General features: G+C 42.6%; 30 protein-coding genes and 1 long non-coding RNA gene across 43 annotated transcripts; 14 read left to right on the top strand and 17 right to left on the bottom strand.

Annotated features, from left to right (window-relative positions):
• Positions 1-4,264: 4,264 nt before the first annotated feature.
• klf13 (Kruppel like factor 13) lies at positions 4,265-15,354 on the bottom strand. Its single transcript, XM_037450908.2, has 2 exons — positions 14,443-15,354; positions 4,265-5,215 (listed from the first exon to the last, which is right to left on the bottom strand). The coding sequence occupies exons 1-2, from the start codon at positions 14,918-14,920 to the stop codon at positions 4,896-4,898; spliced, it is 798 nt and encodes a 265-aa protein (XP_037306805.2). The 5' UTR covers positions 14,921-15,354; the 3' UTR covers positions 4,265-4,895.
• Positions 15,355-35,508: 20,154 nt separating this feature from the next.
• trpm1b (transient receptor potential cation channel, subfamily M, member 1b) lies at positions 35,509-37,086 on the top strand. Its single transcript, XM_037450649.2, has 5 exons — positions 35,509-35,641; positions 35,734-35,947; positions 36,203-36,327; positions 36,434-36,609; positions 36,849-37,086. Exons 1-5 carry the CDS (start codon positions 35,639-35,641, stop codon positions 37,084-37,086), a joined length of 756 nt encoding a protein of 251 aa, XP_037306546.1. The 5' UTR covers positions 35,509-35,638.
• A 2,279-nt stretch (positions 37,087-39,365) lies between these two features.
• On the top strand, positions 39,366-41,457 carry LOC119195989 (transient receptor potential cation channel subfamily M member 1-like). The gene is made up of 7 exons (XM_062562993.1): positions 39,366-39,719; positions 40,096-40,272; positions 40,375-40,509; positions 40,639-40,689; positions 40,810-40,950; positions 41,041-41,070; positions 41,159-41,457. Exons 1-7 carry the CDS (start codon positions 39,366-39,368, stop codon positions 41,453-41,455), a joined length of 1,185 nt encoding a protein of 394 aa, XP_062418977.1. The 3' UTR covers positions 41,456-41,457.
• Positions 41,458-41,950: 493 nt separating this feature from the next.
• Positions 41,951-43,454, top strand: LOC134131264 (transient receptor potential cation channel subfamily M member 1-like). Its single transcript, XM_062563169.1, has 3 exons — positions 41,951-42,080; positions 42,198-42,540; positions 42,623-43,454. The coding sequence occupies exons 2-3, from the start codon at positions 42,433-42,435 to the stop codon at positions 42,896-42,898; spliced, it is 384 nt and encodes a 127-aa protein (XP_062419153.1). The 5' UTR covers positions 41,951-42,080; positions 42,198-42,432; the 3' UTR covers positions 42,899-43,454.
• A 227-nt stretch (positions 43,455-43,681) lies between these two features.
• On the top strand, positions 43,682-46,131 carry LOC119195599 (transient receptor potential cation channel subfamily M member 1). Its single transcript, XM_037450641.2, has 4 exons — positions 43,682-43,932; positions 44,017-44,222; positions 44,307-44,439; positions 44,523-46,131. Exons 1-4 carry the CDS (start codon positions 43,766-43,768, stop codon positions 45,850-45,852), a joined length of 1,836 nt encoding a protein of 611 aa, XP_037306538.2. The 5' UTR covers positions 43,682-43,765; the 3' UTR covers positions 45,853-46,131.
• Positions 46,132-46,179: 48 nt separating this feature from the next.
• Positions 46,180-49,419, bottom strand: LOC119195602 (ras-related protein Rab-8B-like). The gene is made up of 8 exons (XM_037450647.2): positions 49,013-49,419; positions 48,392-48,452; positions 48,219-48,279; positions 48,041-48,118; positions 47,860-47,949; positions 47,693-47,758; positions 47,555-47,605; positions 46,180-47,146 (listed from the first exon to the last, which is right to left on the bottom strand). The coding sequence occupies exons 1-8, from the start codon at positions 49,134-49,136 to the stop codon at positions 47,054-47,056; spliced, it is 624 nt and encodes a 207-aa protein (XP_037306544.2). The 5' UTR covers positions 49,137-49,419; the 3' UTR covers positions 46,180-47,053.
• Positions 49,420-49,587: 168 nt separating this feature from the next.
• On the top strand, positions 49,588-51,305 carry rps27l (ribosomal protein S27 like). Its single transcript, XM_037450648.2, has 4 exons — positions 49,588-49,707; positions 50,250-50,358; positions 50,461-50,571; positions 50,680-51,305. Exons 1-4 carry the CDS (start codon positions 49,702-49,704, stop codon positions 50,706-50,708), a joined length of 255 nt encoding a protein of 84 aa, XP_037306545.2. The 5' UTR covers positions 49,588-49,701; the 3' UTR covers positions 50,709-51,305.
• Positions 50,915-54,377, bottom strand: dnaja (DnaJ heat shock protein family (Hsp40) member A). Its single transcript, XM_037450642.2, has 8 exons — positions 54,220-54,377; positions 53,757-53,897; positions 52,691-52,865; positions 52,496-52,600; positions 52,181-52,408; positions 51,842-52,072; positions 51,641-51,741; positions 50,915-51,536 (listed from the first exon to the last, which is right to left on the bottom strand). Exons 2-8 carry the CDS (start codon positions 53,886-53,888, stop codon positions 51,321-51,323), a joined length of 1,188 nt encoding a protein of 395 aa, XP_037306539.1. The 5' UTR covers positions 53,889-53,897; positions 54,220-54,377; the 3' UTR covers positions 50,915-51,320.
• A 3,130-nt stretch (positions 54,378-57,507) lies between these two features.
• On the bottom strand, positions 57,508-61,970 carry idh3a (isocitrate dehydrogenase (NAD(+)) 3 catalytic subunit alpha). Of its 3 annotated transcripts, XM_037450643.2 has the most exons (12): positions 61,843-61,970; positions 61,433-61,498; positions 60,769-60,831; positions 60,546-60,629; positions 60,257-60,371; positions 59,876-60,063; positions 59,469-59,602; positions 59,270-59,372; positions 59,101-59,165; positions 58,628-58,712; positions 57,924-58,076; positions 57,508-57,843 (listed from the first exon to the last, which is right to left on the bottom strand). In XM_037450643.2, the coding sequence occupies exons 1-12, from the start codon at positions 61,867-61,869 to the stop codon at positions 57,760-57,762; spliced, it is 1,167 nt and encodes a 388-aa protein (XP_037306540.2). In that variant the 5' UTR covers positions 61,870-61,970; the 3' UTR covers positions 57,508-57,759. The 3 variants fall into 3 exon arrangements, with proteins under 3 accessions (XP_037306540.2, XP_037306541.2, XP_037306543.1); XM_037450644.2 differs by lacking the exon at positions 61,433-61,498 and having other exon boundaries at positions 61,843-61,930; XM_037450646.2 differs by lacking the exons at positions 60,769-60,831; positions 61,433-61,498 and having other exon boundaries at positions 61,843-61,884.
• Positions 61,971-63,810: 1,840 nt separating this feature from the next.
• On the bottom strand, positions 63,811-67,312 carry lrrc61 (leucine rich repeat containing 61). Of its 2 annotated transcripts, none has more exons than XM_037452457.2 (9): positions 67,114-67,312; positions 66,099-66,194; positions 65,864-66,010; positions 65,693-65,753; positions 65,432-65,517; positions 65,272-65,337; positions 65,113-65,181; positions 64,793-64,918; positions 63,811-64,664 (listed from the first exon to the last, which is right to left on the bottom strand). In XM_037452457.2, the coding sequence occupies exons 1-9, from the start codon at positions 67,139-67,141 to the stop codon at positions 64,558-64,560; spliced, it is 786 nt and encodes a 261-aa protein (XP_037308354.2). In that variant the 5' UTR covers positions 67,142-67,312; the 3' UTR covers positions 63,811-64,557. The 2 variants fall into 2 exon arrangements, with proteins under 2 accessions (XP_037308354.2, XP_037308355.2); XM_037452458.2 differs by lacking the exon at positions 67,114-67,312 and adding an exon at positions 66,358-66,429.
• A 465-nt stretch (positions 67,313-67,777) lies between these two features.
• Positions 67,778-73,407, top strand: cib2 (calcium and integrin binding family member 2). Its single transcript, XM_037452459.2, has 6 exons — positions 67,778-68,196; positions 69,332-69,366; positions 70,512-70,623; positions 71,494-71,641; positions 71,739-71,934; positions 72,283-73,407. Exons 1-6 carry the CDS (start codon positions 68,146-68,148, stop codon positions 72,302-72,304), a joined length of 564 nt encoding a protein of 187 aa, XP_037308356.2. The 5' UTR covers positions 67,778-68,145; the 3' UTR covers positions 72,305-73,407.
• A 651-nt stretch (positions 73,408-74,058) lies between these two features.
• On the bottom strand, positions 74,059-78,677 carry LOC119196221 (SH2 domain-containing protein 7-like). Its single transcript, XM_037451752.2, has 8 exons — positions 78,401-78,677; positions 78,126-78,265; positions 77,467-77,633; positions 76,826-76,915; positions 75,938-76,103; positions 75,697-75,852; positions 74,923-75,579; positions 74,059-74,826 (listed from the first exon to the last, which is right to left on the bottom strand). Exons 1-8 carry the CDS (start codon positions 78,435-78,437, stop codon positions 74,779-74,781), a joined length of 1,461 nt encoding a protein of 486 aa, XP_037307649.2. The 5' UTR covers positions 78,438-78,677; the 3' UTR covers positions 74,059-74,778.
• Positions 78,678-80,770: 2,093 nt separating this feature from the next.
• Positions 80,771-92,383, top strand: tbc1d2b (TBC1 domain family, member 2B). The gene is made up of 13 exons (XM_037451009.2): positions 80,771-81,448; positions 82,220-82,370; positions 83,778-83,952; positions 84,814-84,968; positions 85,099-85,343; positions 86,693-87,115; positions 87,240-87,350; positions 87,479-87,675; positions 88,155-88,649; positions 88,746-88,863; positions 89,061-89,246; positions 89,974-90,095; positions 90,349-92,383. The coding sequence occupies exons 1-13, from the start codon at positions 81,092-81,094 to the stop codon at positions 90,542-90,544; spliced, it is 2,931 nt and encodes a 976-aa protein (XP_037306906.2). The 5' UTR covers positions 80,771-81,091; the 3' UTR covers positions 90,545-92,383.
• A 190-nt stretch (positions 92,384-92,573) lies between these two features.
• On the top strand, positions 92,574-105,613 carry dapk2b (death-associated protein kinase 2b). 2 transcript variants are annotated; one of them, XM_037451010.2, is made up of 12 exons: positions 92,587-92,744; positions 93,277-93,416; positions 98,496-98,717; positions 99,553-99,691; positions 100,601-100,730; positions 100,829-100,877; positions 100,957-100,983; positions 101,080-101,232; positions 101,576-101,621; positions 103,919-104,008; positions 104,098-104,178; positions 104,650-105,613. In XM_037451010.2, the coding sequence occupies exons 2-12, from the start codon at positions 93,340-93,342 to the stop codon at positions 104,725-104,727; spliced, it is 1,092 nt and encodes a 363-aa protein (XP_037306907.1). In that variant the 5' UTR covers positions 92,587-92,744; positions 93,277-93,339; the 3' UTR covers positions 104,728-105,613. The 2 variants fall into 2 exon arrangements, with proteins under 2 accessions (XP_062419190.1, XP_037306907.1); XM_062563206.1 differs by lacking the exons at positions 103,919-104,008; positions 104,098-104,178; positions 104,650-105,613 and adding an exon at positions 102,223-103,221 and having other exon boundaries at positions 92,574-92,744.
• Positions 105,614-110,345: 4,732 nt separating this feature from the next.
• On the bottom strand, positions 110,346-126,881 carry LOC119196494 (circadian-associated transcriptional repressor). Of its 2 annotated transcripts, none has more exons than XM_037452230.2 (6): positions 126,768-126,881; positions 115,108-115,561; positions 114,783-114,858; positions 114,167-114,245; positions 112,480-112,606; positions 110,346-111,987 (listed from the first exon to the last, which is right to left on the bottom strand). In XM_037452230.2, the coding sequence occupies exons 2-6, from the start codon at positions 115,519-115,521 to the stop codon at positions 111,580-111,582; spliced, it is 1,104 nt and encodes a 367-aa protein (XP_037308127.2). In that variant the 5' UTR covers positions 115,522-115,561; positions 126,768-126,881; the 3' UTR covers positions 110,346-111,579. The 2 variants fall into 2 exon arrangements, with proteins under 2 accessions (XP_037308127.2, XP_037308126.2); XM_037452229.2 differs by lacking the exon at positions 126,768-126,881 and adding an exon at positions 117,672-117,833 and having other exon boundaries at positions 110,347-111,987.
• Positions 126,882-129,332: 2,451 nt separating this feature from the next.
• Positions 129,333-136,259, bottom strand: fbxl22 (F-box and leucine-rich repeat protein 22). Its single transcript, XM_037450382.2, has 2 exons — positions 135,794-136,259; positions 129,333-132,093 (listed from the first exon to the last, which is right to left on the bottom strand). The coding sequence occupies exons 1-2, from the start codon at positions 136,129-136,131 to the stop codon at positions 131,745-131,747; spliced, it is 687 nt and encodes a 228-aa protein (XP_037306279.2). The 5' UTR covers positions 136,132-136,259; the 3' UTR covers positions 129,333-131,744.
• A 2,230-nt stretch (positions 136,260-138,489) lies between these two features.
• On the bottom strand, positions 138,490-146,078 carry usp3 (ubiquitin specific peptidase 3). The gene is made up of 15 exons (XM_037451741.2): positions 145,960-146,078; positions 145,692-145,752; positions 145,250-145,384; positions 144,752-144,835; positions 144,487-144,568; positions 144,180-144,259; positions 143,593-143,706; positions 143,124-143,237; positions 142,816-142,965; positions 142,379-142,485; positions 141,461-141,541; positions 141,240-141,358; positions 141,029-141,142; positions 139,867-139,934; positions 138,490-139,217 (listed from the first exon to the last, which is right to left on the bottom strand). The coding sequence occupies exons 1-15, from the start codon at positions 146,048-146,050 to the stop codon at positions 138,794-138,796; spliced, it is 1,824 nt and encodes a 607-aa protein (XP_037307638.2). The 5' UTR covers positions 146,051-146,078; the 3' UTR covers positions 138,490-138,793.
• Positions 146,079-147,028: 950 nt separating this feature from the next.
• si:dkeyp-73b11.8 (BPTI/Kunitz domain-containing protein) lies at positions 147,029-150,416 on the bottom strand. The gene is made up of 6 exons (XM_037451743.2): positions 150,280-150,416; positions 149,069-149,260; positions 148,454-148,630; positions 148,271-148,315; positions 148,055-148,133; positions 147,029-147,931 (listed from the first exon to the last, which is right to left on the bottom strand). The coding sequence occupies exons 1-6, from the start codon at positions 150,344-150,346 to the stop codon at positions 147,847-147,849; spliced, it is 645 nt and encodes a 214-aa protein (XP_037307640.2). The 5' UTR covers positions 150,347-150,416; the 3' UTR covers positions 147,029-147,846.
• A 1,051-nt stretch (positions 150,417-151,467) lies between these two features.
• Positions 151,468-159,510, top strand: ca12 (carbonic anhydrase XII). The gene is made up of 9 exons (XM_037452682.2): positions 151,468-151,735; positions 152,017-152,037; positions 153,870-154,049; positions 154,987-155,129; positions 156,302-156,397; positions 156,476-156,539; positions 156,672-156,829; positions 156,926-157,052; positions 157,674-159,510. Exons 1-9 carry the CDS (start codon positions 151,672-151,674, stop codon positions 158,318-158,320), a joined length of 1,500 nt encoding a protein of 499 aa, XP_037308579.2. The 5' UTR covers positions 151,468-151,671; the 3' UTR covers positions 158,321-159,510.
• Positions 159,511-162,960: 3,450 nt separating this feature from the next.
• Positions 162,961-169,378, top strand: man2c1 (mannosidase, alpha, class 2C, member 1). Its single transcript, XM_037451754.2, has 26 exons — positions 162,961-163,128; positions 163,467-163,592; positions 163,680-163,803; positions 163,883-163,953; positions 164,028-164,205; positions 164,282-164,471; positions 164,729-164,835; positions 164,936-165,046; positions 165,184-165,276; positions 165,377-165,493; positions 165,574-165,669; positions 165,759-165,904; positions 166,118-166,241; positions 166,586-166,707; positions 166,795-166,880; positions 166,961-167,107; positions 167,197-167,276; positions 167,376-167,470; positions 167,554-167,658; positions 167,754-167,910; positions 168,008-168,151; positions 168,289-168,398; positions 168,484-168,563; positions 168,656-168,798; positions 168,895-168,998; positions 169,090-169,378. Exons 1-26 carry the CDS (start codon positions 163,028-163,030, stop codon positions 169,199-169,201), a joined length of 3,069 nt encoding a protein of 1,022 aa, XP_037307651.2. The 5' UTR covers positions 162,961-163,027; the 3' UTR covers positions 169,202-169,378.
• Positions 169,316-172,289, bottom strand: neil1 (nei-like DNA glycosylase 1). 2 transcript variants are annotated; one of them, XM_037451755.2, is made up of 10 exons: positions 171,995-172,289; positions 171,087-171,565; positions 170,885-171,004; positions 170,437-170,545; positions 170,267-170,360; positions 170,063-170,184; positions 169,961-169,988; positions 169,797-169,867; positions 169,534-169,717; positions 169,316-169,447 (listed from the first exon to the last, which is right to left on the bottom strand). In XM_037451755.2, the coding sequence occupies exons 1-10, from the start codon at positions 172,160-172,162 to the stop codon at positions 169,401-169,403; spliced, it is 1,422 nt and encodes a 473-aa protein (XP_037307652.2). In that variant the 5' UTR covers positions 172,163-172,289; the 3' UTR covers positions 169,316-169,400. The 2 variants fall into 2 exon arrangements, with proteins under 2 accessions (XP_037307652.2, XP_037307654.1); XM_037451757.2 differs by having other exon boundaries at positions 171,087-171,560; positions 171,995-172,117.
• A 37-nt stretch (positions 172,290-172,326) lies between these two features.
• commd4 (COMM domain containing 4) lies at positions 172,327-174,985 on the bottom strand. Its single transcript, XM_037451758.2, has 8 exons — positions 174,839-174,985; positions 174,476-174,547; positions 174,309-174,374; positions 174,175-174,214; positions 173,544-173,663; positions 173,113-173,193; positions 172,817-172,993; positions 172,327-172,732 (listed from the first exon to the last, which is right to left on the bottom strand). The coding sequence occupies exons 1-8, from the start codon at positions 174,839-174,841 to the stop codon at positions 172,692-172,694; spliced, it is 600 nt and encodes a 199-aa protein (XP_037307655.2). The 5' UTR covers positions 174,842-174,985; the 3' UTR covers positions 172,327-172,691.
• A 2,181-nt stretch (positions 174,986-177,166) lies between these two features.
• Positions 177,167-185,445, top strand: sema7a (semaphorin 7A). Of its 2 annotated transcripts, none has more exons than XM_037451993.2 (14): positions 177,167-177,712; positions 177,972-178,111; positions 178,453-178,494; positions 178,581-178,676; positions 178,925-179,027; positions 179,199-179,309; positions 179,565-179,707; positions 180,553-180,740; positions 181,176-181,284; positions 181,714-181,909; positions 182,100-182,212; positions 182,526-182,671; positions 182,753-182,808; positions 182,891-185,445. In XM_037451993.2, the coding sequence occupies exons 1-14, from the start codon at positions 177,604-177,606 to the stop codon at positions 183,313-183,315; spliced, it is 1,977 nt and encodes a 658-aa protein (XP_037307890.2). In that variant the 5' UTR covers positions 177,167-177,603; the 3' UTR covers positions 183,316-185,445. The 2 variants fall into 2 exon arrangements, with proteins under 2 accessions (XP_037307890.2, XP_037307889.2); XM_037451992.2 differs by having other exon boundaries at positions 182,888-185,445.
• A 1,541-nt stretch (positions 185,446-186,986) lies between these two features.
• Positions 186,987-191,052, top strand: islr2 (immunoglobulin superfamily containing leucine-rich repeat 2). Its single transcript, XM_037451914.2, has 2 exons — positions 186,987-187,298; positions 187,858-191,052. The coding sequence occupies exon 2, from the start codon at positions 187,870-187,872 to the stop codon at positions 189,991-189,993; it is 2,124 nt and encodes a 707-aa protein (XP_037307811.2). The 5' UTR covers positions 186,987-187,298; positions 187,858-187,869; the 3' UTR covers positions 189,994-191,052.
• Positions 191,053-191,479: 427 nt separating this feature from the next.
• stra6 (signaling receptor and transporter of retinol STRA6) lies at positions 191,480-205,536 on the bottom strand. 3 transcript variants are annotated; one of them, XM_037452252.2, is made up of 19 exons: positions 205,376-205,536; positions 205,199-205,263; positions 202,388-202,792; positions 201,569-201,635; positions 200,766-200,848; positions 200,270-200,403; positions 199,681-199,847; positions 198,708-198,833; positions 197,887-197,957; positions 197,552-197,631; positions 197,379-197,440; positions 197,129-197,291; positions 196,862-196,937; positions 196,313-196,446; positions 195,838-195,955; positions 195,521-195,622; positions 195,241-195,404; positions 193,610-193,747; positions 191,480-192,416 (listed from the first exon to the last, which is right to left on the bottom strand). In XM_037452252.2, the coding sequence occupies exons 3-19, from the start codon at positions 202,459-202,461 to the stop codon at positions 192,178-192,180; spliced, it is 1,998 nt and encodes a 665-aa protein (XP_037308149.2). In that variant the 5' UTR covers positions 202,462-202,792; positions 205,199-205,263; positions 205,376-205,536; the 3' UTR covers positions 191,480-192,177. The 3 variants fall into 3 exon arrangements, with proteins under 3 accessions (XP_037308149.2, XP_037308150.2, XP_037308151.2); XM_037452253.2 differs by lacking the exon at positions 205,199-205,263; XM_037452254.2 differs by lacking the exons at positions 205,199-205,263; positions 205,376-205,536 and adding an exon at positions 204,655-205,076.
• A 21,854-nt stretch (positions 205,537-227,390) lies between these two features.
• On the top strand, positions 227,391-238,378 carry LOC119196506 (uncharacterized). Its single transcript, XR_005114317.2, has 3 exons — positions 227,391-227,456; positions 237,579-237,745; positions 237,856-238,378. It is a non-coding gene; the product is annotated as an uncharacterized LOC119196506 (long non-coding RNA).
• A 2,913-nt stretch (positions 238,379-241,291) lies between these two features.
• LOC119196509 (cholesterol side-chain cleavage enzyme, mitochondrial) lies at positions 241,292-244,048 on the bottom strand. Its single transcript, XM_037452259.2, has 9 exons — positions 243,756-244,048; positions 243,446-243,601; positions 243,143-243,342; positions 242,820-243,023; positions 242,576-242,736; positions 242,328-242,494; positions 242,063-242,141; positions 241,771-241,962; positions 241,292-241,676 (listed from the first exon to the last, which is right to left on the bottom strand). The coding sequence occupies exons 1-9, from the start codon at positions 244,022-244,024 to the stop codon at positions 241,554-241,556; spliced, it is 1,551 nt and encodes a 516-aa protein (XP_037308156.1). The 5' UTR covers positions 244,025-244,048; the 3' UTR covers positions 241,292-241,553.
• An 80-nt stretch (positions 244,049-244,128) lies between these two features.
• Positions 244,129-247,275, bottom strand: stoml1 (stomatin (EPB72)-like 1). Its single transcript, XM_037452260.2, has 7 exons — positions 246,935-247,275; positions 246,501-246,607; positions 246,262-246,411; positions 245,694-245,897; positions 245,404-245,614; positions 245,124-245,324; positions 244,129-244,960 (listed from the first exon to the last, which is right to left on the bottom strand). The coding sequence occupies exons 1-7, from the start codon at positions 247,116-247,118 to the stop codon at positions 244,764-244,766; spliced, it is 1,254 nt and encodes a 417-aa protein (XP_037308157.2). The 5' UTR covers positions 247,119-247,275; the 3' UTR covers positions 244,129-244,763.
• Positions 247,276-247,701: 426 nt separating this feature from the next.
• Positions 247,702-251,489, bottom strand: LOC119196189 (photoreceptor-specific nuclear receptor-like). 2 transcript variants are annotated; one of them, XM_037451691.2, is made up of 9 exons: positions 251,201-251,489; positions 250,448-250,698; positions 250,146-250,281; positions 249,936-250,039; positions 249,603-249,815; positions 249,184-249,371; positions 248,861-249,101; positions 248,673-248,778; positions 247,702-248,547 (listed from the first exon to the last, which is right to left on the bottom strand). In XM_037451691.2, exons 2-9 carry the CDS (start codon positions 250,494-250,496, stop codon positions 248,415-248,417), a joined length of 1,170 nt encoding a protein of 389 aa, XP_037307588.2. In that variant the 5' UTR covers positions 250,497-250,698; positions 251,201-251,489; the 3' UTR covers positions 247,702-248,414. The 2 variants fall into 2 exon arrangements, with proteins under 2 accessions (XP_037307588.2, XP_062418995.1); XM_062563011.1 differs by having other exon boundaries at positions 250,448-251,489.
• A 3,280-nt stretch (positions 251,490-254,769) lies between these two features.
• Positions 254,770-260,105, bottom strand: hexa (hexosaminidase A (alpha polypeptide)). Of its 2 annotated transcripts, none has more exons than XM_037450376.2 (14): positions 259,769-260,105; positions 259,030-259,134; positions 258,841-258,906; positions 258,624-258,670; positions 258,397-258,507; positions 258,217-258,318; positions 257,879-258,011; positions 257,444-257,624; positions 257,217-257,303; positions 257,048-257,120; positions 256,239-256,413; positions 255,236-255,326; positions 255,034-255,141; positions 254,770-254,904 (listed from the first exon to the last, which is right to left on the bottom strand). In XM_037450376.2, the coding sequence occupies exons 1-14, from the start codon at positions 260,034-260,036 to the stop codon at positions 254,841-254,843; spliced, it is 1,611 nt and encodes a 536-aa protein (XP_037306273.2). In that variant the 5' UTR covers positions 260,037-260,105; the 3' UTR covers positions 254,770-254,840. The 2 variants fall into 2 exon arrangements, with proteins under 2 accessions (XP_037306273.2, XP_037306272.2); XM_037450375.2 differs by lacking the exon at positions 256,239-256,413 and adding an exon at positions 255,526-255,706 and having other exon boundaries at positions 259,769-260,091.
• Positions 260,106-260,642: 537 nt separating this feature from the next.
• Positions 260,643-274,044, top strand: arih1 (ariadne ubiquitin-conjugating enzyme E2 binding protein homolog 1 (Drosophila)). Of its 2 annotated transcripts, none has more exons than XM_037450377.2 (14): positions 260,643-261,108; positions 266,278-266,345; positions 266,444-266,591; positions 267,124-267,216; positions 267,320-267,375; positions 268,985-269,051; positions 269,225-269,331; positions 269,424-269,466; positions 269,583-269,654; positions 269,816-269,946; positions 270,197-270,254; positions 270,697-270,978; positions 271,496-271,608; positions 271,698-274,044. In XM_037450377.2, exons 1-14 carry the CDS (start codon positions 260,821-260,823, stop codon positions 271,780-271,782), a joined length of 1,611 nt encoding a protein of 536 aa, XP_037306274.1. In that variant the 5' UTR covers positions 260,643-260,820; the 3' UTR covers positions 271,783-274,044. The 2 variants fall into 2 exon arrangements, with proteins under 2 accessions (XP_037306274.1, XP_037306275.1); XM_037450378.2 differs by having other exon boundaries at positions 260,644-261,108; positions 270,718-270,978.
• Positions 274,045-275,865: the final 1,821 nt, after the last annotated feature.

Here is a 275,865-nt window from a genome sequence, read left to right as displayed (position 1 = left end):
TTTTGTTCATTCAAATTGGCTTCGCCTATAGAGCACAGAGTTGAGAGGAAAGATTAAACCTGGGAAATGTTTACAATGAGAAACGTACCTTGTGCACAACTCACAATGTGTAAAAGCTCACAATCAAGACAGACTTTGATTCATAACCTACAAAAATGCATCGGGTCCATGAAAGCAGCACATTTATAGCAAATGCAATTTTCAATCCTTTGGAATGTTCGGGCGTTCTTCATCATTAAGATGGTTTATGTCAAAAAATCCCGGCAACAAGCCGTTATTCATTGCTAGAATATTGTACAGCCAAAAAAAAAGACGCAAAAATTAAATAACAAGAACCAAATGAAAACAAAGCTACACAATCAAATTGTTTACATAAAGCCAAAATAATTATTTTTCCTGTAATAATTCCTGTACATTACATAAAAACATTTCACACTCTTATAAAACTGTACAGGTTTGTTAAACGTCTGATAGTAGCTAGATGTTTTTACCATTAACTTTTGAATCTTTATAAAGTTACCATTATAGTTTTGGCACACAATTGTACACTGAGAGCAGTGATGAAGATGAGATGATCTGATCAGTGGTATATTCATGTAATTAATATGCTTTTAAAAAATAAGATTCATGTTAGTTCTTTACATACTATGCTGCAACCAAGTATAGAATTAGCAAAAAAAAATATTAACTGGTAAACCTTTTATTTATTTATAAATCCTTTTTTCTTTGTCAGATGTCAGACTCTAATGTTACTGGGATTACAATCATTCAATTGATTGAAAGTTTCAAAATTATTATTTCCAGCTGACATCTTTCCTCATGCGGATAATGTTTAAATATATGGAGCTCAGTAGAGGTGTTTTAAATATCTGTGTAAAATAAATTCCTGGAACGATTACATGTGGAATCTATGAGGATGTGCAAGACCCTGACAACACGGCACATGATTATATAGAATTTAGCCCAGTGTTTTTTTGTTTTAAAACGTTTTTTTTTTCTTTCTGTCTTCTTTTCTGCATTCCTTTCTTCATTCAAGTAGGGACAAATAAAACCACCAATTATTTGTGCTACTCTTAAAGCAAACGTAAGCTACATGATGAATGTTTTGAAAAGATATGAAGCTACAAAAAAAGTCAAATATTTCAAGAGGTATGATTTTTTTTTAAATATACAAGCATTTTATGAGACAAAAATAATAATAATAATACAAAAATCATGACTACATTGCTAATTCACAATGCTGTGGTCTCTATTCTTATGGAAAAACCTTTAAAACAATCTAAAAAATCACTCTATCTGAAATTGTTGAACATAGAGGTCAAGAACATAGAGGTTCATCACCCCAAACGGTGGTTTTCTGACTTGGAGGAACTTTTGGATAACAGGCAAAATAACCCGAATAACACGCATCCCGACCACCGAGTATAACGTGTTTCTGATAAGAGGATAGAACCCCATTTAAAGGGACAAATGTATGATTATAAACAAAATACGGGGCCATTAAACAGCTTGGAAAAAAAGAGTCAACCTAATTCTGTAATATATATATATATATATATATATATATATACGAAAGAGATGCTTAAATGACCTGAAGACAATGGAAACTAGATATACCCCAAATAAATCAGACTATACACCTTTCTTAATAATTATTTGACAACAAAAGCAAATACAGTAAAAATGGACATGTACAAAACTGTGTTCAATGGCCTTTTGTGTTGAATTATTCAAGTAGATTTTGTACAGTGAGAATAAAAGTTGTGAGACACTGGTGCCTTTCGGAGGCCCGTATGTCACTGCTGCAGTCTGGATGGATGGATAGACTGGGATGTTTACGCTGTCACAGTCGGCTTATTTTCCGATGGTAGGAGCCTCCTGCCTACTGTAAGTCCACTGGCACCGAAGGGGGTCAAAGGTGTTTAAAGGGGCGTTTCACTGAAAAGAGCGCCAGGGTGCCCGGTGCTTACCAAGGCACATGTCACGACCGCAGGATGCTGTGAGGACATTACAGGCAGGAGCTGTGAGTAGGCGATCCTGTGTTTCCAATGTGGTCGCGCACCGACCAGCAGTGAGCACCGCGCCACTGGGAACACTGGGGCGGAGGGAGGGAGGGAGGGGGGAGGGGGGCTGGCAGAATTGTCTGTGCAGCAACTAATGTTACAAACAGCGTCCACAAACTGTCCCATATCTGCTTTGTGGATGTCGACCCTGAGGTAAATGTACAGATTATGGATTAAGAAAGTGATTCATGAAACCTGCTTGAGGGTGAGATACTCAGAATATTTTTTTTATACTACAAATCATGTCAAAAATTGACTATAACAAAGAAAAGAAAAGAAAAATCATCGATAGATACCACAAAAGCTGCTCAACAGCCAGTTGAAGAGTTTGTTTGTGAGAATCAAAGGTTTTCTTTCCAGAAATGGTGAACGTAAAACCCTCTCAGTGCTTATTTTACAAATAGCTGCTGATCAGTGGCATTCAAAGTGTCATCTCACAACCTGGAAACTATTTTAACATTACAGGGGTTCTTTCTTTCATTTTAAAATGTGGTGTTTTGAGGAAACTACTGCATTTGATCCAAATAAGGGATGTTTTCTTTCTGCAGGATGTGACAGAGCTTATTCTTCCCAACTTTAAAGAGAGATGGCTGCTGCGGGGAGAACGAGGGACAAGGCCGGCCATTCATGAACTTACACCTGCCAGATCGCCTCAAAAACCCCCTGTGATTCCGAGGCGCAGTTGTTAACATGCACATAGTGTGAAGCACTGGATTGCAGGGCAAACGAAGGAAGCCGGGACGTGACAATTCACGAGGACAACAGCCCGGAGGGGTCTGACGGGAACAAACATATGGACGCAACCATATCCGGCCGTGATGCTGACAATGTTTGCATAACACAGACGGGCTGGGCTGCGGCAGTTTGGATAGTGGTTCCCACTTGCCTTTAGCCTGACTTATTGAGGCATGTATCTCTAGAAACACAACTCGGCTTTCTCACGGGACATCTGAGATCGCAGGGAGGCCGCAGAGCGCTGCACTTTGCTGATATGTTGGTTTTGGTTCAAATGTTTTTACAACAGTTTAAAAGCCCCCTCGTTTACAAGTTTGAAAGCAGCCGTTTTAGAGCTCTGGTTTATCACTGAATTTGGAGCAACATTTTCCTTGGCATTGTGAAATTTGACCCCCCCCCCGGCAGTAGTCAAGGATTTCTCCCGGTGCTCAGGGGGGGGGGGGGTTTGGTACGTCGCACTCGCGCCTGCTAGCGTTGTCTAGGTAGTAATGTTGTACATACACTTCTCCTCGTACTCTTCTACTACATGTTGTAAGAAACCCGCTAATTAAAGCCACGTTTTACTCACGGTTCCTACGGTTTGGAGGGGGGGGGGGGGGGGGGGGGAGGAGATGGGGGGGGGGTCTTTGCTACTGGGTGTCTTCTCCTCTGTGATAAACTCTTTCCTCTTTTTATCAGGACCTGGCCTCGCTTGCCTGTCTACTGCAGATAGCTAGTTGGTGCCTTCTGTGCTCCGCCACGTCGCAGCCCAGCCCAGGACAGCTCGGCCCAACACTAGAACCCCACCCCCACCCCACCCCACAAATTGCAATGGGCCCAAAGTTAGAGCACGACAGGACAGGTAGAGGCAGATGGGCGATGGAGCACGCCCCGGGAGAGAAAAAAACCCCTACGTAAGCTCTCCTGCGGCGAGCAGTGAATAGTTTATTGTGGGATACAGCTGTGTCACCTCAAGGGAGGCAACAAAAGAGCCACTAGGAGGGAAGCAAGCACGCTGTCTGCTTCTACCTTTGATTCTACCAACCAACCAGCTACAGGCCTAAATAAAGGGCAGCTCACAAGACTGAATAGAAAGCTTTCATTCACTCTTGTCTTTGGTCCTTTTCCCAATGTGCTTTAGAGAGGATGAACATTGTTTAAACTAAAGTCGCCTTTGTGTCTATTTTGAGTAAAATACTGGCTGATGATACAGACCTTAGAGAAAGCACAAACAGCTGCTTTACAACTTAACTGTCTCTATTGAGTTTCTTAAACTGAGTAAAACTGTGAACGCAATATCCCCCGGATCCTCTCAGCATATTCACACAGTGTGCACTGATTAATTAAATACAAAATTTAACCCAGTGTCACGGCAACTGAATGGCAACGTTGCAATGGAGGAACAGATGTATTTTTGTCTGCCGAGGTGCAGGTTTGGGGATCGTCTTGTTAACACACACCATTTGCATTACGTATGAACCCTCCAGAAAAAGAAAAAAAAAACAGAGTGCAAAATTGTGTTGAGTGTAAGGCTGCTATATATGTACTGTATGTTTTCTCTTTACCATGTTCATTCTTTCAAGCTAACAAGGCCATCCCTGAGCAGGGCGTAAAATTCAAAAAAATTCAACCCCTGTTGAATTTAAGAGTAAAGTGATGAGTATATTGTGCAGTCAATGTGAGTACTGTGAAGTACTGTGGTATTACAGAAATGTCTTCAATCCTGAGGTGTGTGTGTGTACCCCTTCTCCTCACGCGTTCAAAACGAACCAAAGAAAACCCCATTTCGATATGACCTGTCTCTGTTTTGATTTCTTCTAAACCTTGTTCAGCTGACTGAGAACATACATTGGACGACTAGCCATGATCAGAAGCTAAAAAAATACAGACATATGGTACAAGACTGTGAATATTGCCATCTGGGAAAGGCATTACCTTCTTTTAGGATCACACGAGTAATTGCACTACAATAAGCAGTTATGTACAGTATGGTACACCACAGCAAGCGCAGGAATAGCAGAGGGTGGTTGCTGTCAACTGTGCAACACAAGTGTTAGGACAAAAAAAAAAAAAAGAGCCTCCTGGGTCAGAGGCAGAAAAGTGCGACTGGGTATCAGTTTAAGGCGAGTTGGCGGGGCTGAGGGCGGGGCTGAGGGTGGGGCTGAGGGTGGGGCTGGAGGCGTCCGAGCGGCTGTAGTCGCTGAGGGAGCTGGGACGCGTGATGCTTCCGCCATGGGGCCTCTTCAGCATGCCGGGCTGGAAATCCGAGTGGCGGCGCGCGTGCTTCATGAGGTGGTCGCTGCGCATGAAGCGCTTATCGCAAAGCGGGCACCCGAACTTCTTCTCCCCCGTGTGGGTGCGGTAGTGGCGGGCCAGCTCGTCCGACCGGGCGAACTTCTTACTGCAGTCGGGCCAGGTACATGGGAAAGGCCGTTCTCCTGCAACACACAGATGGAAGGGGAGACTTGAATGACGTCAGAAGATAGCAACAACCTTAAGACCTGACCTCAACGTGGTACTGTGATTAATGCCATTTGCTGATGGAAAGTGGGAATAAAACTGCCAAAACGGAAACTGAAAATCTAAAAATCAACCTTTCCTGGAGGAATGGTGTGCAAGAATGTAAAGTAGGAATGATTTGAAGTAGATGGGCCGGAACATGTGAAAGCATTTGCAGGAATGGTTACAACATGACAGTAACTTATGTACAATACGCCAAGCACAAAATATTGATAGCGTCACTAAGCGGAACATGGAACAAAGGGAACTCTGTGATGCACCTTGGTGCTCAAAATGATCCAAAATGCTCAACACATTGAGAGTAGTCTCCTTAAATCAACCAAACTGTTAAAGAGAAAAAGTATCATTATGAAGAAGACTTTGTTTTTGGTGCATAGTAGACTGAGTCATTAAAAGATATTGGTAACAAGATCATTGCTGGTTTTAAGATCAGGAAAGCAAAGGCTAATAATACCACCCAAGAGATTTAAAAAGAATAGGCTGTACTGAGCCATGAGATAAATCAACAAAAAGTTGGAATTGTGCTGGAGGAGCTGACGCAGTATAATTATCTCAGCTTCAGATGCTAATCACACTGGTAATGGTAACCCAGCCCATTTTCAACCGTGCAACTATCTGTGACTCGACACATGGGAAATTACACCCTCCCCCCCCCCCCCCCCCCCTCAATCAGGCAATAAAAGTGGGCTTTGATACAAATCTACTTAAAGCCAGATGGTACTATGTATCTTGTGGTTTTCTTCCATGCTGATGTGGAAACAGGGCGAGCAGGGTCTGAACGAAGCCTCTGGACCAACTGGCCTACATGAACAAATACTGTATTCCATTTAGTTCCATTTCACTGAGTTTCTGCCTGACAATAGCAACATCCAGCATTCTAATTTTACCGGCGTGACCTTGCAGCACTACAGCAAAGGGTGCCGCTTCGCACTCTTTTAATTATGGCAATTTCCCGAGAATAAGGAGAGTCAGCCATCGAGTGCACGCCCATGCCGGGGATTTGAGGTATGAAAAAGAAAAGAGATGCGTGCATGTTTGTAAGAGGCATGACAAGCGCAGAAGACCACGCCTGCCAAACACTTCTTTTGTTCTGTGGTTTCCTTCGTTGCCACAATGGAAACAGCGCTGCTCTGCATCCAGCAGTCACAGTACTTGAACGCCTGTGCGTCTCAAAAACAAGAACTCGGCGCACAACCGTAGTCCCCCCCCCTCCACCCCCGCCCCTCTGAAACCCCCCACCACGCGCACACTGCATGCTTACAAAACAGACAGAGCAGGTCCAGACAGAGCAGCCTGTGCTCCTGCCGCTGACGCCTCAGCGCCAGACAAACTCCGTTGGCCCCGCCCACTGCACATTGTGCGGGCTAAATGTATGTAAACCCTGTAACTGACATGAAGGCCTTTGCATACACACACGTTGCACACAGCCTCCTCCCCCCTTTTCCTACGAAAAAGCCACAATGTTCTCAATCTGCTTTAAGAACAAATCCATTTGAGCAGCACGAGTTAAAACTCATAACAAGGCAATTTTTTATCACGTTTTCAAATCCTGGAGTGAACCTTAAAGAAAAGGATGCAATTAATTTTTTTAGACACTAATCAAATTAAAGGGCCTCGTGATGGTTGGATTTCATACCTTATTAGCAAGAGAAGCAGCCTGTGCTGCCACCTGGCAAAATGAGTTATTGGCTAAAAGTGGAGCTACGCTCTGCGGGCTGCTTAAGGCTCAATAACCAGTGTAACGGATCCAACTACATTAATATTTAACCAGACACCAGAGCGCTAGGCTGAGATATCCAGTCCAACTGCCCTGATACAGAAATGCAGTCATACTGAAAGCATCGGGTATCGAACAGAATCTCACCGAGAAGCATCGAATTATTTAGAGCTCAGTGACTTCTGAATTAACTGGTACGCTGATCTCTTTCGCCTCCCACTAATTTGTTTGTGGCATTTAAGTCGTGACATTTGAACGTGTAGCAAAAATCCTGCTGCTTTAACGTCAACCTTGAAAGGTTCACTGACAAAACACGTACTGTCCCAATTAATAGTGTTTTTTTAATTCTATGAGAGCAGTAAAAACAATGTTAATAATGAGGAGGTTTTTTGGGGTAATGATCAGTGGTGATCGTGATGCCAGGCTTGGTCGGTTCTGTCTCCACATCCAGGTGGTAGTTTGTGTTTCTCTGATTGGTGGGGAGGTAATGAAGTAAAGCCTAACGAACACAGCGACCCAGTTACCCACAAAGTGAGTTACATCATGTACCCAACCTGTATCGCTACTAAGCGTCCACCCTCTGAGGCATTGCACTTAACTCTCTCATAGAACAACAGTACCTGTGACATAAGCAGTACCTGTGACTGTTCTCTCTAAGGCCACTGGGTCAGCAAATATACATCCCTGCTTCTCTCTCATCCTTCTGTCACTCATATCTTGGATTATTTTTTTCCCGCAGAAACGGTTTGGAGAAATGGAATTTGGACTTGGTCTCCTTGTTGTAAGGGATGCTGTCTGCAGAGGGGAGATCAAATCTCCCTTTGACGTGAGCAGGAACTCGACTCGGTCACCTGCTCCAACAAGAGCAACCGGCATTTCAAAACCAGAGCAGATAACATTCCTGTTGTGTCCTCGGGCACGGGCCAAACTCACACAGTGTACAGCGTAAACCTTCGTGTGAGCCTGCCATATGAGAGAGCCAGAGTCAATAAGGTGAGGTGGGGAACAAACACAGCTCCTGTGGATACATACGAGATCTTGTCTTCATGGCGAGAACCAGAGAAGGAAATATCGCTTCGAGAGCTGTGTGCTGAGAAACAAGGGCCGCGCTTAACCTGTAGAGACGTGGAAACCGCTGAAGCGGGAAAAAGTCAAACTGGAGACTGTCTTTAAATCACAGCTCATTGGAGTTGGAGTTACCCCAGTTCAGCGCTAGCCGTGGCACATTCAGCTTGGCAGCCCGAAATGAGAGGGACACCACTCGTTCCAGAGGTAGCTGTGCACAGCCCTATGATTTGGTTGCATGTTTACAGCAGACTCTATGACCTGTAACCAACCAAAAGCCTGCACACAACCATTCACGGGGTTCTGGGTAATACTACCATGAGGGCATCTCTCATCAGCATAAACCACTCTAACACTCAAACAATGAACGTGTACATTATGGCTTTTGCAGCTCATCTTTTCGTACCTTATGCAGTAGCATATGCATGCTTTGCTTGTGCAATACTAACGACAAAACTTCCCAAAAAAACATGATCTAATATCATCTTTTGTCTTTATTGAGGGACCTTGCTTTCCGTTGAATAGCATGCTGCCCATTGCATGTCTGTGGCCATAAGATTGTAAACCATAACTCCCAGCCTACCTGCCAGCAAGAAAGGCACTCCCGTAATGCATTTCAATCAGACAGGCTGAGCGTACTAAACGTAACTCACTCCCCTCGGTCTGCACGGCACGGAACTATTGACATTTGCCCGGAGACGCGCAGCTGGGTCGGGCGTGACCGTCTGATTCCTGCACACACTTAACCATACATCACTTGATCCCCTTAACTCTTTAAGGGAAAAGGTCGGGGGGGGGGAGCCGCGGCTATTTATCGACGAGCTCATCACGTTCGCCTCAATTAGCGGTAGTGGGCACTGTCTTCCAGCCTTGAGTGCATGCTAAAACGACCTGCAGCCTTGATGTGTAACAGGTAGTCAGTCACCTTGTCCTTTAACCAAGGACGTGCGGCAGCCATTAATGGCTGTTTACAGTTGGTCCGCGGAAGTGGGTGGGAGGAGAGATGACCTATCATCCGTGACTCTCAGTTCAAGCTCATTCCACTGATGGAGTCTGACACCATAGCTCAAACGTGACATCTTTACCAACCGGGCATCAAACAAAGAGCCGTAGCGCCGATAGATGGCGAGAGGCCTTCGGCACTCTGCGAAAAGGACGATATCGCGCCGGCTATCTGATGTTACATGCTCTGCCCTCAAGAGGGAGAGACGTTTCCATGTCCGCCAGCAACGACACGCAAAGGGCCACACCCTTTTGTCATGGTGTGCCATGGTCTGATTAATCCCGCAGAGGAAGGGGACACACCTTACATACCATTGGGAGCATAACAGCCCGACTGGAGACAAAACACTCCCCTCCGACATTAGCTCCACGGCCACTGGTGTCTCATTCCAGATGAGCGGAGCACAGTGGATACAGTCAAGAGTGAAGCTCTCAGATGGGACCCTGTGAGTGCCGGGCCGTCAGGGTGTTCTCTGCTGCAGAGGGTCACAGCCTTTGCAACGTTAATCAGATTAGCTGCAAATGCAGCTGAATAAATGACCTACATCAATGGAGGGCATTGACAGTGAACAACCCGGTATCTTACCCCACCCCCGCCCCCTACCCTTGCCGCGCTGTATATTCTACGTCTTTGTACTGCGGATCCCTGCCTTGCCCTGAGATGCGGTCGGGGAGCAGGACACGTGAAGAGGTGCACAGTGTTCCACAGGTCTGTATCCCTCTTATCCGGCCGCTGGTAATCGACACCTCGCTGCAAGCCGTGGCCGGGGCTCAGCCTCCCCACTCCCAACCCTTCTGCACTCATTTCGCTATGCTGGGTGGAGAAGATGGGAGGGGCCGGTGGGGGAATAGACAGAGCAGTTAGTTTGTATAGAACTTCTCCAGAGCAGACCACTGAAAGTAACAAAACCAGGAAACTGTTTGGTAGAGGCCTATTAGTACTAAGATTACCCCACGTGCATGCTTCACTGGTAAATCTGTTATATTAGATTTACATTCCAACATTACTGAGGAACTATCGCACTGTGAGCGTTATGGGTCCTTATAGGAAAGCATATGGAGAGCATGTGCACCAGGACAAGCCTCAGAGATGTCTTCATGGAGCAGGAACGCTGCAGTAAAAGATTAAAGCAGGCAAGATGGTGGCTCCACTTTGGTTTATTTACATCCCAAGGATAAAGTAGATTTAACTAATACCTTTTTGGCATTGGAAACATACTGTACTGCTAAACGCCTTCATGGGCCGACCAGATTTAATCACATGGAAAACCTCTTATCTTACTGCAGAAGAAAATGAATCAACAAATGAATTTAAAAAACTACAAGGATACGGAAGCAGCCCTGTGGGAATGTACTTAAATGAGCTAAATGCTCATTTTAGCACTCTGGTAAAAAGTACTGGACAAATTCACGACCAAAAATGTCAGCCTCTTAGTGGAATAATATATCGGGGATCGGAAAGCATTTAGGATTCATCTTCCAGGAGCTATATGGGTCTACACCCAGTTTTGGAAAGAATGGCTTGCTCGCGGGGTCATGAGAAAATAGGTGAGGTTCATCCTCTGTGGATCATGAATCTCTGTACAAAAAAACGTTGCGATTCAACAGTTGTCTAGATACATAAGCCTAGACCCAAGTGGTGGATAAAATGCCATGTCATCAGAATGTGGATAAATGGAAACAGTGAGCATATCCTGACAGAGGGGTTGTCGTTTTATCACACGTCAGGAGAAATAGTGCTCAACTGGGTGGGATGGTGGAAATCCTGCCATGTGGCAGGTAGACAGACTGACCTCTTGTGCCTCAGTAGAGTCTGCACCCGTTGCCAAGGTCAAGCAAGAGCAGGAAAACCCCATCTCCGCCCTGCTACCTCATCAGTGCCACCAGCCACACAGGAACACTGTGCGCTCTGTGTAGCAGTGCAGCCAAATATAAAACATCTGGCAGAGATGCAGCATATAAAATCAGAGGGACCCGCTTCTTTTTTTTCCCGTGTGGAATTTGGGATCATTTCACGTTTCAAAAAAGTGTGATTAACCACAGTTATTTGGCTGAAAATAAAATTCATGGATGAATAACTGGCTCTACGTGGCAGGGGAACTGGTCTGCCAGGTGGTGCCACTTATTTTCCTTTAGGACAGAAGAGGGATTTACAGCCATCTCGTCGTCTTAGAGGTACCCCCAGCTGAACACAAAAGGGGTCCGGACAAAACGGCAAACCAACTGTAAAATATGTCATTAAGGCTCTTTGTCTCTGTGAAATATTGACCCTTTTCGTCCCGGTGATTCAAATAGTTTTCGAATAGGTCCCGGACACTGACAAGATGGCCTTTTGTGAGGCCCAGCTGTGGGGGGGCACAAAGGGCTGTTCTGAAGAAGACTTGTAATGAGCGTGTCAGGGGCCATCGCTCCTCTGGAGATGGTCGTCTGCAGGACACGACCAGGGCCGAGTAATGAGGCTTCACAGAAAACACCATGTACTTGGTGACCAAAGGACACCTCTTTGGAAAGTGGGTCTTTGTCGTTAAGAGTCGGTCGTGCTTCTTATGACAAAGAGTTGCAAAAGAATCATTAGGAAGAATCCAGAACAATAAAGAGTAGTTTTGTGTCTATATGGCCTTCATTTCTTTCAACTTGAAACCGAGTTGATCTGCATTTTGTGACGGCAGTTTGCATACAGGAAGATGAGTGTCCACCCCACCCTCGCACACCAGGAGACCAGACAACAGCTGTCTGGTAACCTTAGAGGCCCAAACTGTGGTCATTCCTTGTCATCAAACTGGATGCTGTATAATGAGTGATTTAAATTCTGCTGAATCCCTCTTACGCTGTGAGGAAACTTTGATAAAAAGTGTTCACTGTGGGCTAAAATGTGATATCAATCCTAAAAAACACATTGCTGTTGATCTTATTTTTTAGCACTTTTATACTGGAGCAGCAGGGAAATTAAGTTAGAACTATCTTCATGAGTGATGCAATTGAGGAGTGCTGACCCTTAGTTCACTAAAGATTATATGCAATAGACTGATTCTGAATTTAAACAAAATTTAAGTTACTCTGGTGAGTGAAGATAATCTAGAACTGTAATTAGACGGATTTTCTTATGTGCCGTAGACGTTGCATGAGAAATACAACAGCTCATGTTTTGGCTCCTCTTGCACTCAACACAAACACACACACAGGAGGCTTGGAGCGTTGGGCGAGGACGCCTTATCCCTGGCTCTTTGTTTAAAGTCAATAACAGTGTTTTCCCCCCTCAATTAGATCGCTGTGTTTGGCCGGCACTGATCCATTCTCTCCTGACTCTGCTAGTAGGGCTTAGAGGAAGCTCCCTGCGAGAGTCTGGCTGGGCAAAAGCACTGCAAGATTGGCTCTGGGAGGCCGGGTGAACTCAGATGACCACGTTCTTGGGACTGGCCAATCGAATGAGCAGAGGGAGCCATTATTATCAGATTTTATGGAACGCAAACCAATCACGATGCCAGACGTCAGAGCACAGCCAAGCGGAAAAAGGAAGGCGAAAGGAAAGGCTCTAATAGGCAAAGGGGCATGGGCTGGGCTTATAGAGGGGGGGGGGGCAGCTCTAAAAACACGTGGTGGAGGCTGAAAGGGAGCACAGTGAGCACCGGAGGCTGGCTCTCTGTGGGTGCTGCTGCAAGTTTGGCTGAGATGAGGAAGCTAAACTGAGATGACTCACGTTCTCTCCACTACCCAATCAAATGAGCAGAAGCCGTATCTGAAAATTATAGCACACAGACCAGGCATAAAGCCGGAGTGTATCCCAAAAGAAAGAGAGGCTTATGAAGGCATAGCGACATTGGGGAGGGATGATAGAAACTGAAAAATGCACTGAAGCACACAGAGAACCAGACACATTTTATGTCCTAATACTGGAGTATCATGGACCCCAATTTTATCCACATACATAAATCCAATCAGTTTCAACACTGATTATACACCACTGTAAAATGTGGTGATACTGTTATTAATAAGAACTAATCTACAGAACAATCACCATGTATCGGGCGTGTGTTATGGTGTGTACTTACAGCTTTATCGTGCTTTTTTTTTCATTATCACATATGCCAGAGGGAGGATATTCTAATACAAAGGCAGATGAGGAGAGAGGAACAAGCAACGAGACAAGAAGGTACCGGTGTAAGGAGCTCATTTCTAACACGGAGAGAAACTAGGGGTGGATTTGTGCCACGACAAAAAGGGTCAATGTCAAGAAGCTCCTCAGCATATTTTGATGATGTGCTTTTATTGCACATATTTCTTCGGAATGAAATGTATATACACATCAGAGTCAAATATGGGTCAAGTGCTTCACACGAGGGCGTTTCTTGTGTGAACCAGAGAGATGTGTTTTGTTTGTGGGCTGAGAGGCTGTGTGTGTGTGTGTGTGTGTGTGTGTGTGTGTGTGTGTGTGTGTGTGTGTGTGTGTGTGTGTGTGTGTGTGTGTGTGTGTGTGTGAGTGAGAGAGAGAGAGAAGAATGGGGCACAGCGGTGGGAGGCAGGGAGGCAGGGAGGGAGGGTGTGCGAGCTGCAGTCTACAGAGCAGCAGAGGGAAGGGGAGGCTCCTCAGTCGAGGCTCAGCTAGCTGAGTCTGTTGCTGGCCAGATCAGCTGGCAGCCTGTCTAGCGGGGGTGTGGCACATCACAACAAAGAGCGTTTTGGGGGCAGACAGGCGACTGCACCGCTCTCATCAACCCCTCTCTCTCTCTCTCTCTCTCTCTCCACCCACCCACCCGTGCCCTCTCTGTAGCCTATCCGTCGGAATGCAAAGAGCAAATATGGAGGTACGCTCGCCCCTTCGGCGCAGCGCAGTGGCCACGGGCAGCGCCTCCGGGAGCCATGCGCCCTGCGGGGGCGTGGGGGGTGGGGGGGGGGCGCTGCACCCACCGGATCGCTGTTGAAAACTTTTCTCGCGTGCCCCTATGTTTGTGCACACGGGGCACATTCTGTGACGTTCGCGTTGCCGTGTCGCCAAAAATGCGCGCACGGAAGAATGATCGGGGGAACTTGATCCGTGCAGCGCAGCCGAGCGTTTGCACTGCAGGCTCGGTTTGTACATACTGTCCAACGCGGGAGGGAGGGGTGGGGAGGGGGGGGGGGTTGTAAGAGCAAAGCGGTGACAAAGCTCAGGGACTTGAGTGGGAGTGGCACTGTTTCGACTGCCTCCCTCTACCGAAATTAAAGGACATTACCCAAAGTTCACACAACTTAAGAAAAGAGACAACGCAAAAATCACACCTCGTGTCAGTATTCTCAGTTTAATGATCCATTCTCACGTGGATCACTGCGCTGAGCGAGCAATAATAAGTCAACAAGCAAAGAATCGCATTCATCGAAACTGACCTGTGTGGGTCCTTAGATGAGCTTTGAGGTGGGATGATTTGCCATAAACTTTTTCGCAACCTGAATAGTGGCATTTGTGCTTTTTCTGAGGCGAGTCTTCCTCAATCCGACCTCGCGATCTTTTGCCTCTTTGTTTGAGCGATGGATCGGAGATGGTGGAAGGTGTGGCAGAGATCCCATCATCCGCGAGGTTCGCCATGCTCTCATCCTTTATTTTTGCCTGCTCGGCAACATTGTTGGGAGTCTGCTGGTTAAAATCCGCCAGAATCCGCGCCACCACAAACAGAGAGGAGTTGTCTCTCACCAAAGGTTCTTTAATGTCCTCTCCGATCCTGGAGGAGGACGCGGTTTCTGGTCTCACCTCCCTATTCCCTTTAGGAGCGTGAACAATTGCACGACTGGACATCGAAACAAGGCACTCTGCTGCAAAGTGATCCATTTTGTCTTTGAAACAGCCCCCTCTGCTTCTTAATGACATTCAAAAAAAAAAAAAAAACACGGTGTGAGAAAAAGAAAGAAAACAAGTTGTTCCGTGGTTCCCCTTTGTGTGCTGCTGGTGGTGTGGCGCGCAGGAGACGACTGACTTTATGATAGCACCCGGCTTTCCAATGTTGCCAACATCCTGTGAGAGAGACGTCACGGACAAAAAAAAACCCCGCAGACGAGCCTCCCTTAAGAGGAAACAACAACAAACACAACAACAACAAAAACACAGGAACCCCAAACGTCTTTTGTCTAGTGCGTCGACGGTGGTGACAGGACCTCGGCAAACTTGAATGCGTTAACTCCCATCGCGCCTTCCAACGCTCCCCAGCACAGTGGACGTGTCTCCTGAGCGCGCCGCTCCTGCGCGCTGTACCCACGCTGGGGGCGTGTCGACCGGCGGCGCTCGGGCAGCACCGTCAGCACCGTCAGCCCCGCCAGCCCCCGGCCGCTCCTTCATTGGGCGCCGAGTGTCCCCAAGTGCACCGAAAAGAACACGGGGTTTTTCTTGGAAGTTTTTTTTTTTTTCACCACAGGTCGCCTCCGTGCACTCGAGGAGGATGAATGTCACGTGCACGCAGATATTGTGTAACGTGTGCATGCAACTAATATGCTGCCCATTACTCTGTTGATATACATACATATATGAATATACAGTATATGGCATTTTTCTAAAAGGTCAAATGATTGTATTATAAATTAGGTCAAAATAGCTGATTTTCTGCTTTTTCAGAACCTACTAAAGGGGTTAAAAAAAAACAAATGAAGATCTAAAGGTCTTAATTGATGAAAAAGTCCCGGCTCAAGTATTACACATTTGCCCTTTACATGCCACATCCTTGTAATCTGTGTTGAGGTGAAGCTCAATAAAAGCAGCTATGCTATAATGAATTGCCATGTTTCATATAATTGAATCACAAATGAGGAAATCATGAAGAAAAGCACACAAGCTTCTGACAAGCTTTCCTCTGAGGCAAGTCAGTAGATATTTTTGCAAAACGGGCTGCTCTTCAGCGAGTTGTCTCTTATAGTTTAAATAATATTCTCTCACAGTATTGGCATTCTCAGGCAACTGGTCAACGAGTCAATGCAAAAATGCACAAAAAGAGTTTGAATGCTTCCAATTGACAAATTGTTGGTGTAGCCTGCTGAAGTTTCATACTAATTCCTCCTCACAGCCACTCCAAAGACTGTAATTTGAAGTAGAGAAGTGTGCGTTTAAAACACAACTTAAAGTCCTTTCATGCACGCTAATTAAAGCCTTTTTACTTCATTGCAGTCTTACACAAATGCGTTTCGTAATACTCAACTATTTTGAATGTACAATGTATGACAGAGGACATATAGAAACGTTGTGTGATATTTGACAGCTTGAAAAGGGCATTCAGAAGTTTTTATTCCCTTTGATTATGAGCCATTATCTAGATAATGATTCTGCTCATTGTAACAACAACAGCTTGTCCATTTATTTCAAAGATGACGGCTTCCAATTCACCTCAAAACCCTCCTCCGAGCAACTGTGGTGTCTGCCAACACAGCCAGCCAACACGGGCCATGCCCCTCTTCAATTTATCCTCCTGCGAGAGACAAGTGACACCATTGTGGGGAGGAAATAGTCAAAGCTGTAAGATAGGGTGATTTTGTCATTACTAGACAATTATTCATTTCAAGGTGCGAGTCGTACAGCTGGTCCGTGTAGACACATCATCAGACCGCTGGAATCAAAGCCATTCAATGTGGTGTCTGCACTTTTCTCTCATTGTAAGCTTTGAGGCTTCTAAAGACAGAAGCCACCGAGGTTTGTATGAAAGCAAGTAACCAGCTACAAGAGCTCGTGGAAAAAGAACCAGCGGATTCTATTGATCAGTAGCTCAGGACACGCTCGAATGGCACTGCTAACCCCATGCAACTAAATGAACCGCACTGTTGAAATAAACAGCACCCATGTTACGTATTATCTAAGAACAGACCCACGACAACATGTTACATGTTACAAATTACACAACGTTTCTCGTTTCTTCTTTTTCATTCCGGTTGAATGCAAATGAACCAAAAAGAAGCAACTCTCGTGAAGAATAAGAATAAACTGTGCACTCTGCCGATACATGATCAGATCTGCTTTCCTGCAGCAGCTGATGCTCGCCTGTGAGAATGAATGCACACTTTCAGCACTGTGCACAAAAGCCCACACTAGAAAGTTCCCAGTGTTCAGTGTGAGCAAGGCGATGCGGCATTCAGAAGGCCATCTGGCTGTATTATTTTACATATTCTTTCACTACAAAAACGTGGTGTTCTTGTATTTCACGGGGTGCTTTGGCGATCTTTTCTAACAAGAGCACGACAAGAGGGCACGGTTCCTCTTTCACAGGGCTGTTTCCCAGAGTTGCGTAGAAACTGCAAAGTGTTTGTCCACTCCCACTGCACGTCAAGCACAAGCAGGCAGAAACAGACTGTGAGGAAATCAGCCCGCAGCTTCTAAAACCCAATCTGAGAAAAGAAATCTCACTCAGAAGGAAGCTGTGAAATATCTCCCAACGTGGCTGCAGCAGCAATGTGATGATTCAAGAGACCTTTTGTATGTTCCCAAATCCCAGCACCAACCCCCCCTTCCCCCCCCCAAAGCGCACAGTGTCCAAACAGCAAACCGTCTGACCCGGGCACGACGGACTCAGGCAGGAACGGCGCCGTGATTGGCTTCCTCGCTTCTGTTTGTAATTGGAGAGATCCTCTTTAAGTACAGGACAGTCTGACCACTGTTACAATCTGGTGGTGCTGTTGTGTCAAGACCTGGCTCTTAAGGCAAAGAGAGAGAGAGAGAGAGAGAGAGAGACAAACAAAGAGCCATAAAAGCATGAAACACCAGAAGTGGATCTAAATTGTTGGAGGAGTTTTCTCTTCCTCAGGCAGGTGGTGGTGGTCAGTGGAGGGCACTGACCTCTGGCTTATGACCCAAGTTTGATCCTCACATTTTGCTAACACAATAAGTCAGACAAGCAGTTTATCGTGCTGTTTAGTCTTAGGATCATACTTACTTTTATAATCAAAACAACATCTTTGTTTGAGTTCTTCAAAGGTTAAAAAAAGAGAGACTCATTCATCAAGACTATAGCCCTGTTGCCTGCTTTTTGAAGAGTTTCGGCAAAGTGGTGCTTGAGCTAAACGCTAACGTCAGCATGCTAAAATGTTAAGAGGGAGGACGCTAACATGCTGCTGTTTTATTGGTAGACCTGTAACGTTTACCCCGTTTATCATCTTGGTTTAGCATGTTAAAATGTGCTAAATTGAACTCAACACAAAGTACATTTGAGTTCGATCAATCATTAGTCTTTCAAGGTGAAATTAGATTGGAGATTAGTGTTTCTTCTGAGGTGTTAGTAGTGGCCCAGCTTTGGTTGTAGCTACGACTAAATATTTAACCTCTGTCACTAATTTTAGAGTCTGCTATAGTCTAGTGAGCCTTTATTTTTGTCAAATGGTGCTTTGAGCTAAATGTTAACATGGTCCTGATAGCAAGTTAGAAGTTTACTATAGTCATCCATTTAGTTTATCATTAGTCTAACATTTGCCAAACTAAGAGTAGGCGTACAGTTGGAAAGGAGACGTTTTTGCATGACATTACCCATGTATTTTGGACAATTCAAGTGATAATGGCTGTAGATTTTAATTTCAGTGATAACTTTTATTGTGGCTGAATGAAATGCAACAGCACTTCTGGAGCCAGCAATTATTGACTTCCTTCTGGGATTTCTTTAATCTAGTGCTGACATAGCAAGGGCACTCCGACATGTCCAACTTCCCTGAAACGCAGCCAGCATACCCTTATCATGATAGTAGAAGTTATAAACTTCCTCAGGGTGTTTCACTGGAAACATAATGTGTCTTAACTGTTTTTAAATTTGAGAATAACATTGATTGAACTTGTGATTAATGCACTGTACATACGAGACATCTATTCACTAATCAGACCAAAGGAACCAAAATAAAAAGTTCCACAGGGTACTTATGTAACAATGGCGTAGCTTACTCATCCTCAGTGACACATCAACAGTTTGGTGCCATGACAAAAGATGACAAAGTAGGCTGTAATTTCACCTGAAGAGGATTAGTCAGAGAGAAGACGTTGTACAGGTGTTAAAAAACAAACATGCAAGTCATCGTTGAGCACTAAACTGTGCATCAACTTTCTTTAACAATGTGGCCCGCATGTGCTGGTGCTTCAATGAGCCAAGGGTTAAATATTGTTTTTTCTTTCTTTGCTTTGACCGAAAAGAACAGCACGTATGAATTAAGTAATCACATGAGGTCCAATGAGTCAGTCAGGCGCAGCTCAGACGGGTAAACAAGTCCAAACTACCTGTTATCGTAACAAAGTGTGATCTGGCTGCTGTCTAGCAGGATATACTTGCTGCAGTAGTATTGGGTCCTTATCATCAACACTCAAGCAAGTAAAAGCCAAATAATTTCCTGACACATGTACAGATCACATGTCCCTGTTTCATACTATTCTGTTTCATGCTATTCTCAGAAATCCCTCAGCTTTATTTTGATCTGGATTCTGAAAAGGTGTTTGGCTTTTAAAGTGTCCTGTTTATTATTTGGCTTTAGCCCCAAAAGGACAGCATGTTCTTTTTTAGGTGAATGATACTGATCTCCAGCAGACATGATTTCATAACTCTTAACATCCAAATGGGATCTTGATACCTCAAAGAAGTGATGTCTGCTGATTCATTTATTGTTGATGTTTTGATCTTGTTGAGTTAATCAATATTTGAGGGGAGAGAAAAAAAAGTCTTCCATGCTGTGGGTTAGATTAAAAAATTAATACAATTTTGTTCGGCAAATAAAAGGCTATCAAAAAATGAGAAAATTGCACCAAGAAGCAGAACCTCAGCTCATCAATTTGCATGTTATATATTTTGTCTGATTCAACGATTCAGCAAAAGCATTTACAAACTACAAATGACAAGTATAACTTTACATGGGATCATGTGCAAAATGAACTCATAGACTCACAGGATTCATTGCACACAGCCAATAAAGAAAACTGGCACAAAACTTCCTGTAATAACCAGAATGTGTGTGGAAACCAGTGAATGCACAGTACGCATGTACTGTAAAGTGCTGTGAGTGGATGGAAGAACATGTAGAATTGCTGAATTCCAATATGTAGACATGGAGAACAAAACGCTGTACATTGGTCCAACCAGACTGACAATTAGCGGGGCAGAGATAGACAAATGTACCCTCGGAGCAAAAGTTCAACAAGAATTATAGACCCCCTAGGCAATTTGTAAAATAAAAAAAGCCTAGCAGGAAAATGTGAGGATTGCATTCCTCTTTCAGTGTCAATAACATCCAATAACAAGCTGAAATTAACTTGCGTGTTGATTTAACAAAGATATCCCTCAAACTTTACAATGGAAGGCTAGTCTGGGGTTCCCACTAATGGAACTGTATGAGGTAATATTAGTGGAACATACCATGGACTGACAAAACACAGTCTAAACCTTTTCAATTCAGTTGCCCCGTCGATGGTCAATACTGGTCGAGGCCCAGGGTCACTTGCATTTTTTCTGACCTGGAAATAAAGTCAAAATCGAATGGTAATTATGAGGGGGTCATTCAACACCATTGAGATAATCGACTAAATGGAAGCAAAATTACTCAAATCATTTCCATCATTATTTTGCAGGCAAAACTGTTTCATTTGATTGTATCACCTTTGGTTGTACAGTATTAAAAAAAAAATGTCGACAGGCCTTGAATAAAAAAATGGAGGGGGAGGGGGGAAGCAAAGCTAACACAAGGGTGAGATGTGTTGTTTAAGCCGGAATTCAATTTGTTCGTCATCCTCCCTCTGCCTATTCCTCCAGGCCGTCCATGTTTAGCCACATAACAGAGGCGGCCTTTTTCACCACTATGTTAATCCTGCCTGCCTCCTCCGCCTCGCCGCTGCCTCCCCTGCACACCACCACCGCCACCACAGAATGGAGTGCTGCCCGAAACTCATTGAAGGAGCATATTGAATTGCTGCATTATTTGAAAGCATTAGAGCCCCCTCAAGACTGCGACTCCACCCTATATGACGTGAAAGTGACGACGGGCCAAGCTCGCAGAGTTGAATATGTGATCGCACTGCCGAGATTAACGTCACTCACTTGACCCTATGGGCTGACACCAGGGCCGTGTCTATGTGCTGCCATCATTGTCCCCCACACATCACAGCGTGGTGCCTTTGTCCGCTCAACACAATAAAGCTCAAAAGAGCAGAGTGAAGCGGACGCGGCTTTGTTGCGCCCATTTGCTGGTCAGTCCCGGCCCTATTCAGACTGCATTGATCGGCGGAGTGGCTGGGGAGGGACGTGCCTCGCAGGCAGCGGTGAGGGGACCCGATTCTGAAACACACCATTCAGCGCAGTGGCGAGTCCGCAGGCGCTGCATTAACTCGGCGTGCTGATGCTATAGAGATGAGGGTCTCTGTTCTGAGGCCATTCAACAGAGGCACTTATGTGGCACGTTATCCACGAGGGACGGACCGCCCCCCCCCATGCTCGAAGTCTGTGCAAGACGGCACCGAGGCCCCATGGAAAACACATTGATACATGTGTATACATTAAATTGATGCAAGACATAAAACGCGTGAGACATTGTTTTGTCAATAGAATATCAGGAAATAGTGTGAGGTGCTTATTATGTCTTCAAATGGCTTATTTTAGAAGGTAATAAAAAAAAGAAAGATTTTTAATGGACAACACTATAAAACAGAGAAACAGCAGATCAGCCAATTGGAGAAGCTGGAACACGAAGAAAAAAATGATGAATTGATTATAGTCATCGACAAATAATTGTTTGGGATCAATAAAACATGCCTTCGGCCATACAGATACAAGTTTAATTTTCAACCTGACCTCCTTTGCTTAAAACCAGCTTCAGTGTCCTGAGCTTGACTGCTAGTTAGACCATAAATATATACAGGCACCACGAACGTACTCAATTAACTTTTCAACAAAGGGGTTTCCATGACTTAGTCTAAACCAACCAAACCATTCCCTTGTTTTCTTTGACTCGGTAACAATCGATTCAACTTTGGGTTTTGACTCCTCTGTAATTAGGACGCAGCAGTCTGGAGAATCGGTCCGTCTCTGCGGTTCAGAGCGAGTTCAAAAAGAAAAACAACCAGGTCGGATTTCAAAACACGCGAATTCTAAAGCGGCACGGATGCATCACGTGGCTGTTTTTCACCGCCCGGACACCGGGGCGCTCTCGTGTCAGCGGGTTCACGCTGGTGGGCGCGGCTCCACGCGGACCGACCTCTGCTCGGTGCACGCACGAGGCTGACCCCGGAGATGAGCCCGACGCGACCAGGGGGGGGGGTTGGAGGGTATGAGTGCGTGTGTGTGGGGTGTGGGGAGTGTTGAATTGAAAGAAGTTGCAGCGTCCCTCTCAAAAAAAAAACTTCCAGCGCGCGCGTCGTCACGTCGCGCCCCACGTTTCCGAAAGGCAGCGCGCGGCGTTTATCCTCGAATGACCCCGCCGCCGATGCGAGAACATCCCGTTCTCCTGAGATATTAATAGCTTCCCTTGCGTCACCAAAGTGTGGCGCGCCGCTTTTGCTAGACACGCAACGAAGCCACAAACTCCGCGGCAGGCAACAACATTTTCCTTCGGAGCAAACATGGCTATAAAAAAAACAACAACCAAAAAAACAGCTCGTCATCGTCTCCTATCAGCTGTCTGCGGCTCCTCCGAACAATACGCACCACACCTTGTTATTACGGCGGCGCGAGGGCTGAGTTCCGTGGGTAGTTTAGTGTCACGCCGAGGGGGGGATTCGCTGCATTGAAAACGGAATATGGGTCAGTGTACCAGGAGAAGAACACCCCCCCCACATAGATGCAGCGCAAAAGGTGTGTGGCACGAACGTCTGCAGAGGAACAATCGCACGCGCCGTTTGGCGCCATTGCGAGAGCTACTTTTTTTTTGTTTGTGGACGAGCTGAAAAGCAAAGGCGCACAATAAGCCATATGTTAACCCGGTACCCTTCCCCCTATCCTGGAGCCCAGTGAGACTGGAGCTACGGAGCCTTGGCCCGCATAGCTCCAGAGGGAGGGAGGGAGGGGAGTTTCTGTTGCTATGTTCCCTGGGAGTATCCTGTCTGGAGGATCTATGGGCTGGACCATTTGGAGGGCTGACATGGCAGTGTGTGTTATGTAGGTCAGCGACGCTAAAACAACTCAGCGCGCCCCTAAAGCACACCGAAGGGGGGGGGGGCCAAGCATCCTCACACGAGGCCTTGTACTGTACCGCGAGGCTTTACATTAGACCGGTGACCAGAGAGCGTCACTTCATCACGTCCACGACTGCTCTAACAAAGGGAGCGAGGCCTGTTGTGTCACCTGCTGCTTCCCAGGTCCAGAATGAAGTGAGCCTCAGTAACTCAAATGAACACTTCTTACTGTAAAACAGGGGATTGCTCATTTTTGAGTAACAATCTTAAATCTTTATCTTAAATCTTTATTCTAGAATGAAGTTTTCTATGGTTCATTATCACGGAGGTGCACGCTCCAGCCGCAGTGAGTTTCTGTATTACATCAGCCGTGTCTCAGCTAAACCCCACTTCCTGTGAGTGTGAGGCGATTGTTTATGGGAAATTATTTGATTTGAGCAGACAACAAAGCCTCTGCAGAAACACAGAGCAAAAGTCTCAGGTGTATACTTAGCGAGTGAGAGGCGTGCACATGCAGCTCAGGAAGGAGCTTTTATTCAGAACTCAGAATAGCTGGGGATCCTGATGAAGGTCTTTGGCTTTGAATCCCACTTGGAAGCACAACGTGTGCTTGAACGATGGCCGAGTTGGGTAAAGTCAATGATTACTGAAATGACTCAGTGATTCCATGTTCATTGGCTGCGTTTGATTATGTGGATTTCACATCCTTAAATGTCATACATCCAGAGGTCTAACTACACTGCAGCTGATGAGGTTTTCCTTGTCTCTCGGATGAAGAAGCGACAGTGAAATAACTAGATTCAGTGATTTGAGTGCTTACATTGACGGAGCAACTTTATTTTCACCTCACCCTTGTAGAGCTTTGTCTTCTGACAATGTCGTTACATTTGGTAACGGTGGCTCTGTGACGCCTGTAATGAATTCACACGCATGTTTGTCACCGTAAAGGTCGGCTCTGTAAAAGAGAACAATAACAACTGCTGTCTGTCTGAGCAACTTGATTTTGATAAAACAAAATGCCTCAACATTCAAATAGATGAAATCATGGTGTCGAAATATTTTCTTGCACAGGCTTGAACTTAAAAGTCCTGTAACACTTATTTATCTAGAAAAGTCAAATCAGGACTACAATGAGTCCTGATTTAAACGTCTTCTGGTAGCAGCATCAAACATTTCACTTCAAAAAATATCAACATGAAAAGGCTTATTTGCCTGCGTGTTCTCCAGAGGATGAACCCTTTCCCTTATGGATACTACATTTGTGGCCATGTGCTATCAATAGCTCTTGGTTAGGACACATCAAAGTTCGTTTGTTCAGAGGATCCAGACAAATAAGAAAATTGCATGGTATACGTTTACATCTGATTCAGCAGCTGTGTGTTTTGGTGGTTCTCCATGTGATAGATCCTGCAGTTTCACTCTGTTGAGGCCATAAGAGAACCGTCAGAGCTCATTGCTTCCTGATGTGTTTCCGTCACGGTGGTGCGGCTCAGATGAAGTACCCAAAATATTGACTGTTTTTGGCTCACAATGCTCAGTTATCCCACTCATAGCAGCTCTTTGGCTGCTGAGGCGATGAAGCAAGCCCAGCGATGACTATTGATTTGGTTTTTAAACTGTGGTCGTGGTCGGGGAAAACAGCGTGACGTGCCTTCAGTTCCCAGTGCAAAAGTGTTGATCAGCAGTTCTGTGCTTTCTGTCTGTCCCGCTGTCTGTGACATCTCCAGAGTGCTACTGCAGGGCAACGCTCCCTTCGATCAGATCCACGTCCAGTCCCTTAAAATAATCAGGAAAAGCGCTGGGAAATCAGCCCTTTGTGTGTGTGAATCCCACATGTTGATGGTTGGATGGTGGTTTATGCAGCCTGAGCCCCGGTACTCCACTCTCCCCTCCTCCACTGAGTAAGATCTGCTCCACTGATCCCTGGGAAAAGGCTTATACATGCCCCCCCCCCCCCCCCCCTCCTCCTCCTTCCCCCCGACACCACACACACACTGCAACCCCAAACGTGTATGTTTATGAAACTGCGGAGCCACTGTTGGCTCCACTATGACAAGCTGAGAAAAGGAGTGAGTACCTTCCTGAAGGTCAAGAGAGCCCTGTTTTACAGCCCCGCGGCAGCATATGGATTCCCTGTTAACCTTTTCGTGGGCCCCGGGTCAACGTCGAAAAGGACTTAAGCCAGCGTGTGCTCTCTGAGGAGCGAAATAGAGATAAGTGCGCTGGCTGGCCGTTCAGCAGCGGCACGCGAGAGCTTCATGGAATGCATTTCTCCTGGGGGGCAGGTTTCCAGGAACAGTTTTGCTCTTGTGGAGTGCAACGAGCCAGTCGGAGCAGACAGCCGAGGGGGTGCACAAGACTACTCTGGTGCTCGTGAGTGAAGCTGAGTCTGCCACGCCCAATTACCTTAAAATCCATTTTGTGCTGACAGCAGAGTAGAGAGGGACCACTCCTATGCACACACACACACACACACACATACACACACACAGCAGCAGTGTTATCGCGGTAAGTCGTAACCTTCGGGAAGACCTTTGGCTCAACACTGTTGCCTATTTACCCGTCACCACATTCTGGCCCCTGCTGAGCTCCAGACATTGTAAACATCCTCTTTCTGACGCCGCTGGACACACAGAGACTCGTGGCTTCCTCCTTCACCTTGAAAAGACCTTCGCGTGACTTTTACACACGTTTCACTTATATTACCTGCTCATTAAAACGTTTTGACAAGAAGAAGCCATGTCGTTTGTAATATGAGAAGAGTAAATATTTTATTTATACGTCTGCTCCACCTGACTGCGAGGATACAGCAAACATATTTCAGTTTCATTTCTATTTAACACACAATGAGGTCTGGAATCAGTAAATTGTACAGATAGAAAGGGCAATGGTAATGATTAAAAATAAATAAAAAATATGGCAAGAAATAATCTAAGATATTACAAACGTCTCTTTTTTTGTTTGTTTAATTTGTGCCCAACAAATTCGGCACATGCTAAAAAAAACAACAGCTCAATGGTTGAGATGCGTGAGTGTTTCACACCACTTTAAAAATCCTTCTCGGGGGCCGACCTTGAAAGACATACGAATCGAGTGTAACGCCTAACACGTGGTTATTATGTGGGCAGCACAAGGAGCCGTGGAAATGCAGAAAGCAGAGGGAACATGCGCTAACATGACCCACTCAAAACAAACCACCAACAACCGCGTCCTGCCCTCGAGTTTCGGGCAGCTTCGCGATGAAGCGCCAGCACTCGCACATCGGTGGCATGGCGCTGTCCCCCCGGCACACCTAACTTTAGAAAACGCATATTTGTCCAGCTTCGTGCTCGTCGTTATCGGTTGTATGTGTTTGTCCTCTTCTGGAGGGCCGAGGGGACGAACACACCTGGGGGGGACCCAGGCCTCAGGTGAGGGTGTGGACCTGGTTTCCCTAGCAACAGGGAGAAACAGTGGCCGCTCGCCGTGTCAGAACAGAAGCACGCACCTTTCTTTTGTTTTGTTGCTGATCACCTTGATAAAAAAAACAAACTGTACAGCAAGTGAAACATGTCCTCTTCCTCGAAGGGTGTCTCCTTCTCGGGTTTCACATGTGAGAGTTGTTTCACCCTAACCTGCTTTCCAGCTGTTGTTTTTATCCCATGTGGCTCATGTGATTAAATCATAAATCACAAAATTTGTGCAGATTTCTTGTCATGGTTCTGGCTCAAATGGTGACCTATGAGACAAATTAATAATAGAGTCAAAACACCGGCTGACGCCCTGTGACCCCATGGAAAGAGAGATTTACAGAGTCCTGGGCCGTTCAAGAGGTCACAGCGCCCTCCTTTGGAGGAAGCAGGGATTGAATTGTTCCAAGTACTTTTAGATTTGTTCTAAGTATGCAGTTTGAGGTACAGTATGTACTGCAAGCCGATATACTGCTGCGAGCTGACGTGTATTTTGAATACTCTAACCATCCCCCTCACACAGTTAGGCACAAGGGCGGGCTATTTGTTGAGTACTAACGGGAAAGCAACTGCCAAAGATATGGTCGTATAAGGTTAGATCTTTAAAAAAAAAAAAAATTATTATCAGTTAAATGGTGTAATGTCAACAACTTTGGGTTGTAAAGAAATTCAGTAGTTTCCAATACCTCCTGTTACAAATTGGCAAAAAACTTCTTTTCTCCCCAGCATTAATAATGTTCCAGGTATCCATGACATAACACCATTACAATCGTTCATGTACTGACACATGGTTGCACATATAATGAGGATTTTTCATATTATTGGTCACACCAGACTTATTAAAAGTGTTTTCTTCACCTAGAGACAAATCTCTAAAGCTTCAGAAGTTGATAAAGCTCATTTGCTTACTAGTAGAAATGATCCTTATCTTCATCCATTCTTAGAGAGAGACAACATTGAGACACTTGGTTGGGATGGAGTTGGGAAAAAATAATGAATTCATGGACAACACTGAGCCAAGTTTGAAATAAAGAGAACAGAACAGGCAGGTCTTACTTTTTGCATGTTGACGACAGCAGAACAGATACGACTGCGTAATGGAAATTGGTCAAAATAGTCAACTTAATGCTGTACTTGTGTTGTGGATAGTGTTTGTGTCACAATGTGTTTCTGTGAGCTCGACTTTTTGATTTGATTCAACCACATGAATCCTGCTGTGCCACTGATGGTTCAGTTAGCAAACACTGCGACAACGAAATGTGCAGAAAGGTTGAAGTTTAAAAAGATCCAAAATGTGTTGTTTTAGATACATAATAGTTTAGATCATCTGATTAAAAGTTTTACTCAATGTAAATGTTACATACTTTAGCTTCCTGCTACACTTCATATTTCCGTGAGCATGTCAACGTAGACGGTTATAAATGTTCAACTTAGTATCCAGTAGGGGAAGCTGTTGCATTTATAATGTGTCTGACTATGGACTTACATTTGAATCTTATTCCAGCTGAAGTTCAGCTTCTTTTTGTTTGAAGAAAAAAATTAAATCTACACAGTTTAATGTGTTCCCTTCCTTGTATGCGGAATCTTCTATAAGGAAACAGATCAATTAGATTAATATAATGAGATACTTAAATATCACGTGATTGGTTCAGCTAAACTTTCATAATGTCATAATGACATTGTATTACTATTTTAATTTGGTCGGTAAGTGAAAATATCAGCATTAAATTATTTCATTATTGGTAATATTTTTCACATTCTAGCTGTGTTAATATATCAAAACATTTCTCTTATTTATGAGCATGGGTCAAATAATGCAATGTGGTATTAAGCCTTGAGCCTTTTAAGGCTTTTTTAAAAAAATCACCTTTGTTGGTGTTATATAAGAGTTCAAACTCTACAATACTTAACTTCAAGCTGCTCTAAATCTGAACTGCTTTAAATGGAGAAAAAAAAAAGACATGTCTAATGCCAATTAAGTGAGATCCGAAGAGGCGAATGCAGGTAGAAGGTGTGCGGTTTGTGTCATTGTCAAGTCTTCCTGATTTGAAAAGGCGTTTTCCTACATTTCCATGTGTCCCGTGTGGACGGGACGCTCCTCAGACACATCGAGCCCCGTCAGGTGGGACAACATTCGGCCAGCGTCAGCCTCGCAGCTTGCGTGGCCTCTCTAAGCCTGTTTTGTGTTGTGCCAAAGTAGATTTACCTTCAATAACCATTTATTAAATCTCTATCCATTAGACTCTGAGGCTTCGTAAGAGCCGGCTGCGTTAAGCCTGATTATGGGATGCCCGGCCGAGGAAAAGGGTCTATGTGTCAAGTGTGTCATCGAGCGATTTATATCCCTGGCTTGGATCTCTATCTTGTCAGTCGGGAGTAAGCTGCAGAGAGGAGAGAGACGCACTGAAGCCTTGAATGATGTAAAACTTTGACTGTTTTTTTTTTGTTGAGGTGTGCCTCCCGAGGCTGCTGTCATGCCTTGGCACTGTAGTTGGTGTCTAAGATTGCTTCCGATGTTGATGTTTCCACTGAACCCTGACCTGTCGCCATTCTGAAAAGGATCCCCGTCTAAGTGCATTTTGAAGGTCTTCAATATGGACACCAAAGGCCAGAGTAGCAGACGGGCCTCCATCAAACGCACCCCATCCGGCTCGCAGAAGGTAAGAAGACGCCCGTTTACTCGCATCCAACTGGACTCTGCACGGATCTGACCTGCAGTGTTTTCATTTCAGTAGGAAAAAAGTGCGGCATTCATTCTGAAAGTTGATGTTTGGTGTCCATAAAAGTTATCTGCAATACCAGTTCACATTTCACTCTTTTCTTTGTACCTTTTTGAATCCAGAAACAATGAATGCTTTGACTGAGGATGTCTTGCATTGACAGTATGTCACATGAAACTGTATTATCCGGCCACATTAGTTCCCCACCAATCGTTTCACTGCCCCTGCGTCCCATTCGGCGCTGATGATCATACATTGGTTTGCACATAGTCTGCACTGCACGCACTGCAAACATACTGTTAAATGGTGTTTAAGTATGGGTGAGCAGGTTTCAAGAGACGCTCGCCCCAGTTTAATCCTTTATAATGGACCAATATGGATAACCACAAACAGATCTAGGACGTTTGTATATTTCTGAGTAATAATTCCGCTTTCATGCGATTAAAATACTCCTGTTATCGTGTCCTTGAAAGCAAAAAAAGATGCAATTTTCCTATGCATGCTTCTGCTTTAAATCCAACATGCTGGGATTAAAGCCTGCACACTGCGAACTAACACATGTTCTGCTGCTTCAGTGCTTTTTAAAAAGCATGTTAGCACAGGACAATGAAGGACAAATACCTACTAAACTTTCCTATTGAAATAGTTTCAAATAAATGATTAGTAGAAGATAAAGATGGAAAATATACTATAATATCAAACATAACATAAATAGGTTTGTGTTTATTTTTACTAGAGTACATTTATTCAACTGTCCATTGGAAATTGTTCACCCTGTGGTTAAATCCACCCAACTCCTCAAGTATAAATCACCAGCAGGGTAAATCTGACACAGACATCGTACAAATAATTTAGAGTGATGGGTTTCTATAAATTGCAACAGGCATTATTTGGTGTGATTAATATTCGTCCATAATCCCTAAGCTTTTTTATGAGGTTTTAGTCTGTAAAGAAATGAGCAATGTGGTGTCTCTCACTTGCACTTTTAATGAGATGTAATACGTCGCTAAATATAAACTCAATTGCTGCACAGGTCCTGCTGCATGTTGTTTGCACTCTGCTTCATTCAAATGATACATGTTTACTTTATCATTCAGAGCGGGTCGTGGTATGGCATACATGGTGAAATGCATCAGAAAGAGGGTGAATGCGATATCTCTTTCGATCATCGTTGTGGAGGACACATGACTAGAAATTAGGATAAAGTTGAAGCACCCCCCAACAAAGAGCACATTCAGTTAAACGTGTTCACATTATATCACATCCATCTTTTCTGTCTACTGACTCAACACTGTTCTTTTGCAATTACATCTTCTTCAGGAAAAGTCAAAATAAATCAATAAGGGATAAACGCATCCTAAAATTTGCAAGAATTTGCTAGATCATATGATTGTGTGATGTAAGCGTCAAGTGAGGGTCAGGTGAGAGCCAGGAATCCTCAAAAAGCCTTTAAGGCTCAGGGCAAAGGTTTCACCAGTAAGTTCTCAAGATGTTTTTTTGTGATCACGGGGGACAAAACAAGAAAATGAATGAACATTTCTGCACATAAACTTTCTATAATTTCAAATAGTTTGCTGTGTTTTGCAGTGTAATACTATTTTTATTTTAAAGGAAATGTCACGTAACACTACCTATATTCACTATCAAAACCTTTAAAACATCTTCATTTTGAATCCCAGATTTCATGTTTAAATATAATTTAAACTCTTTTTTTCAGTCAGTCCTTTAAAACATGTCTTATGACTCCCTAACTGTTGGCAATAATCAGTGACATGTTGGACTCATGTGATGGCTAACTAGATTTTCAGACCCAGGAGGAACAATGGGTGCATTTACAAACAGGGCTTGCTTCACAGTCAATGCAAATTTGCCTATCCAGAGCCTATAACTCAAGTGTGTAATTTCGTCTAAATATCGTTTCCCCTCAGGTCGAAATATGTAAAAGGCAGCTTTTCAGTCAGTCCACGTGGGATCGACCCTGAGTCTAAACTATTTTTTTTAGACAGTAAAGGGAGTCTCCATGGGCTCCCTTGCTGTCACACTGCATCAGGATCCAACCCCACTGCCATTCAACACCAAAGCCCAGCAATTAGTTGCTTTATCTTCAACCCTGGTGACATTCCATGTGGACCCCCAAATCCTTTCTGATCCATTTCACTTGTGCTGATGGGGCTTTTGTTACGTGAAGTCCGTTGTTACTAAAATATTCCGGAAAAAAAAATCCAAAGTATAGCTTTTATTAATCAAATGTAGACAATTGTTTGTTCAAGATGCACTAAAACCGGCCAGGTCAGACGTGCACATACAGAATTACAGCCATCATCACCTTTTCCTTGTGACGGTTTGCAGCTGAATAGTCCGTGTAATTGTTGCAGCACTGGAACAAATTTGCCGTGATCTGGTTGCTCACTAAGCTGAGGGTCAGCAGACCGGCACCATGTGATTCTGGTGCAAAAAGGCATGAACGTATGGCATGTTGTCTAATGCCAACTGAGAGAAGCTCTTATTCTTATTCTAAGAGTACTCCTTTTATATATTTTATTCTTTTTCTATGTCCTCCTCTGCAATCAAGCAGTTATTTTTCTCTCTTTCGCACAAATGCCTTTTGTTTCAAAACAATCCTTTCCTCAAAACATTCCACTGGTTGGAATTACTGTTGTTTATTGTTCAGAGGCTTGTCGTAAGTCTTGTTAATTTGCCTGGTGTGACACAAGCTGATCCTGCAGCATCTACTTCTTTAGCCTTTTTGTTGTTAAAGGCAGTTCTTAACGAGGACGCTGGTTGCTGACTGGATTTTGGTTTTAATTGCTGTGTTAATGAGTTTAAGTAAGCTGAAAGGACTGCGACATGCCCACCAAACCCTTCTGTAAATGGGCTTTGTTTTCCTCGGCTATAATTAACAGCGGCCCACGTGCGTTTTTAACCGGAGCCGAACCAAAAGGGGGGGGGGTCGTTGGGGGAGATGTTGGGCTTCTCTCTCTCTCTGTGTCTTTCTGAGTCATCAACCACTTTTTCACTCTGAGTTACAGTCAGGCTCAAACTGCTCACTTCCACCATAAAAGGAGAGCTTATTAAACCATTTCACATGTGGAAGGTTTTAAATGGATGTCTACAACGTTGTGCTGGTTAACTCCATCTCAGCTTCTAGCTCACCTAATGCCTTCCTCTTGTTATTTAATAATGCTCCGGGAAATCCCCCTAATGACTTGAAATGTTCTTAAAAGCATTACCCCATTAAAGTACAATAAACATGATTCATAAGCAAATCTAAATAGGTTATATGTGACTTTTAACCTGTTGGATATCACACACACACACACTGTGATTTAATGTCCTCTTTTTAGCCTGCTGTGAAACCATTTATTTTATAAAATTATACAAAAATGAAAACCCACTTAGCATGAGCAAAATTTAAAAGCAACAGAACAGTAAATAGATGGCCTCCTAAGTCTCCCTTTGCTCCACAATAACAGGGTGGATGGAAATAGAGATTAACTGCAATTAGCATTGGTTGACCTTGCCCCCAACTGGAGACCAGTCATGTCTTAGCAAGGCGTCTTCCAAAAGAATGCCTGCAACCAATTCTCTCAATTATGCAAATTTGGTTGAAATCAAAGAAGTCAGGGGGGGGGTGGGGGGGGGTGTTTCAAATGAAAAGTTGTGGAGCCCCTGGACGAGACTGCCGTGCTTTCAGGTCGGGCCAGCCCGCACCGTCTTCCCTCTCAAGCTAAGATCTTCCACACTGCGAAGTGAACACAAAGAAAAGAGTTTCAACAAATTGGGAGATTAGGGGCCGGTCATCAAAGTAGATTTATTGTGCCTTGTTCAAGCGGAGGATGAAAATACCCTGTGGGCATGGAGAAGGGGTCATGGGACTCCCAAAGGGATTACCTTGAACTGGAGTCATGAGACTTGGGCCGAACAAAGAGCCTGCTCACATGCTCATCATATTAGCCGGCCCTCATAAAGTGAAGAAGTTTCATGTCTTGTGGGACTCAATGGGAGCACTTGACTGGGAGCGCAGCACCAGGAGAAAGCTCTGCCCGAGGAGCTCGCTAGGCTTAGCCTTCAGAAGCAGAAAGGACTCAGAAGATTGTGTGTAAGTGAATCTACTTTCTGAAAATGCAACTCTTTTGAATTTTAAATTTAAATTAGATTTCCCTTATGGCATCATTTGTCAGATATTACAGAAATATGGAACAAATGACAGATCATGGGAAGATAATTCAGATGTGTGACAGATAAAAAGGCGGCGATTTAGGAGTTCTGGGTGTTTGATGACATGATAATGGTGAGATGGACCTCTGCTTTAACAAGACCAACAACAACTCCGGCAAGGGTCTTTTCTTTTTAGTGCGAGTTGTACAAGAAAAAATATTTATTGTTATTTAAATAGTCTTCATGCAAAAAAGTTTGACAGTCAGTTTGACATTTAAAAGAGGAACATGCAATAATTTAAATAAATAAGAGTATATTTCTAAATAAAACATCGCAAGGTGATTTTATCTACTCAACATTATCAGATGACTACTAATCGATTGGGTGAAATCAGGTCACCTCAGCAGCAAATATTGTACGGAAATATATAAATATACATTTATTTATTTATATATGTATGAGGCGGAGGATGAAAAGCATGGATTAAAGATGAATAAATATAGATAAATAAAATAAGATAAATATAGGAAGAAATGTTGTAATGTACTACTAACATTCTTTCTCTATGCAGAATGTAAGGGATAGTTTGGAGTTTTTCAGCGGGCCTGTTGGCTGAGACCAATGTGCTGATCAAGGGAGAACAGTTACTGTACTGTGCTGTTGCACAAAACTCATTTATAGTCCTTCGTTCATAGTCCTCTGACTTCAGACTAATTGATGACGTTGAAATTGGGTTTTTTTGTTCTCCACAATCAACTTCCCGAGAGTTTTCTTGGAAAGATTTTTCATCCAGTGCTTTGGTTTTAATTGGCGCTCCGTCGTCAACAATAAACCCTCTGATGAAACTCTGCTTTCAACTTGGTTATTTTTGTCCAGCACTGAAGAAAAAAAAAAAATCAGGCAGCAATCAGAGTGGGATTTGACAAAGTGCGTGGGCATCGTACTTTTGTTTGATGCTTCTCACTGGCAGCTTATCAAGCTCGAGGCAGACAATGAAAAGTGTTAATCACCATCGACTGAATACGATGTTACTACCTGTTAAAACGCAATACAAACCTTATTTCTGCAGAAACATTTGACAACCGAGAGGATTGTAATAGTGACATTTAAATATGATGGTCTTTAGTGCAGTATGACAGCATGTGAACTAACATATTTCCTCTTTACAGGCACAAAAAGCTTGGATTGAGAGGACCTTTGTGAAAAGAGAATGCGTTCACAAATTTCCCACAAAGGACCCGGCCAGGTATTTACGCTGCTCGCACTGCCTCTTAAGTGCTTATTTATTACTTTAAATAAGCACTTGCAAATATGGACTGAGACACTAACAGCAGTTATCTTATTTTCATTTAAATATAACACAAAAATAATTCTAACTAATCATCACCTCATTTGCTCATTTTTACTGCTACGGAGAGCCACTATGAACAATTTTGACTTTCCCTTTCTAAAATTGCAAGGCTTTATTTAAAAAAGAATAATATAAGCAGGCTAGTTTAAACTGATTAGATCTTACATTACTACAGAATATATAATGACATAAATAAATTAAAACTCTTTTAAATGTACTTCGTGTATTGACAGCGGTGACTGCAGGTCACTTTATCAGGATTATATTTCCCGGTGTATTGTGGGACAGGCTTACTGTCCTGGTCTCTGGGAGCAGCCAGGCGGTGCCGGCTTTTGTTCGCTGCGGCACACACTTCCCAGAAATGGGCACGCGGTCGTTAAAGAGCCTGCGCAATGTTGTGTTTCGAGGAAAAAGACTCGGCCTTCATCAGCAGACGCCGCGGCGCTTGATTAAGGAGCTCGGCTGCCTCCGCTCGTGACACGATTTAAGGCGAGGAAATTTCTTCTGAATACTGGACACACGTTTTTAAGCCTACGTCCCCCCACAAATGCCCCCTCCTCCCCCCCCCCCCCCCCCCCCCCCGGACTGACGGGCCTCTGCTGTGTGTCCATGTAGATGTTCCTGTGGTCAGCTGACATCGCAGCACGTGGCCATCCCCGCCGGTGCCAACTCGCTGGAGGAAGCGAACCAGCTGGTGCAGATCGACACCCCGAAGGACAAGTGGAGTGTGATCAAGCACACCAGGACGTACCCGACCGACGCCTACGGCTTGATCGAGTTCCAGGGCGGCGGATTCGTCAACAAGGCCATGGTGAGTCAAAGCCCACGAAAAAAAGAAGAAAAAAAAGGCAGTCCACAGCTACGAGAAATAACTCTTTTCCCCTTTTTATCATCCATCCAAAGTACATCAGAGTCTCCTACGACACCAAACCTGACCACCTCCTGCATTTGATGGTGAAGGACTGGCAGCTGGAACTGCCCACCTTGCTCATCTCCGTCCACGGAGGTCTCCAGAACTTCGACCTCCAGCCCAAACTCAAGCAAGTGTTCGGCAAAGGCCTGATCAAAGCCGCCGTCACCACCGGAGCTTGGATTTTCACCGGCGGGGTCAACACAGGTAGGACGCTTTTGTCTGTTACATAACAATTTGTGACATTAGAAGATTACCCTTTGCTCTAAATTGTATTTGACCCATTCTGCAAATTCCTGGGAGTGATTAAACCCTGCAATTAGAGATGCGGTTGGGGAAATTAATTACAAATGACAGTGGTGTGGTTGTGGTTGTGTCAGTAGCAGCGCTGTGTCCCATGATCCAGCAACATCACAAAGGGTTACTGTTCATGTTTGCTACGCTCTGCTCTTTGCGCCTTAGGGGTGATCCGTCACGTAGGAGATGCCTTAAAGGACCATTCCTCCAAGTCACGGGGGAAGGTGTGCGCTATAGGAATTGCTCCATGGGGCATCCTGGAAAACAAAGACGACCTCATCGGAAAAGATGTGAGAACATTTTCTGCTTTTAGTCTCTAGGAAGGAAAAGCAAAAACACCCTTTTTTACGAACATTTCAAGCAAATCTCTCCCCTCTCTCTTTTTTTTGCTTCCAGGTAAGCAAACCCTATCAGACGATGGCCAACCCACTGAGCAAGCTGGCTGTGCTCAACAACAGCCACTCGCACTTCATCCTGACTGACAACGGCACCTGTGGGAAGTACGGCTCTGAGGTCAAACTCCGGCGGCTGCTGGAGAAGCACATCTCCCTGCAGAAGATCAACACGCGTAAGTCCCACGGCGGAAGGCGCGGACGCTCACGGAGGCGTCGTCCTCCTTGGGAGCGTGAGCCACACGCGGTCTCGCTGGACACGCTGGGTTGGAGAGCTCCTCTGTGACCTATGGGCTTCCCTTTGTCATCCTATGCCTGGAGCTCGGATAAGGCAGGGACAGCAAAGGGATGCTCAACCGTCACCACCGACTTCGCCGTCTCCTTCAACGTTCCACTTTCAAAGTTCTGTCATCATGAAGGGCCGACACTCGTGCGTGGTTGCACGGAAGAACTGAGTATTTCTGGCTTTGTGTTCCAGGTTTGGGTCAGGGGGTTCCTCTAGTGTGCATGATAGTGGAGGGAGGCCCCAACGTGATCTCCATCGCACTGGAGAGTCTGAGGGACGATCCGCCCGTCCCCGTGGTGGTGTGCGACGGCAGCGGCCGAGCTTCCGACATAATATCCTTCGCGCACAAGTTCTCAGAGGACGGAGGGTGAGCTTTTGTGTCATTTCTCCCTCTTTCGTGGGCTTTGATTGTCGCTGCTCTGGTAAAAAAACAAATGTATCTTCTTTTTGCAGGATGATCAATGATGATGTCAGAGAGCAACTTTTGGTAACTATTCAGAAGACCTTTAACTATAGCAAAAGCCAGTCCCAGCAGATACTGCTCATGGTTATGGAGTGCATGAAGAAAAGGGAACTGGTGAGTAGGAGAATAAACTGAAGAATAAGGTGTTTCAAAATAAATAAATATCTCTGAGTTGTGAAGCATCTGGTCTCCATCGTCATTTATCCACTACACTCATCTGTGTATGTCCATTAACATATAGAATAAACGTAATCCCCACAGCGTGCCTGTCATCTCTCCTTGTGGTCATGTGCCATATGTTCATGTAATCTAGGGCATCCGCATCTTCACTACATCCTCAACCCTCATCTATAAGCACGGCGCTCTGAAGTGGAGCCTGGTGTCTGATTCTGCAGAGATGAACCGGCTTCAAATGAAACAATGCAGACACGTTGTAGGAGACCTCAGCACATAAATACTGGCAGCATTTTTGCATCTCCGTCAAATTTCTGCAAGTGATGTGCTAGCAGCCAGCGTATATTTAATCTCCAGACTCCATTCATTTGGGCAGAAAAGATCAGGTCACACTGCCACCTGCTTAGCAGAGACTCTTTACTTCATCCATAGTGAGCACGAAGTACACAGATGGAGGAGAGGATCCATCTCCCTAATCCTCATCCAGGTTCTCTTTCCACTCCCCATGGTTGTTTTTTTTTTTCAGTCCTCAAAGTGCTATCACTTCACATCCCGCATTAGACCGCCTAATGCGCCAACACACTCAGATAAGCAACTTAAACTGCTTTTTCAAAGATCATTCCACTTTGGGCATTTAGTTTTCACTGATACCCAACCCAGACAATCTGACTGAGCCACCAGGTTGTTTGAGGTCCTCATAAGCAGCTAAAAGGCCCCACGGCCGACTGTTCTTAATCTAAAGTGCCATGACTAACCTACAGGTGAATCAGTTTCACATCTAGTCCCCAAATAATCCTTTTATCCTAAGTGCATCCCATGTGAACAGCTGGGTTCAACAATCACTGATTTGCTGTGATGCAACATCAGGCTGCAAAACATAACCAAGTCAGGAGTTCACTAATATAATAGTCTCCCTATTTGTGACAAAAAAAAAAGCACAACTGTCTGAAAGAGACGCAGAAGTCATCCGTCTTCATTATCAACACATCCCGAGACCGGCACAGACATCCGCCGTGCCACATGTGCATGCCAACTTAATCCCATTCACCGCGGCTGCACATGTGACAGCCCCGTCTGCGTGATTTCATTAGATAAAGCTGAGTCCATAAACAAAGGAAAACACTATCATGCTGTCTGACCCCGCTAAATGAGTTCAGCCTGCAGCGAGAGCGTCTATCTGAAGAAAAAAAAAAAACAATCTCCCATCAGTCCATCCCCACATGTTTGCATCTGCAGTTAGATCGCTCACCAAAAACTTCATTTGTTTTGGTGGTTTGTCATCAGCTGATTCAGCCACTGCAGGGTATGGTTAAGACATGACATGACATTTGCGGTGGTTTCCTGTTTTTCCGTTTATGTTTTCACGCGCAGATCACAGTTTTTCGAATGGGTTCTGAGGGACAACAAGATATTGAAATGGCCATTCTTACCGCCCTGTTAAAAGGTATGATCTGGCAGCCATGCAACAGACATATCAACGTGTGTGTGTGTGTGTGTGTACCATTACTTCATAGCGATACTTTTCTTGCCATGTACTACATGCTCGATATTCTCTCTCTTTCCATCCTTCCGTTTCTATGGCATCAGGCACAAATGCAGCAGCAGCCGATCAGCTTAGTTTGGCTCTGGCCTGGAACAGAGTGGACATCGCTCGCAATCACATATTTGTTTACGGACACAACTTACCAGTAAGTGGGGCTCGCATGGGAACCGTGTCCACTAATCATTTCACATGAGTGCAGTACATTTGATAAATGTATTCAGTACAGGAGGAAATATTTTGCTTTTCAAATGGCGTTCCTCAAAGTTTCCTTCCACTAAAAATGTGTTTAGCTTATTGTTATTTCACTTGGTGGGAAAAACAGATGTTTATTATCAATATTCAAAGCATAGAAGTGTCACGGTTTGGTTCTGCTTCCCGTTTTATTTTGTAGTCTCATGTCTCTTGTGTCCCTGGGTTCGCCTCACTCAGAATGACGCGACCACTTAAGGACTCAGCAGGGTTTTTCCCAAATGAGAGGTTTTTGGGAACTCGTCTGGCGTTTGGCGGGCCACGCAGCGTGCAGCTGGCTGCTCGGCTTAGCGCCGGCCCCCTCGCCTCGCCGCTGGGAGCAGGTGCTGGAGCTGGCTGCCCACCTCCAGGCCACCTACGCCTCCCATGACGCCCGTCTCAGCCCGACTCGGCCCCAAGACCCCCTTCCCGGCTCCAAGAGACTGGCGAGCAAGCAGGAGTTCCAGAAGGTGGTGGAATCCTTGAATAGGACGGAGATGCCCTGCCAGGCCTTAGTAAGGATGCTGGCCAAAACAACAGGCTGGAAGGAGAAAATGCTCTTGAATCTAAAAACTCAGGACGTGCACCAACGACGGGTAAACTCAACATTAACAATGACGCAACAGGGGACAAAATACACTAGGGAGGTGCAGGTGATTGGACACAGGTGGAAACAATCATGCAATCACAGGACAAGGCAGGAAGTGAAGCTAACCCAGGGACACAAGAGACATGAGACTACAAAATAAAACAGGAAGCAGAACCAAACCGTGACAAGTAGCTTTATATGCCTTCAACAGTACCGTGGGTGGGGATCTTTAAGCGGCATTTAACAGATATCTCCTGAACTCCGTTGTGTTTCTCAGATACACACAAATTCCAGCAATACTGGAATAAGTAATACTCAAGGCAGACAATTCATTTTTATTTGCATTCCTGCGATACCTTTTTTCACCTCATTCCCTTGGTAAGCCGGCCGGTGCTATCGCCAACGCTACGACCTCTGGAGCCGCGGCTCAAGAGAAGCAAAAGAGTCCCGCCCGTGCTCCTCAAAATAAAAGCAGAGGAAAGAAGGGGAAGGGGAAGGGAAAGTCAAAGCCTGAACCTCCGGAGGAAACAGACCCCAGGAAGTTGGAGTTGATGCGTTGGGTGAGAGTGGAGTTTATGGCAACAGTTCTCACTCTAGGTAGAAATATAGATGTATAATGAAAGCTGTGGTGTGTACGTGTTAAGTCATCTGTCTGGCTGTAGGTGAACTCTCTGGAGCAGGCCATGATGGATGCTCTCGTGCTCGACCGAGTGGACTTTGTCAAACTGCTCCTTGAGAATGGGGTCAATATTCACCACTTCCTCACCATTCCCAGACTGGAGGAGTTATACAACACGGTGGGCCTGACACACTTCAAATGGAATAAAAAAATGAGACTGAACCCATTTAAAATTCAGATCTGACAAATATCTTAGCTTGAGACTAAATACAGAACCTGTTTCTTTTTTTCTTTGCTCTTCCCTCAGAAACTTGGTCCTGCTAATTCCCTCAATGCTGTGGTGAGGGATGTCAAAAAGGTAAAATTATCCCCCCAATCACATGTTCTCTTCATGCGTAACGTACATTCAAGACTTTTTCAGGTTATATATCATCTTGAGGCATTTTCTATAATAACAATTGCTCTGGCGGTTTTGCAGGGAAACCTTCCTCCAGATTATCAGATCACTGTGATTGATATTGGTCTGGTGCTGGAGTGCTTCATGGGGGGAGCTTACAGGAGCAATTACACCAGGAAGGCTTTCCGCAACCTCTACAATAATTTGTATGGACTAAAAAGGGTACGACTGGTTGGGGGTGGAATGGCAACAGCTCGCTCATTATATTAAGTAACGTTTGGGTATTAATGATGTTTTGCGCTCTTCCTGCAGCCGAAGGCCCTGAAGCTTCTTGGAATGGAGGTGGGCCATCCGTTTTACAACAAAATCTGTCAAGTAGATAAAACAATGCAACCCACGCAGAACTGCCATTATGTTTCTGTGTTGTCAGGATGATGAACCACGGTCAAAAGGAAAGAAAAAGACGAAAAAGAAAAAGGAGGAGGAGGTGGAAATTGACGCGGATGACCCCGAGGTCTGTCGCTTCAAGTTCCCCTTCCACGAGCTGATGCTGTGGGCGGTGCTGATGAAGCGCCAGAAGATGGCACTGTTTCTGTGGAAGCGTGGAGAAGAAGCCATGGCGAAGGCCCTGGTGGCCTGTAAACTGTATAAAGCCATGGCACATGAGTGCTCTGAGAGTGAATTGGTGGATGACATCTCCCAAGACCTGGAGAACAACTCCAAGTGAGAACATTTTATATCTCTCACACGTGTTTCACTTGTAGTTTTCACAAGGCATGAATAGCATTATCTCTTATCCCCTTTTGTCATTAACCCTTTTTGAGTGTACAATTGCAATAGATAAATGATTCATTTAGCTTCCTCCCTTTGGTAGAGAATTTGGTCAGCTTGCCTATGAGCTGTTGGACCAGTCCTACAAGCATGACGAACAGGTCGCCATGAAACTCCTAACATATGAGCTGGTCAACTGGAGCAACTCCACCTGTCTGAAGCTGGCTGTGGCTGCTAAGCAACGTGACTTCATTGCCCACACCTGCAGCCAGATGTTGCTCACTGACATGTGGATGGGCTGCTTAAGGATGGGCAAAAATCCCGGCCTCAAGGTTGACATCGCAAAATGTTTTCTTTCAGGAATCCATAATAAATATCTCACAGTAATAACGAAGTGAGAATAATTTAACAAACTCACTGTGTCTAATGAAAACGATTTTCTCCTCAAGGTTATTCTTGGAATTGTCTTTCCTCCTCTGATCCTACTGTTGGATTTCCGTCTCAAAGAGGGTGCTTCTTATCGTACAGCTGAAAACAAAGAACAAGGAACCGATAAGGAAGACGACACAAAATCCAGCAAAGTAATTTAAATACCTTTTTTTGTCAAAGGCAAAAAGTATGAGCTTAAACTGAGAGTTTGCTGTTATGATATTATTACTATTAGATATATATTATATTATATTATTATTGTTATATAGGACCCTAATAATGATGCAACTTCCCGAAAGGGGGACGAAGAGGAGGGCAGCACTAATGTCCGCAAAATCCCCATTGGCAAAAGATTCTTTGAGTTTTATAATGCGCCATTCACCAAATTCTGGTTCAACACCGTAAGTTTCCCACATGTAATCAATAATTATTTGGTATTTTTTGTGTAGTGACTTAAACGCAATGGTATTTTTGTTGTTTTAGATTTGCTATCTGGGATATTTGATGTTGTACAACTACATAATCCTGGTAAAGATGGAGCGGTTGCCATGTTTACAAGAATGGACCGTCATCGCATACATCCTCACACTTGGATCAGAAAAAGTCAGACAGGTAAAAGTCATTACATACCTTTGTGTAATACACGTACATACATGTAGATCTTATAGATATTGTGTTAAACCCTGACGTGTAGATTCTGATGTCCGAGCCGGGGAAGCTGAAACAGAAGATAAGTGTGTGGCTGGAAGAGTACTGGAACATCACAGACCTGGCGGCCATTGGCACCTTCCTCCTCGGCCTAATGCTCCGTCTGCAGCACGAGCCTTACATGGGCTACGGCAGAGTCATCTACTGCATAGACATAATCTTCTGGTACATTCGTGTGTTGGACATCTTTGGAGTCAACAAATACCTGGGACCCTATGTGATGATGATAGGGAAGATGGTAACAACATTTACTGTACTGTAAATCATGTAGAAACCACATGACATGCAACACAAACACAGTTCACACCGAGTCCAAACTTCTCGTCTTTCAGATGATAGATATGATGTACTTTGTGGTGATCATGCTGGTAGTGCTCATGAGCTTCGGGGTGGCTCGGCAAGCCATCCTCCACCCCGATGAGGAGCCGACGTGGCGGCTGGCCAGGAACATTTTCTACATGCCCTACTGGATGATCTACGGAGAGGTTTTTGCGGACTCGATAGACCGTAAGACTCGAGTTCATAGTAAGATTCTGTTTCCTGATTCTGGGCAGATGATCAGTGTTACAGTACCTTTCCTGTCATATTTCGTGATGTTTATGAATAACACAGTTACAGTGAAACCCCTCTCGTACTTTGTCTCCCTCTGCTGGCGTCTTTATATTAGTGTTCAATACATTGTAATCATTTTGCATTGAGGAGGAGGAGCTGAATATGTATTTTTATCTAATTTTCATGATCATCTGCCTTTAAACATTTTTTTTGCCAGTGTTTCTTCTGTCAGGGTGAAGTTGAAATGATTAAATATAAAACATATGTTTTCTGAGGAAGTTTCTGAACCTGTTTGTTTTAATCTACTAAAACAGAGATTCCCGTGGAGAAATCTAAAATCTTTTATTACTGGAAGTTTGGGAAACATTTGTCAGAAAACCAGTCCGGTCTTTCACGGACAGCCGCTTGACCTTGACAGAAGGGCAATAAATAAAACAAATTGATTTATCTATTGATTCTCATGCCTTTTCAATGTTTTTCCAAGTCTACGCGATGGAAATCAACCGTGAGTAGTCTTTAAACCGAAGGATTCATTTCAAATCAGTTTGGCCAGACAGCTCGGAATGATTTCTATAGCATGACCTCCTCGTTCCCTGCAGCTCCATGCGGTGATCATTTATTTGACGAGGACGGTAAGAAACTGCCTCCGTGCATCCCCGGGGCCTGGCTCACGCCTGCCATCATGGCCTGTTACCTCCTCGTGGCAAACATTCTTCTGGTCAACTTGCTGATCGCCGTGTTCAAGTAAGTATTTGCTGCTCCATCGTGTTTCGAGGGACATCTGCTATCAAACTGCGAGCTCACTGGTCCTGCTTTCCTGTCCCACAGCAACACTTTCTGTGAAATCAAGTCCATTTCCAACCAGGTGTGGAAGTTCCAGAGATATCAGCTGATCATGACGTTCCACGACCGCCCCATCCTGCCGCCACCTCTCATTATTTTCAGCCACATCTACATCCTCTTCAACCGGCTGTTTCGCCGATGTGCCAGAAAGAAACAAGATGGAGAGCTGGATGAGAAGGATCGCGGACTCAGTAAGTCATCTAAGGATGCAAAGAGAAATACACACACACGTTACTAGAACAGTACAGGTTCTGATCATGATTTGTTTCTATCAGAGCTCAGGCTGAATCCAGAGGAGCTCAAATGTCTGTATGAGTTTGAAGAGCAGTGTGTGGAGGAATATTTCCGCGAGAAAGAGGATGAGCAGCAGTCTTCCAGCGACGAACGCATCAAGGTCACCTCGGAAAGGTGAAATCCCTTCTGAACGAAGTCTCGCACGTCTGTAAGCATGACGATGGCATAACCTATTTGCTCTCTGGTGTTCTCTGCAGAGTTGAGAACATGTCCATGCGTCTGGAGGAGGTAAACGAGAGGGAGAACACCATGAAGGCCTCCCTGCAGACAGTGGACCTGCGCTTGGCACAGCTGGAGGAGATCCACGGGAGGATGGCGGTCGCCCTGGAAAAGCTCGCAGGCGTGGACCAAATGGAACTGACCAGGAGCCACTCGCGAAACTCCTCCCAGTGCGACCCCTCCTCCCTGCTGCGCCAGGGCAGCATTAACAGCGCTGATGGTTACAGTCTGTACCGTTTCCACATGGACATGGAGGAGTTCGCGTCGAAGCAGAAGGACACGGACGTGACACCGAAAGCCGGCGTGGAGAGACAGAGGAGCCTGAGGGAAGCCTCCGGTATTTGTACCCGCAACCCAAAGGAAAGCGGACAGACCTTAGAGGTCGGCGGTCTGGACAGATCACGACCGAGTTCATGTGTGGGCATTCTCATATCTCCATGCGAACAGAAGCCGGCCTCCGCCACATCAAGTCAAGAGACCTTGTCCAACCTGAAGAACGGCAGCACAATGCTGCTGGACCGACTGAAGCCTTGTTCTCCACCAAAAAGAACCAAATCCTTGAGGTACTCGCCAGTTGAAGACCAAGCCACTTCTCCTTTGACAAAGAGGAGGGCTATGAGCACCATCGTTGTCAGCCCCCCCGATGGGGAAGCAGATGAGCCCCCAACGAAGAAGGCCCAACTGCCGTCTGGGACTTCCTCGTCCCCAAAGAGGACTAAATCGTTGAGACATTTCCACGGTGAATTCCAAAGCCAGACTTCCCCCGTCACAAAGAGGAGAGCCATGAGCGGCATCATCCACAACCCAGCGGAGGCAGGTGACGATGTGCAAGCTGCTGAATTAAAGTCGGTGGCGGAACAGCTCACCAAAACCCAGAATCAGTGGCAAGAGAACTTGGAGCACAAGATGCACCCGAGCACTACCGGTCACATGGCCAACGTTTCAACCGTCAGAAGTCTCTCCCAACAGTCTCGAGCTCGCGCTGCACCCACAGAGCCTAAAAGCGATCCTCTGGAAGGCACAGGAGCGCGTCCGACGGAGGGACACGCAGCGGACCATTCAAAGGCGAAGGCCAAGCGGAACCTCTCAGACGCTACCGAGTACCTGACCGTGGCCGACGAAAAGCGGTTCCCGTCTCACAGATCGCAGAGCTTCACCACCAGTGGGAGGGAAGCAAAGGCGGTCAGTAAGGAGGCCGGAGCCTCAGGCAGCGAGAGGGACCTGGGCGAGGCCTGCAGGGCGGCGGGCGGCGATGCGGGGAAGAAGATGGAGGCAGAGCAGGAAGAAGACAATCCGCCTGGAAATTAGATACGAGCCATGAAGAGAGGCGGGACGAAACAAAATGAGGAAATTCATTATTTATGGAGGAGGAATTGGATGGTGGAAGCGATGCAGAGAACTATCCTACCTTTGTTCTGGAGTTTATGCCTCACATCAATGATAAAAAATGGAATGGCAGTATTTCCTTACCAAACTTTCTTTTTTCTTTCCATCATGCATTACCTGTTAGTTGTCAGTACAAAGTAGTGAAAAAAACCCACAACATAGCTTTTTCTTTCAAAGATTCACTTTCTTTACTCTTTCATTAGTTTAACAGACAGTAATTCCAAACCATTCACTTAACAGCTTTCCTCAAATATTGTGTTTTCATGTTTAATGTTTACATTTTATGGCAAAAATAAAGTAAACACACATCAGTTAATTAGGCCAAAAGCAAGAGGCTATTTGAACATCACAAACATTAATTCAGATATGATTGACACTTTTGAATACTCTGTAAACATATTCTTCTCAGATACTTTAAAATGTGCTTAATACTTATAGCTTTCATGCAAATACTGACAATGGCATAACAATATGTAGTTCTGTACAGCTCCTAAAAAACAAACGACCTTTTGCCATTTTGACACACAAACCTGGTTAAATGAAGCTTTCCTTCAGTACAGTAGGTTACATTTATACTTTTTTTTTTTTAAATCACAAAACGATAGCTCCTAAGAGGCACGCAATAACAATTAGTGGTGCCAGTGCAACAGGAGACTGTATTAGAACACATGAATTCACAGAGACAAGTACAATCAATACTGAGACGTGATACGTCCATCCAACACGGTAAATATGATAGTATAAATATGATACTAGAGTGTATAAAACGATGCTACAATTTATGAAATAATCTGCATTTTTGTTTCCCCCCCCCCTATCTATAAGACAACTAGGTGGAATTGTATCATATTAAATACATTATATTCTCGGGACGTCCAACAGAGGTATTACAAACGCCAACAGAATCTCTGGCTCCTGTGAGCAGAGTCCGCAGGGCCCGTTACAAACTAATTCTGACAATCACGGACAGGTCTTTTGATCACGATGGCATCTCGATCGCGGGCTTCAGCTGGCGGCAATGTTCAATATTACCACTGCGCCCGCTGCTGGGAGGACGCCCGGGAGGCGGGTCGGGAAACAGCAAAGTCCCTCTAGAGCTGTGAACAGCTGTGGGATGATCCGCTTAGAGGAGCGTACACTTGAAGAATTTCATTCTCTTTGACTTCTTCTCTGTGATCTTGACAGGTTTGCCCGATCCTCCGGCGTTGTTGTCGGTCTATCAATGGAAAAAATGTGGTGGAGAAAAAGTTATAAATAAAGTAGGGCTTCACATTAATTGTAGCACGTGTCAAGGTTGTAGGTTTAGTTCCTGAATTATATTCACATCAATCGAGCAACAGAACTATCATTAAACTGGAGGCAGTTGGCCTCTTTGTAGCCCAAGAGGCGAAATACATGCACTCAATACTGCTTACAGCGCTTATTTGCTGAGGAAAGGATCATTGAAAGCAACTTAGATAAGCATTTTATCTTTTGTATCAGCTACTCGCATCTGAAAAATGGCAGCTAGACAATAAGAAGAAAGTATGACTTCAGTGAATTACTCTGAATCTCTAACCTTATTTTGAGAGGTGACATAACTCCACCCGCAGCAGAATAAATTGTAAAAGTATTAATAACTTACTGTCTTTGAGCTCAGATTGTGTAATATGTCTCTTCCCATGTTATAAAAAGCCTGGAATGACAAATAAAAAAGCAAAACATGTTGAATGTACGTATTCATTGGCCGTGGTTCTTTCAGGGTTAACAAAAATGAACTTACCTCTTCTACATTTAGGCTAGACTTTGCACTTGTTTCCAAGAACTTAACTCCATAATCAATAGCCAGCTAAACGGGATAGAAATACAATGTTAGTGTGTCACTCAACCTCCCCAGCATTTTATTTGTTTTTGACTGGTTCTTAGTAATGACTGGCTGCGGAAACTCACTTTTTCACCTCTGTCTTTGGACACCTGTCTCCTGTCGGACATGTCGCATTTGTTACCCAGTATCATCTTCTCCACGTCAGACGAGGCATGCTGGAAATCAAAGAGACTCATTATGCTTATAATGTCAGACAGCACTTACAACCACTAGAGCTGCTGATACCAGCTTCCATTCAGCGCTCACCTCTTCAATATTTCTGATCCAGTTTTTTATGTTTTCAAAAGACTTCTCATTGCTGATGTCATAGACCAACATGATGCCCTGTGAAGAAAAACAGTCCTCCTCGTAAATAATAATTCCATCCCTTCAATACATGAAATAAACCAATAGGGAGGATGTGCTGGGTGAAGTACAAACACACCAATGCTCCTCTGTAGTAAGCTGTGGTGATGGTGCGAAACCGCTCCTGTCCTGCAGTGTCCCTATAAAACATCAAGTTAGAAGTGAACATTAGGATCACATTCAGACTTTTTATTTTAGTTTTTCATTATTTTTAAGAAGAAAAAAAAATGAGAATATTAAAATATCCTTTACCATATTTGAAGTTTGACTCTCTTTCCATCCAGCTCTATTGTTCTGATTTTGAAGTCTATTCCTTTTTTTCAATAAACAAGCACAGATACAGGTTTATGGTTACTGCATTGATTAGTTACATGCAATTATTAAACATTTTTGCTCATCAAACTGGGCACTTCTGCGCCTATGTGAATTAATAGCAATGAACTGTTAATCCTATGTCAAGTATTAGGAGGGCATCATTTGATGTCACAGGCCAACTAGAGCTCTGCTGCAGTACAGCGTACTGTAGAGCTTAATGGAGGATATAACTGTATTTTAACAATTCCAAATGCAAGAATGAAAGCCTTGTGTTCAAAAGGTCAACCATCATTGCTATAGCATTTCATTTCATTCCATATTTAACCTCCAGTGCCTAACCATGAGCCATCAAGGACAGGTGATCACTATAATGAGTCTCTCCCATTGTCTTGCTCGTATGCATTTACAGTCTCTTTAAACGATATAGGTCTGAGAACCAAATATGAATAGTGCCGGATAAAGACCACGCCATGCGTGCAATGCTTTGACGCATCGGCTGATAAGGGCATGCATTATGTCAGATGTATGTATCTTTAGGGGCGGCAGCAGGGTACTCACCTATTGTGGATATGAAGGTGGTATTGAAGGAGTCCTCGCTGAATCTGAACAGCAGACATGTCTTGCCGACTCCGCTGTCTCCGATTAGCAGCAGCTTAAACAAATAATCGTACGTTTTCGCCATTTCAAAAACGACGTGGACTCCGACGTTTCGCTAATAATAGACCGTATTGGGCCGGGGTCCCCAGTCTGGAAATCCTCAGCTGTCTTTGGGAGATAGGGAAACTGACCGGTGCCAAGGGGAGTGTCGTCACTTGCCGAAATGCATTATGGTATATGAAGTTAAAAGGGATAAGGGAAGAGGCATAACTTTTTTTAAATTGTATTTATTTTCATTGTCATATGAATCGGCTAAAATACAATATTAGTTGTTGGTCGAACTAATCCCTTAATTTTGCTTTTTGATAAATTTCATGATGAGTAAGGTTAAATATATTATAATTAATAAACATGTATTGGTTTATTATTATTATTATTATTACATGACATAGTGTAATAATAATAATATATTATTTCGTCAAACAAAATCGCATTGAAAGACAATGATTCTGGATAATATGATGATAATATATCCTGTTCATAATATCCAAGGATATTTGAGGCAACAACAATTCCTGGAACAGCAGCTCACACCGTTCCTCTGCCACCAGGCGACGCATGCGCAGTACAGCGAGCCTATCACGGTGAAAATGCCTGTAAGTTACGGTGTTCTTCTTGGGTGATTTGTTTTCTTTGTTATTGTACAATGTTGTCACCTGTCAGTATTTCTATTACCGAGTTCCCATCGCCTTACTGTGCGGTTGTTTGCGTGTCCTGGACCCGCGGAGGTTGTGGTGGCCATCCGTGGCAGCAGAAGCACATGGCGATAGTTAGCTAATGTAGCGTTAGCCCTGGCTAGCCCGGGCGCCTGAAACGCGACATTTGTTTTTTATTGTAACAACTGCAGCTTAAGTTGTCGCTACTTGTGTTGATCGGGGGTTTGCCAGCGTCCGTGCTAAAATGTTGCATTACACGTTGGCTAAGCAAAATGTGGACTTATTTGTCATAGTGCCCGTCGTAGTGGACTAACGTCACGTTATATTACAAAACACGTACAGAGCCGACGTTACAATGTCCAACACTGGGTTACGTATTGGAAAGACAACTTCGTATCTGACTTAACCTGGCTCGGGTCAACTTATCACAACTTGTCTGACTAAATAAACGTATTACCTGTTATAATGTACTTTCCCTGTAGCTCGCCAGAGACCTCCTCCATCCTTCTATTGAACTTCAAAGAAGACAGCACAAAAAGAAAAGACTCGTCCAGAGTCCCAACTCCTACTTTATGGACGTCAAGTGCCCAGGTACAGTACATTTAAGGTCACACATAAACACTCCGGGATTTGTTAAGTTTACTGTCATTATTACGGTACACATTTGCCCACCGTGGAATGGTTTCTTTGCAGGCTGCTATAAGATCACCACGGTGTTCAGCCATGCTCAGACAGTGGTGCTGTGTGTGGGATGTGCCACAGTGCTGTGCCAGTCAAGTGGAGGAAAGGCCAGGCTGACTGAGGGTAAACCATCCCAAAGCTTAATCATTGCTATTTAATAAACCTTTTAATGGTGTACACATGCTAACTATAGGTAGACAGCTGCCTAACTTAATCTTTTTTATTTTACAGGTTGCTCTTTCAGGAGGAAGCAACACTAAAAGGCATTCCCCACTGTCTGTAATCAAGCCGTGCTGTTGATAAATCCCTCATCATGTCCATCAATTACAACACAGTTGTTCATTGACTAATGGCAGGTTCTGCTACTGTGCAAATGTCCAACTTGCATTATAAAGAATCATGAACTGGAATAAAGTCTTTTTAAATGAAAAAATAACAAATCTAAAATAATAAAGCAGTAATAAAATGTGAAGCATTCTGGAACTTTTATTGAAGAACAAAAACGGTTTGTCACAATTTGAAAATTACCTTCACAGAAAGTATAGTAATCTTTTGGGCCTTTGAAAATATGTGCCATAGATTTCTTAGGAAAAACATACACATATAAAAAGACATGGATATTAAGTAGAGACATATAGCAGTTAGCCAACATACAGTTTTGCCAACTTGGAGCACAAATGAAACGTGCAATAAATACTCCACTCGCATATTTGTGAACCAGGAGTTGCTCAAAATTGCCTCGGCAAATGTTTTACACCTAATGCTACCTATTTCCATTATATTACTCTGAAAGGCAGATCTCTAAAAGCATGTTCACCAAGGAAAGAATAAAAATAAAAAACACATGCTCTACAACAGCTTTTTCTTTTTGATTACTGCGTCTGACATTGCACTCCACTTCTTGGACCCTCCTCATCTTCCTCGTAAGATTCCCTACTGGCATTTCGCTGATTGGTCCGCACATCCACATCACAAAGTTGAACCTCCTCCATTTCGTCAGTAATCATTACATCGTCCCTGGGAGGAAGCAGTCTTTCCAGCTGGAACATGAGATGCTCTGGTAGCCAACCGTTCTCTGGAAAGTCCACCTGCCGGATGAATTGCAATTACCTTATTAAAAAGTTCTCTAAAGCATAAGAATCCCTTTAAATAGTTTTTTCTACAGTGCAGATATGCATTCAGTATAGCTTACCTGAAAATGAATGAAAAGCTGCCCCTTCTCAAAAGGTTCCCTGTAAACGGGCATGCCCTCATTCTGAACACATTTTATGTCGCCATGCTTGATTACTTCGCCTTGAAAAAAGGAAAGAAAAAAGGTACATCTTGGTTATTTATTACCCATACAAACTACCAGATAAGGCAGTACCGGAGTGTATCTAATGTCATCCATTACCTGGGTGTGAGCTGATGATGAGCATTCTGTCATCTAATGTTTGGATTGCCTTCTTGAAACCACACAGAGCCTCGGCGAGTTTGATATTCATCTTCATTGTCAAATCATTGTCTTTTCTCTGGAACAAAGGGTGCTCCTTCTGATCCAGAACAATTATTACATCCCCAGGCTCCAACCCAGGTTCCTGGTCGCCTTCTCCAGTGAATGTAATTTTCTGGCCATCTCTCATGCCTGTACAGCACATGCATCTTCAGTTTAGTTTGCAGTGAAAAAAAATATGTACACAACCAACTACAATACAAGGTAAAATAGGACCAACTCAGAGAGGGGCGGGCATACCTTTATCAATGTGAACTTCAAGAATTTTCTTCTGCCGTTCTACTTTGCGTCCGTTGCAGTTCTTGCAGCGGTCTTTAGAGTTAAATTTCTCGCCCTGTCCCTGGCATTCTGCACACATACTTTGGATCTGCTGAATCATCCCTGGGCCAATCTGTTGCACCTTGATCTGCACTCCCCGTCCTTTGCAACTTGAGCACTTCTCCAAGGCACCTTTCTTACCTCCGTAACCTTTATCAAAACAGAATGCAGTTTATTGAACATTTAAAAAACACCCACTATTTAATGTAGGATTAAAAACAAAAAAAATTACTTTACCTTCACAATTTTCACAAATTACACTCTTTTGAAGTCCAAGCTTTCTGCTGCCGCCCTTGTACATCTCCTCTAACGAAACACTAAGCTGGTGAACAACATTTTTCCCTACATCAAAGGGACACATACATTCAAGTTAAACACAAGTGCAAGCCATGGACATATAAACAGTCTGCTGCTAGATTACTTAAATCCTACCTCTTCTTTCTCTCTGCATCCTTCCTCCACCTCCAAAAAACATGTTGAACATGTCCATGGGGGAAGTTCCTCCACCCATGCCTCCCTCTTTGATGGCTTGTTCTCCTCCTTGGTCGTAAAGGTTTCTCTTCTCTGGATTCGACAGCACCTCATATGCTTGAGATATAAGCTTGAACTGTTGTGATAAAAGGGAAACATATTTTCCATAAGTATCAGTCGAGGTTCAATGCAAAAGAGGGAGAAAAATCCATAAATCAAGGTTCTTTTGGTAGTAGATACTAATGATCCATATTGTTGGATAATTATGATTAAAATGAATACAAAAAACGTTTTTATTTTGAAGCCAGTGCAAAGTTGTCATAATTCATCTAATATTAATTTTATATATATTTCTGTGAAAATATCTAGTTGGAATAAACAGGATGTATTCATAAATTTCCCACCAAAACTACATTGACAAAAATGAAATGTGCACACATGATGATAACGTTTAAATTGACCTACGCCCACGACTCATTCTAACGAACAAACCCTGAAGGCATCATAATGTGACTGAATGGAATTTGAGTCCTGGTGTCAATCTGAACCCTTTAACAATTTAACATTGTCAGAGATCATGAGTCAAACTTCACACTGGAGCGATAAACGTTAAATATAAGAATTAATCCACGGTACACGTGCAATCCACACCTTGAGGAGGTCCTTGTGATTCTTTAAGCCTTTCTGGTATATTTACATTACCGGGTAATTTCCTATTGAATGATTTGTAGATGCGCCCTTGAGTCTTAAAGCAGTGTTTACAGCGACCACGAGCCACATCATTTTACATTTTAATTTCTCAACTTCTTGACACGACTGATGCATTTCAACCGGTGTCAGGGGGCGGGTCTTCCTGTACCCAAAAAACAAGAGGAGCCGCGAGATCATTCCAGAAAGTTCCAGGGGGGAGGAGGTGTGTGTGTGTGGGGGGGCAATTCAACAAGACGAGCCGTTTAAAATTAGAACAGAAAGGCGGTCCTAGCAACCATAAACGGACACTAGCTTCATGCTAGTCGCGATACCCTACCTTGTCTCCTTCATTGGGGTTCTTGTCGGGGTGATATTTCAGTGCGAGTTTCCTGTAAGCCTTCTTGAGGTCCTCTTGGGAAGCCTTGGGACTGACGCCCAGTAGATCGTAGTAGCCGGTTTCGTGAACCATGGTGACAAACTGAGGGAGAAAAAAAAAGCACGGGAAAAAAACCCGCAGGTATTACGTTACGTTAGCAACCAATGCTACATGACACAAAACCAACAGCATTAATGGACGTCGGCTAAAGAATGAATAACGCAGAGCCAGTTGCATAACGTTAGGCTTCAACCCGAGCAGCTCGCGAGGAGACTTTACAGCCCGCAGCACGTGCGGTTTACCTCCGTAACGTTAACCCTCTTAAAACACGAGCCTGGCGTTATGGCCTAGCTTGAGTGGAGCCGTTGGACCGTTTAGCCCGATAGCTGGATGTCGGTGTCAGGTCAGAGCGGAGTATACTTACCAGCAGGTCGCTATTGGTGTCCTAGCCTTCGCTGAGAATGGGGACGGAAGATGGCTGGTTCTTATAAAGGCTCCGCGGGGCAGAACTTTCTGGAGCGCTGAGAGGAGAGCAGACCGGAAGTGTCGTTGGCGCTAAAGGGAGGGGAGGAGGAGGAGGAGGGGGGGGGGGTGTTCTAGTAGTTACAGGGAAGTGGGCCAAAGGCTACTCTGATATTTTACATAACTGTATAATTAATGCATTATTAATACAATCATTTCATATTTACATTTTGTATTTAGTACTTTACCACTACTAATGTTTTAGCTGTTGAAGTTGGGGAAAAAGACACCAGGATGTATGTATGTGTTAACTATATTGTGCCGTTTTAATAATATGTGCTGCCGTACAACTACTAACTAAAGAGATCAAATAAGACCAATATTGCAATATTTTCACGGTGATGCTACAGGCTATAATAATAATAATAATCAGAATGCCAGTGTTGCAGTGGGATAACTTTTATTTTTCGCTGCCACTCTCAATTATCAATAAGGGATGGAAGCCAAAAGTAAAATCAGTCCAGTTTCAAGAACAACTTGCAATCCTTACGTCCAATCTTGAACATATTCTGTGAAACAAAGCGAGGGGGCCTTAGCACTTAGCTCGAAGCCCGACACTGTGTCGGTAAATGGCATAGCTGAAAATTAGACCCATGTGATGACATTAAAAGGCAGCCCAATTGTCCCAATGTTACTCGGGACGTTTCCATGTTTTTCCATTTTCAGGAGTCACACGTGCAGACAGAATATGCCTTTGTTGGTAAGTTCTTAGCACGTGGGTCTGCTGAGTGAGATGACTGGTATGAAAACAGACATAGCAGACATCCTCTATTGCTCTAGGTATGTTGTACAAACCAATATACATATTGATACGTAATCCCTATTGAGTAACATCAATGGACCTTTATAAATAGAAAAACACAAAACCGTGTTAATGTGCAAAGCTCGGTTTAGAGCGATCTTTGGAGTGGAAGAACCAAGATTCAATCCGGCAGACTGTTACTTCTCTCCAGCGGAGGCTCATCATGGTGAGAGAGACACATCCTACAGCCTTGACCTGAATCAGCCTCTATCTGTATCTAAATAAACAAAGCAGTTGTTATTGTGCCTTTATCGTGGCTTCCACTGCGGCCACGTCACAATCAGTAACTTCTCTCTTTCTCATGAGTACTACAATGGCCTGTGTATGGAACAGCGACACGATTTTAGACCACAAACTCACCAGAAGCTTCCCAGTATGTGGCAAGTGACTACATTGTTGTGGAGAACCAAAAGCATTTGGATAAACTCCTGCAGGTACTCTCGCTTTCACATTTTGGGGTTTTAACCACTTGCAAAACACTCAAATTTGTCAGGTCCCAAAATGTTCAAACTTCCAAGGTAAAAATAAATGAAAAATCAAAACAACTATTTCTTTTGACATAGCTGTGGTAAGGTTGTTCCTGAATATTGATAGAAAATGGTCAACATAGACTCTGAGGAGAAGAAAGGTTTCATGCGTTTCCTCAATATGGAAGACATGAAGCTGCGTTCTGAATATCTGGTGAAGATAGATAAAAGGTGTATCTTACAACACAGGGAAAAGAAATCATACAATAGTTAAGCTTTCGTAAGAAATAATTGGTCCTCTTAGGCCTCCAGCTGACATTCTGTACGTTACCCACACTTGAGTCCATGTTGTTCTGCACAGAATATACAGCTCTTTTGTCCTCCTTATGAGGGATGTAATGTCAGGGTGCCCTGTCGCGCTCTCTTCATTCAGAGCTGAATATCACAGCTGGAGGAGAAGCACTGAAAAAAGAGCAACCATCAGCAATGTCATGTTGAACGAGGGCCAGGAGGAAGTTTTGGTCAATGCTTTTAACACTGGAGGTAATGCCTCCAGATAATGAAAAAGGATGCTGCATTCGTGACATCAACCATATCCAATGTGAAGTCAAGTGATAGAACGGTATCTTTGTGAATCAACCGCTTTTGGACATTAACATTTTTTACAAACTCGGGGGAACGAATGTAATTAAGCATTTAAAGTAAATACTTTCACAAAGTACGACAGTTAGTCATAAATTAGAAATCTCTATCACTCTAGAAATGTTACTGTGTTCCGGTAATGTAGCAAAACAGAAACCATGGAGCCAACAGAGGAGGGGCTTGGAGGCCATGCCGCTTTGTCGTCAGCTCGGAAGCCGACAAACCGAGGTGGGAGACATCCTTGGGGGGAAAGGACAAAGAAGTGTACCAGACCATTAAAGAAGGAATCAGCTGAGTCTGCTCTGCAGACACCTCTAATGCCCAACATGAAGAAAAGTGGACTATTGTACGAGAATACTTTGTGAGAGCTTGGTAAATTTGGCAGAACATGGATAAAAAAAATGTTGTTATGTACTAAATAGATGATGCTTTATGTACTAAAAGCTGTGCAATTTTAAAGACTGCAAAAAAAGACTATTTTGATTTTTCTTTAGTTACAGGTCCCACAATGAAGCTTCGTCACCCTGTTGTGTGTCATTGAGCCTCAAGAGTAGTGTCATTTTCCTATAGAAATTACTGTTTGTATAGAAATCACATCACATATCTCATCACTCGTCACGCTAACAATTGAATTATCTCCGGGGCTTATGTTTAGAAATGCATAAGTAACGCAGGATCCATACATATATATTTAAGTATTAAATTGTTAATAACAAGTCACACTATTTGGATTCATCTTCACATGCAGAAATATTTCTTATGAATTCATTTTTACCGCTTTGAAATCATAACAGTTACTTGTTTGAAGGGTCCTTACCTGGTATTTCTTTGTAAATTATGTGGTATATTCAGTACATGGTTTATACCAATTTGGATAAAAACTTGACAAGGACATTACTTTTACCAGGAATCAAATCACAAAAGAGTCATCATCATAGCAGCTGAGGTTTATGACAACCACAAGTCATTTGCATAACATCAAATAAAAAGTCTAACATTTGTGATGTTACTGTGATATTTTTTTTCCATTATACATTCAATATATTTGCCGCAAGAAACACAGTATGACATGAATACTTGATTGCAAAATATATATTTGCAAGTTTCATGATCTCCGTTACCTGCTAACGGTAATAATTTTTAAATATTAAAGCTTTAATACACATTTGTTTCATAAATGAATGTGACAAACATTTGAACAGAATTGAAGGGTTTGACATTTTAGGTGTTTAAGTCTTGGAGGGTCCAGATTGCATCTTTTATGTATAAATAACTTAAATAATTTTTTGTATACGACAAAAGCTGTAATTCCGCAAATACACAGACAATATCCACCACAGACTAAACAGTTCCAGAATGAAACCATATTACATATACGTTACATTAGAGACAGTGCAACAGGAATAATACAACACTTTGGAATTTTGTAATCCCAGAGTATTTTTATAAATACACGTCATGTTTGAAAATGTGCATTATGTGAAGATACAACTTGACCTAAAGTGACCCTTACCAATGACTCGTGGTCTTATCAAACCAGCTCCCGCACTCGTTGACATATTGCATCAGTGAATTCTGAGCACTTTGAGTTTCCTCCCAGGTCTTTGGTCAGAGCCTTGAAGACAAGAGATAAACAAATCACACAAAAAAATACAACCAAAATGGCATTCCTTTGTTGTTTTAAAAGTAGATTACCTTTTTGTCTCGAATGACGTCGAAGCAGGCCGTCTCAATCTTCTGGGCGTGGCCGTGCAGGCCCATGTGCCGTAGCATCATGACCGCACTGAGCAGCAAGGCGGTGGGGTTGGCCATGTCTTTTCCTGCTATATCCGGGGCCGTTCCGTGAACCTGGCAGGAGAAATTAATCACAACGTATGGTCATTGTTCACATTTCTGAAAAGATAAGAAACGGGACCAGGCGAACTTGGACTATAACTCTAAAGGAGGTCTGTCCCTTCCAAATCTTTTGTTTTACAATATTTCAATCTGTACGATGCTTCGGAGGGGAAGAAAAAAAATAAAAAATCAACCCAGATCACTATTGCCTGCTCGGCCCCATGTAACGGGGATGAAATATACCACAAGGTGGCGATGCAGTGCTCAAGAACAGAAAATCCAGGAACCCCCCCATCCCAACCACATATAGAACTATAGAACACACTGTAAAATATCACAGAACGTAAAAAACATATGGTGGTCAATTGATAACAAATGTGGTAAAAAAAAAAAAATCTTTCATTTTCAAATGTGGTATATTTTCTTCCCTTGCTAAAGGGGAGGCCTGTTTTACTTTCACGGCTGTTGATGGCCGATTAAAGAACTCACTCTTTAACTAACCTAACCTGACCATAAACATAAAATACAAAATAATCTGATAACTGGGAATGAAAAGAACATACCGACTCAAATATGGCAACACCATTAGCACCAATGTTTCCACTCGGAGTCACTCCAAGACCTCCAATTAGTCCAGCACAAAGATCACTGCAATGGTAAAAACAGTTAACTTAAGATGCATTCTGTACAGAAATATTGACCATACAAACTAGATTTCATGAATATACTAAAGCACACAGGTTGCAACAAACGTAGATCTAGTCAGTGTAATGTTTTAATACTCAACAGAACATCAATGTCTTGGTTTCACCTTATTTTTAAATGTACAATAAAACCAGATGATATGATTTATACTGGTGTGTAAATGCATGTTCGGAAATGGAGAACTTGCTGCAGGATTACATCATCTGCTCTCTGCACAACTACTTTAATTTGTGAATGTGTCATTTTTGGTCCATTTCATTGAGGAACAATACAATGGAGACAAGTAGGACGTATTATATAAAAAGGTGCACTGTGTAAGAGGTTTACTTACCTCAAGATGTCACCATACAAATTTGGCATCACTAATACATCAAACTGTGAGGGATCTTGTACCATCTACGAGAACATTTATGAACAATGCCACTATTCATCAATATACATCCAACCAAATACATCCATCTAAAACATGATACATACTCTCAGAAGCGATTGGGACTTACATTAAGGCACACAGTATCCAAGTACATCTCATTGAACTTCACATCCTTGTGCTTTTCAGCAGCCTCTCTGCATGTTCGTAGGAAAAGGCCATCCGACATGCGCCTATAAACAATGTCAACAGAGGACAACCATTTCATTTTGACAAACAGCTTTAGAATGACAAATTACTTCAGGTAATTTGTACTGAATACAACTTACATAATATTGGCCTTATGAACAGCAGTAACACTGGCCCTCTGATTATTTTTGGCATATTCAAATGCATACTCTGCGATGCGTTGGCTGGCTTGCTCTGTGATGAGTTTAATACTCTGTACAACCCCATCAACAATCTGAAAATGTACAAATCCACAAGACATTCAGGTCAAATATGTCAAATAAAACTAGTGTTTAAAAATACAAACTGCTAATGGTTCAGTTCCTTAATATCTTTACTGGGGAAGCGAAAGAAGATGATGATGTATTTGATCTATTAAATGAAACAAGCTGAAATGATAATTCAGTGAGGAAAAAAGCAAAATGTAAAAATAACAATGTTTATTAAAAAAATAAACCGTAAAGGGTGTAACATCTTAACAGGTTATGTATTGTTAAAAGGGTCTCACCACATGTTCAATCCCACTGTACTCTCCCTCAGTGTTCTCCCTGATGGTGACCAGGTTCACATCTGTGTAGGGGGTCTTGTAGCCCTCAATGGACGCACAGGGGCGCACATTGGCATAGAGGTCAAAGGTTTTCCTCAGAAGGAGGTTCATGGAGGGATGGCCAGCAGCTATAGGTGTCTTCAAAGGACCTGTATGTTAAAAAAGTCAATATTATTTACTAAAACAAAAATAACACTCGGGTTGGATCCAAACGAATGTATCGTGTCAAGAATGAACAGTAATTTACGCGTCACATATTTTTAAACCTCTTTCCGACTCAAGGGACAGAGTGATGATATTGCTATTGTAGTTTATTTTAGTAATAATACTTAAAGACGTTACCTTTAAGGCCGATTTTGTTCCGGTCCATGGATTCTTTCGCATCAGGAGGGATCATCCACTTGCCACCAGGTCCTTTGATGGCTGTAACATTTCTCTCCTCCCACTGAATAGGTGCCTAAATAATAAGAATGTACAGATTACATTATGCAGATTTTAAGTTTTAATTTATGATTTGATCGGATTTGTTTCAAATGCAACTATAGTATAATCCATTGCAACATAAACAATTAATTTGCTAGTTGATGTCGCTGGTGAACAAGGATGTTTGGTTCCGTAATTGAGTACTAACTTTAGCTACTTCAAATATCTTCATGACAGCAGTGGAGATCTCTGGACCAATTCCATCCCCAGGGATTAAAGTAACAGTGTGAATCTGAGTGGCAGAAAAAAAAAGAAACATAACATTCAACAATATAAGAAAATTACAGACTCTAGGAGTCACAGATTAATGTAAGCAAAAAGTTGCATCAAGATTCTTCAAGATTTCTTGTGTAGCATTGGAGGATACATACTCCACGCGTGAACGTCCTGGGTTGTAGAGTCTCTTTCTTCAGAGCTCCAACCACTTGTGAAACCTGACAATCAAAATGGCCAATGGTTTGTAAAGGAAAAAAAAACCTCATTCCTAAATGAGAACACAATTACCCCAAATTGTTACACTGATTTTTATAGGAGAGACTAAGTCATCTGGATAATTGTTAATTGTGCACTGCACTCTTTGAACCAAAAGGTACATTCTCACTGTTGCATCGGTGGTCATTGTAATATCTATAAACATGAAAGCAGTACATAATTACATTAGGCACAAGCGATTAATAACTGGATGGTTGGATAAGCGTGATTTGGCATCAATTAGCAAGGACATTCCAGAAGAGGAGACTCAATCCAATTCCCAGCAGGAGTCGGTAGTTCCTGAATAGCATGGTCGTTGTATTGAAAAGGCAAAGTTCTGTTTTCTTGTTTAGAATGAGCTACTATGAACACATAAAACGATCATTTATTGTTGATAAAAACCATTCAATCAGAATGTGGGTAATGTAGATCACCTACAGTAAAAGTGATGCTAGGGGAGACCTTTGGCTTTGAAACACTAATGAGAGTTCACATTAGACTACCAACACAACAACGATGGTCAACAAGTAACTATGCTTAATCAGAGTGCTTGACTTAACTTACTTCCTGAGCCTTGATTTTATCCTTGCCATTGAGCGACAAACCCCACTGTTTTAGTAGATTAAGAATCTGTAGATGAGGGACATTTCAGTGAAATCTGTTGAGCAATCAGCTATAAGCTAACCTTTACAACAAGCTACGGTTAGAGACGTGCAAGTTAGCCAATGTTACCCTTTTCGTGGAATGCATGCTAACCAGCGACTAGCAAGCTAAACAGCAGTCAATGATCAGGTTGCTATAGTAACTAACAGGAAGTAGCGTGAAGCTAGCTAACGTTAGTTAAACCAGTAGGGAATGTTAACAGTATTCTCTGCTATGTCTGCAGTCTTACCATCCCTGGGATAATCTAAACACAATGTCATGGGTGTGGTGTGATACTAAAGATACTATTTCCACATTTGCACCGTACATACCGCTGACCTCCACGCCGTTCCTGCCATCTTCAACTAGCCAAGGTCGATGCAGCAGAGTCAAGCCCGACACGCCACACAGCGGACTTCCGTTTGGCGCTGTGCGCCCCCAAAATAAACCCTCATTAAACACATTAACAATTAACGACATGATTCGTGGAACATCTAAATAAGTTTATGGATCAAACGTTCAGTTATACACCAATTTACATTACATGTCATTTAGCTGACGCTTTTATCCAAAGCGACGTACAAAATAAACATTTTGAATAATAGTGATCGATACCTGCATGCTCTTATTCTGGATACCTTCCAGGATTAGCTTGGAATTTTAGGAATATTTTTTAAATTATGAAAAAAATGCTTATTTATGAGAGGAAAAGCTAATGCGGTCATAAACGGGCAACTGTTTTTTATTGCTGGTTCGAAGTATAGATGGACCACCACCAAGAGTCCCCGAGTCCATGTTTTCTTTGGCAGTAGATGTGCAAACATTGTTTACTATGTACGTACAGCAATATGGAGGACAAATGACCTAAGTATAAATAGATAAACAAATGTATACATGTATAAATAAATACAGGAATAAATAAATAAATGCGTAAAAAAAAAAAATACATGTGAAGATAAATAAATAAATTCTGAAGTAAATATGGAAATAAGTAAATGAATGTAACCATACATAAATGAAAGTTGATTGTATGATTGTATTTATATCTACACAGAGGTGGAAAGTAACGAATTACATTTACTCGAGGTTACTGTAATTGAATAGTATTTTTGTGTACTATTTTTTTCAATCTGTAATTTTACTTTTACTTAAGTATTTTTTGTTTGAAGAATTGTACTTCGCTACATTTAAATCATAACCGTGAGTAAAAAAATGCAAAGAAAAAAAAATGCAAAGGAAATAAAAATCACACCCAGGAAACTAACGTTACTGCACTGATTGAGTGATGAGCGGAAGAACTGGGAGTAATGTTTAAAATGTTTTATTGGATGATCTGCACTAAATCATCTCTTTTATTTTAATTTTATTATTTTTGCTATTACACTTTAATTTGTAAAGGTCTTCCTTCAATTAAAAACAACTAGATTGAGATTTATTTTCCCTTGTTGTTTTTTACTACACTTAGAATCCCGCACCCCACCCAGCTGTTAAAAAAGTAACTCAGTAACTTAGAGTAGATTTTTAATGAGCTACTTTTTACTTTTACCTGAGTACATTTTTAGTCTGGTAACTTTACTTTTACTTCAGTAAAATGTTACTTAAGTAACAGTACTTTTACTTGAGTACAAAATTGTGTTACTCTTTCCACCTCTATGTCTACATATCTTTTTGCCTACATTTGCACATTTATTCATGCGCGTCTGTATGCTAATGAGGTGGGAGGTCCTAACCTCTGTCTAAACGGGATTGGTCAGAGTGTGACCGCTCCTGGTCTACTATTTTTGTCTTGTCTTGTCTTGAAGTTGAAGTTACATGGTATTTTCAAACCATTTCAAATTGATTGCGATCATTAGCAACGATTTAGAGAAGCACGTTAAGAAAGACACGCTTCAGTTTCTGCTGGATAAAGTGACGGAGGACTTGTCTCAGCTCAATGAAGACATGGATGTGGAACCAGAGGAGCGACCAATGGTCGTCCGTCTTATATTTTATTCTCCTTTGGGGGCAATATGGCGCAGCAGTACGGAATAAGGTAATAATGTAAAGTGTTTTTTCTGGTTTTATTTACTATCTTTTAAAACTAGCGGCGGAAGCGAGGAGCTACATCCCACCTGGTAGAAGCCATTAGCGCTGCTAGCAGCTTCTACACGCTCTACTGGAGCCAAGTGCTGGGATCGATTGCTTCTGTCTCGCTCCTCTATTTGACCAATCCTGCTCAAGAATGAGGTTCGGACCCCCTGAACTCATTTACATACCGACACAGAAATACAGGCATAAAGAAATGAAGAAATACAGAAATGTAGAAATAAATGTAGAAATCGATTTATTTGATTATGTTCTGTTTAGGTGTAAACTTTTATTAATACATTAATGTATTTATTATTTTATATAAGCATTTATTCATACGGGTATTCACGCATTCATTTATACATTTATTTAAACTTCATTTTTAGTCCTCCATAGAGCAACAGTTGTAAGTGTGAGAAAAAATCAGGAAGGTAAAGCACAACTTCATAAGCATTGTATTTGCCACAAGTTGGTTCCACACATTTAGTCAACTCTATGATACAAAACAAGTAAAAACAGCTGAAACAATCATCCAATCCACTTTTGTAAACGTTCACCTTACAAAGAAAGCATACAGCATGGGATACATTTACTCCCAAAACTATCCAGCAATGCAAAATGGAAAAAAAAGCTTTTACATAAAACCTATAGAAAATCTTAAGCAGCATTTCGCTCAGCATAAATGCAGGCTACAGGATGGTACAAAATGCACACTGTGCAAGTAAAGACGTCTTTAAAACCAAACTGAGGAGGTTCAGTATGGATAAAGATTTCCAAACCACTTACATGTATCCTTTGATACGCAATGCATAGGATGAGATAGCATTTCAACAAATGCCCCACACTGCAACACAAAGCATGTGTTTGGCAATGATACTTATCAAGCATTTGGATAAAGCTTAGTGATTTGAAGAAAAAAAACATACAGTACATCAGCCATGGTATACCCTTGAAAAAAACTGTGTCTAAAATAGCCCAACTCAGATAGCATACTGCTTCGGCTGCTTCTTCAAGCTCATAGATCTTTCAGTTTGCGAAATTACATGAGTGGCTCTGTTGTTGAGGAGTCTGCATTCATGAAGTACATCTGGAGAAAAGTAAATGTAGGAAAATGTTATTTATTGTACCACATTGGAAATAGAATACATCTAAATTTGATTGTTTACTGTAGATCAAATGCAACTTCTTTTAATGGCTCTGCAAAGAACTACTTACCGTTAAACTGTTTGTAAGCTTCTTCAATAATGGCATTATTTGATCGTTTTATCTCCCAGTAATTATCCTCCACCCATGGTTTGCAATCGGAATGTTCAACAAGCTGTCCGTTCTTGTACAAACCAGCTAGATATTAATATAAAAAACAGTTAAGTCACATTTCACTTAAATAATAAAACGTTTACCATTGTAAGTGCATTACAGACATATCAGGTGCACCACTGGACAATAAATACCTTTTTCCACAACTGACAGATTAATAGATGTGTATTAATGAATTATTAGTCATAATATAGTCACACACTAATTAACCAAAATACCTTTGATGGTATCATCAATGTCTTTGCATAATTGGTACAAGTCACTCCCACGTCCGACCACTCTTTCGCCTACAGTTCAGAAACAGATACAAAAATGTAACAAGAGTCTGGGAGTTAACGTTATGCAAGAAACTAAAAGAATAAAAACACATATCTTACCATCCAGCACTTTGATGTTGGGGAACATCTCCAGAACTATATTTCTATATGCAGAGTTCCTGCACACTGTGCACAGAGAAAGTAATTGTGAGGTCTCTTATCAAAGTTCTCTTATTGCATTCACAGGGATGTTTGAAATATAAAGTCACAAATAAATTACCTGGATTACTATAATTGTATGTGTGGTCTTTAAGACGTATATTTTCCAGCTTTCTCAAAGGCTGAAGGCAGTGTAGGCTCTCAATGCTGTTGAAAAACATAACCAATGAGAGATGCTTTTTACACAAACAATTCAGGAAATATATTATTCAAAAAATAACAAAACGTTACAATCTATCAATGAGATTGCATTGCCTGTATAAAATGTAATTACTGAAATATTAATAATATTATTCATCAGGTGTAAGTGATATTACAATACCTGGATATGATATTACCAGCCAAGTTTAAATGCTGTAAACTTTCACAACTGCGCAAGGGCTCTGTAAGCACAAAAGCAATAACAATGCCATAACACATTTAATTATAGACATGACAGAGATTTTCCTTACAAGTGAAACCACTAAAGAATGTTGTGTTCTTGAAATCTTACCTAAATTGGAAATCCTGTTGGCAGATAAACCGAGAACAGAAAGAAGACGCAGAGATGCTAGAGGGGCTAAATTTGTGATGTTATTTGCAGAGAGGTCCAGTTTCTCTAAACTCATACACTCTCCAAGGCATCCAAGATCATGGATTCCTGTAAGACATACACGCAACCAACTATTACAAACAATAACGCATCTTAAACAGAGCATTAACAGGAGACACACTGATTTCATTCTTACCAAGACCTCTCAATTTGAGGAACAGTATGGACTCCAAATCGAATTCTCCAGTACGTGACTTGAGCAGCACAGCAGTGATCTTCTCACAGTCGGCCTCTGAAAGAATCAAGAGAACAAGCCACGTTCACCTTTCTTTTCCTACATGTGCAGAGAAATCCTTGTGTCCTTAGTTGTGACTCAGCTCCCCAGAAGCAGAATGCTGCTATTTGCAGAGGAACAATCCAACAACCCATGAAATCATGCTCTGAATAGTAAATACCAATTCAAGCGGACCAGGAATATCGTTATCTGGCAGCATGCTGAGCTTTTCCTCTAGCTCTGTTGAGAAGGGACACAAACAGGCAGATGTGCTGTGTGTGTGTGTGTGTGTTGTATATGATGCTTGACATTCACAACCATGAATAACAGGAGTTATATTTGGCTTAATTTCCTCGGGCAGAATTAAGTCCCCAACTCCAACTACACATGACTACACTATGAAACACAGAGTGACGGGTTGAGGATAAATAATCATACCGGGGTTATTTTATTCACAATTCATTCGGTTATATTTTTAGATACAACTTAACGTTACATCACCTTAGGAATGTACTTATGAAAATGCAAACGACAGGACTGCGAGGGATGGTACTTTAAACCCTTGTACAAAAAGGGGGGAACAGTCTCGCGTGGGATAAGCAGGGCCATTGAATACATGTAGAAACTCATGCACATGAACGTAGAAAGCAACAACCGTGCTGGTGTTTAGCTTAGCACCAGTAGATGCTGTTAGCTAATGTTAATAGCTGCCTGTATCTTCGGCTGCGTGATTTCACGGGGACGATGCAGCCGGATGAGAGTGGGTGGGTGGGTTAGTTCACGGGGATGGTAATTGTTCGTTATTCTTCTGACGGTGACAACACGTAACATGTTATGCAACGGAACGATACGCGGTCAGCTAAAGCCGCGGCTAGCCGGCTAGCTAGCACGCGCTGCTCGTCGCTAGCGTAGCAACAAGCTACGCGTCACAACTTACCTTGGTCTTTATCTCGCTTTGACTCCATCGCGGGGCAACTTTGGCGCTTTGGAAGCTACTTATCGCAATAAATGAAGCGACGGCTTTTAAAGCAAGTGATGGAAAAGGCAGTGGTTGTTTTTGGGGGGGAGAGGGGGTGAAATGTGAAATAGGCATCTGCCCTGGAGTGCAGTGTGATAGCACGCAGGTGGATTAAACGGACTTCAGTGTCTGCAGCCCAAAGCGAGATGCTGTGTTACAGAGATACAGGGATACATGGTTGCGTTATTTGCTACGTGGTGTGTCTGTGCAACAGGTTCGTTTGCAAGTTTTAATCTGTGCACAGCGATGAGAATTGATTTAACCTTTGTCAATTTCACAATTAGTGAAATCGACAGGATGGAAAATAAATGAGCATGTGAAGTGTAATCCAATCAGCGGTGAAATATTCCATGCAAATATGTAATTCTATTATGAGTACATATGTTTTAAAAAGAAACGACCAATATGAAAACAGGTGTAATGTATATATAATAAAATGCCCAGGTGTCTTTCCGGGGTTTGTGTTAGTGCATGTACACATTGCCAGTAAAGGGACATAACTTTGTTTATTCACTCAGGTTGAGTATTTTTATCCCACTGGCACATTTCGGAAGGCAGAATGATCATACACCACCATTGTATAAATATTGGAAGTTGTTGACATGCTACAACTGCATACACATAACATAAGCAGCAATCAATTTCACGTTTTGGTTTCCTCACCGTTAAGCAAACCACCACAACCCGTAGATGGCGTGTTAACGACCGGGTCCTTGATTATGTCTTTAATTATTTATTTGTATAGCTGAGTTCCCATTGGTTCTCCCAACTCAAGAGAACAGCAGCGGGGCGCAGATCCGTCTGCAGCTCCACGTCTCCGCACACAAGCCTCCGACTCCGCTCTCCCACTTTCGGACCGGGTCCTGTGCGGAGACCGGGTCTGCCGCGGACCCCCTAAATGCCTTTCATTGAGAAGAGGCTTCGGACGTTCAGCGCAGTGAATGTGTTAACATGGGCAACAAGCAAACGATCTTTACCGACGAGCAACTCGATGCCTACCAGGTAAGTCTACCTGCAGATGGTTGGTCCAGCTTTGGCTACTAAATCCAAAAACACGTGACAGAGTGTGTACATGTACTCTGAGTAAAGGATGAGGCTTGTACATCTTTGCAATGCTTGTAGTTATTAAGGGGTCGGTGTTAATTAGACTTTTCATGTTTTTAGGTGTGGGTGTTTAAAGACTTCATTGCAGGAATTGTTATACATCATCATCTTTCCTGATATTATCCTGGTGTGTTGATTTTACAGGGTAAAGCAAAGTACCCAATGTTTGCTGAGATAGGAAAAGGCAAATGGATGAATATTGATCATTGCTCTATATACATCTATATATACGATAGATGGCTTTATCTATACACATTACATAGGCAATAATACATTTCCCAAAAGTGTTTCCTACTGTTTAACTATTGTAATGTATACGTCTCAATGGCTGCAAATAGCAGACGGTTTTGATTCCACTGCAAACCGGTGGATTTGGTTTCACTGTTTGATAAGATCTGGCACTTTGTTTCCTGTAACAATGGTCCAGGTTTTCCTGGGAGGAAAGGCACCTTTGAGTGCACAGGTTTATCATGGGATAAGGTGTGGACTTAATAATTGATGTCGAACCGGTTTGACGTGCTGTGAAACTCTACTCTCAGGAGACAGCCTCTCTGGTTACTCTACTGCTCCTTAAAACCTTATCAACACACCTTGGGGTTGCATTAGTTCCTGTCTTGGCCGCAATACGTATTTAATAGGATTACATATGGTACAACTGATATCAACTGAGTGAACTTGTTTGTTTCGTTGTTTACCAGTCACCAATTTACTGATGTTGTAATCTAACATGTTTGAAACAAGTATACGATGAATAGATATCGCTTTACAAGTACAATGATCATTTACTCCGATTGCCTCGGTAGGGTTTTGAGTGGATAGATCTGTCCCTAGAACTCAGCTGGCTTCGCTTTGCTTCTCACACTCATGAACGCGGCTCAGACTACAGCGGCAAATGTAAAGTGAAGGGCCTTGTGTGGGGCTTGATGTTGTGTGTGACAAATACATGACGTCACAGTTAACCAAACAACATTTTCTCAAACATGCTTAGTTCTCATATTTGTCTTTTGACTTGTTGTTTTTTCCCTCGTTGCAGGACTGTACGTTTTTCACCCGCAAAGAAATTCTGCGGTAAGATTTGTTTTTAATCAATTGTGTCTCTTTATTTCGATGCATATCTGATAGATGTGAGGTTTTTTTTTCTTATTTAACCAGCACATAGACTTTAGCTAACCGTGGGCTCTGAAATGGGCTTTAAACCACCAGCATGACATGTAGTTATGTATTTTGAAACACAAACCATACTTTCATTACAAGGGATTGTATGGAAAGGATTACAAAATTAAGAAATCCTAAATCATTTATTATTTAATCTATAACTTATCTTCTTGTAGCTCCACATCAACTTAACACCTCAACAAATACAAAGTCTGCAGCATCACAACCAGCATCAAGATCCAAAGTCACTGCTCCCAATGTCACATCAATGTGTTCATCGAGGTTTAAATCTAACGGTGTTTGTCAATGAATCTCTAGAAGGTTCTGTCCTGTAGCGTCAGTATGTTACATAAACCTCTGAATGTCACGTTGACCTTTTGACGCTGGTGTTGTTTTCAGTGTCGCGTTTCTACCTCATTCTACACGTGCAACTGCAACAACATGAAATAAATAAACATGAAATAACTATAATCTACTCTTAGTGATTTGGTGAAGGTGTCATGACCCAGTGAGCCTCATAATTTCTCTCCAACTGTCACTCCCCCCTTTGGTGAAATGCATATATTATACAAATGTCATGGTTTTCTTTTTAATGGCATTGACCAAAGATGCTCATGTTCCAGGATCTTTTTTCATTGTTTCTAGATGTAGCTACTTAAATCAATTAAAAACTTAAGAATGTTGCAGTGTAACATAAAAAGGATGAGAGTTGTTACAGGAATTTTGGGTGGTTTGTACAGTAAAGGTTGTCTTTTAAATTATATCTAAAACAAAAGTCTTCATGCCTTCTAAAATTACACAAACTACCAAGAACTAATTAAGGATTAATATTCCTATTACAACATTACATTTCAAATGGTTCTACATTTATTTTTATTTGTCAAATAGATAGGATAGAATCAGTCCATTCAATTAAATGCACATATGCATAAATATGTTGTCTCTTGTAATCTTAATTTTAATCAAAGTTATTATTTAACATCTGTATGTTTTTACGTTTCTCATCTTCTGTACATCACAAGCATGTGAATCTAAACTTTTTAAATTTTTTATTCTAGCTTGCACGCCAGATACCATGAGCTGGCTCCACACCTTGTACCAATGGACTACACCAATGATCCTGATTGTAAAGTGCCTTTAGCCTTAATAGTCAACATGCCAGAGTTGAAGGTAAAAAGAATCCTTCTTTAACATATAACTCAGTTGTTCCTTTTTCCTGATACATCAGCTGCACTTTAGTGTTCACCAAATCGCCTTTTTTGGGATTGTGCCGTACTGACACTAAAACCAATGTGGCGCACACTCTTCGTGTGGGCAGACACCTAATCAATACACGCCCTCTTTCAGAGGACATAATGGATTTTCTAACCGTTGTCATCACTGATCCTATTGCATGACACCACACTCTTGTGAGCTTGTGAAAGTTAATGTGCCGTGAAACGCTCAGCCTTCCTGCTCAGACTGACACCCCCCCCCCCCCGCCTCCTATTTTTATGCACCTGCCGTTTGAAAAGAACATCCAGGAATATTGCATTTAGCATGATGCATAACACATTTACCTCCACCTTTCTACCACTAAGTTTCATAAGGCGCCCTCATCACAGAGAAGCTCAACGTGGCCCTTGGCTTTAAAACGGTCACATGGTCGCTGTAAGGGTAGTGGGGAGGAAGGGGGAGACCATTCAAGGCATGGTTGATGAAATCCAGACAATTCGCCATCACACAAAGTAGATGCATTTATATCTGGCTGAGTTGTAATGAGCTGTGCTGAGTTGACCCGATGATTCAGTCACCGACATGTCTCCGGATGTGCAGTTAGAAAAGGCGTTGCCCAACGAGGCTGCTGGCTGTTTATGCAAATGGTTCATTTAGCTGATGTTGTATTGCGCTTGAGTCAGCCCTTTTCCCTCAAACCCTGTGATCAGCAGAAAAGCGCCTACCAGTTTATACCACTGTGATATATGTGAAACAGAATGTAAAAGTACTACATCTTATAGCTACATAAAAGTATCTAAATGTTGAATCCCTCTTCATCTGTAGGAGAACCCGTTCTGCAACAGGATCGTAGAGTCTTTCTCCGAGGACGGGATGGGGAATCTCAGCTTCAATGAATTTGTGGACATGTTCTCTGTCCTGAGTGAAATGGCTCCGAGGGAGCTCAAGGCGATATATGCCTTCAAAATATACGGTAGGGAGGAATGTTTTGACCACATTCCATTATAATTTTTTTAATTTAAAAACTGATCATACAAACAGGTTTTGTTGTGGATGTGCTCCGCCCACAGATTACAATGTGGATAATTTCCTGTGCAAAGAGGACCTGGAAAAGACTCTGAATAAGCTGACGAAGGAGGAGTTGACTCCTGAGGAGGTGCAGCTTGTGTGTGAGAAAGCCATCGAGGAGGCGGACTTAGACGGAGACCACAAACTCTCCTTTGCTGACTTTGAAAACATGATTACGAGGGCTCCGGACTTTTTAAGGTGATCAAATGTTTAATAAATTTGTCAACACATATATATACCTCATTCTATATGACAAGCAATGGACTTTATAAAATCAGAAATTTCCTCCATTAGTCCGCACCGTACTTACAGTTTTCATTTACCAGATGACTGATAAGATAATATAATAAAATAATAATTTGCTCTTATTTTACGGCCAGCGTAACAATCAATTAAATCCTGAAGCAACACTTTGCACATTTACATATTTGAATCTCCGCACTGGAAAACTGAACACATCTATTCCGGATTCCTGTTTGTTTATTGCCCCCGTTTACAGTAACTCGTTGTCTTAACTCACTCATATCGTCTCTCGTGTCACCTCAGTACCTTCCATATACGAATCTGAGAGGGCGCCATGGAAGGCCGACGGCGTGGTGAACCTCAGGACTCTACCTGCAGCCTGTCATTGCCACAGCAAAGTGCCTGTCTCCCACCCCCACGTTCAAAACAATCTGACCTCCTCAAGCAAAATACAGGTTGAAGCCGAATTCCAAGGAACGGTTATTTCTAGATGAAAATGTATTTTCCTTTTACCACCGATGAAAGGGCTTAACCTAGACTGGTCTCCTGTTGGGAGAAAGACTACGTGTTCCACATTTTAAGGTGGAATCAGTGAGTCAGTGAAACAAGTGTGAAAACAGCCAGATTCTGGATTGATGCCTAAAAAGCTCGTCTACCTACAGAATATTGCACATGCGATACTCCCACCTCTTCCTTCCTACACGACAGATATTTAGTCTTCATAAGGCAAAGGAAAAAGGTTGAAAATGAAATCAAAGCGGAGGAGCAGGAAACAAGTTTCCACAGATATTTTTTACAAGCTCTAGAATATACAGAAATGCAGTGTATTGCTTTTAACATTTTGAGTTTTGTTTTTTTTGCATGTGTAAGCGATGATGAAGACAATCATATCTTGCTGTTCTCCAGTTAGATGAAGGGCTCTGTTGTCTGAACAAATGTTGCTAGCTTTCTTCTGCCTCAGCCATTATCATGACGTGTTATACACAGCCATCTTTTGGATAAACATGTTACATGTGTTTTATGTGACCTCAGACATATATATGTCTTAGAATAAATGTGTTTTTCTGTCTTGATTCTGATTTCTTTGATGTCAATGGATATTTATGATGTCAATTGTTGTCCCTGAGAAAGCCTGCAATTATCCTTAAATACAGGAGCTCCCGTCAACCAAAATTGTATCATTACACTGTAATCAGTTCAGTAATGCCTGGCCCATACAACCCGTGAACCTCAACCCACCCATCCATGTTGACAAAGGAGCATGCACAGTAAAGATGCAGAGTGACTGCCTCTCTACATCATATGAGCAGTAATAACTTATGCCGAATGTGATCGTTAGGGTTGTGTTGCCTCAGCACTCACAAGCACGATTACATCCTGCACACACAGCCAATCTCATCGGGATAGTTGCAAAGAAAACGCTGCTGTTCCTGCCTTCTTGGCTACAGGGTACATTTGCATCGGTAATCTGTTGAGTTATGTATGAATCAAAATGGGGATGTTGGGCGGCCATAGAAAATTCTGTTAATCTGCTAAGAGTCACATCTGACATCCTTAACCGGCGGCAATGAATCGTTAGGAAGAGCTGATATTGAGTATCCTAATTAGCCTGAACGAGTGGGATGTTGAACAGTGTGCAGCCATCAGTCAGTTAGTTCGTCCCGGTTCTCCTTCATGAGGGCAGCTTCAAATATTCAGGGCAATTTATCGCTGACTGTGAGGCTCCATTAACCACTGGTCTCACAGAACATCTGTTTAATAGGTGATTCCAGCAGAGAAGCTTCTGGTAAACTGTGATACTGAAGCTGTAAAATTCCTCCGTCCTAACGGTGTGTGAAACATACTGATTTCACAGAGCAGGACCTCGTCTGATTTAATCCCGTTGGGATTTAAGAATGTGTCTTTTGATTTTAGGGGTTACGGTTACGTGTTTCAAATATTTTGGGTGTAATTCTCTTTTAATCTTACCAATCTTACTTGCTATGATGATAAAATTAGGATATGTTTGCTCTTATTCTGCATATACTGAACATGGCGCATTGTGGTATTCACAGGTGCAGAAACCCATTGATACACAAACAGGTTTGTCTGTTTTAAGAAGTCACTCTTTATCATCTTTATTTAAGTTAATGTAAAGTTATTGTTGATCCTACAAGCTGAATGATTTGGTATTTTAATAAGTTATAATATCTTGGTTTACTTTCAGGGGAAACATCTTTTCCACCCATGTTCAACTAAAACTGCATGCATCTGTTCCTGTTTGTAAGATAACCACGACCATGAAAAGCATTCGAGTAGGAAAACTGTTACTGTGTTGATCTTAGTGCACAACGCTAGAACTATGTCTACAAAGTCAAAGGGCAGCAGATGATAGAAGATGATAAATTCCATTTCAACACATTTGACACACTTCCTCATTGCAGTCATCATGCAGACGTTGGAAATCTGTATGCAAATGAGGTTTCCTGTGAATATAATGAAGCATTGATGGTGGCAGCCTGTAAGCAAAATGTTTTTACAGATCAGTATAAAAAAAGAGTCTCTTTCTCTTTACGATCCCTTTACTAATATGCGTTTTACTGCTTTAATCTGTTGATTTGTTTAAATACAGAAAATACAAATTAAATACAGCATGATTTATTAAATAAATACATTAAAAAGCAAAAACACAGAAAATGTCATTTGAATAATGTGAGTCCACTTAAAAAAAAGGTTCCATAAGACTGTATTTTAGGCTTGACCTCTGTAGTGTCAAAGACAAACTAGTGAACTACTTTCTATTAGTGAATGGTAACATCTTCACCGCTTCTTCTTGACCTCAGGGAACAGCCATTTCCATTTATCATTCTGTAGGTAAGTAAACAAAACAAAAAAAACCTAATCAATAAATAAGATTGGATGAAAACAAAGTCACAATCAACTGCTGTTGACAACATTACTAACCTTTAACCCAAAGGCTGAGTTTTTATGTTTGGGTCGGATGTCCTCCAGAGGCTCGTATGTGTTGCAGTTGGGTTCGGGTGTCGCTGTCTCCTTGTGGCCGGGAATCCACTCGTACGTGTTCTCGTGAGGGGAAAACGCCGCGGGGACCTCGGCGTACCTGGCCGCAGGGGACGTAGTGGTGGGGGGACTACCGGGCCTGCCGGCCAGAAGGTAGAGCGCGCTGTCGCCCGCGTGGTCCAGGCTGTGGCTGCTGCTCGAGTCCGTCGCCTCCGGCAGCGGCCTGGAGCCGGCGGTTTCTCTGACGGGCTTGGGGGAGAGCCTCGGGGGAGTGAGGGGCGACGCCCTCAGCCGGTACGACTGCTCCCCGTCGGAGGTGTTGTCCAGAAGTGGTAGAGATCTGCTCTTGCTGTCCAGCAGGCCGAGCTGAGAGTAAACAGACTCGGCTGCGGATGGAGAACTACACCTGCTCCGGTCCTGCGCCGAGGACCTCTCGGCTCTCCCGACCGTATCTCCTTGGGGATTGTCCTGGGACACGTGTTGGAATATCGGGATCTCCCTGGGCGATTGCTTTTTGAGCTCGGCGTACAGAGCCCTGTCCGGGTCATTAGGCGGGTCACCGGAAACTGGCCTGTTCCTCCGAGGCAACGGTGGCACCACCTGTTTTACACAACAAGACAGGTTCTTCAAGTCAGCTTGGAGGTGTGAGCACAACAACGGTCTCTGTGTGCTCTCTAGATTGGAATATTCTTCCAGAATATACCGGGATATACTCGCCTCCTGGGTCCTGTTGCCCTTTGGGGGCCGTGCCGGTGGCTGCTCTGAGGCAGAGTTGATCAGCGGTTTTCGTTTGGGCTTCACAGCTTTGGCGGTGGCCACAGGTTCCTCTTTGGGGCTGACCTGGATGAAATCATAGAGCTGTTCATCCAGTGCCTGCCGGGAACAAAGCACCAGTTAGATCTGTATTCTCGATTTGTCCTTACTAGAGGAAAGAGATTGAGAGGGTTATTTATCTCACCTCAAAACACGAAGATGCCAGGTACTCTCCAAAGGGCTGAATGGGGCTCGACTTGTAGTACTCTATGAGATCAGCGACTGAGTCGTGTTGCTCGGTGTCTCCACACACCACAAACTTCCCCGATTCACTTTGGTTTATCACAAAATGCCTACACCGATCCCCCCCCCTGCAACAGGAAATTTAAATCGATTGATTAATAAGCACATGTAAAAACTAGTTTGATTGAAATCACTGAAATAAGATAAGTAGTTAAGTAAAAAAAGTTTCATTCTGAGCTCTTAATTAACACTCATTTCATATTTTACTTCAATATATATATATATATATATATATATTACATATCATATTTATAGCATAAGCATGCATTGTTATGAATGAAAATAAATGTAATGTATTGTATAGAGCAGTGATTCTCAACTGGTGGGTCGCGGACCCGTTTTTAATGGGTACCGGGCCTTTGCATGGGAAAATAAAAATTAGAATATCAAAAAATCACCAAAAAATTCATCCTGTGATTTTATTTTGAAGGGACTTTTTTAATGCAGCAGTGTCATTATTTTTGCTGGCTCGTCTGTCTGTTTTCAGCAGCGTGTGCCAGGTTGGGTCAAACCATTCTGATATGGGAGAGACATTGGGTTTTTAGGATAATTAAACATCCTGAATATAAAATTTAGCTTATGAACTTGATTTTGAATACATTTGAGAAGTTGAGAATGTTCCTCGATTTGGGTCGCGGCTTGTCATTAAGGGGTGATGGTGGGTCCCGGAGCCAGACCAGTTGAGAACCACTGGTATAGAGAGCAAATCTTTTGAACAAAGTCTAAAATGTTTAATTTCAAAATAAGTTGGCTAAAGAACCGTTGTTGTTCGGATCCAACTACTACTCACTTATAAGACAGTATGTATCCCATGGCCTTGTCACTGAGGCGGATCAGGAAACAGCCCAGCTCCTTTTCCCTGAGTATGTCTTCAGCCTCCCTGGAAATGTTACAACTTTAAAAAAAAAAACTGAAAAGAGCTTCCAGAAAGCCCAATTTTGACTTGAGTTTACAGGAACAACAAGGCGGATCACGTAATTCCCCTCAGACATTTCTTTTCATCACAGGAAAATCCATTTGGTTTCAGGTCTTTTTCATAAACTTGTCATCTACCTATACACTGGTTCTGTAGGTGTTTACTGTGTTTCTGCCATAGGATGGGTCTTAAATGTCTGCTATACTAAGCAGAGGTTGATGTATAGCTTAAGTTAAACACATTTTCAATTTTTTTTCTTCACAATCAAAATTCACCATTCATATTTAAAATGGAGCATTTTTACTACTCTGTAATGGAGTTTTTTTAGTAATTATATATTAGCACGAGTTATTGTTATTTTCAATAGAAGAATTGATTTCCACACAAAGCATTCTATTACCGAGCAATTACATTGATTTTTATCTTGTAAAACTGTAGTGATGGAAACAAACCCATAATCCCACTTGACATTTATTTTTCCCGTTTGATGAAATGTTTTCTCAAAGTATACTTACTTTCTTGTAATGAATCCCAGGAACCACGTGGGGAAGAAGCCGTTGTGGACGATGAGCGGCATTTGAGTCTCTATAAACCACTTGGAAGCCAGTTCCCTGAGTCGTCCTTCGGTCCCATCCAAATGAGAGTCAACTGTCGGTTCCCTTTGCTCCATCCTTGCTCGGCCCTTTTCGAAGCCACACAGAAAGCTGATTAACTTGATCCGCATTCATTTCGAAAACATATAAAGGCAGAGCGCATTTTAACAGACTGATTTGCTTATTTTCCAGGAAGCGTCAACAACCTAAAAGTAGCTCAACATTTCCATCGTTGCAGGAAAAGACATATTATCATGCTTATCTTGAATACACTGTTTACTATTCTTTGCTGTTAAGTGACAATATTTAACATTTTAATTTAACGTAATCAAAAATATGTAGAATTCACGATATCAAAAGTCTGTTTTCCCTCTACATACGAATAAGGCTGTTTTTTTTTTTTTCCTTTTCATCCAGTCAGACCTGTGCGTACACTCACCTACTCTGATGTAATGTCACATCGGTGCTACGGAAACTTCTACTTTGCATGGAGATTATGTTGTTAATAAGTTAGACATTGAGGCGGAAGGGGACCAGTTCTGGGGTGTGAGGTGGGAAATGTAACAGCCAGCAGTACTCACGTTGAGCAAAAACGTCCGACAGGTCCTAGAGTGAGAGGATCTTCTTTGTCTCTGGTCCTTTGTCCTGGTCCCCAACCGGCAGGTCCTCTCAGATCTGGGCTTCTGTTGTCTGTACAGCACGCAGAGGTTTCTTTCAATGCCTGGAAAGAGATAGACAAATACATGTTTATTCTCAGATGAGAGGAATTTATTTTATCTCTTCACCAACAGCTCTTGAGATTTAAATCTCAAAAGCTGTTGTTGTTGTTTTTTACTAATTGGGACGAGCTACGTACCTTTCCTTGCGAGTTCGTGGTTTGAACCTGGTGTCATTTCAGCAAACACTCAAATGCTTCTCTCAACTTCGTACCACTCTGTATCCTCCAGCCCAGGTTGTTCTGAGGGACCTCACAGTGCACCGGAGATATACACGCATGACATTTACTATTACACATATATTTCCACTGGCTTGGAAAGCACTGATGTTGGGCAACGGCACAGCAGAGCCCATGCAGCTCATTTGCGTAAAAGAGCCGCCTGAACAAAGCTGGAGCTTCCTGAAGAGAAACGGAAAGTAAGCTGTGGTTTGTGTGCATGTGAGTGCATTGGTTTTGCAACGGGAGATGTTTTACCCACAGGCTGTTTGATCACTCAAGCAGTGGGGGGGATCAGTTGCGTCAGCAGTGGATCTTCTGTTGTTTTTTTTTCACCTCGCTCTGCAATGAATTCGAGCGATTGCTCAAAAGACGGCGGCAAATGTGTGAACAAACGGAAACGTTCGGGAAGGTCTCAAAAAGTGCATAAACAAAGCTTTAACGAGATGAGATGATTCCAAGCCTTGAGTTCACGGTTGTCATGAAAACAATTGCACAGTTGTTGTGCATCGCTTTCTCTTGGTTTCGGCTCTGCGGTGAGCAATAAGAACTAACCAGAGGACCAGAACCAGAAGGAGTCTTTCGACCTTTCGGAAATATAACGTTGCTCAAACGTTGATCTCAGAAGGCCCACAGCCGCTTTTCCCCAAAAGCAGCTGAGCTGTCTCTAAAGGTTTGATTGGTGTGATTATGGTTGTAATGCACTTATTGTGAGTCCCTTTGGATGAAAGCGTCAGCTAAATATCATGTAATGTAATGATTCTGAATGTCGAGAAAGTTTACTTTTTCTCTAATTTCCCATAAATTAAAAGCTTATTATCCATCTATCCGTCCACAGCTTACGCAATAATTAAACAGGTTAAATACAGGCCATCAGGGAGTCATGTTACTGTGTACTCACTGAAGGGAACACAGCGGGTTCCTCTGTTTATCGTTATGTTCCAAGTATGACTTATTGCTCCATGACCGTGCCCTAGAATTTCAACATCGTCTCGCCAGTAGCGTCTGACAGTTTCACATGTCGCTGTGAGTCATCATGCTCTCCTCTGGGGGTGTCGAGAGGTTGAGGGTCAAATGTTGTCACTGTGATGATATCACTGAAGATCCAACATAACAGGCTTATTGTCATAATATGGTGCTTATATATATTATGTACTCGAGTGGACACCATAGATATGTATTGTATCTGCAGCAGATGTTGGGTAGACAGATGAACTGAACTGTCAGGCAGTTACCAGGGAAAGGGCTCTTTAAGATCGTTGTACCGTGTTCTGGTGATGAACCTCTGAAGCGGAAGCTGGTCTTTTAAAGGTCACAAGTGAGTTTGAGGTTTGTAAAATGTCACTCCGCCAAAACTTCAGCGCATCGCATTTAAACCCGAGGGTTGAACAAGCATCACCACAAATAACTTAAGTAAGCCAAAGTTCAACGTAATAAAAACACAAGTCACACAACAAGGTTGTTGTTGGTTTAATTCTGTTAAAATTAAATGGTGTAAACACAAGTTGCTGTGAACTAGATTGATTTATTGATCAATATACTGTAGCTTCTTTAGTGGAGTGGAAAGAGTAAACATTAACTTCACTTTGCATACAGTTATAAAAAGCTGCAGGTGCTGCTCTTGTATTTTAGTGAGTCCCCTTTGCATTTCCTACTTCATCATTTGGATGCAAATGCCAAAGTTTTGTCTTTCACCTTTATGGATAGTATAGGCAAATACAGGAGACATGGGGAATGAAGGAAGGCAAGCGTATGAAAAAAGGTCCCAAGCCAAAATCTAACCAGTAAAGTTGTAAAGTTACATTGCTTGTTAGCTATCCAATTATTTTGTATTGTGGTTTCATGGTGCAAAAATTCTAATGTTGTGGTTGTTTAAAAAAAAAAAAAAAAATCATTTAGCACTCTGACTAATAGCCACGGAGAAACCTTGGTTCAAATTGCATTATACCAGCAAAGAAATATTGCTTGGCAGTGTATTCACAAGTATTGCTTAAAAATGACCTTGAATTCTTTCACTTTATACCTCCATTCCACTGTATTTGAGACAAATGTAGATTTTACTCTCCATTTATTTTACAACTGTACCAGTACAAGTTCATCATTTACATAAAAAATATACAATTAGTTTATTAATTGTAATAAAACAAACCATCCCAAAATGTATTTGTAGCAATTAAAATGAGTAAGCTACAATATTAAAGTAAAATGTATATTTTGACAATCCTTAACAATGGAATATTAAAATACTGAGGCAATTCTGCCTCAGATCACAAAGTGACACTACATGGGGGTTAATCCGGCCATTCACAATTTTAGTTATTTTTATTTTATAAAGGGATTTGGATATTTTATTAGGGCCAGACAGGGCCAATACACATGTAAATCAACAACAACAGGAAGTATTGCAGCTGGAGTACCTCAGGCTGCACATCTGGCTCAACACCACCACCCGGCGGCGGCCCTCACACGCACACGCCTGGCACACACGCGGCGCGTTTGAATGCACACTACATCTCCCATGGTGCCCTCCTTTCGAGAGGCAGGCGGTCATGCGGGTGGAAACGGCAGTGGGGAATCCGCTTCGCTGCGCGAACAAAAACACTTAGAGGAAAGATGCACGAAGCGGAGGACGGCAGCAGCAGCAGCAGCAGCAGCGCGGCCGCGCGCGTCGTGGCCACCGCGTCCGTGGATGTGGCGGCGGCGGCGGCGGAGGTCGAGGGTGCAAAGGAGCTGGCCTCCAAGCTGTGCGGGTACCTGAACAAACTCTCCGGCAAGGGGCCCCTCAGGGGCTACAAGACCAGATGGTTCGTGTACGATCCCAGGAAATGTTACTTGTATTACTTCAAGACTCCCCACGACGCCCTGCCGCTCGGCCACATCGAAATAGGCGACGCGTGTTTCAGTTACGACGTGGAGGGGGAAGAGGGTCAGTTCGAGATCCGCACCGCCGGCAAAGAGTTTCTCATGAAGGTAGGAACTTTTTTTCTTTTCTTTTCTGCATGCGTCGCACTGCTTTGCTGTCATTTCCTTTCTCAGCGCGGAATAAATCGCGAGACACACCCATCCGAACTTCGCAGTCACGCTGACACGGCTGGCATTTGGCAACTTTTCAGAAAAGCTGGCCGGACATGACTTAAATCAATTGGGCTGCACGTGTTTACCAGTTAAGAGCCTAATCAGCGCAGGAGTCAACTGAATGCAACACACACACACACACACACATACACACACATACACACACACACACACACACACACACACGCACACACGGGGGTCAGTCCACTGTTCACATGGAGAGCTCATTCAAGGCTCAGTGTTTCATGCTCATGAGCTCATCTGCCGTCCTCTCATGTGATGGTGTCACGTGACTGGGGCTGGTCTCACTGCCAACAGGCCGGTGTCCCAGCTCTCACTGGGCCCAGCCGCTCAAGAGTCTGGAGCAGATGGAAAGAATGGTTAACAGCAGACAGCTTGCATGGCCCCAGGGCTGGAACTGAGACTGAAACCAGCGTCTGTGTTCGTTCACATGACCGATCCTTACCAGGCTGTTTCACTGCTTTATTTATCTTCCACAGCTGTTACTACCGTCCCCTCCAAGGCGTCAATCCATTAGTGTTGGAGTTTGAGTCGCCGCTCAACGTGATCTCGATTGTGTTACTTCTACATGAACTTACGTGATGCGTTTGTCTCTCTGTGTGTGTGTGTGTGTGTGTGTGTGTGTGTGTGTGTGTGTGTCTGCAGGCCCCCACCAGACAGGTGATGCATTTCTGGCTGCAGCAGTTACAGCAGAAACGCTGGGAGTACAGCAACACGCGAGGCTCCGGTCAGAGAGACAGCTGGAGCTCGCCGACCCTGGCCTTCCCTCCCACGGGCCTCGTAGGCAAAGACAATTGTAAGCAGGTACACACACACACACACACACACACACACACACACACACACACACACACACACACACACACACACACACACACACACACACACACACACACACACACACACACACACACACACACACCAATGAACGATGTAAAAGTAAACAGCTGTAACTCGTGGGTTTAATATTTACACAAGTGCTACAAACACGGGTTGAGTTATTTTGTTCCCAGGTTCATACAGAGCGAGAATCAAGGAGCGGTTTGGTCAAGTATCAATTAAATGAGGAATCAACCGACTGGACTTGAAAAGAGTTCACATCTCCTTTTATCTGGATTGAAGAAAAGAAATTGCTCACTGCTTTCAAGTCACTCCCACTCTAAAAAAAATGCAGCTCAACAGGATTAACAATATACAAACGAAAGGATACATTTATACTCGTAGGGAATTTACATGAGGATCTCATGATGATCTGTTTATTGGAAAGAAAAGTTGTTTTTGTTTACTTCCGTGCTTCTCTAGTGACACTAGTTTGAACCTGTCCGGCTTGGTGAACACAGGGTTTGTTTTTCTTTGTCAAAGATTGATTCTGTGCAAATGGGGATTGTTCATTGTCATACTTGAACTTGCAACTATCTAACAACTATGTGGTTACATCTGACTTCCCTCTTGGGTGCGACTTACTAGGCGTGGAGCTATTTTACCTTTTCATCAGGATCAGGAAACGTTTATTGCCATAATATGTTGGACATACATGGAAATTGACTTGGCGGTTGGTGCATGACGGAAGATAATAATTAATACGATAATGACAATATAGTGCAGCAATAAGATAAAAGTATAATAAAATATATGATTTGGTTTAGTACGCTAAAGCTATGGGTTAGTAAGTAAGAGGAGATGAGATAAAATTAGAAATAAAGATAAAGTGCACCAGCTAAACAAAGTGACGAGTGACAAGAGAAAGTGACAAAGTGAATGAATGAACGTGGGAGTCAGAGTCAGTCAGGGGGGGCTCCGGGCTCTGTTGATGAGCCCGACTGCCGCTCGTGTAGCGGGACGTCTTAGTCCTGATGGACCTCGGCCTCCTGCCGGATGGAAGGGGCACAAACAGTTCATGTCCAGGGTGGGAGGGGTCGGCTACAATCTTTCTGGCCCGCTTCAAAGACCTGGAAGCGTTTTATAAAACGTTCCCACAAATTCCAAGTAATTTCATACCAAATTTGGTCAAAATGACTCGTGAAACCACAGACAGGACAGCCACTCTTCTGTAAATGTTGGTAACGTCTCTCTGACAAACACTAAGCCTCATGGTAATCTACTTCCCAAAAGAAACAATAAAAAGAATAGCTGCAGTCCTGCAAAAGCTGCATTTAATCTGAGAAATGCCGCCTTATTATTAAGTGTATGTTCATTTTTTCAGTTGCACTCGTCTTTCCGAAGCCGAGTGACGGCATGGAGAAGGTCCGCAGCGACTTTGCCATGGGGACAGAGAGCGATGGTGGGGCAATGGTGGGCATCCAGTCCGCCAGGGGGCCTTCTGCTGCGCCCACCAACCCCCTTAACTTCTCCCTCAAAAACCTGGGCACAGAACTCCGGTAAGGACGAGCGAAAGCCTTCTCCGGGCTAGATGAAAAATGTGTTATTATTTCTTTTTTTCAGTTCTCGCCAAACGCGCCCCAGAACCGTGGAAACGAGGGGCGCTCTGCAGCCGTTTTGAGGAACTTGTTAAACATTGTTACAAACCTAGTTGCACTAGTATGTAGCCATCAGCAGTTCCCCTTTAGAAACATACAACGCATACAATGATGCAAAACACTGCCATGCCAAAAATGAGAAATCTGCAGAGAAACCTTGGAGCGTTTGAGCTGCCGTGATGCCTGCGCCTTGAAGCATCCTCGCCATCCTTGAAGTGTCCTCGCCAGTTTGCTCCTTGCCTTTTTATGATGATCCAGCTCCGTACATTTTGAAATGCATATCATTCACGCATATAGCTCATAGAGGTGTAACTCATGACCGCAGCAGAAATGGGATGCGAGAAGCGAGAGTGAGTCCGCTTTGGGACCGCTCTTGACAAATCGATTTATTAATATGGCACTTGTGTCTTTTCCGTCCCGTGGACCTGAGCTTAATGGCGAACGGGCCCAGTGCATACGTGGTGTGCTGCATTCAGGGGCTCTCAAACACTCATGTGGTTACAACGATCTCCTATTTAGAAATGTCTGTTGTGGTGGACATGGCTCTGTAAAAGATGTGCATTCAAGCAGGCCTTTTACATAGACACTTTATTTGTAAGACCTGCTCTCCCATGAATTGTCACCTAGATGCATCCAGCTGTTGTGCGCTGTTACCTTTCACTAACACCCATGATCCCTGGGGATTTGAAAAGCTCTGCCCACTGAAGCTCCACGGCCCCCCACTCGCCCTCTCGCCCTCTCATCTGGTTTCTCTCCCGCCAGGAACTCCATGTCTTATCTGCGGCAGGGCAGAGGAGCCGAGAGCAGACGCAGTCTGTTTTACACCAACAGCAACAGCAGCGCCGAGGAGTGGGAGCTGGTGGACGCTCCGACCAAGGACTCCCCCGAACAGAAGCGTCACGCGGACACACACAGGCGTACGTCCACTCCTTCATCCCCGCATTGCTCCTTCTGGCCGGGCTTACGTGCACGATGACAGATGATGACAAGCGATGCGTGGGTCCGGCTCCGCCCCCCCCCCCCGCGTCGTTATCTCTTCTCTCCCAGATTCCTTGGGGTCGGCGTTCCACTTCGACTTTGCGCGCGCCGCGTCGCGGCCCAAGAGGCCGCCGCCGCTGCTGCGCGACGTGATGGCCCCCGGGCGCTTTGGGCGCAGCGCCGAGAGCTCCCCGCCGGAGTGCAACGGCGGCATACCTGCGGACGCATTGCTTCGCCTGCAGAGCCAACAGGAGGAACTCGGCCGCACGCGGAAGGAGCAGGCCGAGCTCCGGGGGGAGCTGGCCAGTCAGAAGGTACCGATCTCTCACTCACTCGCATCGTCACGGCAACGCGTTTAGTTTCCGTCTGAAGAGGGAATGTCGTACACGCGACACTCGGGGGCAGGAAGAGTGGGGAAGTGGTTACAGTTATTGAGGGTTTGTACAAAACGTTTGTGCCTGGAATCACTTTTCCATGACAGTGATTGTGGTCCTAACAAGGTAACTCTGATAAGAGTCTATGGCTTTCACTCTCAGGGATTGACTTAATGTGCTGATTATCCACATTCGGGTTAACACCACGCTGGTTTTACTCAGACCGTGTAATCGAGCACGGGGCTGAGGTTGTGGTTTCTGACTTTGGTTTGGTTTAATCTGGATTCTCTCCCTGATACGGAAAGACAGAAAATGATTAGTCATTCTTGAGCGAGAAACAAGGAAACGGCCGTTCTCTGACAAACAGCCGCGTCGTTCCTTCCCAACACTCTCTGTTCTTGTTTTAGCGTTAACAACGGCTGACGGATGAATGTATAATGTATGAGTTTAAGCTGGCGGCTCAAACCCGTTAGAGGAATTAACCCGCTGGCTCTTTAGCAGCGGACTCGGCAGGCTCTAACTGCAAACGTGTTGTTGGAAATATTTGGTCACAGCCGACATCATCGACTCAATGGGACAAAAGCTGACATTGTATTGTTACTGGTAATGATTTATGGTCTCCAGGTTATGTTTGGCCTGGACTGGATTGTTTAGTAATGTTGGAAAGTCCCCACATAATCTCACTCGTTGTTTAAATACAATGGCAATTGTTCCTGAAAGAAACCATGTCGGCTGTGCTTAATTTAATCCACAGACTCTTGCATGTTGCTGCTTAGGTGACGTAGTATGATGGTGTCTTCGGTCAAACTGGGTGAGGCAGCAGGTTTTCTCTACTCCTGATGCATCCTCTTAGCCACACTAAATGAAGGCTTTGCATTGGCATCTTTTTATTTTATTTAAATGTGAGAATAGAATTATAAAAAATAAAAAAAACCTTTATCATCTTTTGCTATGCGACAACGCCGTGTGCACAATCACAGCGGTTTGTGACAATGGGAGAATCCTACAGAATTGTTATGATTACACGGACATGTTCGCGCCGCCTGTCGCAGCGGAACTGCCGTGCGTGGGAGGACAAAAAGACAAACGCTGCATGTTAATGATATAAATATGGTCAGCAAGGTGTGAAGATATCATCTCAGTTTTGAAAAAAATGCATTTCTTGTTTGTTTTTTTACAGGGTTAGGGTTATTTTTTAAAATTTTCCCTGCGAACCAGGCGACCACGTCTAAAGACCCAATCCTTAATAATCCAATGTGTTGAAAAAGAAATCCCCTTTACTCAATTAGGAGTTGGTGAGACTTTTGCAGCAGACTCTGAGAACCTCCCAGTGCGATCGGCAGCCAGTTCCCCGTCCGGCCCCGGCTCCGGATTCCTCCGCAGCTTCAGACCTCCCTCCAGCTCTGGCAGGAACCCAGCAGGACAACGGCCGGCTGGAGACTCTGCTTCAAGAGCGAGACGGACAGGTCCAGGACTTGTGTGGCCACATGGAGCGCCTCGCCTTGGAGAAGGAGAGTCTGCAGCAGGAGCTCAAGGGCCTGAAGATAAAGGTGGGCGATATAAACGATCAACTGGGGATGTTGATGGAGACCATCCAGGCCAAGGACGAAGTCATCATCAAGCTGTCGCAGGAGAGCTCCGAGCAGAGCGGCGCTCAAAGCGACAGCTCGCCGCTACCCGCCAAAGATCAGGGGGAGATGGACATCCTGAAGGTACAGAAGGAAACATAAAGCAGATGTATACTTGTCATGAGAACGGTGTGTGTGTGTGTGTGAAACTATACATTCTTTTAGCTTCTTCTTGTAGTCTGATTGACTGTGTTTATTATAATTGCAGGACAGTCTTCAAGGCTACAAATCCCAGAACAAGTTCCTGAACAAAGAGATCCTGGAGTTGACAGTATTACGCAGAAACGCCGAGAGCAGAGAAAAGATTTTAGAAGCAAAGGTACTGCGGTTAATGGTGCATCGTTCTGTTAATAGAAACGGGAAGTCTGAGGAGCCTGTAGGGGAAGTCCAGGGCTAGCTACCCAAGCCGGTGCCCCCTTTAACCTTTCTCTGTCGTCTCTGCTGCAGTGTACGGCCCTGGAGGCTAAGCTTTGTCAGGTGGAGAGTAAGTATCTGGTGCTGCTTCAAGAATTGAAGAACCCCGTGTGCTCCTCTTCGGAGCAGAGCCCCGCCCGAGAAGTCATCTCCCAATTGTTGGAGGACGCGCTGCAGGCAGAAAGCGCCGACCATCAAGACCACCCCATCTTTAAGCCAAACATTGTCAGGTATGCTGCTTTTATGTTAAGTTTGTTAATATTACACTTTCCCGCACTATTTAACAGTGATATCCTCTACATTTAGCTGTTGATCTTTGTCAAACATGTATTAATATATATATATAATGTCCAACCCTTAGTATAATTTTACCCAAATCCAATAACACATCCAGGTCAAATCCATTGCAGCAGAACAATCTACACTGGTGTAGCTTCAATAGCCTTAATCTGCTACATCAGTCAGGTATTGCATGCATGTATAACGTTACACTTTAGCGACCCACAGAAGGACAAGCCTGGGCTTGCAGAGAAGCCAGAGCAACAGCAGTAGAAAACAAAGCAACAAATTAGCCGAGCTAGTTTTTCCTGTCAAGAAAAATGGAAACCAAAGTGAGGAGCGCGACAGTAAAATGTGGGCCTCCGTTAAGCCACTAAAAGTGTCGTTGAACATCCCCTTTCCCACATCTCGTCTCTCCTTTCACATTCAGTGAGTACGACACGTTTGGCTTCAAGACCGTCCCCGAGGAGGAGGAGGAAGAGGAGAGGCTGGTTGCGAAGGTGAGGGCCCTGGAGCTGAAGTCTCTCTCCATGACCGATCAGGAGGTGTCCATCGGCGTCAAGTGGGAGAACTATCTGGCCAGCACCATGAACCGAGACCTGGTGCGCTCCCCCGAGCTCAAGGCCCTGTTCCGCTACGGCGTGCCCCACGAGCACCGCTCCCAGGTGTGGCGCTGGTGTGTCGCCTTCCACGTCAAGAAGTTTCGGGACAACCTGGCCCCCGATTACTACGAGACGCTGCTGAATGTCGCGAGGGACAAGCCCAACCCGGCCTCGAAGCAGATCGAGCTGGATCTGCTGCGTACGCTGCCCAACAACAAGCACTACTCCTCCCCGAGTGCGGGCGGCATCCAGAAACTCAGGAACGTCCTGATGGCGTTCTCCTGGAGGAACCCAGATATCGGCTACTGTCAGGGGCTAAACAGGTACAAGATGGGTTCTGGTTTCTCTCTCTCTCTTATCCTTCGGGCCCCTCTATCCCTAGTGACCACCCCTTTTTTCATTGCATTTGATTTCTTCAGGCTGGCGGCTATCGCCTTGCTCTATCTGGAGCAAGAGGATGCCTTCTGGAGCTTGATAGCCATCGTGGAGGTCTTCATGCCGAGGGATTATTACACCAAGACTCTGCTGGGCTCACAGGTGAAGAAGGTTATCTGAGGACAGAAGGGAAAGAGTTAACTCGTTTCTCTCGTGTCATGGATGTCATATTCATGTGACCGTGCAGCTCATGGAGGATCATACAAAGAATGTAGCATCCGTTTGCTTTTGGGGATTGACAGCGTGTTTTGTGCAATGAAGGTTGTCAATGTGTGTGTGTGTTGTTTGTCTTTTTGCAGGTTGACCAGCGTGTGTTCAAGGACCTGATGTGCGAGAAGCTCCCTCGGCTTCACGCCCACTTTGAGCAGTACAAGGTGGACTTCTCCCTCATCACTTTCAATTGGTTCCTGGTGGTGTTTGTGGACAGTGTGGTGAGCGACATCCTCTTCAAGATCTGGGATTCCTTTCTGTACGAAGGTCCTAAGGTGAGAGCCTCCAGAGAACGAGATCAGGGGTCGGTCTTGACATGCTAACGGAGCCCTGAAGAATGTTAAACATGAGATAAGGACTTATTCGTTGGCTTTCATTTCGCCCTACTCTGCAGTCTGTTTTTTTTTTTTTTATAAACACAAGTCCCATTTTAACCCACTGTGTCTCCGATTTTATGCAACCAGCATTTGTGATATGAATTTTTGCAGACCTCTTTTACTGTGAACGGCCATGGCTATCCAACGTTAAAGCCCCCACTACTAGTTATGTATCACTGATTATGGATCAAATTACTATTTATATTGGAAGAAGTCCCTTTAACTTTTTTTATCCACCTCTGTTTCTTCTTCATCGTTACAAGTAAAGTTAGTTTTTAATGAAAAAAAGTCGACAGCTGTGGCTGAAAATGACACATCCGAGTTGTGAAAGGTTTAAAGCTGAATGCAACTGCTAAGTTGAGTGATAATACAATTCATAACTATGAGAACTCCTGTTAGTCTTCTGATCAATTTAATAAAGACTGTATGTAGGGGATCTTTGGTAAGAATAATGCCAACCAGCTGTTAACTTGATAAATACATTTACTTTTGCTTAATAACAAGACGGTAAGGACTGTACTGGTGTGCATGATCAGACATAAAAACAACTTTAAATGGAGGAATACTGTCACGCATGAAAAGTTATAAGGTGAATATTGCATTTATTTTTCGTTGATCCCCACAGATCATATTTCGCTTCGCCCTCGCTCTCTTCAAGTACAAAGAGGACGAATTTTTGAAACTGGAGGACTCTACAGCCATCTTTAAATATCTTAGATACTTCACACGCACAATCCTGGATTCAAGGTACAGCACCTGAAATTAGTTTTTTGGTATTTCGGAGGTGCAAGATAATTTACCTCGGAATAGCTTTCCGTGGCTTCTGGCTCAATGGACATAATAGCAGGTTTGCTACGGTCTGTGAGTCATGCACCGGTGAAAATTGCCCTAAAGGTTATTATTAAGGAATACACATAGTAAAAAAAAAAAAAAAAAAAAAGATAAAACAAGATGTTTAAAAAGAAAAAGAGCATTCCACTGACTGTCTCTTTTTTTCCAGGAAGCTGATGAACATCGCCTTCGGTGACATGAACCCTTTCCCGATGAGACAAATTCAGAACCGCCGCTCCTTCCACCTGGAGAAGGTCCGCCTGGAGCTGACCGAGCTGGAGGCGATCCGACAGACCTTCCTCAGGGAGAGGGAGACGAGTCAGGAGAGACGGAGCTTCGTCAGCGACGACGAGGAGGACAACTAACGTTACGGAGGTCGCTGAAGATCCTCCCTCCGTACGCCGCTCAATGGTTCAAGTTAGTTGGATTTCAGAGTGCGACCAATGAACTTTCTATACAGTTTTGAGTGAAACCGCATCAGAAGACCTTTACATTGAAAGCCAAATGTGCTTTTTCTCAGTATTCCTGCCATTTCAATGCTTTATTTGTTGTATGCTTGTGTGTACGTGTCTAATGCCAAGCTACACGTTTCCAATCAGTATTTTAATAACATGGCTGTGATATTTAGCGGGTGAATGTGTGTTGAAAGGTTGATTCCTTTTACCTTTTGTCTACCCAAATCCTTTGATGTTTGTTTCATGCGTCGCTTGATGCGGTTGAATCACTTTTGCTGAAATTTAAGTTGTGCTGAAACTTTTATTTTCAATCTTTGAGACAATCCAGCCTTTAGAGGTTGCACAAATACCCCGTCTTCCCGTGTAATTCTTTTATATTTCACGGGTCAGATGACTAGAGATGTTCTTAAGATGTCAAACATGTCATCAGTCTGTATTCTCAAAGTCTTTTTAAGGAGTATCCAATATAATCTCAATGTTATTTTATACTTAAAGGTAATTTCATTACTTACTACTCACAAACACACTTCTGAAAGCCTTTAACCCTTTTGCACCTTCATCTGTTGTTAAATTAAAGATAAGGCTGCTGTGTTTGGTTAGGAGAATGTTTCAAATTGAAATCCAAAACTTTATGAATGTATCCCTACAAATGATCTGATTATCTGGCTATAATAAGTATTTTGTGTATTTTGATGAATTTGCTTTGTCTTGTTTCGGTAATGTTCTTGAGATTTTTTTTCAATTATTTGGGGTTTGTTACATACTAAAACTATTTAATTTCCCCTGACTAGAACCCATTTAGCAAAATCTGCACAATGCTGAATTACGTTTCAGATGTGTTTGCACTCACTGTCCTCCGTGTGGCAGTGCAACATTTGTCTGTGTGTTACCCTAAAAGGAAAAAAAAGATTGAAAAGATTTCAAGTTAATTAACTGTATTGATGAAATAGCCGCGAAGTCATTCTGTCAACATTATTCAGAGTATGGATAGTGTAGTTTTTAACAGATAAGGGAAGCGCTTCGGGTCTAGGTCCTCACTGAAGACATTGACTCTTGATGCACTGTGATGAAACCACGTTTATATTCGGTCAGCAACTTTTGTTCCAATGGTAATCTACAAGAGAGGAAGGTTTTTTTTTTTTTACGCAGCCCCTTCTCTTTTGTTGATATATTGTTTACACGTTTTCTTTCCCAAATCTTTGTATTGCTTCACCCTACTCGCTGTGGACGGGTTTTCCTTTGCTGTTAGTTATCGACCACCTTTCCTCTTCTACGCTGCTGTTGGCCTCGGCGTTTTTGTTGGACCACCTGAACTTGTGAACAAATGGCCAAACTGTGGTTCTTTTAATGATTCAAATGTGAATGGAAAAAAAAACAACCTTTTATCAGAAGAGGTTCAATGTGTTTGTTTTCATGAGAGCAGGTCTTTCATGAGACTCGGTCAGTTAAAGATGGAATGATGTCTCTTTGTCAGGCGCCTCATACAGCAGGTTTGCTCATGTTTGCATGGATTTTCTTGTTGGAGTAAGCTATGTTCAATGTTATCACCTATTCTTTTATATCTCTCTTTTGCTTTTATTGCACACGTGTGACGCCCAGATGGCTACAGAATGTCGTAGGGCACTTTACTTTGTAAACCTCTATGACATCTTGTTATTCTGCATCACTTATAGAAACGTTTTCATGTTAAAGAAAGATGTATCTGCCAATGTATGCTTTGGTAAAAGACACATTAAACAAACAACAGCCGACCGAGTGGGACCCAATTCATCCGTTTCAAGGTGTTCATGAGAAATAAGACTCGGCTCGCTGTCACAATTCCTCATTTCCTTAAACGCTTGTGGAGAATAAACACCGGGAGGTTTCGGTCGTCTTTGTTCACAGACCTTCTCCCTCGTGCACCCAGTTTCAGAATAGAGCCATCAGGGGGGGGAGGGACTTCTGCACACACACAAAAGCCTGATGGTGCTGCTGCAAGTGAGAGAAACCGCACAGACGGCGAAGCAGCAGCAGCAGTTGCGTGCCATGGGGAGAGCGGAGCGCCTGTAGAGACGTGGGAACCCATGCCAGGTCAGCGTCAGCTCGGAGTCTGACAGAAGTTCGACATACGGTCAGTTTGTGGAGCCTTTGAAAAGTTTGACGTGACGCTCGTCACAGAGCGAGTCCGTGGCTTATCGGTTCTATTTTTTTATTTTAACATGTATATGTTCACAAGTGATCTTTCTTAAAAATACTCTATTTGATATTTTGGTTCAAATTCATTGCAGTGTCAAGGTGCTATTTACGAAGCATATTTTTCAACCTTTTTGCGAAAACAAAGGGTTTCACAACAAGAGCAAATTTCACATATCCTGTCCTAATTACCCCAAATGCTCTTTTCTTTTAATTACTTATAATCCCAGCCACCGTTACTCTGCCCAGCTTGCAACAGTTGGACTGTTCTTGTTAAATTTGAAAGCCAATAATCAGACGTTAATTAAGGGAAAGACGGAGCGTTTTGCTGGTGAGCTTGAAGTGTTTTCTTATCCAGAAGGGGAAAGTAGGCACAACTCTTGAGATGGAATGCTTTACAAGCTGGAACATGTGAACATTTTCATCACTTGAGTCAAAAATCCACACGTACACCTCTTTTGTATCGGCAGGGTTTGACTTGTGGAGAAAAGGAACCAGCTGGTCGGGCACATCAAGGAGATAAAACTACATCAATGAAGACACCTGGCATGGCGGTATTCAAGCAGCAGCATATCGAGGATTTCTATGAACTTGGAGAACAACTAGGAAGGTGAGTAGATTGCAGATTTTTAAATGTGACTCAGAGTGTGATTCAGCCTTGCAGGCCTCTGTGGTCTTCGTGTGTACGTAGGTATGCAAACAACTGGCCTGTTTAAGCTTGAATTGGGGAGTGTCGTTGCTTTAAAGTAGGTTGAAGTTTACGGGGGGGGGGGGAAGAGATAACGTTTCAAACACACAAGAGAACATGCTCTATTTGGCTGTCATATATGTCCAAAGGAGGAAAGACAATACAGTTAGATGTATTGCTTTTTAGTAAGAGCTAATGCTGGGGGGGTTGATCAATGTGGATTAAAATGAGGAGTGTCAATCGAGACACACATTGAGGAAACTGTGTCCCATGGGGACATGATGGAAGGAAGTTGGCAGCTGTTGATCGGGGAAGCTACAGTTCAGGACGGGAAGACGGCTTTGGGTTGTGCGCTACTTGCTAACAGACAGAGAGGGTGTGAGAAAAAAAAGTGTCTGACCTCTAACAGTTGACTATTAATCAAAATATGCGCGTTGTCCTGCTGTATTCCGGTGTTTTACTGCAAAGCTTTGGTGACCCACCCCGAATAAATGAACCAAGACCTGAACTTGAAGAGTTTTGAGTCCAACATTGACAATCTCATTGTGTTCTAATAGTAATCTAATATATTGCTTCATGAAATATTCAAAGGCATCTGTGTATAAAAAGGTTGAACATTAAGATTTGGCACCCTTTTACTAGTTACTACCAATGCTTTTTTTAAGGGTTTGTAAATCATGTAGTCATGCTTTATGGTCATAAGAAGGATCAACTGTCTAACATTTAGCACTAGTTCTAAATGTACTATGATCTAATATTTCTTTTGGCTAGAAGTTATAAACATTAAAGCTGCTTATTATTTAAAGACCGTAACAGACGAAGCGAGTGTTACGCTGGCCACAACAAGCTAAATCTAAAGTGCTTATTTTTAATTAATGCGTATAAACATTGAAATCTAATCTGAAAGATTACTGAATGATTTTACAAATATTCTACAAACAAAAGTCTGTTCTGAGGCTTATATAGAGGGTTGAGAGAGGGGGAAGTAAAACCAGTAAATGAAGGCATGGAAATATGTTTTTTGACTGACGTTAACGCTATCGAGTTGTGGTTGGAGCTGGAAACATGTGGCTCGATAAGACCACTGCTGTGAGATCTTCTGAGCTCTTCTGTCACGGAAAATCGAATGCTAACGCGGTTCAAAGTGCCTTGAGATTCGTTCTGACGATCGAGCAGCAGTTATTTATCTTCTCGCCGCTATGCTGTGTCGTCGTGACGTAAGTTTTGGAGGCTCGCAGAGGTTCAGACACAGAACGCAGAACGCCCCAATGGAGCTGTTACTCAATCGTCCTTCTGAGAGGGTGGGGAGATTTAACGACGGGGCCAAAAGGTCATCTGTAGGGAGTATTTGAGATTTTCTGTGCTCCGTGGAACAGTTGAGCCGTCTGCTAAAGGAAAGTCAGTTCCTCATACTCCCCACCTACTGTCACATCGTGATGTAGCAGGGCCCAACGCAACTGTACTCCATGTTTCTTTCCGCTACCGTGATCAAAACAACCTTTTGCGTGAGATGTGAGGCATCTCTTGCAATCCCAGTGATGACACATGCTGACATACACTAGGAAGTGTCTCAGTATGAGCCCACAGCTGCCAGCGCCCCTCCCCCAACAGGACCGGTGAGACTGTGGTGAGCTGCTGTATAAAAGTCAAGGGCAGATATAGGTAATATAATATGTGGACTCTAACTGTCAACAACGGTTATGTTATTGTATGCATTTGGTCATAAAACCCGATAACCTTTAACCAGTGCCTTTGCAAATGCTAATATTTGGCGACCATGAATGAAAAAAAAGTCATCTTTGTTGGCATTATCGATTCAAAGGATGCTACATTGAAAAACAAATTGACACTTGTTTCAGCACATTGTTTTGCATGCTTGAATAGAAATGAAAGGCTTGTAAACTCTCCTAATGTTTCAATTGAAATGTACTGCACTTAGATCCTCCTCAGGTTTTCCATTCGTTAGATCAGGAAGTTGTGTGTCTCTGGTGTGTTTAGCCATGTTAGCAGCCTTGCTGTTAGATGGATGGCTGTGATATGTGTCCATAATGTCCCCCTTTTCAGCTCCTGCCACCGTCGGTTGATCAGAATGTTGATATTTAATACACAACCAAACTCCTGAAAATGATCCCCCATCCCAGTATTGTGCAAATATCTGGTCCCCACAGAATGCAGGAACGCTGGAAAGCTCACTTCACACTTGGCGTGCAAAGTGTTTCCCAATATGTTTCTTGGTACCGGGGTATTTTTCTATAAATGCTGGCCACATTCTTGCAGAAGGAAATGAGTTTGAGAAATGTTTTCTGGTTTGGTGACGTTTGTTGCCCTCGCGGAAGATGCTGCAAAGGGCAACGGTGCAGACTCAAGGCCTGGAGCCTTCACGCAGTACATGTGTTGAAGTGGAAAGAGCTGACGCTCCCGAGGGAGACAGGTGCCGCCGATGAACGTAGCAGAAGAGCTAGAATTTCTCCAAAGGGATTTACTGTACGCAATGTATCTACAGCACAGGAAAGTGGGCCTGCTTTTACAAAGAGTGGGACAAGAAAGCAATCCGCTCTTAAGATAAATGATTCCTGCTGTCGTGTAGACTGGATGGGAATTGTATTTATTCATTGCAGCAACAGAGGGAAATCCACTCAAATCCACTCACCCCTCAGCAGACACTTATAAGGCCTCAGCGGCTTCGTTGACTACTTCAAACCAGTGAGAATCAGTGAGTGTTCTGAACACATCGTGTACTGTAAATGTGGGGATGTTACATGACGATAGCAAGTATAGGAATTTCAATGCAAGGATGAGTCACATCTTCAGGGACCGTGAATCCGGCCGTCCCAAAGGTTCAAGGTTGAGCAATGTGTTTAAACATTGGGCCGGCGCCACTCGTCCGAGCATTCCTCCGGCCTCGGGCCGTGGATAATGACCTTCAGCTGTCGGACGTTGAAGCTCTGCAGGGAGGCGGTTCTTTCGGGTCCGCAGCGGGTCGGCTTAGAGCTAAGACGGCCGGCACGCCCGGCCCGTTGTGGGAATACCGCTCGCAGCGTCGGCGCTCCGACCGCAGTCGCTCTGCATCACGTAACAACAATAAAAGTCAAGCCGCGGCACGGACAGGCGGCCTACACGCAGCCGGAGGGGTCGTCATCGAACAGATGAAGGACGTCGGGGGCGCCGCCACGTGACAGTCCCTCCCCTCAGGTCGCTGTTGGTTTCTGTTTCAGCTCTTACGGGTTTGTCCCCGCGCGATGGAAATGTCCGGTGAACAGAAGCGACAGAGAGAGCGTTTCAGCAGGTGCACCCCACCCAACCTGGTTTTATTTTTCCTTTGTTGGGAACACTGCTGGCTTTCTCTTTTCTTCTCTCCAGCTTTGTCTGTTCGGTTCATATTCAGACCAACGTATGTGCTTTCAACCAAAAGTTAATTAGTTCAAAATTACGATTGAATATGCTGATGTTTTTTTTCTCGATCCTATACGTGTGTCCAGCAGCTTAATCACAATCCAGTCATTCTTTTCAGACTTTGGCAGAGAAATATTGATTCATGCATTTGAGGTCAGTGTTTGCGTGATTGCATAATATCGTACCATGTTTACACATGTTGTGCCCTCAGTGTTATAGTTGATGAAGGTTGGGTTTGTGTGAGGAAAGTAGACGTAGTGACTGTTATTTTTCGAGCAAGGCGGATAAAAATACACAAGTCTTCCTTTAGAGCATCTCCCGGGTCGGGATCGTGCGTCGGATCAGGAGAGGGCGTGCTTCCAAAACTGTCCCACACTAATGCGCTTAATGAAAGCCTGTATTTGATCCATGTATTCGCTTCACGATGAGCTGAAGCTTTCTCTGTGTGTGTGTGTGTGTGTGTGTGTGAACTGATTTGTGAAAGGCGGGTGGCAGTTTTTGGATAACCTTTTTAACACAGCAACTCCAACTCGTCAAGCGCTTCCCTTCTCCCCAGCAGCAGCAGCAGCAGAGACGTAGCAGGTGGAGAATGTGCGTTTGGGCCGGTTTATTCTTAGCCCTCTAAAGACACTGTGATGATAGTGGATGCAGGCTGGAGAGCCTCTCACAGCCACCCTGGAATCTCTCTGGGGACAAAACATATTCCTGCCAGTCATCATCGGTGTCTCTGTGTGTTCCTCAACAATGTCCAAAAACACGACGTGTCTTCGTCGCATTTAATCATTTACAAATGTACAACAAATGATTGTGTCCTTCCGGCTTTTATTTTTGATCCGTTCTGTAGTTCTTGTTCCTCTTTCTCGTGAAAGGTAAAGTTACTCTTCCCCACTCATAAACTATGTTGCCGGCCCTGCGGCCTCTCATGACCTTCTATGCCCTGCTAATGTGGGATCGGTGACAGAGACGCTTGTTTTTGTGCATCTGTTGAGTGGGCAGGTCCGCCTACAGCGGCAGGAGGGACAATGGAGACCAGAAGGGCTGGTCTGACGATGGAGCCGCGGGAACTGATATTTAGTTTGGCGACAGTGCTGGGAGATGTTTTCACACTCCTCATTCAATCTGTCAGTTGGGCAATTATTACGGGAAATGACTTGTTATGTTAGGGGGGGGAGTTACAATAGAGATTACCAAATGCACTGGTGGTTAAACTCACTGACTAGGTGACACGATCACATGTCCACAGGCTGTAGCATGCAATACAAGAGCAGGCCACACCTGTGTTCATAAACATTTCGGGCTCCTGGGATGTTTTTCAGCAGGATAATCGCTCTGGGATGGGCAGAACAGGCGGGAAGGTTGCTGCAGAGGGAGGACAGCAACTCTGTCCGATTGTTCTGTGTCTGGCAGGGAAACGGGAAGTGAATATTTCAGACGGTTTTGACACACGGCTTCCTCTCCGACGTCCGTCTTCACCTGCAGTTACATCCTGTTAAGAAATCCATTCGAAGCGGTTCTCCGGCTGTAGAAAGATGGCCACCACGCAGGAGAAAGATAACATAACTGAAACAAAGTAAAGTTTGTGTGCTTCTTCTTCTTCTGTGTTTGCAGTGGGCAGTTTGCAGTGGTCAAACGCTGTGTAGAAAGGAGTACTGGCGTTGAATATGCAGCCAAGTTCATCAAGAAGCGCCAGAGTCGGGCCAGTAGACGTGGCGTAAAAAGAGAGGAGATCGAGAGGGAAGTGAACATCCTGCAGCAGCTCCAGCACAACAACGTTGTTGCGCTGCATGACGTGTACGAGAACCGCACGGATGTGGTGCTCATACTTGAACTGTGAGTCACTTTTATGATTCAACGATGCAACACATGTCACCACACAACGTCCTAAGATCCACTCCGAACACTTTCGTTGGATTGTTTGTCCAATCCGTGTCTAGTGAAAGTGACTTCACGTGGCTCACGTGCGCCAGCGAGGAGCAAAGGCCTCCACAGAGTCAATGAGGGTTGTGTTCAAAGGAGGCCTCACGTTCGGGTCCAGTGACTCACTGGCAACATGAAGGGCACAATTAGGACTGAAAGAAAGCTCGGTCTAATTAAAAGACGGTTGAACTAACGCACAGAAGAGCTACTGTTAGATGCACGTGATGCGCCCTGAGGTCGACTATGTTTTCTCTGCATGAATCTCAAAGAACATCAGCTGGGGAAAGGACTCTTCATACCACTTTAGAGCAGCTTTAACCGTGAAACGGTAAAACAGGGCAAATGAGCAACGAGAAGGCCAACAGCTGAGGCCTCTTGAACCACCCGTCTTCTATCACATGGATCCCTGGAGCGTCGCTGGGGTCCATAACGGGAACTGGATCGCAGTCGCCAGTCAATTCCAGGGCTGATATAGAGACAACCGCTCACACACCTCCATGCCATTTTAGAGTCACTATAGTGAACCTATCCTGCATGTCTGTGGACAGTGGGAGGAGGCCGGAGTACCCAGAGACACACATGCAAACTGCACCCAGAAAGATACAGAGCGGGTTTGAACCCATGACCGGACCACCACACCACTGCCCCCCACCCCCCTCAATCCAGAACCAATGCATCCACATTTAAAAACTCACTTCAGATAATGTTCACGAGAGTCTTATTGTGTGTGTGTGTGTGTGTGTTACAGGGTGTCCGGGGGAGAGCTGTTTGATTTCTTAGCTCAGAAGGAGTCGCTCAGTGAAGAGGAGGCTACTCAGTTCATGAAACAGATCCTTGATGGAGTCGAGTACCTCCACTCCAAGAGGATCGTACATTTCGATCTGAAGGTACAACATGCTCCACCTGTGCATCACATGCACCACACGAATTGTGTCTCACGAAAGAGGAAAACTGCTGCTGAACTGTACACACACATGCAAAGAGTAAACTCCAAATATATATATATATAGCAGGTGTTTAATGACTCGCTTTTCTGAATCGCACTTCCTTCCTGTTTTCTCTGGCAGGAGTCCAGACACTCAGTAACAGACACCGCAGCAACGTTATCTCTTCTCTTTCAGAGAGCAGTGTCGCCCACGCTGCTGATAGTCACTGTTTCTCCGTGGCTGCAGCTCCACTTTGCACTTAATGCTTTACATCTGGCAATTTAGGAAAAGGAGCATTCAGCAAAGGGCTCGATTCAACCGGCCGGAGGTCGTGACCTTTACTACTTATCAATGACAGATGTGTGCACTCATTTGGAGGGAGGAATCCAGAGCAACACAGCTGCTGCGCTAAGCTCACATATTAAGTGCAAAAGTGGCACGTTGCTGTCCTATAAAGGGTTTTGTGCGAAACTACTTACCAGCTGTTTTTTGGTCAGGACCACAACAGGAATTTACTTGTCCCCCAAGAAGTACTCAATTTGTCCTACAAGCTTTGCTTGAGGACTAGAGGCTCGCAGTGCAGCCATAATTGTAGTCTTCACTCTACAGTCAACAAGCTGCTAGCAGAAGCTTCATAGCAAGCGTACAAACACAGATCTAAAATCTTCTCGTCAAAATCAAATAAGTACATTTCCCAAGGTGTATTTTAATTAATAAAAACCAGAATGACAATGTTTTCTTTTTTTTATGCTTACACAAAAGGCGACTTTAACTAGGTAACTTATTTCACTCATTGTCGTTTATGAATGTTCCAATAAGGGTCAGAATCTGCTTAAAAATGAGCCTCACTTTTTGTTTCTTCAACTCTAGCCTGAAAACATAATGCTGCTGGACAGGAATGTCGCTCTACCCCGAATCAAACTCATAGACTTTGGACTGGCTCACAAATTAGAAGCCGGGGCGGATTTCAAAAACATTTTTGGAACTCCTGAGTTTGTTGGTAAGTGTTTTGACATGAAACGTGTTTGCGACATTCTGAGAAGGCGTGCAGCGTTTTGCCCGGCACTGATGTGCGACGTGTTCGCTGTCTATTTTCAGCTCCAGAGATAGTCAACTACGAGCCTCTTGGCTTGGAGGCCGACATGTGGTAAGAGCTTTTAATTGCTTCTGACTCTCATAGAGCAGGGTGCATTGCTTCGGATTAACCGCGTGCTTCTATTTCACAGGAGCATTGGAGTCATCACATACATACTGTAAGTCTGGATGATTCCTGATTATGACTGAGACGCTCGATGCACCTAGAGACGTTATCGCGGTCACTCAACGCGCGTGTGGGAATGTTGTTTTAGTTTGAGCGGCGCGTCGCCGTTCCTGGGTGACACCAAGCAGGAGACCCTGGGAAACATTTCGGCGGTGGACTACGACTTTGACGAAGAGCTCTTCAGCAACACCAGCGAGCTGGCCAAGAGTTTCATCAGGCAGCTACTGGAGAAGGACACGAGGTAAAAAAAACGGCTGAAGGTCAAAGGTCAATCGTGGCAAAACAAAGCCCAGAGCACACATGATGTGCACACTTAATCCAATACAGCCAGTCAACAGAATTTTTTTTTTTTTGCAAGCCGAAGGGCACATTTAGTGTTTTGGTGCACAATGTGAAAGTAAGAGAACAGTACTATGTGACCTCTCTCTTTGGCACTTGAACCCCCAGGAAACCAAATATTCCAGTGAAAGTTATCCCGGTGGGAACGTATTCACATCCTGCGACTGCTCACCGTGATCCGTGTGTGACGTTGAGTTGCTCGGGTGTATTTGTTTAGCTGCATTTGCCTTCTCTTGTCATTTTAGAAAACGGATGACCATTCAAGAGGCCCTCGACCATCCCTGGATTAAGGTACGAGTTTGGTTTGTGTTTATTGTAGCATGTTTTATTTTTCTTAATAACTACTGAGAGGCCCACTTCCTGTCACATGTGAACCATAGATTGATGTGTCAAAGGTAACATGAGACATGAGGGTAACAAGTTTGTTGTTATATATATATATATATATATATATATAAACATAGCTTATCACAGTTACTGTGTATTATTTCCATCAGGATATGTTTTCACCATTTACCCATCAACACATATCTTAAATTTCAAGTGGTCAAACTGAAGCAATCGGTTCCTAATTGTGCTTTTAATAGCATGGAGATTTAACACAATGTAATGTTGGGGAGGTCTCTGAGATGCATATGAACGTGGTTTTGCTGTGGAACCTTGGTCTTTTTTTGGACACCAGCATGACGGCAGGAGACATAACACACCACCAATGTTTGCTGTTCTTGGGAAACTCTTACCTGCCATGGCTGCAGGGTCACACACTAATCCTACGTTGCCACGGCTGCTGGGATATATTCATCACTGTGTGTGTTTTCACGAATCTCAACAATGAGACCTCACATTCAGTGTCCCCCCCCCTCCCCCTCACTCCCCATCCTTATGTCTGAAGTCCTGTGACCACATGGAAGAGGACAGCGCTGCCCTCGAGGCTGAGAAGAAAGCGGAGCAGCTGAAGACGAAGCGTCTTCAAGAGTACACCGTTCAGTCCCACTCCGGCACGCCCCAGAACAACACACATGCAAACTTTGAGCGTTTCGCCCACGTGGCGGAGGACGTAAGTCTGATGGAGCGGGGGCTGTCAGAGGTGGCCGTAGCCCACCACTCCCTGCAAGGCGACATAGAAGCACTGCTCACCATCTATAATGGCAAAGAGAGCTGGTACAAGGAGGAGAGCGAGTCGGCGAGGAAGCATCTGTCCCAGGTGCGCTACGGGTTTTGTAAAGTGGAGGCCACGAGGAGCCTGCTGCAGGAGGACTTGAAGTCCATAGACGCCAGTCTGGAGAGCATCAGCGGGAAGTACGGCCACAGGCAGGGTCAGCTGGACGCTCTGAGGCGGGAGCTGAGCGCCGAGCTGCGGTGGCTGCAGGAGGTGATGCGCTCACTGCGTCCCACGGAGGAGGCCAACAACTGCATGGGGATCACGGACGTGAGGCACGCAACCAAGGAAGTGGCGCATCCGTCCTGCAGGAAGGACCTGAGCACTGAGGCCAAACAAACACTCTGAGAGTCCGGATAACACGCACAAAGGAAGATGCACTTTAATTTACGTTGTTTTTGAAAATGAAGATGGTCAAATTCGACACGTTGTTTTTTTGTTTCAGCAGCACACAAACTCAATGTATAACTGTTTAGTCTTTACGTTAAATATGACGCTACCGTCAGAAGGCGGTGACTTTTGGATATCTGTTTCTCACAGCCTTTATTGACAAACTAAAAGTCGACCTTCTGGCTGCAGTTTTATATTTATCAGACACGAGAGTGTCATAAAACATAAAATGGGAAATGTCCAACTATTTATTTTGTATAGCATGATTATTGGAGGATTTATTCTAAAATCGTGTGATATGAACATACGATTATGCTCTGGTTTAATTGAAAGGATTGTATAGCTTTTGAATTTTGAGAAATAATAATGTAAATGAATATTAGTTATGCATGTTTTCTTGTTTTCAATGTAATTTATCATAATTTACCCTTTTTTTATTGTTTTTTTTTTTTATTCCATTTTTTATTTATTTATTGGTTGTATTGATTGTTATGTTTATTGTTTTGTTTTTTCAAAAGAGGTTCTGAAAAATTTCTAAAGTTAACTGTAGTCATCATTCTTTATTTAAGTATCTGATCCATTTTTCATGGATTCAAATATGCACTTTTATTAAAGATAACATTTATTTAAGTAATGGTTTTACAAATTATTTAACTATTTTCTTTCTTTTTTGGAGATGTTTTTATTGGAAATCAATAACAACAACATCTATAACAAGAAAAAAGTGTTTCAAAAGTATGTCACCTTACTGTGTTTTAAGCATCAGATTGTCCTGTACCCGGCTCACACTTTGAGCCTCTGATGTGCACACTGACCTTTTCCACTGTTGACTTTACTCTGAAATAAATATTCAGCATTTATTGTCCCTCTGCTAAACTGATTCCTCTGTGATCTCAGACTTTAGAATACATTTCCCTCAAATTATATTATCAAAATTAGACCACAACCGTAGTGTTATGTTTTTGAATTTTCTTGAATATTTTACATCAGCATTAAAGACACCTCCCCTGTCATTTAATGCCTCATTGTGTCTCTGCAGCCTCTGAATCCCAGACAGGCCTTGGTCAAGAGGTTGTCCGTGGTCAACTTGGACAACTTCAAGAGACAGTATGCCAGACGCAGGTGGAAGGTAAAGTTTCACTGTTCCTTGCACAGTTTCATACAAAAAAATGTGGCTGGTTCCAGGCCTCATTGTCATTGTTTTCGTCTGTTTTACAGCTGTCGTTCAGGATTGTGGCTCTTTGCAATCACCTAACGCGGATCATGAAGAAGGGGCCCAAAGAACTTGAGCAGAATGGGGTGAGAAATGACCCCATTAAACTGTAGTGTAACGGTCCAGTTTGGGATTTCTGGTTTGAGAAGATTCCTAACGATCTTTAACGTCTGAGTGGTAAATATAGATCTTATAAATATAAAAGCAGCAATGTAAAAAGTCAGTTAGCTTCCCAGGTCAAGAAAGAGTGCAGCACAAAAACTCAAATTCAATTTTAAACTTGTAACTGTAATACAAATGAAACAACCAAGTTATAAGCTATCAATTTGTGAGCTTTGTGGTAGCTGGTAGTTTGCAAACAAACCTGGGGAAGCTGTTTCTTCCTGTTTCTTTTTGGGTTGCGCAAAGCCAATTACCACATTGTACAAACAGTACAGAGTAGTATCAACTTCAACTAAATCTCTTTTTATTTTTACATATAGCTGAACTGTCATCATCACCTGTCGCCTCACTACCTCACCGCCGTTTCTCAGCTCAAACGTTTCTTTTGATTGCAGAGGGATTGTGAAAGTGACCAAGAAGAAGATGTCCTGAAGAGGAGGCCGAGGAGCAGAAAGAGAAGCAGCACTTCCTGAGACCAAGTGTCAACGGTGTTGTGGTTGCTAAACGGTGACTCTGCGACGCACACTCTGAATCTGTTATGTGTCGCCAAGAGTCATCTCGCGGTATCTTCTTTTCTTGAGTGACTGTTGGAAATGCAGCATTTTAGAGATATTCTGCCAATTCTAAATTCATGCTAACCTGACATGAGAAGACGTAACTGGAGTATTGTTGACAGGAAACGAGGGGCCACAAGCATGTCCGCAAGAATGTAGGCAGCTTCCTCCTATGACTGCAGTCCTCAAAGTCCCTCAGCTGTTAGCATCCAAGTATTGACAGAGGTATATTATTTTATTTTTATCAGTTAGGCTGAATCCGAATACAGTGAAGACAGTGAGCTATCATGCCCGATGTAGCAATAATCACATTTCATCGTGTGCACAGACAGAAAAGAGATTCACCAGTTGGATTTCTATTGTTGGATTCTGATGTATTAATCGTGTAAATATAATATCAGCCAAATGTCTTAATTTCACGGTAACGCATATCTTAAAATGATCATACCGTTTTTCTCTTCACTTGTATGTATTGTAAATTTACATTTTGTTTATTAAATTACTGATGATGACGTTTTCTTTGAGTCTGTCACAATAAAAAAAAATGAGAATATCTCATTATTCTCGGGATACAAGTGAGAGCTATTAAACCTTTTTTCTTTCAGGACAATGACATTATTATACAGTCTCTTTAACAGCTGTGATCAGGATGTCGGGCTAAAAAGTGACGCAGCATACAAATAATGCCCAAAGACGTCTTTTAAAGACAACCATGAATGTGCTGTTCTTTCAATGTGATTCCAAAGCCAATGTTCCTGTCAAACTACAGTAACCCTATAAACGTCATCCGATCGTCAGTGGCCCTGCCAATAAAATACATCACTAACATTCTGCATGTCAATGAGCACTAATTGCCATCTTGCATTCCTACAGATTTTTGCCGACAGCTTCATTATTCAGCATCACAACTGACGTGTTGTTTGGACCCATTTGGGCTGAAGTGAATACATTTTTTTGGCAGCGATACACAATGTCAGCCAATTACAATTACTGAAATCGGTGAGCATGTTTTTATGCGCCGTGTAAAACTGCATGTTAAAGTCTGAGGGGATTGAAGGGGCTTTTAGAAACGCACTCACAAGAGACACGTAGCAAACAGAATGAACTAAATAAAGCAAGAAGTCGGTCGAGCTAATGCAGGGACCCTCAATTGCAGGATGAGCACTAATGTTTTCAATCTACTCCAGTTTCTAAGTAAGGCTCCTTGCTAAAAACATGAAGGCTCCAAGCAAAGGCGGAGAACCTTGTGTGAGACTTTTTGATTTACTTGAATGATGAAATATACAAAAAAAGACACGGAAAAAATGTGTTCCAACTATCTATCTAAATAAGTAATGAGTAGAAATGACAACAACTGTGTTCACAGACTGAGTAGCACTCCTTATGATGAGTAAACTATTCAAGGAACAAGAGGAAAACCGCACAAATGTTTCACTGCTTTGATCTAAATCAGAGTTTTCCTTTTGTGATTTCACATTGAGTAAAAGAATACACACAGACCGCAGGTGTAAAAATGGCACACACTACAGTACTTAAATAGACAAGAAAAGACTGTTGAGCTGCAGGTCCTGTCTTAAATACGCTGTTATAACATTTTGCGTCCTTAGTGTATATTGATAGACCTCTTACAATAAGGGGACAGTTAGAGGCTGAATATGTATGTATGAACAGTACCACTGTCTCAATGCCCTCGCAGTCCTTATTAGTGCACACATTGTGATTCCACTGTACAAGCTTTCTGTGATTCACTGGCTTAGGATGAGAGAAAACATTTAAAACACGCGTCTGTGCGGAGTCTCTCTCCAGGCTGGCGACTGTAAATATTTCAGCCGTGTCTCACTGAAACATGACCTGAGTCCTCGGCAGCTTTGTCACAGATAGAGAGGGAAATGACACGGCTTCCAGGCAAACGTCACACAGAGGTGTAAAGCGTCTCGTGTGGCAGAGTCACAGCTGGGATCCATTCTGTGGTCCACCAGCAACAGGTTTATGGGATCAAGGGATTCTTGACTTACGGGTGATGTGATGGATAGGTTGTTTACACGGACGGATGAGGAGTGCTGGTGGATATTGTACGCTGCTCATGTGCAACACAAAACCATGTCCTTTATTGAAAGAGATACAGATATCTTTGACTCTGATGTCTAATGCGCCCTGCATGAATCAGGCGTAATCCAATGACTCTCGTCAGTAATAATATACTCTATGCCACCTGCACATACACTCACCGGCCACTTTATTAGGTACACCTGTCCAACTGCTCGTTAACACTTAATTTCTAAGCAGCCAATCACATGGCGGCAACTCAGTGCATTTAGGCATGTAGACATTGTCAAGACAATCTCCTGCAGTTCAAACCGAGCATCAGTATGGGGAAGAAAGGTGATTTGAGTGACTTTGAACGTGGCATGATTGTTGGTGCCAGAAGGGCTGGTCTGAGTATTTCAGAAACTGCTAATCTACTGGGATTTTCACGCACAACCATCTCTAGGGTTTACAGAGAATGGTCCGAAAAAGAAAAAACATCCAGTGAGCGGCAGTTCTGTGGGCGGAAATGCCTTGTTGATGCCAGAGGTCAGAGGAGAATGGCCAGACTGGTTCGAGCTGATAGAAGGGCAACAGTGACTCAAATAACCACCCGTTACAACCAAGGTGGGCATAAGAGCATCTCTGAACGCACAGTACGTCAAACTTTGAGGCAGATGGGCTACAGCAGCAGAAGACCACACCGGGTGCCACTCCTTTCAGCTAAGAACAGGAAACTGAGGCTACAATTTGCACAAGCTCATCGAAATTGGACAATAGAAGATTGGAAAAACGTTGCCTGGTCTGATGAGTCTCGATTTCTGCTGCGACATTCGGATGGTAGGGTCAGAATTTGGCGTCTACAACATGAAAGCATGGATCCATCCTGCCTTGTATCAACGGTTCAGGCTGGTGGTGGTGGTGTTATGGTGTGGGGAATATTTTCTTGGCACTCTTTGGGCCCCTTGGTACCAATTGAGGATCGTTGCAACGCCACAGCCTACCTGAGTATTGTTGCTGACCATGTCCATCCCTTTATGACCACAATGTACCCAACTTCTGATGGCTACTTTCAGCAGGATAATGCGCCATGTCATAAAGCTGGAATCATCTCAGACTGGTTTCTTGAACATGACAATGAGTTCGCTGTACTCAAATGGCCTCCACAATCACCAGATCTCAATCCAATAGAGCATCTTTGGGATGTGGTGGAACGGGAGATTCGCATCATGGATGTGCAGCCGACAAATCTGCGGCAACTGTGTGATGCCATCATGTCAATATGGACCAAACTCCCTGAGGAATGCTTCCAGCACCTTGTTGAATCTATGCCACGAAGAATTGAGGCAGTTCTGAAGGCGAAAGGGGGTCCAACCCGTTACTAGCATGGGGTACCTAATAAAGTGGCCGGTGAGTGTATAGCTGAAGTGTAAGAGACCACGAGGACTCTCAACATCATATAATGGCCATTTCACACTAAAAGGCAACCCGATGGGGCACACACAATCCGTGATGACTTTTTAGTGATGCAACCATCACATCTTTGGATAATAATACATTGTTATTGCAATGTATAATACTATTATTTAACTGTTGTGCACATGGCACTGACAAGTTAACCGTAACCTCACTTTTTAAGAATTAAAGCTCGGCCAGAGAGACACTTTCCAGAGCTACTTTGTGTTTCTTTGACAGTTATGCCACCTAGTGGGTACAATTAAGACGTCAGGAGTGAGGTCACTAGCACATGAAAATAATGCAAGAAAAACAATTCAATGTTAGAATTACAGCCAAGCAAACACGTATAATCATTAAAAATTAAATGTGTATGTAGCCATGCTTTTCTCAGATTAGAAAACAAATATCATTAAGGAGAATACAGAACATCTAAACTCAAATGAGCACATCAAGTGAGACATTTCCAGAATAAGGCATTTCTTTTTTACATTTTTGATGAACAAATTAAGTTCAAGCTGTCTGAATTGTGCAGTTATTGCATATTCAGAATGATATGTTTGATGTTAAAGCAACCTTTTTGCTTAGTGATATGTGTAAAAGTACGAGTCTTGCGACTCCAGTGAGTCAGTAAGTGTCTCATTTTCTGCCAGAATGCGAGGTCCGTGCGCTCAGTGAACAGAGCAGTCAGAAGATCTGACAGAGGAGATTACGTCATTCTGGAAAACAGACGTGAGGGCATAATTTCACTAATTTCACTTTATCTGTGGGATCACTAGGCTGTACTTTAGCATGACGATCACTCCCTAGAAATAGGCTCCAGGAGGCTGCTTCCATTATTCATACACCTTCAAGAGCACAGCCTGCCCCCTATTCTTGGAAATGAGACTTAATGAAGGAGGGCCATATTTAGACCGTGTGCCACCTGTGGCTCGTCGTCATCAATCTGCTTACGAAGCGTCTGTGTGAGTAGACGTAGCTCATTGGGATATAGAGGTGAACTCGTACGGCCACATTGACGAAAAGCCGTATATGTTTGAGGAGTTGACCTATCCTTTTAGTCCCTTATAGCCTGGCAGGTTTATTTTGACCCCCCCCCCCAATAAAATGCATTAATCCCCTTTTTCATCACGTTTATATTCCTTGCTTTTGGTTTTCTGTGCAATTTCTCAGAAGATCAAATATTCACCATTGACAATCTGATCACTGACCAATGTGATACCCCTTTAATCTGGAAAAAGAGACACGTGAATAATGTGAGAATGTAGGACAAATCCCCCAAATATGGCTGCTGTTTTTTAAACAGCTTGTTTTCCAGACTAGAAACTTCTGTTTTCACCCTCTGTAAAAGTAAGAACTTCTTACTGAAGAGAACCAAATGGGGCTGGCATGGGCCCAGTGAAACTGGTGATTCCGTTTGCAGAGCATTAGCAGGGCTTCACCAATAGGTGGCAGTGTTCTGTAATATATCTGGTGACCGTTATTTTGTTCCTCAGAAGCAAAGCTCCCAATACAGCTCCAATCAGTCAAAGTGTTACCATTTTCAGCAGTGATTTTGTCATTGTACTCGTTGTACAGGTAGGTCACAGTTTTGACTCTCTGCTGGTTGCTTTGTCCACAGGCACGAGAGCGTGCACGTATGCAGACAAAAATAAAACCCAAACGCACTTTCTGCCGCTGTAGTGGCACAAATTACTGTGCAAAGTACTGAAATTACATACCTCGTCCGTAGCAATACATCTTATTATTCCTCCAGGAAGTGAGCTCCCTTTGAGTGTCTCCGGTTGACTCACCCTATAATTGGTCTAAATTATATAAATCAGATCTTTGATTCATAATTGAGCTCAGTTGAGACCTACAATGAGCTATTTTATGGATTATTCTTGCTGACACAGTCTGCCTTTCCTCCTGTGCCAAACGTTTAAAAAAGATAATGATTTGTGGTACAGCGAAGTTCTGCTGACTATTGAACTCAACTGAAAAGTGGCAGAGCCGACTTCAATGAATTCAATGTGATTAACGTTAAGCAAACTATTCTGCAATAAGACAATTCAAAATAAAACATCTGCAGCCATTTTGCATCAAACAAAGATGATCACATTTATTTTTGAAAGTATAAAATTTCACACTAAAAAGGCCACTTTTCAGGGAAAATCTACAACCGTTCTGTAAGATTTGCACAGAGAAATATCACGTCCCTCTCTGCTGGTCTAACATACTGTCCAGTTCTGTGGCAAAATAAAATAATTGTTCTACTCCACCACAGAAAGTAGTTGGCAAGATCTGAATAATTTATTCGATACAGGGAGTGGTAGGAGAGTGAGAATTCCCGATTTGTACATCCAACACAGAGGAGCCGGTTTTCTCAACTGTTCCCTCTCTTCATCATAGCGGCTTACAGGCACAGCTTGACATTACAGGCACTGTTTTGCCTTCTACTGGGAGACTCAAAAAAGCGAAATCTGCAGTTGACATTCTTTACAATGGCACCAGTCAGGCCACGACAGCTCCCCCCCCCCCCCCCCCCCCCTCTGCGTGACGACTGTGGTCCCCGTCAGACGCCGGCTTGGCTCACTGCAGAGGACGTGTCCAGGCTTTGAGTGTAGCGCTCCCATTCCTGCTCACCGACTCCGACGTGCTGCCCACTGAGGTAGAACAGTTGTACCAAAAGACTAATTTATAAAGTATACAAATGAGTAACAGTCACATCAATGAACTCGAGAGTGGAGTCATGGGGTTGGGCGGGGCGAGAAAAAAAACCATCACATTTCCCCCACATTTCCAGCACAATATGTAGACCATTGACGAGTTTTTGATATCTAAAAGTAAAATCCCCTCCGATACAAACTAGTCCCGCGGCTCTTTCCCCTTCAGGCATAATGGCGGTTTCACATTTACTCAAATTGTATTATTGCATCTACAAGCCAGTGGGAACAGTTCAGTTGTGAAATAACCAGCTCTGGTGATCTCCTGCGTGTCAAATCTATCGTTCCCGCTCTCCCACAACGAATTCAAGAGTGCAACAAAAAAAAACAAAAAAAAACAAAAAAGAAGAGGAAAGATTACTCGACAGAGGGGAGCTAAAGCAGACACTTGTCATGTCAGAGAGGGCGCATTCCCGTACAGAGAGTCCATGTTCGTCAGCGCTCCATCCACGTTGGAGTGGTATTTGGGACACCCCCTCCTCCCCCCTCCGAAGGCTGGAATGGGCTAAGCGACTGGTCCCCCGGCGGCAGGGTGGGCCGGGCCGGGCGCTGCTTGCAGCTCGACACCCGGGCCGTCGGCGCAGGACTAGGACCAGCTGCTGTCCGTCAACCCCCCCGTCCCCTTACGCACGATGATGCTTTCTGTTGACATGAGGAGCCTCTCTAGGCAGGGTGCGTTTATTTTGCCCGGCGGCGGCGGAGGAGGAGGAGGAGGAGCAGGAGGAGGGGATGCAGGGCATCTGGCCGCCGAGTGTGTCCTAGCGTGGCTGTCCGTGCTGGAGGACACGGCGTTGTCCTGCGTTAGGTCTCTGGGGGACAGCAGGTGCCCGGGGCCGCCTTGCTGGGCTAAGGGGGAGAAGACGGGTGACGTGTGGAGCCACTTCAGGTTGCTGGCGGAGTAGGCTCCGGGGGGGGTGGGGTCAGGGACTCTCGGGGCTTCGCCGCCTGCTGGAGGATCACTGGCGCTGACTGGGCTCGTGGCTTCAGGGGACAGCTGTTGGGAACGAAGGAAGGAAGCGGTTTCATTTCTGATATCCAGTAGTTTATTATTATATTCATCTAGAATACCTACAATGGTCCATAACATTAAACAAAATCTAATAGTAATAACATCTTTGCACTGAATGGCAAATTAATACAACTTCTTAAAGGTTTTTGTCAACATGGTGGGAAAATTCCCAACATTGGCGGCCTCTGTGGTAGAATTCGCCTGATTGGCAGGAAGTGCACACTGCGTTTATCACAGCTTTCTCACTCACACCTGCTGTGGCTAAAAACAGCGCTGATGAGAGCAAGGAGAATTAACCAAAACACTAAAGTTGAGAACCATAAACCGCAAACAATGAGCTAAAAGAAGCTCAAATTCTCTACGGGGATCACAACTGCAGAATCGGTTGATAATTCCTTTTCTTTCGCACAAAATAAAGAAAAGCAAAGACTCGTTCACAATACAAATAGTAGTATTTCTGCTTCTGTACAACTTCACCTTCAGTTTCTTGGTAGGAAGAGCTTGTTCTGTCTGGGTGACGGTGAGTTGCTCTCCGAGTTGTATATTAGGGAACCAGGTCTTTAGCATCTCTTCCATTTTCAGAATGATATTAATATATCTCTCCCTGAAAAGAAAAAATCAAGGAGTGAGTGAGAAATATTGATTCAAGCTACCAATCATCTTGCCAACATTGGATCTACCCGTCACACTAAATAGCCAATCTGTAACACTTAGAAACATGTGGAAAAGCCTGTACTCTGTGTGTGTGTAGGTGTGTGTAGGTGCGTGTAGGTGTGTGTAGGTGTGCCGGCATGTAGGGGGACGGTCTTAAGGAGATGTTTGGAGCTCACACGGGGCCTGATGCATAATAGCCGCGCTCGCCTGTGAACGTAAAAACTGATCGCGGTGACGCAGCTTGGCCGCCGCGCCCCATCGACTACCACCCGTCAAAGCCAGATGGTGGACGGGGGGGGGGGGGAGGAGGGGATTAGCCCGGATCATATGATCGGGACCTCCTCCGCTACACTCCATTCAGAGCATGTTAAATTCATGTGAAGGATTATCCCCGACAGTGACTGCTAAAAAAGTCACTTTGATCCTATCTACTATTGTGTTGCTGCAGGGGCGGAGGGGGGGGGGGGTGCCAGCTGGCAACACAGGGAGCAGGCGGAGGGAGGGAGGGAGTTGGTCCACCTTCCAGCCTCTGTCCCGGCTGTCTGGATGGAGATGCCACACCCACTCTTTGTCTCCCATGTGGGGGCAGCAGCTGGTGGGTGAGGGCTCCAATTAGTCTGCGCCCGACTCGGCAGCACTTTATCTTAGATCTGCACACCTTGATGCAATGTGTTCCGTGCAGGTAGCGCGAAGCGCTGCTTTTAATTGTCTCTCCTGCCATTGTGAATTAAATGACGGTCGGGCGAACAACAAAAAAAAGAAGACGTCGCATTGAGTCGACTAATCGCATAAATCCAGAGAAATTGTTCAATTGAACAAATTATTTGTTGTAGCCCTAATACAAAAAAATGTTTTAAAGAAAATAATGAAATTGCTAAATTTTCGGTCAGGTCAGAATATATCATCAGAGATCGGGATATTGATTACATTACATTACCTTGTACTTATGAATAGAAAAATAGAGATGTAAAAAAATGGGCTATTTTGTGACGTATTACAATTGTAGAAAATCATTTTAAAATGATTGTATCACTCAGACTTTCTCCTTTCGTAGCGGCGATATCATACTCCATTACACCGTCAGGCCAGTGGAGAGCTAATCAAGCAGACTCAAGAGTGCTGCTCCCAGAGTGGAGCCTGATACATTTTTAACAAGATGCTCAGCTCTAGCGAGACACGACCATCTCTGCAGTAAATCTATCCTGTAAATCTAGCGTGGGGGTAGTGGCTCCTCAAAGGGCAACCTGCTGTGCGCCATGTGTTACAGACATGCTGTAAACCACTCTGACCCACAGACAACAACAAGGAGCATTTCGAGCTATTACAACCGAAATGCTGGCTTGAGCCTATTGTAGTGTGATTTTGATTCCCATTGCCATTAAACCAAACCATACTTGGCACAGGCATCGCACTGTTCCACAATGCGTTTGTAGCTAGGAAAAACAAAAGAGATACGCCCAATAATAAGATGATATTGTTTCATGTGTTACAGCATGCTGGGGACACTTACCCCATGCACGGGTTCCGCAGGACACCCATGATCCTCTGGATCCGGTCCATGGCTACACTCTCCTGGAAACTGCTGAGTCCTGCAAAAAGAAGAAAGTTGTACCATGAGCCACATGAACTGTGTCGACAGCAGGGCCCAGTCTGTGGAGCAGATGGGTGGCGTGAAACGTGTGTGTAGGGGAACAGACTTCCCGCCTCTGTGGCCAGGAAGTGTCGGGTCACATGAGGTTTGACAAAGATCCCAAACCAAGCAGTTTTCAGAGCTATCTTGAAGTGACCCTTAAAAAAAATGCTAATCAAACAGCAACTGCTTCACTGGAGACTCAGTGGAAGAATATGTTCTCTGGTAGGAACTGGTTCGTATCTGCAGCGTGATCATGCTCCAAACTGGCAAAAAGAAAAGCGTGTTTTCAACATACACCAGCGTTTCCCCTACCATTATAACAGGGTGGCGCCCAAACACACCCTGAAAAAATGTGCAATTCCTCCTCAAAAAATTCTTAAAAGTAGTTATTTTAAAATATTGGAAAATAATTCTACTTTTTTGTTGTTGTAGTTACCCCCCCCCCTCACTTAGGGGAAACGCATTTGACACATTGATTAAATAATCCACTTACGTTCTCTGTATCTCCCTGAACGAAGGCCATTCAAGATAGATGAGAGTGGATGAATGTAGCATTGCAGCTCCATGCACTGAAAACCAGAACACACATTCATCTGTAGACACATAGAAGTTGCTGAACATGATGTAGACAACCCCTAACCTCCTCCCTCTGTTTGACAAGGATGACGATGGTTCCTCAAAAGAGCATGACTCATTCCACGAGTTAATAATTCTAGATAAAGCAACTTCCCTGGAAACGTGGCCTGACGTGGCAGCTCGCCCGACACCGTGCGCACCGACCGTCTCAGACAGAAAACAAGAGAGTCAGAGCTGCTCACCTTTCTCCTAAAAATGTGGTTTTTCTCCGACCCGCTGGAAATGAGCTGCCGTTCTTTGCGATCCTCCTCTGCGGAGCCGCGGGGCCTCTTCGGCGCCTGCTGAGTGTTTTTGCCGCCTGTTTTCTCTGCTTGCTGTGCACTGCGCAGTCCCGCGGCGCCGGCCCGTGTCCCCGTGCGGCCGGAGGCGGGGAATCCCCGGCCCGAGGCCTCCCTGACCTCGCCGCGGTGACCGTCGCCCTCCTCCGCCTCGCTGCCCCGGTGGCTGCCGCCGTCGGGCGGGCCCAGGGGCGGCGGCCCGCCGGGGCAGGAAGGAGCCTCGGCCTGGCTCGGCCTTCCTCTGCACTCGGACTCCTGCTCGCTCTCATTGTCACTGGCCAGCCAGTCGATGGAGTTGTCGGAATCTGTGGCAGACATCCTTGGCTGCAGGCTCTAAAAAGCACTGAGCATCACTGACCTGACGGGCGGAGAAGCGATGGTTACTATAATTGCATAATGCAGCTTTAACAGCTTAAAAGTCAGCAGCTAGAAGAGAGATAATAATCAGAAACTGTGGCTGGAAATGTAACACGTCCATAGCCGTGCAGAAGCTTGAATATGTGCACAGTCGTTTTATGCAAACACTGTAGGTTAGTCTAGTTTTGTTTTTTTTATTCACTTCCAGCCAAGCAGACATGAATAAAGGCACAGACTGAGCAGAGCGGGCGGGGGGGGGGGGGGGGGGGGGCAGGGGGACCACAGTTGTTGAGACCACAATGACCTGTTTGTTTGGCAGATGCAACACCTGAGCCAGTAAACACAGTCCAGCCACCATTCAAAGCACGGTGGTCAAGCCGAGCTCTCGGGCGCCGCCATATTTTTCTGTTTCTCAGAATTATTGTTATAAATCTCCACATTGTGACGAGAGCGAACCCAAATCATTTACTGTCAACTGTCGCCAGCCTGAGTATATTTCCCATTTTAGTCTGTATCAGCCGGCCTGCCAGCTGCTACCGCCACAATCCTTCTTAAGCATTGTTAGCTTGTTTATTCGGAGGGGGCGGGGGCGGGGCCCACCACCACCACCACCACCACCGCCCTCCCATCCAGAAAACTGACCTTTGTGGGGGGGGGGGGGAAAGGGCTTCACAGAATGAGAGGCAACATGAAGACAGCCTGGTGAATGAAAGCACCTCTGGCAAAAAATGCTCTTCACAGATGTTGAAGTTGCTTATGGGATGTTTACAGCATTTTCAACACAGGGATTATTTGGGGGGTTTTGAATGGCATGTCTCTTGTGCCTCCTGTGAAATTTGAGAGTAGGAGAGTGAATTGCTCCCTAGGTCTTTGCCACAGGACGACCACCTTCTGATCTTATTGTTACAGGGGAGGGTTGAGCAGAGTTTTTTTTTTTTTAAGAGCTTTAAAAAGACACAGGGAGGAGCAGATTTCTGATTGCGGCATATAATATTGCTGCATGTAAACCACTGTTTGACAACTTAACGATGTAAGAAAAGAAAACGTTTGTGCAGCGCTCAGATTACCAAAAATCGCGTGTAAAAGCTGAGCCGTAATAAAACAAAAACAGAGGTTATTCCATTTCCAAATAATAGGCTATTTGGAATGAAACAGTATCAAGATTCAAGATGTCCACTACCAATTTTTTAAAATCGTGACACAAAACAGTAAAAATATGTAACCTCATTTGTAGTTGTTTATACACATAGGTATAACTAATCAAATATAAATGACATATATAACTGCATTTAATTTGTGCATATGCCAGGAGTCTGCCACCAAACTTCTGTGTATTGTGTTACATTTCACATATACATCCAGTACACATCCTATAAATCTTCCCAGTCACATGTTGGTGCTTTCCTATAACGGGATCCTGCCTCACCCCCTTGTTAAGCCCCAGTAGGTTTTAACCTAAAACATATTCATACAATTCAAATATTGACAGGATTACTTATTTGATTTTTACAGTCAATAACATTCACATACCTCACTTTAATCCCTTTAAATGCACCTCACGGGCCTGCAGTGTTTACTAACATTTGCTTTAAAATAAGATGTCTAAAATATACCTGTATAGGTGGGGCACAGAGATGCCCAATTCACACATACACACTTTGATGTGAAACACGTCGATGAAAAGGAATCATATGACAATATAATTTCCTTCCCAGAGATCAGACAACACGATTGTTACCAGCTATCTATCAAAGAGAATCCAAAAAAAGATGAAGTCCGATCTGTCCGCCTTACGGTTTCAAATGAGTTGGGTAATAGACACAATAGACTTCCTCTTTAGACAATTCTGCATCAGGCACTGTTTGATCGTATAAAACAATGTCACACTTTCATCTGAAACATTGAAGCCTATTAAATAATCCGTCACCATAAATTCACGTTTGCTTCTTTGCATTTGCCTGCGCCAAATTCCCGTGGATGATTTAACAAAATAAAGCCGTGTATCCTCCTCCTCCTCCTCCTCCTCCTCCTCCTCCTCCTCCTCGCGCAGGGATAATCAGTGATGTTTATCCCTGTGATTACAGGACGTGGATCGGAGGAAGGGCACTCACCTTCCCCCCAGGATGGAGACCCGGCTGGTCCAACTCCTCCGTCCGTTCCGCGCTAAATCCTGCGGCGCTGTCGGGGCGCAGAGAGCAGCTGATGCGGCGGGCGGGCGTGCGGCGTGCGAGTGGCGACGCGGTTCAGCCTGCGCTCAGCCCCGTGTTGCTTCTCCCAGCGCAACGTGTCTGAGGAGGGAGGGGGGAGGGGCGGGGTCAGCGGGGGGGGGGGGGGGGGCGGCTCTGCAATTCGCTCCTCGAGCGACCCCCGCCACCGACCAATCGGCTCCTTCCCTCGGCGCAGCCGCGGCCCGATAGGCGGGGACCGGTTCGCATATGCAAATGAGATGTAAATGACGGAAACACGTGGACACGCGGATCGGTTTCACTTCAGCCAGCGGCCGGGCGAAAAGTCAACGAGGGCCGAGTTCTGGTCATTCTGCAGGCGGTTCTTCCTCTTTACGTCATCCGGCCGAGGCTGCCTGACTGGTGGCACGTCAGTACACCGAGTTCATGTGAGAGTTTGCTCGGCCTGTCTGCCAGTGCGGTCTAGAAGGTAGTTTTTAGTTTAGAGTACATTTAAGCAGTAGTGTAAGAACTATTTGGAGTATTTGGGTTTCTGAAGTAAAGAAAAAGATATATCCAGTCAATACTAACAAAAAATAACTAAAGGTAACAAAGGTATAAATATTGATTGATCAGTGCTTCATAGCATATAAACTGAAAGATTTGAAAAGTATAGTAATTAACTATGTGGTAGATTAAATACAGTAGGTTATTTAATACAGCAAATACAGTTAAATAAATTGAAATTGAAATACAGAGCTCTCTAAATTCTCTGAAGTGCTGAATTTAACTCAAAGTATTCATTAGTCATTGTCAATACTATCTGCATTGAAGATGCTATCAACATGCAGAGGGAGTTCTTAATCTGCCTCTCTTTTCTTTGTTGGACGCAGTGACGCTAAAGGCGTGACTCACAGGACCTCTGTGTTGCTGCCTCACAGGGTGGGATTAGGATGCTCCGTCAGAGGCCAGACGAGGATCCTGAGCCTGGAGCCAGTGAGTCACGAAGCCCCCTCACAGCAAACATGGTCACGTGCGTTCGGGAGACATCCCCTCCCACTAAAAGCTAAACCGGCCTCCTGTCTTTGTCTTCCGAGGACAAGCAGAATCTAAGCAACGCATATCTACAGAGTGAACTGGTCACATGTGGGGAAAAGCGCTGCGAGATGTTTGCAGGGCAAAAAAACGCTGTGCAGGTTTTAAAAACTGGGTGTGACTTGTAATTGGACTGTCTTTGGTGCTTTTTATAATAACTATAATTCTAGTATAGGAGCACTTTATGATGAGGTAATCCTAGAAAGAGCATACGTGTCTATAGTAAAGTAACGAGTGCACGCTGCGTCCTAACAGGGAGTTTACTCTGCTGCTGTGGCTCAAATCACATCCTCCTGTGAGTGATGCACCGTCACAGACATCACAGTATCCATAAACCGGTGGACATGCCTGCTGGCCCGGTGTGCCACCTCACGTCGAATTCAAATGCTCTTGTAAACCGCTGCAATCTGGTAAGCACCCCAAAAAAAACATTCTCCCGACGTTGTGCTCCACTGCAGAGTATTGCATTCGCTTCAAAGCCCAGCAAACAGACATCTACAAGGGTTTTCTTTGTCTTTGTTCTGATTGTTTCAGTAATGAATATTTACAATATTCAGGTTCTATTCAGTTTCACAGCAATTTGTCATTCAGATAAAGAACAATAGCAAAGCAATTTGCCCTCCCCCCCCCCCACAAAGCAATCCTTTTTGTCTTTTTAAATCTCCTCCCAGGATCCGGGGATGAGTCACACAACACAAACTGGCTCTGTAATTATCAGTTTGTCAGAGAGGCTGGCGGATGTATCCCAGAGAGCCCTGGACGTCTCCCACTCTCATTCATAAAAGAGAAAAATCCAAATCATAGCCCCACGCTCACTTCATTATGGGGCATAGGCTGAACACCTGCCCTCACCGACCCTTTGGGGAGAAAACGCATCACGTGCGCACTGTGCCACACTTCACCCTGTGGACCCAGGGACCGCGGCAGCCTTTTGGCCTCATTGAGGGCTTCATACACGTGTGTACAATATTGCAAAATCTGTTTCTTGTTTTCAGGCGGGGCGACTTGCCTCACGCAATAGCTATCCATGGAAAAGGTTCGCTGGGCCGCGGAGCTCTTGCCGATGGCCTCGGTAAACCCTGCGCGCTGCATATGGAGAGAGAACCTCGAGTGCGCATGCGAGCGGACATGGGTGAGAGTGTTTGGGTGCCGCAAGCGAGAGCCCCCCCCCCCCCCGTCCGTCCGTCCGTCCGTCCGTCCCCTGCAATGAGTCAGCGCCTACGAGGGCCTTCTGGTGTGCGGCCTTCACACCTCGCAGTGCTTCTCCAAATTGGAATCCCAATCAGCTGGCTTTCCACGGCGTTGCTCACATACAAGTACCGCTCGCCACTAATGGCAGGAGGGTCACCCAGCCAGGGGTTTTGGGTTTGAGCCGCGAGGGGCCAAGAGGACCGGAATGGAATGTTCAGAGCTGTTTAAACTCGGTGAAGTAAAGCCAAAGCAAAGCCAAGGCGGGGAACACAAATGTATACACAAACATTATGAGCAATGACAGTTTGCTTCAGACCTCAAAAGACAAGAGCGCTACCAGGAAACAATTGATGATGGGACAGAATATCCCGTCTTTCCAGCAACTCAATGCTCTGAGCAGATTGCATAACATTTCCTGGTAAAATGTACGGCCTTGCTGCTTCTCCTCTCGTTTGACAAAAATGTATTCAGCCTGTTGGCCTCATTGCCTTCATTAATGTAGTCGACTTTGTAGCCTGGATCTCAGAAGCCACCTTCATCAGCACATTCCATATGTTCCAAATGACAGAAAACATGGAATTCAGGGAACGATCAAAGCAATTGTGTTTCCTCAATAGTTTTTCAAAAGCGTCGCCGAGTCCAAATACGTCATCGTGTTACAGTAAATGCTGGTAGTTACCCCCCCCCCCCCTCTTTCCCCTGGATACGAGGAACGCGGCTGCACGTAGCGGGGGCACGATGCAGCAGGGAGGGGAGGGGCAGGTCGGGGGGGGGGGAGGCGAGGGGGGGTCGTGTGGCACGGCCCAACCAATAGCATTTAGAGTCAGTGTTGGAGGTTATGTAGTCAGAGGAGAAGTGATACTGGGCGCATTTTTGTGACTTTAAAGGGCTGGACTTCCGGCTCCCAGGCATGTACCCTCCCTCCCCCCCTCCCTCCCCCCCTCCCCCTGTGTGGCTTCTTCCCGGTTCAACTCCACTCAGTCACATGCGCTTCTCACAGAAAGAAAGCTCTCTGACTATTTTCCACACACAGTTCACAATCGGGTAGTCGAGAATGTCTTCCAGCAAATCACTGTCACATATTTGTGTGTGTGTGTGTGTGTGTGTGGGGGGGGGGGATTAATACTCTCTCTAACGTCTGAACGGCTGCCAGGGCAGCTCTAGCGACGGTGGGATATCCATCTGCAGGGCCGAGTGTTACATGTGACCGGGGTGTTTTTTAACTGCGTTACGTAAGTGCTCCAGCGCACAGATGAGGAGGGCTACAAAAGATGCAGAGGGCTGGGTGCTCAACACGAGCATTACCTTTTGAACATTAAATCGTTTCTTCACCCGGATGAAACTCAGGGTCAGACCGCATTTATGTTTTTGTTTTTTTTAAGATAGATTGACCCTTTTTTTCATCATTTCAGATGGTGTCACATTTTGAGCTGGTAGCAGTACAGTCTTATCTCAATGTGAAGGAGAGAGTTATGTAAGGGCATTTGTGAGATAAAAAAAAAATTCTGTGGCTGCTCCACTCACTGTTCTGCTATTGTTGGATTCATAGTGCGATCACGTGGCTCGACATAAGCATGAAAATTGATTGGTCACTACGCGCAGACATGAGTCGGACATTTCGCGATAGGTTGACCACATAGTACCTTGAAGCTCTCCGTGCGGAGTGCTGACAATAGGCTAGCTGCCAAATCTATGGCCAATGTAGAACTACCCACGCTCCCTCTGCTAGCACTTTTATGGGATCATTATGTGGGCGTTTTAGTGTGAGATGCTATCTAGAAATGACGCAATATGGGCTGATAATTTCTCAGTAGGCAGCCCACCAACCTCACTTGGGGGGAGGTTATAATTATAGTGCTTTCATAGAAGAGTTTTAACCCAAAACTTCATCCCAGATGTGGTCTTTTGAGGTTTGAAGAGAAGTTTCAATAAATTACAGACATTATATTCCTACTATTGTAAATCACAAATGCGCAGGGTACTCTAAGATATTTCTTTTGTACTTTTCTATTTATCTATGTTACCCAACCAGGCCATGAATAATGTCAAACCTGTATGCCTTGTGAATTTCACATTACTTTCGAAATGTGTAGCTGTGAAAGTACTTTTTTGGATATTGATATTTCCAACTAACAAGGGTCATTCTGCATGAAAGGTTACTGGAGCGTCCAATCATTTCAGTTACAAACAAATTCTTATATGTTATATTGTGATAACACCAGTGGAGCCAAACATTTTGACAGTTATGTCATCTGTCCCTTGCAATGTGCGTCAGGGCTGGGAGCGGTCAGCGGCAGAGTGCAGTTTTATCTGGACATACTTCATAGTCCAGCCTCACCGCTGTGGCACCAGCACCAGACGTGTATTAGTCACTCATTCAGAGTTACTTTACAGTCAGACCTCAGATATTTCCATCCGGAACAGACCTTTAATAGTGGGGGTTGTTTGTGGCGAACACGTGTCTTTGGCCAAACCCCAGGTGTGAGGTTTCTGCTTTCCTAACCAATAGGAACAGAAAAGCTTCAACATGGGTTTTATCCATTTTTCATCATGCTGCTGCAGTCATACACTTGCGTAACATGGTGAAGCCAGCATTCACACTGCAGCCCTCTTACTCGGATGTCATCCCAACCTTTTCAATTGAAAAAAAGTACCTCACATATCTCCGGTCTCATTCTGAAGAGCAGTGCAGGAGTTCAACAAGGACCATGCAGGTGGTTTTGCGTCTTCTCGGTTACCTTCTTTGAAAGAAGGATACTAAGATGGCCCTTTATGTGCTGACTGTTCCCTATCGAGCCATAGGACACACAATCCAGCTCAAATGAGGTGGCGCATAGCTTTCAAATGTCAGTAACATACATTAACCGAAAGGGTATTTGAAAGATGCAGTCAATCAAAATCCTCTACTGAATAAGAGAAAAGTTCTGGGGGGGAGGTTATATAAGACGAGGGTGTGTCCAAGTGCTACAGAAAGTACATGTGGAAGGCGCATGAAGGACCTGAGGGACGTTGGGTCCGACTTGCTGCTGCTGCATCCAGAGATCGCCCGTGTGCAGCTCTGTGCTTGTTCTGGCACACACGTGACTCTCTCTCTCCCCTGCCTCCGAAACACACACACACACACACCTACTATCATTTTACATAGAGAACTGATCCTGTTCCTGCCCCCTCACTACCCGTTATCATGTGTCTTACAATCCCGTTTGTAATTCCTCCACTGACCTGAATGTTTGAATGTTGTATATTTAACTGAACAACTGAATCATGTCAACACTAGTGTAGTGAATTCTGGACATTAAGTACAACCACTGCCTAAGTCTCAGGCTATCCCTTTTCACAGAAAACATTTAAAAAAGCAAGGGTGTAACTAAGTGTCCTAGTAAGCTATTCCAGAGAACGGTATGTAGTTTTGAATGGGGGATCTACTAGCTTTTAATGGATTCATGTGATTAGCTTCTTACCTTACAAAGGACACCAGATATACGCTTTTAAGCTTTTTAATTAAGGAGGTACTCATAGGTAATTTGGTGTATGTTATTGTAGTTCTTTTGTAAGCATGGGCCCTATTAAAAATATATTAAAAGAAAATTAAACATGAACCCATCTGTATAGCAAAACTTCGTATTTATCAAAAATAATTACTCATCTTACTTATTTAAATGTTTGAGAAGATAGAAAATCTTATATTGGATTTTGCTGGTAATTGTTAATTGATTTCCAATGGGATCTATTTTATCTTTTATCCTTGCTCCGTTTAGCCTGGCTTACAACCAAGTCACATGTTCCCTCGCTTTGAAGGCAGGACCAAAAAGACACATGAATGTCTTACTTCCTGACAAGTAATCCTAAACTTATTTTCACTCCATATGTCATTTCTGCACAGGACATGCAGTCGCTGAATCAAAAAATTGAAATAAAAGCATTCAAACTCATCTAATATGCTAAAAAGGGTGACCTCATTGGATGGTGACCCCAGCTGGTCTGGGAGGTATAATATCAGGCTGTTACCAAGTAGGTAAACCTGGTGATTTTCCAATATATTGACCGCTAAACAATGTCCCCTAGCCTGGCCTGTCCACTGATCTGTGTAAATTATGGAAAATTCCAGGTTTTCCTGAGAGGAGCATGTTTACTCCTCCATCTCTTCGTAGACATTTACTAGGTCAAGCGCAAATAAATCTGCCAACAGCCTAAAGAGTAGTGGTGACAGAGGGGAGGGAGGAGGAGGTGGTTATGGGATTGTGTGGACTTTGGGCACAAATCTCATACTCAGGATGAAACTCAGTTTTCTAATTTTAGCCCAAGCCTCCCTCATGGGCCATTAACTTTCCAAGGAGTTCTGTATTCATGCAGCGTTGGTTGGAGTTTAGCTGAGCGGAATCCTGGTCCATCAGCTAATTTACATCTATACACAAATTCCACCACTGAACTTAAGGACACTCAACATTACAACCACGTATCCGACACTAAATCTTACTTTGCTGAATGCACAGAGATTGTTGAGTGATATGTTTTCTGTCCCTTAGTAAATAACAACACAGTTCATCCTCAGAGGGACAGGATTCAACCAAATCATTTAGGCTAAATTTGTGGGTCTGCTTTTCCACAAGGTCAGCATGTCCAGTGTCACAGATGGCTGTGTGTGTGTGTTTGTGTGTAAAGGGTCTGAGCAGGTCACTGGGTTTGCATTCATCTGTCTGAGTACACGTGATAATAGTATGTAGAGAGTTTCTCACATTAATGCGTTTGACTTACCAATTATTTTGAAAGACCAACTAATTAGTGGACCTGAAATTACATCATCTCATCGACAGATCTATGTCATAGTGCAGTTTTACAGTAATTAATTTAGGGGCAAGAGTTCCCCGCCTCATAGAGGACTGCAAGATGCAGTCAGAAATGACCAGCTGTGCCAGAAATAGCTAATGCTATGCAACTTCTCCCTTGCACCTGATACAGAAAAGCCTTGAGGTCCTGGTGATTAACTCACAGTGACCTTTCATTGGAGCTTTTGTGTTCTTCTGTAGTGTTATGAAAACCTGAGCTGAAGTGTGAGCTGCCTATGGAATGAATGGCATTAATAAATATACTTGATTATATGCAGCAGTCAGTTAGCTTAGCTCAACATAAGGGCTGGAAACAGATGTAAACAGTTAGCCTGGTATCTTTCAACGGTAACAATATCTACCTAGTTCTGCAAGACAGTATTTCTTAGAATGGAGCGGTTGCTAGGCAACCTGGAGGGAATCAAAGAAGCGAATGCCCCCAACCAAATAATAATGCAGCAAGTAACACTCAGATTTGCATCTTTCACCTTTTCACAGTTTTTTCTAAAGATGAAACAAATATTATTTAATACATTAAATATATGATGCAACCTTCAGAGCGGCTGGCATGCATCTTTTTTCACATTCTGGCAGAGGAAACAGACCTTTTTAAATGTTATTATTGTTTGTGTTGATCCATGTTATCCAAGTTATGAGAATGAGATCCATCTTCTCATCTAACCGTTGCATGCCTCTTGTTGGGATTCCCGTTACCCTCTCGTTGGTTGATGAGAATAATCGGACACGTCAATCAATTAAAGTTAAAAAAGATAACCTGAGCAATTTCCAAAGATATCTGGAGACTCTCCACAAGTCAACATTTAGCATTTAAAGTTCACAAACTGAGCTATTACTCTGTACCATTGAAGACTAAAAAGCTCCCATTGGTGAAAGAGTAAATACACAATAGGACGCTAATAATTCATGTGTCGTCTCTCTTGCCACTTGTTTAGAAGTGTGTTTACTGTACTTAGTGTCTTCAATTTACTCGGTGAGTAATTTTATGCATGAGAAAGCATTTGAATGTTGCCATTATATGTACAACTTAAATTTAGTCATTTTTCAGGTTCTTTCTTCATTATTTCACTAGTAAAATATATATTGAAATCCAATGGACTGCAACTGGATTTGTGGCAAAATAAGACCCTTTTCATTGTGTTGAGCTTCTGCGGGAAGGTATTGACGAGGCCTCCTGGCTATTCTTACAGCGCTTGACCTGACCTTTGGCTTTGGCTGTTGAGTAGAATGTAACGAGACACAGAGTGAAATGTGAGGTCACCGCCCAACCCGCCAGAGAATAGCCACAGAGAGACAGCTAAAACGTCACAGCCGAGCCACACATCATGCAGGGAATCATCTAAATGCGGTCAGATATCCATGGTTCACTGGGCGATGCGTCACTTTTGTCCATATACTGTAAAGATTGTTATGGTGGAAAGTAAACAGGTACGTTTACTTAAGGTCTGTGTTTTTTTGTGCATCAATATGTGCGAGTATTTCCAAATTTCACACTTAAATATTGTAGGTTTTACTCCACTGAATGTCCATGACAACTAGGTTATTCATTTACATTAATAATGAGATGTACCTCATACCCACCATAGAAATACGGCTCAGGTCATAGTTTTTTTTGTCAGTCGGCCTAATATTAAAGTAAATTGAGCCTTGCCAGAGGAGAGTGAGCACACATGTGGTACCTTAACCTATAAAAGAAATATTACTGACTTTAAACTTGAGTGGCTGATTAATCTGATCCGGTTGTAGACACCAAGGTTAGACACCCATTACGTCTCCCTGTGTTTCTTATCCTTCCCATTCTCGCTCCCTCCGCAATTTGAGCGCTGACAACTAAAGCGTGAACGCATTATGAACTCCATTTAAAAGCCTGTTATTATAAGTAGCGCGCTTATGTGCCCATGCTGTGACTCACGGTCGTGCTTCCTTCAGGCCTCCCACTCCTATCTGCACATGTCATCTGCTGCTCTGTCCTCCATCCATCCTCACGTCAGAGCAGGCCCGGCTGTCCTCCTACGTCCCCTCTGCAGAGGGCCACCAGTCGGATTAGAATCTCGATCCAAGTGTGCAACCTCTCTGCAGAGGGTGTGATGGACAGCGGACACAGAGGGGCCTTTGTGCTGCCTGTCTAATTACCAGGCCACACGGGGGTGGGGGGTTGGGCGGGGAGGGGGGGGGGGAGTTGGCGACGGAATAGCACGAGGTTTGCGATATCAGCACAGTGTGTCCCTTCGCATCCCTGCACTGCGTTCGATTCCGTCCTAGCCCGAAGCCCGGCCAAGAAGCATCCTCAGTGTCTTCGCTCCTGTTACTGCCTCACATCCGTGGCCGGCGTTTGGCAGCCTTTGTGGATGCTCTGACAGACGGAAACAGAAACCGATCCTCAAATAGACCCGTCCTATGGCTCACAGGGGAGCAGTAGCCCCACTTCTGTGTGCTCTCGCCTCCTATTTCGCGTGTGCCTCGGGCCACAACAAGTTAGCTGAGGACCACAGGGAAATCCAATTTGGAATTCTAAGATCAAAAGTATCAAGGGAGAAGGGAACGTGTGCATAAATGCATATTGTTAAGGAAATAGGCTGATTTCTAGAACTTCGGGTGCCTGTCAATAACACGATCTTCAATCGATAACACGAGTTCAATCGAAAATGTTAAGATAACAAATGAAGTCAGCTGTTTTCAAGTTGGATGGTGTCTTATAACGTTTTATAACATTTCTTATAACACATATTCACATTAACCTGTGGCTTTTTTTATCCGCAGCTTAATAAGTTGAGAGACAAACTGGCTCTGTCAATGAACAGACGAAAGCAGACATTAGTTATTAGTGATTACGAAAAGATTACTTAAGGCCTTTCTTTTTAGTCTGAGGTTACCTGATGCTTTCAGATGATAGGAAGGGAAAAGGAATGACATAAATAATAATAATGACATAATTGGAGGTTGTAGAATGCCAGAATAATCTGGAGTAAAAAGCACATCAGTATTGACTCTTTTATCTCATTTCACTCGTTCACCAGCAAAGGTTTCAGGGGTTTGAATTCAGTGAAGCTCCCAATGACGATGCAGTTTCGCAGCGTAGGAAAGTAGGAGGTGAGAGACTGTCGGCGACTGAGTCAATCCTCCATCTGTGTGCAGATCCTGTGTTTTTTCTTCTTCTTCTTTTGGCTGTAATGTTGTGACAGATACAAACATGGTTTTCTTCCCTGGCCTTAATGTGTCCTTGGGCCGACCTTCTGCATCCCCCCTGCGAGGACGCTGCTCTGCACCATTCCCTTTCTACATTATCTCCGTCTCTGCTGCATGTGCCATCTCTTGCCACCTTAAACCCTTTCAATAGCTGTGTGCAGAGAAGTGGAGAGAAACCCACTGGTTTATGTAATAAAACCATCATTGGAATACTTGAACGTACTCTGTTGCCACACAAAAGTGGTTTTACATTTTCTTTTTCATACGATCCGTGTTTAAATAGAAACTAAATCTGTGTGCATCTTGGATTTCACCAAATATTAGGATTATATGGACATATAACTCAGAAAGACAACAGCTCTCTCAATAATTTACAACTGAGGCTCCAAGCAGAAAGCCTATGAGTTACTGAAGCAGGAAACAAGGAGAATAAATTAGGCTACCCTAGGACAAGAGAAGGGCTTCAAAGGATCTCTGCTACATTATAAAAACGGTCTCTCCTTCGGCAGCCATGACCCCCAAGAACAAAGTGGCAGGAGCAGGTGTGAGACGGCACGTACAGGATGCAACAAGCCCTGCACCACAGTATCAATTAAAACAAAACACGTTGTTTACATCCTAATTCTCATCCAACTCTCACTTGTAGTTTGTTTACGTTTGTCACTTTGTGCATCTGTTTACCAGATTAGATTGAGCTACATTCATGTTTATGTGGGCAAATCTAAGGCGATGTAATGAAAGTATTACTTCTCATTCAAGAAGAGAACATGGCATCACCGTCTGGTTTCAGGTGCCAGACCATTCCTTCACTTAGAGCTTTACGGGCTAAAGCTTTGAGTTATAAAAAGTTGCCTGGTCCCTGATTAGCTACTTCATCCACCTGACTCAGCATCCGATATCACATTATGGCTTTGATCACAGGTCTCCTAGTCAAAGCGATGGAGGTGTACTATTTGTATGGAAACAAAAAGTTGATGCAAAATACTCGGGCTGTCAGAGGTTGAGTTGTGTGATAGAAAAGCAAATGGTTAAAAAAACAGCTAACATGTTAATTCATACAGTGATGCAACTCAAAAACTCCCCAGGAAACTCAAACAAGGCTGTGTTTATTCGCTCTGATGTCTAACAGGTCATAAAGATAAAATGTTTCCTCTGGCCTCAGCCAGAATCCTTTGGGCATAATATATTACTTGAGTACTCTAAACAACATGAACATGAACCATCCACCTGAGTGTTCTCATACAGGAAGGCTGTAATTACAAAGTGCGGTTTGTTTGAAGTCGTAGCCGGCTCCTACCTCCCATCTCAATCTGTTCACCTCAGGCTGGGATGCTTAAACAAGTTTGAGCGCTTTTGCAGTTCCCACCGTTGACAGAAGTGTGTTTGTGTGTGTGTGTGTGTGTGTCTGTGTGTCCATATTTGATCCATACTAATCCAGCACTCCCATAAACTATGCTTTGTGCAGAAATGAAATACCAACCGTGTAACATGACGGTTAAATAGTTAAATCAACAAGCCAGGCTGAGTACAATTGTCCGAGGCCAACAGCTATTTTATATAAGAGTTTGCCAGAGAGACAAGGTCCAACCTTAGCGCTGTTTCTGTAAGATGAGAACGCCACACATTGTTGACATTATTACTCTTCTTCAAAGCTAAGGTCAGAATCCCAGGTTTTAGGTCTTTGATATGAAGAGTTCACGACTCAAGGACTGGTAGTTGCCCTTTTGGGGATTTTGTCCCTTATGATCAATATGTCGTCTTGATTCAGACAAAAGATTCAGAAAGTTGTGTGACAACATGCCGTGTAAACAGTGTTCAAAATGTAACTGAAATGAACTATTATCTGGGGATCCAGAAACGTGTACTTTGATGTCATCGGTATATCTACGAAACTCTATGGTTCCTGATGGAGTGGTGGCATAAATGGGTTAAAAAAACAATCCGGCCAAAAATTGCATCTTCTGGGACATTTAATTAATTAAATACTTAATGAATTAAACTGAAAATTCAATTTAATGAGCCAGAAGTGATTGAAAGGAAGGGAAAAAGAAACAATTCCATTCTGCACAGTAATTTAAATATAAATGTGCACACTTAGAAGGTAATGAATGATTTCCCCACACAGTATAAAAGAATGATTTAACACAGTAGCCTCCACTTACCGTAGTCTTGTTAGACACAAACTTCTCTTTTGTTCATTACTTTCCTGGATTACTTGAGAGTGAAGGATGGACTCGCACACTTCATTCACAATTCATATGAACTGAAGTGGGTGCACGAGGAGTCATATTACTTGCATTAGTATGGATGAGGTAACAAAAAGGCTGCAGCTGCCTCATACTGAATAACTGGCACAGAAATAACACCGTGCTTCTAGGAACATGCATGTTGGGCAACCGGTCTTTCAGGATTGTCATTGTATCATTAATAAAACTTGAATGAACAAGCAGTCATGTTTTGATACAGCCGTGTTTTAGATGTTTGGATGTGAGTCCTGTTACTGTACGCAGCAGGATGTTCCTCAGTAGTCTCCAAACATGGCCAATTCTAAATCCTAACTCTCTTCTGGTCCGGCCTCTAAGCAGTGAGCCTTTGTATCTCTCTAAATGATGTTTATGAATTCGGATCATGGGCATTCTTTGAATATCAAAACAGCACATGCTACACTATCGCCTCTGAGTCATGAGGGTCTTCTTTCTTTCGCGTGATGCATTAAAAGGTTGCCAGATGTCTACAGAGCCGCCACGAGGAGAAAAAGATTACATCTCATTCAAATGTGTTTTGACTCTTGTCTACTCAATATACAAATGTGAATTTCACTGGAAATACTCTTGAATGGACTCTCGCCACGTGTCAAATGACTGAAAACCAAATTGAATTGTGAAATTGGTCTAGCGGCTGATTCCACTCAGTTCCACTCAACCTGTTAGTGCCTTTGAGAGGGCCAGCGCATAGACTAGACTTGATGTTGAAAAACATCATGCATGATGATGCTTGTGGTGTGTGTATTGAAAAAATACACATACAAAAACCAGAGATGTTATTCTGCAATAATGGATCAATACACACCTGCTAATGGCTCAGTGCTGCCAGTGCTGCATGTTTGTTTTGGAATTACAGCACCAAATAATAAAAAAATACAAACCACACATTAATGAATTATATGGACTTTTGTACTGTAACTGATTTAGAATCACATTCAGAAAAAAAGTAGAAAATCCTTCACACATATAAAAAGGTCAAAACACACAAACGAAAAACTGCTTAAAAAACAAAACACAAATTTGTGTGAAACAGTAAATTGCCACATTCTTTTTGTACTGTGCATACATCAGTAAATACGGCGGAGGTGTGTGTGTGTGGTTTTAAAGACATGAACGATGCTTCTCTTGTGTTTGAGGCAATATGTAACTGGAACCTGCAGGCGACTAGTACACCTTAAGCATAAAGACTGAAAGACTGAGGGGGAAACAGATAGCGTATGCACACCAAAGTGGTGTTAATCATCTCATCCACTCTCAGAAATAAAAAGTGACAAACTATTCCCAGAAGCATGGAATCATATTACTGCACCCTTTCAATAAGTATCTGAAATTCAACCTGATTTTAGTCAACAGTCTTTGTGTGGAGGTCTTGTGTCGTATAAAAAGGTAAAAAAACAACAATGGCATCATTGAAAACTCTTATAAAGTCCAAAGTTCCATCAGGAGAACTGCAGGAGTTTCTGCAGGCTCCTCCTGAGTGGCACCTTCTCCTCGGGCCTGCTGTCAGGGATCATGTCAGCGCTCCGCTCTGCGCTCAGCCGGATGTCCGGCCTCTTCTCTCTGACGGCCCGCAGGCCCGCCTGAGTGACGTTCCTGCAGAAGTCTACCGTGACCTCCTCCAGACGGCCTCCGTGAGCCGCCACACCCTCCAGGCTGCGGTCGGTGATGCGCACGCAGTTCTCCAGGTGGAGGGAGCGCAGCTTCCTGCAGCTCTGCAGCACGGAGACCACGTCCTGGTCAGTGATGTGTCCGCAGCCAGACAAGGTTAGCCACAGCAGGTTGGGACACCTGCAGCGAAGACAGCGGTCGGTCACGTCGTTAATAGGTGACCTGGTTAGCACAAGACAAGTGGATCACCTGCTCTGAGTCATCGCTTCTCGTCGCGCTTTAGGACACGTCGCACGGTGGGGGAGGGATTGTATAATAGTAGTTTGCTAAGTCTGAGGTAAGCCTCGAGGGAAGTAGTGCTGTTTGCCGTGTGCGTTCCCTCTTTAAATAGAATCGGATAAGAGAGGAGATCATAAAGATTGGGGGTCTAATCTGAGCCATGTGTGAATGAGATTTGAACGACTCCGCTGAGAGGCTGCACATGGCCAGATTTTTAACGATCTACAAGGTTAATACCTACACCAAGCTATCTTTGCTTTGCATGCTGGCCTACCGGCCACGTGTTTCCGTCCTGGAAAGAGCTTTTCGCGAATAAATGCAGTTTGGGGAACAATGACAGGATGTGGGTGATGAATTATAGCTTGAGAAAAGGGCCATTTCTCTTTAATATGAAGGTGGATTGCTGAACTGTGAGATGCATGCTTTCTGCTTGTCTCCACCCCCCCCCACAGTGCAACCTACTGGCAGTCTGGGAACACAGGCAGACAAACACTCTAGTCGCAACGGATCGAGGATGTCATTCACGTTGGCTGATGCAGATTACATAAAGACTTACGTAACCTTACCACTTCCCCACATGTGAGCTGACCATATTCCAGTTGCCTGCGAGAGTTGCCCCAGCAGCACACAGTTAATCCACGTGCCACGTCTCACTGCTACATGGGGCCAATGCTGGGCTTTATCAGCGGATGTGACTGCACGGGAATGACTTTAACCAAGAAACAAAAGGAGTGGCGCATGTAGACATTCAGCAGCCTCTTGTGTAACCTTTATAAAACTGTTGTTACATAATCCTATTTCTCTGTCTTTCGGTCTCTCCTTCTATCTATCCATCTAAGCAGAACACCACACTCCCAACTTGCAATTACAAATTGAATGACTTGTTTGGTTTTCCTAACTAGTGCAACAGGCTCTGCAGACAAATATTCAACATTGATATGCTTTCGATTATTTAGAGTAGAAGGGTTTGTATTACATTACATTACATTACATCACATGTCATTTAGCTGACGCTTATATCCAAAGCAATAAGTGCATTTCCACATAAAGATACAAACTCCGAAGAACAAGTAACAAGAAAGTACATTTTTCATCAAATAAGCAGCTTCAAAACATGTATTACAAGAGTGCCATTATAAGTACAATTTAGGTGCTATCATTTGTTAGTGCTACGGTTTGCTAGTGTTTTAGTCAAGGTAGAGTCTAACAAGGTGTGTCTTGATTTTTCGACGGAAGATGTAGAGGCTCTCTGCTGTCCTGTATCAATTATGTAACTGAACTTGCTATACCCTTAGTTGTGTAATTTTTTTTTTGTGCCAGCCACACTGGCATGTTGAGCATGTTCATTTCATGTTGTTTAACTCTTTTTGGTTACCTGTGACCTCAAGATCCTAATCCCCAAAACCGGATATAAATGTAAATGCTTCACAATGTAAACCACACGCCCAAAAGACGTGTTATGCGATAACACCCAAAAAAAAAAACCACACACACACACACAGACATGAGCGTCAGAGTTTGCGTGGAGCCTCGTGTGGGAAGAGGCAGGCACAGACAGACGCACATGTTCATTCCCCTCACAGCGACAAAGAGCCAATTGTAGGCTCCACCTGCCTGCGTAAAGCTCCAGTCTGCAGCTGACTGGGAGGATCTGCAGCCAAATCACTCTTTACCCCCCCCCCCCCCCCCACACACACACAGCTTCTCTGCGTCCCCTCCCACTTTGTCACGTGCACTTGCTCTTTACTCCCTGAGACAATTTGGGAGGGTTTATCAGTATGCAATGAGTGTGCCTTAAGGGCGTTGAGATACAGCACCCAGAAAAAGTAGGTGGTTCTGGTTTGAACTGCTCTCGCGTCGTGCGTCTCGAATTTCACAATACAGGAAATCCTCACAGGGTCACACGCATCCCCCCCCCCCCCCCCTCCCTCCTCTTGTCCCGGCCGGACTCCCCTCACAGCTGCGGTTGTTACTGGCTCGCCTCGAAGAAATGACCCAGAGACGTCATGACGCGTCCCCGGGCTGAGTCCCGCATGCACACGAGTGAAGAAAAGCCAACAGAGCTCAGTTCCAGGGAACCATCAGAGTCAACTGTCACATCATTGAAGACATTACATTTGATATTTGACCACAGTTAATAGAACAGGTCTTATGTCCCACACTGTGTCACTATTCTGTCTCTAAGCTGCTCCAGATACTCCATCTGTTTCCAATGATTTCCTCCCTGCTGCCTTCAGCTGAACAGTTTCAGTGCGCCTCCAAGTGAAACTTGTTCCCTGTGGTTGTCTGAATGACCCTTGAAAACACGGAAATGATCTGATTGTCCTCAAAATCCAAGAATGTTACACTATGGATTTGGATTAAAGATGGGTTGTTAATTCAGCTCATTAGTTGTATTGCTGGTTTATAGTATACAGACAATTTAAGTAGAAGTAGCAAGAGACCAGACTGTAAAAATACAAGAAGTAAAAGTCCTGCGTGCAAAACTTGAAAACTGACGTAGAAAGTATCATCAGCTTTTACTTAAAAAATACGTAGACATGTGCGTATAAATAAGTCAACTTTACATAAACTCAGAAAAACAAGCATATTTCAGTTTAGGGAGTGGAGATGGAGTATGAGTATTTTGGCAAGTCCTAAAGTAACACTTCATCAGTTCAAAGCCACCAAAGATATGATCAGATAAATAGTTTTAGTTGCAAAAACTGTCAGACACGCGTAGTGAAGTAAAAAATACAATATTGCCCTCTGACATGTAATGGAGTCTAGGTATAAAGTTGAATCAAACTGAAATAAGTTTATATAAGTAATCAAACTGAAATTAAGTACAAGTACTGCTAGTAAATACACTTTAGGCTAAGGCCACCCCCAATAGAGGGACCAAAAGAGTAAAAGTTTTGCTTACTTATTTGTGAAATACATCATTATTCACTTTTAAGCACTCCAAAAGTCTTTAGAATACATGTAACTAACTCTTTTGTGGAAGTGGTGGGCCGATACTGGTAGTTTGTATACATTGTAAGTATTTATTGTTAGTATACTTTGTTAGTATACATTGTTAGTATACATTGTTGGTATACATTGTTGGTATACATTGTTAGTATACTTTGTTAGTATACATTGTTAGTATACATTGTTAGTATACATTGTTAGTATACTTTGTTAGTATACATTGTTAGTATACATTGTTAGTATACATTGTTGGTATACATTGTTAGTATACTTTGTTAGTATACATTGTTAGTATACTTTGTTAGTATACATTGTTAGTATACATTGTTAGTATACATTGTTAGTATACTTTGTTAGTATACATTGTTAGTATACATTGTTAGTATACATTGTTGGTATACATTGTTGGTATACATTGTTAGTATACTTTGTTAGTATACATTGTTAGTATACATTGTTAGGATACATTGTTGCTATACATTGCTTTGTTGAATGTCTCACAAGCCAAAAAGCCACTTCCTTTGATTTGATTGAAGTACTTCATAAAGTAGCGTAGTTTTGTTGACCCTGTGTTTGTCTATTTCATCACACAACACTCAACAGAGCAGGAGGGGGGGTGGGGAGGGGATGACCACACACCAACACTCACATGCGGCAGACACGGCTCAGGAAGGCGCTGACCAGGCTCTCGTGTTTACCACAGATGTCCTTCTGAAACGAGCTCTTCAACCAGTGCTCAATGTTGCACACCTGCAGAACCCTGCTGGAGTACCAGGACACTGTCAAGTAACGCAACGAGGGTCCCAGCACAAAGTTGTCCCTCGTCAGCTGACACGGGGAGCTGAAGCGGAGGAGCGTCCACAGCCGGGGGTCCAGGAAGACCTCGCGCAGCTCCTGACAGGTGAGGGACAAACTCCTTCGGCTGTCCTTGTCCAGGAAGGAGAAAAGCTGCAGGAGACATTCGCGGTTGAGCTGGGTCAGCTGCATGGTGAGCCTTCCCAAAACAGACAGAGAGTCAGGGAGAGAGAGAGAGAGAGAGAGAGAGAGAGAGAGAGAGAAAGGCCCCGTCCCCGTGGAAGCGATCGGCCCTGATGGCGAGCGGCAAACAATGAGCCTGCAGCCCGTATCGCGTGGCCCAGATACACGATGCCTCCTCAGGCACACGCCTGGAGGCCTGCACATATAAGGTCGTAACTAGTGCTCGACTATTTTGGGAAGACAACTGGCAGTCTGGTGAAAAGATGGGACGCGTTTGAGCCATGCGGCCCCTTTCCATCTGTCGCCGCTCCCAACGGACGGCAGGCCGCTGGACCGAGCCAGATGTTTACACTTCACCGGGCCAAGCCCTCAAACGGGCGCGTAGATAGTCGACACACTTAGCAACACAAAAGATGGGAATAAATAGGCCGTAGAACGTACAACAGTCCTGCAATAACTATTTGACCCTTACTGTAGGATGATAGTGATTTGACACTAGAGGCCTGTTTTTACGTTTATTCTTTTTTTATTTATGTTCAAGTTTACAACCTTTTTTTTAATCTCTTTCTGCAGGGAACTCTATTGGACTGAAAACATCTGTCTGCTTGTTTGTGCGTCATTCCAAATGTTTTTGTTTTTTTAACAAATGGAAGGCAAGCCAGGAGGAGCAGATGATCAAAGTAACACTTCCCCCAAACACCAACCCTGGGGGGGTTGAGTTAGCCTCCCAACATAAAAAATAAGCTTTACGACAGTAGTTTACACATTTAAATATATTGGACTTGAGCTAAATCAAATGAAGACCATAACAGCCTTAGCCAATTTTGATTCATATATAATTTAATTACACAGGCCAATCAAGTCATGACCTAAACCTGACAAACTCTTTTAGATTAAACTTTATTGTCATTGCACAGTACAGGTACTGAGACAACGAAATGCAGTTAAGCATCTAACCAGAAGTGCAAGAAAGCAGATAAAGTGCAGAGTATATCTATGTGGTATATATAAATAAGAATATATACAGTAGGAAATACACAGTATACACACTCTTTCTGTGAAAGTGTCTGTTACGCAGGACTAAAGGAACACAGTGAACTATGACTCAGCGTGAGTTTGAAATTGCTCAATTGTAGCACTGAGGACATACTGTCAGCAAAAAGGCAAAATACCATTAAGTCTATGTCATTACCTCGCACCACATCACCAGTTATGTCCTATTCCACTTATTACCAATCGGTAAAAAGACATAGGACGTGTGCACTTTGACTCAGTGTCATGGCGTTCCTGACCTCGGATCTGACGAACACAGTGCAGTCAGCTTTTCATTAGCAGCTGTGATCTAGAAAAGAAAAGAGGAGAGGAGAGGGGGGGGCTTGTGTATTATTAATGGGCACATAGTAGTGAGCACACAGCCACCTGTGAGGAAGGCGAGGAAGAGCAGCTGTTCATCATCATACAGGAGTGCTTGTTCCTGCTCGAGAGACGAGGCTGACTGGCTGGCACGCGTCCCGAGGGGAGCTCTTATGTGTGAGTGTGTGTGTGGGGGGGGGGGGGGGGGGAGCGTATCTGCTGGCGTGTCCAACCTGATATACAAAAGGACACTTCCTAACGCGTGCATTAAATTGCACATCCGGTAATTTAAGTTACTCACAGGACCTAAATTGCTGAATAAAAATAATTCAATCAGCAACAGTGTATGATTGAATGATTATAGGCAAAGAAACATAATTTGATACGGTTTCTTTGGTCTTTAATTTTGAGCTGCAAAAAAAAAAAATCATAATTAATCTAATTCATTTCTAGACTGAAGTGTTTGGTCTACCTAAATTAGAACAAAATGAGCGAGGGTCCAGCGCACTCCCCTACGGTCCTTAAATCGTATTGTCAGTCGATATAAATGTTTCTAAATGTTGAGAAAGAATGAACATTGCCTTCCTGTCTACACATCGTCGTACTGCTAATTTGCTACAAATGTAATGGTCTTCGCAATAAAAACTGAACTTCAACTTTTGATCTCTTTCATCATAATAAAACATTTTTCAAAAGGATTCTGTTGTATTTGTGTTATGTTTTATATGAGAATTTCATCAGGACCCCATTCTAACTACTTTTAGAGAAACATAAAAAGAAAACAATAACTTGAGAATGATCATTTCTTTCACATGGAGGTAAAAATAACTCTAATGAGTTGTCGACTCTATATGCATTCTATGCCCTAAAACCTCTGGTAGATACTGCAGAACAGAACACTGTTCTCATGAGGTGGATAATACCATTAGAAACTTCTAAAACTCCAAATATTGTTATAATGACAGTGTCGTGACACAATCAATTCCTTCAGGGAAGGCTAAATATTGGACCAACTGAAGCTACAGCTTTACTTCATATTTTAAACAATCACATTTGGAATCTACAACATACAGAGAAGTCTACCTCAACTGAGGAATAAAACATCAAGGAAATTAATGCAAATGGTCATACTTAAGATTTCTCAAGCAGCAACTTATACATGAAAGTACCATGCAGGTCATAACAAAACAAAATAGTTGTACATACATTTAACATGAAAATTATTCTCTAAACTTAAGCACGGGAAGAAGTGTGACTGAGGTGAAGCCAAAATGGAGTGAGTGGCTGGTCTGAGGCAGTCTGACAGGATCATTGTGGCTCATGTAGCTTGGCTGCCTTCCTCTGAGGTACCACTCTGGGATGCAGCAACCACTGAAGCAGTCTTAGCTTCTTGCCCTTCCGTCGCGTCTTCCCCCACGTTTTCCAATGCAGCGTCACCCGGGGCTGCAACATCCTGGGTGTTTGAGTGGGAGGCTGGCACATCTGGCCCAGCCGTGTCCGTGGCGACCTTGTCCTGAGCAACTGCTTGTGAAGGGCCGCCGTCCCTGGCCGCCGGGTCCACAGCGGGCCTGTTTGCGTCCGTCTTGCCTGAGGCCACATGTTCCGTCCGCGCCACGTAGAAGAGGATGTAGGCCTTGGCCTTCCTCACCACGTCCTCATTTGTCAGAGTCACCGTGCTGTCGTTGAAGTGGTACCATTGGCTCTCGTGGCTGCCATATGCGGTATAATGCCCTGATCCAACCCTGTGAACACACACACACACACACACACGTCACATCCTGCTGCCTGGCTTCTGATCAGACTGCATTTATTGCTGCGCACATTCTGCTCAGCAGTGCAATATCGCCACTCAGAGGGGAGAGATAGAACAGCAGCGCTTTGATGAACACACCCTCCTCTGCCTGATGCCTTGAATCTTTAAATACACAGGCGTCCACCAGGCTTTTCCACTAAATTTCTGAATCTGAACTGTTTGGCCAAGCAACTGGGTGCACTGTTAATTATAATTTTTGTATTGCAAAACATTCATGGGTCTGGTATTCCTCCAATGCTTGGGAGGGGCTGAGGGGAAAGGGTTAAGATACAGTGTATGTGAATTCACTTCATGTTGGCAATCGGGCAGGTGATCAAAATAAGATAAGCAACTATTAAAATCACTGTATATGATGGGATAGTGGCTTTGAAATGACTTCTGATGAACAGTTTGGATAAGGGCAGTGCTTTAAAGACAGGAGCTGGCTACTCAGAATCATTTTAGTAAGCTTTAGTTATATGAAAGATGTTTTTGTGAAAAATAAAATCAGAAGACAGTAATCAAACAGGCTGAGGGTTGAAAAAAAGTATGAATTTTAACATCTCTTGCTTTGCGTGTTTAAAAAGAGGGCTACTCACCCAGATCCGTGATGCACCACGACCGCAACAAGGTCATACAGGCAGCTATCCGGTAAGGAATTCTCCAGCTGCAAACAATAAAAGACAAGAGATTTCCCCACTGTGCAGGACAAAAAAACATGGCACCGACCAAATGGGAGCTTTGGTCAATCAATGAAGAAATGGTCAATACAAGTAGAACCCGTCCAGGGATATCTGTGGGACTGTATATGTACTGTAGATTACACTCAATCCGTCAAAACAAAACATGTACATAAAAAGGGGTGTTCTGCCATCACGAATGAAGACAATGTGCCGGAACCTGCCATCACTCAAATTATAACCACTTCCCCTGTGGTCTTGCTACTGGGCCTCTGCTTGCACTCAAGGGAAGTGGAAGTGCACCCCAGGTGTTGCTATGCTATGCTATAATTGCCCCCGCCATCACCTGCCAAACTTAAGCACTGTAGCAGAAATGAGAGGAAGGAAACTGTAATGACCTGCCAGTGAACAACTTATGAGGAATGTTTGTGGAGCGATATTATACTCAAACACACGTTAAAACGACAGTTCTAAAGTCTAAGTCTTGTCTCGTCTGACAGCGTCCTCTCGTCAGGGAACAGACGTCAGCAGAGACACTAGTTTGGCAAAGGAACAGTTAAATTTGTCTGTATATAAAATGACTTTCAATATTCATATTTTTTAAAGTTTATTTTTCGTGGTGTCTGCGGCTTCAGTTTGTGCCCAACTTACAATGAGGCCATTTGAGTTCAGTCGAATTTCACTTCAAAGTCAGCCGTCTTTCCCATGTGATCTTTCCATGGTCTGAATTGTCTTGATTTAAGTCAGAAAACGATGTCCTTCATTACAAAGGTTTTCATGTGGAACAAGTAGTTCTTGAGGTATTGTGAAGATTCAGGCTTGTAGGACTCAGTTAACCCACAAAAATTCCAGTTAGACCATTTTGCCAGATTTGTTTTTCCCTTTGAATCCTCCGTAAGAGCAGACAGAGAAAGCGGGGCCTGCCATATCCTTTCAAGTCTTTGTGAGGAGGATTCCATTGGTTTTATTGTCAAAACTGCAGTTTCACAGAGGCCTGAACTGGGAGAGCACAGCCTGCCTCGGACCTGTAGGAGTTCTTGCTGAGCATCATCTAATGTGGGCTCGTCATTTTTAGACTCACCTCAAGTAGGTAGCGCCTCATGTCCAGGCCTTTCAGTGGAAACTCCACGTACGTATCCACCTTGTTTCTTAAAAAGGCCGTCCAGTGGAACCTTTTCAGGTGCAGACACAAAACCTAATAAAATAGGAAATAAGACCTCCAATTATACCGTAACACAATATTTAACCAACTCATTTAATTGTATAAAAGGATTTTGAATTTTGGCCTGTACCTTTGGAAGCTTCTGGATCCAGAACTTCTTAGTGGATTTCTGTCGCTTTTTACACTTATGGCAATAGTACAGCTCCGTTTCATCTAGTTCTTCCAGGTCAGTGAAGCTACGTAAGCAGTCTGAAACATAAACAAACCAATAGAACACACTGTCGAACAACTTTTTAAAAAAGAAAATGAAACTGCCCAATGAGTCAGTCTCTGAGCCAATGGGGAACTTACCACGCACGGTGCAGGTCGGCCCCGGCTCCTGGTCCTTACTTCTCTTTTGTCTGAACTGGCTGGGAATGTCCAAAGACAGATCTGAGTGAAGACGAATGGGCATAAACTCTCAAATACATCATAATGCTTTGGTAATATACACCCTTGACGAATTGTGTCTTTAAAAAAAAAAAAAAAAGTAATTTCCACATTTTGTATTTGGCTATTTACAAAACAGTTTTCTTTAGCCCCTAACGCGCTGAAAGTTTAACACGAGTCAATTTATTGTCTCATGGCAGCAACACTACAGAACCATCACTATTTTAGGAAAACGTTGCTATTCAGGCAATATTTTTGTCTTTAAACTTGATTTAAATGTTTGAAGGTTCCCTGTCAAAACTATTTAGATGAGTTTTACACGACTTGGAATTGATGTCACATGATCTGCCGGATGGAATCACTCTGTCGGGAGTTATTTGGGCACCAGAAACACTCAGTCCACTCAGAGTTGTACAGTGGTGTTACAGAGTGAAACTTCTTACCTCATTAACCATCTCTGGTTGAGAACAGACACCGTCCTGCAGAGAGCAAACAGACCCCAGAACAGATCATTTGTATTGCGGTCTGTCATGTAACCACAGCTGACAACGACTGTGACCCTAAAGCCAGCAACGTGTCATTTTAAAACGGCAAAAGCGACAGCATTATCAATATAAATAAAGAATATATTCATTTGATAACATATAGTCATCTAGGGACATGTATGTTATTTTTTAGCTTGCTCCAAACATGCAACTTGGCTGCAGAGGAGCTTTGCTCCCTGGATGCTCATTTGGCGCTCCAAAATAAAAGCGAGTAGGTACGCAGCGCCTATAATGTGTGGTTAGAACATTAAAAAACTCTGTCCTTCAGCTGCTTTCAGTCCGTTAGGACATTTACCAAGAAATGGATCAAATTTCCGAGATTCTGTCCCACAAATCAGGCAGTTGACTTCATTCTGGAGTATGCCACCAAAATTGGATGTGACGACACTGGCAGTCCCATTTCTGTAAAAAATCAAGAAGGCAAACAGAAGATCAGCCCTCAATATGTGCGCTTTCCTTCTGCCATTAAATCAACGTATGAGCAACACAATATTCAAACATTATACTGTAATTTAGACATGGCAACATTGAAAAATAGTTATTGCAATTATTTGATACAGTTAATTCTAAAAAAGCAGAGACTACAGAGCTAAATCTACACTACTTGTGTGTAATAATTTAAGAAATATCATCAAAAGGTAGCATATGTGTCTTAATGTGTCTTCTTCACCTTAAAATCAACTGAAAAACAGGTTATACACACAAAATCATTTTGGAGCTGCACAGGCTTACATGTAGCATTTGCCATCCGCAGTGGAGAATCTGACCCCATCCTGAGGAGAGACCGGGTGAGACGCCCCATTGCGACTGCACTGCAGCTCCCTGTGGAGGTGGTCCAGCAGGTATCGCATGAACTCATGTGCATCCTGCTGCTGATAGCCCCTGGACACAAATACACGGCTCTAAATGGCATTGTTCCACTCTGTGACTATGATGTGCTTTAGGCAAATTGAATGAAAGCACGACTGAGAAGGAACCAGAATGCTGCGGAGCGTGAGGAGCTTAATTCCCGGCCAGTTCTCTGTAGGCACTGTGCATACCTAAAACTGGGCATGATTTTCCAGATAGCATAAAATAAGGAGTCTGGACTGAAGGCGGTCTGGCTTCCTTGCCATAGGGAACAAAGGGTTTTTCTGAACTCCTCCACCAAAGACCTGTTCAACACAAAACAACCCTGTCACCCAGATGCACCACCTGGTTACAATAAACAAACCTGTATGGTTGTTGAATTTGTTTTACTAAAGCAAACTATGACTTTCTAATACATGTCACAACAACGCATACTCAAACTTGTGTCACATTGTATTAGAATGTACAGAGCTTTTCTTCATGTAACTTGCTGGGTATATTATTCTAGTCTAAAGTTGTCATCAGGAAATATTTCTAACGAGGTATTCTTCCATAATCCCCGGAAAGGAACAATTTGACCAAAGTAAAACTTGCTGGGAATAATTGTAAGATCATTGCACTCAGCCCATAAATCCTTCCTCCAACAGAATAGAACCTTACACACTGGTTTCCCCTTGGCTTCGGGTGTGGTACATCCTTCTTCCTGCAGTCTTACCACTGCGTAGTGCCACTGCAGGCAACTCTTTGAAATAACAGCTGAACTGCTTGATGTTGCTGTCAAAGGAAAAAAAGTTTTGTTAGAACATGCTTCACACCGGGCAGGAATAGACATTTTAATAATATGAATGGTCTATAAATAACATTTCTTGATAACATGATTGTCATAAACGTGAGAGTCATTTAACATAACCATACAAAAATGAGTGGTAACTATTGGCTGCCTGGAAGAAGTAAAACACGTTGTATTCATTAATATATATATATATTGCACGCTTTGGCAAATGGTCAGAAGTACTAGAAAAAAGTAGTTGTATTACAAAAAAACACCCCAACAAAGATGTGTTAGCTGAGAAATACGTCCTTTGACTGTGTCCTGTTCCCAGCAGCTTGTGTTATTCCCCTGACTGTGCCCCAGACTATATTAATAAAGGATGAGCTGTCATGGGGCCCTGGGTCTACAGTGGCAAAACTACTGAACCATGCAAACACAGTTTACCACCCACATACCGAGTCTTCAGTGACCTTACCTGAGAGACTGCAGAATGGCGTTCATGAAGCATGTGTTTCCTAAGTTACGCAGACCTGTGGCACCTAAAGCTCCTCCTTCCTGTCAAAAACCAGGGAAATGCATTAAGATGTTAATTCGCAGTAAATATGAAACGTAGGACAATTCAAACCAAGTTTGAAGCTAACATGTAAAGATATTGTGATAGCCACCTGGTGTAGTTCTATTAAATGAGTTTGAGCAATACTACAGTATTTTGTGCTAAAACACCACTGTGGAAAGGCTCCAATCTTCTTTTCAAAGGAAATCAAATCGTTTAAGCCACTAACATTGTCTTTGAACAACTTGTTATTTGCAGCTGGGTTTTCCTGAAGTTTTCTTTTCCTCTGTCTGTCTCCCATCAGTACGGAGCTGCAAGAAGGAAACATATATCAACACTCGTGTTGAGAAGGATGTGAAATATATTTTACATGTATGGCGGATACATCTTACCTGGCCTTTGGACATTCTATCAAAAATAATGTAACAATATAACGATGTGTTAAATCAGTCGGCAAGTTTATTAATGATAAAATATGTTTAGATTTTACTTACTTTTCTAAACTCTGCAGATGTTCCCTGACCTTCTGCACTTGACCAAGCTTGGTGTCATTAACAACAAAGTCATCACATCTGTAACTATAAAATCCACATTAGTTGAGGCGAATACAAGTTGGAACAATAAACTTATTTAGATTATGACTTCGTAACAACACTATGATAAATATTTTGTATTGTGTTCACTGTGGCAGCATGCGTTATTTAACCATGTGTACAAGTGGCAGGAGTGATTTTCACCAAATACTTCTCAATATAGTTAATAAAACTCAGATGACAGCATTTGCTTGTAATTAACACGCCATCATATTTGGCATATAATCAAGATCAGTGTTAGATCCCCCCCCCCCCCCCAAAAGGGAATTAATAGTTTTATAAACTAATGATAATATGACGTTATTTATTTGCGCTAAACCATAACAATCCCCGTTTTTTTGGCAAGGTGCCAAGTAAAAGATCACAGACATCGATTTGTTGTTCATTTAAGACACTTACCAAAATACGCTGTAGTTGCTGCAGTCCATGCAGACAGAATGCTGGGATTTCTCCTTCTCCTGTTTCTCGCCCTTCTTTTGACTGCCAATGATTTGACTCTCTTCATAGTGTTTCTTTGCATGCCCATTGACATATCTATAAAGATAGAGATTACACAACATCTAGAACCAACAGAAAATAATCTAATATTGAGTAAAGGCCTACATTATGCTCACATTTGTCAAAGAATCTGGTGGAAAAAAGGGCAATGTTGATATTTTCTTAGGCCTGAATAGACATGTTTTTACAGTATTTCAAGCTGTCGATAATATCCTTTTTATCTTCTTAATTACACAGTGTTTCTGCTGTACAATAAAAACAATGGATACCAAGAGATAGAAAAGTCAACTTATCTCATTGCAGCTTCTAAATTTAACTTGTAAACAAAACGGCAACAACGTACCTCCCACAATGGACCATCAGACAGGTAAGGCATATCCACGGGCTCTTATTAGACCTGCAAACTGGACATGAAAGAGGAAGAAGTCTTACATGTAGAGGAATGTAGATTTCTATAAGATTCATAAGTGTGTTGCAGTGGTTTCCCTTTACACGGCCCATTCCTTAAACCGTTCATCGTTATCTGCCATGTTTTCCTGACGTTAACTTGTACGTGCAACACCTGCGATGGACGCATCCGTTAACGATGGGATGACAAGCACTTCTCTTACCGTTGCAACACCAGGAGAGCGGCGCACCGTTGGGGAGCCGGGAGGTATCGAAGGGGCAGCTCACGTTGGAGTTCAGATGAGGGCACTCCATCAGGTCACGATCGGAAGTCAGCTAGCTAAACGCTACAAGGAATAAGGTAGCTAACAATAGTTAGCCAATTCACCTACACAAGCTAGCGACTGTTAGCCCCGGCCAACTACTTCTGCTCGCGAAGGCACGTTTCCCCGTCTTTACTCACGCAGGACCGTTCGCTAACCAACATTATCTCTCGCATACTATCGGCATAGATAGGTTTACTGACCTTAAGGGCAATACCGTGTAAACCCTGACGTATTAGTTAGTTGAAACAGGAACGTTAGCTCTGGTGTACAAGATACTTGGTAACTGCTGGCGCTTGCCCCAAACAAATGGAAATACCTTGAGGAAGTGACGTAGTTTCTGCCGGTCAGAGCTTTTCTCAGTTCGTTATAAAACGAGGGTGAAAACGCTTCTGCGAGTAATTTACGTTTAAGCACTTCCTCCTTCGCTTAAATTCTTCAGCTCGTTCAGCGATACCACGCGGGCCCCGAATCCGGAATGCTGTCTTTTTTTTTTATAACATTAATACATACCGACATGTAGAAGCTCGTATGTTTAACCGAATTAAGCCATGTTGTAAAGCTTTAAATTACTTTAGAAGTGTCGCGCATGCGTAGTGGCCTCACTTCCGATGCATATTGATAATGTACATGCAACTAGTTTGATCAATTATTAGGACTGTGAGAAATCCTTGTTATATAAGTGTTTACATTGAAGTTAGAAGTCAAGATAGACAATTAAGTCACAAATCAGATCCTGAGCCGCAACGTATTTTTGAAAATGTAAAGCCATCCACACAGTTGCAATACATTACATTTCCAAAAGGCACGATAACTTATACTCATAAAATAACAAAACAAGTTTGTTAAAATATATATGACCGAATAACTTCAAGGTTAAGTAATTTAGTGTTTTATTTACTGATAAACCTTTATTGAGGGACTGGAAATTATTTCCAAAATAACTAAAAAAACACCATCAAATAAGAGATTGTTATGCAAAACCTCTTTTATTTCCGAAATACAAAGCATGAGCATAAACATTTCAAGATTCACAAATGCTGACCCAGAAAACATAACAGAGAGGGCATGCACTTCACAAAAACACCTCTAAATATGTATTGGGTTTAGGATTGACAGGTTCCTACAGAAGACTTCAGATTTTCAGCCAATCTTTGAGCCATATGCTCAAATGCTGGGAAAACAGAAATCCTCACAAGAAGACAGCATTGAGGTTATTTTGCATAAGCAGGTGAGTTTTGGGAATAATACAGTTCTGCGCCTGTTTGTTCTCGAGTGTTAGTGTATACACATTGTGAGAAATGTCTGTCACAACTTCCAAATTGCTTCCTCCAGCTGACCCAACTATATTCTGTCTATCACAGCAGAGCAGCTGGAAATCATTCCAATAACAAATAGTTTGAACAAAGAAAACCATTGACAGTCTTCCTGGAAAAAATACTACGATTCATTATTTAATATAATGGTTTCAGTTAAACCACTGATCAATCAATTGACAAATTTTTGCCACTGTGGTTTCTTTTGATTAAACTTTGATATAAGATTTATTTAAATTGCCCAAGTATAATTCAGTATAAGGCCTCAGGGAATAACACAACTTAAGAAACATCACTCTGCACACATTGAAATAAAAACATGAAATAAAACATGAAAATAATGGATTTTAGTCAGTAGAAAAAAATCTAAATTCAACTTTAATTCATTAATCAGTTAGGTTTGGTATTAAGACAATTAGTGTTATAATAAACATCCATGCTGATAAATGTCACCTTCATGGTGCCATGTTGTCTACGCCATTTCAATCTCCCCTTCCCGAAGAGGTGTGCCAGACTTAGGTTCTTTATTTTTCCCCTGTGCTTTCGTTTTGTTTTTCCTACAGAAGAACATTATAAATATTAATAGAAATACAGAAAAGTAGCCAGTAAGTGTTAGTAATGTCATTGGATTTCAGAATAAATTCTTATGCACAAGTAAAGACGAAGAGAAGTAGTCTTACTTTGACCGAACGGTCAAGACGATCACAGTTATCAAGACTGCGACAAGAATGATGCCAAGCAGGACTCCACAGATGATTGCTGTGGAAGAGCACAGTTGAGTAGGATTAATTTAAACAGATTGAACACTTGAGGTATAAGACGTAACAGTTTCACGTAGCTAGTTGTTAAAAAACATTTTGGACTTTAAAAAAAGCTTGATTTCATTGTCTACTGACCAATAGGAGTGTCTGGCTCCTCTTCCTCCTCTTCCACACCATCATCTAAGAAAAAACATATCCTTATATACATTTTATTTTGTATGGTGTCATTACTGACCCAATGTTTTTTTTAACATGTATTGACGGAATGACTTTTCAACAGGTGTAAATGACAGCAAACAGAGAGAGATTCGTGCTCACCGTGGATGCCAGAACAGGTGGCGTTGCAACTCAGTTGGTCAAGAAACCTGTTTCCGTTTCCAACGCATCCACTGAAGAGGAATCTCTTGCATTTGTCATGGACAGAATCGTAGTAGTATCTCAACAAATTAGCACTGCATTCCCCTTCGGCCTTTTTAAAGTGGCAAGCTTTGGTCACTGTGAAGAGAAAACATCGTCCCCATCAAAATAGTCATCACCAGGGTTGCAGTTTATAATTATTCTTAGTAAATATCTTTAAAAAACCGAAACATGATTGATTACGTATGAAACTGCTTTGCTTCATAATTAGATAATAAAGCCTCAGATGTATACATTTTCATCCGTCATTAGTTGTGCCAGTCTTCTGCCACATGGTGGCGTATTGCTAACACTCAAGCTGACGAGTAACTTCTTGATTTTGCTTGGTCCTACTTAGACTTAGTTATTGTTTGGTTAAGGCAGATCTCAAGAAGCCCTTCCTCTCATGGTCCCTTAGGCCATAAAACTCCACCTCATTAGTCAGATTAATGTTCCAAAGTTCTTACAGCCAGGACGAAGGACTGAGTTGACTGAAAACAGAGCAGTGAATGAAGATTAATCACAAAATCCTCTCACCATCCACTGGGTAGATCATCTCTCTCCTGGCCGAACAGTTCCTTATGCAGTCTCTTTCACTGAAAAAACGGTTGCCATTTCCTGCTTGTCCTTTGTAAATGAAAGGATTGCACTGATCCTTGCTGGGGTCATAATACAAAGCAAAGATGAAGCTTGGACCTTCACCTTCATCAGGTTTCAAATGACAGATTTCTGTTGGGTACAAAAGAACAACTGTTAGTTTGATAGATGTTGTTGGCAAAAGGTGATGCTCTGGTGTTGTGGTTGGAAAACATTTATGCTACAAAGTAAGCAGGTGAGTTGAACATTGCACAATTTCTGTATGATAGGTGTTACACCTCATCAGCTCATAACTAATGTTTAACTAATCTCTTCACCAGATCCCCACTCCCTCGTTTTATGACAGCAATAAAGACTGTCATCTAAGGTACATATTCATTCTTCCCGCCCTTCATAGATTTCACAGAAGGGAAGTGGTTTAAAACAAAAATTGCACTTGATTTTTTAGGGAATCTAACTTAGCAACCAACATTGAGCTATTACTAGGTGCTCAATAATTTGCTACGCTGGAAGTTGAGAGGAAGTTACAGGGTGACATAGTGTCAGCTCCTCATGCTGAGGCTCAGACAGAAATTATCTCAGTATTTAAAAGTCTATAATTGTCCAGTCAGCTTAACAAAACCTGTAGTAGAGTGACAACAACATTTTGAGTACGTTTACAGTACATTAAATACCATCTGTCCTATTTTTGGTCACATCTAAAGACAATCATTGTTCTCTTCAGTGGCTTGTTCCACGAGGTCAGGAAAAGGGTCAAATATGCTTACATTTTGCCGAGAGATGCATTCTAGACTCATACATTGTACTGAAACATGTTTTTTTTCTCCATCAAGTCCTTCAATTTCTGTTTGACCATCACAGTTCTGTATAATGACTCTGCCTGATATTGTCTTCCGCCAATGTAACCGCCATGTTGCTCTGAAAAGACTGGAACTTTTTCTTTTAAATGAAAAATAATGACCATCATGTAAAATATGAAGAAAATACAACATTAAACAGCTATGTAAAAACACAACCCAAATATTTTGTAATTATTTACTAAAGACGAGTTTGACCAAAAGTTTCCTGGCTTTTCCCGAAAACTAACCATCTGGTCTATAAACCCTTTTTTAGTTACAGTATTACATTAAGAAGAAAACAGTTCTAAGTACCTGAAGGATTTGAATGGCTGATGTAGACTGCAGCAAACGCAATCCCCCAGAACAGCAGGTGCTTCATCTTGCTGCCTGCCTTTGTTCAGTCTTTGCTGAAGTGAGTGAGGGTTGTAAAACAGTGTGGGCTGTTATAACCTTTGGACCAATATTCCCTGTGACAACTGCAATCGAAACAAAAGATAACGGCAGGAAAAGATATTATTCTCTTTGTGATTTGCTTTATTATACGGAAGAAACTAAAAGCTCAAAGTTCTGATAATATGCAGCAGGGTTGGTGAATATTGCTATTGTTGGGTGTTCATGTCTCATTTACAGGATGACTTCTGCTACATAAAAGCAGTAAACACAAATTAGCATTGATTACATACTGAGCTGTTACATTGTAGATTTTTGTCATTTTTTGGACCCATATGCCTTTTATACATGATGGAATGATTTCATCCTGTTTAGGTTCAGCTCTCCAACATCACAGACTTTCATCTGCAGCCCTCATTATAATCAAAATGCAATCATGAATTAAAATAAATGTTAGAAATAGCATGTTTAGTGTGTTCACTGTTTTTGTAGGCATTATGTTTGTAATGTATACTTTATAACCGCATACTCTTGGCCTCATAATATACTTTTTGGGTAGATGAGTAGGAAAGAGGTAACTGCATTTTACAGTTTTACAACATTTTACAACATATTGTGTTTTGAACGCCAAGCTTTTCATCAACCAAGATGAGCCAGGGCAGCCTGATGCAACTTTGGTTTTGCTCTGAGAGATATATGTATATATAATGTATGAACTCTTCAGCCACTTAATCTTTTCATGACAAGACATATTCAGTCTTCCTGCCCTTCAAGTGTTATTTACTTCTTTTTTTTAATGTTGGAATAAATATTCAACTGCAGAGTTGTGTGTTTGATACCTTAATTGTTTTGCATTAAATCAACCTGGGTTGTGTGCTGAAATTGATTGGTTTCCCCCACCTAGAACATTTTCTACCAGCCGCCACCACACTTTTTCATAGTGGAGGCACAGATTGCTTGTGGACCTTGTGCAGGTGCGTCTTGTAAACGTCACAACCGCCTTCTTTATTTCCATCCTCCGGCTTTCCAGAATCCGAAGGGTTCCACATCCCCGCGTTTCCAGCATCTTTCGTCCTGCCCCAAACGATAGGCGTCGCTTGGATGCGTTGAGCTGCCACTCTCCGGTGACCCGATGGCTCTGGAGGCTGGTTCTGTTGTTGCTATGACGTCAGCGTGCGCTACAGTGGAGCTGGCGACACGAGTGGGCTATAAAAGCCGGGTTGAAGGCTGCAGCTTTGGTGCTCCGAGCTCCTTCTGTGCTCCGGCTTGACGTCAGGCTGCCCATGAGGGAGGGCTGTGCAGGGGGGGATCAAGATGCACTTTCGGAGCTTCACACCCATCGTGTTGCTAGTGATGACTTCACTGGCTTTGCTGCACGGTAAGATCTTCAACGCGGGGGAGGCAGATAAAGACTTTGGGTGCACTTTTAGTGATGCTTTTATTATAAAGTATGATAATAGTGCTTTGTAAAATGAAAAGGCTTCATGGAATTTTAGCCACCTGCACCTGCACGTGGACTTTCTGACTTTTAAATAAATAAAAATACATCTTTGTTTAATTTATAAATTAACTATATTAAACGTTAATAAATGTGGAGGAGCGGTTTTTCATGGTTAAATTGATAGTTGGAGAAAACTATATTTATTTCTACTGTTTCAGGAGCCAAATGGACGTACAGTGGTAAGTCCTAAAATATTACCAATTTATTGTTTATTCAGTTTGATGCAAATCTCGGAATACCTAATTGTCAGAGAAGATATTTATTTCCCCACATAAGTGCTTTGACACCACAACACCACAAGACCAATGAGATATGCACAACTTTCTGTGACCTCAAAGACAGCCTGTAGTGACATCATTCCTGTCACCTCATGAAACTAATGTTGAGTACAGACTCTGCAACATCTGTGGCTTGATGCCTTTGTCACATGCTTGAAGGTCTATGGGCAACCATGACTGTGTCTGTCTCAAACTGTCCTCAGAGCGGACACTGCGTGTCACTGCTTCTGCTAGTTAGGAGTTGTCTGTTTAATTCAGATATCTGGGAGAGATGGATCCACTGGGGTTTCAACCACAGCATTTGTGGATTGTACTGCAGCTGTCCGTCTCCTCTTTGTGAAAATTTGGAAAATGTACAGAAAACCCAACCGAACAAGCAATCAGGTATTTCTCATTTATGCATTTGGATAGGGAATACCTTAAAAAGTGGCAAAATAAATTATGATTCACCCTGGAAAGTAACAGTAAATAAAATACAAAATCATCACCATTTAGAATATAGGCAATTTGAATTAAGTCAAAATGGAAAGTTTGGGAATAAGTTTGGGAATAACTTGAGGAAAGCTGTGTATATATATATATATATATATATATATATATATATATATATACACATCTGTAGCAGATAGCACGTTCTGTTGTAGATGTGCCAGCTGACACAATAATATCTCCACCTCCACCTCTGAACCGTTACGTGGGTGTAAAACATATGATGTTGATGGTGGAGTTTTCTCACCCTGCTCATGTTTTCTTTTTCTTCCTTTATTAATTTTTTTCTTAACACTGAGGTACTGTTGAACCATTGACTTATATGAACATTCTTACCATGGAACTCCAAGGCCATTGTTAAAGGTAGAACTGGATCTGATTAGACCAGCAATGACGTGGACACTAACGTCATTGCTGAGTAATTATGGCCATACGAGTTACTTTCTTCCTTATTAGAGGCTGAGTTTGCTTACTTCAAACAAATATTCAGTGATTTAAACGCTTCACTTGATGCCCTTTGGCATGTCTCGTACAATCAATCCACATATTTCTGTGAACTGACATGTCGGCAAGCCTCATGCTGCATCATATTTAACCACCGTCAGCCGGCATATGGTGGTTTTGAGGAGTTTTAGATAAATAGTGAGTCAGTGGCAAATATGCAGAAGCTGTTACACTCAGGATCATTCGTGCCATATTCTATTCTACAATGTTGGTCTGTCTAGTAAGAAACCCTCCTGTCGCTGAGGTCACTCTGTAAACTGCATGACTCTATCGGGAAATGGGGCAGTTTTGGATGTTCTGTGCTTAATGGAAACCCTTCATTTGGAGAGAGACGATGTTCTCACTGTGTCTTTCCACAAACAACGGCCTGCTTCGCACTCTACTGTAGAAAGGGCCAGGAGCAAAGCCACGGGCCTCTCCCATGCTGCCTTGTGTATAGATAATAATACTTCACTTTGATGAATGATAAAATGCACAGTATGCCAAGTTTGCTTTGGAGCCAATCCCCATTCAACTTCCCACTGGGGCATGTTTTACACATTTCCTCTTTACAACAAAACCTGAAAAAAAAGAAAACATGCAATGTATCCCTACTGGTGTTCCGAGGTGAAAATACACTTTTTGGATGAAGGATAAGAGTAACACGCAAGAGCATTTTAAAATTTAAAAGTGGATGTGAGTTACATTACATCAGGCATCCCCCAAAGGTGTTTTATTGATAACAGTTTACATCGTTGCAGGGCCAGAAGGTCAACACTACTGGCCAAAGCAATTTCCATACTGCGGTGGAGCTTTCCAGTCACCGATAGACCTCAAGCCAGCGCTGTTAAGGTTTGACCCAACTTTGCGCCCAATCGAGATTCAAAACTACAACCTGTCGCCGAATGAGCAGCTTACACTGGGAAATAATGGACATTCTGGTGAGTATAATTCAACAGCGTTATCAACAAAATTTATAAAAAGGTACAGTGAGTCAAAATATATTCACATGTAACAGAACTGTGTATTAAACAAGCAAGAATTTAAGCTGACGCGGGATTTAGAAACTGTTTATATGTATTCCTTGGAAATGATTCGACATAAACGCTGAGGAGTCCATTTTCGCTGTTTAGGCCACATTTCTGGGTCAATCTGTAGAAAATGATAGGAGGATCTTCTTTCTACATCTGCACCAGCAATTTTCCATAACCACTCTCTTATTATGTTAGCTGCCCTTCTAGATAAAGAAAGAGCTTCATGTCGTGAGTCATCAGCCTCAACTGTCTGTCTGACGCATCTCAACAACAGAAACCAGCTCAGGTTTAATGTCCATTTATATCCAGAACGCGTAGCAATCACAACATAGACAGCAATGCCTATGTGCCACAAAACAAAGTAAAAAGATTGCTAACCTGTGGTACTGTTGTTGTTTTTTTGTTGCTTTTTCCATGTTTCATATATAGCTGCACATGAGAAATGTCTGTGGTAAGCTCAGTAGAGCCAAATATGTGTTTGTGACCATTCAGTTGCTGAGTCAAGTAGGCTGTTACGTGCAAAGACTTAATGCTTATGTATGCATGCCTGGTGGGCACCAACGCCACGATCCGAGTGGCATCGTAAGCATGACGGGTTTCTGTGATAAGCTGACCGAGGTTCTTTCACTTGTAAACATTCGTCACACACTGACGAACTTTTGGCGAAGCGTCCTGCGTCACTGCGCCATGAAGTAAATGTAGCAGAAGGACAGCTTAGAGGGGGGAGGGTGACTCCCTCACTTCAGATCGAGTTGATGTGTCTTGATCCCTTGATTTTAACTGAAAAAAGCCCTCCCCCCGACTCTGTCATGCGTGGTGGGGTCTCATGTGTCTTGATCCACAGTGCAAATATCCCTGCCCTCTAAGATGCACATCTCCAGCCTGCCTCACCGTTACACTGCAGCCCAACTTCATTTGCACTGGGGCTCCTCCGGTAGAGTCGCAGGCTCTGAACACACGGTGAACAGTAAGCAGTATGCAGCCGAGGTGAACAACACTTACTACACACTAATTGATGGGAAAAGGTGCTGGTTTAAAAGTTAATTTACACTAGTATAAATTGAGGTGTTTGGACTTGAATGCTCTTTTATACTTTATACTACTCTAATCTATCTGATAGTTACATGTAAAACGATGTATTCACTATAACGCATTGGACAGAAAATACCATCCAATATTATTGGTAATACTATATTTCAGATATATGGTGTGGTACTATGGTATTTGCATCAAACTTTCAGATGATAGCATCGCAGCCACCAGACATTTTAAATCTATGTGGCATGAAGGTGTGACATTGGATTGGCAGAGAGTTGGGAGAGACTGAGGCTTAAAGATGTCGCTCAAGCTCAAAAGCTCCGCAGCTGCATATTACATGTATTCGGTTCCAGTTAATTAGCACTGTGGGAGACCTTGAGTTGACAGTCTGGAAGAACATTTGGATGCTTGTATGAAACATTTTCTAAATACAGAGACTCAGAAAGTTTCAACAGTAAACAAGTTGAGAGTGTCAAAAATCTGGACTGAGTTAAGGTACAAAATAAACCATACCTGTACAACATAATTCCAGTCATTGTCAGTGCAGTATAACAGCGGGTCTTGTTTCTTGCAGGGTTTAAAGAGATTAAGGTACCAGATCATTATATCTTTTGGTTTTCATCCACCTCTGGAAGGCGTGGCTCTATTTCATGTGTCGACCCCAAGTGTTCACACACTAGTTTGCTCTATTTGACTTTGTAACTCAAAGTTGAGTTTGAAAATAAAAATCTCTTGTTCAATGAGATAAACCCTACATCACATTGGTTAGAAATGGTTACAACCTTCATACTTTTATGTGACCATCCCTCCGCTGAAGGCATCGCCGCTACATGTAAGGTGATGTGGTTTGACATGAACCTCTGAGGACACACGTTGAGAACATGCATCTTCTCAAGCCTCTCCAGACCACACCTACTTGATGACATGCTGTTTGCAGTGAATGAAGGAGAATTTAACATGTTCCAGAAATAGTGCAATGTTTACCTTTTTTCTCCAAGTTAGAACAAAGTCAGTGAATACAATTTTGTCACACCATCCAAACATATACAGTTCTTGCAACACACGCAGAGATTTCATTGAATTTGTTTTTTTTACTTGGTTTTGTCTCTTTTCCGTCACAGTTGCACATTGTGCACTTCAATTCGGACAAGTATGCCACTATATCCATGGCTGTAGACAAATCTGACGGCCTGGCTGTGCTTGGTGCCCTGATTGAGGTGAGATGTTAAGGGGGGAAAATGGCAATGTGTGAGTTTCTTGTGGAGCAGAACCATCTCACTGTGTTTGTCTTACAGGTTGGAGAGTTCAATCCGGCCTTTGAAAAGTTTTTGAGGTTCCTCAATGGTTTCAAATACAAGGGTGAGTCTAAAATGATGATTTTCGTTGTAGTTTTGAGTATGATTAGTGAACAATAGCAGCTGCGTTGGGAATGTACATTCATTTTTCTCTCGGATTTTATTGTTAAATGTTGAATTGACTCCTCTCTGGCAGGTCAGAAAGTGCAGGTGCCAGGATTCAACATCAGGGAACTGCTGCCCCCCCGTTTGGATGAATATTACCGCTACGACGGGTCACTGACGACACCCCCTTGCTATCCCAGTGTCCTGTGGACAGTGTTCCGAAATCCCATCACAATATCTCGCATGCAGGTGCTCCTACATTTCTTTTCAGACATTTTGACATGGTTTTATTGTCATAATCTTAATTTGTGAATAACATGCCTTTGTTTTGTTGTGTCTCCATAGTTTTTGGCCCTGGCAACATCCCTCTACTCTTCTAATGTCCAAGACTCGGCTCTTGTGCCTCTGAATGTAAACTACAGGAGAACACAACCATTAGACAACCGAGTTGTGCTGACTTCTTTCAAGGAGGGTAAGTATGGTCTTTAAAATGCTTGCTTTATTGTTTGAGGGTGAATGCAAAGGTCACATGAATGACATAGCCCCTGCACTGCTTTCGGAATTGCAAAAGGACAGGTTGGAATGTGCATTTTTGGTTATGACACTTTTTAATATCACCTGCTAGGGATTGCGCTTTCATTTTAATGTCTTTCTTAATCATCTTTAAAGCTGAATGACTTGGAAGAGCTTGTTTGAAAGTTGGCCATCTTTTAACACCCAACAAATCCACCGTCTCCTTTGACAAAACTGAACAAGTCTGCAACCCTTGGATTATTCTTAACCACTACTTTTATCTGGCTGACTGTTTTTCCGCACTGTATGGCATTTAGCTCCATATAATTAGGTATGAATGTGCATGTTTTCCTCATTCTCAAAGCTTCCTTGCTCAGAGCTATGCTTTGCTAATGGCACATGTCTGGAATCCTGTGCTTTTGGCTTTAATAAGCAGAATTTATCAGGCGGTTTGCTGTGCTTTTGGTTCAGCACTTCAGACAGTGCTGTTGCATGCTGGCCGTGAAGATCGAGTCGCTCCAAGAAATATCCCACAGGCCGGGGTTTTTAACAAGCTGTGATTGGCTGTGTGTCGATGCAGGCAATGGACTGCAAGGTACTCTTACAGGTCCATCTCCTCTCAAGAGAAAGCAAATTGTTCAGCAGCTGATGGTCGGTGACTTAGCAGACCTGGCTGATGAGGGGCTCTATCAGCTCCTACCAAGTGACTCAGAGAAGGTCCATAGTAAGAAGAAAGACTTCAGGCACCAGGGGGCCGAGACTCGGGCCAAATCCAAAGAACAATCTCTGAATTCCCCCCTTTGGAGCAAGAGCCAAACCGACGGTCCTGTGGCAAAGGTCGGGCTGGCTGAAGACACTCTGTGCTTTGTTTCCCTGGAGCAGAGGGTGACCCATCAGCAAAAACACATTCATGCCGAGGATCAGCTGGTTCAGGCTCTCCGAGATGCAGCTTTCCCTGAGCTCAACCTCAAGAGCTACCTGGGCTGTAAGTCGGATTTGGCCCTCCCCACTATCAGACACATTCTCCACGGACGGCCGACAGATGAAGCCAATGAGTTAGAGCTCTCACTGAAAAAAGCCTTCGGTAAGAAAAAGAAACCCACAGCAACCAAGCAAAGTGAGCCAGGAACAAAGTTCGGCGGTTTCTACACTGCTACCGTTTCCAGGAAGCCACAGAGCCAAGGTCCTCCACACCCGTGGCTTTTGCCAATGGAGTGGGAAGACTAGAGAGATTCCTGACGTAGTGGTGACTCAAATGAGGACGCTCTCGGTTGCAGTCTTCTCCTGTCGTGGGCCCCTTAAATGAAAGACTCATTTACGAGCCCCACTCTGAATTCATCGTTTAATTTATTTTTGTTTCCAGTATGAGTACTTGTACTGATAATATGATTTCTAACATAAAAAAGTAGCACGAGCTTTAACATCTTTGCGCTACATAATAGCACACAAAATGTGTGTCATAGAATTAGCATCGGGTTCTCGATCCACCGAGCACAGTCCTTATAGTATGATAATTGTGGAGGTTGACTAGTAATTACTGTTACAACAGAGCTCATGCAAAGAGAGAACATAAGCGCTTCATGTACCATCCCTGTCATCTTCTGCAGTTTGTTGTTTTGTTCAAAATGCTACTTACAACCAGTAATGAAAAAGCTGCTGTACGTGGGGAATTATTGTCAATAAAAGCATTGTGCAATACATGGCAAATTTCTTCCCTGATGCATTTGCACTTTTCACTGAGAACTTGCATTTAGATTATAGTATTTTTTCACAAACACAACAGGCTGGAGTCTCTGCACACACTGGGCAAAACTGTGCTAGACCATATTCTTGGGTTGGACCATGACGAATGAACCCTTTTGGTTTGAGCACACGCACACAGGTCATCAGGCTTCCTGTCTGTCTGTGGTTACGCACAACCTAACGCCGCTACGTTTCATGGTGGAAGTACCATTGCTTTGCCTTTCAGATTGTAACAGCCACACAAGCGTGCTCAGCACAGCGGCAGCCGCTGACCCGCTGTTGCACGTGCGCATGTGGTGTTAACCCATGAAGCGTTGTGGCTGAGGCCGAAGATGCTTCGGTTAACCCTCAAAATGTGTTGAAGGGGGGAAAAATACTGACATCGAAAACAATAAAAAAATTCAAACAGAGAGAGTTTTGTGACTTGAACTTGAACTTTTGCAACACGATCACACTCAAGCAAAGGGGAGACTCCATATGGCATTGTCTAGAACAAATGCTAAGTGTTAAGTCATGATCACATGCATTTCCATGAGTTTAATGTGAAACATGATGTGTGTTACAGTATTATGCATTAAGCCTTTTGTCTGCCTTTCTAAGTGAGTCTTCAAGTTTAAGCTTATTGGTCAGCTCACTTGAAACAAGGGTTATGTTAAAGCAGACAGATTCCTAAAAGCCGAATTAAATCAGGTTAAAACCTCTGAAGCAACAAATGCATTATAACTGAATTTGAGTCTTTGTGCTGTCATCTGTGTCACGATCAGACTGGTTTCTTGTATAAATTATATAAAAGTTATGTATTCTTTGTTTTATCTTCAACAACCAATTTCTTTGACGGTACCTTTTCTGAGGCGTCTCTTCTTTGAATTTCGTTTTCACCTTTTCTCTCTTTTTCTCTGTTACTCAGCTGACCTTTCTTGGATAAACACTGGTATGTTACTTTTGTATATTTTTTTTGCTCCTCTCCTTTTTGTGTGTGTTCAATTTCATACGTAGCGTTAAGGGACACTCGCTTCGTGGGCCACTAACAAAAAACAGAACATTGAAGTTACAGTTTTCTCTGTCTGAATCGGTTAATGGAAAAAACATTACCGCTAATTTAAAGCTAACAGATTAACAAACTAAACCACCAATTGATACATTAGTTGAGAATATGGTGGAACCCACACATCACAAACACTTGCTTTAATAAGTAAATCATTTAACTGTGTTAATCTAAAATAATTTACACTTTACATTAAATCAATCTCACATATGCACATAAGTTATGTATTAGTGTGATCCTAATGATCACATAATCCTTTCTGCTTGTGTTGCTCCATGCTTTGCAGGTTTACTGGTTCCTTTACTGGTGGGCTCTGCACTCTGACTTGTTCTCATTGTCTCTTTAATATGCTTCCTAATGAGGCAAAAAAGGTGAGCAAAGGACAGAAACAAAACCAAATTGCTGCGGTTGAAATCATGATATATATATATATATATATATATATATATATATATATATATATATATATATATATATATATATATATATATATATGTATACACACACACACACACAGACAATTCCAACGGGTATTTTAAGAGGATAGTTAAACTTATTTGACCCGAACTTTATGTGGCATCCTCATTAGCTGATATTTTTGGGAATGTAACCTCACCGCGCTGCTCTTGGATGCCCTCACCGCATAATTATGAGCCCATTTCATATTTCATATTGGCGAGATTTCTTGGCTTTGTGTTACTGTGTTACTTTCAAAGATGTTTTTGTGAGAGGTTGAGAATATATTTGATAATAAACTTTTAAATTGAAGGAAACCTTGGAAGAAAGGGAAAAGGTTACAGTTTGGGTGAAGCTAATCATAGCAACAAACATTAGAAAAATGACTGTTAAACAGCAGAACCTACAAGACTATAGAGCTGTTAATTTATTTAGGTTTTAGGGATCTGAATCCTTTGAGAAAGATCGGTGCAAGTGCCACGTCATAACCTAATTCTTACATTGCCGATTAAACAAATATGGAGAATAATGAAAATAAAATATGTTATGTTGTGTAAACTTCAGTGGTTTAACTGCCAACGTAGAAATATAATAAATAGTTTCAATCTAAGATTTTTAAAGATCAGTCAAGAAATAATAATATAGTATTTCAAAGTCATTGGCTCAATGAAAAGTAAAAAAGTCCTTTTAATAAATGTGTTGTGCAGATCAGTGGTAAAATAGGAAAGTAGGAATGCAACCTACATTTAAACAAGTTATTGCATGTTTTCCAAAACATTTGCCAAAAGGGGACATGCTTAAATGAAATAAATAATTCATTATGTTAATGATGCAAAATGATCTTTGGGAGATGGAAGGTGGAGTGACAACATATTCACTAAGGCTTGTTGGCAGACCGTCTGCTGTCAATGTTCCTCCTATCTTCACATGACATGTTTCTGTCTCTTTTCTCCCCATCTTCCATACGAATTACTGTTTGAAACCATACATCACTATAATCAATCAGAAGGAATTCTCTAGCTCTTGCTCATATATCATGGAACTAAATAACAAAGAATATTTTGAAAGCGTAGCAAATCCAAACAAGAGAAACTTGATTAAATAAATCTATGGCATAAGGGAGAAGACTTCATCTAAGACTGCAAATTGTACATCAAATTCTGAAAGAATGATTTTATTCCTTAGAGATGAACAGGACAAAGGCAAAGGTGCTGGATACAACATTGGAGCGAGAGAATACGGCACAAGAGTATAGGCTGTCGTTCTTCAAAGGCTGTTGTCCTTTTCCATCACTCTGTATTTGTCAGCTGCGCATGACGAGTTTACGTAGATGCATGAAGTTTGCATGCTGTTTTGGGACACACTCCCTTTTCCTCAAGTCCCACTGGACTTTGCTGTGTTGTGGCGGGCAGTCTAGATGCTGCTTTTTTCTCTCTCTGATCTTCCTTCGAGCAAGAGGAACATCTGTCCTCTCCAACACCCCTTTTATTTATCTGACATCATGTGGTGTGTTTTCTTTTCCCGGAGATCGCCACGCAGATGCTTCCCGGCCAACCCAGTAAGGCCAGAGCCAAACTGGGGAGACTTTCAGGTTTGATTGTGCAAATTTTCTCTTGGGTTCCCCAGACATGGTGGAAAGCCCAACCACAGTCCAAACAATAGGGGTATAGAAGTCAAAAGAGATCCCTGATGGTAGGGTGGCCTGAGATGGATGGTCTATTTCACATTTCTCCAGCAACCCTGTACTTAGAGCAGCCCTTTGGATTTTATAATAAAAGGGTCCATAGAAACACAGAAACACATTGCTTCTTGCCTGAGAATAATGCTGAGGAAAAAAGGCTTTTGTGTTTTCAAGCTGCACGTGGGCTGACCCCTGACCCCTCTCCGCCTATCTGATCACAAGACCATCAGCGCTCCTGAGAGCCTCTCAGTTAGACTACAGCCTTCAGAGAAAACCACAAGACTGCTGGGGAGTTATTGCATCACCCTGTCATTCTCACAGGAGTTCCCCATTTTATCAACTCTTCGGCTTTTATTGTATTCATACATTTCTCATGGATTATTTTAGATCTTCTGTGTCCAGTAGGCTGATTTGCATGCATATGGCGTATAAGGTGACATCATTTGTGTACTTTAGATGGAATAAACAAGCTATCTGTTCAAATGAGTGAATAACTTTGTAAAGAGTGACTGTTTATCCTCAATATAGTGTTAAAAACTCTTCCAGCAGAAGATTATTTAGCCCATTGTTTGTTGCCAGTAGCCCTGTTGCCATATCTCAAAAGAACCTGCCACTTCTGTGTTAAACTGTGTTTGAACGTACATTTTGTTTGCCTGCCTTATGATGTTATTGACATTACGTTGTGTATACGTTTAAATAACTGCTGTCTGAGAATACACAATAAAACAAATATTTATTAAGTCAAATGTAATTCTCATTGCATTTTAGCAAACCCCAAATTGAAATTAAATACCTCTGTTTCATATTTTTCCAGCAATTGGACCCAGACCAGATGCCGATATTAAAACGTTAGATCTTTTTCATGACGCATGAGAGAGACAATGAGTTGTTAAGCACGACCGCCACCTGGTGGCTGCTTCCGTCAAGTACAACAACAAGACGTTTTACTTCCCGGTCTTCTAGAGTTCAGTTCTCGCTGTCGACAGTAAACCTGCATGTTGCTTTCGTGATGTATCACCAGCCTGTGCTAAAAAACAGACGAACTCTCCTCGAGAGAGCAGAGAAGTTTATCTCTGGTATTTACTTCACGGACTGCAACCTGAGAGGACGGTAAGGCATCTGCACGTGCACCTGCGATGACGTATGCTACCCTGAATTGAAGTAACGTCAATTAAGTGCAGCATACCAAACATGTTTTTTCTGTGGTTGTTTAAACGAAGGATTGTTAAATACCTCGTCCCTTCATATCATTCCCGTAAATGCACATTATGCCACCTGGTGTTTATTTTAAAATCAGAACTAATAGTTGCACAGGTGCTGCGACATACTGCTAATCACTGTAATCATACAGGTAGTTCAGTTGACACATGTTAATTAACGCTGACCTCATCATACACAATAGCCTTCGTGGTTTGAGCTCCCTAAATGATTATTATTATTCTCCGAAGACTCTATGGAGACTCCTCGCCCCTGGAGACTCTCTCCTCCTTCCTGTCCCCTAAACGGATCACATTCACAGAGGCCTCTCAACAGACCTTTGTGCCTTATAAAGTTGGTGATACTTTTGGACCCACGTAAGTATGATCCAATTTTTACAATTACCCATGTCCTTTTCTGTCCCCCTGATAATGGCGATACACCAAGCTTAATGCGTCCTGTAGGTGGTGGACTTGCTGGTTTAAAGTGACCCTGAAAATACCAGAGTCTTGGAAAGGGAAAGAGGTCCATCTTCTGTGGGAAAGTGATGGAGAAGCAATGGTTTGGAGAGATCAACAGCCAGTTCAGGTATTGTGGCGGTCACACTAGACGTAAGGGCCATGTTGAAATGCAAAAGCCTGACTAGATTCAATTGTGACATGTGTAGGGCCTGACCAAAGATGGTGAGAAGACGAGTTACATCCTGTCAGACTGTCTGGCAGATGAGGATCCACACAGGTTTGTTATTTATGAGTTTATCACCGCTTCTGGGGCCAACTTTACATCTAACAATACTGTATTTTGTTCTTTAGTGTCACCCTTTATGTGGAGGTGGCCTGTAACGGCCTTTTTGGAGCTGGTCAAGGGTCCATGATTGCAGCCCCCGATCCAAACATGAGGTTTTCTGTGCAGAAGGCCGAGCTGGTGGTATTTAACCACGACGTACAGGACCTGCTGACTGATTTTGAGATGCTGATTGACATCGTGAAGGTGATGTCACAGAAAGTAATACGCGTGGCTTTTAGTTGATGGTTGAGCAAAGGTCAACTTGTCTCCTCCTTCACAGGAACTCGGAGAGGGAGAGCAACGAGGCTACCAGGCACTGTTCACCGTCAACGAGATGGTGAACCTGTGCGACCCCTCTGATCCCAGCTCCTTCTCCAAAGCTCACAGTCTGGCCCACTTCTTTTTCAGCCAGCGGAACGGGGAGAGCCAGCACACTGTCCATGCGATGGGTCACTGTCATATAGACTCAGGTCTCTGTCTCAAATGTGTCTTTTTTGAGGATGACAAAGGCTAAAGAAAACCTGGTCAGATTTGTCGTTGAATTTAATAATAGTGAACAGATCAATCGGCTTTTGTTTAGCTTATTTTGCTGAAAGGGGAAATTATTTAGTTGAAGTATTCTGTATCTGTGGTAGCATAACATTACAATACAATCCCTAAATCAGGACAATCTAATTGAAATTACACATATATTTGAAGTGAGTAATTACGTGTTGTACATCCCCAGCGTGGCTGTGGCCCTACGAGGAGACCATTCGCAAATGTGGCCGAAGCTGGGTGACAGTGATCCGCTTGATGGAGAAGAACCCAGACTTTGTTTTTACTTGCTCTCAGGTATTTCCCCGCTAACGCAGTTTAGTATCATCCGTAAAAGTTTAACCATGTGTCCACTTCAGTTTTTCACTGTTTTTTTTTGTTGCTAATTTGTGTTTAGGCTCAGCAGTTCCAGTGGGTAAAGAGCTGGTACCCGGGACTCTTCTCCCAGATTCAACATTACGTTAAGAAAGGCAAATTCATTCCAGTTGGAGGAACATGGGTGGAAATGGTAAACCTCATCTTTCAAATCAATCACACTACTGGTATCTTATGAATTTGACTATGTTAAAGGGAATCCTGCTACTTTGCTTTTTTTATGAACTTAACATCCTGTGTAGATCTATTAATGACATGTTTTCCTGTCAGGATGGCAACCTGCCCTCCGGTGAGTCAATGGTCCGGCAGTTCCTCGAAGGCCAGCGCTTCTTTAGCCACGAGTTTGGGATCCATTGCAAAGAGGTTAGGATTTATTACAAAAGAATAATCATAATCTGCTACACGTGTTGCCACTTTATCATCAAATATGTATACTATAATGATCTTTGCCGGTTCTCTTTAGTTCTGGCTTCCGGACACGTTTGGCTACTCGGCTCAGCTGCCTCAGATAATGCGGCGCTCAGGCATTTCCAATTTCTTGACACAGAAGCTCAGCTGGAACTTGGTCAACACCTTTCCCGTAAGTCGGCACTGGCCACAGTTTTCTTTAAAACGAAACTAAATTGGATTGTTTAAGATTTTATCTCTCCTTTCTTGAAGCACAACACATTTTTCTGGGAAGGTCTGGATGGCTCCAAAGTTTTAACTCACTTCCCACCAGGAAATTCCTACGAAATGAAGGGCAAGGTCGAAGAAGTGAGTTTTTGTTTCACACAACATGACGAATGTTGAGTCTACGACGAGAATATTTACAGCCCACCCCACATTTACATTTGTGCACACAGCTGGTGAAAACGGTGAAGAATAACCAGGACAAAGGACGAGCAAACCACAGCGCGGCGTTGTTTGGCTTTGGCGATGGAGGCGGTGGTCCCACGCAGCTGATGCTAGACCGGCTGCACCGGGTCCAGGATACAGATGGACTTCCCAAGTCAGTTCCTGTCTCTCTCTCTCAATACTCCGCACTGGTTACAACCTGGAAGTAAATTAGTCAAGAGGGTTCGGCAACCATGTAGGCAGAAGACCTTTTATAGCCTGTTAAATGTAAAAGGATATGAGCCACATTGATGTCATTTTGGTGTGGTCCAACACGCTCATGTTAGTCTTGCCATTTCCATGTTTTCTTTGTGTGTGTGTTTCTCAGGGTTCAGACTTCTAGCCCTGACCAGCTGTTCTCTCAGCTTCAGGCTGACTCTGCTCTGCTTTGTACTTGGACCGGGGAGCTCTTCCTTGAGCTGCACAACGGCACCTACACAACACAGGCTCAGGTACAACGCAAGCTTAAAAGACACCGAAAGAAATGCACAGATTACGTATTGGGTTGTGCCAGATATATTATAAAATATTTATATGCAGAATTGGATTGTTATATCTAGCCCTTAATAATAATGATCTTTATTGCTTGAAATAAATATGAATACATACATTACTTAGGCATAAAGGCATAATTACCTTTAACACCATACAAAATGATACCCACACAATGCCCCAAAATAAGTGCAAGTGGGAAGAAAAGGGTTGTTCTCATCCAGGAAAAATAAAAATAATAAATACAATAAAAGTAATATTAGTCCACGTTTTAATTGTTTGATATTGATATTTTGTCTTCCAGATTAAACGAGGGAACAGGCAGTGCGAGGTGCTGCTTCATGACATTGAGATAGCTAGTAGCTTGGCGCTGTGTAGGAACGGGACCTTCCAGTATCCTGTGGGAAAACTGCAGGAGCTGTGGAGGTCCAGACACTCATTTAACAATGGTGATTTAGAAATAAACAGCCTATATTGTTTCCCTGTGAAATATGGTTTATTTTTCCCTTTCAGGCTGCTTCTTCTAAATCAATTCCATGACGTGATCCCGGGCAGCTGTATAGAGATGGTTGTGGAGGATGCACTGCGGTATTATGAAGGTACAGCTGTATGTCCATTGACACCACAGCCATGTACATACATTGCTTTCCAAAATAAATAACATGTAACACTTCCTCAGATATCCGCAGGGATGGCGCTGCACTGCTGCATGATGCCTTAGGAGCCCTCGGGTCAAAGGGCATCTCCACTGGTGTGTTCAACTCTCTGCCATGGGAGCGCCATGAAGTCATCCAGATTCAAGATGGTGCCGGTTCACCTGGCCTGGGTATGCTAGATGTTTACAATACCTTTACGGCGTTTCCTTACAAAGGTCAACTGCATAGTTGATGCTGTGTGGTATCTGTTTTATTGCAGCGCTTGTGAGGGTTCCCAGCATCGGTTTGTCCCCTGTCAAAGACACGCAGCCTGTGGCTCCGGTCTCTGTCACTTCTCGAGTATGTACTGTGTGTCATATATATATATATATATGTATGAGAGAGAGTAATTCAATATGTTGTATCCTAATTTGGCTTACTGAGGTGCGTAATGTACAGGCCGACGGCACCGTCGTCATGGAGAACGGGATTTTACAGATTGTCATAAACAAAGATGGCACCTTGGCGTCGCTGTATTTGATCAATGCTGACAGGTACTGCAGGACCACATTTCATACTTCTATGAAAACAAAAAATACCCTTTTTTGTACTGAATTGACATTTGTCTTGTTTTCAGAGAAGCCATCTCTGAGAGCTGTCAAGGGAACCAGTTTATCATGTTTGACGATGTCCCTCTGTACTGGGATGCTTGGGATGTGATGGACTATCATCTGCAGACAAGGTTCCAGTCATTACTTTCGCTTATATCTTGATAAACATTGCCGTATTTGCAGGTGTTTGAACAACAAGAACCTAACCGCAGGATTGACCCTACAGGAAGCCGGTTGTGGAGGTGGTGCAGCCTCCTCACGTGGTGTCCTCAGGTGGGCTCCGAGGAAGCGTCCGCTTCACCCTCCAGATCAGCGAGAAGAGCACTATAACGCAGGAGATTGTCATGGACGCCATGTGTCCTTGCATCAAATTCAACACAGAGGTGTAACATTTATGATATGTAGAGAAATCCCTGAGCCAACGTTTGACAAATTCCTCAAAATCAAAGGGTTCACAGTTGTTGTATCTTCCAAATCCAGGTGAAGTGGGCGGAGTCACACAAGTTTCTGAAGGTGGAGTTCCCGGTGCGAGTGCACAGCCCCAGTGCTACATATGAGATCCAGTTTGGCCATCTGCAGAGACCCACGCACAGGAACACCTCATGGGACTGGGCCAGGTTTGAGGTGAATACTGAGTTGAAATGTATGAGCAGGAAACTGCTCAGTGTGAGGAAAACGGATGTCAGCAATACCCTCATAACCAAAACAATCCTGTAGAAATGCTCTTTGTCTTGTGTTTCCATCATGGCTTCCTTTCCCAGGTTTGGGGCCACAAATGGGCCGATCTGTCCGAGCACAACTTTGGGGTCGCACTGCTGAACGATTGCAAATACGGCTATTCAGTCCACAAGAACACGATGACGCTTTCCCTGTGAGGTTCCCCAATTTTCATATGCGATTTGTTTCACCTCTGTTTAAATACTCCGTGCCTCTAACATTATGTGTCTCTGTCGTAGACTGAGAGCACCCAAGGCACCAGACGCCAACGCCGACATGGGGACTCATCATTTCACCTATGCAGTCATGCCACACAGAGGTGGGACTCGACGCCTCGGCGGGTTCTTCATCAAACCACGGCTCTTTCACCACGGACCATTTGTAACACACGGTTCTGTGTTTTACACATAGGATCTTTCCAAGAGGCCTCTGTCATCCAGAGTGCGTACAACCTGAACTTCCCTCTGAGGTCAATGCGGTGCCCTGCTGACACAGAACCCTGGAGTGGCTTTTCCGTCAGCACCACAGCGGTCATCCTGGAGACCATTAAACAGGTATCCCAAAAGATGTTATACTTGACCTGGCTTGACTTCATCCACTCAGCCCACTCATGGCTGTTTTATTGGGTTTTGGTATTTATTGGGTGACAGGCGGAGGGCAGGAGAGGAGCACTTGTAGTCCGACTCTATGAGTCCCATGGGAGCAGCGTGACGGCAACTCTTTCCACCGCCCTTCCAATCAAGGAAGCCTGGCAGTGAGTATTTTATATGTTCCCAGCATGGCACGTTGGTATCTTTAATATTGTATCATCTACTAAGAACAAAACTTTTTTTTTTGCCTTTCAGTTGTGATTTACTGGAGAGAGACGACCCCACCCAGCCGGCACGCATTACATCAGAGGGGATCACTCTGAACTTCAGCCCCTTCCAAATTGTTTCTCTCCTCCTCATCTTGTAAAAAAATGCTGCTGGTAGCCAAACTTGTGGGTGGTCACAAATAGCACGCTCTGGAGATACATTCTTTAAAATATATCATCTGGTGAAGTATTTACTTTGCATTAAATCAGTACAATTTTCTGTAAAAACCTGTTTTATTAAAAACGATTTGGCAGTATAAAAACATACATCCAGTACAGTTGTGCCTCCTTTTTTATTTTTTATTTGCTGTTCTGCCTGGTCACTCTCTCACTCCGCCTCTGTGGACCTGCAACAAGGATGACTGAGTTTTCTTTGGTTCACTAGTTTTCACTTTTTTGTATGATTTTCTTTTTGAGAATTTGATGAGCTCACCTGCAGCTGACTCAGCGCTGCTGTTTTTACTCCTGCGTGCAGTTGATCCCTTTACGAGTTGTGGTGCCTTTACCTTTCGGCTTCCGGCTTCTGCTGAACCTTTTTCTTTCTTTGGTGTTTTGGTCACAGTTTTCCGTTTGACCAGATCCTTCTTGGATGAGCTTACAGAGCGGCTCCTGGCCACCTAATGAGATCAAACTTGTGTTAAAGAGGTAAATCTGGAGTTCATCAATTGGAACAAAACAAAAAAATAGACTGCGGACCTTTTTCTTTTCTGTGTAATCGTGGTCATCTTCTTTCTTTACGCTCTTTTTGGTCTTTGGGGCCTTTGAATCTATTGTGTGGAAAAAATGTTTCAGTTTATTCACCGACTATCCTCAGATCTGTTTCAGCCTCGGTTCTCAGTTCCATGTGTTTGTGTTGGTACCTTTGGGTGCCAAGGGGCCTGGATCTCCCTAAAATTAGAACGGTACATATTAGTGTTGCCAACATGTGCAACTTTAAAAAATAGATTTTCCCATTAACTGACTTTGAACCACATTGTTCTGCCGTTGTGGTCCCGTATGGATTTCATTCCATCCACGTAGTAACACTGCAGCCACGCCTTAAAGCCAGAATAGTCCGACTTCTGGGGGTCGTAGCCCTTTCCACCTAAAATAACAAAGTCTCAAACAGTCATTTCAAGGGAAATTCAGCGTGTTAAATCCTTAATCTTAAACTGAAAATGACTAACCGAGGTTCACCACCTCTAGAGGTACGGTATGGCACATTCGGAGCAGGTCACCCGTCTCCCTTGTTGCTTGTTTCAGTTTAGTGCCGTCTGAAGTCTTAGAAAAGGAAGAAGGACTGTTAGAAAACGTCTCTTTAACAAAGAAATGACAGTCTCCATCTGGGCCCTTTTACCTTTGTGTCAGTGATCTCATTTTGCACAGCTTTCTTGTTATCAAAAGCATCCTCTGACTTTACTTCTTCTAAAACGGTCCGGGCAGGCACAAAGGGGGGAATATTTGTCCTAAAAAAGATGAATCATACGGAAGTAAAATAGAAGGGCGCCTTTGTTTTCAAAGTGGGTGTGCATGAATCAATGACCTTAAGGAACCAAGTGAAAGAGACATTGTTTTGTATCTAGAGTTCAACAGACCTTGATTCTCATGAGAGCCGATTTGGTGTTTCAGTGAACAATTCAAAACATGCAATCTGCCCTTTTCTCTCTAAACCTCACACGAAAAACACTGTTGAGGCAAAAGAATGCTTTTCATAATCTTTGGAGTCTAACAATGATTAGTAAATTGTAACAAACAAGCGCTAAAGTAAGGCTACTCCCTGTTGCCTTCATGCTGATTATTATTACCTGAAAAGAATTTCAGCCCTCAGGTAGTTCCCGATACCGTTGAAGTACTTCTGATTGAGCAGAACCTCACAGATGGGCTTATCAAAGGCACGGTCAGACAGGTGCGACGCTATCTTCTCCCTGCAAGGAGATCAACGGGTCAGTTGGACGGCGAGGCTTCAATCGAGCCGGTAACTGGAGTCACAGTCTCAGCACTGCTAACCTGAAGCTTCCGTACTCAAACATGACGCAAGGCCCTCTGTCGGGCTGCCACGTCCCGTTGGGCTGCCAGCTGCCGAACCTGCGTGCGTCCACGAAGCTCAGCACTCTGCTGGGCGTCTCTCTGGAGTAGAAACGCAGATGGGCATGTTTGGGCAGCTCGTCCTCTGCGGTGAAGCGGAAATAGCCCGACATCCCAAAGCGAAAGACTACGTCCATGGGCTGGTGTGCGTGTCCTTCCTTCACGCCCTTTTTCGAGTCATCACTCTTCATTGGCGTCAGCGTGAGCTTCACTTCCTTCCCTCTGGAAGCAGCAGTGATCACGTAGGCCTCACAGGTGAAGGGCACGTCGGGACACTTGCTGACCTCGGACTTTCTGACCGGTCCAGTGAACACTGTTCCTGCGCACATTTTGTTCACGTACAGGCTGGCCAGGTGGAGCTCTGGTCCCTCAGGCATTTTTTTTGAGTGAATTAAGCTGCTCTGCAAAGAATAACAGGGCATCATTACGTTAAGAGCTGTAGCTTTCAGTGATGGCCATTCAGGGTGTGTATTTAGACCAGCTTGGGAAATGTTTACAAGTTTAAATAAACATGAAGTAATATAATTACCACTTCTCCCCACAGAAATCCAATTTTGGAGAGGAGACACCTCAAAAATGTTATGGCCTTCTTAGGGAAATGAGTTGTTCAGGCATAAAGGAACAGTTAACAGTGAATAGATAGTAAATCTTGGCCTCCACGCACACAACTTACAACTAAACGCAATGCAAACCTCCACATGAGATGCATGGCCTGACTTAACTTAACGTTAGCGGTTTTGTCCGACGTGTCAGTCCTTGTTACGATGAAAACAATAATAAGCGAAAGGTTGACTTTTTTTTTTGGAGTTGCAAAGAACCAAACAACTTACCGAAGACAGGCAATGAGCCCCGCAGAGGATAGTAGTCTCTTTAAAAGACTTGCATTGGTCACAACGAGGCAGTTTGTGGGGTGTCTCTGCACGCTTATTACACAACACGCATGTTATCAAACATTCTTCTTCTTCGGTCTCGCATTTGCGGCAGCTAACACTAGGCATCGTGCGCACTACCGCCCCCTTCTTTTAGGAAAGAGTTAACTATTCTTTCCCACGTAAACAAGCATTGACTGTTAATCATTTTAACACAAGCACGGGATCATAAACTGTCCGAAGATATTGAGTGATCTTCACATATATAGGAATATGACATTTTCAAAAACCAGCAAACTCTACACATTTTATTTTCTTATTTATGAGCATTTATAAATGAAAAGTTATAGTAATAACACAAATCATTGACATTAATCAATTCAAAATTTGGGAACATTATTATACATATATTTACAAAAATAGTCAGTTCTGTATTCCTGTTCAGTCCGGACACATTTTCACCAATTATAACTAATTTGGTAGAAAAAAAAACAAATAAATATCAGTCAATACAAATGGAATGAGCCTGTTATGAGCTTAACATGATTGTTAAGACATATGATAAATTCATATTAAAGATTTAAGCGTGGCACTTTTTAACATTGTTGTCCAGGTATCGTTCAGACATCGAGGTCTGAACCCACACCCCGTCCGCTCTTCACTGCAGTGCGTTCATCCTCGTCTGGGCTTGTTTGAGCTCTGTTGAAACACACAAATGGTAAGATTCATCCCATAAGATGGTTGTACTTCGATAACCTCAATTTGAAATGATGTAGAACTGACCTGCAAGCAAGACCCTGAACTTGTCTGCAGAAACACAAACAACAGTTGTCTCTGTTGAGCCTGACTCTGCTCCTTGTGTCTGCAGTTTTAGATGAATCAGAGGTTCATTCACCTCCCTCAGCTCACTGGAGCTCAGAGTGTAGTCGACGCGCCAGGACACTGTCTCTAGTCGACCCACTGAAAGTCATTACGGAGCACAATGTTGTCTCGCAGTCAGCAACCTCTTGGAGAAAAGCTCTCATCATCAGTAATTAGTTTTCCTCTTTTAATAAGGACCGATAGACAGAACTGCTTACGTCTCAGACTTGTCTCTCTTAGTTTGCCTTGCAGCACGGACTGCTTGTCTTCGTACGATTTGCAGAGCCCCGTTGTGTGTTCTAAAAAATGGAATTTGAGAAATTAAAAGTAAATTCAAGATGATATTTTAAGCGCATAATCAATATAAAGCTTTTTAATGCAAAGTGCAAACCTGCACATCTTACAAATATATCAATCTGTAAAGGGTTACACGTAATGCAGACATTACCCCTGAAATAAAACAACCAGTCCATCCTTACTCTTCTCACAATTGGGCCAATTGTACATTTACCAAGTGAGGAGACAACTTGAAAATGTAAAGACCTTGCTCTTGTCAAAGCATGCAAAATAATCTGTCCATGTGTGGCAACAGATTATAATACACAATCATCATTTTTATACCAAACATGGTGATCCACAATGGACCTACCTTTTGGCAGACCGAGCTGCTGCAGCTCACTGGATAGGGACTCGCTGTCAACATCATGCTTTGCTGCACTGGAAAAAATGAAGCTGAGCACTGCCACACTAGCTTTGATATCGCCTCTCTCTACAAGATAAAACGTCATGAATTAACATTGTGTAGCAAAAAAATGACAGTAGGACAGTTTCATAGGCGTATGTGTAAAGTATGTGAGTTATATTTAAATGCAGTACCAGAAGTAGTGGAATATAAAGTACATTGATTCAAGTAGTCTGCTCAGGAATCATTTTGCACAACTGGTACGTGATTTCAATACTCCCTTTTATCTTATGCTATCAATTAGCATTGTTTTTGATAGCATAAGATGCTATCAATTAGCATTGTTTTACTTCTACAGTCTACTAATCAGTCTGCAAATGAAGGTTTTACACACAAAACATTTAAAGGACATATAAATGCGTTTTTGTAGATTCAACTACCCAAGCAGAATTTAAAGTCACAAAATTTCAGGCAAATTCTTCAGTTCTTATAATCAAGACATATTTGTGATGTAGTTCTTTTACTGTTTTTTCTATACTGTACTGCTGCTACTTTAATCTTCAATTTGCAACAGATCTGTAGTATGAGGGAGACTTACCAAACTTTGCATCTGCAGTAAGCTTTGCAACCTTATCATACTAAATAACAGGGAGAAGATTGCTAATATCAGTGACTGAATTGTAAATATAGCATGAGTTAACTGATCATGTGGAAATATGTTGAAATTCTTACATCAATGCCTTCACCGATCAAATCCTTCAGCACTTGAGCACAGAGTAGCTTCATTTTTACACTGGACTATTATATTAGGAAGGCAAAAGACACAAATGTTATTACAAAAACACCATCAACCGACCTTGACAATGGCAACTTTTACCCTAATAAGTAACTTTACTTACAATCTTGGCTAATGTGCTTATTTCGGCAAGGACCCAGTCTGGGCAGTCCAAATCTCCACAGAAACGAAACCGCTACAACAGAAAGGACATCCTATTCATAATGTTTACTGCGCTGTAACAAAAGTCAGTCCTTAAACACTGTAGCGAGCATTTACATTAACAGACAGACATCCATCACTGAAAGTTACTGACTAGCTTAGCCTGCTAACGTTAGCTAAGTTAATTATTTAACAGCCAAGTCTAAAGATCGATAACGTGTAAGATAATTAACGTTACTTTAAAATGCATAAAGTATGCAAATAAAATGTATTGTGAAATACTGGTTCCAATTGAGCAAAGAATACAACAATTGAACGTGTTTACCATGGCTATCGGTCGTCAGTCAGCTGAGCAGTACCCGGAAGAACTAACCCGGAAGTACTTTCTGCTTCCTCTCATCTGATTGGACAATCGGACCAAAGTAGGCTTCCCCTTAGAGAATGTTGACGGTCCTGATGTTGGGTGATTTGTAGGCAACCCTTGTCCATTACATTTAGTGCCTGTATATGTATATGGTGCCTGCATGGTTGAATTCCCATTTAAACATTTTTTTTTAAGTTGGTCAATTCAATTTGATGTTGACAAAACTAGGCAAAGGTCAGATTTTCTTGACAAGTTGTGTTGAGAAGATTCTTTCCACTATGTAAAGGGACCCATGTAGGAGTTTATATGAGCTGAGAATGAAATAACATTTGTAGTAACTGCAACTTTTTGCTGATGTCTATGTATGTTGTGGAAAAATAGAGACGGTATACCATGCACAATGGAAAAGGATCCATTATTGTTCTATTTCTCGGATCGGATGAGTCAGTAGTAAACTCAGTCTGGCTTCCAAGGCAAATAGAGGCTCCTGCCATTTAGATCTGGATAAATCATACTTAATGTAATTGCACTGTTACATTAGAGCTAACTTTCCTACGGCTTTTAAAATGATTAAACATAGCATTATGCAAAAACTCTTTAGGTTGCAACTATAAAAGTTTTAAATGGTTTTGTAAATGAATTACAATAGCATGTTTTGCTTCTGTTTGTTAACCTACATATGTGTTGCATGTCCTTGTCATCTAAGTTAGGGGTTCTTAACCTTTTTTACTTCGGGGCCCAACTTTTTAAGTACAAAGTTGCCCGGCAGTGCCGGCGCTCCGCACACGCACATCACGCGCTGCGCGTAGGGCACCAAGTGTCTGGGGGGGCACCAAAAAATCTGGGGCCTGAAAAATCATCACAGTAGGCTACTTGTATAAATAACAAATACAATATTTCTAAAGCATGTTAATATGCAAAATCAATACAAAAGTAATAGGCCTAGACCAAATTAGTCTAGAAAAAGGGGAACCTCCTGTGCGACCCCCCCCCCCCCCTCCCCCACCTCCCAGTGGTTTGTTCGATTATGCCTCAAATCTCAAATGTGACAGACAGCTTTGAAATGGCTTCGAAAAGGCATCAAGAGTCGGGGGCGGAAAAAAGAAGAAAGAAGAGACAGCGGGATGATGCTCGCGCGTCGCTCTCAGCTAAGACAATGTTTTAAATCAGGGGTCCCCAAACCTTCGTGAGGACCGTTGCTAGCGGTCACCGGGCGGCCGGCTGCCCACATGTACTCGCGCTCATAATGTCCGCACGGACCGCCGGTGGGTCGTATTCGGTACTCGTCCGCGGGCCGCCCGAAGTTTCTGTTACCGTTACCGTTTCTGTTATCATTTGTTTTTTATGTTATCATTTACGTTTTTGCATAACAATCGGCTTCAAGCGGCATATCCCAATCTGTGGATTGCTTCGTATTGCACTGACTCTCCCTGTCACGGTTACCTCTGCTGAGCGAAGCTTTTCAAAGCTCAAACTAATCAAAACGTACCTGCGCTCATCAATGGGGCAGGAACGTTTAAGTGGTCTGGCTGTCATCAGCATCAATGGGGACGTGGTTCAGAAACTGTCATATGACCTGATAGCTAATTTTGCAGCTAGGAAATGCAGTGTGCCTCTGCATGGCCTTTGACAACTGATGGTAGTGAAAATGTTTGTAATATTGTTCTATCGGATAGCAGAATGGTCTCTTTTATAGAGATGGTAAAGTAAATTCTACTGTGCAGTTTGCACTTTATTATTATTATTTGCACTTATGTATATTATTTACTGAAGAAATGTGCACATTATTACTTACACGGTTATATACTTGAATACTTTCTGCGTTTACAATGTTCACTTCCAAATCTGTGTTTTTAGTAATTGTGGTGGTATTTGGTATTTATAATTTATAATTTTATCTTTTATATAATTTATTTCTTTTCATGTTTGTTTATGTAAATTATTTATGTTTAGAAGTTATTTGGGGAATAAAGAGAACCTAACTAAGACATTCTGAATGGTTGGTTTTCCTTTGGTGGTGGTGGTGGTTGGTTGGTTGGGGGGGGCACCCCCAAGCATTTGCGCTTAGGGCACCCAAATGGCTAGCGCCGGCCCTGTTGCCCGGGGCCCGTTCAACAAACTAATTGATGTCATTCGTGGTTGGATTTGTGTTCAATGATGAAATAAAATAATAAAATATAAAAAAATGTAACAAGCAAAACCCTGATACAGTCATCATCAGAAGGATATTTATTTATTATTTATTTATGTATTATCCGTATGTAAACCTGCACAGACAACACTACCTAACAGTACCAGTCCGTGAGATGACGCACTTCTTCTGCAGCTGTAGCCCATTTTTCTTCCACCTGCTTTCCCAGAGCGTTGGATCTTTGGTTTCCATGTGACGCTTTGACGGCTTCAAAGCGTCGTTGGAGTGCGTTAAATTATGCTGCGTTCACACCAAAAGCCAAGCGAATTTTCGCCACGCTTTACTCGCCCGACTAGTTAGTTAGTTATTTCGCTTTATTCGCCTCCCGCATTATTAAGGGGGCGCGGCTTCCCTGAATCTCACCTACTCCTCCGCGGCGTCCAGCGCTGCTTCAGGTTGACCAGCAGCGGGCTTGGTGACCTGTTCTGTCGGCTCGGTGCCAGCGTCTCTCGGTTAGTGGAGGCTGGCTCGACAGCAGTCCATTACACCAAGGATTCAGGACGGTTCTAAACATGTTAACGCTCTAAGGCGCAAAATGTTGCGATTTGTTTCATTGTATATTTGGCTTTCCCGGGACCTTCAACTCGTCCTTAGCGCGCCGACTCTCGGTTTTGGAAATAATCCCAGACTGCTGCTGAGCAAAGGTAATCGATTGTTGACATGTCACATTTTTCATCGGAAAGAATGCAATGTTTCAGATGTAATCGGGAAAATTGATGCCTCAATTGGTAGTTAGCAGAGTTAGGTAAGAATTAATGCTTAAATCCTTCTTAAACCCTTTTGGTAAGATGCGTTGCAAAGAGAGTGTGTAGGTACAGGTACATACAGGGACGATACATGTACTGAAATGGTTCAGTGTGACTTGATCTGTAACATTGGATTGGTGATGCTTCACTCCCTCAGATGTAAGCAGTAGTGGAATTGAATACCCAGTTTCTCAGAAATCCAGCGTGTTCTTCTATGATGAGGACTCTGAGGAGATGTATGTCGGAGGAACAGACTTTGTACTGAAACTTGATGTGGATGATTATCGTGTTAAGGAGGTGGGTGTTTCTGAAATTCCATATTTTGAGTTTGTTTGTTTTATTTTGTCACCTGCAGTGGATACACTAGCCTCTCCACTTTAATAACTCTTTTCATGGTTGTTAAATGTTTCCCTAACTAAAGTAAAGGTAGTCTGCCTCTGACTATAACATTAACCTTCTCCGTTTGACACTAATGGATCTGGATTGACATTTGTCTCAAGAAAAATGTTATATATCATTATAAATAAGTGATACAGTGATGTTTAAAACGTAAACTGTCTTTTTCTAATCTCTCATTTTAAAAAATCCTTAAATTTAAACCTTATGAATATGTCCATCAATACTTCTCCCCCGTGCAGACATTCCGTTTGAAAAACTTGGGGCATCAAAAGTGCCAAGAGGTCAGTAACTAGAAATGTATGTGATCAGAAACGAGCTATAATTAGTTCTACGTGATGTCTTGGTATTAACAGCTTCTGCTTTTTAGGGTCAATGTGAAAATGTAATTACGGTGATCGAGCAGTTTCAGGGCAGCCTGTTTGTCTGCGGAACAAATGGAAACAACCCTCAGTGTTGGAAGCTTGTGAGTGTTTGCATAAACTTAAATATGTTACATTTAATGTCATTTATACTATTCTGGTATACTGCAGTTATTGTGTCTTAGCTTTACTGGCGACCGCTTGACCAAGCTAATTAAAGCATGGAGCTTATTTTGTGTTTTCGTTCCACTTTTATGAGCACCCTGTCTGTGGTTTCAGTAGGGTGTCCTATGGCTGGTGTTTTAATATATTGCACAATAACAACTAACTTTTCATTTGTCTGTTGTCCCAGTTTTCTTCAGTGAACAACCAGACTGATGCAATAGTGGAGAGTTACGAGGGGAGAGGCATCTCTCCATTTGTTTACACACACAACTCTCTGTCCCTCACAGCAGGTACGTTAAATAGAGAGATACGGTATAAAAATGTGACTGAGGACGCAGACTTGTGTAACAGCATCAAGTCATGTGCGATATCAGAGTTGGCAAACCAGTGCACTTTCACATGAATGTACTCAATAATTGAACATCGTTGCTCGTTCATGTGATGTCTTTCTGTTATTTTAGACGGGGATCTATATTCAGCGGTGCCTTTGAATGTCGATGGAAGTTCATTACAATTCAGAAGGAAAGCTGGAGGCAGAACTAACTTGTGGATGTACGACGGCTGGGTCTCAGGTGGGGCAATTATTCATAATGTAGGACAAATATAAAAATATCCCACACTCAGGGGAAATCAGCGAGAACTCAAATGACTTCATGTGCACCTCATTACTATCGGTTTGTTGTGTTTTTTCTGCTCCTCACTGCCCTTTAATTATCTCTTGTTTTGGTGTGCCACGCCAAGCTTTGTCCTTCTCATACTGCTGCCATTACAGCGTGGGCTTTTTGTTATCCCTGGAGCAGCTATGCAAACATATCCTCCTTTCACAGAGCCCACGTTCATCTCTGCTTCCTGGGTAAGGCGGATGAAGGACCCTGACAACGACAAAATCTACGTTTTCTTCCGTGAGAAGAACTCTGATCAGAATCCGGAGGCTGACCCGTGGATATCGAGGGTTGCCAGAGTTTGTAAGGTACGCTGGTCATTGGTGAAGCTCTCATCTCCCTCTAGACTGCTACAGAAAACAATCCAAAATAGTATTCACATTCAAAACAAGAGTTAGTATTCATTGCATCAATAGTACGCATAGGTCCGCCCCACCTTTAGCTCAACCTGCTTTGGTCTGACAGGATGAAAGACTGAGCATTGCCTTTCGGCCTTGCTTGCAGGGCTTTCATGCTTTGAAATATGAGTTATTCATAAGGAGTGATGTGATCGGAAATATCGGAAGTACTCCTAAAAGCCCTTACAGTAAGACTATTTTTGTCAGTCATTGTTTCCAAGGTCGATGATAAACTTTGGCTTTACCCATGGAAATGGATCATTCACATGGTGGGTTGTAATTTGATACATAAAACTACATTTAGTGATGTCTGCCACTATTTACGGTATTTTTTTATGAGAGTACAACCTTCTGATAAGCTCATATTAAAGGCTTACGTTGTCACTCAATAACCCCGGTAGGAAATTAAGTATTTATTATAAAGTACTAAGGAAGGGCCGAAAGTGATATCCTGCAGTAAGTGCATACGGCCGTCTTTGACAAAGGCACATGAATGATTCATGGTGCACGATCTGCACCACAGCGGTCTCATTACCTGCACAAATTAGGCTTCTTCTATTTCAAGTAACTAGAGTGGCATGCTATTTCTGTGGTTAAATTAAATCCTTTCAATACCCTTGTTATCTGATATTTGTTCAAAATTCCAGGTATCATGGTCCAAGTTGAGACAGTCAATACTAAATATAAATTACGAATTTTAGTATCTGTAGTGAAAAATTGTCTTCCCGGTGTAATTTTTTGATTTTATTTTGCAGGTAGATGAAGGTGGAACAAAACGATTCTTACAGAACACGTGGACATCTTTCCTTAAGGCCCGCCTCGTCTGTGGGTTTGCAGAGGAATCGCTCTATTTCAACCGTCTCCAAGACATTTATGTGATGCATGCTGAGGACTGGAAAGACACCCGGGTCTACGCCCTTTTCTCGCTTTTCACAAGCAGCTGGTTAGACACTTTCCCTTCCTTTATTATCAGCAACTAAGCAGCAACACGAGCAACATGCTGACAAGGCAACACAAAATAGCCCTCACTTTGAAACTAGACCTATTTTGGTTTTTCTCTCTTTTAAAAAAAAGACTAAATCCATATCTGATCCATAGGCTGCCTGGTTGACTATTTCCTCTCTCTTGTGCCAGGGTCTATTCATTGCCATTAAACACATCTCAGTTGAATCTTCCATTAGAAGCACTTTAGGACTACGCTTCTAAAGTAGGGTGACTCAGATAAGATATGAAATATCTGTACATATATTTTTTAAATCGACCGAGGACTGAATAAAGGTTTCTGCTAAAAGATAAACAGCAATATCGTAACTCTAACAACCACCACCACTGACATATGGATACCACTGCATTAACATCAGGATCTTGGTTGTTTTAGGAACTCCACAGCAGTGTGCATCTATTCCATAGGAATGATTGAGGACGTATTTGAGAACTCGACTTTCAAGGGCTACAACAAAGAAGTCCCAGAACCAAGGCCTGGAACGGTAAGCATTTGTTTTGTTGATTCTTCCTCGTCGTGTTACATAACTGGGTGGAAACACGTAACATGTTTGTCTGTAGTGGTCATCTCATCAATGTGGTTCAGTGTTTCCATCTGTAGAGACAGATCATTTTTCACATGAAGTGTATTTGGGTTCAGCCCTGTATCTGAGGAACCAACAGGGTGTATGAAATTTTTTAATGATCCAGTGAGTAATGCTTCCTTCAAAGTCGTTGACTTATTTATTATTGTTATGTCTAAATCCTGTGCCTTGCATCGATTAAGTTTATACCTGCAGAAAATTTGGTATCGTGCAACCTCGGAGTTTCTGTTTTGTATATCTTCAAGCATCTTGTTTAGTTTCCCTCTTCATATGGTATACAAATACATTTTGAACAGAAAACAACAACTTTATGTCCATGTACTTTTTCAGTGTGTAAAAAACAGCAGGACGTTGCCACATGCCACTGTCAATGTTGTGAAGGATTACCCAGAAATGACTGACTGGGTTCACTCCGTGCATTTTAAAGAGCCTTTTTACATAAGCAACAATAACTACACCAACATAGCTGTGGACCGCGTCCAGGCGGCAGACCAGCACACGTATAACGTTCTTCTTCTGGCTACTGGTACGTTCAGATTTGAAAGAAACACTTCCGCACTTTGTTTAGCTAATTGTGTCGTGTGTCTTTTCCTGTCGAACTGTTTTGAAGTTACATACTTTAATCTTTAATCTCTGCAAGGATCAATGGGCTAAAATGCGGTATCATTCCCAAAATAACAACAATACAAAATGCTATTTGTGTGCTGCTCAAACAGATTCTGGGACAATACATAAAGTCTTGGAGACGGGGTCAGAACCTTTCATCATCTCTGAAACAAAACTCCCCAACTGTTCAAGCATAAAATCCATGAAGCTTGTCCCCAAAAAGGTTTGTGAAATGTTATTCATTGGGCTGCAAAAGCATTGGGAGTTTTTATGAACCATTTATTTTTATCACAATTTTACATTTTATGCTGCACTAATCAATATACAATTGAATGTGGAAGGAATTGCTTGCAATGAAGAATTATAGTTTCCCTCAGCTCTACTGAGCATTTCAATATCATTGAGCTCCCTGTTTTGGTTTACTCGTCTGCAACTCTCCTGTTTTAGTTCAGTCTTCCGACTTTCATTCACCCACAAATCAATCAGTGCTTCGTCCATCAATGGTTTGAAGCAAAGTGATTTGTTCCTGTGCACAGAAAAAGTTAGTGGTGGGTTTAGCAGAGAGAATTTCTATCCTGGACCTCCAGAGGTGTCAGGAGTACAACCAGTCCTGCGCAGACTGTGTTCTGGCCCGGGACCCGTACTGCGCCTGGACGGAGTTCAGATGCACCCCAACTACTCCGTAAGTGTGGAAAGCATTCACACCAACACCTACAATATTACACACCACATGTTAAAACATTTGTGTCGTTTTCATTTTCAGTGGAGGCATTCAAAACATCATCGATGGGAACATAAGTCTATGTACATCAGCGGAAGGTAGCTATCAATGACACTGTTATTCATACGAACCCGCTGAGGACTCAATCTCTCTATTATGTTTTTGTTTTTTTCTAAGCAGCAAAATCAAATCGGACCAAGCGGGAGGCAGCGTCACCAGCCGCGGTGAATTTGACGACGGTTCACTCGGTGCCCCAGAGCGTCCCTTTCTATCTGTCATGTCCCATAGAGTCCTACCACGCTGTCTACACCTGGGAGCACGGAGGCCAAAGCCACCCTTGTCTCCAAATGCAGTCCAACTGCCTGCACCTCATCCCAGCCATGGCGCAGGAGAACTATGGTCACTACCACTGCGTTTCCAAAGAGAAAGACTACACCAAAGTGGTGAAAACGTATCAGCTTACGGAGCAAATTATTCTAGATACAAATAAACACACCAAGAAATTCGATAACACTTTAAAAACAAATCGTGCGTCAGCTGCCGCGTCGCAGAAGGAATGGATCGTTCGTGGACTTGCTGTTTTGGGGATTTTAAGGTATTGCTGAAATGAGTATTTGACCTTAACAGTCCCTTCATTTATATAAACAGAAGCATGAACATCATCAGGCCCTTTGTCCTTGCTATTGCTGTCAGGCCAGAGCACAGACAGCATGAAAGGAAATCCACCACAGCTGCAAACCTGACAATTCAATCAGGTAAAAAAAAACTAAAAACTAATTTGTGCAAGCGCATGTATCGGTGTGTTTGGCAGAAAAGGAAAATGTTTTTTTCCAAAGAGAAGCTAGAGGCGGAGGGGGCTGGGATGGAGGGACAAAACAGCACAGAGCACAGCTTGAGCGATCAAAGGGGCCCTAATTGTGTCTTTGGATCAGCTGATGATTCAGTTACCTGAACATCATTCATGAACTAGTCAATATTTCACTTTGTTTATTTCTCTTTCTTTTCAGTGAAATAAAAAAGGGAAGATGTAGGAATTCCTTTTAATAGGTTTTCTTTCTTTAAAAACACATCTTAAATCTGATTAGATAGCCAAAGATAATCGAGTTCACAGTAAGTAGGTATCGCCCAGTAGAACTCGAGCATAGCATTGCTAGTTCAGTGGGAGTCAAGCATAACATTTCTCCACTCCCTGTCTGATCCTGAGGGATTATGACGGAAAGGGTGGAGGCAGCAAAGGCCCTTCTCTGAATTTCCCTCTTTGTGTTTATCCAGTGTTCAGGGAGGCATTCGAAAAATGTGCAATAAAAATGTTTTGCTTTCTAGCAGACGATGTCCGACAAAGTAATAAAGTTTTCAAACATTATTTAAACCAAAAGCTGTAAAACTGTTACAGCATCTTTAACAGCCTTAGTATATATTAAACTATAGTATGTATTTTTTTAACAGTATTATGTTGCCGTACTCTTTGTTTCACAATAGAATATTTTTAAACTTGCAAGCACTATATTTAGAAAGGAAATATTGTTGTATAATGTTACCTTGAAAAGAATGTAAGTGATTGTTCTGATTTCCTGCTCAGATAAATAGAAATAGAATGGAGCTAACAAGCAGTTGTAGCCATACCTCTCTTAGACCGTAAAGAGATTTAGAGCAGTTTACTTATCTCTAGTAGGTCATGCATGCAACAGACGTGACACTGCACAAACTAGCTTAATTAGGTCGACAACAACCAAGGATTTTCAGCTTAACCTGTGTCTGGTCTCAACCCTGCTAATGATATTATTACCTAAATGCATCGTGTTTAGGAAAATAAGTCAAGAACACTCTGACTCTCTCTGTGACCATAATCCACGATCTCACAAGTGGAAAACTGCTGGTAAATTGCTTGGTTTTCCTGTTTTTGAGTCAGGAACAGAGGGAGCACAATCATCTGGCCTGTTAAAAAACAAACCAAAAAACCTGTTCAATCCAGGGTCAAAAGAGAAACTTTTGACTGATGAGAGACAGCCTGTTTTCAGTGTTAGACGCAACACGACTAGAGAGGACCAGTACACTTTAATGAAGATCAGGGAGAATCTGTCTTAAGCCGGAGCTGACCCAACGTCTCAGTGACGCCTGTGCAAAGTATCTATGCAACACGTAATGGACCTGTCGGCTGCTGGGAAGCTCACACAGTTCAGGTGGGGGTGCAAAAATGTGTTTTCATGCATCTGTGGTCAACATCACATGACTGTGATGTCTACGCCTGTCAGTCTTTGAGCCACCCAGTTTATTCTACTCAAAAGTGGAGGCAACGTGGCTTAGAAAGAACTATTTGTTTGCATGTAAGCCGACTTTAGGAAGCACTCATAGTGTCAGCATCTTTAACGTGTCAGCTGCTGTTAGTCTGGGTTGCGCGACACTGTACTCCCTCAATTGTGAGACCAATGACCTTGAGTTCCTTGTGTTTCTGCTGTGATCCGATATGATCCCACATTAACCTTGAGCCCTGGAGGGTCTGGACCACAATTCACGTCCCCATGTTTTCCTATTTTGCCTCGGCAAAAGAAAACTCTGAAAGGCCACCATAGATATGGGAATATTGGCGCAAAATATGATGTTTTCTTATGCATAAGTACTCCAAAGTAATGGTTCATGGTTGGAATATGGAAGCTGGCCTAGAAACAAACTGTACTTGGTGAACATAAAACACAATGTTAACTGTATCTAAGAAAAAACCATATAATTTGTTTAAACAGCAGTTATTTGTGCAATTATTAAACAGATTATGTCTGTAATTACAGCAGTTTAAAGTTAGAGGTCACAATCATGTACAGCAATTATTCCGGTCTGCTTGTAGTTGCAGCCTTTCAACAGGAGAGATCCCTGTTGCACAAAAACAGGTCTGAGTATAAAAATAAAACACTTGAACAAATCTGAACCCAACCTTAACATTACAGTTCCAGTAGGATAATGTGATGCTTCAGCAAAGCCAGTCAAGGGAGTATAACAACATCACGTTTATTAGCTACAATGCAGTGAAATAGACAGAGTATGGGGAGCCGTTTGTAAAAATGTTACACATTCTAAAAATCCTGCGCAGTTTTGGTACATGTAGTAATATCATGAAAAAAAAAGCAGGACAATATTTATATGTCACATTTACAGACAAAATCATGTAAATACATGCAACAACTTTTCCAAGTACAATGTTTGGCAGAAACCCAAAGTTGGTACATAATATAAATATTTGATCTAAATGTTAAATATAAATGTTAAATATAAATATTAAATGTAAATCTAAATCTAAATGTTGAGTTTAAATGTCAGACATGATGACTAAACATTACAATGTTTACGGTAAATCAGGCAGAAACATTAAAGAAAAATGCTTGGTGACGCTTGGGAAATATGTCAAAAGGGACAAGCGCACATAACTAGAAAAGAATCTGGTCAATTTTCTAAATAAAACATTTTTCAGAAGAAAAGAAAAAAAATCTCTCTGTGGTGCGGCCAGGTACCAAATGGCCCACGGACCGGTCCACGGCCCGGTGGTTGGGAATTAGTGGTGTACATCACACAGCTTGGTTCTGACCACGTGGTGTGTGGTTTGACTCCGCGTTTATACTCCAGCTCACCAGACGATGGCAGTATCTGAGCAGGAAATAAGTCTCACCAGAGTCCTTCTGACGCAAAACATTTGAGGAACAATCACGACGTGTAATGTTCATTTAAAACCAAAGTCATAAGCGACCACATACATTTATACTAACCAGTGCATTAACGAGCTCGATTGAGAACTATTAGAATAAGTTACATAGTAATCACTTTTGTGATCACATTTGTGATTACCATAAAAAAGGTTTCTAATGCATTTGCTTTCTATCCCACTTCTGGTTGTATCACAATCACCAACATGTTCGAATCAATTTGGCATCACGTCTCATTACATCATGAAAAGCCATAAAAAATGGTTATCTGTATCTGAAATGGGTCCAGATTTTGTGACTTTGTGTGTGCTCTTAATTCATCCTCGTTTCTCTTTGTTTCTCAGTCTATTGCTTGTGGTTTTTGCCTTTTAAAAATAAAGAACAATTAATTAAATGATGAGTGTGCCGTCTGCCTCGTTCCAGCAGCACAACTTCGCATTGCGTTTGAAAACTCTCGTCTGTGCTTTGATGAAAGACAATAGTCTGCAGCCACTCCGAATGAGGTCAAAGATCGGGTCGGGGTAATAAATTAAACATTGGATACTAAATCATTAATTTACTTCGAGGCTGGATGCATCTGTATCTTTAATAGTGAGGACAGAGATGGGAGAGGCTGCGCGTTCACGACTCCCTTTCTCGCTCCGTCGCGTCGGGAGCGCGCAATGAATCCCACACTGGCTGGAGAGGAAAAAAGCGCCGGCGGACTGCAACAGCGACTCATCGGGAAAAAAATGTCCCCTCCACCGCCCTTCATCAACGCTGATTTCTGCAAGAGTGATGTGAAAGGATCCGCTGCGAATAAGGACTCGAGTTTTTTGGACCATTGAACTTGTTTAATCGGATCGTACACTACAGGAAGTGATTGAAAACACACAGGGATTGAAGTTCACATAGGACAGGTAAGATGCTTCAGTAGTTAATGAGGTCAAAAGTATTCTAGATAAATGATCGAAACTAAGGAGGAAAACACCGTCCTGTAGGTTGATTGGAATTCTGATAAATCACAAGGGCATCTATGCAAAATCTCAATGTGACATTGGAAACTGCTAAAAAAGTGAAATGTATTTTATTCTGTAAAAATAAGGTTTTACCATCACAATTGTTGCCAGTTTGACCCTCAAACCGCTGCAAACATAACACAGCATATGGTTTTCTAATGTGCTCGGACTTCCAAACATGTGTATTTAAAGCACTACATTGTTTCAAATAATCAGGAAACTTTGCATTATTAGAGTGGTTTTTCACAGCAGTAGTCATCTATGATTTGTTTTAATTTTCTGTTTCCTGCATCTCACAAGTTTATAATGCAATTTTTGAGCGGCATTGAAGTGCTTCGATGTCGAGTGGTTATGGAATGTGAACGCTTCCACAGTGCATTTCTTCTGCCTTAGCGGATGTTATATTATTGCCTGATAAGAACTTTTTCTCTGATTAATGTCTGATAATTGATGCCTGCAGGTGCAAAAAAAAATGGCGAGACGGCTCCTGCAGCTCCTTGCCTTGTGGACGGCTGTGGTCGGCAATGTGCAGTGCTGCCCAGAGCTCTGCAGCTGCCAGGATAAATTTGCCCACCAGTTTGCTGACTGTGCTTACAAAGAGCTGCTGGAGGTACCCTTGGGTCTCCCCTCCAATGTTACCACCGTGAGCCTTTCTGCCAACAAGATTAAATTACTGAAAAGTAAAAGCTTTATCAATATCACACAAGTCACCTCTCTCTGGCTGGCCCACAATGAGATTGTTACCATAGAAACGGACACCTTGGCCCCCTTGATCCAGCTCCGCAACCTGGACATCAGCTTCAACAAAATTGTGAACTTTCCCTGGGAGGATCTGCACAACCTCACAGCCCTGCAGCTTCTGAAAATAAACAACAATGAGATGGTGAACCTTCCAAAAGACGCCTTTTCCACTCTCAAAGACCTACGGTCACTGCGGATCAACCACAACAAGTTCACCGTCATTGAGCAGGGGACATTCATTGCTCTCTCCTCCATGTCTCACCTGCAGATTTTTAACAACCCTTTCACATGCTCCTGCAACCTGGAGTGGCTGAGGGATTGGATCACGACCACGAAGATTTCTATCCCCAATCCAGCATCAATTACATGCGAGGCCCCCGAACACCTAAATGGCACGATGGTTACGTTGATTCCCAAGCTGGACTGTATAGCCCCTACCGTCAAAATAACCACAGAGCCCAACATTGAGCACACAGAGATCAACGAGGGATTGATGGTCATCTTAAATTGTGAGACAAAGGGGAGCCCCCCACCACAGATCAGCTGGGAGGTGACTGCAGGAAATCAGAATTTTCTGTTCCCCGTGCCCTCCACCGCAGAGACTAATGACGTGCCAATTAATGATAAAACCACCAACGGGCGATTCCTCGCCTTTAGGAACGGCTCTCTCATCATCCCTCGGATGAGTAAAAAGGAAGATGGAAATTACCGCTGCTCTGCGGGGAACGATTTAGGCAGGGCTGAGAGCAGCGTTAAACTGGCTATGGCGGTCACCCTAAAACATGGCAAAGACCCGAAGCTCGATTCTACACTGGACAAGATCCGCCCATCGGTTAAAAAGCCTGCAGAGCCCGGGAGCTCCAAAAACAACGTGATCAACTGGACCACGCCCAACGGAAAGACAAAGGGAGGCCCCGAAGGTTCATCAGACAAAAGTGCCGGCACGGGGCAGGTCGTAAAGGACCCCACCTTTGCAAGCAAGTGTGGCGTGAGGGAAAGCAGTGAATACATCTCGAACCACGCCTTCAACCTGAGCTTGGATGACCTGAAGCAGTACACGTTCGATTTCGGTGTCATCGCCTTAGAAGTGTCAGAGACAGAGGCCAAAGTTCAGCTAAATCCGCTGCAGCTTCCCAGCAGCAAATCTAACCTTCATGTGAGTCAGACTGAAAACCAGGACACAGTGAGTAAAGATGCCTTTGGCCCGTACCAGTCCTCATCCAGTAAAGCCACCTTGGACATGCTCTACCTCTGTGTAAATACAGGCAATGGACACTCCATGGTACAGTGGTCCAATATAGAGGAGGGGGTGAACGCCTACCGCTTCCATGGTTTACATCCCGGCACCAATTACACACTTTGTCTCACCTATGGGGGGCAGGACTGCCAAGTCCAAGTGGTCTTCACGACCAGGAAGAAGATCCCCTCCCTGCTTATCATTGTGGTTGTTAGCATTTTCCTACTGGGTCTGGCCACCGTCCCCTTATTTGGGGCCACTTGCTGTCATTTGTTATACAAGTACCAAGGAAAGACCTACAAGCTGATCATGAAGGCTCAGAATCCGGATCAGATGGAGAAACAGACGACAGGAGATTTTGATCCCAGGGCGTCCTTCGTGGAGTCGGAGAAGACCTTCGAGCCCAGCGAGATAGGCGAGGGGGAGGGAGAGGGCGATGGGGAGGAAGGGGAGGCGGACGGGAGCGTGGTGACAGAGTCCATCCCCGGTTCCTCATCCAAAACCAACCAGGAGGAGTTCGAAGTGGGCTCGGAGTACAGTGACCGATTACCGCTGGGAGCGGAGGCGGTCAACATCTCGGAGGAGATCAACGGCAACTACAAGGAGCCAAGCCGCTGAGCTCCACGGACGTCCGCGACTCTGTATCCTGCCAGATGTTTTACTTTTAAGAAGCACACATTCCAGCCGGTAAATCACCCACCTCACCATTACTTCACGTGAACACCGATGGCTTCTCATTCCAAAAAAAAGGTGGATCTTTTGAATTGTTTTTACCTCAGAAAGTAGTCCGCGAATCACTAGAAAGTGTGAATTACATCATGTGACATTTTTAGTGAACTGTAAGTTTAAATTAGGAAACGCAAGTTTACAATGCAAAGCACAGACTTATGCAGTTTGTAAGACCTCAAAACTGACATGAAAATCAGCTAAATGTTCCCTTTCTGCGCGGTTTGGGCGCAGATTGTGCAAACGGCGGCGCGCAGAATTCAACGGAGTTTTACAAAACGGCGTTCAAACGTATTAACCGTTTTAAATAACACAAACAACAAGTGCCATATTTTCTAAAGAGATTGCAAATACAGTGACATCAGGGATCTCTCACTGACATGTTGCCACCGTATCGGCACCGCGGCTCCGCGCGTCCGCGCGCACATTCGGGTGGTGATATTTGATCAAGGGATGCACATATTTGGTTTTTGGTGCTGACTTGCTCGCCGTCCTGTGAGACCAAATAAAAAAAAGAAGCGACATTGTGTTTGTGCTCGACGGGACATCCCGGCTAATTTACCCGCAAAATGTTGTTCCGCGTAATGTAAGGCTTTAAAAATTGTGCGACTTTAAAGCTCTTTTAATTAACGGCTGCTTGCTTACTCACGCTTTCTACATGCGACGTGTCCATGGCATGCCACGTAGCCTATTGCCGTGTGTGGTTTGTATTAGTGTAGACTAGAGGACTTTAGATGTTGCTGTCGACCTGTGATGTAAAGCCATGTCAATTGAAATGTTATTTACATTTTTTTTACGAGGGTCAGTTTCTATGAAGCCTCACCTAAAGGTGTGTGTTGTATTTGGAGTTTTTGTGAACTGTTGTAAAACCAAACGAAAAAACAAGACCCGTAACCTTTTAAGATTTTTTTATATCTTATGTAAGTGGAATTAATAAAACATGAAACTCTACCGGATGTCTTATTTGTCTTTGACCTTGCGCACTGAATTATTTCAGCGAAAATAAAACATTTAAAATATACCGGAAATGTTAATGACAAAAAAACCTCTCTAATCAAACTGATGGCCCACAATTTGATACCTTCAGATTTATCTTTGAAATCGTTTCAGATTTCAGCCCGATTAATAATATTTTTTGTCTTTTTATGAATTTTCTTTGTCTTATTTTTCTAATATGTTTTATTATAAAATGCGATAAAGTAAACAGACTTCGCGATGTTGGAGAGTGATCATCCCGAAAGAAAACTGCTGCATTTGAAAGTGATGATCGACACAACGCTTCTCTTTGTCTTCTGGACCCGCAGAGTCCATCTCGCTCAACACACGGTGCATTTAAATCAACCCACTCGGGAACCATTTCAATTACCCAATAACATAAAACTGTTGAATAGCTTTTATTTACACGGCAATCAGAAAGAATCATTATGGTGTTCATATTTTTACTTACAAGTCGACAGGATATTCCCGATACGGAACAATACGGAAACGCTTCCAGCAAGTGGTTTAATAGTTAAAGATCTACAAATAAAAAGGAAAATACATTTCTCTAGTATTCCACAGGTTATTAATTACACAAAACGTGTGCAACTGAATATGATTTCTATTACCCTGCCTATGAAAACATTTTATCCTGTTAATTCATAAATAGTGAAATAATCTACATCATTATTAGCCTTTTTGAAATTAGGTTTTCAGAGGAATTAATGTGTTTAGTTTGGGTGACAACACATTTCGCTGCATGTGCTCTGTACGACAACAACATATTGGAAAACTCATGCAATCAACCCACAGGTTGAAACATAAAGTAGTGCCATCCCAAAATAAACACATAAATGCACTGAACAGTACACACAATGAGTGTCTTCAGTTAAGAGATCCGTGCCACACAAACTCTTACATCAGACTGGAGCACATATAGCCTCATATAAAGCAACAAGTTTAACATTAGGAACACAAAGAAAGGCTCAGTGAATATCTCTGTATAAGTGCACTTATTGTGGGCAAATCATTAATGACTTTATAACTTGCCCAAAACCAAAAGAGACTCTGAACCAATCTTCAAGGTCACATTCATGTTCATTTGCTGGCAGCGGGGTCTGCGTCCTTGGTCGCCGTCTCCTTTTTGCCCCCCCCCTTGGCGCTGCGGTCGAGGCTTCCATTCACACAGCTCTCTGCGGCCTGACGCTGGAAGTGCTTCCTGGTTCCCACCAGGGAGGGGTTGTTGACCAGGGTGTAGAGGAGATGCCAGTGCCTGCGGGCCCTCTTTGCGTCGGACACCTTTGGCTGTTTTTTCTCCTGATTGACCAGCTGGATCCCTGGGAGGAATTCCAGACATGACAGCAGCAATGGTATGTCATTCACGGGCCATATCGTCACAAGAATTACCTTTTTTAAAATCTTAAGTGAAATGGGAAAAGACTAAGCCCTCTGAGGACAAGCTTCAGAAAGGGTAATAATAGAAGGCAATCATGTTCTAATCCTCTACGCATGGAGCCGGCATATTGCACATGCCATTAACACACTGAAAGCTTAAGCCCCTTGGGCTACATGAATGCGAAGCACGCAATTACCGCAGCTCTGTGTGGAGAACTAATCTGTGTAAAACAATAGATTATTTCAGATAATGCATTGTTCTGTAAAAGCAAACAAGCAACATCTGCACTGCACGTGTTTAATTGCTGTGACAAGAAACCGGGTGGAGATGAACAACGCATTTGCATTCTAATTTGTCACTATAACGTATGTCCTCGTGTGGTCACATGTGTAGGCGACCATCACCTGGTGTTTGAGGCGGAACTATCACCGCGGATCAGCAAATAGCCTCAAAGTAGCTGTTCATACATTCGAATGAATTACATAAATGACAGATTGGTTGAATAATGTGTATAATGGCAACACATAGGACTACGGTGTCTCTTGGTGACCGAGGTGGAGAGCTCAGACGGGTGTGAGCAAGCTGTAAAGGACGGATGATTAGTTTATGACAGATTTGATTGAGACCAGCAGCAGGACTGTAAATTATTCCACAGTGTGACTCAATTTTCTCCTGACATATTAAATCAGAACGGCTAAGCTTTCATTTCTTCTGCGCGTGCAAGACACTGTTATGATCTGATTATGTGAAACATTGACCCGCCACTGAATTCTCAGCATCTCTGGAGAAATTAAAGCCGTTGCACTGACTTTAATGTATATGAAAGTTTAACTTTAGAGGACAACACCGGCTGGTTCTATAGATTTTTTTATTGTCATGAAAAGACCAAAACCAACGATGAGTTGATCCTTCCAACTAGTGTGTAGTGTCCAGCTGTTTAAGGAAATCCAAAAAAAAAACAATATACATGAACTGTTTTCTTTTGCTAGGGTAAGGAACAGGGTTCGGGTAGTCAGGAAGTAATAGAAAAGGACTACGAAAAAGAAAAGAAAAGTGACAGCCTTATCCTTTAACACTGGATCCTTTTCCCTTAAGGAGCATTTAGGATTAAGATACGAGTTTTGTGCTACAGACCCTCTTCAGCATCCCGTGACCCCTCTGCAGCGCTGCTCTCCCGGCCCACGGACTGCAGCATCATCCCGCAGAAGGCCTTCATCACAGGGTGCGACTGGCTCACCTCGATCTTCAGATAATGAGCATAGCAGCGGTAGGCTGCAGATAGACACGGGGGGGGGGGGGGGGGTCACTCTGACTGGGCAAAAGCAATAAACACATAGGACTGCACTCTTTGAGGCAATCACACATAATGGGCCATCACACTTGCTTATTTTTTTTTTTAAACCACCTGCTTTTTCCAGATAACAGATGTCTTAAAATCGGCAGCCCTTTCAGAGATTGGTGTGCAATTACAGTCCACTGCTCAGAATACAGATATCATGGGAGCTGCACTGAGCTGCTAGCAGAGTAAAGTGGAAAGGACGCAATTCTCGCCTTTAAGTGGGATCAGTAAAAGTCATTGGCGGCTGGTGATGGAAAAAGTAGGGGGGGCTGAGGGAGATTTCTGCTGTTTATTTATTACATTAACACCAAAGTAACGATTTAAAAACAAATAGCATCTAATGTAATTATTAAACTATGAATTTAGAATGTCCTTGTAGATTTCAAATATTGTTCTTTCAAAGACAAGGTCATACCAAGTCATACACATCATATTAGGAAACCAAGTCATACAAGGTGAACTTATAATTGCTGTAATTTGCGTCAATAAAAAAAAGCCTCTAGTGTACGACGCTTCCTTGTCTTTACCTGCTGTCTGATGTTAATTTGTGGCTGGTCCAGTCCCATTTCTTTTATTTTTTGTTTTTCAGCCAGTGGTCTTCTTTCAAACGGAGTTTGAAGAAGAGATTGCACGGTTTCTTTCTCGTGTGACGCCGGCGCCATTGTCAACTCGAATCTCACTGCCGCGTGACCACACAAAACTCATGTTATTCTCCGATGGGCGCAGAGGCAAAGCGCCCATCGGAGAATTATTACTGCTTACTGATTGGTTGAATTGATCATATTTAGTGACGTGTTATAGCATATCAGAGCTCCATTGGTTAGATAGTGAGGGCGCCCTTTCTCGGCGCCCCGAGCATAAAACTACCATAGACTGTAAAAAGAAAACTACACATTTATGATGTTATGCGGCACATGATGAAGCTGGCAAACAAAAAGACCCCCCCCCCCACCCCCTCATTCTAGTGTGAAAAACACGTACAGAAGAAAGTCATGTTTTTTTTTTTCAAACTTTTTTTTTTTTTTTTTTACTTGGTAGGAGGGGCGGCGCCCCAGCGCCCATAATAGATCAGCCGCCCCTGGTAAAAGTGCATTTGCTCAAAAGGAAATTGCTTCTTTTTAAGCATCCACGGTGAAAGTGGAAAAAAAAGCCCAGTGTCATATAGCAAAAGGTAAAAGCGTGTTCTTAATACCAATGAATATGTAAACTGTGAATGAAACTAAAACACAGAAATGTGTAGTAAAACACAACTGAGCTTTCCCAAGAAACGCCTTGTTTATTTATATTTACAACCCATGTTAAAATGCACCTAAAGTGCAAGATTTATTTCTAATACTGATTGACCTGCTGCTTTGTCCGGGTCAGACAGCAACATTACGACTGTCCGTTATCACCATCCGTACTCACAGTAGAATGTCCATCTCACCTGGGTCAAATGCCTCCACGTTGCGGTTAAGAAGGCTGATGTCCATTCGTCCCATGTGGACAATGTTGAACAGGGCGGTGATGATCATGCGCCACACTGCCAGCAGCACCCCGATCAGAACATTGGCTGGAAACAGCAGGTACGTCAGCAGGAACAGATTCCCCCTGTGAGACAGCATAGGATGGATTCCATGTAAAGGACAAAGCTGCAAATATCCAACGGTAAAACCAGAAAAGAAATGAACATGAGATGATACATAGCTCTGAATATTATCACTCACCTGTTGTCGAGGTCCCGTGTTCCCGCCGTTTTTTTGATGAAGCAAAACCTGCCTGTGATGTGTTGAATCAACACCGCTAAGAGAATCATCAGCCAGAAGGGCCTGAAGGGACAAAATCTATAGTCAAACCTCTCCCGCATCCCCCTGTTTTGAACTGACGGACCAATACATGACAAATCCATTATTCCGCAACGTAGAGTAAATGCAGAATGATGTTGCTGTTGATGGAAAACGGTTCCAGGTGTCAAGTCTTCAGAAAGCATGAAAGCAGCCTCAATTCTACATCAACCAAAATGCTTTTGAGGTGTGACGCTCACCACATGCTCCACAGGATCTGGAAGAGAATCAGATTCTGTCCGTGCAGTACAGGCATGAAGATGAGGAAGACGGCGACCAGAAGGCAGAGGAAGAATACCATGGTTTGGACGATCATGCCTGCAGAGGACACATCAGAGCTTCAAGGCCGCCCAGACTAAAGCCAGTCCAGCATCTACACACTACACAGAACATCTGCACCAGTATCGCAGTGAAGCCAGAGGTGATCAATAGTTTCTATTGCAAAACCGTAAGAACAGAAACGTTTCCAAAGACATGTTAAAATCTAATGCCTTGCTGCATTAACATTATTGTTTTACTCAGCTGATGTTCAAAACATATACCCTGTTGCACAATAAGGTTCAGCAGCCAAAAATAAATAAATAATAACTAGAAAATCTAGAACATACTGGAGAAGAGGTTTTAAAACAGGAAGAGGATAATCTATTTTCTTGAGCGTTCGTCATGTAACTGTACCGATGCAGATGTGGGCTGCAGTGAAGCTGGTGTATCCCATCCAGCAGACCAGTGCTGGACGAGAAGCCCTGATGCTTCTCTGGCAGTTGTAAACATTATAGATATCTCCTCTGTACAGCCCCTTCAGGTTTGACCTGCGGATGCAAAAACACTATCAAGACAATGCAAACCACAAACTGATCCATCCATAAAGTTACCAATTACATACATAATTGAAGAGGTAATTTAGCAGGGGATACAACCGAAAGGCAATTCAATAGTCAACGTAGAAAGCCATTTACTTTAATACCACGTAATTTATGGTAATGGGACAGTATTTCATTTCTTATCTTAATAGCCATTTTCAATTCCGGCTGCAGTTAACACAGAGTAAATCCCATTCTGTCCATTTGGATGATTAGCACTCTATTATGTTACAATAACTCCTGTGTGAACCATCGCATTATAATGAAGGAACGTGCACAAGAAGCATGCTCCTGAATTTTGGATACATTTGGAAGAACAAAAAGGGAAAAAAACGGCTATGGCAGTGTTCTATTTTACACCTACCGATGCAGAACCATGGAGCGCATGAGCATGGCCAAGTTGACCAAACCAGAGAGGGTCATTGCTGAGATATAGCACACTGTAGGGAAAGGAGCACACCACAAGCAGGACGGGGTCATTCGCTGACAATTAGCGCTGCGAATATACGTTGCCACAAGCTTAGTGAGTTTATGCACAACGACTTTAATGTGATTAAAGGGAATAAATCAATGCATATTCAGCATCTCTCAGATCATTAAACGGCTTTATTTCCTTTCTGGTCTCACTCACCTTCTACACACCACATGTAATGAATCACTATTCTGGCTACTTCGTGTTTGTCTGGAGAAAGCATGATCTTGAAGCCAGCTAAAACGTTGGCGATGTCGTCATCGACCCCCATGCGGGCGGTCTGGAGATGCGGCACCACTGCTGAGATCAGTAGAAGACTAACCTAAAACACCAAAACAAAGAATTAGGAATTACTGGACGGTGTGTAGCAAAATACCGATTTCTAAAGTCTAATAGATGTGGTACTTACCTGATAGAGGGTAATAATTGACACCACAGCAGAAATAGCCAACTTCAGTGGAAAACGGAAAGCTATTAGATAGTAAATGATAAGAAGTCGTAGTAAATGAAAAGGAGTAGTAGTAGTCAAATTTAAATGACAAGACCACAATTGAAAAGATAAAGCACGACCAACATGTTTACCTTCCTCTGGTGTATAAATATACGACTTCACAGCATCCTTTATTCTTTGAGGGAGCTTTGGCGTCTCTGAGCTGGATGTGCTGCGATGAAGAGTAAACAGAGGAACACATTAACACCTGACTTTAAAAAGCTCATTTTGGCATGATACATGATTACATCAAATAAAAAAAGTGTTACTTTGGAGGTAGAATCCCACATTCTACAAATGGACTTAAACTGCATTATGCAAAGGTGCTTATGCACAATTATATATTCATATAAATAAAAAAGGACTAATGGCTTTGCAGCAGTGGTTCAACATCACATCTACAGTGCAGCAAATTGCATGTTCTCACCTGATTTTGGTGGTCTTCTTCATCTTGAGTATTTTCTTCACATAATCTTTATAATAGCTGCTGCCGAGATCCTAATAGGGAAAACATGGACAGCAATCATGAGGAACCAAATGAGATTGTAAAAAGTAAAAGTTAGATATTTCTGCAAAGTTTAAATATTATTTTCACTGATTTGTGGGCTCACGCTTCACTTTCATAATTGTGAAATTCTTTGTTAGGTTTACATTAGGCACCGTTTCAATTCAAACTTTATTTTGCAATTATTGTCATGAAAAAATGGTAACACGGTAACAACCATTCACATTTCCGTATCTATGCAATGTTAAGGTGTCAGTCACGTTCCCATGGGGAGGAGGGGAGTGACTGACACTGCAGTCAATCGCCTCAGCCCCGGCTTTGTCCCACTGAGATTAGCATAACCATAAACACAGCATTGTCTCTCCTGAGTGAAAAAAACAACGCAACCTTTTCATAATCTGCTCAGGAACATAAACCAATCACGTCAAATCTCCTTAAAATGATTAGACTGGCGTGCTGCGTTGGACTTCATATTTCCCCTCAACCTAGACTGTATGAGCTCGGTAAGCCCCTTGATTAGAAGGTGGCTTAGAAAAGGTTCCTCATGTGCACAGATTCAGAAGAAATGTGCGTCTTAGAGATTTCTTCCGTTTTTGTAAACTCTACATGCTTAAGTGAATGTAGAAAAGCAACCTTGTATCCGGTTCGTTGCGTAAGGGGGCCAAACGATTAGTACCATAAAGGGCTGTACAACCGACCTGAAGCGGACATGTCAAAGGAGCTGCACTCAGATCGAGACTTACCTCTGAAGCATTGTTCTTTTCTGTGCCCTTTAAGCCCTTGAATAGAAAAAGGGGATACTGGAAACTAAGGAATGCCAAGCAAGCTATCTGGGGCAAGCTGGAGAAAAGGGAGTAGTACTTGTGTATCTGCAAAAGAATCCAAAAGGGAAATACTTTAAAAATCACCCAAAAATTCAAAGTGACTAGAACAACACAATAAAACAACGTTCAATTGATACAAAAGGGAGACACAAATGTCTGCGTGTGAGGTGACGTCTGCATATTGGCCAAATGGGATTCCCACAACAACACAAACATTTGACACCTTCATCCGCCAGGTTTTACGATTTAGTGCCATAGAAAATATTAACGTCTAATTAATTAGTGTCATCATTAAGTTCACACCAAATGCGGTGTTTAGAAATAGATACTGCAATAAGTATAATATTTAGTCAAAGGAATTCTACAGTCTTTGTGTTGAGCTTAGTCATGCAGATCAGCTCAAACGTTTCATGCAGCGTTTGGTGAGCGCTCGCTCAGGGTGGGATCATGGCCACCATTTAAAAAGAAAGAAAAAAGAAACCATCCAAAGGCTGGGTGTCTCTCTTTAAGGACACACTAAAGTGATTTACTGTGACAAAGCTTTTGATTAAGACCGACGGACAGTGGAACAAATCATTTTGAGTCTCACACATTCATGTCAGAGAAAACTAAACAACTTGGACAAAATCCAGGATCATGTAAGGTTAAAAACATGCAACAATGTGTCCATCTGAAAAGCCTGATATTCATCTTTTCAAATCGCATCAGCTTTGTTTGCCAATTAATGGCCTTCCAGACCGGAACACACCTGCTTTCTATCTGGAATAATCCTTAAAACTCAAACAGATGACACATCACAAGCACCTTGATCCAGTGACAATATAAATCACTTTAATCATCATGAACGTATTTCTGTCTCATAAAAGCAGCTATTGATGGCGTATTTGCTTACCAATGGTGTTTTGGGACAGTCAATTTTCTGCCAGACCAGAACACCAAAGTGTGTCCAAGACAGGAGGCTACCAAGTACGTAGCCAACTTTATTATGTAAAGTACCACATGCCAGGAGAGGGTAGTATAGTGCGGGGTAGTAGAAGACTCCCAGAATCACCCAGTTCTCTGCAAATACAAAAGAATTCTGTGAAAACCAAGCAGAGCATCGAAAGCAATAGACACTGATTAGTGATTTACTAGGGACGAAACACTAATTCTGCTTTAGTTCTTATCTGAAAATATGTGGAAACTATGAGGGATCTAATACCGAGCTGTGCTTCATTGTCACTTTTTTCTACTCTGCTGAAACTTTTGGGGGATTACAACTCCTTACACTAATTTCTGATGCGATTGCATTTCAGACAAAACGCTTATTTTAAAGCTTGGTTAAAAATAACCTGAGACAAATGGAAACAGAATAATCCAATTACAAAACAAATCTATTTAACAAAAAAATAACGTTTGTGTGTGCAGTCCATTTGATGCTGCCTAATCTTCCTTCATCCAGATTGGCAGGCGGATTCGAGTGCTCACAACGACTTTCTCACGTTTGTTCTCCGTGTCTGTTGTGAAGGGGAGGGGGTTTGGAGATGTGATCAGGCCCCACAGTTTGCACAGAAGCACTCCAAACACGGCCACTGCAAGGCCCTTGTGCTGCGTATGATCCAGGAAGTTGACCGGACTGTGAAATCAAGCAGCAAGTATTTAGAGCCCAGGTGTTACCAGCCTCACATTTGAATGCGACTGTAGCATGATCAGAGGAGCAGTCGCTCAGCATGAAAGCTCTCATCAGCACCAAAACCCCACAAGTACCACTTACCATGCATAATTTTTCTTGAGAATCAGCTAAAGGTTTCCTACATAAATGGTTCCTTTTTTCATATCTACATCCATCTACCATATAACTCATGTCCTAACACGTGATAGTAATGCAAATGATACGCATTCACTTGGGCTGTATCATGCAAAACTATATGGTGCAGTATGGTCACATTACATTCACATTTAATTCACTTAAGATGTAGAAGACAAATAGAGGCTCACCTGAGTAAGCCCGGGAGTCCTTTCTGTCTGCTGCCCACCTTTGTGCGTCTGGCTAAGATTGCCAGGATGAGCATGATAACGAGCTAGGAGGAGAGGAAACGTCCGTTAGCCTCATGGCCACAGTAGCCTGCAGCTGTGGATCCCCCAGGGTTCAGGCCTGACCCTGCCTCAAACCCCGGTGTCTCATTAGTGCGCCCCATGCATCGAGCGCTCTGAATGAATTGTCATCAGTCAAGATCGCTGACCAAAGAGAGTTCAATGATCTGTTATGACCTGGGACACGTTTAGGAAACACAAGGAGGAACCGCCTCGCTCTAAACTGGGACAATACTGTCGTCTTTGGAGCAGACATCAGGAGAAGAGGAAGTACGCTAAATGGGAACCTTTCTGGACATCACATGGCTTGATTGGTAGAATCTTCTGCACGGATTACTATAGTTGATATTAATATGTTTATTAATATTTAATTAATTATGAAAATACATTGGATGAAAATCCCCCATAGAGAAAATATATATTATATTTGGTGAAAGTAAGTCACCATTTGATAGCCATTTAGTCAAATTCTTTCATGTGAATTGTTCAGAGTTTCCCACATCTGGATCATGTGGTCCCTTGAACAAGGGCCCTTTTTTCAACCAACTTGCATAAAATGTTGCACTTTTCTTGAGACATCCTGTTAACTAATAACCAAAATGATGAATCACAATGTTAGGCGGGGATTACTTTGACATCAAAACTTTGCATAACTTTATAACCAAAAAGAAAGTCATATTGCGTCACATTAATCCAACACAACTTACAGATATTGCAGTGATGCATATGTGGTAGAGCTTGTCATCAGCCGTAGGGTCACATGGAAGGATTACTCTAAAAAGAAAAAAGGAACAAAACTTCTACACATGAGCAAAACTTAAGACTGAAGGATTTTAGTCACTGAGCAGACCTGCACCTATAAACCTTCCACGCGTCATTGTCAGGACAATTTGTGGCTGGAAACTTTGTCGCTGAAATCCCACAGCAGAGATTTGCATTTAAACGGATTGGTGTCAGCGTGACACAGGAAAACAACAACGGCCTATGTTCAAGTTCCTGTACTCCAGAAGAGCAGGAATGCCTGGTCATGGGGTAGTCATTACAAGTTGAATATATCGAGAAGGCCTCATACAGTATATATTCGGGGTTCAAAGACTTGTTTAAATAAATGCTACACATTTGAAGAATAATGTGAAAACACATACACATCTTAGTTATATCTAAGCTTTTTGTGGTTGCAAATATTTAATCAAACTTTTTTTTGGGGGTTAATGCAGGTTTGGTTAGAACCTTGGCAGTTTTTCTGGTGCATGAAATTGAACCAGCTTTCACTGAAACACTGAACAGAAACAAGACCACACACGGACACTGTCACCGGAGAAATGTGCCAAGAGTCACCTAATATCTCAATGGGAGCCGTATCTCTCAATTCTTAAGAATTTACAAAGTTAAGGTAAGTAGTGTACAAACTAGAAGAGAAACAATAAAACGTACAAAATCAAACTATTCCTAACTATTCTTATATACTATTTAAGCCTTGAATAACTAATGTTAAATCTTCAAGCACTTGATTAGAATGTACTTACTCTTTTTCAATTTTGGACGGTAAGGGGTCCAGGTCTGGGTACTCGTAGTCGTAGGGTACAGCATCCTTATCCATTGTGCAGTCTTTTTTTTTTCAAAAAAAGTCTTACAGGAGGCTGGAATAGTTTCAACCACACTCTTTGCTGACCCACTGGTGCGATTCCACTCGACTGAAGGGATGAAAGCTTCTCCCAAGTGGGACTCAGTTGCCGCTCCGGAGGCTTCCCTGATTCCCTGGGTTCGGTCTGGCCCTCACGCTCACTCAGCTGCTCTCCCTCACAGCCTGTATTCAGGTGTCCTCGTCCCACGGTGGAGCTGAGAGTAATGCGACAGGTCCTGGCTGCAGCCTGCTGCCTCCACACTGCAAAGGCCCTATTTCAGCTGAGGGTTACCACCACACTGGGATCCTGGGGAGGGAGTGAAAGGGGGGGAGGGGGGGCAGTGTGTGAAAAGGAAGGAGAAAGTGGAGATCTGGGCAGCCAATCTGGAAGGCCACCTGTGATTCAGGGATTACATCTAGTTTTAGAGCTTGTGTTATTGGACCTGTGGCCCGATAGGTGACAAGGTCACATATGCACAGTTATAAAAACTCCAGCTGGGAGCGAGGAGTCCTTTCTATCAGTTCCACATCGATAACAGGGACACTCAAAAGTGGTTCCCCCTACGTCATAGATCAGTTACATTTCAGAAATGTCACCCGGTAAATAGAAAATAAAAGCAGGAGGGATGAGCTGAACGTTTCCAAGAAGGCGGGTCAGATCACACATTTCTACACACCTTCAGCTTGATTCAATCCAGCACTTTGTATTCTGCAGAAAAATTAAAATAAAAGGATGTCCAAGGGCATGTTCATGTGTAAACAGTTGTCTAAACCAGATACCCGCATCTTTAATCCTCCACTCCGGTATCAAATGATTATGTTGTTGAACAGGAAAACATTGTTTATCGTAACTGGGACAACTCTTGTTTTCCAAACAGTAACAAAAACCATCCTGGAAACAACTGATAAAGATCCGAAGGAGAGAAGGGTTAAACTATGTTTTCAACATGATATGCAACTTAACAATAGGTACAGTCACACTGGCCTGAGGGGAATCATTTCTGGGAGGCTTTTTTTTCTCCCCCATTCTAATGGTGTCATCTGTCAGCTCATAAGGCAAAAATAAACTTCAGAATTTCAGCCTCAGAGAACAAATTTAACTTATAAAATCATCTATTGCACTTTTAAAGGAGTTATGAACCACTTTTGTTTCTTCTACTTTTCTGTTAACCAACATCAGTGGAGGAAGGATTAGCTGGGTGTCAGGGTGAGCAAAAAAATGGATCACTAACAGGTTTGAGCTTTAATTTATTATCGAGCCATCTGCACAGCAAAAATACCAAATGCTTTAGGATTCCAGAAGGCTAAATGTGAGGATTTGTATCGTTTTGTATTATTGTACAGCGTAGTTGAGAAATCGCAATGGGTAATTTTACTATTCTCTGTCACTATATAGACTGAAAGAAATATCAATGTAGATTGACTGATAATATTGATATTTTTGGGTTTAAAACTAATCAGAATTTAGTGGAGTGAGTCATATGAAAGTTTGACCTGGATCATATTTTACCACTAGCCTCAGTAAAGTCTGACTCATGACAAATCTTGCATTAACTCAAGCAACACTCAGGTTTCGGCAGTTTTGTCACATACACAAAAGGTTGAATACGTCTTTTGCAATATGCCAAAAGAGATCAATGCTGCATCCGGCAGCTGAGACTAAGTCAGTCTTGCAACACTGCCTCCATGCCAGCGTACACTCATTATGCCGGGATTACAGTCACACAACTTTAAAAAGCAACAAAACGTCCCTCCTAACACTCCTGAGAAAACGCGGTTTCTCAAGCATAGTAAACCACTAAATCAAATGTGCCCCCGAAGAATAAAGCAGCCAAGAAAATAAAGGGGTCACTGAACAAAGAATGCTTTGAACAGTTATAATTACATCACAGAGAGGCACAGTTTTATTGAGCGGGACAGTTACCTTGCATCAGTTTTAGGGAAGTTGGCTAGAAAGTCCTTTTGTTGGAAATATGAATCGTAATTAAATTACAGATTCACAAAACCATTTCTAATCAAAACAGAAACATCATTAACTGTGACAAGCCAGGCATCCGCAAACTAATTAAACATTGGACACGCAGCCCCTCCATACGTAGAACTTAAAAAAAGATACCATGCAAAACAAAATACTGCATGAATATAGAAAATAGAAAATATTACTGGTACCTTTAAAAGTCCTTTGCTCACCACTCACGATGACCCTGTGCGCTGAGTGGAGATGCTCTCCATGACCGTTTGTACTCAACTGCACATCCACAATATCTTCATCCGGCTGCTTTCATGAACCCAAACTTTTTTTTCAACTCGTAGGCGTTAGTCCTCATTTCACAAAGTCACTCTTTCATTGATTAAACCAAACGAGCAGACAGCTCATTGTGGTCCTGCTTCTCACAACTGAGCATGCGTGTCACTGTTGTCTGTGGGAGGCAGCTGTGGCCCGGTCCTCTGGATTTTGTTTCGCACACGAAGACAAATTTCATGCCTTTGAAGTTGAGCCCGATCTCCCGACAACAAAGAGACGTTCATACAGAGAGCGCCGACAGGTAACTCAATCACCTGTGCCTCTCGCGTCCTGGACCAACGACTAACATCAGGCATCAAATGTGCGTTTTTGCTTAATGATTCAACTTGCTTCATATTTGCTGTTTTTGTAACGCTCTAAACATCCGTACCCATTTTTACACGCTCATGCCAGGCTCACGTTACTTACCAACCACCTGCAGGTGTGCTGCAGCACCAGGTGGGCGTGGAGGGTGCAGCAATGTCGGAGGAGGACTGTGGGCAACGACATGCTATTTTATCAAGGGCCAACTTAACTCTCACATGCGCTCACTCTCCGCCACATACAGCCGACACAATGCTCTACAGTTTGAGATCAGCATCTTACCTCGTATTAACCTTGTGCTCCCTCGGCCTGTGGGGACTTCAAATGAGCAGAGTTTTCATTCTTTTCCAACATGCACCCGAACCGGAGAAGCTCAATAGTTACTTAGACAAAAACGACAAGCGAGACATGAGCTTTTCTTTCCTCTGGACGGCACGCATGCAGTGTGCGGTCGGGACTTTAACCTGTTTTTATCTTGTTGTGGTGAGAACATCATAAACGAGACAAATAAGGTGACAAATAAGGTCAAGTTCGTGATAAGAAGGAGAATGCTGACGTCTTGTAATCAACGTATTGGACAATGCAAAGGCCTTTGTCGGTGGATACGCCCTTTCGGCAGAAAATCCTATTTTAGCCACATTATACGTTTGCATTTGTGTTTCCTCTGTTGATATTTTGGGCCGATAATGAAATTGTTCAGATTTGACAGATACTTTACCCGCGGCATTCATTTGTGGTGCACCCTGTCAACCTGGTGCTCGAGTTGTTGATGAACTGAACACCGGCAATCGCAGACCGCCATGGGTAAGGTTTACGCTTTAATGAAGTTGGGTCTTTTGTCACCGTTTTGTTATTTCAAAATGAATTTGATCAGGACCATAAAGTTCACCTGAACACAAAGGCTTTGCTTGGCGATTTGTGTCAATTTGTGAATGGGTGTCCACCAGTTTGAATTCAAGAACAGTTTGCTATTCTTCTCTCGATTTAACTTCCTGCCAAGTTCCTCTCAAGTGCAAGCTTTTTATGCACCTGAAATGTCGTTCTCTCACAAAGCAGCCAACGATGACCTTCCTTTGACCTTCATGCGACAGACTGTTGTTTCGTAGTAATCCGGTGGACAAACTCAAAGAACTCGTTAGGAAGCAAAGATGCATACCCAGAAGGAAAGCTCACCATCATAACATTAACCAGCTGACTCTGCAACTGAAACAGCAATCTGCCATCACAGCTGTCCTAATTACATTGAGTTAAGATGCTTCGAATGAATGAAATCCTTGTATCTACCTAGAAATTCCAGCATTTCATTTTTGGCAAAGTCGATTTGAAATTGAGTAATTTTAAGGAATATTGCCTCAATATTAAATCATGCCTCCCCAAAGGCCTCCTGGGTGCGAAGGGCTAATTAATGGGGATATTTTTCTACGGCTCAGTCGGCTGCACTGCCTCCGTCATAATCAATGAGCCTGGTAACACTCAATTAGAACATAATTGGATTTGTGTGTGTTTGAGGCCGAGAAACATGTACGTTTGAGCGAACATGAAAGAACTGCTTATCTTTGTTGGCAGCTGTAATGAAGTTGAATTGAGTCGACCAGTTAGACATTTCACAAAAATTCTGTCTCTCCCACCCAATACCCAGATGCCATACAATTAGGCTCAGTCAAAAACAGCTTGGATCTACATTTTGTATTTAATTCATAATGGCCAAAATACATTGAGTCCATTTATATCGTACACGTTGTTGTATGCGGTGTAAAAAAAAAGGAAGGCTGCACCTAATGTGGTTACTTCTTCTGCTTATATTATATATATGTATGTATGTGTGTGTGTGTGTGTGTGTGTGTGTATATATATGTGTGTGTTGACGGTGTTGAATTTGAGTTTTTCGTTGGGTGTTTCTTTAACAGCAGTAGACTGATATGTTTGAGCGGTGTATGAGATGCTGTTGGAAACTAGCAAGCTAAGATAACTAACATAAGTCTAAATCAACACAAAGATATAGAGAATATTATATCTGATATTTTTTAGCTGAAAAATGTTATATGTTTCAGTTTGACAAAAGCATGTGTGTGAATGTGATTAAATCTGAAACACTTAGCCAGAGCATAAGGCCTTATTATGCTAATAATCTGCGGTAGATTAGCATTTCGACGATGTATGGTTGATTCAACCTAAACGGCAACTAGAAAAAAAAAATCAATTTCCGTCCCCCAGATGGTTTTTGCTATGATGTATTGGTGTTATGGGCCGAGGACTGAACGATTTATTTCCCAGCTTATGAGTGCTGAGAATGAGATGTTGTATGAAAGGAGCCTGTGACAAGTACAAATCTTCCTGATAGTTATTAAAGTGATCATGATCCCTTTGCCGCAGCGCTCAGTCCTTCACGTTCCTGCTGCGACCCCCTGACAGGCGGCGTGAATTTATGGCGGGGAGGAAGGGTCGTGTCTGAGTTGCTGTGTAACAATCCTCTTAACACAACCGTTTGGAAAACACACTGCACACACTCCAGAATTAGATTAGATTTTTATTACCTGTTTGTGTTAAATAACAGTTAACATGACATGTTTTCCAAAGAAAATACTTTCCGAACCTCATAGTTGTGTACGCTTACTTGCCATTTTATTAAGTACAACTATAATATTTATGTTGTGCGTTTATATTTAACTGGTCTGTTACCCGGTATAATAATGCAAGGAAATTAGAAATGAATCCATGCATTCCGAATATAGTGTTTAATGTGTTGTAGTGAGATAGAAAGGATCAAACAGTTTGTAATCCAGAGAAAGGATTTTGGTATTGATAGCAAGCATTTATTGCTCTTTTAGATCGTGTGTGTGTCTGTGTGTGTGTGTGTGATGTTTGCATTGGCTGGGGTGTCGTGCGTGTCAGCGTGATAGATGATGTCCTTGCCGCGGCCTCTATTTTGTCATCCTGTGTGTGTTTGGGTGGTCTGTGTGAGCATACATATATGCATAAAGCATTGGCTGATATGGGTCATGTGTATTCAGTGAATTATTGCTCTGTAGTTGATTTTCTGACGTTGCAGTCTCATCTTTTCCCCTTTTTATAGGGTAGTGTAGACATTTCAATCACATGGATATTTTTTCATGACCCTCATTTTATATCCTGGAATGAGGAGGGTGATTTTCTTTGTTTGTCATTTGTTGTGTACTTTGCTCCATCAGTTTGTTATTTGTCTTTGGGTGTTGGGCCAGTCGACTGGCTTTTTAATTCTGGGAAACATAACAAATGTCTGATATAGAAAGAAGAGACAGGCACCGCCATCGGTTGACGCCAAAGGATTCATGGATAATGTATCATCATTATGCAACACAGAGTTGCACCATAAAATACAGTTGTAGCCCATTTGCTCTACAAGTCAAGCATGAAAAAAACAAACAAAGACAGCAGTGCTTTGCTGTAATGCACTATTTTGAATTTGCATCCCAGAAAACATGCTATGAATATGGATTTCCCCACCAAGGCATCATGTCCATTGAGTCTGATGGGGATTTGCAGTCTGAGAGTTTTTATTCCTGAAATTAAATTTTCCCTCCAAATGCCTGACGTATTTGCTCTCAAAACTGACAATTTAGCAAATTGTCCCAGAAAAACTTATCAAGGGGAGAGAAATACTGATTAGTTTATAAGTACACACAATTAGCATTAAAGTGTGTGTGTGTGATCTTAACATATGCACAAAATTGTCTGACAAAGGTGTGTTGTATGAATTGGAAAAACCATCTTACCTTTATTTCCGTATCCTATAGCTAGTGACTCTTCCATTGAGTTTGTAAATCCAGGGTTTGGGAGAGCATCATTTGTGCCACAGGGCCTGAATTTGACCAGTTTTCATAAGAGAGCGTGCCCCCCGTCTGAGAGAGCTAGATTTTTCTGATGAATAATGTATTCACAGCCTCAAGCTGCAGACGCGTCTCACTGTGTGTTCAGAGATGCTTGACTTTCACACGTCTCTGCTGGAATGAGGCTGAATTGAGAGCTTGTCTCGGATATGAACAGCTGTGAGGAATATCCCGCTGTGTACAAAAGCCAGAGAGGAGTTCTTGAATTGGCCACACAGGTGGAACTGTGGTCGATGGTTCCATATTTCTATTCGTCAATTTTGAAATGATTGAAAGTTTTTAATTGTATTGGATAACAGGAGATTCACGATGCAATAAACCCCATAATAACATAAAGAAAGAAAGAAAAACACAGTAACTGGGTGAGACAAAATGTTAAAAAAATAACTCTGTAGCCTTGCATTGTTTCAAGAGTTCATTTATTTTTGTTCCTCTCAATCCTTTTGATAACATACATATGACAAGTGCAACAGTATTCAATGGGCAGGTGACAATTTTGATGTGAGATGTTACTTCTATACGTCATGGGACAATCTTATACATGAGACTTCTGGTTCATAGCTGAACTGGATCAATATTATGGATCACAGTGCTTATATTAAGGACAATACATTTATTTTCATTTATAACAGAAATGTATGTGAAAGAGCAACAATGGTTCCTTTACAGCATTGATACAGGTTTCTTCTTGGGCATTTTGACCCGCAGTCATAAACCTCCCAGTCTTGAGGTGTGCCGAAGCCGTTGTATTTTGAGATAAACGCAAACAATCCTGACAAATTGTGAAAGAAATTTAGATAAGTAAATGTTTCACTGTTGTAAGTAAGGACCTTTGATAACAGCTGGATGTAACAGCAGATCGGATTCCTTCAGGAAAGAGTTGTGCTTGAGGTATTTTATGACATCACTGCCGTTAGATTGATTGCAGTGATTTCTTTGAAGACACGGAAGTGGTCCGTGTGATCATTTGTTAAAAGTCGGTCCAGCACAAATGGCCAGCCGACGGGGAACCTGGGTGTTCTCTGCAGCCGACGGTAAATCCCACAGAGACTGCAGTGCTGTCACGCGGCGTACATCTCCTGCAAAGATCACTCACACCAGACTCCATTAGCAAAAGGCTGCCCTCCACATGTCACCACTTGAACAAAGACACGTGTATCCACCCGACATTAAAGGAGGAATGCTCGCAGTCATAAATAAGCTTTTTGGTAAACAAGAGTCTGACAAGAGAGAAAGCCGCTGTTATTTACTAAATACAATGTGGAGTTTCTGCAGTGAATGATTGAAGGTGTGAGACTTGAAACTGATTTTTAATTAAATGGCTTTCACATAATCTGAAGTGATGTGTTTTCCAGTCGTGATGAGGTGATAAACGAGAGTGGCTGTTTCTTAAAGATTTAATTTGATTGTCTAAGCAGCATTTCTGTAACCTCCAGCAACTGTTTTTTTTCGGCTGCTCTGTGATGTATTGTATGGGCATGTTATATGTGTGATGTTATATGTGATTGTTATTTCTTTAGCTCAGCCTATTGAATTATTATCCGCATAGAAGATGTAGGTATTCAAATAATTTACCGGTGGGTTTTAATGCACTTTTGTGAACGTATGTATTATGTTACAGCAGTTGCGATAGTGGTCTCCCTGATGTATTAGCAGTATTGGTTTTGATATCCACCTGCTGTCACAGTGACATCATGGTATTGATTCCCAGGATGACTGCCACAGAGAAACGAATCACGTTTCCCACAGAGGTTTGACGAGGAGCCAGAAAAGGAACGCCCCTGTGGGCATGCTTTGGGGCAGGGCAGAATACATCATGCTGCTTCTTCTTTTTTCTAATTACATTTTTTTATTGTAGGACTCTCAAATGCTGCTTTAGAGATGTTTTTCTTTTTACACCCTTTTCATAACATTACAGTCCTTCCTCGAAAGGCTGCTCACAATGTGATTAGGTCATAAAACGCTTCTCAGAACTCAAGGAGTCACAGAGCTCTCCTTCACGTGACCTAGACCATAATTAGGGTGGCAACAGATTGTCATTTGCATGTTTGTGCCGCAGTGAGTGGATGGGAGGTGGCCTGCACACTAGGGAAACATGAGGCCAATTTGCTCAACTGAACCCCAGACGGGGTTGTTATTGTAGTTAATCATAATAGTGGCTAGTGGTCTGTTTCTTAAAAATATGTATCTGTGTGGAATTTGCCAAAACACTATATCTATTTTGTGAGATTGTCTTGATATTCATCATTCAAAGTGAACGTTTTCTGAACGTGAGTGCAAAAGAAATATGACACCGTTCACCATATCCATTTTTTCATTGATATGCACAATAGATAATAAAACTATAGAGCGTCATTATTTTTCAAAGGGTAAGCTTTTGATCTTGACAAAAGATCTGCCTTTTACCTGCTGGGAATTTCTGCCCCCCGGAGAACCGGTGCTGTGCGGCACAGTGAGACTCCTCCTTTTATTTAGCAGGCAGCAACATTTGGACATTTCATGCCTTTGGCTGTTTGCTCTAAAGTAAAAAAAAAAAACCTTTTGTTCTTGCATTGAGCTGACATCTATTCCGTTGCATCAGGCTGTGATTTTGTGTAGTTATTGCACTGTGTCATGAAATGCTTGACCCATGTTTGTGTTTGAACTCGACTCTGGGTCCACATAATCCTCCGCATTGGGGATTTACGCATTACACGCCTTCACCCTGTGAGTTAGTGTTTTTTTCATTATCTCTATCATTTGTCAGGCTAGTTGTCATTTGAACACATGCTTCTGGCCAGTTTAATATCTCACATCATCCCTCATTTTGTTATCAAACTGCTAGCTAGGACTCATGCAAATTCTTCTCTGCATTGATTTGCATTTGTGCTGCAGACACTGACCAAATGTTTATTATCAGCATCATATGTACTTGTAGCTCACTCATTCCTACACATATACTCTCTTTTGATAAAACGAAAGGCAATGAATGTAAAATATGTATTTTCCTGTTCTCCCCTGTACTGAGTATCCTGCTGACTGACAGCTTGAATCCCTGAATCCTCTACTGACATCTTATTGCTCTGGGTCAGAAGCAGGCAAACAGGAGTCGACCTTCACTCTCGCCCATATCTACTCTTTGCTCTCGCTCCCTGCTTTTTTCCCCCACTGTCCACTATTTGTTTGCTTCCTTATAAGATGTCTCGCCCTGCTCTGGAATATTGACCAGTCTGGAGTCCTGTGAGATTGAGCTGGTGCTTTGAAGTAATCCAGCAGCGGCAGCGCAGAGGTTTTTTATTTTTTTAAATCCTAAAACCAAAATGATCTGGCAAGGGTAAGAATATCATTTAAATGCACCTAATAATGGCTTCACACTGTATCCAAATTGTGCATGAATAAATACATTTCTAACTTCTCAATTGGACTGCGCCAGATTAGTCAAGATATAATAGTGAGAACATGTGACACACCATCTGCCCACTATGACAAATATTAAAATAGTAAACACAAGCAATTAAGGATATTCCAAATTCAGAAAAGCAATAGACTAATTAGTCTATAGAACGTTTCAGGTATTCACCCTGACTGAACGCAACCGTATTTCCTCAACACGCTTTAGAGGGAGTGGTGAGCGGATTCGGTTTGTTCAACCTTCAACCTCAAGACTGATAGAAGATAAAAAAACAACAATCAGAATCTGAATCAAAAGCCATTTATTGCCCCGTATGTTACAGATCTTACAATCTCTCTTCCATGTACTCTACGTTGTTTGTGGCCCCAGCGTCCATTTGGCCCTCCTGAAGAGGTCGAGTGCACAAATATATTGTTTAGATTCTTAAGTCTGGGTATGAAACGAAAACTACTGAACTCTGTAGTTGTTAGCAAATGCTACTCAAGCAGGAGGAAATGCATTTTTATGGGACTTCTCTTTTCAGGTTTTATGGTGTACGATCAAGGGTATATTGAAGGAACAGATACAGTGTGTATGATTAATACGTTTGTATCTATGGCACAGAGTTGTAACCAACATTAGCGTTTAACTACACGTGAAGTACTTTTTAGGGAATGAAGAGACCAGTAAGGACATTGAATCAGTTTCATTATTGTGTGTCCCCTGAGATGTTAAGGATTATCTTTCATTATCTTTGTCTGAACACAGCATGACATCGTCACACAGTCTTGCCGAACCATTCAAACGAGAGCATGGGGTTTCAGCTAAATATTTTTAAGTCTAAAAATGAACGACGGTCAACTAGTGATGGGTTGGTTTTCATCATGACGGCTCGAACCCGGCAACCTGCGCCTGGAAACCGCGGGTTGTGCAGGGGAATGTTGCCTCATGTGGGGCTGGAGAAGACCTTGCTGCTGAAGATGAATGCGGCTTCATTGTGCTTCATTGTGCTCAACTAATTATTCCAGTGACAAGTGTGACATCAACCCCCCCCCTCCCCCCCCCACCCCCTCCAGATGAGGTTCATGAACAGTATTGAGTGGCTCAAGGTTGCCATCAGATGTGACTTTAAATTGGCTCGAATCCCTGCTATGAAAAGCTGCTGCTGCACGTACAGCAGTATGTGTTGTGAAATTACCTGTTGCTTAGGAACCAGAGGGACTTGCTGCATGAGACCCGGCTTTGCCAAGGCCTTTCAGGACAAGAATCTTTCAACTTGGGTTGGTCAGATCTACCTTTATGATATGTTCATTTATGTAACTATGGGACTCGAGTGATAAAACAGTCTTCTACATATTTTACTGAGGAGCTTTTTTTTCAAAATTATTTTGACATGATTTTGTATGTTTCTAAAGGTTTTGATCATTTCCAAATAAGAATGGTATAACCGGCATATTGTGTTACTAATTCACTACTAGGCATATTGTTTTGCTGGTTTCTCTGTTTGCATATTTCACTATCATAGCGTTCATCAGGTTACAGATAATTCCTTCTGCTCTGAACGATTTAATCATTTGGTTGACAGCTATTTGAGAGTCTGAGTGTTACTCAATACACATATTTGAAGATTACACAATCCCATCATTAAACAACAACTTGGACTCTTCCTGTGAACATGCTTCTTACCAGTTTGCAAGGATTAAAATAAACGTAAATAATTAACATTATTAATTCTGTCAACATTTTTACGTCATACAAAATGTATTAGTTTGTAAAATAAACCAATAAAACGTTATTAACATTGGTCAGGCGTCCATTTCATTGTGGGACATGTCATGCTATTCATATTAAAAAAGCCATTGTGGAATGGTTGACCTTTTTAAAATATTGTAGTATTGAAAATAAAATAGATACGGTAAAATGCCAATATGGTGCAATATGACCGGTATTACTAACACCTAACACCTTTCTTGTGTGATGTCATCAAAAAATCTAACACACGTTGTTAGAGTGGACTGTGTGGCAGCAAGTTGGTGGCTATGAAAAGCAACTAATCAATGTCTTATTATTGCACACAGGCAAAAAGCCATTTAGTTCCTTGATTAGTGGCTACCACTGAATGAGTATAAAGCCATGGACCGTCTGCCTCCCTCTCCCACTGATTAGCACCCCCACTGTGAGGAAAAGCGAGGTTCGAATGAAGGCGGCAGACGCAGTCGCCATCAGTGGGGGCAGCATCAGAGGAACAGCAGCACTTCAAATGGAGGTTTTCAAGGCATACAGTCATAAATTTTTCATCTGCAACCGGCTTTGAGGCGAGAGAGGGGGCAGGCTCCAATTGAAGGCTCCTAACAACAAACCCCAGGCTTTCAGAAACAAAAGGTAGACGGGGGAAGGGCACTTGAAATGGGAAACAACAAAAATCCTTTGTTTGCAATAGACGAAACAAAGAGCTGTAAACAAAATCAATGTTTAGCAGCCGAAAACCAGCAGAGTGGCAAATATCACGCCAATAATGGCAGAAGTACAGTTGTGAATTCTGTACTACTACAAGTCTGTTGGCATTCTCTGATATCGGACTGAAACCGAACATTACAGGTATCAGGTAAAAATTCATTATCAAAGAACAGTATTATTTTGCAATCCATTGTCCTGTTGGACCTAATACACCGACCGAAGCACCGCTCACTTTCACTTTGCAGCCGTTAACTGATTTTTATTGGATTATTCAGTCCAAAATAACAGCAGTATTTATTTAAAAAATGACATCTATACATACATCTAAACAGATGTTAGAGATAACTATGTAACAAAGACCTCCTATTCTAGGCAGGAAGTGTATTTATAGCACAGTCTCATCCGTATTCTGTAAATATTGAATGGGCACCTTTAAGACACTGCAGTTCAAAGACGGCCCATTATCTCAAAATTCAGTAATAAAGATATAGTGCCCATCTTTGTACAACTAAAGTTCACCAAAACCATCCTGGGCCTTTGTGTCATATTACCGGTGCCTCTTTATCTGAGGGGGAATCAGCAATATGAACCTGTGCTGTGGTAAATGCATCCTGGCCATAAAGTGCTGTCCCTCATCCTATAAGCAGACAGTGCAGCTGCACACCGCCTGCAAATTTAATGACGGATTTTCCCGGCACTGCTGAATCCTCTGGCTGGATGCTAATGCAGCCTGACAACTGCAGCATTGCTTAAACAACCCATGTTATGCTGAATGGGATACTGCAACAGCAAATTAAAGGTAACATTGATACAGAGATCTATCTAAGCACTACTGCTCCACTTTTCCAAAACACTCTAATCTCAACTTGCTCTGATTTGATCCTGAACGCACCGTGTCAGCAGTTTGTTGAGAGCTCCGTTCATATAATGTTTATTCTTTCATTTTGTTTAGGTCATTTGTAGTTAATTTAAAGGTTTTTGCTTCTTTGAAATCCCTCTCGGATTATAGAGAATTAATTGTAAAATTTCCCGATGAATGTTTCTTCCCTCAGTCTTTGTCTTTAAATGAGTAATCCGGTAATGCATTTATTCAAATATCTAATGAATATTCTGGGTGAAAGTCTAGCAAATGCCAGCGTGGTGGCCAGTTCAAAGGGTTTTGAGTTTGGCGGAAATATATATATGTGTGTGTGTGTGTGTGTGCATGTTTGCCGTGGTGAGTGCAGATCAAGCAGGATGAAGCTATGCATTTCTTCAAGAGATTAAGGGCACCGTGGTGTCACAAGGGCAGTTAGGCCTCGAGCTGTATGACTGGAAGCAGGTGGCACGTTTCTTACCTCCTCGCTAAGAGGGATTAGGCCTCTGCAGGGAGAGGGAGCATGTTTGATTAGCCCGTTCAAAGGTTTGGGAGGATGGTGGGCTGTTCATGTGATTAGCCAGGCATTTTGAGCTGGACCGATTTGTGTGGAAGTGTGTTTCATAACATCTTGCGAAAGTACACAGTTATTTCAGGGGGAAGGACCTCTTGCCTCTTTGCCTCCTCTGGAATTTGAGAAAAAATCAGTTCAGGTCAGATTATGACGCGTTTGTGGAAAAACAAAATTGTACTGCTCTACTGAATTGCCTTCTTGTTGAAATCTGCTATACAGATAAAATTGCCTTGCCTGGCCTACCAATCAACCCTTTTTTCAACACTTTCGTTTTATTTTGTGCTAACCTGTACTTTACTGCAACCCAACAAAAAAAAACACTCCAGAAAACTCCATGACAACATGAGTCAGGGTCTGTATCGCACACTTTGGAAAAGAAAAGACTTTCTGGCTTCATTACAACACAGAGTGTTATCTCCTCAAAACGCTGCATATGTTTATATTCCTGCATATGGAGGCAGAGTGGAGTGGATGAGTCATGTGGGAGGAGGAGTCAGGAGGTGATCCGTTGGACCCACCTTGCCCACACACAGCGCCCCCCCCCCCCCCCCCCCTCTCCATAGAGTTCTGGGAGCTGCAGGCCTATGGGGAGGGTGAGCTGAGTACAACAAAATGGTTAATGTTGTGTGGGCTCTGCTTCTGATTGAACATTACAGTAAAAGGAGCTCAGATCATGTGACCTGATCTTTCTAGGTCAAGGTTAACCAACTTGCTGTGGTCCTTTTTATTGGGATGATTTTCGGCAACTCCTTTCTGATGTGACTAAGCCAAAGAACTAAAGTACATGAATGGTTTCAAGCGATCCTAGTCGATCATGATGGATGTAATGCTTCTACTGCTTTCGATGTATTTCTGGTCATTAACCACACTAAATGACACAAAGTGAAATGCAGAGGGTTGTAAAGGTTCAATGAAGTGCCTGTGGGTGGTTTCCTAAAGCATTAACAGCACAGCTCACCTTTTACGAACTGGCTGCGGACTCCCATCATCAACAGAAGAAAAACATTGAAATACATGTTTCTCCGATGTCTCTCTTCCACCAAAAAAAAAAAAAAATGTCAAAGTAGCTTTATTTGTCAATTGCTGCATGTCAGACATACAAGTAATCGAAAAAACGTTTCCCACACTCCCACGGTGAAACGTATAAAGTGCACAGGCACAACAACAGATAAGACAAGACATTTTTATACAAATAGAACATTCATTTGGATGTGAAAAATCTGGGCTTATGCTTCAGAGAACCCGTTGCACTCGACGGGCCTCTTCCTGAATGTTAAACCAACATATTTCCCTGTGTAGCCTTTAGGGACCATTCGAAGCAAATTGTAAAGATCCGTGCAAAAATTGCTTCGCCTTGATGTGCTCACCGACCCGGTAAAAGACTTGGTGCTGATGATAATGGTCGAGCACGGGTCTGCTCATTCACGGAGCGTGGTGTGTGTGTCTCTTAAGTGACATAATAATTACACACAAAGCTAAATAGGGCTCTCAATGAGGGCGGGGAGTGATAGCAGTGGATGTGGTGGGAATACTGATGGTCCAACAGTGTTTCTGAAGCCTCCCCCCTTTGTTCGATTCTCTGCTTTATTAGCCCACGGATGCGTCCTCCCCTTCGCAGCGAAGCGAGCCCATTGGAGGAGAAGTCACGGGTTGTCGTTCAGGTTTGCAGAGTGAAGGATTCTTACTGTTGCTAAGCTTTTTCGAATGGTTGGTTGACCGTTCAAGAAGTTAATTTGCTGTCCATCGTCACCTGCGGAATGCTGGGAGGCTCATCAGCAGCCAGACAGTCTGCACCATCGCTTGCTGCTGTCTGGGGTGTCGAAGGCTTTAGGCAAAATGTGTCATTGTGAGATGCTTTGTGGTGGATTTCTTAATTGACGGCTTTTAAAATCCCGTGCCAAGAGAAATTTGGCAGCAACTCCTGCTGTCTACAGATGGGTCTCTTTTAAACACAAGTACAAAACAGAGCTCAGGTTCACCCTCAGTTCAGAGCTCATGTTAAAGGGAAAGCTCCTTCAGGGCTGTAGACATCATTGAAGTCTGGAGTCAAAGGAGCTTCCTTTAAAGCCAGTTGTCCTTCCATTTTGTTTTAATACCCAGTTCTATGCTTAATTATATATATATATATATATATATATATATATATATATATATATATATACAGTATATATATATAACCCTAACCCTATATATATATATGAAAATGCAGTTTTAATATTGAGTTTCTGTTTTATTGTTAATAAATGGGATAAATTCTTCTTCCTTTAATTGTCTTTACTTGTATGGCTTTTAAACTAAAGTAATAGTAATAATAATAATAATAATTGATTTTATTTGTAATGCACTTTACATTTGAAAAATCCCAAAGTGCTACAGTTACGGTCATAAAATAAAGGAGAAGAAATAAATTCATAAAAACATTTAAAAAAAAGAAAAACATCAATATAAAACAAATGATGCATAAAAGCTTAATTAAAACTGATAGGTTCTACTGAAGAGATGTGTTTTTAGTTGTTTTTTAAAAGTCTCAGTATTTTGTGGAGCCCTTAGATGGTCGGGGAGGGCATTCCAAATCCGCGGAGCGGCGGAACAGAAGGCCCGATCGCCCATGGTGCTGAGTTTAGTCCTGGGGAGGAGGAGGCGGTTTGAGGTCGTTGAACGGAGGGATCTAGTTGTAGTTAGGGGGATGAATAGTTCTTTCAAATACGGTGGGGCATTTCCATAGATGCACTGATGGGTAAGAAGGGAGATCTTGAATTCAATCCTTGCGGAAACGGGGAGCCAGTGAAGTGAATGAAGGATGGGAGTGATATGGTCGTATTTTCGCACTCTCATCAGGATCCTAGCAGCACTATTCTGAATATATTGCAGTCTCTGCAGGCTTTTGTTAGGGATCCCGATGAGAAGTGCATTGCAGTAGTCCAGTCTGGAGGAGACAAAAGCATGGACCAGCTTTTCAGCGTCTGCTAAGTTGAGTATGGAACGGAGTTTGGCAATATTTCTGAGATGGTAGAATGAGATCTTGCAGAGATTTTTGATATGGGCGTCGAAGGTGAGTTGTGAGTCAAATCTTACACCAAGATTGTTGACAAATTTGGAGAGGGGAATGTCGTGGCTAGAGATATTTATACCGGTTATGGAAGAAGACTGGATTTGATGAGAGGTGCCAACAAGAATTGCCTCAGTTCTGGAGCTGTTTAACTGGAGGAAGTTGTGTTTCATCCACACCTTTATCTCCTCCAGACAGGCAGTAAGTTTTGAAGACAGGGATGATGATGTTGATGAAGCCGCCTGTGTTTCCGTTTTCATGTACAATTGTGTGTCATCAGCATAGCAGTGGAACGAGACTCCATAGCGGCTAATGACATGACCAAGGGGGAGGATGTAAGTGATAAAGAGGATGGGACCAAGGACTGACCCTAGTGTATAATAGCTTTTACATTTTTGCAATTGTCATGCCAATCAAGACATGCATTTGAGTGTAATCAAAAAACCCATTCAGAATCAATCAGAAAAACCCATTTAAAACATTGATTATATCTTCTAATATCTTTCTGTCTACAGCGATGCCACTATGGCTGGATGTCCTTCTTGGCTTTACACCCCTGCAGCGACCACTTGGTGAAATCACCCCTCCACCCAAACACATGCATTACAAAGTCTCTCTAACAAACTGGTGCAGGGAAACATGTTCCTGCATCACACTGGAAGGGACAACGTGTCTGCATTGTCTGCACCTCCACCTGTCACACGTTTGATTACGACAGACGCCGATGTCCAATTTGCGTTACTTCCGCTCCTTCGGTTAAACTAAAATAAGCTCAGTCGATCGCTTACTGCACCCGTCTCCTGCTCTGTCTCTGCACTACTGCCCTCCTCCTGATAGTTTAAATTTAGGTTCACCTCAGACCACACACCACCACCGTTATGTCTGCGTGTAGAGTCGGAGATGAGAGCCTCTAGGCCTGTCTGTGATTCTGGGGAGGCTCCTCATCACGCAGCAGCATGAGGCTGGGCTGCGTGGCTCTGTTGGTATTGAACAGGGACGAGCGCCCTGAGCACAATCCATCAAGAAGGAGCCGTTTGCACTGTGGGAATAGACATGAATAATCCATGCTTTCTTTACCCTTCCCTGTGTAACTGAGTACCTTCCAATATCCAACTGCTGTGTTTGTATAAAACCATTTATTATGCTCAGTAATGATTTTATAATGTCCATATATAATTCGGAGAAGAAAAAAAGCTGATATATATTGTGTAGATTGCCTGATATCTTAGTTATCCTTATCCTAACCCTATCCCATCTGGGCTATATTGATCAAACTCTCATTCAGAGAGGATTATTTATCTTAATTTGTCTGGATCAAAAAATTTGATCTTGAGATTTTTCTTGCCAGAAAAGCAGTTGCTTCTTTTTTATGTCCGTTTTTTTTTTTTTTCTTGACTCGTCTGGCAAATACATAAGTACATAAGAAATCCAAATAAAATGAGCATTGTTTCTAAGTGTGTGGCTATTAAAGTGAAAGTAAGTCCAGGTGAACAATCACGGGGGGAAATTCCTTAAATGATGTCTTATGAGATCATCTTTTTGTTCCATGTTGGCAGAAGAAATTGTACTAGTAGTATTTTATCCGTATTCAGTTATTATTACTTAACTGTGGGTATGCGGGGTTTAGTTAGTCCACAGCACATTGCATTTATTATAGCTATGTACTGTGAATTTGCTTGATACAACAACACTTTGCCCTTTATATTCTACTTCAAACAGTAGTAATGAAAACCTTTGTAATTTCGGATTTTGTACAATATCACTGAAATAAGGCCAGTGTCGCTGTGGGGACTAAAATCAGCACCTCATTGGTCTCAACTTGTGGTTGTTGGGACTAAGCTGCAGGGTCAGATACAGAGAAGAAGGGCCGGTAGACTGGCTTCAGGTTAAATCAGCTCCGGGCTGGTTGAACACAGTGTGTAAAGAAGAGGTTTTATGGATGAATTGGGCTTTGGGGGCTTTCTAGTTTGCAGTTTTTTTTATGATGGTCATAAACATTGATTTGTGCACTGGTTCTAATGGAGGACCCTCTCGAGAGCTCTGAGCCGTAATCACTGTTTGTGAAGTCCTGTGGTTCTAGTTTTTTTACTTAAATTCCCCAACGACAGATGCTAGCTTTACTAGCTATCATTGCTCATTTTTGCCAGGTGAATTGAAGTGAATGCTGCTGTTGAGGAGATATACTGCTGGATCAAAGCTTAACAGACTACTGCCACACTGTGGCAGTAACATTTCCTTTGACCAAGGTCCACAACCGTTTCTTTCCTTTAAAACTCACATTTACAGCCTTCAGTGGGTTTGAGGTGAGCTCACTTTAAACCTATCTAACTCAAGCTAGTTTATTTATTTGTTATCATCCACTCATTCCTCACTATTTGCCTAATGAGTGGATAAACTCCTTTGGCAGTGATGAATATCCAGTGACGCTTGAGTAAGGGTTTTACAAGCTCTGGATGTTAGCAATTATAATGTGTAGAAATGGTTTTGCTTTAATTACATTTTGGAATATCTGATAAAATAATCTCAATTCCTTTTTTGTACATCTTTGCCGGCGGGAAGAACTAAGAGAATCTAATCAAGGAAATTGAGAATTTTCTCCTGCTCCACAGGAGGTATTAATAAGCGTAGGTCCAAAGGTTCGCAAGTGATGCTGCATAACTTAAACTGACCAGTAGAGACGTGCCATGTTTGCAGATTGGACAGTGTGAGGGATGCGATCTGTTTTCTCTCCCGCTAAATAAATCAGTCCTGCTTTTAGGCGCTCCTGCAGGCCATGGAAAAGCCCAATAAAGAAAGCTCTATAGTACTTGTCTTCTTCCTACTGTTGCCAATATTGTCCCTCACTATCACTCAAGCCAAGTCAGTCAGAAAAATATCCCCCCCAGCATTCATTCTGCCGAGCAGTACAATCAATATGCTCTGGCTGCATTGTGCAGCTGGTGGGCGAGGCCGTGAGCTTCTTAAAGAGAGGGCAAATGCACAGCAGCATGCGCACATCCGGAAACGCACTAATGCACCCCAGGGCTCTGACATCAATTAAGAGAGACAATGGACAACTGTCCCGTGCATTGCAAGCTAAAAAGCTTGGAACGTGAGAAGGAAATGTGGGCGTTGTGAAAGGAACGGCCATTACCGAGTTAGACCTCAGTTGAAGTGACATTTTGTTCTCGTTTAGTTCTTTTTGCTAAAATAAGCTGTTTGGATTTGAGTCTCTATTCCCGGCCAACATTGCCATGAAAACAAAAAATAATGATTTATTTGAATGTCTAACTATTTCTGTTTAGGTCATATACATAAAATGAACAATGTTACGTTGTTACAACAATGTTACAATATTTTGTAATACGTGTCTTATTATTTCACAATAAAATCTCTATCTCCCTTTTCTGATCTCTGGTAATAATAGTAAAGTAAGACTTCTGCGAGGAGCCTCTAGCTTAACAACATCACTCTTTGACTGGATTATGTGTGTCAGTCTCACCTGTCTGGACACAGTTTGGTCTTTTCTGTCTCTGTCTGCCCACCACCTACCATTCCTCTAATAGTAATCGTTAAGCTGTTCAATGGTGCAAATGGTGAAACTCAATGTTTTATTTATTTTATTCACTCAAATGGATTTTCTAGCCGTGTGTCAGAACCTTCATTTGCAGCAGGGGCGGCAGTTGACGCCCACATCATGTTTTCATTTATGCCTTTTTGTCACAGGCGCTAGCCATTACAAATTCAAGCAATTTTCGTTTTACATGGAAGTCATGTTTCCATGGGATATTTATTTATACTTATAGCGGTACTAAGAGATTAAAATGTCTGTTTTTGTATTTTGTTAAAATTAAACTATTGTAGTCAGTATTATTGTAGCTGGATATTATTAGTAATGAGAATGTTGTAATTTAACAAATTTTTAAACCTAATTTGGGATTTAAAGGATGTAATTTTCCTTTACACCCCTCAAATGGCAGGATTGGCTTTGACAACAAAATATTTTCCACCCACTTGCTTCCAACTTGCACAGCTCACGGCACAGGGTTGACTGCAGGTATGCTTCTCTTGCTCTTTTTGGACCATTTCAATTGGGTTTCCCCCTAAAGTGCTTCCAGAAAGACAACGGTCATATGTATCAAAAAGCCTCCAGATCAATTCAAGGGCTATCTTTTTCTCTTGACTGGTTACTGAGCGAGCATGGGTGGGGCATGGCTGACATCCCAGCGCCGTGGCGGGGAGCTGCAGAACCAGTATGTCTTCCTCTCCTCTCTCGGAGAGCTCTGTTTGTCACTTGGTACTCGCCGTCTGTCACGCCACAGAGCGCCGTGGCCACACACTCTTCTCACATGCACCTTTCCGTCCTCGCACGTGATGCCACGACGCTCCCGAATACACTCAGACCCTCAAAAAAGGGGATACATGTCATCCTTCCCTTCTCACAAGGCGCTAAAAAGGCCCCTCTCACCCCTAGGGAGCTCTACTCTTCCCCTTCCGATCGATCGGCTGCAACATCGTCTTCATTCATCTACTTATCTATCCGTCTTCCTGTCTTTACGCCTTGGCATTTGTTACCCGTCTCGCCCAACGATGATCTCTCAATAGCTTTTGCTGATAATCGATAAGATGTATTCCTCTACGATCAAAATATAAATAATGAAAAATAGTGTTTTGGTTGTGGATCTGAGAAGCAGGACATCCTGCTCTCATTACATGCAGCGAGTAGAATCCCTCCCACTGATGCGAATCTCTCACTTTGTAATGAATGAAGTCTGTTTTTGAATTGTCTGAATTTTTCTTTCCCGACCAGTTCTCTTCCAAACGCTCCATAGATTGCTTTTTCTGCACCCCCCCCCTCCTCCCCCCACCCCCCTGCAAGCAGTATTGATTTTGCCAGTGCACTAATTATCCTGTTTGGCCTTGCATGTTTCTGTGAATCGGCACTTCTGGATGTCTTGCAAATTCACGTTTTAACGAAGGAAAGAGGCTGAGTATGTTAGGTCTTTGACTCCTGATCTTTGTAAAACAGGTGTGACACCTTCTTAAATGAACAACATGTCTATCCGCAGTCACTTCCTGCGACACACAATGAGCTCTTAACTTGGCTGACCAGCATCTAATGTGTGGGTGTGGATGTATGAGGGCAGGATTCACATATGCATCCATGCATATGTGAAGATGCGGTATGTCTCTATGTGTTTGTGCGTGAGTGAGTATTTGTGCACGCGCCTGTGGGCAAAAGTACAGGTCGGTACATCCTGCTCTGCCACCATCTGTGCTCAGGCAGACCACAGGCCACTTAACACACACTCACAATGTCCATACAGCCACATAGCAAATATGAAGATGTCTTTAATTCCAAAAAACAAATAGATTCTGTGCCTGTCATATGCTAACAAGAATTTAAAAACGTAGTATTATTAAATGTATAATTATTCTTAAATTGCAACACATATTGATGCACCAATGGAAAAATGTCCACCACCAGCCCACAGGGGAATCCACGACCTTAGATTGAATTTACATGTATTTGCACTACATTATGATTTCAGATACATCCTTTAAATGAATGCGTTTCCATGATTTAGAATTTCAGTTCCTTCTGTAATTGTCAGGAATAATGGTGGTAGATTGGGAATCAATAAGAGACTGAAGACACTGGTGACCTTTGTGCGTGCTCAGAGGAGCATGAGCCGATGACATTTTAAGCTCAAAGCTCCCCATGGGTAAACACTCGTCAGTCGGTGTCTAAATGACACTCTTGGCAATCCGAGTCTTTCTAAACAGTGCTCGGCCTGCCAGAACATATAGAAGCAGTCTGCAGTGTAAGTGTGGCACAAGCCGTTGCATGGAAGTATGAGACCGGTTACAGAAAGATGTGGATGTGTTTGCAAAAATAAATAATTCAGAAAGTCGGATGCAGGTCTGCTTCATAAGCCCTAATGAGCACAAACATCTGTGGGCATATTGTGACCCTCTTCAGCCAAGCCCACCGGAGTCCTCCGTTTGGCAGCGCCTCCTGTCCTCACCTGCGGGCGCCCTCCTTCGCTGCGGTTTCTACCGGGGAGTAAGACTAAGCCGCTCTCAGTAGATGAGGACGCACGCCCCTGCGTCAATGCCATCTGCCAGCTCCCCTCGGGGAGGGGGGCCCAGCCAGGTGCTGGGCACGCTCTCCCGCCAGCAATGCCACAACAGCACTTCCTGCTGCGATCAGCCTCGCTGAGCCAACTGTTGATCATCCTGTTCTTTCGTTCCCGCCCAGAGACTCCTCATTGACCAAATGGCACGCTGTGCTTGATGTAGATTTACAGCACTCTAAAGACGGGTTCAGAGGATGCTCACAGTTTTTGATGAATGCAGATCATTCCATGAAGCCATAATTGAGCGTTGACGTGTTGCTCCGCTCCTCCCTGTGCTTGCTGCAGGTCCCCCTGGGTTGTTTCCCTCGTGATGCGGCTTGTGTTGTGTTTTTACCCTGTGGAACAGCGAAGAGCTTCCGTGTTTACTGATGCTTGACGTCTGAGTCCCACTTCACAACTGCTGGTGAAACGGTGACTGAAGTCCAACCTGTACAGGGCGAAACATGAGACGCTAAACTGTTGCTAGAATGTTTAAATAGTTTTATCCTGAATTGTTCCAGCAATGCCAAGTGATTTTATAGTATTTACTATTGTGTCTTGTGACATCACGACTATTTAAGTCTTTGTCAAACGATACATTTTCCTTTTTGTTTTGTTTTTCCAGATAAACCCACAATGTTGGAGCCACAGTTACTCAAAAGGTGCACCACCTGCCCGCAGAGGATACTAAAAACTGCTTTATTGCTCTATAATAATCGTTTTTTTTTTCATTATTATTATCTTGCTGCCCCTTTTTATGGGATCTGAGAAAATACCATTTACTAGCTCTCGGGAGTGACAATCTCAGATGTGATGTCTCTGGCCACCTATGCGTCCTGGTCTGTCTCCCTTCTGCTGTTTGGCTCCTTTATGAGGCCTGCTTCATTGGCAGGCTGTAGCCATATGATATTAATAGATCTCTTTTCAGCGGGATGGCACTCTTGTGTGTAGTAAGTATTATGCTGTCGAACAACGATTCTCACAAAAGGCATTCCCCAGACTGTCACTTTAATTTTATACTGCAAATGACTGCGGACCTTTCAGGATGATTTCCTTCATGCACGGCTAGAAAATCGAGAGTTCTTGGTCCGGCCTTGTGTTCAAGTTTACAATCTATAGCTGCACAGAGTGCAACTTCATGCATTATTTATGCAATATAGCATTCATTGCTAATTAGCACTAACAGGAAAGGATGCCCCCAGATTCCCCTTGATTTTAGTCTAATTTGCATAAATATAATGGGGCACAAGAGAGTGTGAAGACCAACGGCTGTCCTCCCCTAGGGGAGGAGGAGAGGTGTTGCTGGGATTCGGGTGCCGGGTGATAATTGTTAGAGGTCTGTTATTCTGACGCCCAAAACCACAAACTAGATGTGCAAACTGAACAAAGAGACTGTTGATAGCAAACAAATGCAAAATGAACCTGAAATGGAGGCAATGGAAAGATAAAGCTTTTACTCGGATTGAAAAAAATGTGTGTTAGTTTGCGTTCAGGGTCCCAGGGCAATTAGCTGCTTCTTTTGGTTTGACAGATGACATGGGGAGACTTTGAATAAATGATTATTTTACAAAAAGGCAATAATTATTCATTATTGATGGCAATTATGATGAGAGCAGATTGCGATTATTTCTGTATATATGTAAAAGCCTTTGACAGAAGACTTCTTTAAACATTTGTGTTATCTTAAAACGGGGAATCATAGAAATAATGGTGGGGATTTGGAGGTGGGGGTTGCAGTCTGAGGGAAGGGTGATGTATTATTCACAGAGGTGGGGGCCTTAAGTGCCAAATTAATTTGTTTTTTCTTTCCAGTTGGATGGCAGAATAAATGGGCGCTGTCAGACGTGCAGTAAAGTGTCGTGCATTCATTTAGACAAGTGTTATTGCTGCAGTGGAGCAATACGGTTTTAGTGAAGCAGTCCAGCCTGGTGGGGGGAAGCTGTGTAATTATCTCTGCTTGCTGTGATGATTGCTAAAACAGCCGAGTGGTCCCAGAGCACAGCAGCTGTGACTGTCAGGCTGCAGGTCGGTGGGCCTGTTGGCGGACGTGACACCGGTTGGGCTGGCTGGTTGTGACTGAAACAAGACGAGCGGTGAGACTTATTTTTTGTTTATCTGTGATGACAATAGCACATCAGCGCACACTTGTACAAATAGCTTGAGTTTGACTAACCGCGTGCTGATATAGCCAAGGAAATAACACTTTCAGGCTCTGATCTTGCCTGAGTTACAGATTGGTGTTGACAGAAAGGGGGTGACACAAAGTAAAGCAGACCGAGCAGGTGTTTTCCCTTTTTTTCTCTTATTCCACCATTGCTTCTAAGCAAGTCTGACAACTTGCAAATATGGAAACACACATCTGCTGTGTTTGAAAGGAACCAGCAGAACGGAGAATTAATACTAATGTCGCTGGATGGCAGTTTGACATTCAAAAAAAAAGCTAAATGCTCTCCTTTTTCCTCTGTGATACAGAGGAAACTTTGAAACATGCAGGACTTTCTGTGGCGTGAGTCAGATAGTGCATGTGACAGATGTTTGCCAAGAGATAATATTTCTCATGATGTTCAGTCACAGCTCGGACTGAAACATTTACTCTGCTGGTTGAATTCTTCCTTTTCAATCGCTGTGTCAATTTCAGTTTGTGCTGCAGTGGCCCAACTACAATGGACAGAGGGGAGAACATTGCTTTTGTTAGAAATGTCATTATAACTAGGAGGCATAACGTTTACACACACAGTAAACAAAGACACCCAGAATGGGATTTAAAAATCGCACAAAATGGAGACATTCTCCTCTTCGGTTCTCCGCGGTGAGGAATACGCCCCGGTTCCATGAACAAAAACGTTCCTGATGCCACACATCAGCCTGACAGAGGGTCAGAGGAAGATCCGTCCATCCTCACACTTTTGAGATAATCAACACTCACTCGGCTGACTAATGAGGTGGATTCAGAAGCGGCAAAGGGCTGGGTTGAATGTCTTTGTTAGACCGGCCTGCAGCCTCTCTTTTTTTTTTTTGCAGCCCTGCTCCCAGGGGGGGGCTCACAGGCTGCCTAATTGAATCAAATACACATAGTGCCTCCCCCCTTCACAGCTCGGGCCCCTCTCCGCACGAGAAGAGCAGGGAGGAGAGCTCTGGCTTTGATGCTTTTGTTCTCCTTAGCCTGGCCTCAGTGCCAGGGGGCCTTCGCTGCTACTAGTTGCCCGCTGCTGGATGGAGAGGCTGCATCACTGCTGCACTCTGACAGTTGTCATCTCGACAGATGTTGTCAATACACTCTTCTGCTGAAGCGGATTGTTGGTCTGTTAGACTCTGCAGCAATATAAATGGCTAGTCCAGCTTTTGATGAGGGAGCTGGCCCGGACAGAAAGATCGAAAGGTTCAGACACCCTTTTAATCGGTATTTGATAGAACACAGAGTGACACACAATAATTTAGGTCTTATTGAGCAGGTGGGCCAGATGAGCAGAACAGACTAATGTTAATAAAACAAGGACCGTGTGACTACGCATAGCTTAGTGCCCTGTAGTTCCTCTGTGACTGCCTCTCTTCTTTAGAAGACACGCCCAGGAGCAGACTGCATGCCCCCAGTGCTCATCGCAATTCAGCATCCTCATTTCAGAGAGGCAGATTCGAGTTGTGCTTCAAGGAAAAGTCGGCCTATTAGATGGCCTCCAGATGCCAGGTTAATTACCTATTTGTGAGCCGACATTCAAATTGCAAGATGCAGAGCGGAGAGTCCGTCTCTCAGACGTATGCAGCTTCATCCTGCTGCTGGCAGAGCTTATTTCTATAAATCTCATGTTGCATTTCTAATTTTTAACATAAATATATCAGTTGTTATCCAGTTTGCAAACCTTGATCTGGCTTCTTTAGGAGGGTTTCAAATACGGTGCATAATTGGTTGGATTTTCTGTGTTGGGTTTGAATTGTTCGGTCATACCAGTTCTGTTGTACCAGCTAAACACAAACTAGTACAGATGTAAGTGTAATTTCCTTTGCATTAGTGTCTCAGACATGGGCTTTTATCTAATACCCCCCCCCCCTCTTCAAAACAGAGGTCCTTCTTTAATCAAAATAAGCTCAATGGTAAAACTAAATTGCCTATGAATGAGGCTCCTAAGTATTTTTACAAGACTCCCTCTGAGCCAGTAACTCAATCGCGCCCGGAAAGCAGTATTGCAATGAACTTGGCTCCGATATATCTAAGAGGCTAAAATGTGATTGCAGGGAACAGCTGGATTAGTGCAGGCAATGTGTATCCGCTCTTAATGATATTAGATAGGAGTCTGGAGAATACCTTCCAGCACACAGCTCTCATTTTGATGGGCCAAAGAAAGCGATGCAGGCTCTGTCTGCGGGACTGTCCTTCTTTCATTTCAAGCAAAACAAGGTTACATAACCACTACAACTCGGATTGTTATTGCTTAATCACATTTGCTTTAATATCAGCAGAGATAGCTCTGACCCCAGGAGTAATAAGTATGTGTTCATCCAGAATATCTATTGCTCCATGCATTCTCCCCATGACTCCATCTTTCCTGCTGGAGGCAAACCAAGCGAGGGAGTCTTCCTCTAATATTGTTCCTATCAGGCGAGAGCGCCACGCCCAGTCCTGCTGCCGGACTCTCTCTTTCATTTATTGCTGCTTAGGTAGGATAATTGTTTTTAACCTTTTTGTATTGCTCTGCGTCTCTTGTTTTCACTTTAACCTGTTGCAATCCTGTAATCTGAATTAGGATCATTTCATTTTTATCAAGACTATCAATTCCCTATGTTGTATTAACTGTATCTGATAAAGAATAAAGTTACAGCCTCTCTGCTTGTTGTATGCACTATCATGTAAGGTATTTTAATGGTATTGCTGATTTCAATCTGTACTCATGTTGGCTTTTATAATTGTAGTTATGTATTTTGAACTACATATTGATTGGACATCTACATGGGCTTTTTAAAGTCTTCTGACTGAGACTGATCAATATCCTCTCTGAGCACAAATTTCAGAATTAATCTGGCCTCCTTATATAGTATTGATTTTGTCCAACTGCTGGCCACAAAAGAATCTGATTACTTTTTCTCCCTTCAGTCAGAACAAACAGCAGCTTGATAGCGGCGGCCAGGTAGATATGCTCGGCATTTATACTTCCACTTTGCCTTGTTGTGACGTGCCACTGGAAGGGGAAGCTATCAACACAAAGAAAGGAAGGAAAGAGTAACAAGATGTGTTTTTCTGCCTTAATTATCTTTCGCCCCATCTAGTGCTGGGTAAAATAAAACAAACCCTGCACAAGATATCGTTTGGAATTCCCATGCATTTCATTGTCAAACTGATTGTCAAGCCTTGCCACCACTGACATTTTTTTCCATAATAACACTACAAATGTGTGAAATCATTTCTATGTATTTTTCATAGGCGGGACGGTTGCACTCCCTACAGGTTGGACCCCGGGTTCAGATGCAGCATGTGGTGCAGACCTACCCCTGCCGAGCTGTACAGTCATTTCTGAGCCGCCGGGCACTGTTGCGGTTTGAGAGTGTTGCAGACGGAGGGACGGGAAGTGTGGAACTGTGCCCTGAATAGTAATAGCTTTACAGACTCCATCCACCCATTGCGTCTGTGCAGGTTAGACACAGCAGAGTGAGCAGAGTCTCTCAGCACTTCTCACACGGAGGTTTGTGTTGTCCATCAGCTGGCGGGAGAAGAAATGGGGCCACAGTGACATCTGGTGGCTTTTGTTGCACACTGTGTGGTGGGTTGTGGATTGTGATCTTTTTCTTTATTTTTTCACTGCTTCGGCCATTGCAAATACATTCTCCAGTGATAATCTACCCACGTTTAAAAAAAAAACAATAGGTAATCGCTTTGTTGAAGCTGGCTATTTCAGCCGCTTTAAGCAAACTCCTAAAAGCTTTGGTGAAGATATTCTTCTTCTTTTATGATTCCAACCACGACTACGTGGCTTCTCCTTTTGTCATAAAGGCCGTTTTGCCAAGCTGTTGTTGTTTACCGTCTCGCTTTGTTGAGACTTTCTGTAGATAATGTAATCAATGAGGCTGAAAGGCATGAGATGTTTAGCGTACGTAAGTCTTAGTAGGAATGTGCGATGTAGACGAAACTGAAGCGATTCCGTACATGGTGGCCTTGACAGACAAAAGCTGGAGGGGAGGCTGCAGAGCAAACCAGGAATGTGTGGGAGGGGGATCGCTAACGTAGGCGGTTCAGTCTGAGTCTAAATACGAGAGCCGAGAGCTTTTGAGACCTTGGAAATTCAGGGTCACCAAAAGCCACGGTTCTTGGAGCTTTTATATGGAGGAGGCCCGAGCATGTTTTTAGTATGGTCAAAGATGTAATTAATTTTCCCCCAGTTCATAATGTTGCACCAAAATAATAATAAGAGACATTTATGTAAATTTTCACTTTGGTTTCCCAGGAAATACCTTAGCGGTAGTCAATCTGTAAGTAAAGCACTCCATGCTTCCACATTCGGCTCACAGGAAAGTCATTAGGGCAGCTCTAAACAGGCTTATTGTGTTATTACTGTCAGGTGTGCAGGTTGGGCTGTTCTGTTCTGTTTGAAGTACAATGCAGGGACCTGTATCTGCACACAGCAGCAGCCGGAACAGACTGGAACCGATTTGAACCCATTAAGCTGCCCCCCCCCCCTGCCTCAGCCAAAATGTGTAACCTCACAATCGCTCCTGATCTGAATACACATGTGCTGCTGCAGTTGCCTTTAAAATGAAGCTGTTCCAGCAGTGTCAGCTATTGTCTGGCTTGTCTCGTGTCAGCTCTCCATCTAAATGGGGCTGGCCTATACAAAACCCTGCTGAATAACCATGCTGGTCATTAAAGATCCGAACATTGTGCAGCACAGAACCGGGGTTGAGGGTTAACTTCTCTATTACGCATCCTGATCTGATTTTAGAAATGTAAATGATGTATGGAGAAAACGTGCACAATGTGCTGTCAGCCCCACGTGTCTTTCTGCTCTTCTCGGTCGATGTGAAGCTAATGTAAGTCTTTAACCCTCTGATGGACCCCTGGCTAATACCATTAACTCCTCTCTGCACATGACAAATGGTCTTTTGCAAGGTTGCACAGAAGCTATGACTGATGATTGCAAACCAACCAGCACTCTAAAATAGCCATCTTCTCCACAGTAATGTACACAGTGGAATGGGAGCATTTATGTGTCTGTCATTCGCTCCATTGACCTCTCTTTTTAAAGGAAGTTGCTCTCCTCACCTCCTGACCTCCTGACCCATTCCCCAAGTCTACCAGGGTAATCCAGGCCTGGGCTGGAAGTTGCTGTTTCTCCCTAAGCTTTGTAATCACATGAGCGGACTTGTCTGACCTCAATCCCGAGATTTCGGGAAGGGGTGTAACTGGCTGGGTGTTGACACCATTGCGTCACGTCTGTTGTCCCGACGTAAATCAAATCCAGCCAGACAGTGCTGCCAAAATAGGAGTGATGTATCACGCAACAGTCACGCCTTCCGGTCTCTCATCAATCTTCGTGCCCTTTTCACACCACGTGCCTTTAATTTCAAGCAACAGTGTTAAATTTATTTGGATTTGTCTGTTTTTACTGCACAATAGATGCTGCAGCAAGACCTTCTTTTACTTTGAATCCTTTTTACAAAAGCTACTGAAATGTTTTTTATATTTATTTTACTACTTCAATGTTCTTATTTTAGGTTCCACACATATCTCTGTATCTCTCCCTCTTTAGGTGCCTTTGGGGTAACTGCAACTTAGCGGTTTGTGTTCCTCTGAAATATTCAACAGCAAGCCGGCTTCGGTAAATGTCAACTGGTGTGTTAGTCATTAAGCTCGGGTCGAATAGCTTTTTGGAAAGGTCACGTTGAGCCATCGGGGGAAAAGCCGTCGCTGATACTCGCTGTGCCGTGGCGGGCTGCGACTTGGACGCCGGCCTGCTGTTGGCGAGGCTCGCGGCGCGTTGGGGTTGCTTCATTGTCCTCAGAGGCTCAGTCACACGACTCATAGACGTAAGATTAGGATTGGGGAAGCACAACGCAGTAAACATTAGAAATTCAATGGCCTCCAAAAATTGTAGACTTTGTTTGCTTGTTCTTTTCTGGGAATGTTAGTCATTTTGTTTACTTAAATACAAAATGAAAATTGTCGCACTTTAGTATTTGCATTGTAGGGTACATAAAAAAAAGTAGTACCATTTACTTTTGTATTTGTTTGATATATTCAAGGTACAACCTTAAGATAAACAACACCTAAAGCAAACTACAACAGTTTTATCTACACTAAAGCCTCAAAGAGTGTATTGTCTGACGAGGGCTGAACACCCGCACTCCTTATTAAGTAACGTAATTGTTTACTGTTACAGTAGAATTAAAATATTATGTCAGGTGATACTTTAGCTCCTCTTTTGCTTTTGGTTAGAATTAAGGGGAGCTCATCATCCAGCAAATTCAGTGTAAAAGCAGAAATAGCCAGTCAGTGAGATCTAATAAAGAAATTCAAACAATTCAGTTATACTAGATGCTATTTTCAACAATTTGAGGTGTCAGTGTCTGTTTTCTTTTAAATCTCGAGGTGATTTTTATTTTCACCACTCTACTGTTATCACTGAGCTGTTTGCACTCATTCATCCCCACTATTCATTATCGCTCACGGCCGACCCTGCTTTTACGTGCCCACCCTGGTTGTTTATGGAGCACAGCGGTTTGACGACAGCACAACCGTAATTGACAGATGTTGATTTACTGAACGTCCGTGGCTTTGGTGTCACTGTGGGACCCCTGCGAGGAGAGCGCCCCGCTGCCAGCCTCACACGTCCTTGAGTCAGAGCAGCATGTTGCCCTTGACATACACCCTTCTGTCCATCCCTCCTCTCACTCTGTCACCCCCTCTCTACTGCAATATCCTTCTAACCTTTATACCCACATAAAGTCTGACGGAAGATGTGGTTTTACTTTGCTGACAGGGCACAGGTGTCATTACCGGCAGAGGGACATGTCTCAGGGGATCCCAGAAACATGATTTGTGATTTTCTGGTTGAAACATCAATTTGTAGAAATTCAATTTAGCATAATTTAATCTTAATGCATATCAAGCCTAACTGCAGATAAATTGTTTTTCTCAAACGTAATTAAGTTAACAATAAATGATAATACTCTGTAAAAATGCAAAATGTTAACAGCTTGTTATTATATTATCAACGTCTCAACTGGATATCAATATATATATATATATATATATATATATATATATATTTTTTTTTAATTGCACTTCCTGTGTTTTTGGAAACATTTCTCCATCTCCAACCGCACTTGTGGTTGATCAAAACTATTCTTTGAGCAGTGAGAAATGACTTCTTGTTAATCTGGAAACATGCAACTCTTGCTTCTCTCTTTTAATCCCTTTATTCACTTATTTTTAGATCACTGCTGCACCAAAGACTCCTGTGACGAGAAGGGAGACCAGCTGTGTAAACCACTACATCCTCATTTCTCACTTCTCCTTTCCTCTCCTTTCTGCTTCAGCTCTCCGACACCTCTATAACCTCGGGTTTTAGCACCCTACGAGTATTTCTGCTCGGCTTGTCCTGAGAGGATGGCATCACAGGACGGTTGAGAGGAAGATGGTGTTTTTTTTAGCGGCGAAGGACGGAGGGAGGACGCTGAGGTCAAATGCCAGAAAAGAGCAAAGTTTGGGTCAGAAGAAGCATTGGAAGGAAGAAAAATAAAAAGGTGGTGGACAGGAGAGTGTGAATACGTGGAGGTATAGAAAGCTCCCGGGAGCCGCCTGGCTCTGGCAGGCTAATTGAAGCTCTGTGTGGCAGCCGGCTCTGAGCTGTCACTCCAATGAAGAGCCCATTTGCTGCATTTTTCAGGCTGTGTACTGAATCCCGATGATGTTACCAAAGATCCAGACCGACTCTCTCTCATGGAGGCCCTCACCTCCTCACCCCCCTGCACGGGGACACACAGCCACCCGAGCTCCCCGCAGACAATGTGTAACCAGGTCGGAGGCATTCTGAGCACGGGCAGCGACTGCAGACACAAAATGTGGACATGAATTATTTTATACATTTTCTGGGCAATCTCATACATGTTAATGTGATATAAGACCCTGTGTTTTCACTAGTACTCTACAGGTTTCCCCTTGTTGAATTAGAGGAGTTTGTGTCTCTAGCAGAGCACATAGCTGTAAGCATCTAGTGAATTATTTATCATGAATTCATCTCAAAACTAAACGTAGTGGGTTCTTGATATGCAAAGCTGTTACTGAGATATTTATGCACATGGTTGTTAGTATTTGATCACACTGAATTGAATTACCTGTTAACTTGGAGTTTGGACATATTATCCCTGTCTTGTCTTTCCCAGTTAGTACTTGATTGTTAAAATGTTGGTCGGATGAGGATTAATTCACTGTACGCTGCAAAGAAAGTGTATATTGTTTCAAGTGGATGCTTATCAAGTAGATATTGAGATTGTAAAGTGAATGCTTGCCACAGTACTTTGAATAATTGATTCATCCTCCTTCCTGCCCCATCTTCTATCATTTAGTATGATCTGGTGCCTTCAATGAACGTCTATCTCTGCGTAATGAGCTCTCAACCCGGAAAGTTATTGATCCGTCTGTTGAAGGTTCATTTGCACACACGCATGGAGAGTAAAAGAATTTAGAGACTCGTCTCTTTGTTTATCCTTTTTTTGTTTTACATTCAATCAGTTAACGTCTGTTTTGTTATCTTTTTCCAACAATCCACCTTAAGTTTATGGAGTTTTTTAAAGGAGATTTACAGATGATAGATGATATTTGCTCAGTATTGATGATTTGACATCCAACTCTAGCTGAGCTGAGTGAAACTGGAAATGAAGTCTCAGAGGGAGCTGCAGGTGCTGCACAGCAAGTCCCTTTGAAATCATTGTTCACTCCTCATCAATCTGCTTGTCCAGGCAGACAGGATTCATGTGGTTAAATACAAAAGAGCAATGGGAGCAGAATTCAGGTGTTTTAACATGAGTGAAAGAGAGAATACAAGGATGCATGTTTTAGGTAAAAGCCCTACATTCCGAATTTGATTTCAGTAAAAAGTTTGAGTATCCAAATATAATTAACACAAGCAAAAGTATTAATTATCAAGATTATCAAGTAAATGTACATTATGTATGGTGGTAAAAGAGGTTTTCAGAAATGCCCAAAGTTCTTTTGTATTGAGCTTTGTTAAATGTGAAACAAGGCTACAGTGGAAGAGGAATCTCTCTGGTTGCTGAGGCTTGTGTTGTGTTTACAGCTTTTAATAAAAGAGCTGTAAGGTTGGATTTGTGTTCAATGAAGGCCTCAAAAAAGACACAATCTCCTGGCAACTGTGCGGCTATAAAGGTATACTCTGACAGTGCAGAGGTATTCATGTTGGAGGGGGAGCCTGTCGGAATATACTATATAATGACTTCATGTCATGTCAATTTTATCAATGTGGGCTACCTAGCAACCACAATTATTATTTGTACATCGTCTACTTGAAGGACTTCAGGGCTCCTGACTGAGGGCTCTTTAGTTATAGAGTGGGCACTGTATGCATTGTGATGCAACAGCCTTTATATTCAAGAGATGAAGAGGTAGAACAGGACACGCACAAGCGCTGTGAGTAATGAGAGGTCCAAAAGTAGCTATAATGTTTATGGGATATAAGCGTTTCTGTATAAACGCAACTGGTGGATTTACTGTTGCCTCTGCAGAGACGGTCGTTCTCACATGTAGTTACGGACGATTTTTCAGCCATTTCCCAACATTTGTAATTCCTTTTGTGTATTTGATCAATGAATGCTTGGGTTCAAGTAGAGCTCACAGAGGTCGCACCCCTTATTAGACTCCTAACAAACTATTATAAAACATTAATAACATCAGTCCTGAATTATTTTAGGAATCTCAATGTGTAAAATGTACTTGCAACACCCATCACAGATGTGAAAATGTGGGTTCTCTGGGATCAGAGAAATATTATTTTTTTTGAAGCAAAGTTATTAAAAATGTAAAAATCAATGTTTTTAGTTACTTTTCTAAATTTGATTTAGAAAAACGTTTAAATCTAATAAAACTGCTTCAACTATTTATTCAGTGGTTAAAGAGGGTCAAACTAAGCATTAGGCTTATGCTAATTCTGAGAATAAATCTAGTGTGAAGCTACATTTTATCAATGAAGAAAATATTCCCTCCCCCTCTGCAGGTAGGATATGACCTGACGTGATGCCCTGGCAAAGATCCCAGCAAATGGCCGCCATCTTTTCAGGGGACTGAGCTGCACAGAGCAGCCCAATGAGACCAGAAGAGACCAGCTGAGAGACCCGAAATAAACCACACCACCTATCGAGTACATCATCATCCACATGATCGGTGAGAAAGACAACTACACGTTATCATTATTGTATGAATAATGTTTTAGTACCGCAAAAACAAAGAATTTCCTGTATTCCTTTTATTGGTCTTATGTGTTGATGCTTTAGACTTCTTCATGACCGAGGATGATCCCAACATGGCAAAGATCACCGACCTCTGAACTAAGGGGATAAGACCTTATCGAAACCAATGAGCAAAATGCACACTGTGAGTTGTCTTGGTTTCTCTGTGACGTCCTACATTTACGATGGCTACGAGTTATCACAACATGAAACACAGTCATCCTCATTTACGGTATGTGTATCTTTTCTCCTAAACACGTGCTGCTCACCGCCTTACAGGGACATGCTTTGTCCTTACAAGTTTATGCTCTCTGGTCCCCTTCCTTGTACGGTGTTGTCCTGTGGTTTGGGCAGCGTGGAGCTACGACTGCTATAAAAGGCTTCTCTTTACACCAAGAAGCTTTGTCATATCTTCCTGCTCCTCTGAGGGAGGAGGAACAATCTGTGCCTTTTGTACTTACGGCTTGTGTTGATGATTTCTGTATTCTTTATGATTTTTCTATATTATAGGTAGTAATAAAAAAGATACTTTCTCACTAGGGCTTTATCCACTCATTTCCACCACACATTGCAACTCCATTTGTCACATTTTGTTAGTTAAAATATTAATAATAATAATAATAATGGAAACTAGAGGTGTGTGAAAAATCTTTAGCATCATCAAAATGATATCCAGCTGCCATCTGTATGTGATGTTAAAGTGACACTATGTGTGAGAACACGACCACTTTAATGTTTTCAAATCACATCGAGGGGAGGAGAAATGCTTGTTCGCAGGCAGAGACTGAGACTCTGCTTTTATTCCTGACACATGACGGGACTTTCCAGACTCATCGCAGGGAGCCGGCCGTCCCTTCGAGCCGTCGGGGCCCCCCAGCAGAGAGACACCATCTCATCTACACTCATGATTGTCACCTCGCCCCTGCCCTTTCAATTAGATGCTCAATTTCACCATGTGTCCCACGGGAGTCACAACCACGCCATTCGAGATTGGAATCCCCTAATCGTCGCGCCCCCCCCTTCATACATGCGATGTGATGGAAGAGTATGTGACGGAGCAGAGAACAATGAACATGTAGAAACTGCCAGACCACGCGCACAGAGAAAGGGCTCTGCAGCAATGTGATTCTGAAGTAGGAAAGGGCAACACCAATGTGAAACAAAAGGAGAATAAATACGGAAATATTTTGGTATTATTTAATGTTTTTCCATCTGTGCTACTGACATACACCTATGAATAGTAGTTTTGCAGCTACATTTCAGCAGACGGGCTCTGACAGGAGGAGGCACCATCAATGCACGACTACGATTCGTTCCAGAAATCCTGCTTAAAGCTCCCATGACAAAGGAGCTTCACAGGATTGTGTGTATTGTTCCTTTGGATTTTAGGAGACGGAGTAGGGAATTCATTGGAGCCACGCTATAGACAATCGGTTACAGGAACAGCACACTTTATGGCATTATGTTCTCTTTTGGCATCCAGTCGTCTAGTTTCTCATGTAATGTGTTTATCTGAACCCAGGAGAAATAAATTATTCATTAAGATGCTGCGACTTGAGATGCTGGATGTTTTTAAATTGTCAAGTACAGAAAGGGGTCGTTGTCTACATCCTTTAAAAAGATGGGCCTGAAGAGACATCTAGTGGTGGTGTATACACATAGAACTACTCAGCATCCAATAAAACATATTTATAATATAGGATACTACGATAATAAGTCTAGAATGCAAATATACTGAAAATCTATGTTTGAATAATCATGTAAAGGTTACTTAAAGGTGATGTAATTGGATATGCACAGTATATTCAGTAAATACAGCAGATTTGATATATATTTAGTATTAACATGAACGTGTTGTATTCAACCAATAAAATGGAGGACACAGATTCATTTAACTGTGCCTTTCTCTGTCCTGTTTGGTGGCTGATCCAAACCACACATTGATGCATCAGACTGGATGGTTGCAGTGTAGAAATAGATCAGCAGTTCCTCTGGCGGGTTCCACAGGAAGTACCTCTTCTGGTCGAGGTGTTTCTGGTTATTTGATTTCAGATGACCTTGAGGCATTCAGTTGAGTGAGTCGTTTTTAGGAACCGCCTCCCTTCACGTCGTCCTTGATGGCCCACATGAATCTCTAACGGGTGCAGTTTACCTATGATATTATCCTCAGGTTATTGGACTTTTATTTTTATTAAATCTCAAGCATCTGACGTTCTCCCCTTTAGCAGATGAAAAAACAAATCGCTCAGCCACGGGGGAGATGGCCGGGGACATCGTAGCACTCGGGTGGTGACGTCGGAGGCAGAAAACAGTCAGCCGCTCACTGATCTGTCTCTGCGGCAGGAACCTCGGCCGAGACCTGCTGGATGACACAGACGCTGACGCCATGACCAAGGCCGAGATTCCGCGACTGTACAGATAAGCCGCGGCATATCTCCATGAGTGAGCTATTAAACCATCTATCATCCCTTCAACTGCATCCAAAAATGTGCCTGAACTAAAACCGTGCAGATTTATTGACTGAAATTCTTACACCAAAATAAATCTCAGAAAGTTTCCTATCCACGCAGCAGTCCATTTTAAGGATCTCGTTGGTGGACGAAGTAGTGACGGTGGCTCAGTATGTGTTTGCTAATCCTTGCGAGTGTCTATTCCTAAGGAGACTGTGCCGTTTTGTGATAAGGAAGCTCATTTAGGCCACGGACCCTGATAAGCTCTGTGGGTAGTATATCCCTTATCTGCTGAAGGACAGTTTGCGACCCTCAGTAAAAGGATGTTCCTGAAGGTCCTGCCGCTGGCATCAAAGAGACTAGATTTGAGTCCCGCCCAACAGACACTGAGATACATTTAAAAAACTGTATTGATGGCTGTACTGTCATTATGCTTGAAATGATCTAAGCCTCAGAACCAACGTGATTCTGATACAGAACGTGATAGTTTCATTCTTTACAGATCAAATAAAAGGTCTTGGCTTTATAAATAAAAAATTTATTTTTTAAATTTATAATAAAATTGGATTGTTTGAATTCCTATTTTATTTTAAGCCTCTTTGAAATTCCAGCTAGCCAGTCAGACCACTCAGGTGAAATAACGTAGGAGTTACTGGTCAGTTAGTCTTTGGTGGAACCGTTGGATGTGCATTTATTACAGATGAAGAACGTTGACCATACTGAGTGAGCACAGCCATCGCTTTGTGTAAAAAATGCATCCACCACAATCTTACATAATGCACCTCGGCTCAGTAGACTGGGAGTTAGCGATCCGTTAACGTAACGCATGCTGTGCTGTGCGTAATTATTTAACGTGATCTGCTTCTTAAACAGGTCTGTATCAGAATCATAGTATCATCCAAGCAGACGAAGGAAGCAGAAGCCTGTAGAAATAGCTGTTCTCATAAATAATACATTTTCCACTAGAGAGGTTTGCTGACTATATGTTGTTACTAAAAAATGTGCTAAAATGATATACTAGAAGACAGATATTGAATCATTTGCATTGTTTTATTCATCACCGTTATATACTTTTAAATATTTTTGCCATTATACACATGGAATAAAGCATCTGTACATTCCAGGTTTTTTATTATATTGTACACATGCTACAGTTCCATTTTTATTTATTGACTACTATTCATTTTTTCATGAATGTTTTTGTTCTTTTCTCTCCTAATGTCTTCTTGCTGTGCATTTATACTTTGAAATGAGTGTGCGCTTCTCATGCACCACAGATTGTTTCTCAGATTGTTACCGAGTAGCCTGTAAAGGCTTCAGAGTCAGTATTATGGGCTTCTCTGGTAGGAGGATGAGCTCAAAGGTACTCTGCACTTCCACGTGACGCTGTTTCTCCACCCGGAAGTTCTCGAGCATCTGCAAGCACAAAAGATGATGCAAACGGTTAACCTTCGGTGTAGCCGAGTCGCAGAGCATAGCGAGTACTTTATTCTCTGTACATCTATCTCACATGGATAAGGAATAGTTGCATCTCTGCCTCGGCTATTCTGCGGCCTAAACACTGGCGGGGGCCGAAGCCGAAGCTCAGGCTCCTGAAGTAGTGCGACTCGGTCCGCAGCCAGCGGGACGGCTGGTACTGCTCCGGACGAAAAAACACTTTGGGGTCTCTGCCCATTGCATAGAGTCCTAACTGAACCAGAGTCTACACACACAAACACAGAAGGAAGAAAACACAAAAGCTGAACAAGAGCCAAACACTTTGCTTAACATTTGATTCATTTTATATTTGAAGTGCCTCTCACCCCAGCTGGGATGTGGTAGTTTTGAATGATGATGTCTTGTGCTATGTATCTTTGCAAGCTCACTGCAACTGGGTGTAACCTGAGGGATCAGAGGGGGATCATCTACATTAAAAGACACTAGCAAGCAGATGGCAGAACTTGGTAAACTAGAGAAGTTCATTTTCAGAGCAAGAAGAAATTGGAAGTGTAAACATTGCCGACACAACTGACATCTATCACCGAACATCATGACACATCGAATGAAATGCACTGCCATGTATTATACCTCAGGGTTTCCTTTAGAGCTCCTTTGACCAAAGGAATCCGCTTCAGCATCTCCATCAGGTCTCCCTGGCTCTCGGCTCGGGCTGCAACCACCTCCGCCCTCAGCTCCTCCTGGAGGGTGGGGTGGCGAGCTAGTTCATACAACGTCCACAGCAGCGTTATAGAAGTCTGAAAGACACAAACTAAATTATGCAAAGAGGCAAAAAGAAGTGACATTCTGTAAAATAAATCTTTTTTTTTTTTTCTTACGGTATCCACTCCTCCAGCCATTAGCTCTGTGATACTGGCCTTGATGTCTTCGATGGACAGCTTGTCCAGCATGAGCAGGCTGGCCAGGACTCCTGGATATTTCTTTGAAGTGCCATCTTCCTTTTGTAACTGCCTGTAGATGTTGTGAATGCACCGGTCCGCTGATGCACAAAAAGAAATACCATCACTGTAATAAACCGCTCCACATACAGTGCGAAGGTAAGAATTGATCTCCGAGTCGTACCTTGGTTGAAGATCCCATCCCAAGCCCGCACGTGGTCCCGCCACACCTTGGCTCCAATGCGCCTCAGCAGGGCAGGAGGTATGTACAGCATGGGTGAGGTCGTCCTGAACATGAGCGTGATGCAGTCAATGAAATGTTGCGCTTCGGGATCGATGTAGTCCAGCATCAGACCTAGCCGCTCCCCATACAGCACTGAGCTCACGGCTGAGAGGAACAAAGCAGACGCATGTAAAAGAGGAGCAATAATATGGAGAGAAAAAAGAAAAAAAGAACACTGACCTATACGGATTCTACAGATAAAAAGAGGTAAAAGTCAGACTTACACTCGAGTGCATATTTAAAGAGCTCTTGAGAGAGGTCAGTGGTCCATTTGTTCTGGCCATTTCGCTTTATCTTTTTGTGGACCCTCGCTACAAAGTCCTGCCCCACTTCGTCGAGCAAAGGCACAAAATTCTCAAGCACCTTCGGCGAAATCACCTCCTTGTTGAGAATCACGCGGTTTGATCTCCAGTCTTCTCCATTCCTGCGAGGAGATGGTATGTCAACTTCAAATTTAACCTGTAGTACACCCCTGATACATATTGGTAAATAACGTTTAGGTAGGTTGGGACGAATACATTACATACTTTAAAAGAACTCCGTATTTGCGATTCCTGAAGTCTCTGTATGACGTCCAGGCTTCAACGTTCAGCCTTTTAGGATGATGGCCCTCTGCTTTGAACAGGATAGCAGCGTCTTCGGGGTTGATGATATTCACACTTTCATAGTAGCCCACCTTTTCTCTGTGTAGAGAAAAAAAAAGGGTTAAATGCCTGATCAGATGTTTGTTTTCAGAGGACATAATCGTGTGGATTTTCAGTCAATTTCAGGTAACGTTGAGTGTCATGTTAAATTATTTTAGCATTTAAGAATGATAAACTCATTTTCCTTCCCTACCTGTAAATGGGTCCAAAAGTGTTGAAGTTCTGTAACATGATGCGGTGAAGGTTTTTGAAGCCATCCAATTTCCAAAAGTTATACAAGTTAGCCACGCCATTTTTCCACAGTCCAGGAATCTCGTTAAAAGGCCGGACAACGCTGCCGCTGTCCGAGTATACCTGTCTGACCACCGGCATACTGCTGCCGCAGCGCACACCTGTCGTCAGCTCTCCTATCCAGGACAGGGACCCCGCCACGGGGCTTCGCCACACGCTCCACCCGGCCATCCCGAAAACAAAGATTCTCCCTTTGCTCTACCCTGAAGCGCTTCTCTGGCTCTCCCAGGGACATCTGGAGCAGAACAAGTAGGCTGGTCTAAATAGTCTGCCCCCCCTTTGCTGATCAAGGCTCTCCAGTTGAATAACACAGCGCGTTAGTATTTAGTAGGTTTAGATGTGTAAAAATTGAGACGATGCCAACTTATATTAGGCCCTAAAGACCTTCAAATGGATTGTTTTTGTCAACGCGGATCTGATTTGATTTGTGAAGAAAGACAAGGCCATAACAGGAACTCTGTTTATAACAATGGTAATCAACATACACAGTATCGTACCTCTAAAATGATAAAAAATGATAAATACACATACAAAGGCAATGAGCTAAATTTCTTAAAACTGTGTTTGGAAATAATAGGGGATTTTTTTTTTTTATTAGTTTCATTGCTGCCATTTTAAATTCCCTTTTGTTTGATCATGCATAATCTGATGATTTTGTTATATTTGTTAAAATTCTATTCATGTCTCCTCAACAATGTAATCGGCCACCCAATAATTTTATTTGGGACAGAAAAACTACTAACAGCCATGTTTGTTGATTTTGATCATTTTGGTGGAGATGCTACTGAGGAGGGCTGAATCTCACTAGATTTTGTGACTTTTGGAGTTGGTGCTGCTAGCTGCCGTTGTTTTCTTCTCAATCGTTTTTAAGTCTAGTGAACTCTTTTCACTAGATATCAAGATATCCAACCTAAACTTTGATTAGCTTTATGAGTTCTTCCAGCTTCATGGCAGTCTTAATATCTCCCTGGATTTTGAGTCTTCCACTGGTGTAGGCAGCAAATGGTTGTAGTCCGCCCTGGAACATGGCCAGAAGGTCGATGTCACTTAAGCCAAGTGTCACATCTGGCTCTTTGCACAAGGATCCTGCACCAGCTGCACCGCTTCCTACAGGGCACACGCAGAGCAATGGAGATAATTGTTATTTATGGAACTGTAGTTTTCTATTTAACTCAAACAGTTGAGCTTTAACTGAGAGATTTAGCACAAACTTGCATTAAGCTCTCAATGAAAATGCTTATAATCAAGGTCCATTTACAGAAACCATCACCTTGGCTCAAATCCACGTAGTAACTGTGATGTTGTCCATCTTCTGAGCTTATGTTGAACTGAAAGCAGGCCCCGACCTGGGCGACCAAAGTTTCTGAGAGCACCAGCTTGACTTGGTCCACCAGCTCTTCAACGCAGCCCGGTGTGGTCACAGCTCCCTGAGGGGCACTGCTGAGTTCATCTGTAAAAGTTACGCTGTCGTCTAATGAGAAAAGAACAAGGTCTTTATACAACATCAGAATGGGTACATGTTTGCATAAACTGTTAGTTTAAAGCCATACCCTTTTGAGGCTTTGAAATACCACTTTGGCCCAGAAAGTGCATGGCCAACTGCTGAATGGGGCCAGCGAGGCCTTCGAGTCCCGGCACACAGGGAGGCATGATGAGGGCTCCGGAGGGGCCTTCACCGGGTGCTTTTAGCACAGAGCCCAGGGTAAGCTCAACCCTGTCCACCTCCAGCCCCCACGGTTGAGTCATCTCATTTATGTCCATCTGTACGGAGAAATTAAGGATGTAAGTTGGACCGGAGAGAGTGAAAAAAATCCTGCAGAGAGAAGTTGTGGTGTCTCACCCCGAGATATTCTCCAAGTTTGACTCTCTCATTCTGGATCTCCCTGACCGTCTTCTTAGCCAGGCTGTAGGTCAAAGCGTTCAGTGCAGTCATCCTGGTTGAGGCATTCAGGTCCTGGACTGATAGTACCGACATGACGGGACTCCAGATCCTGAACTGGATGTCTGCTCCCACTAATAGCACACCGCCATCCAGAGTAGTGACCTACAGGAGCACAATTACACTTTATATGGGCTCTGACTAATGATCATCTGTTACAATGAAAGAAATACAGAAACACCTCCTGTTTATTCTTAAAGCTGGTATTGACTAAGCAATATTTACTGAGCAAGGCTGAGTGCAGTTAACATATGATGGCCCCTCAGAGGGAGAGTCCCGAGTTACGATCTAAAGCGAAGGCTGTGAGGTTACTTTCCCCAAAACGCCGAAAAAAACTGTCATAACTGTCATAAATGTTTCCGAGGGGAAATTATGAACATTTAGCCTTCATAAACAGCAAGAGTGCACCAAGAGTGTCCCCTGTAGGATGACTTTGGTAACTAGTGATGCTCTCGGGACTGAGGCTTACCTGGCAGGGGGGGATGTTGAAAGCGCGGGTGCGCAGGTCCACTCTCTGCCACTGGTCAACGAGGGGCAGCACCAGGACAATGCCAGGGCCCTTTGGAGGACCAACTCGACCCAGACGAAACACTACGATCCTCTGGTATGTAGGCACAGTCTGCGAACAAGAGGAGTCACAGCTGGTTGTTTTTTTATTCTCTTTAGTGGAGGCGATGTAAGAATCACTGAGGAGAGATTTGGCCTTACTCGCAGCACAAACCATCCCGTTATAGGAAACGTTATGAATGTGAGGATGTAGACGAGGAAGATGACAATCAGGTTGCAGATCCAGGAGAGCCATCCTTGGGAGGTGTCTGAAAGAAAATACATTTAAAAAGCCTTTGTCTTTACCAGAAAACATAGTCAGTGATGATTTACTGGTTTATGGTGTCGTCTCATCTTCTGATTTACGATTGGACAACACGTGGTTTGACCAGAAAGAGTGCACGTGTGGGGTTTTACAGATGGGATTTTATCAGACAAGAAGGGCTTCAGGACACATTTTTACTGGAAGTGTAGGATCCAGTTTAGTAGAGCTTCAGGATGTCCACCTGTGATAAGTTAACTTGCAATGCTATGTCGGTGTGGCGGCCTTTGACATGTGTTGTAAATACACTGTTAACTTAATTTTAACTACCTACCAGTGAAGTCGTTCGCAGAAACATTGGGGATGTTGTCAAAAGAAAATCCTTGTTTGTAGTCTCGGCGTGTGAAGCTGCTACTGTCCACAAACAAGCCAGGAGTCCTCTGACAGTTCTCCTTCTGAGGGAGCAGCTGATACGACTTGTTAAACATCTCTGGGTAGAAACAACTAATTTGTACCATCTAAAGCAACTTCATGTCATCATGTCAAGCTATCAGCCAAAACCGCATTGCAGAAGTAAATACAGTAGTTACTAAAATGCAGAACGCTCCAGCTCACTACAGTAAAGCTCTTCCGTGTTTTGCTGCTGAACTTCTTCTTCTCTGTGATCAATGATTGTTCATCAGTAGATTTACTCATTACCGCTACCTCGCGTTACTGCAGTGCCCCTGCAGGTCAAGATCCTTTTCAGGTTTCATATACCGGTATATATAAAACAATGTCTACAAACACTAATATTTTTTTTAGTGAGTAGTTAAAACCTCCTCTCACTCTCCGACGTCTATAAAAGGTTAAATTGGCCAATTCTAGCCATTATTATGTAATGGCCGGCTGTAAATGTTTTTTGTATATTTTTGTCATATGTCATGTGTGATGTGTTCTCTATTATTTCTGTAAAATTAGATAAATAATGGAAAACATGACCAAAGATGAACAAATGTCAAAATACAAAATGTCCTTATTTATTTAGGATGAATACATTAAAAATGCTTATTTAAAGTTACCAAACAGAACATTTAACTGGTCATGAAACAGTCTCAATTTAATACTGATACTTTTATATGATCTACACAGACAACAAAGAACATCAGCAGCAGCTATTTCTATATTTATTCTTAAAGCCTGCGCTGGATGGGATTCTTTAGACATCTTGCAGATTCACAGAAAACTCCCTGAGCTTAGGCTCCTGCGTGGCCTCCGGTTACAACCGGCCCACACAAACCGAACTGGATCCGACTTTGCTGCCATCATCCACCTTCTGTTGGAAGCTCTTGTGGGAGGGAGGAGAACTCAGTGTCACACAGCAACACAGGAGTGTCTCTTGCAGGACCACAGCTTTGCCTCGTTCCCCTGCATGTGATTGCTGTGAGCCAACACTTACATCACGCTGCTGAGGCCTTATTGCTCGATACTGGTGATGTCTGGTGATAGCAGTGGCATTAATATACACGGGGTACAGATCTGATGTTTCTTCTGGACGGCCCTGCTGCTACAACGTCTAAAGAATCATCTTTTGCTGCAGCATTGAATCAGAAGCAGGACTACACGTCGCAGACAGTCAGGAACAATACAAACACTACCACAGGTGTCCATATTCCAAAATCAACACAAAAAAGAGAAGTTCCTGTAGTAGCTTTAATTAGATTGCCATAAGCTACAATGCTTTTTTTTAACTTGCGGTGGAAAAAGAATGCCGTTAAAAAAACGCTAATTTGTTTGTCATTTGTCTTTCCTGTGTTCTTGTTTCAGTTGGTGAACTAGTGTTTGAACATGTCACACAGCAGCTTCTCCATGGGCGTGCTGCCAATGGTTGTGTGAAAGAACAGCTGCTCGATTTTCTCAGAGCTCACAAAGTGGAGGGATGGCAGCAGAAGCAGAAGTCTCCCAAACCTTGATGGACGAGAAGAGAATAAAGTGAGTGTCCTGTTTCTGTTCAGGCTTTTGTATGGTGTGATGTTTTTTTAACGTTTGAAGGTCTTTGATGTCTGTCAGTGACGGAGTTATATCGGGCTTACCTCGCACTTTGGCCCGGGTATTGTGAATGGATGTGCTGACCTAACAGCACCTGCGACTGGTCCTGCAGGTTCTCCACCAGCTCGGGGTCTTTGAGGCTGCGTGTCTCTGCAAGTCAAAGGGCGTGACATTATTACAATGTCCAAAATGTAGGTAACAAATGCACAATGCGGCAGGATTAACTCCTCACCTGGCTTGAACAGCACAATGGCTTTCAGGCAGGCAAACTCTGTAGGGTCAACGGCCAGGGCCTTAAAGCGACTGAAGACCTCTTCCAGGGTGCGCAGGTCAGCTGTGGGGAGGCTGATCTTGGCCTCCTGTGTGCGAGAGGGTTCTGGCAGAGATAGAAGAGGACAGCTCTCCATGGACAGGGACCACTGGATGGTACACAGGAGGAACATCTCGCTCCAAGCTTCCTCAAGCAGGATCACCTGAGGGTGTCAGAGAAATTAACGTTCTCCTGTGCACATGTGTGTTTCGGTGAATACACCAGAAAGTGTCATTCGGTCAAACCTGGTCCCGAAACGGTAGGTGAGCGAAAACGGGCAAATTTTTTGCCCACTTGACGGCCACGAAGAGGAGTCGTGCAGAGGTCTCGTATGTCCTCTCCGGACAGCTGGAGGAGAACAGGGACAGACGGCAGTCAGGGGGAGTCCGATCCCGCTCCGAATCATTGGTTGTCACGTCAATATTGTCCTTCACTGTGCATTACGAAAAGAGTCACACACATATTGAGGATAATGGAAGTACAATATTGTATCTTTTTTTTTATTGGTTACTTTTTAATTATACCATTACTGTTTGATTTTCCATTGCAGCTGTTTGTTTTTTTAGCTTTTTGTTGTGTTTTCTACTGATTTTACCATCCGCTTTTTTGTGGAGTGGGTCATTTTTTTATCCACCTCACGTTAATATCTGTCATATGATCTCACCATCCACGGGCTCCAGCTTTGCGCAGGTCTCTGCCGCGAGCAGGCTGACCATGAAGCGGTGGTAGGTGTTGGGGTCGCTGCAGGTGACTGGCGGGTCGGCGGCGGAGGAGGTGAGCTCCCGTGTGGTGGCCAGGTGCTCCTTTCTAGGGTCCCCGTCTATCGAGTTCAGACTGACATGTGCTGTGCTCCGAGGCTGTCGCTCATTCTGCACGGCTGCCAAAGGTACAAGTGAATCATACATCGGCTTAACATGTTTGGTGCAATGATAGCGATTTCAATTCTGCACGGACAATATACTCCACACATGCAAACTTATTCAGGTTTTTTTCTCACCATCTTTGTTCATCCCCGCTAGGAGACACTTCTTTAGTCGACAAGCTTGGCATTGGTTCCGATGGGCTTTGTCGACAGGGCACCTGCCCGTTCCAGCCTGACATCTGTGATATTGAGTATTCGGTGAAAATACAAAGAATGTCTCAATTCACTGGTACACCTCCATTACACCTAATTGTAACTGCACTGCTGGATACAAACTGTGCTCACCTGTAGATGAGTCTTCGCCTCACACTGCGCTTGAAGAAGCCGCTGCAGCCGTTGCAAGCATAGATCCCATAGTGTTTACCACTGCTTGAATCAGAACACACTTTACACAGGACTTTCCCTGGGACTGGACTTATTTCTGTACAGGACAGGAAGGGGCTGGAATAAATACTCAACTCTTTTTTGCCATCCTTTCAAGGCTCAACAGACGTCTTTTGAACTAGTTAACTAGTATCAATATGATTACTGTCAATGTGAGCACCCTTTTTATAAACAGCTTCATCTTACAACAAGTATTTACTCACCTGCTTGAGGGCCATCTGTGAAGTCATTCGTTGTTTCAGAAGAAAACATGTTTTAAATCCCAAAACCTAAAATTGCACTAAAGTTTGTAACTAAAGCCTAATTTCCTCAGCGGTCATCAGAGAGGAGATTGCTCAAGGATTCAGATCCAATGCTGTGGTCTCAGGTCCTTTCTGATGTACTTGGGGGTCAACAGAGTCACTCCTTGTCTTCCTCTCCGCCAGAATGAGTGTGTGAGCAGTATGGAGGCTTTCTGAAGGAGGACAAGAAGATTAGCACCAGGCGCTGTGTCAGCAGATGCTGATTTGTCATCCTCTTAATCTTTACTGTCTATATGGGTAAATCAATCGGTCACTCCTCTTACAGGCACAACTGTATTCAACAAAGGGAAAACAACTTGTTTTACTTCTCCTCTACTCACCACTTTGAAATGGCTTCATAAATTTGATTGCTGCATAATAAACTTTGGAGTCTCCAGAGAGCACTCTGTTTGAATTAAGTCTTTGCTTATAGTATCTTTCACAAATCAGCTAATTCATTCTTAACATAGCTGCATTGTAAGAAAAACTAACGAGCAAAGATGCTTCAATGGTTGCATTGTTAATTGTAAATCTGCTGGCCAATTAATGACTTAAGGTTTTAGAAGTCAATTACCTCAAGTGAACTACTCAATTGGTACTAATCAACGACACACGACACATTGCAATATGGGTTTTGTGTACAACTCATAATACACATGTATCTATGATTCTCACCATCCACTTAACACATTCCTTCTGTGCCATACAGAATACAGCCGCCCCAAATCAGCAAAGTAGCTTAACCTTCCATGAAATGTGGTGTCCTTCTTGGAGGGGGATCACGAAAGGGGGGTGATGAGAAGAAAAACAATTAGTGCAGAGATTGAGAGAGCAGCAACAAGTTGACCCTTAATTCCATTCTTCTGCCATATGGTGACTGTTCTCAGGAGTCTCCGTCTGTCTAATTAGAGACCCATGTGCAATTAACTGGCACTACAAGAGCACACTTCCTAATGATCACACTTCTCTGCATTTTGAGATATTACACAGTGGATCACCAAAAAGAAAACATCAGATACATCAACACCTGTGCTCGTTTTTTTTTTTTTGTATAGATCTATCAAGCTAAAGTCGGATCAAGTCATTATTCCATGTGTCTAATGGCATTGAGTTTAGCTTGTTAATCAGATCAAATGTAGCAAAGACAGTAAAGACACTATTTGACTAGTTTCTGTAATCCTTTTAAGTCACTCTTGATTTTGGGAAAACAATGTAGTATGAAAAACAGAGCTCCTTCTGTTGGCTCAAATTGGCGTGTAAAAGGATTACAGAAGGGGCCATCTAAGAGGACTATGCACTCAGACCTTGTTGTTTGAATCAGTCGTGTCTATTTTATTTGTATAAATGTATGTTAATGCTATGCAGGGAATTGGCGCTGCATTATGCACATCTATCATCCAGTATCCCGTCAGTGGAACTAGAGACCATCTCACCAGGGACATAGTGTTGAGGGAACCACTTCCCTTCCCTTTTTCACTGCATCTTCCACTGTTGTGACGCTTTCATCTTGATAGAATCGATCCACAAACCAATTCACAGCTGACAAAACTGTTAAAAAGGTCATAATAAAAGCCACATTGCTGTCGCGAGAGTGATGATAGACCTTGCATGTGCAACGGTAATTTATTTAAGTCACTTCATTGTGTTTATACACGTTGTTTTCTTTGTTGCTTTTTGTAATTCATCTCTTTGCTTCATACAAAACCCTTTAAATGCTTTAGATTAATTGTTATGTAAAGCAGTGTTTTAAATGGTCACTCAAACTGTACAAAGAATGAAGATTTGACGATAGCATACATGCTCAAAGCAAATTAACTCAATATTTCACGCTTGGCATCGGAATGTCTCAAATGCATCAACTACTTATGATAACATTTCATCGTTGCAGTACAAGCAACATGTTGCTGCCATGAGGAAAGCGCTGCTTCGCAGGTTTTTGCGGCGAGGATAGCGCTCACGTTTCTTCACCCCTCAGCTCTGTGATGGTCGCGCAGGTGAAGCCAATCTTTAGCAGCCTGCTGCCGTGAGCCAGCTGGATTATTATGTATTTAGTGGAGACATTTATGATGACAGAGCCCTGCAGGTGATTGAACACACGTCACTGTTAAAACCCCAGCTCTGTGGTTTGGCAGATCAGACCGATCAGCTGTGGATTAGTTTTAACAGGTCGTAAAATTCAAATGTAAAGTAATAGTCACCGTTGTCATCACACATCGAAGGAAACATGCACTGCAACGGACACATATAAGGAAGACCTGATTTTTGTTTGTCCTTCAGAGGATGCCCTTGAAGGCTCTACACAAATCTTTGTATCAGTCTAAGCAGCTTTTTTATATAATCTCAATGATTGACAGCTATTGTCAAAGAGTGAGATTAACTCTTCAGGTTGTTGGCGTCTCTTCATGCACATCGAGCAGGTGCCTCAAGTTGCAAAAGCACTTGTCATGTTAAGAAGGCTTTTTTCTGTTTGTGAAATTATTTTTTCTTTTGTCACCTAATTATGAGCTAAATGAATCTACTTATAGGACTGTGATGAATGGACTGAACATTTTCAGATCTCATGCATGCTCTGTTATTACATCATAAGATTGTGTTACTCTGCACTCAGCGTGTCTACCTCCTTTCTAGTAGCAGTAACAAAATGGACAGAATTGGATAGGTAAGCTTTGTAGGTTCAATTCAGCAATTCCGGTGGGCATCCCCAAGTCAGCGTAGGTGGAAGGATTGAGGTGTCAGCACTATGGCAACCAGGGATTGCCCCGCCTTGCCATCTGCTGCCACATACTAATGTAATCTACAATGAGAAAATGAGTTGTTTAAGTCCCTACCCACGTCATGTCACCTCAATTCAAGAGGCAAATCAACATCAGCGGGAGAAAATCCTTGTCACTGCTGACAAAAGAATTGAACAGCTTATTTGGTGTCGTCAGATACTTCGTGAATTAACACTGACATGATTACACTGTTTCTAAGTTCAACTGCTCTTCTTTAAGTAATCATTTAACATTGTTAGCCATCGTCCTATTTCTTAGCTTAGTGGTTCTGTAAGTGCAGAAACATTTTAGTGTTTAAATTTGAAACAAGTGTATCCAGAACTTTACTCTCACTTATAGCAAAATAATCATGGTAAGACAGCTCAAACATGTGAGAGCACAAGTGGACGTCGCTAGAAGCCTAAATTAAACAAAAAATCATTTGCTTATTTATAGAAGTAAGAGGAAGACAGCAACTGGATTCTTTTAGTTCCAGTTGCTTTAGGTACTGAAGCATGTTTGGCCATAACATCATGTTTGGTAAAAGTAATAACATATTTGCTCATATATTGTCAAAATAGTGTCAGTGTCAGTAAAACATGGCACTTCTGTGACTTATTTATGTGAATTAAATCAACATGAAAGAGATTTTTCCTTATATTTGCATGTGTGCATTTCCATTTATATATGTGCTTACAATGTATAGATGTCTGTGTGTGTGTGTGTGTGGCGATGGTTTATGCAAGCCGTCCTGTATTCCCATGATCGTGAAGGAAAAGAGAGCCACTCTAGAAGGTATTCTCTACACATTTCACAAACCGATGGATTAGGATTGGAGATAATATTTAGAGTTTCTCCTTCTTTGGTGGTATGGGTCATCAAGAAACATCGAGAAATGTCCATGGTTTGTGTTAGGAGAAAACCACTTTTCACCTCATGACAAGTGTTTAGTGACCACCAGGATCAGCTTTTGTTGATTAGTTTAGGTCCTATAATGTGTTTGTAGCAGCAGGTATACTTACTCTCTTTTTCATTGTTATTCTTTTATAATCAGTGGGTGAGGTGAAAAAGAAGTGCCAGCTCTCTCTTTGTTCAAATGTTGGAATGTTATTGGCAATATTTTTTATTTATTCCTAATCATGTACATTTTCTTTAAGCATGTTTGGGCCTACAGCCTCAATCATAATCTGTTTAGTTTGTATTGTTCAATCATTGTTATGGTTACTGTCTAGACACCTCTAACCCGTAAAAAGGACTCGCTTTATGTTTGTCTTTGCATGAAATAATCCCAAACGATCCGCCTAAAGTTTTTTTGGAGTTTTTACATTCCCATTAAAAATGAACTTTGGGGATTTTCCTCATTTACGTGGCTTCATAACAACACATTTAGTTTCATTTTTTAATGGTGAAATGTGTCATATTCTCCCTGACAGTCTTAGAAAAAGGACTCTCTGGGGTTCATCCTCTGAACAAATACTCAAATCCTTCTGACAGAGTTCACTTTCATTTTAATCGTTTGATTGATTTCCGTCCCTGAGAAACCTTTTAACCATCCAGCATCTTCACCTGCCTTGGTACTCATGTTTGCAGTGTCCAACGTACAGAGGCTCCGCTCTGATGCCCCGCCTTTAGGAGATAGGGAAGCAGAAACACCAGTATGTAATGAGCAACCACAAGAGAAAATACCCAGCGTCTTATTAAGGGATGCCACCACTTAGCGCTCTATACACAAGATGGATAGAAATGACAATTTACCTCACAAGCTTGCAGCGAAAGTCCTGGAAACGAGGGAACGCCTTGTCTACACTGGATGTCTGCTTCTCATCACTCCAAAGTCTCTCTGCCGCAGCACTTGCCCGTGGCCTGTAAAAAAAAGGAATTTCATAAAATTGTTGCTGCACTTACTGAATTATGTTGATCAGTTGTTATCAATTTAGAGATCTTTTAAATCTTGTACCAAAGACGTGGAGTGAGATTGGTGGCGTCAACATACTCCCCCCACATGCAGACTTCACCACCTATCACCAGCTTCTTCTGCTCCTCGGTACCTGCGAGGGGATGGCGTAAAGCTTTGCTTTTATAATGTGGAGGCTGTTAATGAATTTAGAATTAATCAGAATATTCACTGAAAATATATCACACCACATGAGAACAAACTCAGCAAGTCAATGTTGAAATAGGCCTCTACATCACAAGCACATACCTGAGCCATGTTTTAAATTTGATATTACTTTAGCATGCACACACCAGGAAAGTCGAGTGGTTGCACGTTGTAGTATTCACGCCAGTCCTGGCCATAGGATATGTGGTTGATATACCATGGGGCAGCTAGCAGGACCTTCATGCCAGCTTTGGTCATCCTGCTGAGCTCTGCTTTATAACTAGCAGGGTTACCCTTCCAGATGTGCAGCACTGTGTCCTTAGGAATCTGAACAAGGTGATAAAACATGCTCTGTCTTTCCCTTCTGTGCGACAGTGCAACTCATCTGATGTTCACATATAGTATTTTATATACAAGATAATAGGCACACAAATCTCCTTAATGAGCTTTTATCTGTTTACAGGTTTTCTGAATTGGTAAGATCCAATGAGTTAAAACATCGGAATTTTCGGAATTGAAATGAAATGAATCATTTTGCAATTTGTTTGTTATGGCAATAATCTTATACTTCTGTATATAAGGAAATAATGTGCATGTTATGCATCAGGCATCAGACAGCATTGAAAGCTACCACACCAATAACACCTCTCAGTCGCTATCAGAATTCCATGCAACATGTAAATGTCTGTACTATACATGGTGGAATTAGTATACCACATGAAATTTGGACACTGTAATGATGTGTTGCACATTTTAAAAAGTGCGGTTAGGGATGTCCTATATTTAAGAGGAAATCAGACAAAAACCACAGCAGAAACCACAACTACAACTAGCCACAGCACGCAGAACCTTTTCGGACCCTTGAAGGCGAGGGGCCACACAGTATAGAAGCGGGCCCAGTTGTGTGTGGGCCCTGGCTGGTCCAGGTACCACGGAGAGGCCAGAATCACCCTGAGTCCCGCTTTAACCACCCTGCGCACTTCACACAGGTAGCAACCACCTTTCCATACCTCCACCACTGATAGAGAGCTACGCTGCAACACAATTGAATGGACTATTACATTTACGAAAACGCATGTGTGTGATACAGAAGCTTTTCTTCATAATGAAAGCTTTGTGTATAATGGAGTGTTAATGTTTGGTCAGTTGGTTCCAACTACTAAACTGGTTAAGTTCAACATTACATCAATAACTAACAAAAATATTACAACCAGTGGATGACTGCATGATCATTGATGTATTTACTGACAAACTGAATGCTACATGTTTAACAACTAGATTTAAAATATATCCTTCAGTGGATGCACAGACTAATATGAACAATAATAATATAAGAACATAAAGCAGTGCTTTTTTTGGATGCATGAATTGAAATTATGGTTAAATGTAACGGTAATAAAAAAATAGTAAATAGTAAACAGATGTTGGCGGTAGAATGACTTGAAAACATTTCAAAAAGATTGATAGTCATTACTATGTAAATCACTACTTATGTAAAAAGCTATATAATCCAAACCTGTTCTACAGGGAGAAAAAAATAATCATACATTATAAATAATTTCTAAAATGTATGTGAGCCCCTGACATATATCATAAACACATCACAATATATATTTATGAATAGTGTATATTATATCACATAGGGGTTATTAGTTGGGGTGCACTTACTCGCTCATGGTAATCAAACACGTCCTGCCAGACGATAGCGGTTTTGTTGAGAGCTGAAGTGATGTTCACAATGCTGGAAACAATTGTACATTCATTACATTTGTCACTTGAACATGTTGGATAGTGTATATCTCTGAGCTCTCTGAGGATGTTGCCCGTCACCACATACTTCTCCATGTAGAATGCCTCTAGTTTGGTGAAGTCTACTCCAAATCCCATCTTTTTCATGAATGCTCGGACATCTGGGTTGGAACTCCTATGGAAACAAGCAGCCAAGATGAATATTGGTATAGTATCTTTCCCTTACTTAAAAAATATTTAAAAAAACAAAAGTGATTAAAAAACCAGATCAAACAGTGAGCAGGAATTTAAATGATCCTTCACATTTCAACCCACCAGCAGGAGAAGTTCACCTCGTCACCTCCTAAGTGGATGTGGGAATCAGGAAACACCAATGACACTTCCTTAAAGAGTGTTGCCATGAACTGGTAGGTGGAGGGTAAAATTGGATTAACAGGTCCAAAAGTACCCGAAAGGGAACTGCCTTTGTAGCAAGGTGTCAACAAGTCAGACTGCCCTAGGAAATAAACAGAAATCAATCCAATTTAAGTCAGCATTTGGCTAAAATACATGAATATTGTATTGTTAAATGCAGCTACTTATTGCTCCTGATGTAGACATAAAACTCCCCTAAAATAGGAAGTGAGTCAAACACAAGATTCAGTGTCTTGTTGGTATTCATAGTCTCAGCTTGCAGGTTTGGCAATCTTTTGTCAACAACATATTTCTGTTGGGACTGAATGCAGATTACTGTTTAAGAGTAAATGATACCTTTTCCCCATGATTTGGTGTGGCCTGGTGAATCAAACTCAGGAAGGACTCTTATTCCCCACAGCCTGGCATGCGAGATAACCCTCCTCACATCAGATTGAGTGTAGATGTGAGTCATTGGATGGAAAGCCCCCTGAATCAGATTGAGAAGATTTTGTTCAGGTTAAAGGCAACTTTTTAAATCATGGATCCTCATGGAGTAGCCTAGTTAAAATTCTCGGATAAAATAAAAACGACAAAGCTAGTCATCATTAGAATGCAGATATATTATCATGAATGTGCAACGTGATGGTGCACATGAGTGTAGGTGGTTTGCTATTATCATGGGCAAGACCAACCTTACTGGAAAGGTCTGGGTAGGTCCGGCTCTGGTAAGGGAAGGAGGGGTCATCCACAATGTGCCAATGAAACACATTGAACTTACTGTAGGCCATTGCATCCTAACAAGAAAGATATGTGTTACTATCACTGAATGAAAACCCAAAGTTGGAGTTCAGGTTCTGGAAAATAATGATTACCAGAGTTTGTAAAATCGTCTGCACTGGTAAATAATGACGTGAAGTGTCCAACAGAATTCCCCTGAACTGAAACCGGGGGAAGTCGGCAATATCAGTCTTGTTCACAAAGTACTAAAAGAAAAAACAAAGAAAAAGAAAGAGCTTGATTCATCTCACCCGTAGCATTATTCAAACTTCATAACATGGTAAAATTTGCTTTCAATTATGAATAGCTTTAAAGAACTTACTGAACCAAAATCATCTTGATACACCAGCTGACTGAAAGTTTCCAGACCTTAATTCATAAGATATATAATAAGCAATCAATTAATGCTGCACAAATAACAGTGAGAAACCAACTGTACAGCAGACACTTTAGCTGTTAACATGTCTGTTTTATTTGTTATTATTTATTTTGTTTAAATATGTCAAAAATATCTTCAAAAATGCATTGGCTATAATCACCTCTTAAGGCACCCCATACAGTTTCCGCATTGAGGGATGCTTGTCTTGCAGAGACACTCAGATTATCTGAAATGCAAATAAAAACGAGTTAGATAATGGATCAAACCCCACTGATTGGGAATGGTTGTTGTCACTGGGACGTTCGCCTGTGGTGCTGTGTTGCATGTTACATGTTTTACGCATACGTACATCTCTCAGATGAGTCCTCGTGTGGGTAACTCTCACAATCGTCACGGTCAACAGTGACCACAAGATGAAATGGTTTATCCCCATAGAGTCGCAAAACACCATTTCCTGTTGGTCATAAAAGTCCGTCAGTAGCTTTGTAGGTCAGTGCAGGAAGTTTAATTGATGATGTAATATTGTGCGTCACACAATATGAACATTGGTAGAAGTTTCCTGGATTTGAATATGTGGCCTAGTGTGGCTTTTGCACTTTTTTTTTTACTGAAGTACCATTATTATATAGATATTGTATTTTCAAAAACACAAACATAATGATGTGCTGTACTGGTCCATTTTCAAAGAGAGATTTTTGAGTAGGTAGGCCTACATGGCAGTCTGATGAACTGCTGGCTTCACAAAGCCCATTGATCTCCTTTGAAAGCCAACATGAACTCTAGAACATTCAAAAACCAGTTGCACTACATATTTGTACATCCATTATGCCATCTTTTTTTGCATGTGTGAATCACATGAGCACCATCCTCTTAATCTGAATACTAGAATAGAAAATGTTTTTACATTGTATGTGGTATAATGACATAATACTGGCACAATAAATTCTGGTCCTATGGCATACTGCTGTAGCAATGAATCACACATATTTGGATCAAATAAACCATTTGTGATATTGTAATATTCAACATTATTTGTAGCATGCAGCGCCCTTTAAATCTAGTAATGGTCTTTCTGCCACTTCACTTACCAGTGTAGTCTGGAAAGAGAAGAGGAAAATATCTCATGAATGCACCATCCAGAACAGAGCAGCCCTGCTGTGCGGCCGATTGACTTCCGTATTCAAAGTAGAAAGCCTCTGGGCTCAGAGGGTATCGCTCGATGGAAGAGGTGAAAGTCTGCGGTAATGGCCAAACTCCCTCCACAATGGGCGGACCATTTTGGAGGAAAATAAGTAGAAGAAAATAGAAATTAGGACGGAGATATTGTCCAAAAGTAACAAAAGACGCAGCTTCCATGTTACTCCACTCAAAGGCAAACTGCACTGTCAAGCTGAACTAGTCAGGTGGGCAAGAGCCTCAAGTCACGTGACTTGGGCCACACGTTGAAAAAACTGAAATACATTTTTAAAAAGGTTTGCAAATTATATCGGATATCCAATTAGACATATATGTTTAAGTTACTGGGTTTCGTTGTTGTACAGATAGATAAATCAAAGTTTATACGAGTATATTAACGTAACGTTAATGCGATGAAACTATGGGCTATAAAGCATTTCGGGAAGGGTTACACAAATATTGCTGACAAAACGGTTTGGCGACAGTTATTACCATGTCAAAACATGCGTGTAGCACAATAACTTAAAGGCAAAGTCAGAATCGTTTAGATCCCCTATTGGTCATATTCTTTTAGACTGTACACCTCGTCTACATTTTACATTTTAGGTGGAAGTGCCGCTGTGTTTAGCTGCAGATGTTACCGTTGGACATATAATATGAATTATTTATTTCGTATTTTAAAAATAGTTTGGATACATATTACTCTGAAATAAAGCTGCCCTATGAACGCATATAAAGATATATAATTTTTAATTTTCCTGTACGGCCCATCTGACGTAAGGACGTCGTCAGTTGGTGACGCTGTGTCTCTTTGTTGGCTTAGCAGCGGCGACGTTTTGTTGTTATTTTCGCTGCAGCCAAAAAACAGGCTCGGATCATTTTGGTTTTCGTATTGTTCCGTAATCAACATTCCTCACACTATAGACTTAGGTGTGCCTTTCACAAGTTGATAACCACCCTAGGAATGGACTCAGACGAGGGTTATAACTATGAATACGACGACGAAGAGGAGGAATGTAGCGAGGATAGCGCCGAAGAGGAGCCCGAGGACGACACCCTGGAGCTGGGAGAGGTGGAGTTGGTCGATCCCGTTGTGGCCGGTGGAGAGCGAGACGAGTGCGGGGAGACTGGTGGAGGTGGTCACGGTCCTGGCGAGGAAGAGGAAGAGGACTACCGCTTCGAGGTTTTGACTGCCGAGCAGATTCTCCAGCATATGGTGGAGTGTATCAGGGAGGTCAACGAGGTCATCCAGGTAGGCATCCTGGTGTTTAGGTGGCAGGAAAGTCCGTGGTCCAGGCTTGGTTTGAGCTTAAACAGGCCATGGACGTTAGCTTAGCCACTTAGCCATTAGCTCGGTAAGGAGTAGCTTACTTGCTGGAAGTTGGCAGTTTCACTAGTGATACGATACACGCAATATTAAAAAAAATGTTATTTCACTAGTTTGCTCTTGTTTGTCCAGGTTTGTGTAAAATTAAGACATGCACTATGTTAAATGATTACATTTAAGCAACAATTTCCATAGAAGGGCCAGGAAGTAGTCTTATCCCAATTGAGAAGTTGGCAGAAACGTCCGCTAAGCTAAGGTTAGCTTTTTAGCTGGCTAGCAGGCTAGCAGGCTAACTAGCAATCTGTAACCGTTAATCGAGCACATCACTGCAAAAGCATAACATATTTAGTGTTGCATTATGGTAACGTTAACTGCCAACTCGTGCATGACGATAGTATTGGCGCGTTAACCAAGCAATATACATTCAATGTTTCTCAATTCTTTTCATAACAATCGTTGACGTTATTTTAATGTTGGACGAAAGGCTTGGTCATCGACTTCGTTAGCAAGTTAGCGTTTCATGTCCTGGTTATTTAGCTTAACGTTTACACGATGGATTATGATTACTTCTCAAAAAGTTTTGTAGGATCGCAATAACGTTTTAATCTGGCAACAGCCAATAGTTAACTAACGTTGCGTAGTAGATTACTTTTACAAGAAAACTCAGTGAAGCCCATTGGTTTTGCGTTATATTAGGCCTCCATTTCTTTTTACTTAACGTCAACGTTAGCTAACTTGAGTTGAGTAGAAATAAAATGGAAAGTGATCTTGATGGACATTTTGCTTTTAACGTGTTTGCAAAAAAAACTTGTACGTTAGCACAAGGTGTTTCTAATGGCCATTATTGACCAATATCTAACAATATATGGGTTAAATATCAGCACAGTGGATATGGTACAGCCGCATGGCAGTAGGAACAACTGGTGATACTTCTAAAAATAGGATTTATATCTACCTACTTAATATCTTTTTTTCCGGCCCCAACAAATGTACCTTTTAAGCAAACTATACAACCACATGTTATCAGAATTCCAATTCTCAGTGTGTAGTAGGAGTCAGCAGTATTGTTGACTTATCTTGAAACGTTACTTATATTGCAAATGCATCTAATGACTGTATTCTCGTATCTAGAGTGACTAGATTTGCCTGGCACCTGAAGGGGTAATGTTACAGTGACTGATGGATTTATTTCATCTGTCGAGACCCGTGAGCTGTCAAAGATAGCACTGCAAACCACAGAAACAATCTTAATGGAAGATTATTCATGAAAACATTATGATGCGTTTCCCACCCCATTTATATCCGTCCTGTTGGCGAATTTTTAGTAACAACTCTTAGAAACACAGTTCAACAGCAACACAAAGTGCAGCCTGTAAAATGAGTATCTCATTTAATCAACACCACTCTTGACATCATTGCAAGTTTAATGTATGTAGGATTCATTACAGTTGTATTGGGCTTAACTAAGGGACTCATTTATGCTTAATGTGTAATGATAATTTATGATTGATATCCGTAGTTTGAGGAAACGCATAGCTTTTAAAATAAAGGTATTTTTTTTTCTTCAACTACACAGGTTGTACGATATCGCAACATGACTTATTGTTATTATGCATTATTTTTACCTAATTATTTACAATACCAATACCCATCAAGTTATATTGATACCAAAATAGCCCTTCATTTGATACCCTTTTCTAATACTGTATTTCTAATGATAGGGCTACATTTTTAAATCACTTGCACCACTGAATCAAGTCTTATCAGACTTCACAAGCATGCAGTCATACTTTTGAACGTTTTGGTGACTACTATGCCTAGTGCCGGGCACAGTACCACACCCGGTTATACTTTCTGTGGTAATGGGCCAATCACACAGTGCATTATATAAACGAACGCTTGCAACAATTGGCTGGAATTAAAATCATGCAGATAGTGTATGAAAATGTAGGTATCTTTTTAATGCTTTCACATTACTGGTACTGGTTATATTTAGGTCTGGGGGATGTTAACGATGAACCTTTTAACCGTTTATCGATAACACATGTTTTGAAAACAGTAAAAAGTTTTTTAAAAGCTAAGCAAAACGTAAGATATTAGCGCTTGGCAACCTTCAAATATGAACCCACCATGTAATTGCTTATTTAGGGACTCAACCCTTCACTTTAATTAAGACACACAAACTTAGCTTGGGACATTAGTAGTTGTGAAGCATTCATTTTTTGATCAATTCAATATTTATGCAGTCATGGGCTTTAAGTTTCTCTCGACTGAAAATGTACTAACAGTATGTCCGGGTTGCGGTACCTGGCCGTGTATGGCTGGAGGACACGCAGCTGAAAACCTTTTTGGTTAACCTAATTGAAGTGGTGGAAAGTCATTATGAATGTGGCTACATTTTATATGAAAATAAATATAAAGTATTTTAGTGTAACTGATGGATACAATATGAATAATTCCATAATCAAATCTTTGAATTGCTGAGGTCAATCCCGAGTGTTCTGTTAAACTATGATGCAATGTACTCCACTGTTGAACCATTGTTCTGAGTTTAAAATTAGATGTAAAATGCTTATTCTCTTTCTAAATTAGAATGCAATAACCAAGTTTGTTGTTTTGGTTGGGAGAATCTAAATTCAGCTACCTCAGTCAACCTAAAAGTAGATAATCTGATTTCCGACATACGGTTTCTTTTTGGTTCTGTAGTTTTCACAAGAACTGTGGGATGTACAACTTCCAACTTGACACTTCTTTCTTTGATCCATAGTAATACAAACGGCATGACGTACAGTAGTTGCGTCACACACCCATGTCCATGCAATCAGAAACTTATAATAGTATAATGAACTCTGGTCTCAGGAAAAAAAGAAACAGGTGGACTGGTTCCCACTACATGGGTCCCAAACTGGTTTATACTGGGGCATTTATTATGAAGTTTAGATTAAATCAATTAAATTATGTTACTGTTCTAAATTATTCTTCAACAATATAACCTACAAAAGAAGCCAACGCGACTTATGCACCGTAACTTCTTTAAAGGAAAATCATGTAGTACTAAAGATACCTGTCATGGAAATGTTACTTTTTGTGTAGCAGACAAAATGTAACTATTACAATATAATAGTAACAAGCAAGCAATAACTAAGCATCACATGACTAAATTAAGATCATTGTGCTGATAATGTAATGTGCTGTAATGTCTTTGAAGTAAAACATATGAATATAGAACTTTTATTATGTAATCTTAAAAATAGTTTTACTATTAATGGGCAATAGTTTAACTGTGGATTTTTTTGGAGTATCCCTAGATCTTCTACCACTGCCAATACCAACATTTCCAGTTAGCAAAAGGTGTGAAATGTAAAGCTCTAAGACAGCGGTTGTCTAGCGCTCAGAAATCGCCATGCTATCATGTAAGCATTCAGGGACGCCTTATTGCATTGCAGAAATGCAGTGAAATTGCATAACCTGTGTCTATCTACAATGTTGCCAGATGGCTGTTCCTGGAAGTTTTGGAAGTATTTAAGGCAGAGACCCAAACAACGTGGTACCAAACAACGTGGTGCCCAGCAATGCAAAACGGAAATGACTTATCGTGACAGAATGACTTTTAAACACTTCCAAAAGTGAAAGCATGCTGCAGCGCTTACTCAAGGCGGCAGTGGCGGCGAGATGTCACCGATGTTCACCCGATGTTTGCCCTCACAAAAGCACGATATACTCAGGTTATCCAAAAGCTGAACATGGATTTTCAATTTGGTTCTTCATCGCCCCTGTGTTTAATGCCAATTCGGTACCACTCCTGTTACGATAATGTAACCTTAAAATATGCGTCCTCTGGCTCCACTTTTCCCCTGTTTTTGTATTTTCCGGTCACCCTTTTAATTTGTAATAAAATAAATAAATACAGACTTTCCAGTTGAGCGTAGGGGTGTTTATGGCACACAATAATTCAGTAGTCAGATATCCTTTTCAATATTATTCTTACATTAGGACTTTATTATCGTGTTAGATTTGTTTCTATTGAAGAGAAGATGATGAACTATTGATACTGATTATGTTTCCAAACATTTTATTCATTAAATGCTTATATTAAACATTAATTAAAAGAAAGCTCTTTAGATCCACCAATGAAATAATTATGAGAGTAATTGACTAATCAAAATATAATTGTTTTATTATATTGATGTTGAAAAAAGAATCCTTGCAATTTTTTGCAATACATCATATCTTAGATTTTATGAACAAATCTACTTTTTCAGGAAACAATTGTCAAATAAATCTCAATTTTTATTTTCAGAACGCTTTCAAAATTGTAATATTGCATTCCATTATATAAAGAGTTCCATCTTCCCTGTAGTTTTGCATAATTAAAATCAAATGCTTACATGGCACATTTAAGATGAGGGACTGAGTGGCGATGGCATTTCACAGCACACGTATTCCCTTCATGGCCAGCCAACCTATCCTTACTCGTAGCTATTCTATTCTTACTTGGTTTAAGTCACTGCCTCTTCAGATGGAGTTAACAGCATCGTAGTTGAATTTCAGCTTGTATGTACATTTCTGACAAGCGAACCACTGATATTGGTAGCGACGGCACAAGTCTCCACTGTGCTGCGTGGACACATTGCGTCTGTAAGCTCCGCCAGGGGAATCAATTAAGACAGAGAGGAAGGAGCGCGACAGAGCAAACTGCAGTTAAGACTCAAACTAAGCCCAAATTTAGCCATACTCGCATCGATTCAGAGTTGTTCACATCCGCATTGCAATACATCTAAGAATCAAGAACTTTATGCATTTGGGTGGTGGGAGTTTGGTGTAGTATGTGCTATTTTATTTGAGAAAAGGTGGCCGGACGATGAATTTATGTAAAGCGAGGACTATTGAACTAAACTATATATAGCAATATAACATTACTTAATTGATTCACTGGGCTTAATCAGTATTGTACAATTAAGGTTTCTATTGTTATGGGTTCAACTTGTTGTAAGAAGTGGCTTTTCATGGCACATTTGCTCCTTTTTGTGGTAGTGAAATTCAGCAAAAGTTAAATGTCAATTTTAATTAATTAACCCTTTCTTGTTCCTCTAGAATCCTGCGACAATAACGCGCATACTTCTCAGTCACTTCAACTGGGATAAAGAAAAGCTCATGGAAAGGTAAGCATTGTCCCCTTTGACCTACCAGCCTGCAAGTTGCGTGGAAGAACCAATTTCTCAATGCCCCTTTCAACTCTTTTTTGTCTCCCATTATGCAGGTATTTTGATGGGAATCTGGACAAGCTTTTCTCTGAGTGTCATGTCATTAACCCCAGTAAGAAGCCTCGCATCCGTCCTCCAATCAACACTAGATCGTCGGCACAAGACATGCCATGTCAGATCTGCTACCTGAACTTCCCCAACTCTGTGAGTCCCATAATGACGCCAGTACTGTGCTGAGCTCGCCGAATGTATGTTGGTCACTTCTGATCAGAGCTGCCTTTTGTTAACCATTGTGTTGAGCTGGACAGTATACCGGTATCACATTTCTACAGAGAATGATTTTTTTCACACAGCGTCATACTGTTGGATAGCCGTAAAAACTGTTGTCACTATTCGGCAGGCAGCAACATGTATTGTTCAACGGGGGGCGCAGCGGTCAGAGCTTATTGTATTACGTGTATTAAGATTGAGTCATGGTTATAACTTTAAAATAACAATGAATCACAACTAAGGCTCTTTAACAGGGTAAAACACCACAACACAACAGTTTGTGACACTAATAATTGTACATTTATAAAAGGCAGTTGCCAGCAGGTTGGCCAACGTGTTTGTGCACATACGGTTCGGACTCGTCTCACTCTGCAGGCTTTTCCTTTCCTTCGTTACCAAATGAGCATTTGCTTACTATCATGTGGTGGCCTATTTTTCTTATTAACAATATGCATTTCCCTTACAGTATTTTACAGGCCTGGAGTGTGGACACAAGTTCTGCATGCAGTGCTGGGGAGATTACCTGACCACCAAAATCATAGAAGAAGGAATGGGACAGGTACCCCTCATGGTTTATCTTACGTTAGGAGTCCCTGATCACCAAACACAGTATTGTAATAGCAGTTTGACTGATGATTGGCCTTCTTTTTTGTTTTTATCAGACCATTTCTTGCCCTGCCCATAGTTGTGACATTTTGGTCGATGACAACACAGTCATGTGAGTATCATAGTGTTCATATGTTTTAGACTTTCTTGTTATGAAAAGAGCAGGAAACCAAAAGGATTGCTCTAGTTTTCCTTTTGTCCAAATTGTGTGATTTTGAGGGGGGGGGGCGGAGATGATGATATTTTTTTTAAATTTTTTTTTTTGTGTCTGTACATCACACCAATGGTCCAGTCTCATGAACCTGATTTGAAATTAGGCTCAAACCCGGACTAACATTCTTCAAACTGAGTTGATTGTGGTAAGGTATGATGGGAGAGTTGCTTTAATACCACGTCTGAAAAAAAAGGCATGACGTAAGTGGCTGGCTGCCTCCGATGTACTGGACAACCTGCAAGTTACATCATCACTTTCAGTAACAAAGTTAAATATAATGTCAGCTGAACAATAAATAATTCTACAGAATCCTTGGGTATTACAGAGCACTCAACCAAAGCAAGCATTGCGTCATTATATGTCATCTAAACTAACCAAAAACCATAGACCAAATCATGTGATGGATGGATGAGTAGTATCTGCTCTCTACAAATGTTTGTATGTTTTGAAAATGACTAAATTATGTATTCTATTCATATATTTCCTGAAAGTTAATATAATCCGACGATCTCCTATCAACTTCACAAATTAATTTACTTGTGCCCATTGTGTCAATGACACGATTGTGTCACAGACATAATGGGCAAAAACAAATATTGCACACTGTTGTGCTGTACGCAAATTTAATTCCAGACTTTCATAGGGGGTGGGAAACACTAATTGTTCAACCTCTTGTCTTGAAAAGTTTGAAAACATAATAAAGCCCATACACGTAAATGAATGATGAAGTTTGTATTCTGTACATTTTGCCTTGTAAAAGAAAGCTCTCAAAGCAGGGCTCTTTAGTTAAGCCTCCACTTAACTCCTTTGCAAGGTTGATGTTAGCATGCAGTGTAATGAAATAAACCTCTACATTAAAAGCATGGACACTAATCTCTAGTGGCAGCTCTTAAGCTTACTAATTGGCTTGACCTACAATCTGATCTGTCAAGTTAAGGAGATACCAATCAGTGTTTTCATGCAACAGTTTCAAGTCAATATTTAGTTTTGTGAAATGCATGTTATTTAGCAGGATATTTATTTCCTGCATGACAGGAAACTGAGTTGAATCAGATACAAGTTGTGTGACATGTTGTTGCACAGAGGTTTGACTCAGAGTCTCAGGGTTATATACTTCGGATAACAAACACTAAAACAGTGATCTGGACACAGTCTGCTTTGAAGACTTCACCTTCTAGTGTTGTTAGTATTAATAAGTGCGGAAGTCACTTTGCTAAATGGGATATCTGTTGGGAGGACTGTTGCAGGCGAGGTCACAGGCTCTATGGGGACGTAGTATTACAGTGAGTTACACAGACACAACTGCTTCGTTAGAAGCCGACTCCTAAACGTTTTTTAGAATGTTGTTGGTAAATATTTACTGTCAGTAGACAAATTAATATTCTTACTGTAACGTCATTTTGCAATTTACTTTCAAATGTAAAATCTTTCCTGCATGTGTCTTGCACTGAATGTGAAGGAAGGAAGCGTTAATGAAGACTAATATGTGATTTGACCTTTCCTATAGGCGCCTCATAACAGATTCTAAAGTGAAGTTGAAGTACCAGCATTTAATTACAAATAGTTTTGTAGAGGTAAGCTTTGGATTTTTTTTCTCGCCTAACAGAATATGAATATTAAATATGAAGCCTTGATTTATGATGTTACACTATTCTTCTGTTATGCAGTATTTGGAAAAGCAGGCACCTTCTTTGTGCTGCATCTCTGAAACTATGTTGACATTCTACCTCTGATTGCTTTTTCTAAGTGCAATCGACTGTTAAAGTGGTGCCCTGCACCAGACTGCCATCATGTTGTCAAAGTCCAGTACCCAGATGCCAAGCCAGTGAGGTGCAAGTGTGGCCGTCAGTTCTGGTGAGATTGGTTGTTTAAAGCAAAATCTCGATCAGACTCGGATTGGAATTTTTAAAAGTGAATTTGACTCGTGGTCTCTCCCATTGGTGCAGCTTCAACTGTGGAGAGAACTGGCATGACCCCGTCAAGTGTAAGGTAAGCCGACTAGAAATGTGCCCACCTTGTAGAAACGTTGTCAGAAAAACAAACTATGCCAATGAAAAGGCTTTATTATATGATGGTTTCTTTCTCTTGTTTGAATTCTTTTGTAGTGGTTGAGAAAATGGATAAAGAAATGTGATGACGACAGTGAAACTTCAAACTGGATTGCAGCAAACACTAAGGTACGGAATCAAGATGATCTGTTAGTTTCACACTTCTGTCTGCTTTGACTTATTAGGGAATCATTGCGTTAGAATTCCTGTCAACATTTGTTTGAAAAACTTGAAAAATCCTCGACATTGAGCAGAGACTTACAAAACTCATCATTCTCCTCTGATGACAGGAGTGTCCAAAATGCCACGTGACCATTGAAAAAGATGGTGGCTGCAATCACATGGTTTGTCGGAACCAGAACTGCAAAGCTGAGTTCTGCTGGGTGTGTCTGGGTCCATGGGAGCCCCACGGCTCAGCCTGGTAGGAGCAAATGGCTTATGTAGCAAATGACCATGCTTTTGTTTTCATTTAAATTTAAACCTATTTTATATACATGAAATCTAATCAATCCACCATCAAATTGTGTGAAAGCTCTTGCCAACCATCAAATTGCTGTATCGTCTCATGTCTTGCTAAACCTCTAACATCTGCATTGTCAGACATTTTATGTGAGAAAGCATGAAAACATAAATGATTGATGTTTGGTTCTGACCTGGCTGTAATGCTCTAGGTACAACTGCAATCGCTACAATGAAGATGATGCGAAGGCAGCCAGAGATGCTCAAGAGGTAATAACAGTCATGTAATGTTGCACGGTGTATCGATACTGAAAAGGTACTGCGGTACCCGTGCGTTATAAACGATATGATCTTGGTAGCGATACTATAATAGCGTGTGATCAGATGGCTCACTGCTCCGCCCCTCTCATGCTGCCTGCACGCATTGACTGCAAAGAGACGGGGCTACTAGAACACGCTTACAGCGCCATTTGTCAAGTGTTCAAAAAGCTGGGCAGGAACAAGGTGGTAAAAATGATCGTGACAACCCTATTTGTTTGTGCCATGTGGAATAATGCATACACCTCCACTTGATTGTTGCACAACGAGGAAGATCAACTTGCCTGGAACGCGTGCAGAGTTCTGACATGTTGCTGCCGATGTTGCACTCGGCGTGTCTGAACATTGCCAGTCCCAGTATGAGTCAAGTTGAGTGTGTTTGAGTTAAGGCTAGTTCAATGCTTTGTTACTGCAGCGCTCCAGGGCCGCCCTGCAAAGGTACCTGTTCTACTGCAACCGCTACATGAACCACATGCAGAGCCTGCGCTTTGAGCACAAGCTCTACGCTCAGGTCAAGCAGAAAATGGAGGAGATGCAGCAGCACAACATGTCCTGGATCGAGGTGCAGTTCCTGAAGAAGGCCGTGGATGTGCTGTGCCAGTGCCGCTCAACACTCATGTTCACTTATGTCTTTGCCTTCTACCTCAAGAAGAACAACCAGTCCATTATTTTTGAGGTAGGATTCATGTTATATATATATATATATATATATACAAATACCATTTACCAAACTGTTATTGAAGACCGCCATGATGAGACTGCTGTAATCTGAATTGAGCACTTTAATTCCTAAAGAATAAAGTATTTTTGCAAAAAAAAAACGTTGATCTTCACCTAATTCAGGTCCGGTGGAGTATTTGGCTGAAAGTTTTCGCAATGCATGCTAACTGCTTGTGATACCTTAATTGCGGACAAAAGGGAAATCCCACAACATGTTTTGCCACATTTCCTTATAGAACAACTCATCCACAAACAAAGGCCCAAGACCAAATCAGTCACCAGATTGTTGGGAGGGGGGAATGGGAGGAAATCAACCAAAGCTTCCTGAAGTCTAAACAAACCCTTATGCAGGATGCTTTGAACTGTAGATGGACATTATCATGAACAACTAACATTACTTAGAATAATAATGTTGAATAGATACTTTATTCATCCCCAGGGAGAAATTTGTAATCATGTTTTGCGTTCATCAGAATAACCAGGCAGACCTGGAAAATGCCACCGAGGTACTCTCTGGCTACCTAGAGCGGGATATCTCCCAGGATTCCTTGCAGGACATCAAGCAGAAAGTACAAGATAAGTACAGGTCAGTAAAGGCAGGATTAATTTCACTGCTGCCACTGTTACTTAAGTTTGTGTTTGCTTGAAGGCTAAGAAATGTTTTGATCTCTGCAGATACTGTGAGAGCAGGCGAAGAGTGCTGCTACAGCATGTGCATGAAGGCTATGAGAAGGACCTGTGGGAGTACATTGAAGATTGAGGACACGTCCCAATGCAACGGACTCTTGAGTATCTTGACAAACTAGAGCGCTGATGCAATTTCCTTTGGCAAACCAACCACCAACCACTTTTGCATCATTTTCCTGGATTTCTTTAACAAAATCTTCAAAATAAATTATATTTAAATGAAAGGTAGAGTAATAAAAAAAGTGTACTACAGTATTGTTAGAAACCAAGTGGAGTCTTGAAAAAGCAGAAAATCCATCTTAAACAAATGCATTGTTTTGGCTTGTATTGTAACACCTCCCCTGAACTATCTTATTTTCCTTTTGTTTTTCTTTGCTTGTGGATCGTTTTGATTTTGATTTATGTTTACCATTTGTGTGAAAATGTTTTCAACACAGCTTTAATTGTCCTCGCCATGTCTGCAATATCTGGTGAGATCCTTGTCTGATTGGTTGAATGTTGATAGGTTGATTGCAAAGGGGCATAGACATTTCAGGGGGGAAAAAAAACATCAGAAGAACAAAAGCAAGTCTGTATTTTCCAATTTGTAAATAGTTGATATGCATGGGAGTTAAAGAGCAAGAGTGGCACGTGTTTGCATAATTTTGAAATTTAGACATGTTTATTCTTCACCAATATTGAGAAGGGTTTACTTTTGCTATGTAAGCAGAGTCTGTCTTTTTCCTCCATAGTGTGTGGGAGCTTGGATGTCTTTGGCAAAAGGGCGTTCTTCTTATCATCCTCAGTCTCTTCAGAGCAGTGTACAAGTTGCACCTTCTCAGTAACCGAATGGCGAAGAATATCTCTCAAATGTCCGGTAATCCGATAAGAGTACTCCGTTAAAAGAGCATAGCCGAGTTGGTAAAGCAAGAGCGGAACGCGCTCTACGGTTCAAAGTTAGGGTAGAATGCACCGGCCCTGTGTCCCTCTATTCTAACCTTTCTCCGTACCCTCTTAGTTGTTTTAGAGGTGTTAAACATTGAAGTACATTACTAATTATTTGCAAGAGCCAAACTGAGTGATATTCACTCTTCTTCCCCCCCCCCCTCTTTCCCGACGTGGCTTGGCGCGGCCCACTTAAAGCTCAGCTTGCACCGTGGAATGAGAGTAGTGGAATGTACCGACAGCACATCTTCGTCGTGCTGCTAATTGGGCCGGATCGCTGTCCAACAGGGTCAGGCATTTGCATCGCTCGGGCAGAGAGACCGGTCCACGCTTTAGACCAAGCTACACGGATCCTTAGACAGATGAGCAATACAGGACAAACTTCTGAGCGGTTGTGGGACTGTTTTTATAATGCCGTTTATGCTTTTGCATTGAAAACTGTTTATTTTTTTTGTTTTTTTTTCGCACACGAATTGAGGAGTCGACTTTGAGAAGTCAGTGCCCCTCCAGATTTTGCGTAGTTCTATGAGGTGGATAGTCTGGTTGTCGAGCTCTGCTTGTGAATCCTCGTTCATGTCTCTGCAATATCGCCGTCTTAACTAGATGGACTGGAAGGCCCTGCTGATGCGAGTCGGAAGATGACACCAAAGTGTCAGCGGTCATTAAACAAACGTCCTTTAACCCAGTTTCAGATCTTCTGGGAATTCTCTCCCAAATGCTTCTAATGTGTTAAAACTATTATTTTATCCTAGAAAATTATAAACTGTATTGTTTATTTGAATAAATGTCATAAGAAATCTCATTTTCGGGAGTACTGTGTGAGTCATTAGAGTAGGTTTGGTCTCAATCATATTAATTACCTAATCATCTGTGATGCACTTCTGCATTATGTATTTTACGATGTAGTTTACGACAGATGTCGGCAAAGCTCTGTATTCTGCAATTTGTGTGGAATTCATTTGCTGACTCTTTGAATAACTTTGATTTTACGCTATGTTTGGCTTTTTTGTACCACTTTTATTTGCAGTGTGATAAAAATCAGTTGGTTTGTATGATGTCACTCTTGAATTCATTTTGTCTGAAGTCACACACCACTGATGATGACACGAGTTGAAGGAACAGGATCAAAAGATGCAGTAATACCAGTTCCAGCTGTGATCATTTGGCTAATGTACTCTCCAGGGCTCACTGTTTTCATTGTGTCTGCTAGTAGTTAATGCACATTTCGATATATAACGTGAGGTAACAAGCAGCTACTTACATTAAATTGAGACATCCCAAATCTTTTAATACTTTTCTACATATCTTTTCTTTATGCTATCAGAGGTGTTTTTCCTATTAGTGTAAAAATGTGGGAAGAATTAGTTGTCTGTTTTGGAGAAAATATTAAAGTGCAAAATGTTGCAACATCCTTCTGGAATGGGTGGTTGTTTGATAATGGACACAATGTTTAGATTGAGGCAGAAGCCAATTTCATTCGTAGAGCTTTTTAACAGAATCAATATGGTATGTTTTTAAACCGTGTCCTCAAGTTTACTACCACTGTTAATTGTGGCAGTTACTGGAAAAAACGTTTCCACCCTTAACAGCAATTCTCTAAAATACTAAAATGGAATTTAGAACTAAATATTCAGCCACCAGATGGGGACAAAACGTTGTGATTAACTCTTAAAGAGGTTTTACGTTAAGTTACAAAAGCAAAGTTTAAATTAACTGCTCATTAAAGAGTGAGTTGTCGCATGTTTAGTCAGTAACAGCATCACACCCATACAACTCCAAAGTTGTTCCTAAAATAAACTTTCTTTTAGGGGAGAAAAGTTTGCTTCATCAGCATGGAATCATTCAAAAAAAGCCAAGATGAGAGTGAGACAAAACAATTTAATCTGCAGAAGAACACAGCAATTACCCAAAATACAAAATGATATGAGGTGAACGTGTTTAAAACGCTATGACACAGGGACTCCTCAGCCTGGCTCCACAGTCCTTCAGCAGCTCAGTATAAAACTACATTAATGCCTATCCAGCATCAGTTAATCACAAACGCAATCCATACAAACAAACAAATCACTCTTATAATGATGGACAAGACGGCGTAGAGTAAACCTACAGTAGTACACGTGCTATTTGACAGTGAAACCTTACTAGCAAAATATTTTTCAAAACTTTCTCATGTCACTCAGTAGCATTTCTTTAACCAGAAACACTGATAATGATGAAAATAAATAGATTTCATAGGTTTTTTTTGTTGTTTTTTTAAAAAGGGACACGTGGATTTGTTCTGCATCACTTTAAAGTGTTGTTGCACTCATTTTACACGACCACAGTACATTGTTTTTGAAGAAACCAGAAAAGCTTTGTAAGGTGTGAAAGATAAGCCCTTAAAAAACATTACAGGATGTTGCTCATTGGCTGGTGCCTGCAAAATGCTTTTGCAAAGTGACAAAGAAATTGACTTTATGACAAGTCCAAAAAGTGATCCAGTCCCATTTCATTCCTGAGAAGGCAAGTTAAAAAGTAAAAAAAAAAAAAAGACCACATGGGAACTGTGAGTACAGTGTGACACGTTCGAAATGCAAAACTGGCACCTACACATTTGTTTGGATGTTCTCGTCTTCGATTTTGAGCCAGCCCTTTTTATAGTCCATCAGCAGCTCCAGGTAGTACCTCCACTCCGGCTCGCTGTCATACCGGACCTCAAATAACGTCTTTAGGGGGTTGGCGTGGGCTTCGTGGACCCGCAGCACTTCCCCTCTGTACCACACTTCAGATTTGTCAACTTCTTCATACAGATGACGTATCTTCTTTCCCACCAGGTCTGGGTAGAAGCTCATGGCCCTCTGGACGGCCGAGCGCAGGACCCACCGCCTCCTGTACTCGGGGCTGTGGCACGTCGACGAGTAGGGACAGTATTTGATCTTCATCACCGAGCGGTGTTTTCTCTTGGAGGAGCCGTGGAGGGGTCTCAAGGCGTGAGGGAAGCTTCCGCTTCTCCGCCACCTGTGGGCGGCCCGGGGCGTCCTCCCGCGACGGCGCCGCTCGCCGCTCGCCGGCCCGCCCCCGTCGTCGGCGTGCGCGTGGGAGGCATCGGCGAGTGACCCCGAGGAGGACACCGCTTGGTAGCACACCCTTTTTCTGTTCAGACCTCTGAACATCCTCCGGAGCTTGAGAATGACACCTGAACAACTCTTGGATCTGTCTGGAGACTTTGCTCCAACGGGCCGCTGCGCGCTGG

The sequence above is a fragment of the Pungitius pungitius genome, chromosome 6, assembly GCF_949316345.1.
Source record: "Pungitius pungitius chromosome 6, fPunPun2.1, whole genome shotgun sequence".
Classification (NCBI taxonomy): Eukaryota; Metazoa; Chordata; class Actinopteri; order Perciformes; family Gasterosteidae; genus Pungitius; species Pungitius pungitius.
This window is presented reverse-complemented; position numbering and strand designations above follow the sequence as displayed.

What these genes read in the sequence shown, in the direction of transcription:
- tbc1d2b (XM_037451009.2), top strand. Translation starts at nt 81,092, where the DNA reads ATGCACGAAGCGGAGGACGGCAGCAGCAGCAGCAGCAGCAGCGCGGCC. An exon ending in CCTCGTAGGCAAAGACAATT is followed by an intron (nt 82,371 to 83,777) that starts GTAAGCAGGTAC and finishes TCATTTTTTCAG; the next exon opens with TTGCACTCGTCTTTCCGAAG. An exon ending in AACCTGGGCACAGAACTCCG is followed by an intron (nt 83,953 to 84,813) that starts GTAAGGACGAGC and finishes CTCTCCCGCCAG; the next exon opens with GAACTCCATGTCTTATCTGC.
- LOC119195599 (XM_037450641.2), top strand. Translation starts at nt 43,766, where the DNA reads ATGACCTCCTCGTTCCCTGCAGCTCCATGCGGTGATCATTTATTTGAC. An exon ending in TGAGAAGGATCGCGGACTCA is followed by an intron (nt 44,223 to 44,306) that starts GTAAGTCATCTA and finishes TGTTTCTATCAG; the next exon opens with AGCTCAGGCTGAATCCAGAG. An exon ending in ATCAAGGTCACCTCGGAAAG is followed by an intron (nt 44,440 to 44,522) that starts GTGAAATCCCTT and finishes TGTTCTCTGCAG; the next exon opens with AGTTGAGAACATGTCCATGC.
- dnaja (XM_037450642.2), bottom strand. Translation starts at nt 53,888, where the DNA reads ATGGTTCACGAAACCGGCTACTACGATCTACTGGGCGTCAGTCCCAAG. An exon ending in AATTTGTGAAAATTGTGAAG is followed by an intron (nt 52,409 to 52,495) that starts GTAAAGTAATTT and finishes GTTTTGATAAAG; the next exon opens with GTTACGGAGGTAAGAAAGGT. An exon ending in CATCATCAGCTCACACCCAG is followed by an intron (nt 51,742 to 51,841) that starts GTAATGGATGAC and finishes CCTTTTTTCAAG; the next exon opens with GCGAAGTAATCAAGCATGGC.
- neil1 (XM_037451755.2), bottom strand. Translation starts at nt 172,162, where the DNA reads ATGCCTAGTGTTAGCTGCCGCAAATGCGAGACCGAAGAAGAAGAATGT. An exon ending in AGGCCCCTTGGCACCCAAAG is followed by an intron (nt 169,868 to 169,960) that starts GTACCAACACAA and finishes TCCACACAATAG; the next exon opens with ATTCAAAGGCCCCAAAGACC. An exon ending in CAGCGCTGAGTCAGCTGCAG is followed by an intron (nt 169,448 to 169,533) that starts GTGAGCTCATCA and finishes TCCTTGTTGCAG; the next exon opens with GTCCACAGAGGCGGAGTGAG.
- cib2 (XM_037452459.2), top strand. Translation starts at nt 68,146, where the DNA reads ATGGGCAACAAGCAAACGATCTTTACCGACGAGCAACTCGATGCCTAC. An exon ending in AGCAACTCGATGCCTACCAG is followed by an intron (nt 68,197 to 69,331) that starts GTAAGTCTACCT and finishes CCCTCGTTGCAG; the next exon opens with GACTGTACGTTTTTCACCCG. An exon ending in ATATGCCTTCAAAATATACG is followed by an intron (nt 71,642 to 71,738) that starts GTAGGGAGGAAT and finishes CTCCGCCCACAG; the next exon opens with ATTACAATGTGGATAATTTC.
- sema7a (XM_037451992.2), top strand. Translation starts at nt 177,604, where the DNA reads ATGTTGCGATTTGTTTCATTGTATATTTGGCTTTCCCGGGACCTTCAA. An exon ending in CTCTCTGTCCCTCACAGCAG is followed by an intron (nt 179,028 to 179,198) that starts GTACGTTAAATA and finishes CTGTTATTTTAG; the next exon opens with ACGGGGATCTATATTCAGCG. An exon ending in TGAAGCTTGTCCCCAAAAAG is followed by an intron (nt 182,213 to 182,525) that starts GTTTGTGAAATG and finishes TCCTGTGCACAG; the next exon opens with AAAAAGTTAGTGGTGGGTTT.
- ca12 (XM_037452682.2), top strand. Translation starts at nt 151,672, where the DNA reads ATGCACTTTCGGAGCTTCACACCCATCGTGTTGCTAGTGATGACTTCA. An exon ending in TGCTTGGTGCCCTGATTGAG is followed by an intron (nt 156,398 to 156,475) that starts GTGAGATGTTAA and finishes TTTGTCTTACAG; the next exon opens with GTTGGAGAGTTCAATCCGGC. An exon ending in CAATGGTTTCAAATACAAGG is followed by an intron (nt 156,540 to 156,671) that starts GTGAGTCTAAAA and finishes CCTCTCTGGCAG; the next exon opens with GTCAGAAAGTGCAGGTGCCA.
- lrrc61 (XM_037452457.2), bottom strand. Translation starts at nt 67,141, where the DNA reads ATGGAGTCAAAGCGAGATAAAGACCAAG. An exon ending in GCTGGTAATATCATATCCAG is followed by an intron (nt 65,518 to 65,692) that starts GTATTGTAATAT and finishes GTTTTTCAACAG; the next exon opens with CATTGAGAGCCTACACTGCC. An exon ending in AGCTTACAAACAGTTTAACG is followed by an intron (nt 64,665 to 64,792) that starts GTAAGTAGTTCT and finishes ACTTTTCTCCAG; the next exon opens with ATGTACTTCATGAATGCAGA.
- hexa (XM_037450375.2), bottom strand. Translation starts at nt 260,036, where the DNA reads ATGGAAGCTGCGTCTTTTGTTACTTTTGGACAATATCTCCGTCCTAAT. An exon ending in CGAGGACTCATCTGAGAGAT is followed by an intron (nt 258,907 to 259,029) that starts GTACGTATGCGT and finishes TTTGCATTTCAG; the next exon opens with ATAATCTGAGTGTCTCTGCA. An exon ending in GCAACCACTCGACTTTCCTG is followed by an intron (nt 255,327 to 255,525) that starts GTGTGTGCATGC and finishes ATCCCCTCGCAG; the next exon opens with GTACCGAGGAGCAGAAGAAG.
- dapk2b (XM_062563206.1), top strand. Translation starts at nt 93,340, where the DNA reads ATGAAGACACCTGGCATGGCGGTATTCAAGCAGCAGCATATCGAGGAT. An exon ending in CTTGGAGAACAACTAGGAAG is followed by an intron (nt 93,417 to 98,495) that starts GTGAGTAGATTG and finishes CTGTGTTTGCAG; the next exon opens with TGGGCAGTTTGCAGTGGTCA. An exon ending in TGGAACTCCTGAGTTTGTTG is followed by an intron (nt 100,731 to 100,828) that starts GTAAGTGTTTTG and finishes GTCTATTTTCAG; the next exon opens with CTCCAGAGATAGTCAACTAC.
- LOC134131264 (XM_062563169.1), top strand. Translation starts at nt 42,433, where the DNA reads ATGTTGTACAACTACATAATCCTGGTAAAGATGGAGCGGTTGCCATGT. An exon ending in GATCAGAAAAAGTCAGACAG is followed by an intron (nt 42,541 to 42,622) that starts GTAAAAGTCATT and finishes CCTGACGTGTAG; the next exon opens with ATTCTGATGTCCGAGCCGGG.
- commd4 (XM_037451758.2), bottom strand. An exon ending in TGATCGGTGAAGGCATTGAT is followed by an intron (nt 174,215 to 174,308) that starts GTAAGAATTTCA and finishes CCTGTTATTTAG; the next exon opens with TATGATAAGGTTGCAAAGCT. An exon ending in AAGAGAGACAAGTCTGAGAC is followed by an intron (nt 172,994 to 173,112) that starts GTAAGCAGTTCT and finishes AATGACTTTCAG; the next exon opens with TGGGTCGACTAGAGACAGTG.
- islr2 (XM_037451914.2), top strand. Translation starts at nt 187,870, where the DNA reads ATGGCGAGACGGCTCCTGCAGCTCCTTGCCTTGTGGACGGCTGTGGTC.
- stoml1 (XM_037452260.2), bottom strand. Translation starts at nt 247,118, where the DNA reads ATGGTACAAATTAGTTGTTTCTACCCAGAGATGTTTAACAAGTCGTAT. An exon ending in CGGGATGGTTTGTGCTGCGA is followed by an intron (nt 246,412 to 246,500) that starts GTAAGGCCAAAT and finishes TCTTGTTCGCAG; the next exon opens with ACTGTGCCTACATACCAGAG. An exon ending in TCAACATCCCCCCCTGCCAG is followed by an intron (nt 245,898 to 246,261) that starts GTAAGCCTCAGT and finishes GTGCTCCTGTAG; the next exon opens with GTCACTACTCTGGATGGCGG.
- arih1 (XM_037450377.2), top strand. Translation starts at nt 260,821, where the DNA reads ATGGACTCAGACGAGGGTTATAACTATGAATACGACGACGAAGAGGAG. An exon ending in AGGTCAACGAGGTCATCCAG is followed by an intron (nt 261,109 to 266,277) that starts GTAGGCATCCTG and finishes TTGTTCCTCTAG; the next exon opens with AATCCTGCGACAATAACGCG. An exon ending in GAGCCCCACGGCTCAGCCTG is followed by an intron (nt 269,947 to 270,196) that starts GTAGGAGCAAAT and finishes GTAATGCTCTAG; the next exon opens with GTACAACTGCAATCGCTACA.
- LOC119196189 (XM_062563011.1), bottom strand. Translation starts at nt 250,496, where the DNA reads ATGTTTTCTTCTGAAACAACGAATGACTTCACAGATGGCCCTCAAGCA. An exon ending in AGCGGGGATGAACAAAGATG is followed by an intron (nt 249,816 to 249,935) that starts GTGAGAAAAAAA and finishes TACCTTTGGCAG; the next exon opens with CCGTGCAGAATGAGCGACAG. An exon ending in ACCTACCGTTTCGGGACCAG is followed by an intron (nt 249,102 to 249,183) that starts GTTTGACCGAAT and finishes TGACACCCTCAG; the next exon opens with GTGATCCTGCTTGAGGAAGC.
- si:dkeyp-73b11.8 (XM_037451743.2), bottom strand. Translation starts at nt 150,346, where the DNA reads ATGAAGCACCTGCTGTTCTGGGGGATTGCGTTTGCTGCAGTCTACATC. An exon ending in CACCTGTTCTGGCATCCACG is followed by an intron (nt 148,316 to 148,453) that starts GTGAGCACGAAT and finishes GTTTTTTCTTAG; the next exon opens with ATGATGGTGTGGAAGAGGAG. An exon ending in GTCTTGACCGTTCGGTCAAA is followed by an intron (nt 147,932 to 148,054) that starts GTAAGACTACTT and finishes GTTCTTCTGTAG; the next exon opens with GAAAAACAAAACGAAAGCAC.
- LOC119195602 (XM_037450647.2), bottom strand. Translation starts at nt 49,136, where the DNA reads ATGGCGAAAACGTACGATTATTTGTTTAAGCTGCTGCTAATCGGAGAC. An exon ending in CACCTTCATATCCACAATAG is followed by an intron (nt 48,453 to 49,012) that starts GTGAGTACCCTG and finishes ATTGAAAAAAAG; the next exon opens with GAATAGACTTCAAAATCAGA. An exon ending in GGATCAGAAATATTGAAGAG is followed by an intron (nt 47,950 to 48,040) that starts GTGAGCGCTGAA and finishes TTTGATTTCCAG; the next exon opens with CATGCCTCGTCTGACGTGGA.
- man2c1 (XM_037451754.2), top strand. Translation starts at nt 163,028, where the DNA reads ATGTATCACCAGCCTGTGCTAAAAAACAGACGAACTCTCCTCGAGAGA. An exon ending in GCAGATGAGGATCCACACAG is followed by an intron (nt 163,954 to 164,027) that starts GTTTGTTATTTA and finishes TTTGTTCTTTAG; the next exon opens with TGTCACCCTTTATGTGGAGG. An exon ending in TTGTTTTTACTTGCTCTCAG is followed by an intron (nt 164,836 to 164,935) that starts GTATTTCCCCGC and finishes ATTTGTGTTTAG; the next exon opens with GCTCAGCAGTTCCAGTGGGT.
- LOC119196494 (XM_037452230.2), bottom strand. Translation starts at nt 115,521, where the DNA reads ATGTCTGCCACAGATTCCGACAACTCCATCGACTGGCTGGCCAGTGAC. An exon ending in ACCACATTTTTAGGAGAAAG is followed by an intron (nt 114,859 to 115,107) that starts GTGAGCAGCTCT and finishes TCTGGTTTTCAG; the next exon opens with TGCATGGAGCTGCAATGCTA. An exon ending in TTCCTACCAAGAAACTGAAG is followed by an intron (nt 111,988 to 112,479) that starts GTGAAGTTGTAC and finishes CGTTCCCAACAG; the next exon opens with CTGTCCCCTGAAGCCACGAG.
- fbxl22 (XM_037450382.2), bottom strand. Translation starts at nt 136,131, where the DNA reads ATGCAGCTGACCCAGCTCAACCGCGAATGTCTCCTGCAGCTTTTCTCC. An exon ending in CTGAGCCGTGTCTGCCGCAT is followed by an intron (nt 132,094 to 135,793) that starts GTGAGTGTTGGT and finishes TCTTCGCTGCAG; the next exon opens with GTGTCCCAACCTGCTGTGGC.
- idh3a (XM_037450643.2), bottom strand. Translation starts at nt 61,869, where the DNA reads ATGGCAGGAACGGCGTGGAGGTCAGCG. An exon ending in AGATATTTGAAGTAGCTAAA is followed by an intron (nt 60,372 to 60,545) that starts GTTAGTACTCAA and finishes CTTATTATTTAG; the next exon opens with GCACCTATTCAGTGGGAGGA. An exon ending in ACAGTGGGATTGAACATGTG is followed by an intron (nt 59,603 to 59,875) that starts GTGAGACCCTTT and finishes GTACATTTTCAG; the next exon opens with ATTGTTGATGGGGTTGTACA.
- klf13 (XM_037450908.2), bottom strand. Translation starts at nt 14,920, where the DNA reads ATGTCATTAAGAAGCAGAGGGGGCTGTTTCAAAGACAAAATGGATCAC. An exon ending in TCATCTAAGGACCCACACAG is followed by an intron (nt 5,216 to 14,442) that starts GTCAGTTTCGAT and finishes TGTGTGTTGCAG; the next exon opens with GAGAACGGCCTTTCCCATGT.
- usp3 (XM_037451741.2), bottom strand. Translation starts at nt 146,050, where the DNA reads ATGGAGTGCCCTCATCTGAACTCCAACGTGAGCTGCCCCTTCGATACC. An exon ending in GCCATTCTGCAGTCTCTCAG is followed by an intron (nt 143,707 to 144,179) that starts GTAAGGTCACTG and finishes TTCCTTTGACAG; the next exon opens with CAACATCAAGCAGTTCAGCT. An exon ending in GGATCCAGAAGCTTCCAAAG is followed by an intron (nt 141,143 to 141,239) that starts GTACAGGCCAAA and finishes CTATTTTATTAG; the next exon opens with GTTTTGTGTCTGCACCTGAA.
- LOC119196509 (XM_037452259.2), bottom strand. Translation starts at nt 244,024, where the DNA reads ATGGCCGGGTGGAGCGTGTGGCGAAGCCCCGTGGCGGGGTCCCTGTCC. An exon ending in GGATGGGATCTTCAACCAAG is followed by an intron (nt 242,737 to 242,819) that starts GTACGACTCGGA and finishes TTTGTGCATCAG; the next exon opens with CGGACCGGTGCATTCACAAC. An exon ending in GCTCTAAAGGAAACCCTGAG is followed by an intron (nt 242,142 to 242,327) that starts GTATAATACATG and finishes CTGATCCCTCAG; the next exon opens with GTTACACCCAGTTGCAGTGA.
- rps27l (XM_037450648.2), top strand. An exon ending in TATGGACGTCAAGTGCCCAG is followed by an intron (nt 50,359 to 50,460) that starts GTACAGTACATT and finishes GTTTCTTTGCAG; the next exon opens with GCTGCTATAAGATCACCACG. An exon ending in AAAGGCCAGGCTGACTGAGG is followed by an intron (nt 50,572 to 50,679) that starts GTAAACCATCCC and finishes TTTATTTTACAG; the next exon opens with GTTGCTCTTTCAGGAGGAAG.
- LOC119196221 (XM_037451752.2), bottom strand. Translation starts at nt 78,437, where the DNA reads ATGACACCAGGTTCAAACCACGAACTCGCAAGGAAAG. An exon ending in AGGGCAACAGGACCCAGGAG is followed by an intron (nt 75,580 to 75,696) that starts GCGAGTATATCC and finishes TGTGTAAAACAG; the next exon opens with GTGGTGCCACCGTTGCCTCG. An exon ending in ACTCAGCCTTTGGGTTAAAG is followed by an intron (nt 74,827 to 74,922) that starts GTTAGTAATGTT and finishes ACTTACCTACAG; the next exon opens with AATGATAAATGGAAATGGCT.
- stra6 (XM_037452252.2), bottom strand. Translation starts at nt 202,461, where the DNA reads ATGGATAAGGATGCTGTACCCTACGACTACGAGTACCCAGACCTGGAC. An exon ending in GGACTCCCGGGCTTACTCAG is followed by an intron (nt 200,404 to 200,765) that starts GTGAGCCTCTAT and finishes TTGATTTCACAG; the next exon opens with TCCGGTCAACTTCCTGGATC. An exon ending in GTCACGGGATGCTGAAGAGG is followed by an intron (nt 192,417 to 193,609) that starts GTCTGTAGCACA and finishes AATTCCTCCCAG; the next exon opens with GGATCCAGCTGGTCAATCAG.
- LOC119195989 (XM_062562993.1), top strand. Translation starts at nt 39,366, where the DNA reads ATGAGAGGTTTTTGGGAACTCGTCTGGCGTTTGGCGGGCCACGCAGCG. An exon ending in AGGACGTGCACCAACGACGG is followed by an intron (nt 39,720 to 40,095) that starts GTAAACTCAACA and finishes TCCCTTGGTAAG; the next exon opens with CCGGCCGGTGCTATCGCCAA. An exon ending in TGAAGCTTCTTGGAATGGAG is followed by an intron (nt 41,071 to 41,158) that starts GTGGGCCATCCG and finishes CTGTGTTGTCAG; the next exon opens with GATGATGAACCACGGTCAAA.
- trpm1b (XM_037450649.2), top strand. An exon ending in ACGACCTCATCGGAAAAGAT is followed by an intron (nt 36,328 to 36,433) that starts GTGAGAACATTT and finishes TTTTGCTTCCAG; the next exon opens with GTAAGCAAACCCTATCAGAC. An exon ending in CAGAAGATCAACACGCGTAA is followed by an intron (nt 36,610 to 36,848) that starts GTCCCACGGCGG and finishes GTCATCATGAAG; the next exon opens with GGCCGACACTCGTGCGTGGT.